The sequence below is a fragment of the Macaca fascicularis genome, chromosome 18, assembly GCF_037993035.2.
Source record: "Macaca fascicularis isolate 582-1 chromosome 18, T2T-MFA8v1.1".
NCBI lineage: Eukaryota > Metazoa > Chordata > Mammalia > Primates > Cercopithecidae > Macaca > Macaca fascicularis.
Genome location: NC_088392.1, coordinates 29,395,998 through 29,684,355, shown reverse-complemented (window position 1 = coordinate 29,684,355; position 288,358 = coordinate 29,395,998).

The window sequence follows — 288,358 nt, the reverse complement described above, 5'->3', positions numbered from 1 at the left end:
TTGCTAGCCTTATTTCTGTGGAATCTGAGAAGAGATATTTCGGATCCCTTAGAAGACTATAGGGCCAAAGGAAATATCCTCCGATAACAAAGAGAAAGAAGCTTTCTGAGAAATTTCTTTGTGTTCTATGAAATCATCTCACAGAGTTACAGCTTTCCGCTCAAGAAGCCTTTCGCTAAGACAGTTCTTCTGGAATTGGCAAAGTGATATTTGGAAGCCCATAGAGGGCCATGGTGAAAAAGGAAATATCCTCAAATGAAATCTGGAAAGAAGCTTTCTGAGAAACTGCTTAGTGTTCTGTTAATTCATCTCACAGAGTTACATCTGTATTTCGTGGATCCCTTTGCTAGCCTTATTTTTGTAGAATCTGAGAAAAAATATTTCGGATCCCTTAGAAGACTATAGGGCCAAAGGAAATATCCTCCGATAACAAAGAGAAAGAAGCTTTCTGAGAAACTTCTTTGTGTCCTGTGAATTCATCCCACAGAGTTACAGCTTTCCCCTCAAGAAGCCTTTCGCTAAGACTGTTATTGTGGAATTGGCAAAGTGATATTTGGAAGCGCCTAGAGGGCTATGGTGAAAAAGGAAATATCGTCAGAAGAAATCTGGAAAGAAGCTTTCTGAGAAACTGCTTAGTGTACTGTTAATTCATCTCGCAGAGTTACATCTGTATTTCCTTATCTCTTTGCTAGCCTTATTTCTGTAGAATCTGAGAACAGATATCTCGGATCCCTTAGAAGACTATAGGTCCAAAGGAAATATCCTCCGATAACAAAGAGAAAGAAGCTTTCTGAGAAACTTCTTTGTGTCCTGTGAAATCATCTCACAGAGTTACAGCTTTCCCCTTAAGAAGCCTTTCGCTAAGACAGTTCTTGTGGAATTGGCAAAGTGATGTTTGGAAGCCCATAGAGGGCCATGGTGAAAAAGGAAATATCCTCAAATGAAATCTGGAAAGAAGCTTTCTGAGAAACTGCTTAGTGTTCTGTTAATTCATCTCACGGAGTTACATCTGTATTACGTGTATCTCTTTGCTAGCCTTATTTCTGTAGAATCTGAGAACAGATATTTCGGATCCCTTTGAAGACTGTAGGGCCAAAGGAAATATCCTCCGATAACAAAGACAAAGAAACTTTCTGAGAAACTTCTTTGTGTTCTGTGAAATCATCTCACAGAGTTACAGCTTTCCCCTCAAGAAGCCTTTCGCTAAGACAGTTCTTGTGGAATTGGCAAAGTGATATTTTGAAGCGCATAGAGGGCTATGGTAAAAAAAGGAAATATCGACAGATGAAATCTGGAAAGAAGCTTTCTGAGAAACTGCTTATTGTTCTGTTAATTTATCTCACAGAGTTACATCTGTATTTCTTGGATCTCTTTGCTAGCCTTATTTCTGTGGAATCTGAGAACAGATATTTCGGATCCCTTAGAAGACTATAGGGCCAAAGGAAATATAGTGCGATAACAAAGTGAAAGAATCTTTCTGAGAAACTTCTTTGTGTTCTGTGAAATCATCTCACAGAGTTACAGCTTTCCCCTCAAGAAGCCTTTCGCTAAGACAGTTCTTGTGTAATTGGCAAAGTGATATTTGGAAGCCCATAGAGGGCTATGGTGAAAAAGGAAATATCCTCAGATGAAATCTGGAAGGAAGCTTTCTGAGAAACTGCTTAGTGTCCTGTTAATTCATCTCACAGATTTACATCAGTATTTCTTGGATCTCCTTGCTAGCCTTATTTCTGTGAAATCTGAGAACAGATATTTCGGATCCCTTAGAAGACTATAGGGCCAAAGGAAATATCCTCCGATAACAAAGAGAAAGAAGCTTTCTGAGGAACTTGTTTGTGTTCTGTGAAATCATCTCACAGAGTTACAGCTTTCCCTTCAAGAAGACTTTCGCTAAGACAGTTCTTGTGGAATTGGTAGAGAGATATTTGGAAGCCCATAGATGGCTATTGTGAAAAAGGAAATAATCTCAGATGAAATCTGGAAAGAAGCTTTCTGAGAAACTGCTTAGTGTTCTGTTAACTCATCTCAGAGAGTTACATCTGTATTTCGTGGATCTCTTTTGTAGCCTTATTTCTATGGAATCTGAGAGGAGATATTTCGGATCCCTTTGAAGACTTTAGGGCCAAAGGAAATATCCTCCGATAACAAAGACAAAGAAGCTTTCTGAGAAACTTCTTTGTGTTCTGTGAAATCATCTCACAGAGTTACAGCTTTCCCCTCAAGAAGCCTTTCGCTAAGACAGTTCTTGTGGAATTGGCAAAGTGATATTTTGAAGCGCATAGAGGTCTATGGTAAAAAAGGAAATATCCTCAGATGAAATCTGGAAAGAAGCATTCTGGGAAGCTGCTTAGTGTTCTGTTAATTCATCTCACAGAGTTACATCTGTATTTCCTGGATCCCTTTGCTAGACTTATTTCTGTGGAATCTGAGAACAGATATTTGGGATCCCTTAGAAGATTAGAGGGCTCAAGGAAATGTCCTCCGATAAAAAAGAGAAAGAAGCTTTCTGAGAAACTTCTTTGTGTTCTGTGAAATCAACTCACAGCGTTACAGCTTTCCCCTCAAGAAGCCTTTCGCTAAGACAGTTCTTGTGGAATTGGCAAAGTGACATTTGGAAGCCCATAGAGGGCTATGGTGAAAAAGGAAATATCCTCAGATGAAATCTGGAAAGAAGCTTTCTGAGAAACAGCTTAGAGTTCTGTTAATTCATCTCAGAGAGTTACATCTGTATTTCGTGGATCGCTTTGCTAGCCTTATTTCTGTGGAATCTGAGAACAGGTATTTCGGATCCCTTAGAAGACTATAGGGCCAAAGGAAATAGCCTCCGATAAGAAAGAGAAAGAAGCTTTCTGAGAAACTCCTTTGTGTTCTGTGAAATCATCTCACAGAGCTACAGCTTTCCCCTCAAGAAGCCTTTCGCTAAGACAGTTCTTGTGGAATTGGCAAAGTGATACTTGGAAGCCCATAGAGGACTATGGTGAAAAAGGAAATATCCTCAGATGAAATCTGGAAAGAAGCTTTCTGAGAAACTGCTTATTGTTCTGTTAATTCATCTCACAGAGTTACATCTGTATTTCCTGGATCTCTTTGCTAGCCTTATTTCTGTGGAATCTGAGAACAGATATTTCGGATCCCTTAGAAGACTATAGGGCCAAAGGAAATATCCTCCGATAACAAAGAGAAAGAATCTTTCTGAGAAACTTCTTTGTGTTCTGTGAAATCATCTCACAGTGTTACAGCTTTCCCCTCAAGAAGCGTTTCGCTAAGACAATTCTTGTGGAATTGGCAAAGTGATATTTGGAAGCCCATAGAGGGCTATGGTGAAAAAGGAAATATCCTCAGATGAAATCTGGAAGGAAGCTTTCTGAGAAACTGCTTAGTGTTCTGTTAATTCATCTCACAGAGGTACATCTGTATTTCGTGAATCTCTTTGCTAGCCTTATTTCTGTGGAATCTGAGAAGAGATATTTCGGATCCCTTAGAAGACTATAGGGCCAAAGGAAATATCCTCCGACAACAAAGAGAAAGAATCTTTCTGAGAAACTTCTTTGTGTTCTGTGAAATCATCTCCCAGAGTTACAGCTTTTCCCTCAGGAAAACTTTCGCCAAGACAGTTCTTGTGGAATTGGCAAAGTGATATTTGGAAGCCCATAGAAGGCTATGGTGAAAAGGAAATATCCTCAGATGAAATCTGGAAGGAAGCTTTCTGAGAAACTGCTTAGTGTTCTGTTAACTCATCTCACAGAGTTACATCTGTATTTCCTGGATCTCTTTGCTAGCCTTATTTCTGTGGAATCTGAGAAGAGATATTTCGGATCCCTTTGAAGACTCTAGGGCCAAAGGAAATATCCTCCGATAACAAAGAGAAAGAATCTTTCTGAGAAACTTCTTTGTGTTCTGTGAAATCATCTCACAGAGTTACAGCTTTCCCCTCAGGAAGCCTTTCGCTAAGACAGTTCTTGTGGAAGTGGCAAAGTGATATTTGGAAGCCCATAGAGGGCTATGGTGAAAAAGGAATAATCCTCAGATGAAATCTGGAAGGAAGCTTTCTGAGAAACTGCTTAGTGTCCTGTTAATTCATCTCACAGATTTACATCAGTATTTCGTGGATCTCCTTGCTAGCCTTATTTCTGTGAAATCTGAGAACAGATATTTCGGATCCCTTAGAAGATTATAGGGCCAAAGGAAATATCCTCCGATAACAAAGAGAAAGAAGCTTTCTGAGGAACTTGTTTGTGTTCTGTGAAATCATCTCACAGAGTTACAGCTTTCCCTTCAAGAAGACTTTCGCTAAGACAGTTCTTGTGGAATTGGTAGAGTGATATTTGGAAGCCCATAGATGGCTATGGTGAAAAAGGAAATAATCTCAGATGAAATCTGGAAAGAAGCTTTCTGAGAAACTGCTTAGTGTTCTGTTAACTCATCTCAGAGAGTTACATCTGTATTTCGTGGATCTCTTTTGTAGCCTTATTTCTATGGAATCTGAGAGGAGATATTTTGGATCCCTTTGAAGACTATAGGGCCAAAGGAAATATCCTCCGAAAACAAAGAGAAAGAAGCTTTCTGAGAAACTTCTTTGTGTACTGTGAAATCATCTCACAGAGTTACAGCATTCCCCTCAAGAAGCCTTTCGCTAAGACAGTTCTTGTGGAATTGGCAAAGTGATATTTGGAAGCCCATAGAGGGCTATGGTGAAAAGGGAAATATCCTCAGATGAAATCTGGAAAGAAGCTTTCTGAGAAACTGCTTAGTGTTCTGTTAATTCATCTCACAGAGTTACATCTGTATTTCGAAGATCTCTTTGCTAGCCTTATTTCTGTGGAATCTGAGAACAGATATTTCGGATCCCTTAGAAGACTATAGGGCCAAAGGAAATATCCTCCGATAACAAAGAGAAAGAAGCTTTCTGAGAAACTTCTTTGTGTTCTGTGAAATCATCTCCCAGAGTTACAGCTTTCCCCTCAGGAAACCTTTCGCTAAGACAGTTCTTGTGGAATTAGCAAAGTGATATTTGGAGGCCCATAGAGGGCTATGGTGAAAAAGGAAATATACTCAGATGAAATCTGGAAAGAAGCTTTCTGAGAAACTGCTTAGTATTCTGTTAATTCATCTCACAGAGTTACATCTGTCTTTCGTGGACCTCTTTGCTGGCCTTATTTCTGTGGAATCTGAGAACAGATATTTCGGATCCCTTAGAAGACTATAGGGCCAAAGGAAATATTCTCAGATAACAAAGAGAAAGAAGATTTCTGAGAAACTTCTTTGTGCTGTGTGAAATCATCTCACAGAGTTACAGCTTTCCCCTCAAGAAGTCTTTCGCTAAGACAGTTCTTGTGGAATAGGCAAAGTGATATTTGGAAGCGCATAGAGGGCTATGGTGAAAAAGGAAATATCCTCAGATGAAATCTGTAAAGAAGCTTTCTGAGAAACTGCTTAGTGTTCTGTTTTTTCATCTCACAGAGTTATATCTGTATTTCGTGGATCTCTTTGCTTGCCTTATTTCTGTGGAATCTGAGAACAGATATTTCGGATTCCTTAGAAGACTATAGGGCAAAAGGAAATATCCTGCCATAACAAAGACAAAGAAGCTTTCTGAGAAACTTCTTTGTGTTCTGTAAAATCATCTCACAGAGTTACAGCTTTCCCCTAAAGAAGCCTTTCGCTAAGACAGTTCTTGTGGAATTGGCAAAGTGATATTTTAAGCCCATAGACGGCTATGGTGAAAAAGGAAATATTCTCAGATGAAATCTGGAAAGAAGCTTTCTGAGAAACTGCTTATTGTTCTGTTAATTTATCTCACAGAGTTACATCTGTATTTCGTGGATCTCTTTGCTAGCCTTATTTCTGTGTAATCTGAGAACAGATATTTCGGATCCCTTAGAAGACTATAGGGCCAAAGGAAATATAGTGCGATAAGAAAGAGAAAGAATCTTTCTGAGAAACTTCTTTGTGTTCTGTGAAATCATCTCACAGTGTTACAGCTTTCCCCTCAAGAAGCCTTTCGCTAAGACCGTTCTTGTGGAATTGGCAAAGTGATATTTGGAAGCCCATAGAGGGCTATGGTGAAAAAGGAAATATCCTCAGATGAAATCTGGAAGGAAGCTTTCTGAGAACTGCTTAGTGTTCTGTTAATTCATCTCACAGAGTTACATCTGTATTTCGTGGATCTCTTTGCTAGCCTTATTTCTGTGGAATCTGAGAAGAGATATTTCGGATCCCTTAGAAGACTATAGGGCCAAAGGAAATATCCTCCGATAACAAAGAGAAAGAAGCTTTCTGAGAAATTTCTTTGTGTTCTATGAAATCATCTCACAGAGTTACAGCTTTCCGCTCAAGAAGCCTTTCGCTAAGACAGTTCTTCTGGAATTGGCAAAGTGATATTTGGAAGCCCATAGAGGGCCATGGTGAAAAAGGAAATATCCTCAAATGAAATCTGGAAAGAAGCTTTCTGAGAAACTGCTTAGTGTTCTGTTAATTCATCTCACAGAGTTACATCTGTATTTCGTGGATCCCTTTGCTAGCCTTATTTTTGTAGAATCTGAGAAAAAATATTTCGGATCCCTTAGAAGACTATAGGGCCAAAGGAAATATCCTCCGATAACAAAGAGAAAGAAGCTTTCTGAGAAACTTCTTTGTGTCCTGTGAATTCATCTCACAGAGTTACAGCTTTCCCCTCAAGAAGCCTTTCGCTAAGACTGTTATTGTGGAATTGGCAAAGTGATATTTGGAAGCGCCTAGAGGGCTATGGTGAAAAAGGAAATATCGTCAGAAGAAATCTGGAAAGAAGCTTTCTGAGAAACTGCTTAGTGTACTGTTAATTCATCTCGCAGAGTTACATCTGTATTTCCTTATCTCTTTGCTAGCCTTATTTCTGTAGAATCTGAGAACAGATATCTCGGATCCCTTAGAAGACTATAGGTCCAAAGGAAATATCCTCCGATAACAAAGAGAAAGAAGCTTTCTGAGAAACTTCTTTGTGTCCTGTGAAATCATCTCACAGAGTTACAGCTTTCCCCTTAAGAAGCCTTTCGCTAAGACAGTTCTTGTGGAATTGGCAAAGTGATGTTTGGAAGCCCATAGAGGGCCATGGTGAAAAAGGAAATATCCTCAAATGAAATCTGGAAAGAAGCTTTCTGAGAAACTGCTTAGTGTTCTGTTAATTCATCTCACGGAGTTACATCTGTATTACGTGTATCTCTTTGCTAGCCTTATTTCTGTAGAATCTGAGAACAGATATTTCGGATCCCTTTGAAGACTGTAGGGCCAAAGGAAATATCCTCCGATAACAAAGACAAAGAAACTTTCTGAGAAACTTCTTTGTGTTCTGTGAAATCATCTCACAGAGTTACAGCTTTCCCCTCAAGAAGCCTTTCGCTAAGACAGTTCTTGTGGAATTGGCAAAGTGATATTTTGAAGCGCATAGAGGGCTATGGTAAAAAAAGGAAATATCGACAGATGAAATCTGGAAAGAAGCTTTCTGAGAAACTGCTTATTGTTCTGTTAATTTATCTCACAGAGTTACATCTGTATTTCTTGGATCTCTTTGCTAGCCTTATTTCTGTGGAATCTGAGAACAGATATTTCGGATCCCTTAGAAGACTATAGGGCCAAAGGAAATATAGTGCGATAACAAAGTGAAAGAATCTTTCTGAGAAACTTCTTTGTGTTCTGTGAAATCATCTCACAGTGTTACAGCTTTCCCCTCAAGAAGCCTTTCGCTAAGACAGTTCTTGTGGAATTGGCAAAGTGATATTCGGAAGCCCATAGAGGGCTATGGTGAAAAAGGAAATATCCTCAGATGAAATCTGGAAGGAAGCTTTCTGAGAAACTGCTTAGTGTTCTGTTAATTCATCTCACAGAGTTACATCTGTATTTCGTGGATCTCTTTGCTAGCCTTATTTCTGTGGAATCTGAGAAGAGATATTTCGGATCCCTTAGAAGACTATAGGGCCAAAGGAAATATCCTCCGTTAACAAAGAGAAAGAATCTTTCTGAGAAACTTCTTTGTGTTCTGTGAAATCATCTCCCAGAGTTACAGCTTTTCCCTCAGGAAACCTTTCGCCAAGACAGTTCTTGTGGAATTGGCAAAGTGATATTTGGAAGCCCATAGAGGGCTATGGTGAAAAGGAAATATCCTCAGATGAAATCTGGAAGGAAGCTTTCTGAGAAACTGCTTAGTGTTCTGTTAACTCATCTCACAGAGTTACATCTGTATTTCATGGATCACTTTGCTAGCCTTATTTCTGTGGAATCTGAGAAGAGATATTTCAGATCCCTTTGAAGACTATAGGGCCAAAGGAAATATCCTCCGATAACAAAGAGAAAGAATCTTTCTGAGAAACTTCTTTGTGTTCTGTGAAATCATCTCACAGTGTTACAGCTTTCCCCTCAAGAAGCGTTTCGCTAAGACAGTTCTTGTGGAATTGGCAAAGTGATATTTGGAAGCCCATAGAGGGCTATGGTGAAAAAGGAAATATCCTCAGATGAAATCTGGAAGGAAGCTTTCTGAGAAACTGCTTAGTGTTCTGTTAATTCATCTCACAGAGGTACATCTGTATTTCGTGAATCTCTTTGCTAGCCTTATTTCTGTGGAATCTGAGAAGAGATATTTCGGATCCCTTAGAAGACTATAGGGCCAAAGGAAATATCCTCCGACAACAAAGAGAAAGAATCTTTCTGAGAAACTTCTTTGTGTTCTGTGAAATCATCTCCCAGAGTTACAGCTTTTCCCTCAGGAAAACTTTCGCCAAGACAGTTCTTGTGGAATTGGCAAAGTGATATTTGGAAGCCCATAGAAGGCAATGGTGAAAAGGAAATATCCTCAGATGAAATCTGGAAGGAAGCTTTCTGAGAAACTGCTTAGTGTTCTGTTAACTCATCTCACAGAGTTACATCTGTATTTCCTGGATCTCTTTGCTAGCCTTATTTCTGTGGAATCTGAGAAGAGATATTTCGGATCCCTTTGAAGACTCTAGGGCCAAAGGAAATATCCTCCGATAACAAAGAGAAAGAATCTTTCTGAGAAACTTCTTTGTGTTCTGTGAAATCATCTCACAGAGTTACAGCTTTCCCCTCAGGAAGCCTTTCGCTAAGACAGTTCTTGTGGAAGTGGCAAAGTGATATTTGGAAGCCCATAGAGGGCTATGGTGAAAAAGGAATAATCCTCAGATGAAATCTGGAAGGAAGCTTTCTGAGAAACTGCTTAGTGTCCTGTTAATTCATCTCACAGATTTACATCAGTATTTCGTGGATCTCCTTGCTAGCCTTATTTCTGTGAAATCTGAGAACAGATATTTCGGATCCCTTAGAAGATTATAGGGCCAAAGGAAATATCCTCCGATAACAAAGAGAAAGAAGCTTTCTGAGGAACTTGTTTGTGTTCTGTGAAATCATCTCACAGAGTTACAGCTTTCCCTTCAAGAAGACTTTCGCTAAGACAGTTCTTGTGGAATTGGTAGAGTGATATTTGGAAGCCCATAGATGGCTATGGTGAAAAAGGAAATAATCTCAGATGAAATCTGGAAAGAAGCTTTCTGAGAAACTGCTTAGTGTTCTGTTAACTCATCTCAGAGAGTTACATCTGTATTTCGTGGATCTCTTTTGTAGCCTTATTTCTATGGAATCTGAGAGGAGATATTTTGGATCCCTTTGAAGACTATAGGGCCAAAGGAAATATCCTCCGAAAACAAAGAGAAAGAACCTTTCTGAGAAACTTCTTTGTGTACTGTGAAATCATCTCACAGAGTTACAGCATTCCCCTCAAGAAGCCTTTCGCTAAGACAGTTCTTGTGGAATTGGCAAAGTGATATTTGGAAGCCCATAGAGGGCTATGGTGAAAAGGGAAATATCCTCAGATGAAATCTGGAAAGAAGCTTTCTGAGAAACTGCTTAGTGTTCTGTTAATTCATCTCACAGAGTTACATCTGTATTTCGAAGATCTCTTTGCTAGCCTTATTTCTGTGGAATCTGAGAACAGATATTTCGGATCCCTTAGAAGACTATAGGGCCAAAGGAAATATCCTCCGATAACAAAGAGAAAGAAGCTTTCTGAGAAACTTCTTTGTGTTCTGTGAAATCATCTCCCAGAGTTACAGCTTTCCCCTCAGGAAACCTTTCGCTAAGACAGTTCTTGTGGAATTAGCAAAGTGATATTTGGTGGCCCATAGAGGGCTATGGTGAAAAAGGAAATATACTCAGATGAAATCTGGAAAGAAGCTTTCTGAGAAACTGCTTAGTATTCTGTTAATTCATCTCACAGAGTTACATCTGTCTTTCGTGGACCTCTTTGCTGGCCTTATTTCTGTGGAATCTGAGAACAGATATTTCGGATCCCTTAGAAGAGTATAGGGCCAAAGGAAATATTCTCAGATAACAAAGAGAAAGAAGATTTCTGAGAAACTTCTTTGTGCTGTGTGAAATCATCTCACAGAGTTACAGCTTTCCCCTCAAGAAGTCTTTCGCTAAGACAGTTCTTGTGGAATAGGCAAAGTGATATTTGGAAGCGCATAGAGGGCTATGGTGAAAAAGGAAATATCCTCAGATGAAATCTGTAAAGAAGCTTTCTGAGAAACTGCTTAGTGTTCTGTTTTTTCATCTCACAGAGTTATATCTGTATTTCGTGGATCTCTTTGCTTGCCTTATTTCTGTGGAATCTGAGAACAGATATTTCGGATTCCTTAGAAGACTATAGGGCAAAAGGAAATATCCTGCCATAACAAAGACAAAGAAGCTTTCTGAGAAACTTCTTTGTGTTCTGTAAAATCATCTCAAAGAGTTACAACTTTCCCCTAAAGAAGCCTTTCGCTAAGACAGTTCTTGTGGAATTGGCAAAGTGATATTTTAAACCCATAGACGGCTATGGTGAAAAAGGAAATATTCTCAGATGAAATCTGGAAAGAAGCTTTCTGAGAAACTGCTTATTGTTCTGTTAATTTATCTCACAGAGTTACATCTGTATTTCGTGGATCTCTTTGCTAGCCTTATTTCTGTGTAATCTGAGAACAGATATTTCGGATCCCTTAGAAGACTATAGGGCCAAAGGAAATATAGTGCGATAACAAAGAGAAAGAATCTTTCTGAGAAACTTCTTTGTGTTCTGTGAAATCATCTCACAGTGTTACAGCTTTCCCCTCAAGAAGCCTTTCGCTAAGACCGTTCTTGTGGAATTGGCAAAGTGATATTTGGAAGCCCATAGAGGGCTATGGTGAAAAAGGAAATATCCTCAGATGAAATCTGGAAGGAAGCTTTCTGAGAACTGCTTAGTGTTCTGTTAATTCATCTCACAGAGTTACATCTGTATTTCGTGGATCTCTTTGCTAGCCTTATTTCTGTGGAATCTGAGAAGAGATATTTCGGATCCCTTAGAAGACTATAGGGCCAAAGGAAATATCCTCCGATAACAAAGAGAAAGAAGCTTTCTGAGAAATTTCTTTGTGTTCTATGAAATCATCTCACAGAGTTACAGCTTTCCGCTCAAGAAGCCTTTCGCTAAGACAGTTCTTCTGGAATTGGCAAAGTGATATTTGGAAGCCCATAGAGGGCCATGGTGAAAAAGGAAATATCCTCAAATGAAATCTGGAAAGAAGCTTTCTGAGAAACTGCTTAGTGTTCTGTTAATTCATCTCACAGAGTTACATCTGTATTTCGTGGATCCCTTTGCTAGCCTTATTTTTGTAGAATCTGAGAAAAAATATTTCGGATCCCTTAGAAGACTATAGGGCCAAAGGAAATATCCTCCGATAACAAAGAGAAAGAAGCTTTCTGAGAAACTTCTTTGTGTCCTGTGAATTCATCTCACAGAGTTACAGCTTTCCCCTCTAGAAGCCTTTCGCTAAGACTGTTATTGTGGAATTGGCAAAGTGATATTTGGAAGCGCCTAGAGGGCTATGGTGAAAAAGGAAATATCGTCAGAAGAAATCTGGAAAGAAGCTTTCTGAGAAACTGCTTAGTGTACTGTTAATTCATCTCGCAGAGTTACATCTGTATTTCCTTATCTCTTTGCTAGCCTTATTTCTGTAGAATCTGAGAACAGATATCTCGGATCCCTTAGAAGACTATAGGTCCAAAGGAAATATCCTCCGATAACAAAGAGAAAGAAGCTTTCTGAGAAACTTCTTTGTGTCCTGTGAAATCATCTCACAGAGTTACAGCTTTCCCCTTAAGAAGCCTTTCGCTAAGACAGTTCTTGTGGAATTGGCAAAGTGATGTTTGGAAGCCCATAGAGGGCCATGGTGAAAAAGGAAATATCCTCAAATGAAATCTGGAAAGAAGCTTTCTGAGAAACTGCTTAGTGTTCTGTTAATTCATCTCACGGAGTTACATCTGTATTACGTGGATCTCTTTGCTAGCCTTATTTCTGTAGAATCTGACAACAGATATTTCGGATCCCTTTGAAGACTGTAGGGCCAAAGGAAATATCCTCCGATAACAAAGAGAAAGAAACTTTCTGAGAAACTTCTTTGTGTTCTGTGAAATCATCTCACAGAGTTACAGCTTTCCCCTCAAGAAGCCTTTCGCTAAGACAGTTCTTGTGGAATTGGCAAAGTGATATTTTGAAGCGCATAGAGGGCTATGGTAAAAAAAGGAAATATCGACAGATGAAATCTGGAAAGAAGCTTTCTGAGAAACTGCTTATTGTTCTGTTAATTTATCTCACAGAGTTACATCTGTATTTCTTGGATCTCTTTGCTAGCCTTATTTCTGTGGAATCTGAGAACAGATATTTCGGATCCCTTAGAAGACTATAGGGCCAAAGGAAATATAGTGCGATAACAAAGTGAAAGAATCTTTCTGAGAAACTTCTTTGTGTTCTGTGAAATCATCTCACAGTGTTACAGCTTTCCCCTCAAGAAGCCTTTCGCTAAGACAGTTCTTGTGGAATTGGCAAAGTGATATTCGGAAGCCCATAGAGGGCTATGGTGAAAAAGGAAATATCCTCAGATGAAATCTGGAAGGAAGCTTTCTGAGAAACTGCTTAGTGTTCTGTTAATTCATCTCACAGAGTTACATCTGTATTTCGTGGATCTCTTTGCTAGCCTTATTTCTGTGGAATCTGAGAAGAGATATTTCGGATCCCTTAGAAGACTATAGGGCCAAAGGAAATATCCTCCGTTAACAAAGAGAAAGAATCTTTCTGAGAAACTTCTTTGTGTTCTGTGAAATCATCTCCCAGAGTTACAGCTTTTCCCTCAGGAAACCTTTCGCCAAGACAGTTATTGTGGAATTGGCAAAGTGATATTTGGAAGCCCATAGAGGGCTATGGTGAAAAGGAAATATCCTCAGATGAAATCTGGAAGGAAGCTTTCTGAGAAACTGCTTAGTGTTCTGTTAACTCATCTCACAGAGTTACATCTGTATTTCGTGGATCACTTTGCTAGCCTTATTTCTGTGGAATCTGAGAAGAGATATTTCAGATCCCTTTGAAGACTATAGGGCCAAAGGAAATATCCTCCGATAACAAAGAGAAAGAATCTTTCTGAGAAACTTCTTTGTGTTCTGTGAAATCATTTCACAGAGTTACAGCTTTCCCCTCAGGAAGCCATTCACTAAGACAGTTCTTGTGGAAGTGGCAAAGTGATATTTGGAAGCCCATAGACGGCTATGGTGAAAAAGGAAATATACTCAGATAAAATCTGGAAGGAAGCTTTCTGAGAAACTGCTTAGTGTTCTGTTAATTCATCTCACAGAGTTACCTCTGTATTTCGTGGATCTCTTTGCTAGCCTTATTTCTGTGGAATCTGAGAACAGATATTTCGGAACCCTTAGAAGACTATAAGGCCAAAGGAAATATCCTCCGATAACAAAGAGAAAGAATCTTTCTGAGAAACTTCTTTGTGTTCTGTGAAATCATCTCACAGAGTTACAGCTTTCCCCTCAAGAAGCCTTTCGCTAAGACAGTTCTTGTGTAATTGGCAAAGTGATATTTGGAAGCCCATAGAGGGCTATGGTGAAAAAGGAAATATCCTCAGATGAAATCTGGAAGGAAGCTTTCTGAGAAACTGCTTAGTGTCCTGTTAATTCATCTCACAGATTTACATCAGTATTTCGTGGATCTCCTTGCTAGCCTTATTTCTGTGAAATCTGAGAACAGATATTTCGGATCCCTTAGAAGACTATAGGGCCAAAGGAAATATCCTCCGATAACAAGGAGAAAGAAGCTTTCTGAGGAACTTGTTTGTGTTCTGTGAAATCATCTCACAGAGTTACAGCTTTCCCTTCAAGAAGACTTTCGCTAAGACAGTTCTTGTGGAATTGGTAGAGTGATATTTGGAAGCCAATAGATGGCTATGGTGAAAAAGGAAATAATCTCAGATGAAATCTGGAAAGAAGCTTTCTGAGAAACTGCTTAGTGTTCTGTTAACTCATCTCAGAGAGTTACATCTGTATTTCGTGGATCTCTTTTGTAGCCTTATTTCTATGGAATCTGAGAGGAGATATTTCGGATCCCTTTGAAGACTATAGGGCCAAAGGAAATATCCTCCGAAAACAAAGAGAAAGAAGCTTTCTGAGAAACTTCTTTGTGTACTGTGAAATCATCTCACAGAGTTACAGCATTCCCCTCAAGAAGCCTTTCGCTAAGACAGTTCTTGTGGAATTGGCAAAGTGATATTTGGAAGCCCATAGAGGGCTATGGTGAAAAGGGAAATATCCTCAGATGAAATCTGGAAAGAAGCATTCTGAGAAACTGCTTAGTGTTCTGTTAATTCATCTCACAGAGTTACATCTGTATTTCGAAGATCTCTTTGCTAGCCTTATTTCTGTGGAATCTGAGAACAGATATTTCGGATCCCTTAGAAGACTATAGGGCCAAAGGAAATATCCTCCGATAACAAAGAGAAAGAATCTCTCTGAGAAACTTCTTTGTGTTCTGTGAAATCATCTCCCAGAGTTACAGCTTTCCCCTCAGGAAACCTTTCGCTAAGACAGTTCTTGTGGAATTAGCAAAGTGATATTTGGAGGCCCGTAGAGGGCTATGGTGAAAAAGGAAATATACTCAGATGAAATCTGGAAAGAAGCTTTCTGAGAAACTGCTTAGTATTCTGTTAATTCATCTCACAGAGTTACATCTGTCTTTCCTGGACCTCTTTGCTGGCCTTATTTCTGTGGAATCTGAGAACAGATATTTCGGATCCCTTAGAAGACTATAGGGCCAAAGGAAATATTCTCAGATAACAAAGAGAAAGAAGATTTCTGAGAAACTTCTTTGTGCTGTGTGAAATCATCTCACAGAGTTACAGCTTTCCCCTCAAGAAGTCTTTCGCTAAGACAGTTCTTGTGGAATAGGCAAAGTGATATTTGGAAGCGCATAGAGGGCTATGGTGAAAAAGGAAATATCCTCAGATGAAATCTGTAAAGAAGCTTTCTGAGAAACTGCTTAGTGTTCTGTTTTTTCATCTCACACAGTTATATCTGTATTTCGTGGATCTCTTTGCTTGCCTTATTTCTGTGGAATCTGAGAACAGATATTTCGGATTCCTTAGAAGACTATAGGGCAAAAGGAAATATCCTGCCATAACAAAGACAAAGAAGCTTTCTGAGAAACTTCTTTGTGTTCTGTAAAATCATCTCACAGAGTTACAGCTTTCCCCTAAAGAAGCCTTTCGCTAAGACAGTTCTTGTGGAATTGGCAAAGTGATATTTTAAGCCCATAGACGGCTATGGTGAAAAAGGAAATATTCTCAGATGAAATCTGGAAAGAAGCTTTCTGAGAAACTGCTTATTGTTCTGTTAATTTATCTCACAGAGTTACATCTGTATTTCGTGGATCTCTTTGCTAGCCTTATTTCTGTGGAATCTGAGAACAGATATTTCGGATCCCTTAGAAGACTATAGGGCCAAAGGAAATATAGTGCGATAACAAAGAGAAAGAATCTTTCTGAGAAACTTCTTTGTGTTCTGTGAAATCATCTCACAGTGTTACAACTTTCCCCTCAAGAAGCCTTTCGCTAAGACCGTTCTTGTGGAATTGGCAAAGTGATATTTGGAAGCCCATAGAGGGCTATGGTGAAAAAGGAAATATCCTCAGATGAAATCTGGAAGGAAGCTTTCTGAGAAACTGCTTAGTGTTCTGTTAATTCATCTCACAGAGTTACATCTGTATTTCGTGGATCTCTTTGCTAGCCTTATTTCTGTGGAATCTGAGAAGAGATATTTCGGATCCCTTAGAAGACTACAGGGCCAAAGGAAATATCCTCCGTTAACAAAGAGAAAGAATCTTTCTGAGAAACTTCTTTGTGTTCTGTGAAATCATCTCCCAGAGTTACAGCTTTTCCCTCAGGAAACCTTTCGCCAAGACAGTTCTTGTGGAATTGGCAAAGTGATATTTGGAAGCCCATAGAGGGCTATGGTGAAAAGGAAATATCCTCAGATGAAATCTGGAAAGAAGCTTTCTGAGAAACTGCTTAGTGTTCTGTTAACTCATCTCACAGAGTTACATCTGTATTTCGTGGATCACTTTGCTAGCCTTATTTCTGTGGAATCTGAGAAGAGATATTTCAGATCCCTTTGAAGACTATAGGGCCAAAGGAAATATCCTCCGATAACAAAGAGAAAGAATCTTTCTGAGAAACTTCTTTGTGTTCTGTGAAATCATTTCACAGAGTTACAGCTTTCCCCTCAGGAAGCCTTTCGCTAAGACAGTTCTTGTGGAAGTGGCAAAGTGATATTTGGAAGCCCCTAGAGGGCTATGGTGAAAAAGGAAATATACTCAGATGAAATCTGGAAGGAAGCTTTCTGAGAAACTGCTTAGTGTTCTGTTAATTCATCTCACAGAGTTACCTCTGTATTTCGTGGATCTCCTTGCTAGCCTTATTTCTGTGGAATCTGAGAACAGATATTTCGGAACCCTTAGAAGACTATAAGGCCAAAGGAAATATCCTCCGATAACAAAGAGAAAGAATCTTTCTGAGAAACTTCTTTGTGTTCTGTGAAATCATCTCACAGAGTTACAGCTTTCCCCTCAAGAAGCCTTTCGCTAAGACAGTTCTTGTGTAATTGGCAAAGTGATATTTGGAAGCCCATAGAGGGCTATGGTGAAAAAGGAAATATCCTCAGATGAAATCTGGAAGGAAGCTTTCTGAGAAACTGCTTAGTGTCCTGTAAATTCATCTCACAGATTTACATCAGTATTTCGTGGATCTCCTTGCTAGCCTTATTTCTGTGAAATCTGAGAACAGATATTTCGGATCCCTTAGAAGACTATAGGGCCAAAGGAAATATCCTCCGATAACAAAGAGAAAGAAGCTTTCTGAGGAACTTGTTTGTGTTCTGTGAAATCATCTCACAGAGTTACAGCTTTCCCTTCAAGAAGACTTTCGCTAAGACAGTTCTTGTGGAATTGGTAGAGAGATATTTGGAAGCCCATAGATGGCTATGGTGAAAAAGGAAATAATCTCAGATGAAATCTGGAAAGAAGCTTTCTGAGAAACTGCTTAGTGTTCTCTTAACTCATCTCAGAGAGTTACATCTGTATTTCGTGGATCTCTTTTGTAGCCTTATTTCTATGGAATCTGAGAGGAGATATTTCGGATCCCTTTGAAGACTATAGGGCCAAAGGAAATATCCTCCGATAACAAAGACAAAGAAGCTTTCTGAGAAACTTCTTTGTGTTCTGTGAAATCATCTCACAGAGTTACAGCTTTCCCCTCAAGAAGCCTTTCGCTAAGACAGTTCTTGTGGAATTGGCAAAGTGATATTTTGAAGCGCATAGAGGTCTATGGTAAAAAAGGAAATATCCTCAGATGAAATCTGGAAAGAAGCATTCTGGGAAGCTGCTTAGTGTTCTGTTAATTCATCTCACAGAGTTACATCTGTATTTCCTGGATCCCTTTGCTAGACTTATTTCTGTGGAATCTGAGAACAGATATTTGGGATCCCTTAGAAGATTAGAGGGCTCAAGGAAATGTCCTCCGATAAAAAAGAGAAAGAATCTTTCTGAGAAACTTCTTTGTGTTCTGTGAAATCAACTCACAGCGTTACAGCTTTCCCCTCAAGAAGCCTTTCGCTAAGACAGTTCTTGTGGAATTGGCAAAGTGACATTTGGAAGCCCATAGAGGGCTATGGTGAAAAAGGAAATATCCTCAGATGAAATCTGGAAAGAAGCTTTCTGAGAAACAGCTTAGAGTTCTGTTAATTCATCTCAGAGAGTTACATCTGTATTTCGTGGATCGCTTTGCTAGCCTTATTTCTGTGGAATCTGAGAACAGGTATTTCGGATCCCTTAGAAGACTATAGGGCCAAAGGAAATAGCCTCCGATAAGAAAGAGAAAGAAGCTTTCTGAGAAACTCCTTTGTGTTCTGTGAAATCATCTCACAGAGCTACAGCTTTCCCCTCAAGAAGCCTTTCGCTAAGACAGTTCTTGTGGAATTGGCAAAGTGATACTTGGAAGCCCATAGAGGACTATGGTGAAAAAGGAAATATCCTCAGATGAAATCTGGAAAGAAGCTTTCTGAGAAACTGCTTATTGTTCTGTTAATTCATCTCACAGAGTTACATCTGTATTTCCTGGATCTCTTTGCTAGCCTTATTTCTGTGGAATATGAGAACAGATATTTCGGATCCCTTAGAAGACTATAGGGCCAAAGGAAATATCCTCCGATAACAAAGAGAAAGAATCTTTCTGAGAAACTTCTTTGTGTTCTGTGAAATCATCTCACAGTGTTACAGCTTTCCCCTCAAGAAGCGTTTCGCTAAGACAGTTCTTGTGGAATTGGCAAAGTGATATTTGGAAGCCCATAGAGGGCTATGGTGAAAAAGGAAATATCCTCAGATGAAATCTGGAAGGAAGCTTTCTGAGAAACTGCTTAGTGTTCTGTTAATTCATCTCACAGAGGTACATCTGTATTTCGTGAATCTCTTTGCTAGCCTTATTTCTGTGGAATCTGAGAAGAGATATTTCGGATCCCTTAGAAGACTATAGGGCCAAAGGAAATATCCTCCGACAGCAAAGAGAAAGAATCTTTCTGAGAAACTTCTTTGTGTTCTGTGAAATCATCTCCCAGAGTTACAGCTTTTCCCTCAGGAAAACTTTCGCCAAGACAGTTCTTGTGGAATTGGCAAAGTGATATTTGGAAGCCCATAGAAGGCTATGGTGAAAAGGAAATATCCTCAGATGAAATCTGGAAGGAAGCTTTCTGAGAAACTGCTTAGTGTTCTGTTAACTCATCTCACAGAGTTACATCTGTATTTCCTGGATCTCTTTGCTAGCCTTATTTCTGTGGAATCTGAGAACAGATATTTCGGATCCCTTTGAAGACTCTAGGGCCAAAGGAAATATCCTCCGATAACAAAGAGAAAGAATCTTTCTGAGAAACTTCTTTGTGTTCTGTGAAATCATCTCACAGAGTTACAGCTTTCCCCTCAGGAAGCCTTTCGCTAAGACAGTTCTTGTGGAAGTGGCAAAGTGATATTTGGAAGCCCATAGAGGGCTATGGTGAAAAAGGAATAATCCTCAGATGAAATCTGGAAGGAAGCTTTCTGAGAAACTGCTTAGTGTCCTGTTAATTCATCTCACAGATTTACATCAGTATTTCGTGGATCTCCTTGCTAGCCTTATTTCTGTGAAATCTGAGAACAGATATTTCGGATCCCTTAGAAGATTATAGGGCCAAAGGAAATATCCTCCGATAACAAAGAGAAAGAAGCTTTCTGAGGAACTTGTTTGTGTTCTGTGAAATCATCTCACAGAGTTACAGCTTTCCCTTCAAGAAGACTTTCGCTAAGACAGTTCTTGTGGAATTGGTAGAGTGATATTTGGAAGCCCATAGATGGCTATGGTGAAAAAGGAAATAATCTCAGATGAAATCTGGAAAGAAGCTTTCTGAGAAACTGCTTAGTGTTCTGTTAACTCATCTCAGAGAGTTACATCTGTATTTCGTGGATCTCTTTTGTAGCCTTATTTCTATGGAATCTGAGAGGAGATATTTTGGATCCCTTTGAAGACTATAGGGCCAAAGGAAATATCCTCCGAAAACAAAGAGAAAGAACCTTTCTGAGAAACTTCTTTGTGTACTGTGAAATCATCTCACAGAGTTACAGCATTCCCCTCAAGAAGCCTTTCGCTAAGACAGTTCTTGTGGAATTGGCAAAGTGATATTTGGAAGCCCATAGAGGGCTATGGTGAAAAGGGAAATATCCTCAGATGAAATCTGGAAAGAAGCTTTCTGAGAAACTGCTTAGTGTTCTGTTAATTCATCTCACAGAGTTACATCTGTATTTCGAAGATCTCTTTGCTAGCCTTATTTCTGTGGAATCTGAGAACAGATATTTCGGATCCCTTAGAAGACTATAGGGCCAAAGGAAATATCCTCCGATAACAAAGAGAAAGAAGCTTTCTGAGAAACTTCTTTGTGTTCTGTAAAATCATCTCACAGAGTTACAGCTTTCCCCTAAAGAAGCCTTTCGCTAAGACAGTTCTTGTGGAATTGGCAAAGTGATATTTTAAGCCCATAGACGGCTATGGTGAAAAAGGAAATATTCTCAGATGAAATCTGGAAAGAAGCTTTCTGAGAAACTGCTTATTGTTCTGTTAATTTATCTCACAGAGTTACATCTGTATTTCGTGGATCTCTTTGCTAGCCTTATTTCTGTGTAATCTGAGAACAGATATTTCGGATCCCTTAGAAGACTATAGGGCCAAAGGAAATATAGTGCGATAACAAAGAGAAAGAATCTTTCTGAGAAACTTCTTTGTGTTCTGTGAAATCATCTCACAGTGTTACAGCTTTCCCCTCAAGAAGCCTTTCGCTAAGACCGTTCTTGTGGAATTGGCAAAGTGATATTTGGAAGCCCATAGAGGGCTATGGTGAAAAAGGAAATATCCTCAGATGAAATCTGGAAGGAAGCTTTCTGAGAACTGCTTAGTGTTCTGTTAATTCATCTCACAGAGTTACATCTGTATTTCGTGGATCTCTTTGCTAGCCTTATTTCTGTGGAATCTGAGAAGAGATATTTCGGATCCCTTAGAAGACTATAGGGCCAAAGGAAATATCCTCCGTTAACAAAGAGAAAGAATCTTTCTGAGAAACTTCTTTGTGTTCTGTGAAATCATCTCCCAGAGTTACAGCTTTTCCCTCAGGAAACCTTTCGCCAAGACAGTTCTTGTGGAATTGGCAAAGTGATATTTGGAAGCCCATAGAGGGCTATGGTGAAAAGGAAATATCCTCAGATGAAATCTGGAAGGAAGCTTTCTGAGAAACTGCTTAGTGTTCTGTTAACTCATCTCACAGAGTTACATCTGTATTTCGTGGATCACTTTGCTAGCCTTATTTCTGTGGAATCTGAGAAGAGATATTTCAGATCCCTTTGAAGACTATAGGGCCAAAGGAAATATCCTCCGATAACAAAGAGAAAGAATCTTTCTGAGAAACTTCTTTGTGTTCTGTGAAATCATTTCACAGAGTTACAGCTTTCCCCTCAGGAAGCCTTTCGCTAAGACAGTTCTTGTGGAAGTGGCAAAGTGATATTTGGAAGCCCATAGAGGGCTATGGTGAAAAAGGAAATATACTCAGATGAAATCTGGAAGGAAGCTTTCTGAGAAACTGCTTAGTGTTCTGTTAATTCATCTCACAGAGTTACCTCTGTATTTCGTGGATCTCTTTGCTAGCCTTATTTCTGTGGAATCTGAGAACAGATATTTCGGAACCCTTAGAAGACTATAAGGCCAAAGGAAATATCCTCCGATAACAAAGAGAAAGAATCTTTCTGAGAAACTTCTTTGTGTTCTGTGAAATCATCTCACAGAGTTACAGCTTTCCCCTCAAGAAGCCTTTCGCTAAGACAGTTCTTGTGTAATTGGCAAAGTGATATTTGGAAGCCCATAGAGGGCTATGGTGAAAAAGGAAATATCCTCAGATGAAATCTGGAAGGAAGCTTTCTGAGAAACTGCTTAGTGTCCTGTTAATTCATCTCACAGATTTACATCAGTATTTCGTGGATCTCCTTGCTAGCCTTATTTCTGTGAAATCTGAGAACAGATATTTCGGATCCCTTAGAAGACTATAGGGCCAAAGGAAATATCCTCCGATAACAAAGAGAAAGAAGCTTTCTGAGGAACTTGTTTGTGTTCTGTGAAATCATCTCACAGAGTTACAGCTTTCCCTTCAAGAAGACTTTCGCTAAGACAGTTCTTGTGGAATTGGTAGAGAGATATTTGGAAGCCCATAGATGGCTATTGTGAAAAAGGAAATAATCTCAGATGAAATCTGGAAAGAAGCTTTCTGAGAAACTGCTTAGTGTTCTGTTAACTCATCTCAGAGAGTTACATCTGTATTTCGTGGATCTCTTTTGTAGCCTTATTTCTATGGAATCTGAGAGGAGATATTTCGGATCCCTTTGAAGACTTTAGGGCCAAAGGAAATATCCTCCGATAACAAAGACAAAGAAGCTTTCTGAGAAACTTCTTTGTGTTCTGTGAAATCATCTCACAGAGTTACAGCTTTCCCCTCAAGAAGCCTTTCGCTAAGACAGTTCTTGTGGAATTGGCAAAGTGATATTTTGAAGCGCATAGAGGTCTATGGTAAAAAAGGAAATATCCTCAGATGAAATCTGGAAAGAAGCATTCTGGGAAGCTGCTTAGTGTTCTGTTAATTCATCTCACAGAGTTACATCTGTATTTCCTGGATCCCTTTGCTAGACTTATTTCTGTGGAATCTGAGAACAGATATTTGGGATCCCTTAGAAGATTAGAGGGCTCAAGGAAATGTCCTCCGATAAAAAAGAGAAAGAAGCTTTCTGAGAAACTTCTTTGTGTTCTGTGAAATCAACTCACAGCGTTACAGCTTTCCCCTCAAGAAGCCTTTCGCTAAGACAGTTCTTGTGGAATTGGCAAAGTGACATTTGGAAGCCCATAGAGGGCTATGGTGAAAAAGGAAATATCCTCAGATGAAATCTGGAAAGAAGCTTTCTGAGAAACAGCTTAGAGTTCTGTTAATTCATCTCAGAGAGTTACATCTGTATTTCGTGGATCGCTTTGCTAGCCTTATTTCTGTGGAATCTGAGAACAGGTATTTCGGATCCCTTAGAAGACTATAGGGCCAAAGGAAATAGCCTCCGATAAGAAAGAGAAAGAAGCTTTCTGAGAAACTCCTTTGTGTTCTGTGAAATCATCTCACAGAGCTACAGCTTTCCCCTCAAGAAGCCTTTCGCTAAGACAGTTCTTGTGGAATTGGCAAAGTGATACTTGGAAGCCCATAGAGGACTATGGTGAAAAAGGAAATATCCTCAGATGAAATCTGGAAAGAAGCTTTCTGAGAAACTGCTTATTGTTCTGTTAATTCATCTCACAGAGTTACATCTGTATTTCCTGGATCTCTTTGCTAGCCTTATTTCTGTGGAATCTGAGAACAGATATTTCGGATCCCTTAGAAGACTATAGGGCCAAAGGAAATATCCTCCGATAACAAAGAGAAAGAATCTTTCTGAGAAACTTCTTTGTGTTCTGTGAAATCATCTCACAGTGTTACAGCTTTCCCCTCAAGAAGCGTTTCGCTAAGACAGTTCTTGTGGAATTGGCAAAGTGATATTTGGAAGCCCATAGAGGGCTATGGTGAAAAAGGAAATATCCTCAGATGAAATCTGGAAGGAAGCTTTCTGAGAAACTGCTTAGTGTTCTGTTAATTCATCTCACAGAGGTACATCTGTATTTCGTGAATCTCTTTGCTAGCCTTATTTCTGTGGAATCTGAGAAGAGATATTTCGGATCCCTTAGAAGACTATAGGGCCAAAGGAAATATCCTCCGACAACAAAGAGAAAGAATCTTTCTGAGAAACTTCTTTGTGTTCTGTGAAATCATCTCCCAGAGTTACAGCTTTTCCCTCAGGAAAACTTTCGCCAAGACAGTTCTTGTGGAATTGGCAAAGTGATATTTGGAAGCCCATAGAAGGCTATGGTGAAAAGGAAATATCCTCAGATGAAATCTGGAAGGAAGCTTTCTGAGAAACTGCTTAGTGTTCTGTTAACTCATCTCACAGAGTTACATCTGTATTTCCTGGATCTCTTTGCTAGCCTTATTTCTGTGGAATCTGAGAAGAGATATTTCGGATCCCTTTGAAGACTCTAGGGCCAAAGGAAATATCCTCCGATAACAAAGAGAAAGAATCTTTCTGAGAAACTTCTTTGTGTTCTGTGAAATCATCTCACAGAGTTACAGCTTTCCCCTCAGGAAGCCTTTCGCTAAGACAGTTCTTGTGGAAGTGGCAAAGTGATATTTGGAAGCCCATAGAGGGCTATGGTGAAAAAGGAATAATCCTCAGATGAAATCTGGAAGGAAGCTTTCTGAGAAACTGCTTAGTGTCCTGTTAATTCATCTCACAGATTTACATCAGTATTTCGTGGATCTCCTTGCTAGCCTTATTTCTGTGAAATCTGAGAACAGATATTTCGGATCCCTTAGAAGATTATAGGGCCAAAGGAAATATCCTCCGATAACAAAGAGAAAGAAGCTTTCTGAGGAACTTGTTTGTGTTCTGTGAAATCATCTCACAGAGTTACAGCTTTTCCCTCAAGAACACTTTCGCTAAGACAGTTCTTGTGGAATTGGCAGAGTGATATTAGGAAGCCCATAGATGGCTATGGTGAAAAAGGAAATAATCTCAGATGAAATCTGGAAAGAAGCTTTCTGAGAAACTGCTTAGTGTTCTGTTAATTCATCTCAGAGAGTTACATCTGTATTTCGTGGATCCCTTTTGTAGCCTTATTTCTATGGAATCTGAGAACAGATATTTCGGATCCCTTTGAAGACTATAGGGCCAAAGGAAATATCCTCCGAAAACAAAGAGAAAGAAGCTTTCTGAGAAACTTCTTTGTGTACTGTGAAATCATCTCACAGAGTTACAGCATTCCCCACAAGAAGCCTTTCGCTAAGACAGTTCTTGTGGAATTGTCAAAGTGATATTTGGAAGCCCATAGAGGGCTATAGTGAAAAGGGAAATATCCTCAGATGAAATCTGGAAAGAAGCTTTCTGAGAAACTGCTTAGTGTTCTGTTAATTCATCTCACAGAGTTACATCTGTATTTCGAAGATCTCTTTGCTAGCCTTATTTCTGTGGAATCTGAGAACAGATATTTCGGATCCCTTAGAAGACTATAGGGCCAAAGGAAATATCCTCCGATAACAAAGACAAAGAAGCTTTCTGAGAAACTTCTTTGTGTTCTGTGAAATCATCTCACTGAGTTACAGATTTCCCCTCAAGAAGCCTTTCGCTAAGACAGTTCTTGTGGAATTGGCAAAGTGATATTTGGAAGCGCATAGAGGGCTATTGTGAAAAAGGAAATATCGTCAGATGAAATCTGGAAAGAAGCTATCTGAGAAACTGCTTAGTGTTCTGTTAATTCATCTCACAGAGTTACATCTGTTTTTCCTTTATCTCTTTGCTAGCCTTATTTCTGTGGAATCTCAGAACGGATCTTTCGGATTTCTTAGAAGACTATAAGGCCAAAGGAAATATCCTCCGATAAAAAAGAGAAAGAAGCTTTCTGAGAAACTTCTTTGTGTCCTGTGAAATCATCTCACAGAGTTACAGCTTTCCCCTCAAGAAGCCTTTCGCTAAGACAGTTCTTGTGGAATTGGCAAAGTGATGTTTGGAAGCCCATAGAGGGCCATGGTGAAAAAGGAAATATCCTCAAATGAAATCTGGAAAGAAGCTTTCTGAGAAACTGCTTAGTGTTCTGTTAGTTCATCTCACAGATTTACAGCTTTCCCCTCAAGAAGCCATTCGTTAAGCCTGTTCTTGTGGAATTGGCAAAGTGATATTTCGAAGCCTATAGAGGGCTATGGGGAAAAAGAAAATATCCTCCGAGAAAAACTGGAAAGAAGGTTTCTGTGAAACTGCTTTGTGAAGTGTTACTTCCACTCACAGAGTTACATCTGTATTTGGTGGATCACTTTGCTAACCTTATTTCTGTGGAATCTGAGAACTCATATTTCGGATCCCTTTGTAGACTCTAGGGCCAAAGGAAATATCCTCCGATAACAAAGAGGAAGAAGCTTTCTGAGAAACTTCTTTGTTTTCTGTGAAATCATCTCACAGAGTTACAGCTTTCCCCTCAAGAAGCCTTTCGCTAAGACAGTTCTACTGGAATTGGCAAAGTGATATTTGGAAGCGCATAGAGGGCTATGGTGAAAAAGGAAATATCCTGAGATGAAATCTGGAAAGAAGCTTTCAGAGAAACTGCTTAGTGCTCTGTTAATTCATCTCACAGAGTTATATCTGTAATTCGTGGATCTCTTTTTTAGCCTTATTTCTGTGGAATCTGAGAAGAGATATTTCGGATCCCTTAGAAGACTATAGGGCCAAAGGAAATATCATCCGATAACAAAGAGAGAAGCTTTCTGAGAAACTTCTTTGTGTTCTGTGAAATCTGCTCACAGAGTTACAGCTTTCCCCTCAAGAAGCCTTTCGATAAGACAGTTGTTGTGGAGTTGGCAAAGTGATATTTGGAAACCCATAGAGGGCTATGGTGAAAAAGGAAATATCCTAAGATGAAATGTGGAAAGAAGCTTTCTGAAAAACTGCTTCCTGTTCTGTTAATTTATCTCAGAGAGATACAGCTTTCCCCTCAAGAAGCCTTCCGCTAAGCCTGTTCTTGTGGAATTGGCAAAGTGATATTTGGAAGCCCATAGAGGGCTAAGGTGAAAAAGGAAATATCCTCCGAGAAAAACTGGAAAGAAGCTTTCTGAGAAACAGCTTTGTAATGTGTGACTTCCACTCACAGAGTTGCATCTGTATTTCGTGGATCTCTTGCATAGCCTTATTTCTGTGGAATCTGAGAACTGATATTTCGGATCCCTTTGAAGACAATAGGGCCAAAGGAAATATCCTCCGATAACAAAGAGAAAGAAGATTTCTGAGAAACTGCTTTGTGTTCTGTGAAATCATCTCACAGAGTTACAGCTTTCCCCTCAAGAACCCATTCGCTAAGCCTGTTCTTGTGGAATTGGCAAAGTGATATTTGGAAGCCCACAGAGAGCTATGATGAAAAAGACAATATCCTCAGAGAAAAACTGGAAAGAAGCTTTCTGAGAAACTGCTTTGTGATGTGTGACTTCCACTCACAGGGTTACATCTGTATTTCGTGGATCCTTTTGCTAGGCTTATTTCTTTGGTATCTGAGAACTCGTATTTCGGAACCCTTTGAAGAATCTAGGGCGAAAGGAAATATCCCCCGATAACAAAGAGAAAGAAGCTTTCTGAGAAACTTCTTTGTGTTCTGTGTAGTCATATCACAGACGTACAGCTTCCCCCTCAAGAAGCCTTTCGCTAAACCTTTTCTTGTGGAATTGGCAAACTGATATTTCGATGCCCATAGAAGGCTACGGTGAAAAAGGAAATATCCTCAGATGAAATCTGGAAAGAAGGTTTCTGAGAAACTGCTTAGTGTTCCGTTAATTCATCTCACAGAGTTACAGCTTTCCACTCAAGAAGCCATTCGCTAAGCCTGTTCTTGTGGAATTGGCAAAGTGATATTTCGAAGCCTATAGAGGGCTATGGTGAAAAAGAAAATATCCTCCGAGAAAAACTGGAAAGAAGCTTTCTGTGAAACTGCTTTGTGAAGTGTTACTTCCACTCACAGAGTCACATCTGTATTTGGTGGATCTCTTTGCTAGCCTTATTTCTGTGGAATCTGAGAACTCATATTTCGGATCCCTTTGTAGACTCTAGGGCCAAAGGAAATAACCTCCGATAACAAAGAGGAAGAAGATTTCTGAGAAAATTCTTTGTTTTCTGTGAAATCATCTCACAGACTTACAACTATCCCCTCAAGAAGCCTTTCGCTAAGCCTGTTCTTGTGGAATTGGCAAAGTGATATTTCGATGCCCGTAGAGGGCTATGGAGAAAAAGGAAATATCCTCAGATGAAATCTGGAAGGAAGCTGACTGAGAAACTGCTTAGTGTTCTGTTAACTCATCTCACAAAGTTTTAGCTTTCCCCTCAAGAAACCGTTCGCTAAGCCAGTTCGTGTGGAATTGGAAAGTGATACTTGGAATCAATTACAGGGCTATGGTGAAAAAGAAAATATCCTCCGAAAAAAACTGGAAAGAAGCTTTCTGAGGAACTGCTTTGTGATGTGTGACTTCCACTCACAGAGTTACATCTGTATTTCGTGGATCTGTTTGCTAGCCTTATTTCTGTGGAATCCGAGAACTGATATTTCGGATCCCTTTGAAGACTATAGGGCCAAAGGAAATATCCTCCAATAACAAAGAGAAAGAAGCTTTCTGAGAAACTTCTTTGTGTTCTGTGAAATCACCTCACAGAGTTACTGCTTTCCCCTCAAGAAGCCTTTCGCTAAGCCTGTTCTTGTGGAATTGGCAAAGTGATATTTCGATGCCCATAGAGGGTTACGGTGAAAAAGGAAATATCCTAAGATGAAATTTGGAAAGAAGCTTTCTGAGAAGCTCTTCCTGTTCTGTTAATTTATCTCACAGAGATACAGCTTTCCCCTCAAGAAGCCGTTCGCTAAGCCTGTTCTTGTGGAATTGGCAAAGTGATATTTGGAAGCCCATAGAGGACTAAGGTGAAAAAGAAAATATCCTCCGAGAAAAACTGGAAAGAAGCTTTCTGAGAAACAGCTTTGTGATGTGTGACTTCCACTCACAGAGTTGCATCTGTATTTCGTGGATCTCTTGGCTAGCCTTATTTCTGTGGAATCTGAGAACTGATATTTCGGATCCCTTTGAAGACTATAGGGCCAAAGGAAATATCCTCCGATAACAAAAAGAAAGAAGATTTCTGAGAAACTGCTTTGTGTTCTGTGAAATCATCTCACAGAGTTACAGCTTTCCCCTCAAGAACCCATTCGCTAAGCCTGTTCTTGTGGAATTGGCAAAGTGATATTTGGAAGCCCACAGAGGGCTATGGTGAAAAAGAAAATATCCTCCGAGAAAAACTGGAAAGAAGCTTTCTGAGAAACTGCTTTGTGATGTGTGACTTCCACTCACAGAGTTACATCTGTATTTCGTGGATCCTTTTGCTAGGCTTATTTCTTTGGTATCTGAGAACTCGTATTTCGGAACCCTTTGAAGAATCTAGGGCGAAAGGAAATATCCTCCGATAACAAAGAGAAAGAAGCTTTCTGAGAAACTTCTTTGTGTTCTGTGTAGTCATATCACAGACTTATAGCTTCCCCTTCACGAAGCCTTTCGCTAAACCTGTTCTTGTGGAATTGGCAAACTGATATTTCGATGCCCATAGAAGGCTATGGTGAAAAAGGAAATATCCGCAGATGAAATCTAGAAAGAAGCTTTCTGAGAAACTGCTTAGTGTTCTGTTAATTCATCTCACAGGCTTACAGCTTTCCCCTCAAGAAGCCGTTCGCTAAGCCTGTTCTTGTGGAATTGGCAAAGTGATATTTGGAATCCCATAGAGGGCTATGATGAAAAAGAAAATATCCTCCGAGAAAAACTGGAAAGAAGCTTTCTGTGAAACTGCTTTGTGAAATGTTACTTCCACACACAGAGTTACATCTGTATTTCTTGGATCTCTTTAGTAGCCTTATTTCTGTGGAGTCTGAGAACTGATATTTCGGATCCCTTTGGAGACTCTAGGGCCAAAGGAAATATCCTCCGATAACAAAGAGAAAGAAGCTTTCTGAGAAACTTCTTTGTGTTCTGTGAAATCATCTCACAGATTTCCAGCTATCCCCTCAAGAAGCCTTTCGCAAAACCTGTTCCTGTGGAATTGGCAAAATGATATTTCGATGCCCGTAGAGGGCTATCTTGAAGAAGGAAATATCCTCAGATTAAATCTGGAAAGAAGCTTTCAGAGCAGCTGCTTTGTGTTCTGTTAAATCATCTCACAGAGTTACAGCTTTCCCCTCAGGAAGCCATTCGCTAAGCCTGTTCTTGTGGAATTGGCAAAGTGATATTTGGAAGCCCATAGAGGGCTATGGTGAAAAAGAAAATATCCTCCGAGAAAAACTAGAAAGAAGCTTTCTGAGAAACTGCTTTGTGATGTGTGACTTCCACTCACAGATTTACATCTCTATTTCGTGGATCTGTTTGCTAGCCTTATTTATGTGGAATCTGAGAGCTCATATTTCGGATCCCTTTGAAATATCCAGGGCCAATGGAAATATCCTCCGATAACAAAGAGAAAGAAGCTTTCTGAGAAACTGCTTCATGTTCCGTCAATTCATCTGACAGAGTTACAGCTTTCCCCTTAAGAAGGCATTCGCTAAGCCTGTTCTTGTGGAATTGGCAAAGTGATATTTCGAAGCCCATAGAGGGCTATGGTGAATAAGAAAATATCCTCCTAGAAAAACTGGAAAGAAGGTTTCTGTGAAACTGCTTTGTGAAGTGTGACTTCCACTCACAGAGTTACATCTGTATTTTGTGGATCTGTTTGCTCATCTTATTTCTGTGGAATCTGAGAACTCATATTTCGGATCCCATTGAAGACTCTAGGGCCAAAGGAAATATCGTCCGATAACAAAGAGAAAGAAGCTTTCTGAGAAACTGCTTAGTGTTCTGTTAATTCATCTCACAGAGTTACAGCTTTCCCCTCAAGAAGCCGTTCGCTAAGCTTGTTCTTGTGAAATAGGCAAAGTGGTATTTGGAAGCCCATAGAGGGCTATGGTGAAGAAGGCAATATCCTCAGATGAAATCTGGGAAGAAGCTTTCTGAGAAACTGCTTAGTGGGCTGTTATTTCATCTCACAGAGTTACAGCTTTCCCCTGAAGAAGCCGTTCGCTAAGCCTGTTCTTGTGGAATTGGCAAAGTGATATTTTGAAGCCCATAAAGGACTATGGTGAAAAAGAAAATATCCTCCGAGAAAAACTGGAAAGAAGCTTTCTGAGAATCTGCTTTGTGATGTGTGACTTCCACTCACAGAATTACATCTGTATTTCGTGAATATGTTTGCTAGTCTTATTTCTGTGGAATCTGAGAACTCATATTTCGGAACCCTTTGAAAACTCTGGGGCCAAAGGAAATATCGTCCGATAACAAAGAGAAAGAAGCTTTCTGAGAAACTGCTTAGTGTCCTGTTCATTCATCTCACAGAGTTACAGCTTTCCCCTCAAGAAGCCGTTCGCTAAGCTTGTTCTTGTGGAATAGGCAAAGTGGTATTTGGAAACCCATAGAGGGCTATGGTGAAAAAGGCAATATCGTGAGATGAAATCTGGAAAGAAGCTTTCAGAGAAGCTGCTTAGTGTTCTGTTAATTCATCTCACAGAGTTATATCTGTAATTCGTGGATCTCTTTTTTAGCCTTATTTCTGTGGAATCTGAGAACAGATATTTCGGATCCCTTAGAAGACTTTAGGGCCAAAGGAAATATCCTCCGATAACAAAGAGAAAGAAGCTTTCTGAGAAACTTCTTTGGGTTCTGTGAAATCATCTCACAGAGTTACAGCTTTCCCCTCAAGAAGCCTTTCGCTAAGACAGTTCTTGTGGAATTGGCAAAGAGATATTTGGAAGCCCATAGAGGGCTATGGTGAAAAAGGAAATATCCTCAGATGGAATCTGGAAAGAAGCTTTCTGAGAAACTGCTTAATGTTCTGTTAAGTAATCTCACAGAGTTACATCTGTATTTCCTGGATCTCTTTGCTAGCCTTATTTCTGTGTAATCTGAGAACAGATATTTCGGATCCCTTAGAACACTATAGGGCCAAAGGAAATATCCTCCGATAATAAAGAGAAAGAAGCTTTCTGAGAAACTTCTTTGTTTTCTGTGAAATCATGTCACAGAGTTACAGCTTTCTCCTCTAGAAGCCTTTCTCTAAGACAGTTCTTGTGGAATTGGCAAAGTGATATTTGGAAGCCCATAGAGGGCTATGGTGAAAAAGGAAATATCCTCAGATGAAATCTGGAAAGTAGCTTTCTGAGAAACTGCTTAGTGTTCTGTTAATTCATCTCACAGAGTTACATCTGTATTTCGTGGATCACTTTGCTAGCCTTATTTCTCTTGGATCTGAGAACAGATATTTCGGATCCCTCTGAAGACTATAGGGCCAAAGGAAATAATCTCCAAAAACAAAGAGAAAGAAGCTTTCTGAGAAACTTCTTTGGGTTCTGTGAAATCATTTCACAGAGTTACAGCTTTCCCCTCAAGAAGACTTTCGTTAAGACAGTTCTTGTGGAATTGGCAAAGTGATATTTGGAAGCCCTTAGAGGGCTATGGTGAAATAGGAAATATCCTAAGAGGAAATCTGGAAAGTAAATTTCTAGAAACTGCTTAGTGTTCTGTTAATTCATCTCCCAGAGTTACATCTGTATTTCGTGGATCTCTTTGCTAGCCTTATTTCTGTGGAATTTGAGAACAGATATTTCGGATCCCTTTGAAGACTATAGGGCCAAAGGAAATATCCTCCGATAACAAAGAGAAAGAAGCTTTCTGAGAAACTTCTTTGTGTTCTGTGAAATCATCTCACAGATTTCCAGCTATCCCCTCAAGAAGCCTTTCGCAAAACCTGTTCCTGTGGAATTGGCAAAATGATATTTCGATGCCCGTAGAGGGCTATCTTGAAGAAGGAAATATCCTCAGATTAAATCTGGAAAGAAGCTTTCAGAGCAGCTGCTTTGTGTTCTGTTAAATCATCTCACAGAGTTACAGCTTTCCCCTCAGGAAGCCATTCGCTAAGCCTGTTCTTGTGGAATTGGCAAAGTGATATTTGGAAGCCCATAGAGGGCTATGGTGAAAAAGAAAATATCCTCCGAGAAAAACTAGAAAGAAGCTTTCTGAGAAACTGCTTTGTGATGTGTGACTTCCACTCACAGATTTACATCTCTATTTCGTGGATCTGTTTGCTAGCCTTATTTATGTGGAATCTGAGAGCTCATATTTCGGATCCCTTTGAAATATCCAGGGCCAATGGAAATATCCTCCGATAACAAAGAGAAAGAAGCTTTCTGAGAAACTGCTTCATGTTCCGTCAATTCATCTGACAGAGTTACAGCTTTCCCCTTAAGAAGGCATTCGCTAAGCCTGTTCTTGTGGAATTGGCAAAGTGATATTTCGAAGCCCATAGAGGGCTATGGTGAATAAGAAAATATCCTCCTAGAAAAACTGGAAAGAAGGTTTCTGTGAAACTGCTTTGTGAAGTGTGACTTCCACTCACAGAGTTACATCTGTATTTTGTGGATCTGTTTGCTCATCTTATTTCTGTGGAATCTGAGAACTCATATTTCGGATCCCATTGAAGACTCTAGGGCCAAAGGAAATATCGTCCGATAACAAAGAGAAAGAAGCTTTCTGAGAAACTGCTTAGTGTTCTGTTAATTCATCTCACAGAGTTACAGCTTTCCCCTCAAGAAGCCGTTCGCTAAGCTTGTTCTTGTGAAATAGGCAAAGTGGTATTTGGAAGCCCATAGAGGGCTATGGTGAAGAAGGCAATATCCTCAGATGAAATCTGGGAAGAAGCTTTCTGAGAAACTGCTTAGTGGGCTGTTATTTCATCTCACAGAGTTACAGCTTTCCCCTGAAGAAGCCGTTCGCTAAGCCTGTTCTTGTGGAATTGGCAAAGTGATATTTTGAAGCCCATAAAGGACTATGGTGAAAAAGAAAATATCCTCCGAGAAAAACTGGAAAGAAGCTTTCTGAGAATCTGCTTTGTGATGTGTGACTTCCACTCACAGAATTACATCTGTATTTCGTGAATATGTTTGCTAGTCTTATTTCTGTGGAATCTGAGAACTCATATTTCGGAACCCTTTGAAAACTCTGGGGCCAAAGGAAATATCGTCCGATAACAAAGAGAAAGAAGCTTTCTGAGAAACTGCTTAGTGTCCTGTTCATTCATCTCACAGAGTTACAGCTTTCCCCTCAAGAAGCCGTTCGCTAAGCTTGTTCTTGTGGAATAGGCAAAGTGGTATTTGGAAACCCATAGAGGGCTATGGTGAAAAAGGCAATATCGTGAGATGAAATCTGGAAAGAAGCTTTCAGAGAAGCTGCTTAGTGTTCTGTTAATTCATCTCACAGAGTTATATCTGTAATTCGTGGATCTCTTTTTTAGCCTTATTTCTGTGGAATCTGAGAACAGATATTTCGGATCCCTTAGAAGACTTTAGGGCCAAAGGAAATATCCTCCGATAACAAAGAGAAAGAAGCTTTCTGAGAAACTTCTTTGGGTTCTGTGAAATCATCTCACAGAGTTACAGCTTTCCCCTCAAGAAGCCTTTCGCTAAGACAGTTCTTGTGGAATTGGCAAAGAGATATTTGGAAGCCCATAGAGGGCTATGGTGAAAAAGGAAATATCCTCAGATGGAATCTGGAAAGAAGCTTTCTGAGAAACTGCTTAATGTTCTGTTAAGTAATCTCACAGAGTTACATCTGTATTTCCTGGATCTCTTTGCTAGCCTTATTTCTGTGTAATCTGAGAACAGATATTTCGGATCCCTTAGAACACTATAGGGCCAAAGGAAATATCCTCCGATAATAAAGAGAAAGAAGCTTTCTGAGAAACTTCTTTGTTTTCTGTGAAATCATGTCACAGAGTTACAGCTTTCTCCTCTAGAAGCCTTTCTCTAAGACAGTTCTTGTGGAATTGGCAAAGTGATATTTGGAAGCCCATAGAGGGCTATGGTGAAAAAGGAAATATCCTCAGATGAAATCTGGAAAGTAGCTTTCTGAGAAACTGCTTAGTGTTCTGTTAATTCATCTCACAGAGTTACATCTGTATTTCGTGGATCACTTTGCTAGCCTTATTTCTCTTGGATCTGAGAACAGATATTTCGGATCCCTCTGAAGACTATAGGGCCAAAGGAAATAATCTCCAAAAACAAAGAGAAAGAAGCTTTCTGAGAAACTTCTTTGGGTTCTGTGAAATCATTTCACAGAGTTACAGCTTTCCCCTCAAGAAGACTTTCGTTAAGACAGTTCTTGTGGAATTGGCAAAGTGATATTTGGAAGCCCTTAGAGGGCTATGGTGAAATAGGAAATATCCTAAGAGGAAATCTGGAAAGTAAATTTCTAGAAACTGCTTAGTGTTCTGTTAATTCATCTCCCAGAGTTACATCTGTATTTCGTGGATCTCTTTGCTAGCCTTATTTCTGTGGAATTTGAGAACAGATATTTCGGATCCCTTTGAAGACTATAGGGCCAAAGGAAATATCCTCCGATAACAAAGAGAAAGAAGCTTTCTGAGAAACTTCTTTGTGTTCTGTGAAATCATCTCACAGAGTAACAGCTTTCCCCTCAGGAAGACTTTCGCTAAGACAGTTCTTGTGGAATTGGCAAAGTGATATTTGGAACCCATAGAGGGCTATGGTGAAAAAGGAAATATCCTCAGATGAAATCTGGAAAGAAGCTTTCTGAGAAACTGCTTAGTGTTCTGTTAATTCATCTCACAGAGTTACATCTGTATTTGGTGGATCTCTTTGCTAGCCTAATTTCTGTGGAATCTGAAAACGGATATTTCGGATCCCTTTCAGGACTATAGGGGCAAAGGAAATATCATCCGACAACAAAGAGAAAGAACCTTTCTGAGAAACTTCTTTGTGTTCTGTGAAATCATCTCACAGAGTTACATCTTTCCCCTCAAGACGCCTTTCGCTAAGACAGTTCTTGTGGAATTGGCAAAGTGATATTTGGAAGCCCATAGAGGGCTATGGTGAAAAAGGATATATCCTCAGATGGAATCTGGAAAGAAGCTCTGAGAAACTGCTTAGTGTTCTGTTAATTCATCTCACAGAGTTACATCTCTATTTGGTGGATCTCTTTGCTAGCCTTAATTCTGTGGAATCTGAGAACAGATATTTCGGATCCCTTAGAAGAGTATAGGGCCAAAGCAAATATCCTCCGATAACAAAGAGAAAGGAGGTTTGTGAGAAACTTCTTTGTGATCTGTGAAATAATCTCAGAGAGTTACAGCTTTCCCCTCAAGAAGCCTTTCGCTAAGACAGTTGTAGTGGAATTGGCAAGGTGATATTTGGAAACCCATAGAGGGCTATGTTGAAAAACAAATATCCTCAGATGAAATTTGGAAAGAAGCTTTCTGAGAAACTGCTTAGTGTTCTGTTAATTCATCTCACAGAGTTACATCTGTATTTGGTGGATCTCTTTGCTAGCCTTATTTCTGTGGAATCTGAGAACAGATATTTCGGATCCCTTAGAAGACTATAAGGCCAAAGGAAATATCCTCCGATAACAAAGAGAAAGAAGCTTTCTGAGAATCTTCTTTGTGTTCTGTGTTGTCATCTCACAGAGTTACAGCTTTCCCCTCAAGAATCCTTTCACTAAACCTGTTCTTGTGGAATTGGCAAAGTGATATTTAGATGCCCATAGAGGACTACGGTGAAAAAGGAAATATCCTCAGATGAAATCTGGAAAGAAGGTTTCTGAGAAACTGCTTAGTGTTCCGTTAATTCATCTCACAGAGTTACAGCTTTCCCCTCAAGAAGCCATTCGCTAAGCTTGTTCTTGTGGAATTGGCAAAGTGATATTTGGAAGCCTATAGAGGGCTATGGTGAAAAAGAAATTATCCTCCGAGAAAAACTGTAAAAAAGCTTTCTGTGAAACTGCTTTGTGAACTGTTACTTCCACTCACAGAGTGACATCTGTATTTGGTGGATCTCTTTGCTAGCCTTATTTCTGTGGAATCTGAGAACTCATATTTCGGATCCCTTTGTAGACTCTAGGGCCAAAGGAAATATCCTCCGATAACAAAGAGGAAGAAGATTTCTGAGAAACTTCTTTGTGTTCTGTGAAATCATCTCACAGACTTACAATTATCCCCTCAAGAAGCCTTTCGCTAAGCCTGTTGATGTGGAATTGGCAAAGTGATATTTCGAAGCCCATAGAGGCCTACGGTGAAAAAGGAAATATTCTCATGAAATCTGGAAAGAAGCTTACTGAGAAACTGCTTTGTGATGTGTGACTTCCACTCACAGATTTGCATCTGCATATCTTGGATCTCTTTGCTAGCCTTATTTGTGTGGAATCTGAGAAGAGACATTTCGTAACCTTTAGAAGAGTATAGGTCCAAAGGAAATATCCTCCGATAACAAAGAGAAAGAAGCTTTCTGAGAAACTGCTTCGTGTTCCGTTAATTCATCGCACAGAGTTACAGCTTTTGCCTCAAGAAGCCATTCGCTAAGCCTGTTCTTGTGGAATTGGCAAAGTGATATTTGGAAGCCCATAGAGGGCTATGGTGAAAAAGAAAATATCCTCTGAGAAAAACTGGAAAGAAGCTTTCTGAGAAACTGCTTAGTGATGTGTGACTTCCACTCACAGAGTGACATCTGTATTTCGAGGATCTGTTTGCTAGCCTTATTTCTGTAGAATCTGAGAAGAGATATTTCGGATCCCTTTGAAGACTATAGGGCCAAAGGAAATATCCTCCGATAAAAAACAGAAGGAAACTCTCTGAGAAACTTCTTCATGTTCTGTGAAATCATCTCACAGAGTTACAGCTTTGCCCTCAAGAAGCCTTTCATCAAGCCTGTTTTTGTGGAATTGGCAAAGTGATATTTCGATCCCCATTTAGGGCTTCTGTGAAAAGGAAATATCCTCAGATGAAATCTGGAAAGAAGCTTTCTGAGAAACTGCTTCATATTCTCTTAATTCATCTCACACAGTTACAGCTTTCCCCTCAAGAAGCCGTTGGCTAAGCCTGTTCTTGTGGAATTGGCAAAATGATATTTTGAAGCCCATAGAGGGCTATGGTGAAAAACAAAATATATTTCCAGAAAAACTGGAAGGAAGCTTTCTCAGAAACTGCTTTGTGATGTGTGACTTACACTCACAGAGTTACATCTATATTTCGTGGCTCTATTTGCTAGCCTTATTTCTGTGGAATCTGAGAACACATATTTCGGATCCCTTTGAAGACTCTAGGGCCAATGGAAATATCCTCCGATAACAAAGAGAAAGAAGCTTTCTGAGAAACTGCTTCATGTTCTGATAACTCATCTCACAGAGTTACAGCTTTCCTCTCAAGAAGCCTTTCGCTAAGCCTGTTCTTGTGGAATTGGCAAAGTGATATTTGGAAGCCCGTAAAGGGCTACGGTGAAAAAGGAAATATTCTCAGATGAAATCTGTAAAGAAACTTTCTGAGAAACTGCTTAGTGTTCTTTTAATTCATCTCACTGTGTTACAGCGTTCCCCTGAAGAAGCCTTTCGCTAAGCCTGTTCTTGTGGAATTGGCAAAGTGATATTTCGAAGCCTATAGAGGGCTATGGTGAAAAAGAAAATATCCTCCGAGAAAACCTGGAAAGAAGGTTTCTGTGAAACTGCTTTGTGAAGTGCTACTTATACTCACAGAGTTACATCTGTATTTCGTGGATCTCTTTGCTAGCCTTATTTCTGTGGAATCTGAGAAATTATATTTCGGATCCCTTTGAAGACTCTAGTGCCAAAGGAAATATCCTCCGATAACAAAGAGAAAGAAGCTTTCTGAGAAACATCTTTGTGTTCTGTGAAATCATCTCACAGTCTTACAGCAATCCCCTCAAGAAGTCTTTCGCTAAGCCTGTTCTTGTGGAATTGGCGAAGTGGTATTTCGATGCCCGTATAGGGCTACGGTGAAGAAGGAAATATCCTGAGATGAAATCTGGGAAGAAGCTTTCTGAGAAGCTGCTTCATATTCTCTTAATTCATCTCACACAGTTACAGCTTTCCCCTCAAGAAGCCGTTCGCTAAACCTGTTCTTGTGGAATTGGCAAAGTGATATTTGGAAGCTCATAGAGGGCTACGGTGAAAAAGAAAATATCCTCCGAGAAAAACTGGAAAGAATCTTTCTTAGAAATGCTTTGGGATGTGTGTCTTCCACTCACAGAGTTACATGTGTATTTCATGGATCTGTTTGCTAGCCTTATTTCTGTTGAATCTGAGAACAGATATTTCGGTTCCCTTTGAAGACTCTAGGGCCAAAGGAAATATCCTCCGATAACAAAGAGAAAGAAGCTTTCTGAGAAACTTCTTCGTGTTCTGTGAAATCATCTCACAGAGTTACAGCTTCCCCCTCAAGAAACCTTTCCCTAAGCCTGTTTTTGTGGAATTGGCAAAGTGATATTTCGATGCCCATAAAGGGCTTCTTTGAAAAGGAAACATCCTCAGATGAAATGTGGAAAGAAGCTTTCTGAGAAACTGCTTCGTGTTCACTTAATTCATCTCACAGAGTTACAGCTTTACCCTCAAAAAGACGTTGGCTAAGCCTCTTCTTGTGGAATTGGCAAAGTGATATTTGGAATCCCATGGAGGGCTATGGGGAAAAAGAAATTATCCTCCGAGGATAACTGGAAAGAAGCTCTCTGAGAAACTTCTTTGTGATGTCTGACTTCCACTCACAGAGTTACATCTGTATTTCGTGGCACTGTTTGCTAGCCTTATTTCTGTGGAATGTGAGAACTTATATTTCGGATCCCTTTGTAGACTCTAGGGCCAAAGTAAATATCCTCTGATATCAAAGAGAAAGAAGCTTACTGAGAAACTTTATTGTGTTCTGTGAAATCATCTCACAGACTTACAGCTCTCCCATCAAGAAGCCTTTCTCTAAGCCTGTTCTTGTGGAATTGGCAAAGTGATATTTCAATGCCCGTAGAGGGCTACGGTGAAGAAGTAAATATCCCCAGTTGAAATCTGGCAAGAAGCTTTCTGAGAAGCTGCTTAGTGTTCTGTTAATTCATCTCACAGAGTTACAGCTTTCCCCTCAAGAAGCCATTCGCTAAGCATGTTCTTGTGGAATTGGCAAAATGATATTTGGAAGCCTATGGAGGCCTATGTTGAAAAAGAAAATATCCTCCGAGAAAAACTGGAAAGAAGCTCTCTGAGAAACTGCTTTGTGATGTGTGATTTCCACTCACAGGGTTACATCTTTATTTCGTGGATCTGTTTGCTAGCCTTATTTCTGTGGAATCTGAGAACTCATATTTCGGATCCCTGTGAAGACTCTAGGGCCAAAGGAAATATCCTCCGATAACAAAGAGAAAGAAGCTTTCTGAGAAACTGCTTCGTGTTCTGTTAATTCATCTCACAGAGTTACAGCTTTCCCCTCAAGAAGCCTTTCGCTAAGCCTGTTCTTCTGGAATTGGCAAAGTGATATTTGGAAGCCCATAAAGGGCTACGGTGAAAAAGGAAATATTCTCAGATTAAATCTGGAAAGAAACTTTCTGAGAAACTGCTTAGTGTTCTGTTAATTCATCTCACAGAGTTACAGCTTTCCCCTGAAGAAGCCATTCGCTAAGCCTCTTCTTGTGGAAGGGGCAAAGTGATATTTGGAAGCCTATAGAGGGGTATGGTGAAAAAGAAAATATCCTCCGAGAAAAACTGGAAAGAAGCTTTCTGGGAAACTGCTTTGTGAAGTGTTACTTCCACTCACAGAGTTACATCTGTGTTTCGTGGATCTCTTTGCTAGCCTTATTTCTGTGGAATCTGAGAACTCATATTTCTGATCCCTTTGAGGACTCTAGGGCGAAAGGAATTATCCTCCGATAACAAAGAGAAAGAAGCTTTCTGAGAAACTTCTTTGTGTTCTGTGAAATCATCGCACAGACTTACAGCTATCCCCTCAAGAAGCCTTTTGCTAAGCCTGTTCTTGTGGAATTGGCAAAGTGATATTTCGATGCCCGTAGAGGGCTACGGTGAAGAAGGAAATATCCTCAGATGAAATCTGGAAAGAAGCTTTCTGAGAAGCTGCTTAGTGTTCTGTTAATTCATCTCACAGAGTTACAGCTTTCCCCTCAAGAAGCCGTTCGCTAAGCTTGTTCTTGTGGAATTGGCAAAGTGATGTTTGGAATCCCACAGAGGGCTCTGGTGAAAAACAAAATATCCTCCCAGAAAAACTGGAAAGAAGCTTTCTGAGAAACTGCTTTGTGATGTCTGACTTACCCCCACAGAGTTACATCTGTATTTCGTGGCTCTGTTTGCTAGCCTTTTTTCTGTGGAATCTGAGAACTGATATTCCGGATCCCTTTGAAGCCTCTAGGGCCAAAGGATATATCCTCGGATAACAAGGAGAAGGAATCTTTCTGAGAAACTGCTTAGTGTTCTGTTAATTCATCTCACAGAGTTACAGCTTTCCCTTAAGAAGCTGTTCGCTAAGCCTCTTCTTGTGGAATTGGCAAAGTGATATTTCGATGCCCATAAATGGCTTCTGTGAGAAGTAAATATCCTCAGATGAAATCTGGAAAGAAGCTTTCTGAGAAACTGCTTAGTGTTCTGTTACTTCATCTCACAGAGTGACAGCTTTGCCCTCAAGAAGCCGTTCGCTAAGCCTGTTCTTCTAGAATTGGCAAAGTGATATATGGAAGCCCACAGAGGGCTATGGTGAAAAACAAAATATCCTCCCAGAAAAACTGGAAAGAAGGTTTCTGAGAAACTGCTTGGTGATGTGTGACTTCCTCTCACAGAGTTATATCTGTATTTCGTGGCTCTGTTTGCTAGCCTTATTTCTGTGGAATCTGAGTACTCATATTTCGGATCCCTTTGAAGACGCTAGGGCCAAAGGAAATATCCTCCGATAACAGAGAGAAAGAAGCTTTCTGAGAAACTGCTTAGTGTTCTGTTAATTCATCTCACAGAGTTACAGCTTTCCCTTAAGAAGCAGTTCGCTAAGCCTCTTCTTGTGGAATTGGCAAAGTGACATTTGGAAGCCGATAGAGGGCTATGGTGAAAAAGAAAATATCCTCCGAGAAAACCTTGAAAGAAAATTTCTGATTAACAGCTTTCTGATGGGTGACTTCCACTCACAGATTTACATCTGTATTTCGTGGATCTGTTTGCTAGCCTTATTTCTGTGGAATCTGATAACTCATATTTTGGACCCCTTTGAAGACCCTACGGCCATAGGAAATATCCTCTAATAACAAAGAGAAAGAAGCTTTCTGAGAAAGTGTTTTGTGTTCTGTTAATTCATCTCACAGAGTTACAGCTTTCCCCTCAAGAAGACGTTTGCTAAGCCTCTTCTTGTGGAATTGGCAAAGTGATATTTGGAAGCCCATGGAGGGCTATGGGGAAAAAGAAATTATCCTTCAAGAATAACAGGAAGAAGCTTTCTGAGAAACTTTTTTGTGATGTGTGACATCCACTCACAGAGTTACATCTGTATTTCGTGGCACTGTTTGCTAGCCTTATTTCTGTGGAATGTGAGAACTTATATTTCGGATCCCTTTGAAGACTCTAGGGCCAAAAGAATGTCCTCCGATAACAAAGAGAAAGAAGCTTTCTGAGAAACTGCTTCGTGTTCTGTTAATTCATCTCACAGAGTTCAACCTTTCGCCTCAAGAAGCCGTTCGCTAAGCCTGTTGATGTGGAATTGGCAAAGTGATATTTCGAAGCCCATAGAGGGCTACGGTGAAAAAGGAAATATTCTCATGAAATCTGGAAAGAAGCTTTCTGAGAAACTGCTTCTGTGATGTGTGCTTTTGTGATGTGTGACTGTGGAATCTGAGAACAGATATTTCGGATCCCTTTGAACACTATAGGGCCAAAGGAAATATCCTCCGATAACAAAGAGAAAGAAGCTTTCTGAGAAACTTCTTGGTGTTCTGTGAAATCATCTCTCAGAGTTACAGCTTTCCCCTCAAGAAGCCTTTCGCTAAGACAGTTCTTGTGGAATTCACAAAATGATATTTGGAAGCCCATAGAGGGCTATGGTGAAAAACAAAATATCCTCAGATGAAATCTTTAAAGAAGCTAAGAACTTTCGCTAAGCCTCTTTTTGTGGAACTGGCAAAGTGATATTTCCATGCCCATAGAGGGTTTCTGTGAAAAGGAAATATCCTCAGATGAAATCTGGAAAGAAGCTTTCTGAGAAACTGCTTTGTGTTCTGTTAATTCATCTCACTGATTTACATTTGTATTTCATGCATCTGTTTGCTAACCTTATTTCTGTGGAATATGAGAACAGGTATTTCGGATCCCTTGGAAGACTATAGGGCCGAAGGAAATATCCTCCGATGACAAAGAGAAAGAAGCTTTCTGAGAAACTTCTTTGTGTTCTGTGAAATCATCTCACAGAGTTACAGCTTTCCCCTCAAGAAGCCTTTCGCTAAGACAGTTCTTTTGGAATTGGTAAAGTGATATTTGGGAGCCATAGAGGGTTACGGTGAAAAGGGAAATATCCTCAGACGAAATCTGGAGAGAAGCTTTCTGAGAAACTACTCTGTGATGTGTGTCTTCCACTCACAGAGTTACATCTGTTTTTCCTGGATCTGTTTGCTAGCCTTATTTCTGTGGAATCTGAGAACTGATATTTCGGATGCCTTTGAACACTCTAGTGCCAAAGAAATTATCCTCCGATAACAAAGAGAAAGAAGGTTTCTGAGAAACTCCTTTGTGTTCTGTGAAATCATCTCAGATAGTTACAGCTTTCCCCTCAAGAAGTCCTTCGCTAGGCCTGTGCTTGTGGAATTGGCAAAGTGATATTTCGATGCCCATCGAGGGCTACGGTGAAAAAGGACATGTCTTCAGATGAAATCTGGAAAGAAGCTTTCTGAGAAACTGCTTAGTGTTCTGTTACTTCATCTCACAGAGTGACAGCTTTGCCCTCAAGTAGCCGTTCGCTTAGGTTGTTCTTTTGGAATTGACAAAGTGATATTTGGAAGCCCATAGAGGGCTATGGTGAAAAAGGAAATATCCTCCGATGAAATCGGGAACGAAGCTTTCTGAGAAACTGCTCAGTGTACTGTAAATTCATCTCACAGAGTTACATCTGTATTTCGAGGATTTCTTTGCTAGACTTATTTCTGTGGAATCTGAGAACAGATATTTCGGTTCCCTTTGAAGATTATGGGGTCAAAGGAAATATCCTGCGATAACAAAGAGAAAGAAGCTTTCTGAGAAACTTCTTTGTGTCCTGTGAAATCATCTCACAGAGTTACAGCTTTATCCTCAAGCAGACATTCGTTAAGACAGTGCTAGTGGAATGGGCAAACTGATATTTGGAAGCCCATAAAGGTCTACGGTGAAAAAGGAAATATCCTCAGATGAAATATGGAAAGAAACTTCATGAGAAACTGCTCTGTGATGTGTGACTTCAAGTCACAGAGTTACATCTGTATTTCGTGGATCTCTTTGCAAGCCTTATTTTTGTGGATTCTGAGAACAGATATTTCGGATCCCTTTCAAGATTATAGGACCAAAAGAAATATCCTCCGATAACAAAGGGAAAGAAGCTTTCTGAGAAACTTCTTTGTGTTCTGTGGAATCATCTCACAGAGTTACAGCTTTCCCCTCAAGAAGCCTTTCGCTAAAACAGTTCTTGTGGAATTGGCAAAGTGATATTTGGAAGCCTATAGAGGGCTACGGTGAAAAAGGAAATATCCTCAGATGAAATCCGGAAAGAAGTTTCTGTGAAACTGCTTAGTGTTCTGTTAATTCATCTCACAGAGTTACATCTTTATTTCGCGGATCTCTTTGCTAGCCTTATTTCTGTGGAATCTGAGAACAGATATTTCGGATCCCTTTGAAGAGTATAGGGATAAAGGAAATATCCTCCAATAACAAAGAGAAAGAAGCTTCCTGAGAAACTTCTTTGTGTTCTGTGAAATCATCTCACAGAGTTACAGCTTTCCCCTCAAGAAGACTTTCGCTAAGACAGTTCTTGTGGAATAGACAAAGTGATCTTTGGAAGCCAATAGAGGGTTACGATAAAAAAGGAAATATCCTCAAATGAAATCTGGAAACAAGCTTTCTGAGAAACTGCTTAGTGTTCTGTTAATTCATCTCACAGAGTTACATCTGTATTTCGTGAATCTCTTTGCTAGCCTTATTTCTGTGGAATCTGAGAACACATATTTCGGATCCCGTAGAAGACTATAGGGCCAAATGAAATATCCTCCGATAACAGAGAGAAAGATGGTTTCTGAGAAACTTCTTTGTGCTCTTAGAAATCATCTCACAGAGTTACAGCTTTCCCCTCAAGAAGTCTTTCGCGACAACAGTTCTTGTAGAATTGGCAAAGTGATATTTGGAAGGCCATAGAGGGCTACGGTGAAAAAGAAAATATCCTCAGATGAAATCTGGAAAGAAGCTTTATGAGAAACTGCTTAGTGTTCTGTTAATTCATCTCACAGAGTTATATCTGTATTTCCTGGATCTCTTTGCTAGCCTTATTTCTGTGGAATCTGAGAACAGATATTTCGGATCCTTTTGAAAACTGTAGGGCAAAAGGAAATATCCTCCGATAACAAAGAGAAAGAACTTTCTGAGAAATTTCTTTGTGTTCTGGGAAATCATCTCAGAGAGTTACAGCTTTCCCCTCAAGATTCCTTTCGCTTAGACAGTTCTTGTGGAATTGGCAAAGTGATCTTTGGAAGCCAATACAGGGTTATGGTGAAAAAGGAAATATCCTCAAATGAAATCTGGAAAGAGGCTTTCTGAGAAGCTGCTTAGTGTTCTGTTAATTCATCTCACAGAGTTACATCTGTATTTCTTTGATCTCTTTGTTAGCCTTATTTCTGTGGAATCTGAGAACAGATATTTCGGATCCCTTTGAGGACTATAGGGCCAAAGGAAATATCCTCCGATAACAAAGAGAAAGAAGCTTTCTGAGAAACTTCTTTGTGTTCTGTGAAATCATCTCACAGAGTTACAGCTTTCCCCTCAAGAAGCCTTTCGCTATGACAGTTCTTTTGAAATTGGCAAAGTGACATTTGGAAGCCCCTAGAGGGCTATTGTGGAAAAGGAAATATCCTCAGATGAAATCTGGAAAGAAGCTTTCTGAGAAACTGCTTAGTGTTCTCTCTATTCATCTCACAGAGTTTCATCTGTATTTCGTGGATCTCTTTGCTAACCTTATTTCTGTGGAATCTGACAACATATATTTCAGATCCCTTAGAAGACTATAGGGCCAAAGGAAATATCCTCCGATAACTAAGAGAAAGAAGCTTTCTGAGAAACTTCTTTGTGTTCTGTGAAATCATCTCACAGAATTACAGCTTTCCCCTCAAGAAGCCTTTCGCTAAGACAGTTCTTGTGGAATTGGCAAAGTGATATTTGGAAGGCCATAGAGGGCTATGGTGAAATAGGAAGTATCCTCAGATGGAATCTGGAAAGATGCTTTCTGAGAAACAGCTCTGTGATGTGTGACTTCCACTCACAGAGTTACATCTGTGTTTCGTGGATCTCTTTATCGCCTTATTTCTGTGGAATCTGAGAACAGATATTTCGGATCCCTTTGAAGACTGTAGGGCAAAGGGAAATATCCTCCAATAACAAAGAGAAAGAAGCTTTCTGAGTAATTTCTTTGTGTTCTGTGAAATGATCTCAGAGAGTTACAGCTTTTCCCTCAAGAAGTCTTTCACAAAGTCAGTTCTTGTGGAATTGGCAAAGTGATATTTGTAAGCACATAGAGTGCTACGGTGAAAATGGAAATATCCTCAGATGAAATCTGCAAAGAAGCTTTCTGAGAAACTGCTTAGTGTTCTGTTAATTCATCTCACAGAGTTACATCTGTATTTCGTGGATCTCTTTCCTAGCCTTATTTCTGTGGAATCAGAGAACAGATATTTCGGATCCCTTGAAGATTATAGGGCCAAAGGAAATATCGTCCGATGACAGAGAGAAAGGTGCTTTCTGAGAAACTTCTTTGTGTTCTGTGAAATCATCTCACAGAGTTACAGCTCTCCCCTCAAGAAGTCTTTTGCTAAGACAGTTCTTGTGGAATTGGCAAAGTGATATTTGGAAGCCAATACAGGGTTATGATGAAAAAGGAAATATCCTCAGATGAAATCTGGAAGGAAGCTTTCTGAGAAACTGCTCTGTGATGTGTGATTTCCACTCAGGGAGTTACATCAGTATTTCGTGGATCTCTTTGCTAGCCCTATTTCTGTGGAGTATGAAAACAGATATTTCGCATCCCTTTGAAGAGTATAGGGCCTAAGGAAATATCCTCCGATAACAAAGAGAAAGAAGCTTTCTGAGAAACTTCTTTGTGTTCTGTGAAATCATCTCACAGAGTTACAGCTTTCCCCTCAAGAAGACTTTCGCTAAGACAGTTCTTGTGGAATAGACAAAGTGATCTTTGGAAGCCAATAGAGGGTTATGATGAAAAAGGAAATATCCTCACATGAAATCTGGAAAGAGGCTTTCTGAGAAACTGCTTAGTGTTCTGTTAATTCATCTCACAGAGTTACATTTGTATTTCGTGGATCTCTTTGCTAGCCTTATTTCTGTGGAATCTGAGAACAGATATTTCGGATCCCTTAGAAAACTATTGGGCTAAATGAAATATCCTCCGATAACAGAGAGAAAGATGCTTTCTGAGAAACTTCTTTGTGTTCTTAGAAATCATCTCACAGAGTTACAGCTTTCCCCTCAAGAAGCCTTTCGCGATGATAGTTCTTGTAGAATTGGCAAAGTGATATTTGGAAGGCCATAGAGGGCTATGGTGAAAAAGAAAATATCCTCAGATGAAATCTTTAAAGAAGCTTTATGAGAAACTGCTTGGTGTTCTGTGAATTCATCTCACAGAGTTATATCTGTGTTTCGTGGATCTCTTTGCTAGCCTTATTTCTTTGGAATCTGAGAACAGATATTTCGGATCCTTTTGAAGACTGTAGGGCAAAAGGAAATATCCTCCGATAACATAGAGAAAGAACTTTCTGAGAAATTTCTTTGTGTTCTGTGAAATCATCTCAGAGAGTTGCAGCTTTCCCCTCAAGATGCCTTTCGCTTAGACAGTTCTTGTGGAATTGGCAAAGTGATATTTGGAAGCCCATAGAGTGCTACGGTGAAAAAGTAAATATCCTCAGATGAAATCTGGAAAGAAGCTTTTTGAGAAACTGCTTAGTATCCTGTTAATTCATCTCACAGAGTTACATCTGTATTTCGTTGATCTCTTTGCTAGCCTTATTTCTGTAGGAGCTGAGAACCGATATTTCGGATCCCGTTGAAGACTATAGGGCTAAAGGAAATATCCTCCGATAACAAAGAGAGAGAAGCTTTCTGAGAAACTTCTTTGTGTTCTGTGAAATCATCTCACAGAGTTACAGGTTTCCCCTCAAGAAGCCTTTCGCTAAGACAGTTCTTTTGGAATTGGTAAAGTGATATTTGGGTGCCATAGAGGGTTACCGTGAAAAGGGAAATATCCTCAGACGAAATCTGGAGAGAAGCTTTCTGAGAAACTACTCAGTGATGTGTGTCTTCCACTCACAGAGTTACATCTGTATTTCGTGGATCTGTTTGCTAGCCTTATTTCTGTGGAATCTGAGAACTGATATTTCGGATGCCTCTGAAGACTCTAGCGCCAAAGAAATTATCCTCCGATAACAAAGAGAAAGAAGGTTTCTGAGAAACTCCTTTGTGTTCTGTGAAATCATCTCAGATAGTTACAGCTTTCCCCGCAAGAAGTCCTTCGCGAGGCCTGTGCTTGTGGAATTGGCAAAGTGATATTTCGATGCCCATCAAGGGCTACGGTGAAAAAGGACATGTCTTCAGATGAAATCTGGAAAGAAGCTTTCTGAGAAACTGCTTAGTGTTCTGTTACTTCATCTCACAGAGTGACAGCTTTGCCCTCAAGAAGCCGTTCGCTAAGCCTGTTCTTCTGGAATTGGCAAAGTGATATATGGAAGCCCACAGAGGGCTATGGTGAAAAACAAAATATCCTCCCAGAAAAACTGGAAAGAAGGTTTCTGAGAAACTGCTTGGTGATGTGTGACTTCCTCTCACAGAGTTATATCTGTATTTCGTGGCTCTGTTTGCTAGCCTTATTTCTGTGGAATCTGAGAACTCATATTTCGGATCCCTTTGAAGATGCTAGGGCCAAAGGAAATATCCTCCGATAACAGAGAGAAAGAAGCTTTCTGAGAAACTGCTTAGTGTTCTGTTAATTCATCTCACAGAGTTACAGCTTTCCCTTAAGAAGCAGTTCGCTAAGCCTCTTCTTGTGGAATTGGCAAAGTGACATTTGGAAGCCGATAGAGGGCTATGGTGAAAAAGAAAATATCCTCCGAGAAAACCTTGAAAGAAAATTTCTGATTAACAGCTTTCTGATGGGTGACTTCCACTCACAGATTTACATCTGTATTTCGTGGATCTGTTTGCTAGCCTTATTTCTGTGGAATCTGATAACTCATATTTTGGACCCCTTTGAAGACCCTACGGCCATAGGAAATATCCTCTAATAACAAAGAGAAAGAAGCTTTCTGAGAAAGTGTTTTGTGTTCTGTTAATTCATCTCACAGAGTTACAGCTTTCCCCTCAAGAAGACGTTTGCTAAGCCTCTTCTTGTGGAATTGGCAAAGTGATATTTGGAAGCCCATGGAGGGCTATGGGGAAAAAGAAATTATCCTTCAAGAATAACAGGAAGAAGCTTTCTGAGAAACTTTTTTGTGATGTGTGACATCCACTCACAGAGTTACATCTGTATTTCGTGGCACTGTTTGCTAGCCTTATTTCTGTGGAATGTGAGAACTTATATTTCGGATCCCTTTGAAGACTCTAGGGCCAAAAGAATGTCCTCCGATAACAAAGAGAAAGAAGCTTTCTGAGAAACTGCTTCGTGTTCTGTTAATTCATCTCACAGAGTTCAACCTTTCGCCTCAAGAAGCCGTTCGCTAAGCCTGTTGATGTGGAATTGGCAAAGTGATATTTCGAAGCCCATAGAGGGCTACGGTGAAAAAGGAAATATTCTCATGAAATCTGGAAAGAAGCTTTCTGAGAAACTGCTTCTGTGATGTGTGCTTTTGTGATGTGTGACTGTGGAATCTGAGAACAGATATTTCGGATCCCTTTGAACACTATAGGGCCAAAGGAAATATCCTCCGATAACAAAGAGAAAGAAGCTTTCTGAGAAACTTCTTGGTGTTCTGTGAAATCATCTCTCAGAGTTACAGCTTTCCCCTCAAGAAGCCTTTCGCTAAGACAGTTCTTGTGGAATTCACAAAATGATATTTGGAAGCCCATAGAGGGCTATGGTGAAAAACAAAATATCCTCAGATGAAATCTTTAAAGAAGCTAAGAACTTTCGCTAAGCCTCTTTTTGTGGAACTGGCAAAGTGATATTTCCATGCCCATAGAGGGTTTCTGTGAAAAGGAAATATCCTCAGATGAAATCTGGAAAGAAGCTTTCTGAGAAACTGCTTTGTGTTCTGTTAATTCATCTCACTGATTTACATTTGTATTTCATGCATCTGTTTGCTAACCTTATTTCTGTGGAATATGAGAACAGGTATTTCGGATCCCTTGGAAGACTATAGGGCCGAAGGAAATATCCTCCGATGACAAAGAGAAAGAAGCTTTCTGAGAAACTTCTTTGTGTTCTGTGAAATCATCTCACAGAGTTACAGCTTTCCCCTCAAGAAGCCTTTCGCTAAGACAGTTCTTTTGGAATTGGTAAAGTGATATTTGGGAGCCATAGAGGGTTACGGTGAAAAGGGAAATATCCTCAGACGAAATCTGGAGAGAAGCTTTCTGAGAAACTACTCTGTGATGTGTGTCTTCCACTCACAGAGTTACATCTGTTTTTCCTGGATCTGTTTGCTAGCCTTATTTCTGTGGAATCTGAGAACTGATATTTCGGATGCCTTTGAACACTCTAGTGCCAAAGAAATTATCCTCCGATAACAAAGAGAAAGAAGGTTTCTGAGAAACTCCTTTGTGTTCTGTGAAATCATCTCAGATAGTTACAGCTTTCCCCTCAAGAAGTCCTTCGCTAGGCCTGTGCTTGTGGAATTGGCAAAGTGATATTTCGATACCCATCGAGGGCTACGGTGAAAAAGGACATGTCTTCAGATGAAATCTGGAAAGAAGCTTTCTGAGAAACTGCTTAGTGTTCTGTTACTTCATCTCACAGAGTGACAGCTTTGCCCTCAAGTAGCCGTTCGCTTAGGTTGTTCTTTTGGAATTGACAAAGTGATATTTGGAAGCCCATAGAGGGCTATGGTGAAAAAGGAAATATCCTCCGATGAAATCTGGAACGAAGCTTTCTGAGAAACTGCTCAGTGTACTGTAAATTCATCTCACAGAGTTACATCTGTATTTCGAGGATCTCTTTGCTAGACTTATTTCTGTGGAATCTGAGAACAGATATTTCGGTTCCCTTTGAAGATTATGGGGTCAAAGGAAATATCCTGCGATAACAAAGAGAAAGAAGCTTTCTGAGAAACTTCTTTGTGTCCTGTGAAATCATCTCACAGAGTTACAGCTTTATCCTCAAGCAGACATTCGTTAAGACAGTGCTAGTGGAATGGGCAAACTGATATTTGGAAGCCCATAAAGGTCTACGGTGAAAAAGGAAATATCCTCAGATGAAATATGGAAAGAAACTTCATGAGAAACTGCTCAGTGTACTGTTAATTCATCTCACAGAGTTACATCTTTATTTCGTGGATCTCTTTGCTAGCCTTATTTCTGTGGAATCTGAGAAGAGATATTTCGGATCCCTTTGAAGACTATAGGGCCAAAGGAAATCTCCTCCGATAACAAAGGGAAAGAAGCTTTCTGAGAAACTTCTTTGTGTTCTCTGAAATAATCTCTCCGAGTTACAGCTTTCACCTCAAGAAGCCTTTCGCTAAGACAGTTCTTGTGGAATTGGCAAAGTGATGCTTGGAAGCCCATAGATGGCTATGGTGAAAAAGGAAATATCCTCAAATGAAATCTGGAAAGAAGATTTCTGGGAAACTGCTCTGTGATGTGTGACTTCCACTCAAAGAGTTACATCTGTCTTTCGTGGTATGCTTTGCACGCCTTATTTCTGTGAAATATGAGAACAGATATTTCGAATCCCTTTAAAGACTATAGGGCCAAAGGAAATATCCTCTGATAACACAGAGAAAGATGCTTTCTGAGAAACTTCTTTTTGTTCTTAGAAATCATCTCACAGAGTTACAGCTTTCCCCTCAAGAAGCCTTTCGTGACAACAGTTCTTGTAGAATTGGCAAAGTGATATTTGGAAGGCATTAGAGGGCTACGGTGAAAAAGAAAATATCTTCAGATGAATTCTGGAAAGAAGCTTTATGAGAAAGTGCTTAGTGTTCTGTTAATTCATCTCACAGAGTTATATCTGTATTTGGTGGATCTCTTTGCTAGCCTTATTTCTGTGGAATCTGAGAACAGATATTTTGGATCCTTTTGAAGACTGTAGGGCAAAAGGAAATATCCTCCGATAACAAAGAGAAAGAACTTTCTGAGAAATTACTTTGTGTTCTGTGAAATCTTCTCACAGAGTTACAGCTATCCCCTCAAGATTCCTTTCGCTTAGACAGTTCTTGTGGAATTGGCAAAGTGATATTTGGAAGCCCATAGAGTGCTACGGTGAAAAAGGAAATATCCTCAGATGAAATATGGAAAGAAGCTTTCTGAGAAACTGCTTAGTGTTCTGTTAATTCATCTCACAGAGTTACATATGTATTTCGTGGATCTCTTTGCTAGCCTTATTTCTGTGGAATCTGAGAACAGATATTTCGGATCCCTTTAAAGACTATAGGGCCAAAGGAAATAAACTCCGATAACAGAGCGAAAGGAGCTTTCTGAGAAACGTCTTTGTGTTCTGTGAAATCATCTCACAGAGTTACAGGTTTCCCCTCAAGAAGCCATTCGCTAAGACAGTTCTTGTGGAATTGGCAAAGTGATCTTTGGAAGAAAATACAGGGTTATGGTGAAAAAGGAAATATCCTCAGATGAAATCTTTAAAGAAGCTTTCTGCGAAACTGCTTAGTGTTCTCTCTATTCATCTCACAGAGTTTCATCTGTATTTCGTGGATCTCTTTGCTAACCTTATTTCTGTGGAATCTGACAACATATATTTCAGATCCCTTTGAAGACTATAGGGCCAAAGGAAATATCCTCCGATAACAAAGACAAAGAAGCTTTCTGAGAAACTTCTTTGTGTTCTGTGAAATCATCTCACAGAGTTACAGCTTTCCCCTCAAGAAGCCTTTCGCTAAGACAGTTCTTGTGGAATTGGCAAAGTGATATTTGGAAGCCAATACAGGGTTATGGTGAAAAAGGAAATATCCTCAGATGAAATCTGGAAGGAAGCTTTCTGAGAAACTGCTCTGTGATGTGTGACTTCCACTCAGGGAGTTACATCAGTATTTCGTGGATCTCTTTGCTAGCCCTATTTCTGTGGAATATGAAAACAGATATTTCGCATCCCTTTGAAGTGTATAGGGCCTAAGGAAATATCCTCCGATAACAAAGATAAAGAAGCTTTCTGAGAAACTTCTTTGTGTTCTGTGAAATCATCTCACAGAGTTACAGCTTTCCCCTCAAGAAGACTTTCGCTAAGACAGTTCTTGTGGAATAGACAAAGTGATCTTAGGAAGCCAATAGAGGGTTATGATGAAAAAGGAAATATCCTCAGATGAAATCTGGAAAGAGGCTTTCTGAGAAACTGCTTAGTGTTCTGTTAATTCATCTCACAGAGTTACATCTGTATTTCGTGGATCTCTTTGCTAGCCTTATTTCTGTGGAATCTGAGAACAGATATTTCGGATCCCTTAGAAAACTATAGGGCCAAAGGAAATATCCTCCGAAAACAGAGAGAAAAATGCTTTATGAGAAACTACTTTGTGTTCTGTGAAATCATATCACAGAGTTACAGCTTTCCCCTCAAGAAGCCTTTCGGGACGACAGTTCTTGTAGAATTGGCAAAGTGATATTTGGAAGGCCATAGAGGGCTATGGTGATAAAGAAAATATCCTCAGATGAAATCTTTAAAGAAGCTTTAAGAGAAACTGCTTGGTGTTCTGTGAATTCATCTCACAGAATTATATCTGTGTTTCGTGGATCTCTTTGCTAGCCTTATTTCTTTGGAATCTGAGAACAGATATTTCGGATCCTTTTGAAGACTGTAGGGCAAAAGGAAACATCCTCCGATAACATAGAGAAAGAACTTTCTGAGAAATTTCTTTCTGTTCTGTGAAATCATCTCAGAGAGTTGCAGCTTTCCCCTCAAGATGCCTTTCGCTTAGACAGTTCTTGTGGAATTGGCAAAGTGATATTTGGAAGCCCATAGAGTGCTACGGTGAAAAAGGAAATATCCTCAGATGAAATCTGGAAAGAAGCTTTCTGAGAAACTGCTTAGTGTCCTGTTAATTCATCTCACAGAGTTACATCTGTATTTCGTTGATCTCTTTGCTAGCCTTATTTCTGTAGGAGCTGAGAACCGATATTTCGCATCACTTAGAAGACTATAGGGCCAAAGGAAATATCCTCCGATAATAAAGAGAAAGAAGTTTTCTGAGAAACTTCTTTGTGTTCTACGAAATCATCTGAAAGAGTTACAGCTTTACCCTCAAGAAACCTTTCACTAAGACAGTTCTTATGGAATTGGCAAAGTGATATTTCGAAGCCCAGAGAGGGCTAAGGTGAAAAACGAAATATCCTCAGATGAAATCTGGAAAGAAGATTTCTGAGAAACTGCTCTGTGATGTGTGACTTCCACTCACAGAGTTACATCTGTGTTTCGTGGATCACTTTCTCGCCTTATTTCTGTGGAATCTGAGAACAGATATTTCGGATCCTTTGAAGACTATAGGGCCAAAGGATATATCCTCCGATAACAAAGAGAAAGAAACTTTCAGAGAACCTTCTTTGCGTTCGGTGAAATCATCTCACACAGTTACAGCTTTCCCCTCAAGAAGCCTTTCGCTAAGACAGATCTTGTGGAATTAGCAAAGTGATATTTGGAAGCCCATATAGGGTTACGGTGAAAAAGGAAATATCCTCAGATGAAATCTGGAAGGAAGCTTTCTGAGAAACTGCTTACTGTTCTGTTAATTCATCTCACAGAGTTACATCTGTATTTCGTGGATCTCTTTGCTAGCCTTATTTCCGTGGAATCTGAGACCAGATATTTCGGATCCCTCTGAAGACTACAGGACCAAAGGAAATATCCTCCAATAACAAAGAGAAAGAAGCTTTCTGAGAAACTTCTTTGTGTTCTGTGAAATCATCTCACAGAGTTACAGCTTTCCTCTCAAGAAGCCTTTCGTTTAGACAGTTATTGGGGAATGGGCAAAGTGATATTTGGAAGCCCATATATGTATACAGTGAAAGAGGAAATATCTTCAGATGAAATCTGGAAAGAAGCTTCCTGAGAAACTGTTCTGTGATCTGTGACTTCCACTCACAGAGTTACATCTGTATTTCGTGGATCTCTTTGCTAGCCTTATTTCTGTGGAATCTGAGAACAGATATTTCGGATCCCTTTGAAGACTATAGGGCCAAAGGAAATATCCTCCGATAACAAAGAAAAAGAAGCTTTCTGAGAAACTTCTTTGTGTTCTGTGAAATCATCTCACAGTGTTACAGCTTTCCTCTCAAGAAGCCTTTCGCTAAGACAATTATTGTGGAATTAGCAAAGTGATATTTGGAACCCATAGAGGGCTATGGTGAAAAAGGAAATATCCTCAGATGAAATCTGGAAGGAAGCATACTGAGAAACTGCTTAGTGTTCTGTTAATTCATCTCACAGAGTTACATCTCTATTACATCGATCTCTTTGCTAGCCTTATTTCTGTGGAATCTGAGAACAGCTATTTCGGATCCCTTTGAAGAGTATAGGGCCAAAGGAAATATCCTCCGATAAGAAAGAGAAAGAAGCTTTCTGGGAAACATCTTTGTGTTCTATAAAATCATCTCACAGAGTTACAGCTTTCCCCTCAAGAATCCTTTCGCTAAGAGAGTTCTTGTGGAATTCGAAAAGTGATATTTGGAAGCCCTTAGAGGGCTACGGTGAAAACGGAAATATCCTCAGATGAAATCTGGAAAGAAGATTTCAGAGAAACTGCTCTGTGATGTGCGACTTCCACTCCCAGAGTTACATCTGTATTTCCTGGATCTCTTTGCTAGCCTTATTTCTGTGGAATCTGAGAACAGATATTTCGGATAGCTTTGAAGACTATAGGGTCCAAGGAAATATCCTCCGATAACAAAGAGAAAGAAGCTTTTTGAGAAACTTCTTTGTGTTCTGTGAAATCATCTCACAGAGTTACAGCTTTCCCCTCAAGTAGCCTTTTGCTAAGACAGTTCTTGTGAAATTGGCAAAGTGATATTTGGAAGCCCATAGATGGCTATGGTGTAAAAGGAAATATACTCAGATGAAATCTGAAAAGAAGCTTTCTGAGAAACTGCTCTGTGATGTGTGACTTAGACGCACAGAGTTAGATCTGTAATTCATGGATCTCTTTGCTAGCCTTATTTCTGTGGAATCTGAGAACAGATATTTCGCATTCCTTTGAAGAGTATAGGGCTTAAGAAAGTATCCTCCGATAAGAAAGAGAAAGAAGCTTTCTGAGAAACGTCTTTGTGTTCTGTGAAATCATCTCACAGAGTTACAGCTTTCCCCTCAAGAAACCTTTCGCCAAGACAGTTCTTGTGGAATTGGCAAAGTGATATTTGGAAGCCCATAGAGGGCTATGGTGAAAAATGAAATATCCTCAGATGAAATCTGGAAAGAAGCTTTCTGAGAAACTGCTTAGTGTGCTGTTAATTCATCTCACAGAGTTACCTCTGTATTTCGTGGATCTCTTTGCTAGCCTTATTTCTGTGGAATCCCAGAACAGATATTTCGGATCCCTTTGAAGACTATAGGGCCAAAAGAAATATCCTCTGATAACAAAGAGAAAGAAGCTTTCTGAGAAACTTCTTTGTGTTCTGTGAAATCATCTCACAGAGTTACAGCTTTCCCCTCAAGAAGCCTTTCGCTAAGACAGTTCTTGTGGAATTGGCAAAGTGGTTTTTGGAAGTCCATAGAGGGCTATGATGAAACAGGAAATATCGTCAAATGAAATTTGGAAATAGGCTTTCTGAGAAACTGCTTGGTGTTCTGGTAATTCATCTCACAGAGTTACATCTGTATTTCGTGGATCTCTTTGCTAGCCTTTTTTCTCTGGAATCTGAGAACCCATATTTCAGATCCCTTTGAAGTCTATCGGGCCGAAGGAAACATCCTCCGATAACAAAGTGAAAGAAGCTTTCTGAGAAACTTCTTAGTGTTCTGTGAAATCATCTGAGAGAGTTACAGCTTTCCCCTCAAGAAGTCTTTCGCTAAGACAGTTCTTTTGGTATTGGCAAAGTGATACTTGGAAGCCCTTACAAGGCTATGGTGAAAAAGGAAATATCCTCAGATGAAATCTGGAAAGAAGCTTTCTGAGAAACTGCTCTGTGATGCGTGATTTCCACTCAGATTATTACATCTATATTTCGAGGATCTCTTTGCTAGCCTTATTTCTGTGGATTCTGAGAACAGATATTTCGGATCCCTTTGAAGACTAGAGGGCCAAAGTAAAAATCCTCCGATAACAAAGAGAAAGAAGCTTTCTGAGAAACATCTTTGTGTTCTTTGAAATAATCTCAGAGAGTTACAGCTTTCCCCTCAAGAAGCCTTTCGCTAAGACAGTTCTTGTGGAATTGGCAAAGTGATATTTGTAAGCCCATAGAGGGCTATGGTGAAAAAGGAAATATCCTCAGACGAAATCTGGGAAGAAGATTTCTGAGAAACTGCTCTGTGATGCGTGACTTCCACTCAGAGAGTTACATCTGTATTTCGTGGATCTCTTTGCTAGCCCTATTTCTGTGGAATCTGAGAACAGATACTTCGGATCCCTTTGAAGACTATAGGACCAAAGTAAATATCCTCCGATAACAAAGAGAAACAAGCTTTCTGAGAAACTTCTCTGTGTTCTTTGAAATCATCTCACAGAGTTACAGCACTCCCCTCAAGAAGACTTTCGCTAACACAGTTCTTGTGGTACTGGCAAAGTGATATTTGGAAGCCGAAAGAGGGCTATGATAAAAAAGGAAATATCCTCAGATGAAATCTGGAAAGAAGGTTTCTGAGAAACCGCTTAGTGTTCTTTTTATTCATCTCACAGAGTTTCATCTGTATTTCGTGGATCTCTTTGCCAGCCTTATTTCTGTGGAATCTGAGAACAGATATTTCGGATCCCTTTGAAGACTATAGGGCCAAAGGAAATATCCTCCGATATCAAAGAGAAAGAAGCTTTCTGAGAAACTTCTTTGTGTTCTGTAAAATCATCTCAGAGAGTTACAGCATTCCCCTCAAGAAGCCTTTCGCTGAGACAGTTCTTGTGGAATTGGCAAAGTGATATTTGGAAGCCCATAGAGGGCTATGGTGAAAAAGGAAATATCCTCAGATGAAATCTGGAAAGAAGCTTTTTGAGAAACTGATCTGTGATGTGTGACTTAGACTCACAGAGTTACATCTGTATTTCGTGGATCTCTTTGCTAGCCTTATTTCTGGAATATGAGAACAGATATTTCGGATCCCTTGGAAGGCTATAGGGCCAAAGGAAATATCCTCCGATAACAAAAAGGAAGAAGGTTTCTGAGAAACTTCTTCGTGTTCTGTGAAATCATCTCACAGAGTTACAGCTTTCCCCTCAAGAAGCCGTTCGCTAATACAGTTCTTGTGGAATTGGCAAAGTGATATTTGGAAGCCAGTAGAGGGCTACGGTGAAAAAGGAAATATCCTCAGATGAAATCTGGAAAGAAGCTTTCTGAGAAACTGCTTAGTGTTCTGTTAATTCATCTCACATAGTTACATCTGTATTTCGTAGATCTCTTTTCTAGACCTATTTCTGTGGAATTTGACAACAGATATTTCGGATCCCACAGAAGACTATAGGGCCAAAGGAAATATCCTCCGATAACAAAGAGAAAGAAGCTTTCTGAGAAACTACTTTGTGTTCTGTGAAATCATCTCACAGAGTTACAGCTTTCCAATCAAGAAGCCTTTCGCTAAGACAGTTCTTGTGAAATTGGCAAAGTGATATTAGGAAGCCGTTACAGGGCTATGGTGAAAAAGGAAATATCCTCAGATGAAATCTGGAAAGAAGCTTTCTGAGAAACTGCTTTGTGTTCTGTTAATTCATCTCACAGAGTTACCTCTGTATTTCGTGGATGTCTTTGCTAGCCTTATTTCTGTGGAATCTGAAAACAGATATTTCGGATTCATTTGAAGAGTATAGGGCCAAAGGAAATATGCTTCGATAACAAAGAGAAAGAAGCTTTCTGAGAAACTTCTTTGTGTTCTGTGAAATCATCTCACAGAGTTACAGCTTTTCCCTCAAGAAGCCTTTCGCTAAGACAGTTCTTGTGGAATTGGCAAAGTGGTATTTGGAAGTCCATAGAGAGCTATGATGAAAAAGGAAATATTGTCAGATGAAATTTAGAAGTAATGTTTCTGAGAAACTGCTTGGTGTTCTGGTAATTCATCTCACAGAGTTACATCTGTATTTCGTGGATCTCTTTGCTAGCCTTTTTTCTGTGGAATCTGAGAACCCATATTTCAGATCCCTTTGAAGACTATGGGGCAAAAGGAAATATCCTCCGATAACAAAGAGAAAGAAGATTTCTCAGAAACTTCTTTGTGTTCTGTGAAATCATCTGAGAGAGTTACAGCTTTCCCCTCAAGAAGTCTTTCGCTAAGAAAGTTATTGTGGAATTGGCAAAGTGATATTTGGAAGCCCTTAGAGGGCTATGGTGAAAAAGGAAATATCCTCAGATGAAATCTGGAAAGAAGCCTTCTGAGAAACTGCTCTGTGATGCGTGACTTCCACTCAGAGAGTTACATCTGTATTTCGTGGATCTCTTTGCTAGCCCTATTTCCGTGGAATCTGAGAACAGATATTTTGGATCCCTTTGAAGACTATAGGGCCAAAGGAAATATCCTCCGATAACAAAGAGAAACAAGCTTTCTGAGAAACTTCTCTGTGTTCTTTGAAATCATTTCACAGAGTTACAGCTCTCCCCTCAAGAAGCCTTTCGCTAAGACAGTTCTTGTGGAATTGGCAAAGTGATATTTGGAAGCCCATATAGGGCTATGGTGAAAAAGGAAATATCCTCAGATGATATCTGGAAAGAAGCTTTCTGAGAAACCGCTTATTGATCTGTTATTTCATCTCACAGAGTTACATCTGTATTTCGTGGATCTCTTTGCCAGCCTTATTTCTGTGGAATCTGAGAACAGATATTTCGGATCCCCTTGAAGACTATAGGGACAAAGGAAATATCCTCCGATAACAAGTAGAACGAAGCTTTCTGATAAACATCTTTGTGTACTCTGAAATCATCTCACAGAGTTACAGCTTTCCCCTCAAGAAGCCTTTCGCTAAGACAGTTCTTGTGGAACTGGCAAAGTGATATTTGGAAGCGCATAGAGGGCTACGGCGAAAAAGGAAATATCCTCAGATGAAATCTGGAAAGAAGCTTTCTGAGAAACTGCTTAATGTTCTGTTAGTTCATCTCACAGAGTTACGTCTGTATTTCGTGGATGTCTTTGCCCCTCTTATTTCTGTGGAATCTGAGAACAGATATTTCGGATCCCTTTGAGGAATATAGGGCCAAAGGAAATATCCTCCGATAACAAGGTGAAAGAAGCTTTCTGAGAAACTTCTTTGTGTTCTGTGAAATCATCTCACAGAGATACAGCTTTCCCCTCAGGAAGCCTTTCGCTAAGACAGTTCTTGTGGAATTGTCAAAGTGATATTTGGAAACGCATAGAGGGCATTGGTGAAAAAGGAAATATCCTCAGATGAAATCGGGAAAGAAGCTTTCTGAGAAACTGCTTAGTGCTCTCTTAATTCATCTCACAGAGTTACATCTGTATTTCGTGGATCTCTTTGCTAGCCTTATTTCCGTGGCATCTGAGAACAGATATTTCGGATCCCTTAGAAGACTACAGGGCCAAAGGAAATATCCTCTGATAACAAAGAGAAAGAAGCTTTCTGAGAAACTTCTTTGTGTTCTGTGAAATCATCTCACAGAGTTACAGCTTTCCCCTCAAGAAGTCTTTCGCCAAGACAGTTCTTGTGGAATTGGCAAAGTGATATTTGGAAGCCCATAGAGGGCTATGGTGAAAAAGGAAATATCCTCAGATGAAATCTGGAAAGAAGCTTTCTGAGAAACTGCTTAGTGTTCTGTTATTTCATCTCACAGAGTTACATCTGTATTTCGTGGATCTATTTGCTAGCATTATTTCTGTGGAATCTGAGAACAGATATTTCGGATCCTTTAGAAGACTATAGGGCCAAAGGAAATATCCTCCGATAAAAAAGAGAAAGAAGCTTTCTGAGAAACTTCGTTGTGCTCTGTGAAATCATCTCACATGTTACAGCTTTCCCCTCAAGAAGCCTTTCGCTAAGACAGTTCTTGTGGAATTGGCAAAGTGATATTTCGAAGCCCATGCAGGTCTATGGTGAAAAAGGAAATATCCTCAGATGAAATCTGGAAAGAAGCTTTCTGGGAAACTGCTTAGTGTTCTCTTAATTCATCCAACCGAGTTACATCTGTATTTCCTGGATCTCTTTGCTAGCCTTATTTCGGTGGAATCTGAGAGCAGATATTTCAAATTCCTTAGAAGAATATAGAGCCAAAGGAAATATCCTCCGATAACAAAGAGAAAGAAGTTTTCTGAGAAAGTTCTTTGTTTTCTGTGAAGTCATCTTACAGAGTTACAGCTTTCCCCTCAAGAGGCCTTTCGCTAAGACAGTTCTTGTGGAATTGGCAAAGTGATATTTGGAAGCCAATAGAGGGCTATGGTGAAAAAGGAAATATCCTCAGATGAAATCTGGAAAGAAGGTTTTTGAGAAACTGCTTAGTGTTCTGTTAATTCATCTCACATAATTACATCTGTATTTCCTGGATCTCTTTGCTAGACTTATTTCTGTGGAATCTCACAACAGATATTTCGGATCCCTTAGAAGAATATAGGGCCAAAGGAAATATCCTCCGATAACAAAGAGAAAGAAGGTTTCTGAGAAACTACTTTGTGTTCTGTGAAATCATCTCACAGAGTTACAGCTTTCCCCTCAAGAAGACTTTCGCTACGAAAGTTCCTGTGGAATTTGCAAAGTGATATTTGGAAGCCCATAGAGGGCAATGGTGAAAAAGTAAATATTCTCAGATGAAATCTGGAAAGAAGCTTTCTGAGAAACTGCTTAGTGTTCTGTTAATTCATCTCACAGAGTTACATCTGTATTTCTTGGATCTCTTTGCTAGCCTTATTTCTGTGGAATCTGAGAACAGATATTTCGGATCCCTTAGAAGACTATAGGGCCAAAGGAAATATCCTCCGATAACAAAGAGAAAAAAGCTTTCTGAGAAACTTCTTTGTGTTCTGTGAAATCATCTCACAGAGTTACAGCTTTCCCCTCAAGAAGCCTTTCGCTACGACAGTTCTTGTGGAATTGGCAAAGTGATATTTGGAAGCCCATACAGGGCTAGGGTGAAAAAGGAAAAAACCTCAGATGAAATCTGGAAAGAAGCTTTCTGAGAAACTGCTTAGTGTTCTGTTAATTCATCTCATAGAGTTACATCTATATTTCATGGACCTCTTTGCTAGCCTTATTTCTGTGGAATCTGAGAACAGATATTTCGGATCCCTTTGAAGACTATAGGGCCAAAGAAAATATCCTCCGATAACAAAGAGAAAGAAGCATTCTGAGAAACTTCTTTGTGTTCTGTGAAATCATCTCACAGAGTTACAGCTTTCCTCTCAAAAGCCTTTCGCTAAGACAGTTCTTGTGGAATTGGCAAAGTGATATTTGGAAGCCCATAGAGGGCTCTGGTGAAAAAGGTAATATCCTCAGATGAAATCTGGAAAGAAGCTTTCTGAGAAACTGCTTAGTATTCTTTTAATTCATCTCAGAGAGTTACATCTGTATTCCGAGGATCTCTTTGCTAGCCTTATTTCTGTGGAATCTGAGAACAGATAGTTCGGATCCCTTTGAAGACTATAGGGCCAAAGGAAATATCCTCCGATAACAAAGAGAAAGAATCTTTCTGAGAAACTTCTTTTTGGACTGCGAAATCATCTCACAGAGTTACAGCTTTCCCGTCAAGAAGCCTTTCGCTAAGACAGTTCTTGAGGAATTGGCAAAGTGATATTTGGAAGCGCTTAGAGGGCTATGGTGAAAAAGGAAATATCGTCAGATGAAATCTGGAAAGAAGATTTATGAGAAACTGCTTAGTGTTCTGCTAATTCATCTCACAGAGTTATATCTGTATTTCGTGGATCTCTTTGCTAGCCTTATTTCTGTGGAATCTGAGAACAGATATTTCGGATCCCTTAGAAAACTATAGGGCCAAAGGAAATATCCTCCGATAACAAACAGAAAGAACCTTTCTGAGAAGCTTCTTTGTGTTCTGTGAAATCATCTCACAGAGTTACAGCTTTCCCCTCAAGAAGCCTTTCGCTAAGACAGTTCTTGTGGAATTGGCAAAGTGATATTTGGAAGCCCAGAGAGGGCTATGGTGAAAAAGGAAATATCCTCAGAGGAAATCTGGAAAGAAGCTTTCTGATAAACTGCTTAATGTTCTGTTAATTCATCTCACAGAGTTACATCTGTGTTTCGCGGATCTCTTTGCTAGCCTTATTTCTGTGGAATCTGAGAACAGATACTTCGGATCCCTTAGAAGACTACAGGGCCAAAGGAAGTATCCTCCGATAACAAAGAGAAAGTGGCTTTCTGAGAAACTTCTTTCTGTTCTGTGAAATCATCTCACAGAGTTACAGCTTTCCCCTCAAGAAGCTTTTCGCTAAGACAATTGTTTTGGATTTCTCAAAGTGATATTTGGAAGCCCATAGAGGGCTATGGTGAATAAGGAAATATCCTCTGATGACATCTGGAAAGAAGCTTTCTGAGAAACTGCTTAGTGTTCTGTTAATTCATCTCACAGAGTTACATCTGTATTTGGTGTATCTCTATGCTAGCCTTATTTCTGTGGAATCTGAGAACAGATATTTCGGATCCCTTAGAAGACTATAGGCCCAAGGAAATATCCTCCGATAATACAGAGAAAGAAGCTTTCTGAGAAACCTTTTGTGTTTTGTGAAATCATCTCACAGAGTTACTTGTTTAACCTCATGAAGCCTTTCGCTAAGACAGTTGTTGTGGAATTGGCAAAGTGATATTTGGAAGCCCATAGAGGGTTATTGTGAAAAAGGAAATATCTTCAGATGAAATCTGGAAAGAAGCTTTCTGAGAAACTGCTTAGTGTTCTCTTAATTCATCTCACAGAGTTACATCTGTATTTCGTGGATCTCTTTGCTAACCTTATTTCTGTGGAATCTGAGAACAGATATTTCGGATCCCTTTGAAGACTATAGGGCCAAAGGAAATATCCTCCGATAACAAAGAGAAAGAAGCTTTCTGAGAAACTTCTTTGTGTTCTGTGAAATCATCTGACAGAGTTACAGCTATCACCTGAAGAAGACTTTCTCTAAGTAAGTTCTTGTGGAATTGGCAAAGTGATATTTGGAAGCCCATAGAGGGCTATGGTGAAAAAGGAAATATCCTCAGATGAAATCTGGAAAGTAGCTTTCTGAGAAACGGCTTAGTGTTCTGTTAATTCATCTCACAGAGTTACATCTGTATTTGGTGGATCTCTTTGCTAGCCTTATTTCTGTGGAATCTGAGAACAGATATTTCGGATACCTTTGAAGACTATAGGGCCAAAGGAAATATCCTCCAATAACAAAGAGAGGGAAGCTTTCTGAGAAACTTCTTTGTGTTCTGTGAAATCATCTCACAGAGTTACAGCTTTCCCCTCAAGAAGCCTTTCGCTAAGACAGTTCTTGTGGAATTGGCAAAGTGATATTTGGAAGACATTAGAGGGCTATGGTGAAAAAGGAAATATCCTCAGATGAAATCTGGAAAGTAGCTTTCTGGAAAACTACTGAGTGTTCTGTTAATTCATCTCACAGATTTACATCTGTATTTCGTGGATCTCTTTGCTAGCCTTATTTCTGTTTAATCTCAGAACAGATATTTCGGATCTCTTTGAAGACTATAGGGCCAAAGAAAATATCCTCCAATAACAAAGAGAAAGGAGCATTCTGAGAAACTTCTTTGTGTTCTGTGAAATCATCTCACAGAGTTACAGCTTTCCTCTCAAGAAGACTTTCGCTAAGACAGTTCTTGTGGAATTGGCAAAGTGATATTTGGAAGCCCTTAGAGGGCTATGGTGAAAAAGGAAATATCCTCAGATGAAATCTGGAAAGTAGCTTTCTGAGAAACTGCTTAGTGTTCTGATAATTCATCTCACAGAGTTACATCTGTATTTCGTGGATCTCTCTGCTAGCCTTATTTCTGTGGAATCTGAGAACAGATATTTCGGACCACTTTGAAGATTATAGGGCCAAAGGAAATAAACTCCGATAACAAATAGAAAGAAGCTTTCTGAGAAACTTCTTAGTGTTCTGTGAAATCACCTCACGGAGTTACAGCTTTCCCCTCAAGTAGTCTTTCGCTTAGACAGTTCTTGTGGAATTGGCACAGTGATATTTGGAAACCCATAGAGGGCTATGGTGAAAGACGAAATATCCTCTGATGAAATCTGGAAAGAAGCTTTCTGAGAAACTGCTTAGTGTTCTGTTAATTCATCTCACAGAATTACATCTGTATTTCGTGGATCTCCTTGCTAGCCTTATTTCTGTGGAATCTGAGAACAGATAGTTCGGATCCCTTTGAGGACTATAGGACGAAAGGAAATATCCTCCGATAAAAATGGAAAGAAGCATTCTGAGAAAATTCTTTGTGTTCTGTGAAATAATCTCTCCGAGTTACAGCTTTCCCCTCAAGAAGCCTTTCACTAAGACAGTTCTTGTGGAATTGGCAAAGTTATATTTGGAAGCCCATAGAGATCTATGGTGAAAAAGGAAATATCCTCCGATGAAATCAGGAAAGAAGCATTCTGAGAAACTGCTTAATGTTCCGTTAATTCACCTCACAGAGTTACATCTGAATTTCGTGGATCTCATTGCTAGCCTTATTTCTGTGGAATCTGAGAACAGATATATCGGATCCCTTTGAAGACTCTAGGGCCAAAGGAAATATCCTCCGATAACACAGAGAAAGAAGCTTTCTGAGAAACTTCTTTGTGTTCTGTGAAATACTCTCACAGAGTTACAGCTTTCCCCTCAAGAAGCCTTTCGCTAAGACAGATTTGTGGAATTGGCAAAGTGATATTTGGAAGCCAATAGAGGGCTATGGTGAAAAAGGAAATATCCTAAGATGAAATCTGGAAAGAAGCTTTCTGAGAAACTGCTTAGTGTTCTCTTATTTCATCTCACAGAGTTAACATCTGTATCTCGTCGATCTCTTTGCTAGCCTTATTTATATGGAATCTCAGAACAGATATTTCGGATCCCTGTGAAGACTATAGGGCCAAAGGAAATATCCTCCGATAACAAAGAGAAAGAAGCTTTCTGAGAAACTTCTTTGTGTTCTGTGAAATCATCTCACAGAGTTACAGTTTTCCCCTCAAGAAGCCTTTCGCTAAGACAGTTCATGTGGAATTGGCAAAGTGATATTTGGAAGCCAATAGAGGGCCATGGTGAAAAAGGAAATATTCTCAGATGAAATTTGGAAAGAAGCTTTCTGAGAAACTGCTTAGTGTTCTGATAATTCATCTCACAGAGTTACGTCTGTATTTCGTGGATCACTTTGCTAGCCTTATTTCTGTGGTATCTGAGAACAGATATTTCGGACCCCTTTGAAGATTATACGGTCAAAGGAAATAAACTCCGATAACAAAGAGAAAGAAGCTTTCTGAGAAACTTCTTTGTGTTCTGTGAAATCACCTCACAGAGTTACAGCTTTCCCCTCAAGAAGTCTTTCGCTTAGACAGTTCTTGTGGAATTGGCAAAGTGATATTTGGAAGCCCATAAGGGCTATGGTGAAAGAGGAAATATCCTCTGATGAAATCTGGAAAGAAGCTTTCTGAGAAACTGCTTAGTGTTCTGTTAATTCATCTCACAGAGTTACATCTGTATTTCGTGGATCTCTTTGCTAGCCTTATTTCTGTGGAATCTGAGAACAGATATTTCGGATCCCTTAGAAGACTATAGGGCGAAAGGAAATATCCTCCGATAAAAAAGAGAAAGAAGCTTTCTGAGAAACTTCTTTGTGTTCCGTGAAATCATCTCACAGAGTTACAGCTTTCCCCTCAAGAACCCTTTCGCTAAGACAGTTCTTATGGATTTGGCAAAGTGATATTTGGAAGCCCATAGAGGGCTATGGTGAAAAAGGAAATATCCTCAGATGAAATCTGGAAAGAAGCGTTCTGAGAAACTACTTAGTGTTCTGTTAATTCATCTCACAGAGTTACATCTGTATTTCATGGAACTCTTTGCTAGCCTTATTTCTGTGGAATCTGAGAACAGATATTTCGGATCCCTTAGAAGACTATAGGGCCAAAGGAAATATCCTCCGATCACAAAGAGAACGAAGCTTTCTGAGAAACTTCTTTGTGTTCTGTGAAATCATCTCACAGAGTTACAGCTTTCCTCTCAAGAAGCCTTTCGCTAAGACAGTTCTTGTGGAATTGGCAAAGTGATATTTGGAAGCCCTTAGAGGGCTATGGTGAAAAAGGAAATATCCTCAGATGAAATCTGGAAAGTAGCTTTCTGAGAAACTGCTTAGTGTTCTGATAATTCATCTCACAGAGTTACATCTGTATTTCGTGGATCTCTTTGCTAGCCTTATTTCTGTGGAATCTGAGAACAGATATTTCGGACCCCTTTGAAGATTATAGGGCCAAAGGAAATAAACTCCGATAACAAATAGAAAGAAGCTTTCTGAGAAACTTCTTTGTGTTCTGTGAAATCACCTCACGGAGTTTCAGCTTTCCCCTCAAGTAGTCTTTCGCTTAGACAGTTCTTGTGGAATTGGCACAGTGATATTTGGAAACCCATAGAGGGCTATGGTGAAAGAGGAAATATCCTCTGATGAAATCTGGAAAGAAGCTTTCTGAGAAACTGCTTAGTGTTCTGTTAATTCATCTCACAGAGTTACATCTGTATTTCGTGGATCTCCTTGCTAGCCTTATTTCTGTGGAATCTGAGAACAGATAGTTCGGATCCCTTTGAGGACTATAGGACGAAAGGAAATATCCTCCGATAAAAAAGGGAAAGAAGCATTCTGAGAAAATTCTTTGTGTTCTGTGAAATAATCTCTCCGAGTTACAGCTTTCCCCTCAAGAAGCCTTTCACTAAGACAGTTCTTGTGGAATTGGCAAAGTTATATTTGGAAACCCATAGAGATCTATGGTGAAAAAGGAAATATCCTCCGATGAAATCAGGAAAGAAGCATTCTGAGAAACTGCTTAATGTTCCGTTAATTCACCTCACAGAGTTACATCTGTATTTCGTGGATCTCATTGCTAGCCTTATTTCTGTGGAATCTGAGAACAGATATATCGGATCCCTTTGAAGACTCTAGGGCCAAAGGAAATATCCTCCGATAACACAGAGAAAGAAGCTTTCTGAGAAACTTCTTTGTGTTCTGTGAAATATTCTCACAGAGTTACAGCTTTCCCCTCAAGAAGCCTTTCGCTAAGACAGATTTGTGGAATTGGCAAAGTGATATTTGGAAGCCAATAGAGGGCTATGGTGAAAAGGAAATATCCTAAGATGAAATCTGGAAAGAAGCTTTCTGAGAAACTGCTTAGTGTTCTGTTATTTCATCTCACAGAGTTAACATCTGTATCTCGTGGATCTCTTTGCTAGCCTTATTTATATGGAATCTCAGAACAGATATTTCGGATCCCTGTGAAGACTATAGGGCCAAAGGAAATATCCTCCGATAACAAAGAGAAAGAAGCTTTCTGAGAAACTTCTTTGTGTTCTGTGAAATCATCTCACAGAGTTACAGTTTTCCCCTCAAGAAGCCTTTCGCTAAGACAGTTCATGTGGAATTGGCAAAGTGATATTTGGAAGCCCATAGAGGGCCATGGTGAAAAAGGAAATATTCTCAGATGAAATTTGGAAAGAAGCTTTCTGAGAAACTGCTTAGTGTTCTGATAATTCGTCTCACAGAGTTACGTCTGTATTTCGTGGATCTCTTTGCTAGCTTTATTTCTGTGGTATCTGAGAACAGATATTTCGGACCCCTTTGAAGATTATACGGTCAAAGGAAATAAACTCCGATAACAAAGAGAAAGAAGCTTTCTGAGAAACTTCTTTGTGTTCTGTGAAATCACCTCACAGAGTTACAGCTTTCCCCTCAAGAAGTCTTTCGCTTAGACAGTTCTTGTGGAATTGGCAAAGTGATATTTGGAAGCCCATAAGGGCTATGGTGAAAGAGGAAATATCCTCTGATGAAATCTGGAAAGAAGCTTTCTGAGAAACTGCTTAGTGTTCTGTTAAATCATCTCACAGAGTTACATCTGTATTTGCTGGATTGCTTTGCTAGCCTTATTTCTGTGGAATCTGAGAACAGATATTTCGGATCCCTTAGAAGACTATAGGGCGAAAGGAAATATCCTCCGATAAAAAAGAGAAAGAAGCTTTCTGAGAAACTTCTTTGTGTTCCGTGAAATCATCTCACAGAGTTACAGCTTTCCCCTCAAGAACCCTTTCGCTAAGACAGTTCTTATGGAATTGGAAAAGTGATATTTGGAAGCCCATAGAGGGCTATGGTGAAAAAGGAAATATCCTCAGATGAAATCTGGAAAGAAGCATTCTGAGAAACTACTTAGTGTTCTGTTAATTCATCTCACAGAGTTACATCTGTATTTCGAAGATCTCTTTGCTAGCCTTATTTCTGTGGAATCTGAGAACAGATATTTCGGATCCCTTAGAAGACTATAGGGCCAAAGGAAATATCCTCCGATAACAAAGAAAAAGAAGCTTTATGAGAAACTTCTTTGTGTTCTGTGAAATCATCTCACAGAGTTACAGCTTGCCCCTCATGAAGCCTTTCCCTAAGACAGTTCTTGTGGAATTGGCAAAGTGATATTTGGAAGCGCATAGAGGGCTATGTTGAAAAAGGAAATATCCTCAGATGAAATCGGGAAAGAAGCTTTCTGAGAATCTGCTTATTGTTCTGTTAATTCATCTCACAGTGTTACATCTGTATTTCGTGGATCTCTTTGCTAGCCTTATTTCTGTGGAATCTGAGAACAGATATTTCGGATCCCTTAGAAGACTTTAGGGCCAAAGGAAATATCCTCCGATCACAAAGAGAACGAAGCTTTCTGAGAAACTTCTTTGTGTTCTGTGAAATCATCTCACAGAGTTACAGCTTTCCCCTCAAGAACCCTTTCGCTAAGACAGTTCTTGTGGAATTGGCAAAGTGATATTTGGAAGCCCATAGAGGGTTGGTGAAAAAGAAGATATCCTCAGATGAAATCTGGAAATAAGCTTTCTCAGAAACTGCTTAGTGTTCTGTTAATTCATCTCACATACTTACATCTGTATTTCGTGGATCTCTTTGCTAGCCTTATTTCTGTGGAATATGAGAACAGATATTTTGGATCCCTTAGAAGACTATAGGGCCAAAGGAAATATCTTCCGATAACAAAGAGAAAGAAGCTTTCTTAGAAACTTCTTGGTGTTCTGTGAAATCATCTCCCAGAGTTACAGCTTTCCCCTCAAGAAGCCTTTCGCTAAGACAGTTCTTGTGGAATTGGCAAAGTGATATTTGGAAGCCCTTAGAGGGCTATGGTGAAAAAGGAAATATCCTCAGATGAAATCTGGAAAGAAGCTTTCTGAGAAACTGCTTAGTGTTCTGTTAATTCATCTCACAGAGTTACATCTGTATTTCGTGGATCTCTTTGCTAGTCTTATTTCTGTGGAATCTGAGAACAGATATTTCGGATCCCTTTGAAGACTCTAGGGCGAAAGGAAATAATCTCCGATAACAAAAAGAAAGAAGCTTTCTGAGAAACTTCTTTGTGTTCTTTGACACCATCTCACAGAGTTACAGATTTCCCCTCAAGAAACCTTTCGCTAAGACAGTTCTTGTGGAATTGGCAAAGTGATATTTGGAAGCCCATAGAGGTCTATGGTGAAAAGGGAAATATCCTCAGATGAAATCTGGAAAGAAGATTTCTGACAAACTGCTTAGTGTTCTGTTAATTCATCTCACAGGGTTACATCTGTATTACGTGGATCTCTTTGCTAGCCTTATTTCTGTGGAATCTGAGGACAGATATTTCGGATCCCTTAGAAGACTATAGGGCCAAAGGAAATATCCTCCGATAACAAAGAGAAAGAAGCTTTCAGGGAAACTTCTTTTTGGTCTGTGAAATCATCTCACAGAGTTACAGCTTTCCCCTCAAGAAGCCTTTCGCTAAGACAGTTCTTGTGGAATTGGCAAAGTGATATTTGGAAGCCCATAGAGGGCTATGGTGAAAAAGGAAATATCCTCAGATGAAATATGGAAAGAAGCTTTCTGAGAAACTGCTTAGTGTTCTGTTAATTCATCTCACAGAGTTACATGTGTATTTCGTGGATCTCTTTGCTAGCCTTATTTCTGTGGAATATGAGAACAGATAATTCGGATCCCTTCGAAGTCTCTAGGGCCCAAGGAAATATCCTCCGATAACACAGAGAAAGAAGCTTTCTGAGAAACTTCTTTGTGTTCTGTGAAATCATCTCACAGAGTTAGTTCTTTCCCCTCAAGAAGCCTTTCGCTAAGACAGTTCTTGTGGAATTGGAAAAGTGATATTTGGAAGCCCATAGAGGGCTATGGTGAAAAAGGAAATATCCTCAGAAGAAATCTGGAAAGTAGCCTTCTGAGAAACTGCTTAGTGTTCTGTTAATTCATCTCACAGAGTTACATCTGTGTTTCGTGGATCTCTTTGCTAGCCTTATTTCTGTGGAATCTGAGAACAGAGATTTCGGATCCCTTTGAAGACTATAGAGCCAAAGGAAATATCCTCCGATAACAAAGAGAAAGAAGCTTTCTGAGAAACTTCTTTGTGTTCTGTGAAATCATCTCACAGAGTTACAGCTTTCCCCTCAAGAAGCTTTTCGCTAAGACAATTGTTTTGGATTTCTCAAAGTGATATTTGGAAGCCCATAGAGGGCTATGGTGAATAAGGAAATATCCTCTGATGACATCTGGAAAGAAGCTTTCTGAGAAACTGCTTAGTGTTCTGTTAATTCATCTCACAGAGTTACATCTGTATTTGGTGTATCTCTATGCTAGCCTTATTTCTGTGGAATCTGAGAACAGATATTTCGGATCCCTTAGAAGACTATAGGCCCAAGGAAATATCCTCCGATAATACAGAGAAAGAAGCTTTCTGAGAAACCTTTTGTGTTTTGTGAAATCATCTCACAGAGTTACTTGTTTAACCTCATGAAGCCTTTCGCTAAGACAGTTGTTGTGGAATTGGCAAAGTGATATTTGGAAGCCCATAGAGGGTTATGGTGAAAAAGGAAATATCTTCAGATGAAATCTGGAAAGAAGCTTTTTGAGAAACTGCTTAGTGTTCTCTTAATTCATCTCACAGAGTTACATCTGTATTTCGTGGATCTCTTTGCTAACCTTATTTCTGTGGAATCTGAGAACAGATATTTCGGATCCCTTTGAAGACTATAGAGCCAAAGGAAATATCCTCCGATAACAAAGAGAAAGAAGCTTTCTGAGAAACTTCTTTGTGTTCTGTGAAATCATCTGACAGAGTTACAGCTTTCACCTGAAGAAGACTTTCTCTAAGTAAGTTCTTGTGGAATTGGCAAAGTGATATTTGGAAGCCCTTAGAGGGCTATGGTGAAAAAGGAAATATCCTCAGATGAAATCTGGAAAGTAGCTTTCTGAGAAACGGCTTAGTGTTCTGTTAATTCATCTCACAGAGTTACATCTGTATTTGGTGGATCTCTTTGCTAGCCTTATTTCTGTGGAATCTGAGAACAGATATTTCGGATACCTTTGAAGACTATAGGGCCAAAGGAAATATCCTCCAATAACAAAGAGAGGGAAGCTTTCTGAGAAACTTCTTTGTGTTCTGTGAAATCATCTCACAGAGTTACAGCTTTCCCCTCAAGAAGCCTTTCGCTAAGACAGTTCTTGTGGAATTGGCAAAGTGATATTTGGAAGACATTAGAGGGCTATGGTGAAAAAGGAAATATCCTCAGATGAAATCTGGAAAGTAGCTTTCTGGAAAACTGCTTAGTGTTCTGTTAATTCATCTCACAGATTTACATCTGTATATCGTGGATCTCTTTGCTAGCCTTATTTCTGTTTAATCTCAGAACAGATATTTCGGATCTCTTTGAAGACTATAGGGCCAAAGAAAATATCCTCCAATAACAAAGAGAAGAAGCATTCTCAGAAACTTCTTTGTGTTCTGTGAAATCATCTCACAGAGTTACAGCTTTCCTCTCAAGAAGCCTTTCGCTAAGACAGTTCTTGTGGAATTGGCAAAGTGATATTTGGAAGCCCTTAGAGGGCTATGGTGAAAAAGGAAATATCCTCAGATGAAATCTGGAAAGTAGCTTTCTGAGAAACTGCTTAGTGTTCTGATAATTCATCTCACAGAGTTACATCTGTATTTCGTGTATCTCTTTGCTAGCCTTATTTCTGTGGAATCTGAGAACAGATATTTCGGACCCCTTTGAAGATTATAGGGCCAAAGGAAATAAACTCCGATAACAAATAGAAAGAAGCTTTCTGAGAAACTTCTTTGTGTTCTGTGAAATCACCTCTCGGAGTTACAGCTTTCCCCTCAAGTAGTCTTTCGCTTAGACAGTTCTTGTGGAATTGGCACAGTGATATTTGGAAACCCATAGAGGGCTATGATGAAAGAGGAAATATCCTCTGATGAAATCTGGAAAGAAGCTTTCTGTTAAACTGCTTAGTGTTCTGTTAATTCATCTCACAGAGTTACATCTGTATTTCGTGGATCTCCTTGCTAGCCTTATTTCTGTGGAATCTGAGAACAGATAGTTCGGATCCCTTTGAGGACTATAGGACGAAAGGAAATATCCTCCGATAAAAAAGGGAAAGAAGCATTCTGAGAAAATTCTTTGTGTTCTGTGAAATAATCTCTCCGAGTTACAGCTTTCCCCTCAAGAAGCCTTTCACTAAGACAGTTCTTGTGGAATTGGCAAAGTTATATTTGGAAGCCCATAGAGATCTATGGTGAAAAAGGATATATCCTCCGATGAAATCAGGAAAGAAGCATTCTGAGAAACTGCTTAATGTTCCGTTAATTCACCTCACAGAGTTACATCTGTATTTCGTGGAACTCATTGCTAGCCTTATTTCTGTGGAATCTGAGAACAGATATATCGGATCGCTTTGAAGACTCTAGGGCCAAAGGAAATATCCTCCGATAACACAGAGAAAGAAGCTTTCTGAGAAACTTCATTGTGTTCTGTGAAATACTCTCACAGAGTTACAGCTTTCCCCTCAAGAAGCCTTTCGCTAAGACAGATTTGTGGAATTGGCAAAGTGATATTTGGAAGCCAATAGAGGGCTATGGTGAAAAAGGAAATATCCTAAGATGAAATCTGGGAAGAAGCTTTCTGAGAAACTGCTTAGTGTTCTGTTATTTCATCTCACAGAGTTAACATCTGTATCTCGTGGATCTCTTTGCTAGCCTTATTTCTATGGAATCTCAGAACAGATATTTCGGATCCCTGTGAAGACTATAGGGCCAAAGGTAATATCCTCCGATAACAAAGAGAAAGAAGCTTTCTGAGAAACTTCTTTGTGTTCTGTGAAATCATCTCACAGAGTTACAGTTTTCCCCTCAAGAAGCCTTTCGCTAAGACAGTTCATGTGGAATTGGCAAAGTGATATTTGGAAGCCCATAGAGGGCCATGGTGAAAAAGGAAATATCCTCAGATGAAATCTGGAAAGAAGCTTTCTGAGAAACTGCTTAGTGTTCTGATAATTCATCTCACAGAGTTACGTCTGTATTTCGTGGATCTCTTTGCTAGCCTTATTTCTGTGGTATCTGAGAACAGATATTACGGACCCCTTTGAAGATTATACGGTCAAAGGAAATAAACTCCGATAACAAAGAGAAAGAAGCTTTCTGAGAAACTTCTTTGTGTTCTGTGAAATCACCTCACAGAGTTACAGCTTTCCCCTCAAGAAGTCTTTCGCTTAGACAGTTCTTGTGGAATTGGCAAAGTGATATTTGGAAGCCCATAAGGGCTATGGTGAAAGAGGAAATATCCTCTGATGAAATCTGGAAAGAAGCTTTCTGAGAAACTGCTTAGTGTTCTGTTAATTCATCTGACAGATTTACATCTGTATTTCGTGGATCTCTTTGCTAGCCTTATTTCTGTGGAATCTGAGAACAGATATTTCGGATCCCTTAGAAGACTATAGGGCGAAAGGAAATATCCTCCGATAAAAAAGAGAAAGAAGCTTTCTGAGAAACTTCTTTGTGTTCCGTGAAATCATCTCACAGAGTTACAGCTTTCCCCTCAAGAACCCTTACGCTAAGACAGTTCTTATGGAATTGGCAAAGTGATATTTGGAAGCCCATAGAGGGCTATGGTGAAAAAGGAAATATCCTCAGATGAAATCTGGAAGAAGCGTTCTGAGAAACTACTTAGTGTTCTGTTAATTCATCTCACAGAGTTACATCTGTATTTCATGGAACTCTTTGCTAGCCTTATTTCTGTGGAATCTGAGAACAGATATTTCGGATCCCTTAGAAGACTATAGGGCCAAAGGAAATATCCTCCGATAACAAAGAGAAAGAAGCTTTATGAGAAACTTCTTTGTGTTCTGTGAAATCATATCACAGAGTTACAGCTTTCCCCTCATGAAGCCTTTCCCTAAGACAGTTCTTGTGGAATTGGCAAAGTGATATTTGGAAGCGCATAGAGGGCTATGTTGAAAAAGGAAATATCCTCAGATGAAATCGGGAAAGAAGCTTTCTGAGAATCTGCTTATTGTTCTGTTAATTCATCTCACAGTGTTACATCTGTATTTCGTGGATATCTTTGCTAGCCTTATATCTGTGGAATCTGAGAACAGATATTTCGGATCCCTTAGAAGACTATAGGGCGAAAGGAAATATCCTCCGATCACAAAGAGAACGAAGCTTTCTGAGAAACTTCTTTGTGTTCTGTGAAATCATCTCACAGAGTTACAGCTTTCCCCTCAAGAACCCTTTCGCTAAGACAGTTCTTGTGGAATTGGCAAAGTGATATTTGGAAGCCCATAGAGGCTTGGTGAAAAAGAAGATATCCTCAGATGAAATCTGGAAATAAGCTTTCTCAGAAACTGCTTAGTGTTCTGTTAATTCATCTCACATACTTACATCTGTATTTCGTGGATCTCTTTGCTAGCCTTATTTCTGTGGAATATGAGAACAGATATTTTGGATCCCTTAGAAGACTATAGGGCCAAAGGAAATATCTTCCGATAACAAAGAGAAAGAAGCTTTCTTAGAAACTTCTTGGTGTTCTGTGAAATCATCTCCCAGAGTTACAGCTTTCCCCTCAAGAAGCCTTTCGCTAAGACAGTTCTTGTGGAATTGGCAAAGTGATATTTGGAAGCCCTTAGAGGGCTATGGTGAAAAAGGAAATATCCTCAGATGAAATCTGGAAAGAAGCTTTCTGAGAAACTGCTTAGTGTTCTGTTAATTCATCTCACAGAGTTACATCTGTATTTCGTGGATCTCTTTGCTAGTCTTATTTCTGTGGAATCTGAGAACAGATATTTCGGATCCCTTTGAAGACTCTAGGGCGAATGGAAATAATCTCCGATAACAAAAAGAAAGAAGCTTTCTGAGAAACTTCTTTGTGTTCTTTGACACCATCTCACAGAGTTACAGATTTCCCCTCAAGAAACCTTTCGCTAAGACAGTTCTTGTGGAATTGGCAAAGTGATATTTGGAAGCCCATAGAGGTCTATGGTGAAAAGGGAAATATCCTCAGATGAAATCTGGAAAGAAGATTTCTGACAAACTGCTTAGTGTTCTGTTAATTCATCTCACAGAGTTACATCTGTATTACGTGGATCTCTTTGCTAGCCTTATTTCTGTGGAATCTGAGGAGAGATATTTCGGATCCCTTAGAAGACTATAGGGCCAAAGGAAATATCCTCCGATAACAAAGAGAAAGAAGCTTTCAGAGAAACTTCTTTTTGGTCTGTGAAATCATCTCACAGAGTTACAGCTTTCCCCTCAAGAAGCCTTTCGCTAAGACAGTTCTTGTGGAATTGGAAAAGTGATATTTGGAAGCGCATAGAGGGCTATGGTGAAAAAGGAAATATCCTCAGTTGAAATCTGGAAAGAAGTTTTCTGAGACCTGCTTAGTGTTCTGTTAATTCATCTCACAGAGTTTCATCTGTATTTCGTGGATCTCTTTGGTAGAGTTATTTCTGTGGAATCTGAGAGCAGATATTCCGGATCCCTTTGAAGATTATAGTGCCAAAGGAAATAAACTCCGATAACAAAGAGAAAGAAGCTTTCTTAGAAACTTCTTTGTGTTCTGTGGTATCACCTCACAGAGTTACAGCTTTCCCCTCAAGAAGCCTTTCGCTTAGACAGTTCTTGCGGAATTGGCAAAGTGATATTTGGAAGCCCATAGAGGGCTATGGTGAAGAAGGAAATATCCTCTGATGAAATCTGGAAAGAAGCTTTCTGAGAAACTGCTTATTGTTCCGTTAATTCAACTCACAGAGTTACATCTGTATTTCGTGGATCTCATTGCTAGCCTTATTTCTGTGGAATCTGAGAACCGATATTTCGGATCCCTTTGAAGACTCTAGGGCCAAAGGAAATGTCCTCCGATAACAAAGAGAAAGAAGCTTTCTGAGAAACTTCTTTGTGTTTTGTGAAATCATCACACAGATTTACAGTTTTCCCCTCAACAAGCCTTTCGCTAAGACAGTTCTAGCGGAATTGGCAAATTGATATTTGGAAGCGCATAGAGGGCTATGGTGAAAAAGGAAATATCCTCAGATGAAATCTGGAAAGAAGCTTTCTGAGAAACTGCTTAGTGTTCTGTTAATTCATCTCACAGAGTTACATCTGTATTTCGTGGAAATCTTTGCTAGCCTTATTTCTGTGGAATCTCAGAACAGATATTTCGTATCCCTTTGAAGATTATAGGGCCAAAGGAAATATCCTCCGACAAAAAAGAGAAATAAGCTTTCTGAGAATCTTCTTTGTGTTCTGTGAAATAATCTCACAGAGATACAGCTTTCCCCTCAAGAAGCCTTTCGGTAAGACAGTTCTTGTGGAATTGGCAAAGTGATATTTGGAAGCGCATAGAGGGCTATGGTGAAAAAGGAAATATCCTTAGATGTAATCTGGAAAGAAGCTTTCTGAGAAACAGCTTATTGTTCTGTTAATTCATCTCACAGAGTTACATATGTATTTCGTCGATCTCTTTGCTAGCCTTATTTCTGTGGAATCTGAGAACACATATTTCGGATCCCTTAGAACACTATAGGGCCAAAGGAAATATCCTCCGATAACAAAGAGAAAGAGGCTTTCTGAGAAAATTCTTTGTGTTCTGTGAAATCATCTCACAGAGTTACAGCTTTCCCCTCAAGAAGCCTTTCGCTAAGACGTGTTTGTGGAATTGGCAAAGTGATATTTTGAAGCCCATAGAGGGCTATGGTGAAAAAGGAAATATCCTCAGATGAAATCTGGAAAGAAGCTTTCTGAGAAAGTGCTCTGAGATGTGTGACTTCCACTCACAGAGTTACATAAGTATTTCGTGGATCTCTTTGCTAGCCTTATTTCTGTGGAATCTGAGAACAGATATTTCGGATCCCTTTGAAGACTATAGGGCCAAAGAAAATATCCTCCGATAACAAAGAGAAAGAAGCTTTCTGAGAAACTTCTTTGTGTTCTGTGAAATCATCTCACAGAGTTACAGCTTTCCCCTCAAGAAGCCTTTCGCTAAGACATTTCTTGTGTAATGGGCAAAGTGATATTTGGTAGCCCATAGAGGCCTAGGGTGAAACAGGCAATATCCTCAGATGAAATCTGGAAAGAAGCTTTCTGAGAAACTACTTAGTGTTCTGTTAATTCATCTCCCAGGGTTACATCTGTATTTCGTGGATCTCTTTGCTAGCCTTATTTCTGTGGAATCTGAGAACAGATATTTCGGATCCATTTGAAGACTATAGGGCCAAAGGAAATCTCCTCCGATAACAAAGAGAAAGAAGCTTTCTGAGAAACTTCTTTGTGTTCTTTGAAATCATCTCACAGTGTTACAGCTTTCCCCTCCAGAAGCCTTTCGCTAAGACAGTTCTTGTGGAATTGGCAAAGTGATATTTGGAAGTGCATAGAAGGCTAGGGTGAAAAAGGAAATATCCTCAGATGAAATCTGGAAAGAAGCTTTCTGAGAAACTGCTTAGTGTTCTGTTAATTCATCTCACAGAGTTACATCTGTATTTGTTGGATCTCTTTGCTAATCTTATTTCTGTGGAATCTGAGTACAGATATTTCGCATCCCTTTGAAGACTATAGGGCCAAAGGAAATATCCTCCGATAACAAAGAGAAAGAAGCTTTCTGAGAAACTTCTTTGTGTTCTGTGACATCATCTCACAGAGTTACAGCTTTCACCTCCAGAAATCTTTCGCTAAGGTAGTTCTTGTGGAATTGGCAAAGTGATATTTGGAAGCCCATAGAGGGATATGGTGAAAAAGGAAATATCCTCAGATGAAATCTGGAAAGAAGCTTTCTGAGAAACTGCTTAGGGTTTTGTTAGTTCATCTCACAGAGTTACATCTCTATTTCGTGGATCTCTTTGCTAGCCTTATTTCTGTGGAATCTCAGAACAGATATTTCAGATCCCTTTGAAGACTATAGGGCCATAGGATATATCCTCCGATAACAAAGAGAAAGAAGCTTTCTGAGAAACTTCCTTGTGTTCTGTGAAATCATCTCAGAGAGTTACAGCTTTCCCCTCAAGAAGCCTTTCGCTAAGACAGTTCTTGTGGAATTGGCAAAGTGATATTTGGAAGCCCATAGAGGGCTATGGTGAAAAATGAAATATCCTCAGATGAAATATGGAAAGTAGCTTTCTTAGAAAATCCTTAGTGTTCTGTTAATTCATCTCAAAGAGTTACATCTGTATTTCGTGGATCTCTTTGCTAGCCTTATTTCTGTGGAATCTGAGAACAGATATTTCGGATCCCCTTGAGGATTATAGGTCCAAAGGATATAAACTCCGATAACAAAGAGAAAGAAGCTTTCTGAGAAACTTCCTTGTGTTCTTTGAAATCAACTCACCGAGTTACAGCTTTCCCCTCAAGAAGCCTTTCGCTAAGACAGCTCTTGTGGAATTGGCAAAGTGATATTTTGAAGCGCATACAGGGCTATGGTGAAAAAGGAAATAACCTCAGATGAAATCTGGAAAGAAGCTTTCTGAGAAACTGATTAGTGTTCTGTTAATTCATCTCACAGAGTTACATCTGTATTTCGTGTATCTCTTTGCTAGCCTTTTTTCTCTGGAACATGAGAACAGATATTTCGGATCCCTTTGAAGTCTATAGGGCCAAAGGAAATATCCTCCGTTAACAAAGAGAAAGAAGGTTTCTGAGAAACTTCTTTGTTTTCTGTGAAATCATCTCACAGAGTTACAGCTTTCCCCTCAAGAAGCCTTTCGCTAAGACAGTTCTTATGGAATTGGCAAAGTGATATTTGGAAGCCCATAGAGGGCTATGGTGAAAAAGGAAATATCCAAAGATGAAATCTGTAAAATAGCTTTTTGAGAAACTGCTTAGTGTTCTGTTAATTCATCTCACAGAGTTACATCTGTATTTCGTGGATCTCTTTGCTAGCTTTATTTCTGTGGAATCTGAGAACAGATAATTCGGATCCATTTGAAGACTATAGGGCCAAAGGAAATATCCTCCGATAACAAAGAGAAAGAAGCTTTCTGAGAAACTTCTTTGTGTTCTGTGAAATCATCTCACAGAGTTACAGCTTTCCCCTCAAGAAGCCTTTCGCTAAGACATTTCTTGTGTAATGGGCAAAGTGATATTTGGAAGCCAATAGAGGGCTAGGGTGAAAAAGGCAATATCCTCAGATGAAATCTGGAAAGAACCTTCATGAGAAACTGCTTAGTGTTCTCTTAATTCGTCTCACAGAGTTACATCTGTATTTGGTGGATCTCTTTGCTGGTCTTGTTTCTGTGGAATCTGAGAACAGATATTTCGGATGCCTTAGAAGACTATAGGGCCAAAGGAAATATCCTCCGATAACAAAGAGAAAGAAGCTTTCTGAAAAACTTCTTTGTGTTCTGTGAAATCATTTCACAGAGTTACAGCTTTCCCCTCAAGAAGCCTTTCACTAAGACAGTTCTTGTGGAATAGGCAAAGTGATATTTGGAAGCCCATAGAGGGCTACGGTGAAAAAGGAAATATCCTCCGATGAAATCTGGAAAGAAGTTTTCTGAGAAACTGCTTAGTGTTCTGATAACTCATCTCACAGAGTTACATCTGTATTTCGTGAATCTCTTTTCTAGCCTTATTTCTGTGGAATCTGAGAACAGATATTTCGGATCCCTTAGAAGACAATAGGGCCAAAGGAAATATCCTCCGATAACAAAGAGAAAGAAGCTTTCTGAGAAACTTCTTTGTGTTCTCTGAAATCACCTCACAGAGTTACAGCTTTCCCCTCAAGAATACTATCGCTAAGACAGTTCTTGTGGAATTGGCAAAGTGATATTTGGAAGCCCATAGAGGGCTATGGTGAAAAAGGAAATATCCTTAGATGAAATCTGGAAAGAAGCTTTCTGAGAAAATGCTTAATGTTCTGTTAATTCATCTCACAGAGTTACATCTGTATTTCGTGGATCTCTTTGCTAGCCTTATTTCTGTGGAATCTGAGATCACATATTTCGGATCCCTTAGAACACTATAGGGCCAAGGTAAATATCCTCCGATAACCAAGAGAAAGAAGCTTTCTGAGAAACTTATTTGTGTTCTGTGAAATCATCTCACAGAGTTACAGCTTTCCCGTCCAGAAGCCTTTCGCTAACACAGTTCTATTGGAATTGGCAAAGTGATATTTGGAAGCCCAAAGAGGGCTATGGTAAAAAAGGAAATATCCTCAGATGAAATCTGGAAAGAAGCTTTCTGAGAAACTGCTTAGTGTTCTGTTAATTCACCTCACAGAGTTACCTCTGTATTTTGTGGATCTCTTTGCTAGCCTTATTTCTGTGGAATCTGAGAACAGATATTTCGGATCCCTTTGAAGACTGTAGGGCCAAAGGAAATATCCTCCGATAACAAAGAGAAAGAAGCTTTCTGAGAAACTTCTTTGTGTTCTGTGAAATCGTCTCACAGAGTTACAGCTTTCCCCTCAAGAAGCCTTTCGCTAAGTCATTTCTTGTGTAATGGGCAAAGTGATATTTGGAAGCCCATAGAGGTCTATGGTGAAAAAGGAAATATACTTAGATGAAATCTGGAAAGAAGCTTTCTGAGAAACTGCTTAGTTTTCTGTTAATTCATCTCACAGAGTTACATCTGTATATCGTGGATCTCTTTGCTAGCCTTATTTCGGTGGAATCTGAGAACAGATATTTCGGATCCCTTTGAAGACTCTAGGGCCAAAGGAAATATCCTCCGATAACAAAGAGAAAGAGGCTTTCTGAGAAACTTCTTTGTGTTCTGTGAAATCATCTCACAGAGTTACAGCTTTCCCCTCAAGAAGTCTTTCGCTAAGACGTTTTTGTGGAGTTGGCAAAGTGATATTTAGAAGCCCATAGAGGGCTATGTTGAAAAAGGAAATATCCTCAGATGAAATCTGGAATGTAGCTTTCTGAGAAACTGCTTAATGTTCTGTTAATTCATCTCACAGAATTACATCTGCAATTCGTGTATCTCTTTGCTAGCCTTATTTCTGTGGAATCTGAGAACAGATATTTCGCATCCCTTAGAAGACTATAGGGCCAAAGGAAATATCCTTCGATAAGAAAGAGAAAGAAGCTTTCTGAAAAACTTCTTTGTGTTCTTTGAAATCATCTCACAGAGTTACAGCATTCCCCTGAAGAAGCCTTTCGCTAAGACAGTTCTTGTGGAATAGGCAAAGTGATATTTGGAAGCCCATAGAGGGCTACGGTGAAAAAGGAAATATCCTCAGATGAAATATGTTAAGTAGCTTTAGAAATCCTTATTGTTCTGTTAATTTGTCTCACAGAGTAACATCTTTATTTCGTGGATCTCTTTGCTAGCCTTATTTCTGTGGAATCTGAGAACAGATATTTCGGTTCCCTTTGAAGATTATAGGTCCAAAGGATGTAAACTCAGATAACAAAGAGAAACAAGCTTTCTGAAAAACTTTCTTGTGTTCTTTGAAAGCACCTCACCGAGTTACAGCTTTCCCCTCAAGAAGCCTTTCGCTAAGACAGTTCTTGTGGAATGGGCAAAGTGATATTTGGAAGCTCATAGAAGGCTAGGGTGAAAAAGGAAATATCCTCAGATGAAATTTGGAAAGAAGCTTTCTGAGAAACTGCTCAGTGTTCTGTTAATTCATCTCACACAGTTACATCTGTATTTCGAGGATCTCTCTGCTATCCTTATTTCTGTGGAATCTGCGAACAGATATTTCGGATCCCTTAGAAGACTATAGGGCCAAAGGAAATATCCTCCGATAACAAAGAGAAAGAAGCTTTCTGAGAAACTTCTTTGTGTTCTGCGAAACCATCTCACAGAGTTACAGCTTTCCTCTCAGAAGTCTTTCGTTAAGACAGTTCTTGTGTAATTGGCAAAGTGATATTTGGAAGCGCATAGAGGGCTATGGTGAAAAAGGAAATATCCTTAGATGTAATCTGGAAAGAAGCTTTCTGAGAAACAGCTTAATGTTCTGTTAATTCATCTCACAGAGTTACATATGTATTTCGTCGATCTCTTTGCTAGCCTTATTTCTGTGGAATCTGAGAACACATATTTCGGATCCCTTAGAACACTATAGGGCCAAAGGAAATATCCTCCGATAACAAAGAGAAAGAGGCTTTCTGAGAAAATTCTTTGTGTTCTGTGAAATCATCTCACAGAGTTACAGCTTTCCCCTCAAGAAGCCGTTCGCTAAGACGTGTTTGTGGAATTGGCAAAGTGATATTTTGAAGCCCATAGAGGGCTATGGTGAAAAAGGAAATATCCTCAGATGAAATCTGTAAAATAGCTTTCTGAGAAACTGCTTAGTGTTCTGTTAATTCATCTCACAGAGTTACATCTGTATTTCGTGGATCTCTTTGCTAGCCTTATTTCTGTGGAATCTGAGAACAGATATTTCGGATCCATTTGAAGACTATTGGGCCAAAGGAAATATCCTCCGATAACAAAGAGAAAGAAGCTTTCTGAGAAACTTCTTTGTGTTCTGTGAAATCATCTCACAGAGTTACAGCTTTCCCCTCAAGAAGCCTTTCGCTAAGACATTTCTTGTGTAATGGGCAAAGTGATATTTGGAAGCCAATAGAGGGCTAGGGTGAAAAAGGCAATATCCTCAGATGAAATCTGGAAAGAAGCTTTCTTAGAAACTGCTTAGTGTTCTGTTAATTCATCTCCCAGGGTTACATCTGTATTTCGTGGATCTCTTTGCTAGCCTTATTTCTGTGGAATCGGAGAACAGATATTTCGGATCCATTTGAAGACTATAGGGCCAAAGGAAATCTCCTCCGATAACAAAGAGAAAGAAGCTTTCTGAGAAACTTCTTTGTGTTCTGAGACATCATCTCATAGAGTTACAGCTTTCCCATCAAGAAGCCTTTCGCTAAGACAGTTCTTGTGGAATTGGCAAAGTGATATTTGGAAGCCGATAGAGGGCTATGGTGAAAAAGGAAATATCCTCAGATGAAATCTGGAAAGAAGCTTTCTGAGAAACTGCTTAGTGTTCTGTTAATTCATCTCACAGAGTTACATCTGTATTTGTTGGATCTCTTTGCTAATCTTATTTCTGTGGAATCTGAGTACAGGTATTTCGCATCCCTTTGAAGACTATAGGGCCAAAGGAAATATCCTCCGATAACAAAGAGAAAGAAGCTTTCTGAGAAACTTCTTTGTGTTCTGTGACATCATCTCACAGAGTTACAGCTTTCACCTCCAGAAATCTTTCGCTAAGATAGTTCTTGTGGAATTGGCAAAGTGATATATGGAAGCCCATAGAGGGCTATGGTGAAAAAGGAAATATCCTCAGATGAAATCTGGAAAGAAGCTTTCTGAGAAACTGCTTAGGGTTTTGTTAGTTCATCTCACAGAGTTACATCTGTATTTCGTGGATCTCTTTGCTAGCCTTATTTCTGTGGAATCTCAGTACAGATATTTCAGATCCATTTGAAGACTATAGGGCCATAGGAAATATCCTCCGATAACAAAGAGAAAGAAGCTTTCTGAGAAACTTCCTTGTGTTCTGTGAAATCATCTCAGAGAGTTACAGCTTTCCCCTCAAGAAGCCTATCGCTAAGAATGTTCTTGTGGAATTGGCAAAGTGATATTTGGAAGCCCATAGAGGGCGATGGTGAGAAAGGAAATATCCTCAGATGAAATCTGGAAAGAAGCTCTCTGAGAAACTGCTTAGTGTTCTGTTAATTCATCTCACAGAGTTACATCTGTATTTCATGGATCTCTTTGCTAGCCTTATTTCGGTGGAATCTGAGAACAGATATTTCGCATTCCTTAGAAGACTATAGGGCCAAAGGAAATATCCTCCGATAACAAAGAGAAAGAAGCATTCTGAAAAACTTCTTTGTGTTCTGTGAAATCATCTCATAGAGTTACAGCTTTCCCCTCAAGAAGCCTTTCGCTAAGTCAGTTCTTGTGGAATTGGCAAAGTGATATTTGGAAGCCCATAGAGGGCTATGGTGAAAAAGGAAATATCCTCAGATGAAATATGGAAAGTAGCTTTCTTAGAAAATCCTTAGTGTTCTGTTAATTCATCTCAAAGAGTTACATCTGTATTTCGTGGATCTCTTTGCTAGCCTTATTTCTGTGGAATCTGAGAACAGATATTTCGGATCCCTTTGAAGATTATAGTGCCAAAGTATATAAACTCCGATAACAAAGAGAAAGAAGCTTTCTGAGAAACTTCCTTGTGTTCTTTGAAATCACCTCACCGAGTTACAGCTTTCCCCTCAAGAAACCTTTCGCTAAGACAGCTCTTGTGGAATTGGCAAAGTGATATTTTGAAGCGCATACAGGGCTATGGTGAAAAAGGAAAAAACCTCAGATGAAATCTGGAAAGAAGCTTTCTGAGAAACTGATTAGGGTACTGTTAATTCATCTCACAGAGTTACATCTGTATTTCGTGGATCTCTTTGCTAGCCTTATTTCTGTGGAATCTGAGAACAGATATTTCAGATCCCTTTGAAGATTATAGGGCCAAAGTATATAAACTCCGATAACAAAGAGAAAGAAGCTTTCTGAGAAACTTCCTTGTGTTCTTTCAAATCACCTCACCGAGTTACAGCTTTCCCCTCAAGAAGCCTTTCGCTAAGACAGCTCTTGTGGAATTGGCAAAGTGATATTTTGAAGCGCATACAGGGCTATGGTGAAAAAGGAAATAACCTCAGATGAAATCTGGAAAGAAGCTTTCTGAGAAACTGCTTAGAGTACTGTTAATTCATCTCACAGAGTTACATCTGTATTTCGTGGATCTCTTTGCAAGCCTTATTTCTGTGGAATCTGAGAACAGATATTTCGGATCCCTTTGAAGACTATAGGGCCAAAGGAAATATCCTCCGATAACAAAGAGAAAGAAGCTTTCTGAGAAACTTCTTTGTGTTCTGTGAAATCATCTCACAGAGTTACAGCTTTCCCCTCAAGAAGCCTTTCGCTAAGACATTTCTTGTGTAATTGGCAAAGTGATATTTGGAAGCCCATAGAGGGCTAGGGTGAAAAAGGCAATATCCTCAGATGAAATCTGGAAAGAAGCTTTCTGAGAAACTGATTAGTGTTCTGTTAATTCATCTCACAGAGTTACATCTGTATTTCGTGTATCTCTTTGCTAGCCTTATTTCTCTGGAACCTGAGAACAGATATTTCGGATCCCTTTGAAGTCTATAGGGCCAAAGGAAATATCCTCCGTTAACAAAGAGAAAGAAGGTTTCTGAGAAACTTCTTTTTTTTCTGTGAAATCATCTCACAGAGTTACAGATTTCCCCTCAAGAATCCTTTCGCTAAGACAGTTCTTGTGGAATTGGCAAAGTGATATTTGGAAGCCCATAGAGGGCTATGGTGAAAAAGGAAATATCCAAAGATGAAATCTGGAAAATAGCTTTCTGAGAAACTGCTTAGTGTTCTGTTAATTCATCTCACAGAGTTACATCTGTATTTCGTGGATCTCTTTGCTAGCCTTATTTCTGTGGAATCTGAGAACAGATATTTCGGATCCCTTTGAAGACTATAGGGCCAAAGGGAATATCCTCTGATAACAAAGAGAAAGAAGCTTTCTGAGAAACTTCTTTGTGTTCTGTGAAATCATCTCACAGAGTTACAGCTTTCCCCTCAAGAAGCCTTTCGCTAAGACATTTCTTGTGTAATGGGCAAAGTGATATTTGGAAGCCCATAGAGGGCTAGGGTGAAAAAGGCAATATCCTCAGATGAAATCTGGAAAGAAGCTTTCTGAGAAACTGCTTAGTGTTCTGTTAATTCATCTCCCAGGGTTACATCTGTATTTCGTGGATCTCTTTGCTAGCCTTATTTCTGTGGAATCTGAGAACAGATATTTCGGATCCCTTTGAAGACTCTAGGGCCAAAGGAAATCTCCTCCGATAACAAAGAGAAAGAAGCTTTCTGAGAAACTTCTTTGTGTCCTTTGAAATCATCTCACAGAGTTACAGCTTTCCCTTAAGAAGCTTTTCGCTAAGACAGTTCTTGTGGAATTGGCAAAGTGATATTTGGAAGCGCATAGAAGGCTAGGGTGAAAAAGGTAATATCATCAGATGAAATTTGGAAAGAAGCTTTCTGAGAAACTGATTAGTGTTCGGTTAATTCATCTCACAGAGTTACATCTGTATTTCGTGGATCTCTTTGCTAGCCTTATTTCTGTGGAATCTGAGAACAGATATTTCGGATCCCTTTGAAGAGTATAGGGCCAAAGGAAATATCCACCGATAACAAAGAGAAAGAAGCTTTCTGAGAAACTCCTTTGTGTTCTGAGACATCATCTCACAGAGTTACAGCTTTCCCATCAAGAAGCCTTTCGCTAAGACAGTTCTTGTGGAATTGGCAAAGTGATATTTGGAAGCCCATAGAGGGCTATGGTGAAAAAGGAAATATCCTCAGATGAAATCTGGAAAGAAGCTTTCTGAGAAACTGCTTAATGTTCTGTTAATTCATCTCACAGAGTTACTTCTGTATTTGTTGGATCTCTTTGCTAATCTTATTTCTGTGGAATCTGAGAACAGATATTTCGCATCCCTTTGAAGACTATAGGGCCAAAGGAAATATCCTCCGATAACAAAGAGATAGAAGCTTTCTTAGAAACTTCTTTGTGTTCTGCGAAACCATCTCACAGAGTTACAGCTTTCACCTCCAGAAATCTTTTGCTAAGGTAGTTCTTGTGGAATTGGCAAAGTGATATTTGGAAGCCCATAGAGGGCTAGGGTGAAAAAGGAAATATCCTCAGATGAAATCTGGAAAGAAGCTTTCTGAGAAACTGCTTAGGGTTTTGTTAGTTCATCTCACAGAGTTACATCTGTATTTCGTGGATCTCTTTGCTAGCCTTATTTCTGTGGAATCTGAGAACAGATAATTCGGATCCCTTTGAAGATTATAGGGCCAAAGTATATAAACTCCGATAACAAAGAGAAAGAAGCTTTCTGAGAAACTTCCTTGTGTTCTGTGAAATCATCTCAGAGAGTTACAGCTTTCCCCTCAAGAAGCCTATCACTAAGACTGTTCTTGTGGAATTGGCAAAGTGATATTTGGAAGCCCATAGAGGGCGATGGTGAGAAAGGAAATATCCTTAGATGAAATCTGGAAAGAAGCTGTCAGAGAAACTGCTTAGTGTTCTGTTAATTCATCTCAGTGAATTACATCTGTATTTCGTGGATCTCCTTGCTTGCCTTATTTCTGTGGATTCTGAGAAGAGATATTTCGGATCCCTTAGAAGACTATAGGGCCAAAGGAAATATCCTCCGATAACTAAGAGAAAGAAGCTTTCTGAGAAACTTCTTTGTGTTCTGTGAAATCATCTCACAGAGTTACAGCTTTCCCCTCAAGAAGCCTTTCGCTAAGACGTTTTTGTGGAATTGGCAAAGTGATTTTTGGAAGCCCATAGAGGGCTATGGTGAAAAAGGAAATATCCTCAGATGAAATCTGGAAAGAAGCTTTCTGAGAAACTGCTTGGTGTTCTGTTAATTCATCTCACAGAGTTACATCTGTATTTCATGGATCTCTTTGCTAGCCTTATTTCGGTGGAATCTGAGAACAGATATTTCGCATCCCTTAGAAGACTATAGGGCCAAAGGAAATATCCTCCGATAAGAAAGAGAAAGAAACATTCTGAAAAACTTCTTTGTGTTCTGTGAAATCATCCATAGAGTTACAGCTTTCCCCTCAATAAGCCTTTCGCTAACACAGTTCTTGTGGAATTGGCAAAGTGATATTTGGAAGCCCATAGAGGGCTATGGTGAAAAAGGAAATATCCTCAGATGAAATATGGAAAGTAGCTTTCTTAGAAAATCCTTAGTGTTCTGTTAATTCATCTCAAAGAGTTACATCTGTATTTCGTGGATGTATTTGCTAGCCTTATTTCTGTGGAATCTGAGAACAGATAATTCGGATCCCTTTGAAGATTATAGGGCCAAAGTATATAAACTCCGATAACAAAGAGAAAGAAGCTTTCTGAGAAACTTCCTTGTGTTCTTTGAAATCACCTCACCGAGTTACAGCTTTCCCCTCAAGAAGCCTTTCGCTAAGACAGCTCTTGTGGAATTGGCAAAGTGATATTTTGAAGCGCATACAGGCCTATGGTGAAAAAGTAAATAACCTCAGATGAAATCTGGAAAGAAGATTTCTGAGAAACTGATTAGTGTTCTGTTAATTCATCTCACAGAGTTACATCTGTATTTCGTGTATCTCTTTGCTAGCCTTATTTCTCTGGAACCTGAGGACATATATTTCGGATAACTTTGAAATCTATAGGGCCAAAGGAAATATCCTCCGTTAACAAAGAGAAAGAAGGTTTCTGAGAAACTTCTTTGTTTTCTGTGAAATCATCTCACAGAGTAACAGCTTTCCCCTCAAGAAGCCTTTCGCTAAGACAGTTCTTGTGGAATTGGCAAAGTGTTATTTGGAAGCGCATAGAAGGCTACGGTGAAAAAAGAAATGTCCTCAGATGAAATCTGGAAAGAAGCTTTCTGAAAAACTGCTTAGTGTTCTGTTAATTCATCTCACAGAGTTACATCTGTATTTCGTGGATCTCTTTGCTTGCCTTATTTCTGTGGAATCTGAGAACAGATATTTCGGATCCCCTTGAAGATTATAGGGCCAAAGGAAATATCTTCCGATAACAAAGAGAAAGAAGCTTTCTGAGAAAATTCTTTGTGTTCTGTGAAATAATCTCACAGAGATGCAGCTTTCCCCTCAAGAAGTCTTTCGCTAAGACAGTTCCTGTGGAATTGGCAAAGTGATATTTGGAAGCACATAGTGGGCTATGGTGAAAAAGGACTTATCCTCAGATGAAATCTGGAAAGAAGCTTTCTGAGAAACTGCTTAGTGTTCTGTTAATTCATCTCACAGAGTTACATCTGTATTTCGTGGATCTCTTTGCTAGCCTTATTTCTGTGGAATCTGAGAACAGATATTTCGGATCCCCTTGAAGACTATAGGGCCAAAGGAAATATCCTCCGATAACAAAGAGAAAGAAGCTTTCTGAGAAACTTCTTTGTGTTCTGAGACATCATCTCACAGAGTTACAGCTTTCCCCTCAAGAAGCCTTTCGCTAAGACAGGTCTTGTGGAATTGACAAAATGATATTTGGAAGCCCATAGAGGGCTACGGTGAAAAAGGAAATATCCTCAGATGAAATCTGGAAAGAAGTTTCTGAGAAACTGCTTAATGTTCTGTAAATTCATCTCACAGAGTTACATCTGTATTTCGTGGATCTCTTTGCTAGCCTTATTTCTGTGGAATCTGAGAACAGATATTTCGGATCCCTTAGAACACTCTAGGGCCAAAGGAAATATCCTCCGATAACAAAGAGAAAGAAGCTTTCTGAGAAACTTCTTTGTGTTCTGTGAAATCATCTCACAGAGTTATAGCTTTCCCCTCAAGAAGCCTTTCGCTAAGACAGTTCTTGTGGAATTGGCAAAGTGATATTTCGAAACCTATAGAGGGCTAAAGTGAAAAAGGAAATATTCTCAGATGAAATCTGGAAAGAAGCTTTCTGTGAAACTGCTTAGCGTTCTGTTAATTCATCTCACAGAGTTACATCTGTGTTTCGTGGATCTCTCTGCTAGCCTTATTTCTGTGGAATCTGCGAACAGATATTTTGGATCCCTTAGAAGACTATAGGGCCAAAGGAAATATCCTCCGATAACAAAGAGAAAGAAGGTTTCTGAGAAACTTCTTTGTTTTCGGTGAAATCATCTCACAGAGTTACAGCTTTCCCCTCAAGAAGCCTTTCGCTAAGACAGTTCTTGTGGAATTCGCAAAGTGATATTTGGAAGCCCCTAGAGGGCTATGGTGAAAAGGAAATATCCTCAGATGAAATATGGAAAGCAGCATTCTTAGAACTGCTTAGTCTTCTGTTAATTCATCTCACAGAGTTACATCTGTATTTCGTGGATCTCTTTGCTGGCCTAATTTCTGTGGAATCTGAGAACAGATATTTTGGATCCCTTTGAAGATTATAGGGCCAAAGGATTTAAACTCCGATAACAAAGAGAAAGATTCTTTCTGAGAAACTTCCTAGTGTTCTTTGAAATCACCTCGACGAGTTACTGCTTTCCCCTCAAGAAGCCTTTCGTTAAGACAGTTCTTGTGGAATTGGCAAAGTGACATTTGGAAGCGCATAGAAGTCTAGGGTGAAAAAGGAAATGTCCTCAGATGAAATTTGGAAATAAGCTTTCTTAGAAACTGCTTAGTGTTCTGTTAATTCATCTCACAGAGTTACATCTGTATTTCGTGGATCTCTCTGCTAGCCTTATTTCTGTGGGATCTGAGAACAGATATTTCGGATCCCTTAGAAGAATATAGGGCTAAAGGAAATATCCTCCGATAACAAAGAGAAAGAAGCTTTATGCAAAACTTCTTTGGGTTCTGTTAAATCATCTCAAAAAGTTACAGCTTTCCCCTCATGAAGCCTTTCCCTAAGACAGTTCTTGTGGAATTGGCAAAGTGATATTTGGAAGCGAATAGAGGGCTATGTTGAAAAAGGAAATATCCTCAGATGAAATCGGGAAAGAAGCTTTCTGAGAAACTGCTTAGTGTTCTGTTAATTCATCTCACGGAGTTACATCTGTATTTCGTGGATCTCTTGCTGGCCTTATTTCTGTGGAATCTAAGAACAGATATTCCGTATCCCTTTGAAGATTATAGGGCCAAAGGAAATAAACTCCGATAACAAAGAGAAAGAAGCTTTCTGAGAAACTTCTTTGTGTTCTGTGAAATCACCTCACAGAGTTACAGCTTTCCCCTGAAGAAGTCTTTCGCTAAGACAGTTCTTATGGAATTGGCAAAGTGATATTAGGAAGCGCATAAAAGCCTATGGTGAAAAAGTAAATAACCTCAGATGAAATCTGGAAAGAAGCTTTCTGAGAAACTGCTTAGTGTTCTGTTAATTCATCTCACAGAGTTACATCTGTATTTTGTGGATCTCTTTGCTAGCCTTATTTCTGTAGAATCTGAGAACAGATATTTCGGATCCCTTTGAAGACTATACTGTCAAAGGAAATATCCTCCGATAACAAAGAGAAAGAAGCTTTCTGAGAAACTTCTTTGTGTTCTGTGAAATCGTCTCACAGAGATACAGCTTTCCCCTAGAGAAGCCTTTCGCTAAGACAGTTCTTGTGGAATTGACAGAGTGATATTTGGAAGCCCATAGAGGGCTAAGGTGAAAGAGGAAATATCCTCTGATGAAATCTGGAAAGAAGTTTCTGAGAAACTGCTTAGTATTCTGTTAATTCATCTCAAAGAGTTACATCTCTATTTCGTGGATCTCTTTGCTAGCCTTATTTCTGTGGAATCTGAGAACAGATATTTCGGATCCCTTAGAAGACCATAGGGTCCAAGGAAATATCCTCCGATAACACAGAGAAAGAAGCTTTCTGAGAAACTTCTTTGTGTTCTGTGTAATCATCTCACAGAGGTACAGCTTTCCCCTCAAGAAGACTTTCACTAAGACAGTTCTTGTGGATTTGGCAAAGTGATATTTGGAATCCCATAGAGGGCTATGGTGAAAAAGGAAATTACCTCAGATGAAATCTGCAAAGTAGCTTTCTGAGAAACTGCTTAGTGTTCTGTTAATTCATCTCACAGAGTTACATCTGTATTTCGTGGATCTCTTTGCTAGCCTTATTTCTGTGGAATCTGAGAACAGATATTTCGGATAGCTTTGAAGACTATAGCGCCAAAGGAAATATCCTCCGATAACAAAGAGAAAGAAGGTTTCTGAGAAACTTCTTTGTGTTCTGTGAAATCATCTCACAGAGTTACAGCTTTCCCCTCAAGAAGCCTTTCGCTAAGACAATTCTTGTGGAATTGGCAAAGTGATATGTGGAAGCCCATAGAGGGCTACGGTGAAAAAGGAAATATCCTCAGATGAAATCTGGAAAGTAGCATTCTGAGAAACTGCTTAGTGTTCTGTTAATTCATCTCACAGAGTTACAACTGTATTTCGTGGATCTCTTTGCTACCCTTATTTCTGTGGAATCTAAGAACAGATATTTCGGATACCTTTGAAGACTATAGGGCTAAAGGAAATATTCTCCGATAACAAAGAGAATGAAGCTTTCTGAGAGACTTCTTTGTTTTCTGTGAAATCATCTCACAGAGTTACAGCTTTCCCTTCAAGAAGCCTTTCGCTAAGACAGTTCTTGTGGAATTGGCAAAGTGATATTTGGAAGCCCTTAGAGGGCTATGGTGAAAAAGGAAATATCCTCAGATGAAATCTGGAAAGTAGCTTTCTGAGAAACTGCTTAGTGTTCTGTTAATTCATCTAACAGAGTTACATCTGTATTTCGTGGATCTCTTTGCTAGCCTTATTTCTGTGGCATCTCAGAACAGATATTTCGGATCCCTTTGAAGACTATAGGGCCAAAGGAAATATCCTCTGATAACAAAGAGAAAGAAGCTTTCTGAGAAACTTCTTTGTGTTCTGTGAAATCATCACAAAGAGTTACATCTTTCCCCTCAAGAAGACTTTCGCTAAGACAGTTCTTGTGGAATTGGCAAAGTGATATTTGGAAGCCCATAGAGGGCTACGGTGAAAAAGAAAATATCCTCAGATGAAATCTGGAAAGAAGCTTTCTGAGAAACTGATAAGTGTTCTGTTAATTCACCTCACAGAGTTACCTCTGTATTTCGTGGATCTCATTGCCAGCCTTATTTCTGTGGAATCTGAGAACAGATATTTCGGATCCCTTTGAAGACTATAGGGCCAAAGGAAATATCCTCCGATAACAAAGTGAATGAAGCTTTCTGAGAAACTTCTTTGTGTTCTGTGAAATCATCTCACAGAGTTACAGCTTTCCCCTCAAGAAGCCTTTTGCTTAGACAGTTCTTGTGGAATTGTCAAAGTGATATTTGGAAGCCCATAGAGGGCTATGGTGAAGGAGGAATATATCCTCTGATGAAATCTGGAAAGAAGCTTTCTGAGAAACTGCTTAGTGTTCTGTTAATTCATCTCAAAGAGTTACATCTCTATTTCGTGGATCTCTTTGCTAGCCTTATTACTGTGGAATCTGAGAACAGATATTTCGGATCCCTTAGAAGACCATAGGGTCCAAGGAAATATCCTCCGATAACACAGAGAAAAAAGCTTTCTGAGAAACTTCTTTGTGTTCTGTGAAATCATCTCACAGAGGTACTTCTTTCCCCTCAAGAAGCCTTTCCCTATGACAGTTCTTGTGGAATTGGCAAAGTGATATTTGGAAGCCCATAGAGGTCTATGGAGAAAAAGGAAATATCCTCAGATGAAATCTGCAAATTATCTTTCTGAGAAACTGCTTAGTGTTATGTTAATTCATCTCACAGAGTTACATCTGTATTTCGTGGATATCTTTGCTAGCCTTATTTCTGTGGAATCTCAGAACAGATATTTCGGATCCCTTTGAAGACTATAGAGCCAAAGGAAATATCCTCCGATAACAAAGAGAAAGAAGGTTTCTGAGGAACTTCTTTGTGTTCTGTGAAATCATCTCACAGAGTTACAGCTTTCCCCTCAAGAAGACTTTCGCTAAGACAGTTGTTGTGGAATTGGCAAAGTGATATTTGGAAGCCCATATTGGGCTATGGTGAAAAAGGAAATATCCTCAGAGGAAATCTGGAAAGTAGTATTCTGAGAAACTGCTTAGTGTTCTGTTAATCCATCTCACAGAGTTACATCTGTATTTCGTGGATGTCTTTGCCAGCCTTATATCTGTGGAATCTAAGAACAGATATTTCGGAACCCTTTGAAGATTATAGGGCCTAAGGAAATAAACTCCGATAACAAAGACAAAGAAGATTTCTGAGAAACTTCTTTGTGTTCTGTGAAATCACCTCACAGAGTTACAGCTTTCCCCTCAAGAAGTCTTTCTCTAAGACCGTTCTTGTCGAATTGGCAAAGTGATATTTGGAAGCCCATAGAGGGATATGGTGTAAGAGGAAATATCCTCTGATGAAATCTGGAAAGAAGTTTTCTGAGAAACTGCTTAGTGTTCTGTTAATTCATCTCACAGAGTTACATCTGTATTTCGTGGATCTCCTTGCTAGCCTTATTTCTGTGGAATCTGAGAACAGATATTTCGGATCCCTTTGAAGAGTATAGGGCCAAAGGAAATATCCTCCGCTAAAAAAGGGAAGGAAGCATTCTGAGAAACTTCTTTGTGTTCTGTGAAATCATCTCACGGAGTTACAGCTTTCCCCCCAAGAAGCCTTTTGCTAAGACAGTTCTTGTGGAACTGTCAAAGTGATATTTTGAAGCCCATAGAGGGCTATGGTGGAAAAGGAAATATCCTCAGATGAAATCTGGAAGGAAGCTTTCTGAGAAACTGCTTAGTGTTCTGTTAATTCATCTCATAGAGTTACATCTGTATTTCGTGGATCTCTTTGCTAGCCTTATTTCTGTGGAATCTGAGAATAGATATTTCGGATCCCTTAGAAGACTATAGGGCCAAAGGAAACATCCTCCGATAACAAAGAGAAAGAAGCTTTATGAGAAACTTCTTTGTGTTCTGTGAAATCATCTCACAGATTTACAGCTTTCCCCACATGAAGCCTTTCCCTAAGACAGTTCTTGTGGAATTGGCAAAGTGATATATGGAAGCGCATAGAGGGCTATGGTGAAAAAGAAAATATCCTCAGATAAAATCTGGAAAGAAGGTTCCTGAGAAACAGCTTAATGTCCTGTTAAGTCATCTCACATAGTTACATCTGTATTTCGTGGATCTCTTTGCTACCCTTATTTCTGTGGAATCTGAGAACAGATATTTCGGATCCCTTAGAAGACTACAGGGCCAAAGGAGGTATCCTCCGATAACAAAGAGAACGTGGTTTTCTGAGAAACTTCTTTGTGTTCTGTGTAATCATCTCACAGAGTTACAGCTTTCCCCTCCAGAATCCTTTCGCTTAGACTGTTCCTGTGGAATTGGCAAAGTGATATTTGGAAGCGCATAGAGGGCTATGGTGAAAGAGGAAATATCCTCCGATGAAATCTGGAAAGAAGCTTTCTGAGAAACTGCTTAGGGTTCTGTTAATTCATCTCACAGAGTTACATGTGTATTTCGTGGATCTCTTTGCTAGCCTTATTTCTGTGGAATATGAGAACAGATATTTCGGATCCCTTCGAAGTCTCTAGGGCCCAAGGAAATATCCTCCGATAACACAGAGAAAGAGGCTTTCTGAGAAACTTCTTTGTGTTCTGTGAAATCATCTCACAGAATTAGTTCTTTCCCCTCAAGAAGCCTTTCGCTAAGACAGTTCTTGTGGAATTGGCAAAGTGATATTTGGAAGCCCATAGAGGGCTATGGTGAAAAAGGAAATATCCTCAGATGAAATCTGGAAAGTAGCCTTCTGAGAAACTGCTTAGTGTTCTGTTAATTCATCTCACAGAGTTACATCTGTATTTCGTGGATCTCTTTGCTAGCCTTATTTCTGTGGAATCTGAGAACAGATATTTCGGATCCCTTTGAAGACTATAGAGCCAAAGGAAATATCCTCCGATAACAAAGAAAAAGAAGCTTTCTGAGAAACTTCTTTGTGTTCTGTGAAATCATCTCACAGAGTTACAGCTTTCCCCTCAAAAAGACTTTCGCTAATACAGTTCTTGTGGAATTGGAAAAGTTATATTTGGAAGCCCATAGAGGGCTATGGTGAAAAAGGAAATATCCTCAGATGAAATCTGGAAAGTAGCTTTCTGAGAAACTGCTTAGTGTTCTGTTACTTCATCTCACAGAGTTACATCTGTATTTCGTAATCTCTTTGCTAGCCTTATTTCTGTGGAATCTGAGAACAGATATTTCGGATCCCTTTGAAGACTATAGGGCCAAAGGAAATATCCTCCGATACCAAAGAGAAAGAAGCTTTCTGAGAAACTTCTTTGTGTTCTGTGAAATCATCTCACAGAGTTACAGCTTTCCCCTCAAGAAGCCTTCCGCTAAGACAGTTCTTGTGGAATTGGCAAAGTTATATTTGGAAGCCCATAGAGGGATATGCTGAAAATGGAAATATCCTCAGATGAAATCTGGAAAGTAGCTTTCTGAGAAACTGCTTAGTGTTCTGTTAATTCATCTCACAGAGTTACATCTGTATTTCGTGGATCTCTTTGCTAGCCTTATTTCTGTGGAATCTGAGAACAGATATTTCGGATCCCCTAGAAGACTTAGGGCCAAAGGAAATATCCTCCGATATCAAAGAGAAAGAGCTTTTCTGAGAAACTTCTTTGTGTTCTGTGAAATCATCTCACAGAGTTTCAGCTTTTCCCTCAAGAAGCCTTCCGCTAAGGCAGTTCTTTTGGAATTGGCAAAGTGATATTTGGAAGCCCATAGAGGGATATGGTGAAGAAGGAAATATCCTATGATGAAATCTGTAAAGAAGGTTTCTGAGAAACTGCTTAGTGTTCCTTTAATTCAACTCACAGAGTTACATCTGTATTTCGTGGATCTCATTGCTAGCCTTATTTCTGTGGAATCTGAGAACAGATATTTCGGATCCCTTTGAAGACTCTAGGGCCAAAGGAAATATCCTCCGATAACAAAGAGAAAGAAGCTTTCTGAGAAACTTCTTTGTGTTTTGTGAAATCATCACACAGATTTACAGCTTTCCCGTCAAGAAGCATTTCACTATGACAATTCTTGTGGAATTGGCAAAGTGATATTTGGAAGCGCATAGAGGGCTATGGTGAAAAAGGAAATATCCTCAGATGAAATCTGGAAGGAAGCTTTCTGAGAAACTTCTTAGTGTTCTGTTAATTCATCTCACAGAGTTACATCTGTATTTCGTAATCTCTTTGCTAGCCTTATTTCTGTGGAATCTGAGAATAGATATTTCGGATCCCTTAGAAGACTGTAGGGCCAAAGGAAATATCCTCCGATAACAAAGAGAAAGTGGCTTTCTGAGAAACTTCTTCGTGTTCTGTGAAATCATCTCACAGAGTTACAGCTTTCTACTCAAGAGGCCTTTCACTAAGACAGTTCTTGTGCAATTGGCAAAGTGATATTTGGAAGCCCATAGAGGGCTATTTTGAAAAAGGAAATATCCTCACATGAAATCTGGAAAGAAGCTTTCTGAGAACCTGCTTAGTGTTCTGTTAATTCATCTCACAGAGTTTCATGTGTATTTCGTGGATCTCTTTGATAGCCTTATTTCTGTGGAATCTGAGAACAGATATTCCGGATCCCTTTGAAGATTATAGGGCCAAAGGAAATATCCTCCGATAACAAAGAGAAAGAGCCTTTCTGAGAAACTTCTTTGTGTTCTGTGACATCATCTCACAGAGTTTCAGGTTTCCCCTAAAGAAGCCTTTCCCCAAGACAGTTCTTGTGGAATTGGCATAGTGATATTTGGATGCCCATAGAGGGCTATGGTGAAAAAGGAAATATCCTCAGATGAAATCTGGAAAGTAGCTTTCTGAGAAACTGCTTAGTGTTCTGTTAATTCATCTCACAGAGTTACATCTGTATTTCGTGGATTTCTTTGCTAGCCTTATTTCTGTGGAATCTGAGAACAGATATTTCGGATCCCTTATAAGACTTTAGGGCCAAAGGAAATATCCTCCAATCACAAAGAGAACGAAGCTTTCTGAGAAACTGCTTTGAGTTCTGTGAAATCACCTCACAGAGTTACAGCTTTCCCCTCAAGAACCCTTTCGCTAAGACGGTTCTTGTGGAATTGGCAAAGTGATATTTGGAAGCCCATAGAGGGCTATTGTGAAAAAAGAAATATCCTCAGAGGAAATCTGGAAAGAATCTTTCTGAGAAACTGCTTAGTGTTCTGTTAATTCATCTCATAGAGTTACATCAGTATTTGGTGTATCTCTTTGCTAGCCTTATTTCTGTGGAATCTGAGAACAGATATTTCGGATCCCTTAGAAGACTATAGGGCCCAAGGAAATATCCTCCGATAACATAGAGAAAGAAGCTTTCTGAGAAACTTCTTTGTGTTCTGTGAAATCATCTCAGAGATTTACTTCTTTCCCCTCAAGAAGCCTTTCGCTAAGACAGTTCTTGTGAAATTGACAAAGTGATATTTCGAAACCCATAGAGGGCTATGGTGAAAAAGGAAATATCCTCAGATGAAATCTGGAAAGTAGCTTTCTGAGAAACTGCTTAGTGTTCTGTTAATTCATCTCACAGAGTTAAATCTGTGTTTCGTGGATCTTTTTGCTAGCCTTATTTCTGGGGAATTCGAGAACAGATATTTCGGATCCCTTTGAAGACTATAGGGCCAAAGGAAATATCCTCTGATAACAACGAGAAAGACGCTTTCTGAGAAACTTCTTTGTGTTCTGTGAAATCATCTCACAGAGTTACAGCTTTCCCCTCAAGAAACCTTTCGCTTAGACAGTTCTTGTGGAATTGGAAAGTGATATTTGGAATCCCATAGAGGGCTATGGTGAAAGAGGAAATATCCTCAGATGAAATCTGGAAAGAAGCTTTCTGAGAAACTGCTTTGTGTTCTGTTAATTCATCTCACAATGTTACATCTCTATTTCGTGGATCTCTTTGCTAGCCTTATTTCTGTGGAATCTGAGAAGAGATATTTCGGATCCCTTTGTAGCCTATAGGGCCAAAGGAAATATCCTCCGATAAAAAAGAGAAAGAAGCTTTTTGACAAACTTCTTTGTGTTCTGTGAAATCATCTCACAGAGTTACAGCTTTCCCCTCAAGAAGCCTTTCGCTAAGACAATTTTTGTGGAATTGGCAAAGTGATATTTGGAAGCCCTTAGAGGGCTATGGTGAAAAAGGAAATATCCTCAGATGAAATCTGGAAAGAAGCTTTCTGAGAAACTGCTTAGTGTTCTGTTAATTCACCTCACAGAGTTACATGTGTATTTCATGGATCTCTTTGCTAGCCTTATTTCTGTGGAATATGAGAACAGATATTTCGGATCCCTTCGAAGTCTCTAGGGCCCAAGGAAATATCCTCCGATAACACAGAGAAAGAAGCTTTCTGAGAAACTTCTTTGTGTTCTGTGAAATCATCTCACAGAGTTAGTTCTTTCCCCACAAGAAGCCTTTCGCTAAGACAGTTCTTGTGGAATTGGAAAAGTGATATTTGGAAGCCCATAGAGGGATATGGTGAAAAAGGAAATATCCTCAGATGAAATCTGGAAAGTAGCCTTCTGAGAAACTGCTTAGTGTTCTGTTAATTCATCTCACAGAGTTACATCTGTATTTCGTGGATCTCTTTGCTAGCCTTATTTCTGTGGAATCTGAGAACAGATATTTCGGATCCCTTTGAAGACTATAGAGCCAAAGGAAATATCCTCCGATAACAAAGAGAAAGAAGCTTTCGGAGAAACTTCTTTGTGTTCTGTGAAATCATCTCACAGAGTTACATATTTCCACAAAAGAAGCCTTTCGCTAAGACAGTTCTTGTGGAATTGGCAAAGAGATATTTGGAAGCGCATAGAGGGCTATGGTGAAAAAGGAAATATCCTCAGATGAAATCTGAAAAGAAGCTTTCTGAGAAACTGCTTATTGTTCTGTTAATTCATCTCACAGAGTTACATCTGTATTTCGTGGATCTCTTTGCTAGCATTATTTCTGTGGAATCTGAGAACAGATATTTCTAATCCCTTAGAAGACTATAGGGCCAAAGGAAATATCCGATAACAAAGAGAAAGAAGATGTATGAGAAACTTCTTTGTTTTCTGTGAAATCATCTCACAGAGTAACAGCTTTACCCTCATGAAGCCTTTCCCTAAGACAGTTCTTGTGGAATTGGCAAAGTGATATTTCGAAGCGCATAGAGGGCTATAGTGAAAAAGAAAATATCCTCAGATGAAATCTGGAAAGAAGCTTTCTGAGAAACAACTGAATATTCTGTTAATTCATCTCACAGAGTTACATCTGTATTTCGTGGTTCTCTTTGCTAGCCTTATTTCTGTGGAATGTGAGAACAGATATTTCGGATCCCTTAGAAGACTATAGGGCCAAAGGAAATATCCTCCGATAACAAAGAGAAAGATGCTTTCTGAGAAACTTCTTTGTGTTCTGTGAAATCATCTCACAGAGATACAGCTTTCCCCTCAAGAAGCCTTTCGCTAAGACAGTTCTTGTGGAATTGGCAAAGTGATATTTGGAAGCCCATAGATGGCTATGTTGAAAAAGGAAATATCCTCAGATGAAATCTGGAAAAAAGCTTTCTGAGAAACTGCTTAGTGTTCTGTTAATTCATCTCACAGAGTTACATCTGTATTTCGTGGATCTCTTTGCTAGCCTTATTTCTGTGGAATCTGAGAACAGATATTTGGGATCCCTTAGAAGACTATAGGGCCAAAGGAAATATCCTCCGATAACAAAGAGAAAGAAGCTTTCTGAGAAACTTCTTTGTGTTCTGTGAAATCACCTCACAGAGTTACAGCTTTCCCCTCAAGAAGTCTTTCGCTAAGACAGTTCTTATGGAATTGGCAAAGTGATATTAGGAAGCGCATAAAAGGCTATGGTGAAAAAGGAAATATCCTCAGATGAAATCTGGAAAGAAGCTTTCACAGAAACTGATTAGTGTTCTGTTAATTCATCTCACAGAGTTACATCTGTATTTCGTGGATCTCTTCGCTAGCCTTATTTCTGTGGAATCTGAGAACAGATATTTCGGATCCCTTTGAAGACTATAGGGCCAAAGGAAATATCCTCCAATAACAAAGAGAAAGAAGCTTTCTGAGAAACTTCTTTGTGTTCTGTGAAATCGTCTCTCAGAGATACACCTTTCCCCTAGAGAAGCCTTTCGCTAAGACAGTTCTTGTGGAATTGACAGAGTGATATTTGGAAGCCCATAGAGGGCTATGGTGAAAGAGGAAATATCCTCTGATGAAATCTGGAAAGAAGTTTCTGAGAAACTGCTTAGTATTGTGTTAATTCATCTCAAAGAGTTACATCTCTATTTCGTGGATCTCTTTGCTAGCCTTATTTCTGTGGAATCTGAGAACAGATATTTCGGATCCCTTAGAAGATCATAGGGTCCAAGGAAATATCCTCCGATAACACAGAGAAAGAAGCTTTCTGAGAAACTTCTTTGTGTTCTGTGTAATCATCTCACAGAGTTACAGCTTTCCCCTCAAGAAGACTTTCCCTAAGACAGTTCTTGTGGAATTGGCAAAGTGATATTTGGAAGCCCATAGAGGGCTATGGTGAAAAAGGAAATTACCTCAGATGAAATCTGGAAAGTAGCTTTCTGAGAAACTGCTTAGTGTTCTGTTAATTCATCTGACAGAGTTACATCTGTATTTCGTGGATCTCTTTGCTAGCCTTTTTTCTGTGAAATCTGAGAAGAGATATTTCGGATCCCTTTGAAGACTATAGAGCCAAAGGAAATATCCTCCAATAACAAAGAGAAAGAAGGTTTCCGAGAAACTTCTTTGTGTTCTGTGAAATCATTTCACAGAGTTACAGCTTTCCCCTCAAGAAGCCTTTCGCTAAGACAGTTCTTGTGGAATTGGCAAAGTGATATGTGGAAGCCCATAGAGGGCTACCGTGAAAAAGGAAATATCCTCAGTGAAATCTGTAAAGTAGCATTCTGAGAAACTGCTTAGTGTTCTGTTAATTCATCTCACAGAGTTACATCTGTATTTTGTGGATGTCTTTGCTAGCCTTATTTCTGTGGAATCTAAGAACAGATATTTCGGATACCTTTGAAGACTATAGGGCCAAAGGAAATATCCTCCGATAACAAAGACAATGAAGCTTTCTGAGAAACTTCTTTGTGTTCTGTGAAATCATCACAAAGAGTTACATCTTTCCCCTCAAGAAGACTTTCGCTAAGACAGTTCTTGTGTAATTGGCAAAGTGATATTTGGAAGCCCATAGAGGGCTACGGTGAAAAAGGAAATATCCTCAGATGAAATCTGGAAAGAAGCTTTCTGAGAAACTGATTAGTGTTCTGTTAATTCACCTCACAGAGTTACCTCTGTATTTCGTGGATCTCATTGCCAGCCTTATTTCTGTGGAATCTGAGAACAGATATTTCGGATCCCTTTGAAGACTATAGGGCCAAAGGAAATATCCTCTGATAACAAAGAGAAAGAAGCTTTCTGAGAAACTTCTTTGTGTTCTGTGAAATCATCTCACAGAGTTACAGCTTTCCCCTCAAGAAGCCTTTCGCTTAGACAGTTCTTGTGGAATTGTCAAAGTGATATTTGGAAGCCCATAGAGGGCTATGGTGAAGGAGGAAATATCCTCTGATGAAATCTGGAAAGAATCTTTCTGAGAAACTGCTTAGTGTTCTGTTAATTCATCTCAAAGAGTTACATCTCTATTTCGTGGATCTCTTTGCTAGCATTATTACTGTGGAATCTGAGAACAGATATTTCAGATCCCTTAGAAGACCATAGGGTCCAAGGAAATATCCTCCGATAACACAGAGAAAAAAGCTTTCTGAGAAACTTCTTTGTGTTCTGTGAAATCATCTCACAGAGGTACTTCTTTCCCCTCAAGAAGCCTTTCCCTATGACAGTTCTTGTGGAATTGGCAAAGTGATATTTGGAAGCCCATAGAGGTCTATGGAGAAAAAGGAAATATCCTCAGATGAAATCTGCAAATTATCTTTCTGAGAAACTGCTTAGTGTTCTGTTAATTCATCTCACAGAGTTACATCTGTATTTCGTGGATCTCTTTGCTAGCCTTATTTCTGTGGAATCTCAGAACAGATATTTCGGATCCCTCTGAAGACTATAGAGCCAAAGGAAATATCCTCCGATAACAAAGAGAAAGAAGGTTTCTGAGGAACTTCTCTGTGTTCTGTGAAATCATCTCACAGAGTTACAGCTTTCCCCTCAAGAAGACTTTCGCTAAGACAGTTCTTGTAGAATTGGCAAAGTGATATTTGGAAGCCCATAGAGGGCTATGGTGAAAAAGGAAATATCCTCAGATGAAATCTGGAAAGTAGCATTCTGAGAAACTGCTTAGTGTTCTGTTAATTCATCTCACAGAGTTACATCTGTATTTCGTGGATGTCTTTGCCAGCCTTATTTCTGTGGAATCTGAGAACAGATATTTCGGAACCCTTTGAAGATTATAGGGCCTAAGGAAATAAACTCCGATACCAAAGACAAAGAAGATTTCTGAGAAACTTCTTTGTGTTCTGTGAAATCACCTCACAGAGTTACAGCTTTCCCCTCAAGAAGTCTTTCTCTAAGACCGTTCTTGTCGAATTGGCAAAGTGATATTTGGAAGCCCATAGAGGGATATGGTGTAAGAGGAAATATCCTCTGATGAAATCTGGAAAGAAGTTTTCTGAGAAACTGCTTAGTGTTCTGTTAATTCATCTCACAGAGTTACATCTGTATTTCGTGGATCTTCTTGCTAGCCTTATTTCTGTGGAATCTGAGAACAGATATTTCGGATCCCTTTGAAGAGTATAGGGCCAAAGGAAATATCCTCCGCTAAAAAAGGGAAGGAAGCATTCTGAGAAACTTCTTTGTGTTCTGTGAAATCATCTCACAGAGTTACAGCTTTCCCCCCAAGAAGCCTTTTGCTAAGACAGTTCTTGTGGAATTGTCAAAGTGATATTTTGAAGCCCATAGAGGGCTATGGTGGAAAAGGAAATATCCTCAGATGAAATCTGGAAGGAAGCTTTCTGAGAAACTGCTTAGTGTTCTGTTAATTCATCTCATAGAGTTACATCTGTATTTCGTGGATCTCTTTGCTAGCCTTATTTCTGTGGAATCTGAGAATAGATATTTCGGATCCCTTAGAAGACTATAGGGCCAAAGGAAACATCCTCCGATAACAAAGAGAAGGAAGCTTTATGAGAAACTTCTTTGTGTTCTGTGAAATCATCTCACAGATTTACAGCTTTCCCCACATGAAGCCTTTCCCTAAGACAGTTCTTGTGGAATTGGCAAAGTGATATATGGAAGCGCATAGAGGGCTATGGTGAAAAACAAAATATCCTCAGATAAAATCTGGAAAGAAGGTTCCTGAGAAACAGCTTAATGTCCTGTTAAGTCATCTCACATAGTTACATCTGTATTTCGTGGATCTCTTTGCTACCCTTATTTCTGTGGAATCTGAGAACAGATATTTCGGATCCATTAGAAGACTACAGGGCCAAAGGTGGTATCCTCCGATAACAAAGAGATCGTGGCTTTCTGAGAAACTTCTTTGTGTTCTGTGTAATCATCTCACAGAGTTACAGCTTTCCCCTCCAGAATCCTTTCGCTTAGACTGTTCCTGTGGAATAGGCAAAGTGATATTTGGAAGCGCATAGGGGGCTATGGTGAAAGAGGAAATATCCTCCGATGAAATCTGGAAAGAAGCTTTCTGAGAAACAGCTTAGTGTTCTGTTAACTCAACTCACAGAGTTACATCTCTATTTCGTGGATCTCTTTGCTAGCCTTATTTTTGTGGAATCTGAGAACAGATATTTCGGATGCCTTTGAAGACTATAGGGCCAAAGGAAATATCCTCCGATAAAAAAGAGAAAGAAGCTTTCTGAGAAAGTTCTTTGTGTTCTGTGAAATCATCTCACAGAGTTACAGCTTTCCCCTAAAGAAGCCTTTCACTAAGACAGTTCTTTTGGAATTGGCAAAGTGATATTTGGAAGCCCATAGAGGGCTATTGTGAAAAAAGAAATATCCTCAGAGGAAATCTGGAAAGTATCTTTCTGAGAAACTGCTTAGTGTTCTGTTAATTCATCTCACAGAGTTACATCTGTGTTTCGTGGATCTTTTTGCTAGCCTTATTTCTGTGGAATTCGAGAACAGATATATCGGATCCCTTTGAAGACTACAGGGCCAAAGGAAATATCCTCTGATAACAAAGAGAAAGAAGCTTTCTGAGAAACTTCTTTGTGTTCTGTGAAATCATCTCACAGAGTTACAGCTTTCCCCTTAAGAATCCTTTCGCTTAGACAGTTCTTGTGGAATTGGAAAGTGATATTTGGAATCCCATAGAGGGCTATGGTGAAAGAGGAAATATCCTCTGATGAAATCTGGAAAGAAGCTTTCTGAGAAACTGCTTAGTGTTCTGTTAATTCATCTCACAAAGTTACATCTCTATTTCGTGGATCTCTTTGCTAGCCTTATTTCTGGGGAATCTGAGAACAGATATTTCGGATCCCTTTGAAGTCTATAGGGCCAAAGGAAGTATCCTCCGATAAAAAAGAGAAAGAAGCTTTTTGAGAAACTTCTTTGTGTTCTGTGAAATCATCTCACAGAGTTACAGCTTTCCCCTCAAGAAGCCTTTCGCTAAGACAATTTTTGTGGAATTGGCAAAGTGATATTAGGAAGCCCATAGAGGGCTATGGTGAAAAAGGAAATATCCTCAGATGAAATATGGAAAGAAGCTTTCTGAGAAACTGCTTAGTGTTCTGTTAATTCATCTCACAGAGTTACATCTGTATTTCGTGGATCTCTTTGCTAGCCTTATTTCTGTGGAATCTGAGAACAGATATTTCGGATCCCTTTGAAGACTATAGAGCCAAAGGAAATATCCTCCGATAACAAAGAGAAAGAAGCTTTCTGAGAAACTTCTTTGTGTTCTGTGAAATCATCTCACAGAGTTACAGCTTTCCCCTCAAGAAGACTTTCGCTAAGACAGTTCTAGTGGAATTGGCAAAGTTATATTTGGAAGCCCATAGAGGGCTATGGTGAAAAAGGAAATATCCTCAGATGAAATCTGGAAAGTAGCTTTCTGAGAAACTGCTTAGTGTTCTGTTAATTCATCTCACAGAGTTACATCTGTATTTCGTGGATCTCTTTGCTAGCCTTATTTCTGTGGAATCTGAGAACAGATATTTCGGATCCCCTAGAAGACTTAGGGCCAAAGGAAATATCCTCCGATAACAAAGAGAAAGAGCTTTTCTGAGAAACTTCTTTGTGTTCTGTGAAATCATCTCACAGAGTTACAGCTTTTCACTCAAGAAGCCTTTCGCTAAGGCAGTTCTTTTGGAATTGGCAAAGTGATATTTGGAAGCCCATAGAGGGATATGGTGAAGAAGGAAATATCCTATGATGAAATCTGTAAAGAAGCTTTCTGAGAAACTGCTTAGTGTTCCTTTAATTCAACTCACAGAGTTACATCTGTGTTTCGTGGATCTCATTGCTAGCCTTATTTTTGTGGAATCTGAGAACAGATATTTCGGATCCCTTTGAAGACTCTAGGGCCAAAGGAAATATCCTCCGATAACAAAGAGAAAGAAGCTTTCTGAGAAACTTCTTTGTGTTTTGTGAAATCATCACACAGATTTACAGCTTTCCCGTCGAGAAGCATTTCACTATGACAATTCTTGTGGAATTGGCAAAGTGATATTTGGAAGCGCATAGAGGGCTATGGTGAAAAAGGAAATATCCTCAGATGAAATCTGGAAGGAAGCTTTCTGAGAAACTGCTTAGTGTCCTGTTAATTCATCTCACAGAGTTACATCTGTATTTCGTAATCTCTTTGCTAGCCTTATTTCTGTGGAATCTGAGAATAGATATTTCGGATCCCTTAGAAGACTGTAGGGCCAAAGGAAATATCCTCCGATAACAAAGAGAAAGTGGCTTTCTGAGAAACTTCTTCGTGTTCTGTGAAATCATCTCACAGAGTTACAGCTTTCTACTCAAGAGGCCTTTCGCTAAGACAGTTCTTGTGCAATTGGCAAAGTGATATTTGGAAGCCCATAGAGGGCTATGGTGAAAAAGGAAATATCCTCACATGAAATCTGGAAAGAAGCTTTCTGAGAACCTGCTTAGTGTTCTGTTAATTCATCTCACAGAGTTTCATGTGTATTTCGTGGATCTCTTTGCTAGCCTTATTTCTGTGGAATCTGAGAACAGATATTCCGGATCCCTTTGAAGATTATAGGGCCAAAGGAAATATCCTCCGATAGCAAAGAGAAAGAGCCTTTCTGAGAAACTTCTTTGTGTTCTGTGAAATCATCTCACAGAGTTACAGCTTTCCCCTCAAGAAGCCTTTCCCCAAGACAGTTCTTGTGGAATTCGCATAGTGATATTTGGATGCCCATAGAGGGCTATGGTGAAAAAGGAAATATCCTCAGATGAAATCTGGAAAGTAGCTTTCTGAGAAACTGCTTAGTGTTCTGTTAATTCATCTCACAGAGTTACATCTGTATTTCGTGGATTTCTTTGCTAGCCTTATTTCTGTGGAATCTGAGAACAGATATTTCGGATCCCTTATAAGACTATAGGGCCAAAGGAAATATCCTCCAATCACAAAGAGAATGAAGCTTTCTGAGAAAGTTCTTAGAGTTCTGTGAAATCATGTCACAGAGTTACAGCTTTCCCCTCAAGAACCCTTTCGCTAAGACGGTTCTTGTGGAATTGGCAAAGTGATATTTGGAAGCCCATAGAGGGCTATTGTGAAAAAAGAAATATCCTCAGAGGAAATCTGGAAAGAATCTTTCTGAGAAACTGCTTAGTGTTCTGTTAATTCATCTCATAGGGTTACATCAGTATTTGGTGTATCTCTTTGCTAGCCTTATTTCTGTGGAATCTTAGAACAGATATTTCGGATCCCTTAGAAGACTATAGGGCCCAAGGAAATATCCTCCGATAACATAGAGAAAGAAGCTGTATGAGAAACTTCTTTGTGTTCTGTGAAATCATCTCACAGATTTACTTCTTTCCCCTCAAGAAGCCTTTCGCTAAGACAGTTCTTGTGAAATTGACAAAGTGATATTTCGAAACCCATAGAGGGCTATGGTGAAAAAGGAAATATCCTCAGATGAAATCTGGAAAGTGGCTTTCTGAAAAACTGCTTAGTGTTCTGTTAATTCAGCTCACGGAGTTAAATCTGTGTTTCGTGGATCTTTTTGCTAGCCTTATTTCTGTGGAATTCGAGAACAGATATTTCGGATCCCTTTGAAGACTATAGGGCCAAAGGAAATATCCTCTGATAACAAAGAGAAAGAAGCTTTCTGAGAAACTTCTTTGTGTTCTGTGAAATCATCTCACAGAGTTACAGCTTTCCCCTCAAGAAGACTTTCGCTAAGACAGTTCTAGTGGAATTGGCAAAGTTATAATTGGAAGCCCATAGAGGGCTATGGTGAAAAAGGAAATATCCTCAGATGAAATCTGGAAAGTAGCTTTCTGAGAAACTGCTTAGTGTTCTGTTAATTCATCTCACAGAGTTAAATCTGTGTTTCGTGGATCTTTTTGCTAGCCTTATTTCTGTGGAATTCGAAAACCGATATTTCGGATCCCTTTGAAGACTATAGGGCCAAAGGAAATATCCTCTGATAACAAAGAGAAAGAAGCTTTCTGAGAAACTTCTTTGTGTTCTGTGAAATCATCTCACAGAGTTACAGCTTTCCCCTCAAGAAGCCTTTCGCTTAGACAGTTCTTGTGGAATTGGAAAGTGATATTTGGAATCCCATAGAGGGCTTTGGTGAAAGAGGAAATATCCTCAGATGAAATCTGGAAAGAAGCTTTCTGAGAAACTGCTTAGTGTTCTGTTAATTCATCTCACAATGTTACATCTCTATTTCGTGGATCTCTTTGCTAGCCTTATTTCTGTGGAATCTGAGAACAGATATTTCGGATCCCTTTGAAGTCTATAGGGCCAAAGGAAATATCCTCCGATAAAAAAGGAAAGAAGCTTTTTGACAAACTTCTTTGTGTTCTGTGAAATCATCTCACAGAGTTACAGCTTTTCCCTCAAGAAGCCTTTCGCTAAGGCAGTTCTTTTGGAATTGGCAAAGTGATATTTGGAAGCCCATAGAGGGATATGGTGAAGAAGGAAATATCCTCAGATGAAATCAGGAAAGAAGCTTTCTGAGAAACTGCTTAGTGTTCCTTTAATTCAACTCACAGAGTTACATCTGTATTTCGTGGATCTCATTGCTAGCTTTATTTCTCTGGAATCTGAGAACAGATATTTCGGATCCCTTTGAAGACTCTAGGGCCAAAGGAAATATCCTCCGATAACAAAGAGAAAGAAGCTTTCTGAGAAACTTCTTTGTGTTTTGTGAAATCATCACACAGATTTACAGCTTTCCCGTCAAGAAGCATTTCACTATGACAATTCTTGTGGAATTGGCAAAGTGATATTTGGAAGCGCATAGAGGGCTATGGTGAAAAAGGAAATATCCTCAGATGAAATCTGGAAGGAAACTTTCTGAGAAACTGCTTAGTGTTCTGTTAATTCATCTCACAGAGTTACATCTGTATTTCGTAATATCTTTGCTAGCCTTATTTCTGTGGAATCTGAGAATAGATATTTCGGATCCCTTAGAAGAATGTAGGGCCAAAGGAAATATCCTCCGATAACAAAGAGATTGTGGCTTTCTGAGAAACTTCTTCGTGTTCTGTGAAATCATCTCACAGAGTTACAGCTTTCTACTCAAGAGGCCTTTCGCTAAGACAGTTCTTGTGCAATTGGCAAAGTGATATTTGGAAGCCCATTGAGGGCTATGGTGAAAAAGGAAATATCCTCACATGAAATCTGGAAAGAAGCTTTCTGAGAACCTGCTTAGTGTTCTGTTAATTATTCTCACAGAGTTTAATGTGTATTTCGTGGATCTCTTTGCTAGCCTTATTTCTGTGGAATCTGAGAACAGATATTCCGGATCCCTTTGAAGATTATAGGGTCAAAGGAAATATCCTCCGATAACAAAGAGAAAGAGCCTTTCTGAGAAACTTCTTTGTGTTCTGTGACATCATCTCACAGAGTTACAGCTTTCCCCTCGAGAAGCCTTTCCCCAAGACAGTTCTTGTGGAATTGGCATAGTGATATTTGGATGCCCATAGAGGGCTATGGTGAAAAAGGAAATATCCTCAGATGAAATCTGGAAAGTAGCTTTCTGAGAAACTGCTTAGTGTTCTGTTAATTCATCTCACAGAGTTACATCTGTATTTCGTGGATTTCTTTGCTAGCCTTATTTCTGTGGAATCTGAGAACAGATATTTCGGATCCCTTATAAGACTATAGGGCCAAAGGAAATATCCTCCAATCACAAAGAGAACGAAGCTTTCTGAGAAACTTCTTTGAGTTCTGTGAAATCATCTCACAGAGTTACAGCTTTCCCCTCAAGAACCCTTTCGCTAAGACGGTTCTTGTGGAATTGGCAAAGTGATATTTGGAAGCCCATAGAGGGCTATTGTGAAAAAAGAAATATCCTTATAGGAAATCTGGAAAGAATCTTTCTGAGAAACTGCTTAGTGTTCTGTTAATTCATCTCATAGAGTTACATCAGTATTTGGTGTATCTCTTTGCTAGCCTTATTTCTGTGGAATCTGAGAACAGATATTTCGGATCCCTTAGAAGACTATAGGGCCCAAGGAAATATCCTCCGATAACATAGAGAAAGAAGCTGTATGAGAAACTTCTTTGTGTTCTGTGAAATCATCTCACAGATTTACTTCTTTCCCCTCAAGAAGCCTTTCGCTAAGACAGTTCTTGTGGAATTGACAAAGTGATATTTCGAAACCCATAGAGGGCTATGTTGAAAAAGGAAATATCCTCAGATGAAATCTGGAAAGTAGCTTTCTGAGAAACTGCTTAGTGTTCTGTTAATTCATCTCACAGAGTTAAATCTGTGTTTCGTGGATCTTTTTGCTAGCCTTATTTCTGTGGAATTCTAGAACAGATATTTCTTATCCCTTTGAAGACTATAGGGCCAAAGGAAATATCCTCTGATAACAAAGAGAAAGAAGCTTTCTGAGAAACTTCTTTGTGTTCTGTGAAATCATCTCACAGAGTTACAGCTTTCCCCTCAAGAAGCCTTTCGGTTAGACAGTTCTTGTGGAATTGGAAAGTGATATTTGGAAGCCCATAGAGGGCTATGGTGAAAGAGGAAATATCCTCAGATGAAATCTGGAAAGAAGCTTTCTGAGAAACTGCTTAGTGTTCTGTTAATTCATCTCACAATGTTACATCTCTATTTCGTGGATCTCTTTGCTAGCCTTATTTCTGTGGAATCTGAGAACAGATATTTCGGATCCCTTTGAAGTCTATAGGGCCAAAGGAAATATCCTCCGATAAAAAAGAGAAAGAAGCTTTTTGACAAACTTCTTTGTGTTCTGTGAAATCATCTCACAGAGTTACAGCTTTCCCCTCAAGAAGCCTTTCGCTAAGACAATTTTTGTGGAATTGGCAAAGTGATATTTGGAAGCCCATAGAGGGCTATGGTGAAAAAGGAAATATTCTCAGATGAAATATGGAAAGAAGCTTTCTGAGAATCTGCTTAGTGTTCTGTTAATTCATCTCACAGAGTTACATGTGTATTTCATGGATCTCTTTGCTAGCCTTATTTCTGTGGAATATGAGAACAGATATTTCGGATCCCTTCTATGTCTCTAGGGCCCAAGGAAATATCCTCCGATAACACAGAGAAAGAAGCTTTCTGAGAAACTTCTTTGTGTTCTGTGAAATCATCTCACAGAGTTACTTCTTTCCACTCAAGAAGCCTTTCGCTAAGACAGTTCTTGTGGAATTGGAAAAGTGATATTTGGAAGCCCATAGAGGGCTATGGTGAAAAAGGAAATATCCTCAGATGAAATCTGGAAAGTAGCCTTCTGAGAAACTGCTTAGTGTTCTGTTAATTCATCTCACAGAGTTACATCTGTATTTCGTGGATCTCTTTGCTAGCCTTATTTCTGTGGAATCTGAGAACAGATATTTCGGATCCCTTTGAAGACTATAGAGCCAAAGGAAATATCCTCCGATAACAAAGAGAAAGAAGCTTTCTGAGAAACTTCTTTGTGTTCTGTGAAATCATCTCACAGAGTTACATATTTCCACTAAAGAAGCCTTTCGCTAAGATAGTTCTTGTGGAATTGGCAAAGAGATATTTGGAAGCGCCTAGAGGGCTATGGTGAAAAAGGAAATATCCTCAGATGAAATCTGAAAAGAAGCTTTCTGAGAAACTGCTTATTGTTCTGTTAATTCATCTCATAGAGTTACATCTGTATTTCGTGGATCTCTTTGCTAGCCTTATTTCTGTGGAATCTGAGAACAGATATTTCTAATCCCTTAGAAGACTATAGGGCCAAAGGAAATATCCGATAACAAAGAAAAAGAAGCTGTATGAGAAACTTCTTTGTGTTCTGTGAAATCATCTCACAGAGTTACAGCTTTACCCTCATGAAGCCTTTCCCTAAGACAGTTCTTGTGGAATAGGCAAAGTGATATTTCGAAGCGCATAGAGGGCTATAGTGAGAAAGAAAATATCCTCAGATGAAATCTGGAAAGAAGCTTTCTGAGAAACAACTGAATATTCTGTTAATTCATCTCACAGAGTTACATCTGTATTTCGTGGATCTCTTTGCTAGCCTTATTTCTGTGGAATGTGAGAACAGATATTTCGGATCCCTTTGAAGACTATAGGGCCAAAGGAAATATCCTCCGATAACAAAGAGAAAGATGCTTTCTGAGAAACTTCTTTGTGTTCTGTGAAATCATCTCACAGAGATACAGCTTTCCCCTCAAGAACCCTTTCGCTAAGACAGTTCTTGTGGAATTGGCAAAGTGATATTTGGAAGCCCATAGAGGGCTATGGTGAAAAAGGAAATATCCTCAGATGAAATCTGGAAAGAAGCTTTCTGAGAAACTGCTTAGTGTTCTGTTAATTCATCTCACAGAGTTACATCTGTATTTCGTGGATCTCTTTGCTAGCCTTATTTCTGTGGAATCTGAGAACAGATATTTGGGATCCCTTAGAAGACTATAGGGCCAAAGGAAATATCCTCCGATAACAAAGAGAAAGAAGCTTTCTGAGAAACTTCTTTGTGTTCTGTGAAATCACCTCACAGAGTTACAGCTTTCCCCTCAAGAAGTCTTTCGCTAAGACAGTTCTTATGGAATTGGCAAAGTGATATTAGGAAGCGCATAAAAGGCTATGGTGAAAAACGAAATATCCTCAGATGAAATCTGGAAAGAAGCTTTCTGAGAAACTGCTTAGTGTTCTGTTAATTCATCTCACAGAGTTACATCTGTATTTCGTGGATCTCTTTGCTAGCCTTATTTCTGTGGAATCTGAGAACAGATATTTCGGATCCCTTTGAAGACTATAGGGCCAAAGGAAATATCCTCCGATAACAAAGAGAAAGAAGCTTTCTGAGAAACTTCTTTGTGTTCTGTGAAATCGTCTCACAGAGATACACCTTTCCCCGAGAGAAGCCTTTCGCTAAGACAGTTCTTGTGGAATTGACAGAGTGATATTTGGAAGCCCATAGAGGGCTATGGTGAAAGAGGAAATATCCTCTGATGAAATCTGGAAAGAAGTTTCTGAGAAACTGCTTAGTATTGTGTTAATTCATCTCAAAGAGTTACATCTCTATTTCGTGGATCTCTTTGCTAGCCTTATTTCTGTGGAATCTGAGAACAGATATTTCGGATCCCTTAGAAGATCATAGGGTCCAAGGAAGTATCCTCCGATAACAAAGAGAAAGAAGCTTTCTGAGAAACTACTTTGTGTTCTGTATGATCATCTCACAGAGTTACAGCTTTCCCCTCAAGAAGACTTTCCCCAAGTCAGTTCTTGTGGATTTGGCAAAGTAATATTTGGAAGCCCATAGAGGGCTATGGTGAAAAAGGAAATTACCTCAGATGAAATCTGCAAAGTAGCTTTCTGAGAAACTGCTTAGTGTTCTGTTAATTCATCTCACAGAGTTACATCTGTATTTCGTGGATCTCTTTGCTAGCCTTCTTTCTGTGGAATCTGAGAACAGATATTTCGGATCCCTTTGAAGACTATAGAGCCAAAGGAAATATCCTCCGATAACAAAGAGAAAGAAGGTTTCTGAGAAACTTCTTTGTGTTCTGTGAAATCATTTCACAGAGTTACAGCTTTCCCCTCAAGAAGCCTTTCGCTAAGACAGTTCTTGTGGAATTGGCAAAGTGATATGTGGAAGCCCATAGAGGGCTACGGTGAAAAAGGAAATATCCTCAGATGAAATCTGGAAAGTAGCATTCTGAGAAACTGCTTAGTGTTCTGTTAATTCATCTCACAGAGTTACATCTGTATTTCGTGGATCTCTTTGCTAGCCTTATTTCTGTGGAATCTAAGAACAGATATTTCGGATACCTTTGAAGACTATAGGGCCAAAGGAAATATCCTCCGATAACAAAGAGAATGAAGCTTTCTGAGAAACTTCTTTGTTTTCTGTGAAATCATCTCACAGAGTTACAGCTTTCCCTTCAAGAAGCCTTTCGCTAAGACAGTTCTTGTGGAATTGGCAAAGTGATATTTGGAAGCCCTTAGAGGGCTATGGTGAAAAAGGAAATATCCTCAGATGAAATCTGGAAAGTAGCTTTCTGAGAAACTGCTTAGTGTTCTGTTAATTCATCTAACAGAGTTACATCTGTATTTCGTGGATCTCTTTGCTAGCCTTATTTCTGTGGAATCTCAGAACAGATATTTCGGATCCCTTTGAAGACTATAGGGCCAAAGGAAATATCCTCCGATAAAAAAGAGAAGGAAGCTTTCTGAGCAACTTCTTTGTGTTCTGTGAAATCATCACAAAGAGTTACATCTTTCCCCTCAAGAAGACTTTCGCTAAGACAGTTCTTGTGTAATTGGCAAAGTGATATTTGGAAGCCCATAGAGGGCTACGGTGAAAAAGGAAATATCCTCAGATGAAATCTGGAAAGAAGCTTTCTGAGAAACTGATTAGTGTTCTGTTAATTCACCTCACAGAGTTACCTCTGTATTTCGTGGATCTCATTGCCAGCCTTATTTCTGTGGAATCTGAGAACAGATATTTCGGATCCCTTTGAAGACTCTAGGGCCAAAGGAAATATCCTCCGATAACAAAGAGAATGAAGCTTTCTGAGAAACTTCTTTGTGTTCTGTGTAATCATCTCACAGAGTTACAGCTTTCCCCTCAAGAAGCCTTTCGCTTAGACAGTTCTTGTGGAATTGTCAAAGTGATATTTGGAAGCCCATAGAGGGCTATGGTGAAGGAGGAAATATCCTCTGATGAAATCTGGAAAGAAGCTTTCTGAGAAACTGCTTAGTGTTCTGTTAATTCATCTCAAAGAGTTACATCTCTGTTTCGTGGATCTCTTTGCTAGCCTTATTTCTGTGGAATCTCAGAACAGATATTTCGGATCCCTTTGAAGACTATAGAGCCAAAGGAAATATCCTCCGATAACAAAGAGAAAGAAGGTTTCTGAGGAACTTCTTTGTGTTCTGTGAAATTATCTCACAGAGTTACAGCTTTCCCCTCAAGAAGCCTTTCGCTAAGACAGTTCTTGTGGAATTGGCAAAGTGATATTTGGAAGCCCATAGAGGGCTATGGTGAAAAAGGAAATATCCTCAGATGAAATCTGGAAAGTAGCATTCTGAGAAACTGCTTAGTGTTCTGTTAATTCATCTCACAGAGTTACATCTGTATTTCGTGGATGTCTTTGCCAGCCTTATTTCTGTGGAATCTGAGAACAGATATTTCGGAAACCTTTGAAGATTATAGGGCCTAAGGAAATAAACTCCGATAACAAAGACAAAGAAGATTTCTGAGAAACTTCTTTGTGTTCTGTGAAATCGACTCACAGAGTTACAGCTTTCCCCTCAAGAAGTCTTTCTCTAAGACCGTTCTTGTCGAATTGGCAAAGTGATATTTGGAAGCCCATAGAGGGATATGGTGTAAGAGGAAATATCCTCTGATGAAATCTGGAAAGAAGTTTTCTGAGAAACTGCTTAGTGTTCTGTTAATTCATCTCACAGAGTTACATCTGTATTTCGTGGTTCTCCTTGCTAGCCTTATTTCTGTGGAATCTGAGAACAGATATTTCGGATCCCTTTGAAGAATATAGGGCCAAAGGAAATATCCTCCGCTAAAAAAGGGAAGGAAGCATTCTGAGAAACTTCTTTGTGTTCTGTGAAATCATCTCACAGAGTTACATCTTTCCCCCCAAGAAGCCTTTTGCTAAGACAGTTCTTGTGGAATTGGCAAAGTGATATATGGAAGCGCATAGAGGGCTATGGTGAAAAAGAAAATATCGTCAGATAAAATCTGGAAAGAAGCTTCCTGAGAAACAGCTTAATGTTCTGTTAAGTCATCTCACATAGTTACGTCTGTATTTCGTGGATCTCTTTGCTACCCTTATTTCTGTGGAATCTGAAAACAGATATTTCGGATCCCTTAGAAGACTACAGGGCCAAAGGAGGTATCCTCCAATAACAAAGAGAACGTGGCTTTCTGAGAAACTTCTTTGTGTTCTGTGTAATCATCTCACAGAGTTACAGCTTTCCCCTCCAGAATCCTTTCGCTTAGACTGTTCCTGTGGAATTGGCAAAGTGATATTTGGAAGCCCATAGAGGGCTATGGTGAAAAAGGAAATATCCTCAGATGAAATCTGCAAAGTAGCTTTCTGAGAAACTGCTTAGTGTTCTGTTAATTCATCTCACAGAGTTACATCTCTATTTCGTGGATCTCTTTGCTAGCCTTATTTCTGTGGAATCTGAGAACAGATATTTCGGATCCCTTTGAAGACTATAGGGCCAAAGGAAATATCCTCCGATAACAAAGAGAAAGAAACTTTCTGAGAAACTTCTTTGTGTTCTGTGAAATCATCTCACAGAGTTACAGCTTTCCCCTCAAGAAGCCTTTCGCTAAGACAGTTCTTGTGGAATTGGCAAAGTGATATTTGGAAGCCCATAGAGGGCTATGGTGAAAGAGGAAATATCCTCTGATGAAATCTGGAAAGAAGCTTTCTGAGAAACTGCTTAGTGTTCTGTTAATTCATCTCACAGAGTTACATCTCTATTTCGTGGATCTCTGTGCTAGCCTTATTTCTGTGGAATCTGAGAACAGATATTTCGGATCCCTTAGAAGACTGTAGGGCCAAAGGAAATATCATCCGATAAAAAAGAGGAAGAAGCTTTCTAAGAAACTTCTTTGTGTTCTGTGAAATCATCTCACAGAGTTACAGCTTTCCCCTCAAGAAGCCTTTCACTAAGACAATTCTTGTGTAATTGGCAAAGTGATATTTGGAAGCCCATAGAGGGCTATGGTGAAAAAGGAAATATCCTCAGATGAAATCTGCAAAGAAGCTTTCTGAGAAACTGCTTAGTGTTCTGTTAATTCATCTCACAGAGTTACATCTGTATTTGGTGTATCTCTTTGCTAGCCTTATTTCAGTGGAATCTGAGAACAGATATTTCGGATACCTTAGAAGACTATAAGGCCCAAGGAAATATCCTCCGATAACAAAGAGAAAGAAGCTTTCTGAGAAACTTCTTTGTGTTCTGTGAAATCATCTCACAGAGTTACTTCTTTCCCCTCAAGAAGCCTTTCTCTAAGACAGTTCTTGTGGATTCGCAAAGTGATATTTGGAAGCCCATAGAGGGCTATGGTGAAAAAGGAAATATCCTCAGATGAAATCTGGAAAGTAGCTTTCTGAGAAACTGCTTAGTGTTCTGTTAATTCATCTCACAGAGTTACATCTGTATTTCGTGGATCTCTTTGCTAGCCTTATTTCTCTGGAATGTGAGAACAGATATTTCGGATCCCTTTGAAGAATATAGAGCCAAAGGAAATCTCCTCCGATAACAAAGAGAAAGAAGGTTTCTGAGAAACTTCTTTCTGTTCTGTGAAATCATCTCACAGACTTACAACTTTCCCCTCAAGAAGCCTTTCGCTAAGACAGTTCTTGTGGATTTTGCAAAGTGATATTTGGAAGCCCTTAGAGGGCTATGGTGAAAAAGGAAATATCCTCAGATGAAATCTGGAAAGTAGCTTTCTGAGAAACTGCTTAGTGTTCTGTTGTTTCATCTCACAGAGTTACATATCTATTTCGTGGATCTCTTTGCTAGCCTTATTTCTGTGGAATCTGAGAACAGATATTTCGGATCCCTTTGAAAACTTCAGAGCCAAAGGTAATCTCCTCCGATAACAAAGAGAAAGAAGGTTTCTGAGAAACTTCTTTGTGTTCTGTGAAATCATCTCACAGAGTTACAGCTTTCCCCACAAGAAGCCTTTCACTAAGACAATTTTTGTGTAATTGGCAAAGTGATATTTCGAAGCCCATAGAGGGCTATGGTGAAAAAGGAAATATCCTCAGATAAAATCTGGAAAGAAGCTTTCTGAGAAACTGCTTATTGTTCTGTTAATTCACCTCACAGAGTTACATCTGTATTTCGTGGATCTCATTGCTCGCCTTATTTCTGTGGAATCTGAGAACAGATATTCCGGATCCCTTTGAAGATTATAGGGCCAAAGGAAATACACTCCGATAACAAAGAGAAAGAAGCTTTCTGAGAAACTTCTTTGTGTTCTGTGAAATCATCGCACAGAGATACAGATTTCCCCTAGAGGAGCCTTGCGTTAAGACAGTTCTTGTGGAATTGGCAGAGTGATATTCGGAAGCCCATAGAGGGCTATGGTGAAGAATGAAATATCCCCTGATGAAATCTGGAAAGAATCTTTCTGAGAAACTGCTTAGTGTTCTCTTAATTCACCTCACAGAGTCACATCTGTATTTCGTGGATCTCATTGCTCGCCTTATTTCTGTGAAATCTGAGAACAGATATTTCGGATCCGTTTGAAGACTCTAGGGCCAAAGGAAATATCCTCCGATAACAAGGAGAAAGAAGCTTTCTGAGAAACTTCTTCGTGTTCTGTGAAATCAACTCACAGAGTTACAGCTTTCCCCTCAAGAAGCCTTTCGGTAAGACAGTTCTTGTGGAATTGGCAAAGTGATATTTGGAAGCCCATAGAGGGCTATGGTGAAAAAGGAAATATCCTCAGATGAAATCTGGAAAGTAGCTTTCTGAGAAACTGCTTAGTGTTCTGTTAATTCATCTCACAGAGTTACATCTGTACTTCGTGGATCTCTTTGCTAGCCTTATTTCTGTGGAATCTGAGAACAGATATTTCGGATTCCTTTGAAGACTATAGGGCCAAAGGAAATATCCTCCGATAAAAAAGAGCAAGAAGCTTTCTAAGAAACTTCTTTGTGTTCTGTGAAATCATCTCACAGAGTTACAGCTTTCACCTCAAGAAGCCTTTCACTAAGACAATTCTTGTGTAATTGGCAAAGTGATATTTGGAAGCCCATAGAGGGCTATGGTGAAAAAGGAAATATCCTCAGATGAAATCTGGTAAGAAGCTTTCTGAGAAACTGCTTAGTGTTCTGTTAATTCATCTCACAGAGTTACATCTGTATTTGGTGTATCTCTTTGCTAGCCTTATTTCTGTGGAATCTGAGAACAGATATTTCGGATCCCTTAGAAGACTATAGGGCCCAAGGAAATATCCTCCAATCACAAAGAGAACGAAGCTTTCTGAGAAACTTCTTTGAGTTCTGTGAAATCATCTCACAGAGTTACTTCTTTACCCTCAAGAACCCTTTCGCTAAGACAGTTCTTGTGGAATTGGCAAAGTGATATTTGGAATCCCATAGAGGGCTATGGTGAAAAAGGAAATATCCTCAGATGAAATCTGGAAAGTAGCTTTCTGAGAAACTGCTTAGTGTTCTGTTAATTCATCTCAGAGAGTTACTTCTGTATTTCGTGGATCTCTTTGCTAGCCTTATTTCTCTGGAATGTGAGAACAGATATTTCGGATCCCTTTGAAGACTATAGAGCCAAAGGAAATCTCCTCCGATAACAAAGAGAAAGAAGGTTTCTGAGAAATTTCTTTGTGTTCTGTGAAATCATCTCACAGAGTTACAGCTTTCCCCTTAAGAAGCCTTTCACTTAGACAATTCTTGTGTAATTGGCAAAGTGATATTTGGAAGCCCATAGAGGGCTATGGTGAAAAAGGAAATATCCTCAGATAAAATCTGGAAAGAAGGTTTCTGAAAAACTGCTTAGTGTTCTGTTAATTCACCTCACAGAGTTACATCTGTATTTGGTGTATCTCTTTGCTAGCCTTATTTCAGTGGAATCTGAGAACAGATATTTCGGATCCCTTAGAAGACTATAGGGCCCAAGGTAATATCCTCCGATAACACAGAGAAAGAAGCTTTCTGAGAAACTTCTTTGTGTTCTGTGAAATCATCTCACAGAGTTACTTATTTCCCCTCAAGAAGCCTTTCTCTAAGACAGTTCTTGTGGATTGGCAAAGTGATATTTGGAAGCCCATAGAGGGCTACGGTGAAAAAGGAAATATCCTCAGATGAAATCTGGAAAGTAGCTTTCTGAGAAACTGCTTAGTGTTCTGTTAATTCATCTCACAGAGTTACATCTGTATTTCGTGGATCTCTTTGCTAGCCTTATTTCTCTGGAAAGTGAGAACAGATATTTCGGATCCCTTTGAATAATATAGAGCCAAAGGAAATCTCCTCCGATAACAAAGAGAAAGAAGCTTTCTGAGAAACTTCTTTGTGTTCTGTGAAATCATCTCACACAGTTACAGCTTTCCCCTCAAGAAGCCTTTCGCTCAGACAATTGTTGTGGAATTGGCAAAGTGATATTTGGAAGCCCATAGAGGGCTATGGTGAAAAAGGAAATATCCTCAGATGAAATCTGGAAAGAAGCTTTCTAAGAAACTGCTTAGTGTTCTGTTAATTCATCTCACAGTGTTACATCTGTATTTCGTGGATCTCTTTGCTAGCCTTATTTCTGTGGAATCTGAGAACAGATATTTCTAATCCCTTATAAGACTATAGGGCCAAAGGAAATATCCGATAACAAAGAGAAAGAAGCTTTATGAGAAACTTCTTTGTGTTCTGTGAAATCATCTCACCGAGTTACAGCTTTCCCCTCAAGAAGCCTTTCGCTTAGAAATTTCTTGTGGAATTGGCCAAGTGATATTTGGAAGCCCATAGAGGGCTATGGTGAAAGAGGAAATATCCTCTGATGAAAAATGGAAAGAAGCTTTCTGAGAAACTGCTTAGTGTTCTGTTAATTCATCTCACAGAGTTACATCTGTATTTCGTGGATCTCTTTGCTAGCCTTATTTCTGTAGAATCTGAGAACAGATATTTCGGATCCCTTAGAAGACTATAGGGCCAAAGGAAATATCCTCCGATAACAAAGAGAAAGAAGCTTTCTGAGAAACTTCTTTGTGTTCTGTGAAATCATCTCACAGAGTTACAGTTTTCCCCTCAAGAAGACTTTCGCTAAGACAGTTCTTGTGGAATTGGCAAAGTGATATTTGGAAGCCCATACAGGGCTTTGGTGAAACAGGAAATATCCTCTGATGAAATCTGGAAAGTAGCTTTCTGAGAAACTGCTTAATGTTCTGTTAATTCATCCCACAGAGTTACATCTGTATTTCGTAATCTCTTTGCTAGCCTTATTTCTGTGGAATCTGAGAACAGATATTGCGGATCCCTTTGAAGACTATAGGGCCAAAGGAAATATCCTCCGATAACAAAGAGAAAGAAGCTTTCTGCGAAACTTCTTTGTGTTCTGTGAAATCATCTCACAGAGTTACAACTTTCCCCTCAAGAAGCCTTTCGCTAAGACAGTTCTTGTGGAATTGGCAAAGTGATATTTGGAAGCCCAAAGAGGGCTATGGTGAAAATGGAAATATCCTCAGATGAAATCTGGAAGGAAGCTTTCTGAGAAACTGCTTAGTGTTCTGTTAATTCATCTCACAGAGTTACATCTGTATTTCGTGGATCTCTTTGCTAGCCTTATTTCTGTGGAATCTGAGAACAGATATTTCGGATCCCTTAGAAGACTATAGGGCCAAAGGAAATATCCTCCGATAACAAAGAGAAAGAAGCTTTCTGAGAAACTTCTTTGTGTTCTGTGAAATCATCTCACAGAGTTACAGCTTTCCTCTCAAGAAGCCTTTCGCTAAGACAGTTCTTGTGGAATTGGCAAAGTGATATTTGGAAGCGCATAGTGGGCTACGGTGAAAAAGGAAATATCCTCAGATGAAATCTGGAAAGAAGCTTTCTGAGAAACTGCTTAGTGTTCTGTTAATTCATCTCACAGAGTTACATCTGTATTTGGTGGATCTCTTGCTAGCCTTATTTCTGTGGAATCTGAGAACAGATATTCCGGATCCCTTTGAAGATTATAGGGCCAAAGGAAATAAACTCCGATAACAAAGAGAAAGAAGCTTTCTGAGAAACTTCTTTGTGTTCTGTGAAATCATCTCACAGAGTTACAGCTTTACCTTCATGAAGCGTTTCCCTAAGACATTTCTTGTGGAATTGGCAAAGTGATATTTCGTAGCGCATAGAGGACTATGGTGAAAAAGAAAATATCCTCAGATGAAATCTGGAAAGAAGCTTTCTGAGAAACAGCTTAATATTCTGATAATTCATCTCACAGAGTTACATCTATATTTCGTGGAACTCTTTTCTAGCCTTATTTCTGTGGAATCTGAGAACAGATATTTCGGATCCCTTAGAAGACTACAGGGCCAAAGGAAGTATCCTCCGATAACAAAGAGAAAGTGGCTTTCTGAGAAACTTCTTTGTGTTCTGTGTAATCATCTCACAGAGTTACAGGTTTCCCCTCAAGAAGCCTTTCGCTAAGACAATTGTTGTGGAATTGGCAAAGTGATATTTGGAAGCCCATAGAGGGCTGTGGTGAAAAAGGAAATATCCTCAGATGAAATCTGGAAAGAAGCTTTCTGAGAAACTGCTTAGTGTTCTGTTAATTCATCTCACAGAGTTACATCTGTATTTCATGGATCTATTTGCTTGGCTTTTTTCTGCGGAATCTGAGAACAGATATTTCGGATCCCTTAGAAGACTACAGGGCCAAAGGAAGTATCCTCCGATAACAAAGAGAAAGTGGCTTTCTGAGAAACTTCTTTGTGTTCTGTGTAATCATCTAACAGAGTTACAGCTTTCCCCTCAAGAAGCCTTTCGCTAAGACAATTGTTGTGGAATTGGTAAAGTGATATTTGGAAGCCCATAGAGGGCTGTGGTGAAAAAGGAAATATCCTCAGATGAAATCTGGAAAGACGCTTTCTGAGAAACTGCTTAGTGTTCTGTTAATTCATCTCACAGAGTTACATCTGTATTTCGTGGATCTCTTTGCTAGCCTTATTTCTGTGGAATCTGAGAACAGATATTTCGGATCCCTTAGAAGACTATAGGGCCAAAGGAAGTATCCTCCGATAACAAAGAGAAAGAAGCTTTCTGAGAAACTTCTTTGTGTTCTGTGAAGTCATCTCACAGAGATACAGCTTTCCCCTCAAGAAGCCTTTCGCTAAGACAGTTCTTCTGGAACTGGCAGAGTGATATTTGGAAGCCCATAGAGGGCTATGGTCAAGAAGGAAATATCCTCTGATGAAATCTGGAAAGAAGCTTTCTGAGAAACTGCTTAGTGTTCTGTTAATTCACCTCACAGGGTTACATCTGTATTTCGTGGATCTCATTGCTAGCCTTATTTCTGTGGAATCTGAGAACAGATATTTCGGATCCCTTTAAAGTCTGTAGGGCCAAAGGAAATATCCTCCGATAACAAAGAGAAAGAAGCTTTCTGAGAAACTTCTTTGTGTTCTGTGAAATCATCTCACAGAGTTACAGCTTTCCCCGCAAGTGCCTTTCGCTTAGACAGTTCTTGTGGAAATGGCAAAGTGATATTTGAAAGCCCATAGAGGGCTATGGTAAAAGAGGAAATATCCTCTGATGAAATCTGGAAAGAAGCTTTCTGAAAAACTGCTTAGTGTTCTGTTAATTCATCTCACAGTGTTACATCTCTATTTCGTGGATCTCTTTGCTAGCCTTATTTCTGTGGAATCTGAGAACAGATATTTCGGATCCCTTAGAAGAGTACAGGGCCAAAGGAAATATCCTCCGATAAAAAAGAGAAAGCAGCTTTCTGAGAAACTTCTTTGTGTTCTGTGAAATCACCTCACAGAGTTACAGCTTTCCCCTCAAGAAGCCTTTCACAAAGACAGTTCTTGTGGAATTGGGAATGTGATATTTGGAAGCCCTTAGAGGGCTATGGTGAAAAAGGAAATATCCTCATATGAAATCTGGAAAGAAGCTTTCTGAGAAACTGCTTAGTGTTCTGTTAATTCATCTCACAGAGTTATATCTGTATTTCGTGGATCTATTTGCTAGCCTTATTTCAGTGGAATCTGAGAACAGATATTTCGGATCCCATTGAAGACTAGAGGGCCAAAGGAAATATCCTCCGATAACAAAGAGAAAGAAGCTTTCTGAGAAACTTCTTTGTGTTCTGTGAAATCATCTCACAGAGGTACAGCTTTCCCCTCCAGAAGCCTTTCGCTAGGACAGTTCTTGTGGAATTGGCAAAGTGATATTTGGAAGCCCATAGAGGGCTATGCTGAAAAAGGGAATATCCTCAGATGAAATCTGGAAAGAAGCTTTCTGAGAAACTGCTTACTGTTCTGTTAATTCATCTCACAGAGTTACATCTGTATTTCCTGGATCTCTTTGCTAGCCTTATTTCTGTGGAATCTGAGAACAGATATTTCTAATCCCTTAGAAGACTATAGGGCCAAAGCAAATATCCGATAACAAAGAGAAAGAAGCTTTATGAGAAACTTCTTTGTGTTCTGTGAAATCATCTCACAGAGTTACAGCTTTCCCCTCAAGAAGCCTTTCGCTAAGACAATTCTTGTGGAATTGGCAAAGTGATAATTGGAAGCCCTTAGAGGGCTATGGTGAAAAAGGAAATATCCTCAGATGAAATCTGGAAAATAGCTCTGAGAAACTGCTTAGTGTTCTGTTAATTCGTCTCATAGAGTTATATCTGTATTTCGTGGATCTCTTTGCTAGCCTTATTTCTGTGGAATCTGAGAACAGACATTGCGGATCCCTTTGAAGACTATAGGGCCAAAGGAAATATCCTAGGATAACAAAGAGAAAGAAGCTTTCTGAGAAACTTCTTTGTGTTCTGTGAAATCATCTCACAGAGTTACAGCTTTCCCCTCAAGAAGCCTTTCGCTAAGAAAGAACTTGTGGAATTGGCAAAGTGATATTTGGAAGCCCATAGAGGGTCATGGTGAAAAAGGAAATATCCTAAAATGAAATCTGGAAAGAAACTTTCTGAGAAACTGCTTAGTGTTCTGTTAATTCATCTCATAGAGTTACATCTGTATTTCGTGGATCTCTTTGCTAGCCTTATTTCTGTAGAATCTGAGAACAGATATTTCGGATCCCTTAGAAGACTACAGTGCAAAAGGAAATATCCTCCGATAACAAAGAGAAAGAAGCTTTCTGATAAACTTCTTTGTGTATGGTGAAATCATCTCCCAGAGTTACAGCTTTCCACTCAAGAAGCCTTTCGCAAAGAGTGTTCTTGTGGAATTGGCAAAGTGATATTTGGAAGTCCATAGAGGGCTATGGTGAAAAAGGAAATACCCTCAAATGAAATCTGGAAAGAAGCTTTCTGAGAAACTGCTTAGTGTTCTGTTAATTCATCTCACAGAGTTACATCTGTATTTCGTTTATCTCTTTGCTAGCCTTATTACTGTGGAATCTGAGAACAGATATTTCGCATCCCTTAGAAGACTATAGGGCCAAAGGAAATATCCTCCGATAACAAAGAGAAAGAAGCTTTCTGAGAAACTTCTTTGTGTTCTGTGAAATCATCTCACAGAGCTACAGCTTTCCCCTCAAGAAGCCTTTCGCTAAGACAGTTCTTGTGGAACTGGCAAAGTGATATTTGGAAGCGCATAGAGGGCTGTGGTGAAAAAGGAAATATCCTCAGATGAAATCTGGAAAGAAGCTTTCTGAGAAACTGTTTAGTGTTCTGTTAATTCATCTCACAGAGTTACATCTGTATTTCGTGGATCTCTTTGCTAGCCTTATTTCTGTGGAATCTGAGAAGAGATAGTTCGGATTCCTTAGACTATAGGGCCAAAGGAAATATCCTCCGATAACAAAGAGAAAGAAACTTTCTTAGAAACTACTTTGTGTTCTGTGAAATCACCACACAGAGTTACAGCTTACCACTCAAGAAGCCTTTCGCTAAGACAGTTCTTGTGGAATTGGTAAAGTGATATTTGGAAGCCCATAGAGGGCTATGGTGAAAAAGGAAATATTCTCAGATAAAATCTGGAAAATAGCTTTCTGAGAAACTCCTTAGTGTTCTGTTAATTCATCTCACAGAGTTATATCAGTATTTCGTGGATCTCTTTGCTAACCTTATTTCTGTGGAATCTGAGAATAGATGTTACGGATCCCTTAGAAGACTATAGGGCCAAAGGAAATATCCTCAGATAAAAAAGAGAAAGAAACGTTCTAAGAAACTTCTTTGTTTTCTGTGAAATCATCTCACAGAGTTACAGCTTTCCCCTCAAGAAGCCTTTCGCTAAGACAGTACTTGTGGAATTGGCATAGTGATATTTGGAAGCCCATAGAGGGCTATGGTGAAAAAGGAAATATCCTCATATGAAATCTGGAAAGAAGCTTTCTGAGAAACTGCTTAGTGTTCTGTTAATTCATCTCACATAGTTACATCTGTATTTCGTAGATCTCTTTGCTAGCCTTATTTCTGTGGAATCTGAGAACAGATATTTCTAATCCCTTAGAAGACTACAGGGCCAAAGGAAATATCCTCCGATAACAAAGAGAAAGAAGCTTTCTGAGAAACTTCTTTGTGTTCTGTGAAATCGTCTCACAGAGTTACAGCTTTCCCCGCAAGAAGCCTTTCGCTAAGACCGTTCTTGTGGAATTGGCAAGGTGATATTTGGAAGCGCATAGAGGGCTATGGTGAAAAAGGAAATATCCTCAGATGAAATCTGGAAGGAAACTTTCTGAGAACCTGCTTAGTGTTCTGTTAATTCATCTCACAGAGTTACATCTGTACTTCGTGGATCTCTTTGCAAGCCTTATTTCTGTGGAATCTGAGAACAGATATTTCGCAACCCATAGAAGACAATAGGGCCAAAGGAAATATCCACCGATAACAAAGAGAAAGAAGGTTTCAGTGAAACTTCTTTGTGTTCTCTGAAATCATCTCACAGAGTTACAGCTTTCCCCTCCAGAAGCCTTTCGCTAAGACATTTCTTGTGGAATTGGCAAGTGATATTTTGAAGCGCATAGAGGGCTATGGTAAAAAAGGAAATATCCTCAGATGAAATCTGGAAAGAAGCATTCTGAGAAGCTGCTTAGTGTTCTGTTAATTCATCTCACAGAGTTACATCTGTATTTCGTGGATCTCTTTGCTAGCCTTCTTTCTGTGGAATCTGAGAACAGATATTGCGGATCACTCATAAGACTATAGGGCCAAAGGAAATATCCTCCGATAACAAAGATAAAGAACGTTAGTGAGAAACTTCTTTGTGTTCTGTGAAATCATCTCACAGAGTTACAGCTTTCCCCTCAAGAAGCCTTTCGCTAAGACAGTTCTTGTGGAATTGGCAAAGTGATATTTGGAAGCCCATAGAGGGCTACAGTGAAAAAGGAAATATTCTCAGATGAAATCTGGAAAGAGGCTTTCTGAGAAAGTGCTTAGTGTTCTGTTAATTCACCTCACAGAGTTATATTTGTATATCGTGGATCTCTTTGCTAGCCTTATTTCTGTGGAATCTGAGAACAGATATTTCGGAACCCTTAGGAGATTATTCGGCCAAAGGAAATGTCCTCCGATAACAAAGAGAAAGAAGCTTTCTGAGAAACTACTTCCCCTTCTGTGAAATCATCTCACAGAGTTACAGCTTTCCCCTCAAGAAGCCTTTCGCTAAGACAGTTCTGTGGAATTGGCAAAGTGATATTTGGAAGCCCATAGAGGGCTATGGTGAAAAAGGAAATATCCTCAGATGAAATCTGGAAGGAAACTTTCTGAGAAACTGCTTAGTGTTCTGTTAATTCATCTCACAGAGTTACATCTGTACTTCGTGGATCTCTTTGCTAGCTTTATTTCTGTGCAATCTGAGAACAGATATTTGGGATCCCTTAGAAGATGAGAGGGCCCAAGGAAATGTCCTCCAATAAAAAAGAGAAAGAAGCTTTCTGAGAAACTTCTTTGTGTTCTGTGAAATCAACTCACAGAGTTACAGCTTTCCCCTCAAGAAGCTTTTCGCTAAGACAGTTCTTCTGGAATTGGCAAAGTGACATTTGGAAGCCCATAGAGGGCTACGGTGAAAAAGGAAATATCCTTAGATGAAATCTGGAAAGAAGCTTTCTGAGAAACAGCTTAGTGTTCTGTTAATTCATCTCACAGAGTTACATCTGTATTTCGTTGATCTCTTTGCTAGCCTTATTTCTGTGGAATCTGAGAACAGATATTTCGGAACCCTTAGAATGCTATAGGGCCAAAGGAAATATTCTCCGATAACAAAGAGAAAGAAAGTTTCTGAGAAACTTCTCTGTGTTCTGTGAAATCATCTCACAGAGTTACAGCTTTCCCCTCAAGAAGCCTTTCGCTAAGACAGTTCTTCTGGAATTGGCAAAGTGATATTTGGAAGCCCATAGAGGGTATGGAGAAAAAGGAAATATCCTCAGATGAAATCTGTAAAGAAGCTTTCTGAGAAACTGCTTAGTGTTCTGTTAATTCATCTCACAGAGTTACATCTGTATTTCGTAGATCTCTTTGCTAGCCTTATTTCTGTGGAATCTGAGAACAGATATTTCTAATCCCTTAGAAGACTATAGGGCCAAAGGAAATATCCCCCGATAACAAAGAGAAAGAAGCTTTCTGAGAAACTTCTTTGTGTTCTGTGAAATCATCTCACAGAGTTACAGCTTTCCCCTCAAGAAGCCTTTCGCTAAGACAGTTCTTGTGGAATTGTCAAAGTGATATTTGGAAGCCCATAGAGGGCTATGGTGAAGGAGGAAATATCCTCTGATGAAATCTGGAAAGAAGCTTTCTGAGAAACTGCTTAGTGTTCTGTTAATTCATCTCAAAGAGTTACATCTCTGTTTCGTGGATCTCTTTGCTAGCCTTATTTCTGTGGAATCTCAGAACAGATATTTCGGATCCCTTTGAAGACTATAGAGCCAAAGGAAATATCCTCCGATAACAAAGAGAAAGAAGGTTTCTGAGGAACTTCTTTGTGTTCTGTGAAATTATCTCACAGAGTTACAGCTTTCCCCTCAAGAAGCCTTTCGCTAAGACAGTTCTTGTGGAATTGGCAAAGTGATATTTGGAAGCCCATAGAGGGCTATGGTGAAAAAGGAAATATCCTCAGATGAAATCTGGAAAGTAGCATTCTGAGAAACTGCTTAGTGTTCTGTTAATTCATCTCACAGAGTTACATCTGTATTTCGTGGATGTCTTTGCCAGCCTTATTTCTGTGGAATCTGAGAACAGATATTTCGGAAACCTTTGAAGATTATAGGGCCTAAGGAAATAAACTCCGATAACAAAGACAAAGAAGATTTCTGAGAAACTTCTTTGTGTTCTGTGAAATCGACTCACAGAGTTACAGCTTTCCCCTCAAGAAGTCTTTCTCTAAGACCGTTCTTGTCGAATTGGCAAAGTGATATTTGGAAGCCCATAGAGGGATATGGTGTAAGAGGAAATATCCTCTGATGAAATCTGGAAAGAAGTTTTCTGAGAAACTGCTTAGTGTTCTGTTAATTCATCTCACAGAGTTACATCTGTATTTCGTGGTTCTCCTTGCTAGCCTTATTTCTGTGGAATCTGAGAACAGATATTTCGGATCCCTTTGAAGAGTATAGGGCCAAAGGAAATATCCTCCGCTAAAAAAGGGAAGGAAGCATTCTGAGAAACTTCTTTGTGTTCTGTGAAATCATCTCACAGAGTTACATCTTTCCCCCCAAGAAGCCTTTTGCTAAGACAGTTCTTGTGGAATTGGCAAAGTGATATATGGAAGCGCATAGAGGGCTATGGTGAAAAAGAAAATATCCTCAGATAAAATCTGGAAAGAAGCTTCCTGAGAAACAGCTTAATGTTCTGTTAAGTCATCTCACATAGTTACATCTGTATTTCGTGGATCTCTTTGCTACCCTTATTTCTGTGGAATCTGAAAACAGATATTTCGGATCCCTTAGAAGACTACAGGGCCAAAGGAGGTATCCTCCAATAACAAAGAGAACGTGGCTTTCTGAGAAACTTCTTTGTGTTCTGTGTAATCATCTCACAGAGTTACAGCTTTCCCCTCCAGAATCCTTTCGCTTAGACTGTTCCTGTGGAATTGGCAAAGTGATATTTGGAAGCCCATAGAGGGCTATGGTGAAAAAGGAAATATCCTCAGATGAAATCTGCAAAGTAGCTTTCTGAGAAACTGCTTAGTGTTCTGTTAATTCATCTCACAGAGTTACATCTCTATTTCGTGGATCTCTTTGCTAGCCTTATTTCTGCGGAATCTGAGAACAGATATTTCGGATCCCTTTGAAGACTATAGGGCCAAAGGAAATATCCTCCGATAACAAAGAGAAAGAAACTTTCTGAGAAACTTCTTTGTGTTCTGTGAAATCATCTCACAGAGTTACAGCTTTCCCCTCAAGAAGCCTTTCGCTAAGACAGTTCTTGTGGAATTGGCAAAGTGATATTTGGAAGCCCATAGAGGGCTATGGTGAAAGAGGAAATATCCTCTGATGAAATCTGGAAAGAAGCTTTCTGAGAAACTTCTTAGTGTTCTGTTAATTCATCTCACAGAGTTACATCTCTATTTCGTGGATCTCTGTGCTAGCCTTATTTCTGTGGAATCTGAGAACAGATATTTCGGATCCCTTAGAAGACTGTAGGGCCAAAGGAAATATCATCCGATAAAAAAGAGGAAGAAGCTTTCTAAGAAACTTCTTTGTGTTCTGTGAAATCATCTCACAGAGTTACAGCTTTCCCCTCAAGAAGCCTTTCACTAAGACAATTCTTGTGTAATTGGCAAAGTGATATTTGGAAGCCCATAGAGGGCTATGGTGAAAAAGGAAATATCCTCAGATGAAATCTGCAAAGAAGCTTTCTGAGAAACTGCTTAGTGTTCTGTTAATTCATCTCACAGAGTTACATCTGTATTTGGTGTATCTCTTTGCTAGCCTTATTTCAGTGGAATCTGAGAACAGATATTTCGGATACCTTAGAAGACTATAAGGCCCAAGGAAATATCCTCCGATAACAAAGAGAAAGAAGCTTTCTGAGAAACTTCTTTGTGTTCTGTGAAATCATCTCACAGAGTTACTTCTTTCCCCTCAAGAAGCCTTTCTCTAAGACAGTTCTTGTGGATTCGCAAAGTGATATTTGGAAGCCCATAGAGGGCTATGGTGAAAAAGGAAATATCCTCAGATGAAATCTGGAAAGTAGCTTTCTGAGAAACTGCTTAGTGTTCTGTTAATTCATCTCACAGAGTTACATCTGTATTTCGTGGATCTCTTTGCTAGCCTTATTTCTCTGGAATGTGAGAACAGATATTTCGGATCCCTTTGAAGAATATAGAGCCAAAGGAAATCTCCTCCGATAACAAAGAGAAAGAAGGTTTCTGAGAAACTTCTTTCTGTTCTGTGAAATCATCTCACAGACTTACAACTTTCCCCTCAAGAAGCCTTTCGCTAAGACAGTTCTTGTGGATTTTGCAAGGTGATATTTGGAAGCCCTTAGAGGGCTATGGTGAAAAAGGAAATATCCTCAGATGAAATCTGGAAAGTAGCTTTCTGAGAAACTGCTTAGTGTTCTGTTGTTTCATCTCACAGAGTTACATATCTATTTCGTGGATCTCTTTGCTAGCCTTATTTCTGTGGAATCTGAGAACAGATATTTCGGATCCCTTTGAAAACTTCAGAGCCAAAGGTAATCTCCTCCGATAACAAAGAGAAAGAAGGTTTCTGAGAAACTTCTTTGTGTTCTGTGAAATCATCTCACAGAGTTACAGCTTTCCCCACAAGAAGCCTTTCACTAAGACAATTTTTGTGTAATTGGCAAAGTGATATTTCGAAGCCCATAGAGGGCTATGGTGAAAAAGGAAATATCCTCAGATAAAATCTGGAAAGAAGCTTTCTGAGAAACTGCTTATTGTTCTGTTAATTCACCTCACAGAGTTACATCTGTATTTCGTGGATCTCATTGCTCGCCTTATTTCTGTGGAATCTGAGAACAGATATTCCGGATCACTTTGAAGATTATAGGGCCAAAGGAAATACACTCCGATAACAAAGAGAAAGAAGCTTTCTGAGAAACTTCTTTGTGTTCTGTGAAATCATCGCACAGAGATACAGATTTCCCCTAGAGGAGCCTTGCGTTAAGACAGTTCTTGTGGAATTGGCAGAGTGATATTCGGAAGCCCATAGAGGGCTATGGTGAAGAATGAAATATCCCCTGATGAAATCTGGAAAGAATCTTTCTGAGAAACTGCTTAGTGTTCTCTTAATTCACCTCACAGAGTCACATCTGTATTTCGTGGATCTCATTGCTCGCCTTATTTCTGTGAAATCTGAGAACAGATATTTCGGATCCGTTTGAAGACTCTAGGGCCAAAGGAAATATCCTCCGATAACAAGGAGAAAGAAGCTTTCTGAGAAACTTCTTCGTGTTCTGTGAAATCAACTCACAGAGTTACAGCTTTCCCCTCAAGAAGCCTTTCGGTAAGACAGTTCTTGTGGAATTGGCAAAGTGATATTTGGAAGCCCATAGAGGGCTATGGTGAAAAAGGAAATATCCTCAGATGAAATCTGGAAAGTAGCTTTCTGAGAAACTGCTTAGTGTTCTGTTAATTCATCTCACAGAGTTACATCTGTACTTCGTGGATCTCTTTGCTAGCCTTATTTCTGTGGAATCTGAGAACAGATATTTCGGATTCCTTTGAAGACTATAGGGCCAAAGGAAATATCCTCCGATAAAAAAGAGCAAGAAGCTTTCTAAGAAACTTCTTTGTGTTCTGTGAAATCATCTCACAGAGTTACAGCTTTCACCTCAAGAAGCCTTTCACTAAGACAATTCTTGTGTAATTGGCAAAGTGATATTTGGAAGCCCATAGAGGGCTATGGTGAAAAAGGAAATATCCTCAGATGAAATCTGGTAAGAAGCTTTCTGAGAAACTGCTTAGTGTTCTGTTAATTCATCTCACAGAGTTACATCTGTATTTGGTGTATCTCTTTGCTAGCCTTATTTCTGTGGAATCTGAGAACAGATATTTCGGATCCCTTAGAAGACTATAGGGCCCAAGGAAATATCCTCCAATCACAAAGAGAACGAAGCTTTCTGAGAAACTTCTTTGAGTTCTGTGAAATCATCTCACAGAGTTACTTCTTTACCCTCAAGAACCCTTTCGCTAAGACAGTTCTTGTGGAATTGGCAAAGTGATATTTGGAATCCCATAGAGGGCTATGGTGAAAAAGGAAATATCCTCAGATGAAATCTGGAAAGTAGCTTTCTGAGAAACTGCTTAGTGTTCTGTTAATTCATCTCAGAGAGTTACTTCTGTATTTCGTGGATCTCTTTGCTAGCCTTATTTCTCTGGAATGTGAGAACAGATATTTCGGATCCCTTTGAAGACTATAGAGCCAGAGGAAATCTCCTCCGATAACAAAGAGAAAGAAGGTTTCTGAGAAATTTCTTTGTGTTCTGTGAAATCATCTCACAGAGTTACAGCTTTCCCCTCAAGAAGCCTTTCACTTAGACAATTCTTGTGTAATTGGCAAAGTGATATTTGGAAGCCCATAGAGGGCTATGGTGAAAAAGGAAATATCCTCAGATAAAATCTGGAAAGAAGGTTTCTGAAAAACTGCTTAGTGTTCTGTTAATTCACCTCACAGAGTTACATCTGTATTTGGTGTATCTCTTTGCTAGCCTTATTTCAGTGGAATCTGAGAACAGATATTTCGGATCCCTTAGAAGACTATAGGGCCCAAGGTAATATCCTCCGATAACACAGAGAAAGAAGCTTTCTGAGAAACTTCTTTGTGTTCTGTGAAATCATCTCACAGAGTTACTTATTTCCCCTCAAGAAGCCTTTCTCTAAGACAGTTCTTGTGGATTGGCAAAGTGATATTTGGAAGCCCATAGAGGGCTACGGTGAAAAAGGAAATATCCTCAGATGAAATCTGGAAAGTAGCTTTCTGAGAAACTGCTTAGTGTTCTGTTAATTCATCTCACAGAGTTACATCTGTATTTCGTGGATCTCTTTGCTAGCCTTATTTCTCTGGAAAGTGAGAACAGATATTTCGGATCCCTTTGAAGAATATAGAGCCAAAGGAAATCTCCTCCGATAACAAAGAGAAAGAAGGTTTCTGAGAAACTTCTTTGTGTTCTGTGAAGTCATCTCACAGACTTACAACTTTCCCCTCAAGAAGCCTTTCGTTAAGACAGTTCTTGTGGATTTTGCAAAGTGATATTTGGAAGCCCTTAGAGGGCTATGGTGAAAAAGGAAATATCCTCAGATGAAATCTGGAAAGTAGCTTTCTGAGAAACTGCTTAGTGATCTGTTATTTCATCTCACAGAGTTACATCTGTATTTCGTGTATCTCTTTGCTAGCCTTCTTTCTGTGAAATCTCAGAACAGATATTTCGGATCCCTTTGAAGACTATAGGGCCAAAGGAAATATCCTCTGATAACAAAGAGAAAGAAGCTTTCTGAGAAACTTCTTTGTGTTCTGTGAAATCATCTCACACAGTTACAGCTTTCCCCTCAAGAAGCCTTTCGCTCAGACAATTGTTGTGGAATTGGCAAAGTGATATTTGGAAGCCCAGAGGGCTATGGTGAAAAAGGAAATATCCTCAGATGAAATCTGGAAAGAAGCTTTCTAAGAAACTGCTTAGTGTTCTGTTAATTCATCTCACAGTGTTACATCTGTATTTCGTGGATCTCTTTGCTAGCCTTATTTCTGTGGAATCTGAGAACAGATATTTCTAATCCCTTATAAGACTATAGGGCCAAAGGAAATATCCGATAACAAAGAGAAAGAAGCTTTATGAGAAACTTCTTTGTGTTCTGTGAAATCATCTCACCGAGTTACAGCTTTCCCCTCAAGAAGCCTTTCGCTTAGAAATTTCTTGTGGAATTGGCCAAGTGATATTTGGAAGCCCATAGAGGGCTATGGTGAAAGAGGAAATATCCTCTGATGAAAAATGGAAAGAAGCTTTCTGAGAAACTGCTTAGTGTTCTGTTAATTCATCTCACAGAGTTACATCTCTATTTCGTGGATCTCTTTGCTAGCCTTATTTCTGTAGAATCTGAGAACAGATATTTCGGATCCCTTAGAAGACTATAGGGCCAAAGGAAATATCCTCCGATAACAAAGAGAAAGAAGCTTTCTGAGAAACTTCTTTGTGTTCTGTGAAATCATCTCACAGAGTTACAGTTTTCCCCTCAAGAAGACTTTCGCTAAGACAGTTCTTGTGGAATTGGCAAAGTGATATTTGGAAGCCCATACAGGGCTTTGGTGAAACAGGAAATATCCTCTGATGAAATCTGGAAAGTAGCTTTCTGAGAAACTGCTTAATGTTCTGTTAATTCATCCCACAGAGTTACATCTGTATTTCGTAATCTCTTTGCTAGCCTTATTTCTGTGGAATCTGAGAACAGATATTGCGGATCCCTTTGAAGACTATAGGGCCAAAGGAAATATCCTCCGATAACAAAGAGAAAGAAGCTTTCTGCGAAACTTCTTTGTGTTCTGTGAAATCATCTCACAGAGTTACAACTTTCCCCTCAAGAAGCCTTTCGCTAAGACAGTTCTTGTGGAATTGGCAAAGTGATATTTGGAAGCCCAAAGAGGGCTATGGTGAAAATGGAAATATCCTCAGATGAAATCTGGAAGGAAGCTTTCTGAGAAACTGCTTAGTGTTCTGTTAATTCATCTCACAGAGTTACATCTGTATTTCGTGGATCTCTTTGCTAGCGTTATTTCTGTGGAATCTGAGAACAGATATTTCGGATCCCTTAGAAGACTATAGGGCCAAAGGAAATATCCTCCGATAACAAAGAGAAAGAAGCTTTCTGAGAAACTTCTTTGTGTTCTGTGAAATCATCTCACAGAGTTACAGCTTTCCTCTCAAGAAGCCTTTCGCTAAGACAGTTCTTGTGGAATTGGCAAAGTGATATTTGGAAGCGCATAGTGGGCTACGGTGAAAAAGGAAATATCCTCAGATGAAATCTGGAAAGAAGCTTTCTGAGAAACTGCTTAGTGTTCTGTTAATTCATCTCACAGAGTTACATCTGTATTTGGTGGATCTCTTGCTAGCCTTATTTCTGTGGAATCTGAGAACAGATATTCCGGATCCCTTTGAAGATTATAGGGCCAAAGGAAATAAACTCCGATAACAAAGAGAAAGAAGCTTTCTGAGAAACTTCTTTGTGTTCTGTGAAATCATCTCACAGAGTTACAGCTTTACCTTCATGAAGCGTTTCCCTAAGACATTTCTTGTGGAATTGGCAAAGTGATATTTCGTAGCGCATAGAGGACTATGGTGAAAAAGAAAATATCCTCAGATGAAATCTGGAAAGAAGCTTTCTGAGAAACAGCTTAATATTCTGATAATTCATCTCACAGAGTTACATCTATATTTCGTGGATCTCTTTTCTAGCCTTATTTCTGTGGAATCTGAGAACAGATATTTCGGATCCCTTAGAAGACTACAGGGCCAAAGGAAGTATCCTCCGATAACAAAGAGAAAGTGGCTTTCTGAGAAACTTCTTTGTGTTCTGTGTAATCATCTCACAGAGTTACAGGTTTCCCCTCAAGAAGCCTTTCGCTAAGACAATTGTTGTGGAATTGGCAAAGTGATATTTGGAAGCCCATAGAGGGCTGTGGTGAAAAAGGAAATATCCTCAGATGAAATCTGGAAAGAAGCTTTCTGAGAAACTGCTTAGTGTTCTGTTAATTCATCTCACAGAGTTACATCTGTATTTCATGGATCTATTTGCTTGGCTTTTTTCTGCGGAATCTGAGAACAGATATTTCGGATCCCTTAGAAGACTACAGGGCCAAAGGAAGTATCCTCCGATAACAAAGAGAAAGTGGCTTTCTGAGAAACTTCTTTGTGTTCTGTGTAATCATCTAACAGAGTTACAGCTTTCCCCTCAAGAAGCCTTTCGCTAAGACAATTGTTGTGGAATTGGTAAAGTGATATTTGGAAGCCCATAGAGGGCTGTGGTGAAAAAGGAAATATCCTCAGATGAAATCTGGAAAGACGCTTTCTGAGAAACTGCTTAGTGTTCTGTTAATTCATCTCACAGAATTACATCTGTATTTCGTGGATCTCTTTGCTAGCCTTATTTCTGTGGAATCTGAGAACAGATATTTCGGATCCCTTAGAAGACTATAGGGCCAAAGGAAGTATCCTCCGATAACAAAGAGAAAGAAGCTTTCTGAGAAACTTCTTTGTGTTCTGTGAAGTCATCTCACAGAGATACAGCTTTCCCCTCAAGAAGCCTTTCGCTAAGACAGTTCTTCTGGAACTGGCAGAGTGATATTTGGAAGCCCATAGAGGGCTATGGTCAAGAAGGAAATATCCTCTGATGAAATCTGGAAAGAAGCTTTCTGAGAAACTGCTTAGTGTTCTGTTAATTCACCTCACAGGGTTACATCTGTATTTCGTGGATCTCATTGCTAGCCTTATTTCTGTGGAATCTGAGAACAGATATTTCGGATCCCTTTAAAGTCTGTAGGGCCAAAGGAAATATCCTCCGATAACAAAGAGAAAGAAGCTTTCTGAGAAACTTCTTTGTGTTCTGTGAAATCATCTCACAGAGTTACAGCTTTCCCCGCAAGTGCCTTTCGCTTAGACAGTTCTTGTGGAAATGGCAAAGTGATATTTGAAAGCCCATAGAGGGCTATGGTAAAAGAGGAAATATCCTCTGATGAAATCTGGAAAGAAGCTTTCTGAAAAACTGCTTAGTGTTCTGTTAATTCATCTCACAGTGTTACATCTCTATTTCGTGGATCTCTTTGCTAGCCTTATTTCTGTGGAATCTGAGAACAGATATTTCGGATCCCTTAGAAGAGTACAGGGCCAAAGGAAATATCCTCCGATAAAAAAGAGAAAGCAGCTTTCTGAGAAACTTCTTTGTGTTCTGTGAAATCATCTCACAGAGTTACAGCTTTCCCCTCAAGAAGCCTTTCACAAAGACAGTTCTTGTGGAATTGGGAATGTGATATTTGGAAGCCCTTAGAGGGCTATGGTGAAAAAGGAAATATCCTCATATGAAATCTGGAAAGAAGCTTTCTGAGAAACTGCTTAGTGTTCTGTTAATTCATCTCACAGAGTTATATCTGTATTTCGTGGATCTATTTGCTAGCCTTATTTCAGTGGAATCTGAGAACAGATATTTCGGATCCCATTGAAGACTAGAGGGCCAAAGGAAATATCCTCCGATAACAAAGAGAAAGAAGCTTTCTGAGAAACTTCTTTGTGTTCTGTGAAATCATCTCACAGAGGTACAGCTTTCCCCTCCAGAAGCCTTTCGCTAAGACAGTTCTTGTGGAATTGGCAAAGTGATATTTGGAAGCCCATAGAGGGCTATGCTGAAAAAGGGAATATCCTCAGATGAAATCTGGAAAGAAGCTTTCTGAGAAACTGCTTACTGTTCTGTTAATTCATCTCACAGAGTTACATCTGTATTTCCTGGATCTCTTTGCTAGCCTTATTTCTGTGGAATCTGAGAACAGATATTTCTAATCCCTTAGAAGACTATAGGGCCAAAGCAAATATCCGATAACAAAGAGAAAGAAGCTTTATGAGAAACTTCTTTGTGTTCTGTGAAATCATCTCACAGAGTTACAGCTTTCCCCTCAAGAAGCCTTTCGCTAAGACAATTCTTGTGGAATTGGCAAAGTGATAATTGGAAGCCCTTAGAGGGCTATGGTGAAAAAGGAAATATCCTCAGATGAAATCTGGAAAATAGCTCTGAGAAACTGCTTAGTGTTCTGTTAATTCGTCTCATAGAGTTATATCTGTATTTCGTGGATCTCTTTGCTAGCCTTATTTCTGTGAAATCTGAGAACAGACATTGCGGATCCCTTTGAAGACTATAGGGCCAAAGGAAATATCCTAGGATAACAAAGAGAAAGAAGCTTTCTGAGAAACTTCTTTGTGTTCTGTGAAATCATCTCACAGAGTTACAGCTTTCCCCTCAAGAAGCCTTTCGCTAAGAAAGTACTTGTGGAATTGGCAAAGTGATATTTGGAAGCCCATAGAGGGTCATGGTGAAAAAGGAAATATCCTAAAATGAAATCTGGAAAGAAACTTTCTGAGAAACTGCTTAGTGTTCTGTTAATTCATCTCATAGAGTTACATCTGTATTTCGTGGATCTCTTTGCTAGCCTTATTTCTGTAGAATCTGAGAACAGATATTTCGGATCCCTTAGAAGACTACAGTGCAAAAGGAAATATCCTCCGATAACAAAGAGAAAGAAGCTTTCTGATAAACTTCTTTGTGTATGGTGAAATCATCTCCCAGAGTTACAGCTTTCCACTCAAGAAGCCTTTCGCAAAGAGTGTTCTTGTGGAATTGGCAAAGTGATATTTGGAAGCCCATAGAGGGCTATGGTGAAAAAGGAAATACCCTCAAATGAAATCTGGAAAGAAGCTTTCTGAGAAACTGCTTAGTGTTCTGTTAATTCATCTCACAGAGTTACATCTGTATTTCGTTTATCTCTTTGCTAGCCTTATTACTGTGGAATCTGAGAACAGATATTTCGCATCCCTTAGAAGACTATAGGGCCAAAGGAAATATCCTCCGATAACAAAGAGAAAGAAGCTTTCTGAGAAACTTCTTTGTGTTCTGTGAAATCATCTCACAGAGCTACAGCTTTCCCCTCAAGAAGCCTTTCGCTAAGACAGTTCTTGTGGAACTGGCAAAGTGATATTTGGAAGCGCATAGAGGGCTGTGGTGAAAAAGGAAATATCCTCAGATGAAATCTGGAAAGAAGCTTTCTGAGAAACTGTTTAGTGTTCTGTTAATTCATCTCACAGAGTTACATCTGTATTTCGTGGATCTCTTTGCTAGCCTTATTTCTGTGGAATCTGAGAAGAGATAGTTCGGATTCCTTAGACTATAGGGCCAAAGGAAATATCCTCCGATAACAAAGAGAAAGAAACTTTCTTAGAAACTACTTTGTGTTCTGTGAAATCACCACACAGAGTTACAGCTTACCACTCAAGAAGCCTTTCGCTAAGACAGTTCTTGTGGAATTGGTAAAGTGATATTTGGAAGCCCATAGAGGGCTATGGTGAAAAAGGAAATATTCTCAGATAAAATCTGGAAAATAGCTTTCTGAGAAACTCCTTAGTGTTCTGTTAATTCATCTCACAGAGTTATATCAGTATTTCGTGGATCTCTTTGCTAACCTTATTTCTGTGGAATCTGAGAATAGATGTTACGGATCCCTTAGAAGACTATAGGGCCAAAGGAAATATCCTCAGATAAAAAAGAGAAAGAAACGTTCTAAGAAACTTCTTTGTTTTCTGTGAAATCATCTCACAGAGTTACAGCTTTCCCCTCAAGAAGCCTTTCGCTAAGACAGTACTTGTGGAATTGGCATAGTGATATTTGGAAGCCCATAGAGGGCTATGGTGAAAAAGGAAATATCCTCATATGAAATCTGGAAAGAAGCTTTCTGAGAAACTGCTTAGTGTTCTGTTAATTCATCTCACATAGTTACATCTGTATTTCGTAGATCTCTTTGCTAGCCTTATTTCTGTGGAATCTGAGAACAGATATTTCTAATCCCTTAGAAGACTATAGGGCCAAAGGAAATATCCTCCGATAACAAAGAGAAAGAAGCTTTCTGAGAAACTTCTTTGTGTTCTGTGAAATCGTCTCACAGAGTTACAGCTTTCCCCGCAAGAAGCCTTTCGCTAAGACCGTTCTTGTGGAATTGGCAAGGTGATATTTGGAAGCGCATAGAGGGCTATGGTGAAAAAGGAAATATCCTCAGATGAAATCTGGAAGGAAACTTTCTGAGAACCTGCTTAGTGTTCTGTTAATTCATCTCACAGAGTTACATCTGTACTTCGTGGATCTCTTTGCAAGCCTTATTTCTGTGGAATCTGAGAACAGATATTACGCAACCCATAGAAGACAATAGGGCCAAAGGAAATATCCACCGATAACAAAGAGAAAGAAGGTTTCAGTGAAACTTCTTTGTGTTCTCTGAAATCATCTCACAGAGTTACAGCTTTCCCCTCCAGAAGCCTTTCGCTAAGACATTTCTTGTGGAATTGGCAAGTGATATTTTGAAGCGCATAGAGGGCTATGGTAAAAAAGGAAATATCCTCAGATGAAATCTGGAAAGAAGCATTCTGAGAAGCTGCTTAGTGTTCTGTTAATTCATCTCACAGAGTTACATCTGTATTTCGTGGATCTCTTTGCTAGCCTTCTTTCTGTGGAATCTGAGAACAGATATTGCGGATCACTCATAAGACTATAGGGCCAAAGGAAATATCCTCCGATAACAAAGATAAAGAACGTTACTGAGAAACTTCTTTGTGTTCTGTGAAATCATCTCACAGAGTTACAGCTTTCCCCTCAAGAAGCCTTTCGCTAAGACAGTACTTGTGGAATTGGCATAGTGATATTTGGAAGCCCATAGAGGGCTATGGTGAAAAAGGAAATATCCTCAGATGAAATCTGGTAAGAAGCTTTCTGAGAAACTGCTTAGTGTTCTGTTAATTCATCTCACAGAGTTACATCTGTATTTGGTGTATCTCTTTGCTAGCCTTATTTCTGTGGAATCTGAGAACAGATATTTCGGATCCCTTAGAAGACTATAGGGCCCAAGGAAATATCCTCCAATCACAAAGAGAACGAAGCTTTCTGAGAAACTTCTTTGAGTTCTGTGAAATCATCTCACAGAGTTACTTCTTTACCCTCAAGAACCCTTTCGCTAAGACAGTTCTTGTGGAATTGGCAAAGTGATATTTGGAATCCCATAGAGGGCTATGGTGAAAAAGGAAATATCCTCAGATGAAATCTGGAAAGTAGCTTTCTGAGAAACTGCTTAGTGTTCTGTTAATTCATCTCAGAGAGTTACTTCTGTATTTCGTGGATCTCTTTGCTAGCCTTATTTCTCTGGAATGTGAGAACAGATATTTCGGATCCCTTTGAAGACTATAGAGCCAAAGGAAATCTCCTCCGATAACAAAGAGAAAGAAGGTTTCTGAGAAATTTCTTTGTGTTCTGTGAAATCATCTCACAGAGTTACAGCTTTCCCCTCAAGAAGCCTTTCACTTAGACAATTCTTGTGTAATTGGCAAAGTGATATTTGGAAGCCCATAGAGGGCTATGGTGAAAAAGGAAATATCCTCAGATAAAATCTGGAAAGAAGGTTTCTGAAAAACTGCTTAGTGTTCTGTTAATTCACCTCACAGAGTTACATCTGTATTTGGTGTATCTCTTTGCTAGCCTTATTTCAGTGGAATCTGAGAACAGATATTTCGGATCCCTTAGAAGACTATAGGGCCCAAGGTAATATCCTCCGATAACACAGAGAAAGAAGCTTTCTGAGAAACTTCTTTGTGTTCTGTGAAATCATCTCACAGAGTTACTTATTTCCCCTCAAGAAGCCTTTCTCTAAGACAGTTCTTGTGGATTGGCAAAGTGATATTTGGAAGCCCATAGAGGGCTACGGTGAAAAAGGAAATATCCTCAGATGAAATCTGGAAAGTAGCTTTCTGAGAAACTGCTTAGTGTTCTGTTAATTCATCTCACAGAGTTACATCTGTATTTCGTGGATCTCTTTGCTAGCCTTATTTCTCTGGAAAGTGAGAACAGATATTTCGGATCCCTTTGAAGAATATAGAGCCAAAGGAAATCTCCTCCGATAACAAAGAGAAAGAAGGTTTCTGAGAAACTTCTTTGTGTTCTGTGAAGTCATCTCACAGACTTACAACTTTCCCCTCAAGAAGCCTTTCGTTAAGACAGTTCTTGTGGATTTTGCAAAGTGATATTTGGAAGCCCTTAGAGGGCTATGGTGAAAAAGGAAATATCCTCAGATGAAATCTGGAAAGTAGCTTTCTGAGAAACTGCTTAGTGATCTGTTATTTCATCTCACAGAGTTACATCTGTATTTCGTGTATCTCTTTGCTAGCCTTCTTTCTGTGAAATCTCAGAACAGATATTTCGGATCCCTTTGAAGACTATAGGGCCAAAGGAAATATCCTCTGATAACAAAGAGAAAGAAGCTTTCTGAGAAACTTCTTTGTGTTCTGTGAAATCATCTCACACAGTTACAGCTTTCCCCTCAAGAAGCCTTTCGCTCAGACAATTGTTGTGGAATTGGCAAAGTGATATTTGGAAGCCCAGAGGGCTATGGTGAAAAAGGAAATATCCTCAGATGAAATCTGGAAAGAAGCTTTCTAAGAAACTGCTTAGTGTTCTGTTAATTCATCTCACAGTGTTACATCTGTATTTCGTGGATCTCTTTGCTAGCCTTATTTCTGTGGAATCTGAGAACAGATATTTCTAATCCCTTATAAGACTATAGGGCCAAAGGAAATATCCGATAACAAAGAGAAAGAAGCTTTATGAGAAACTTCTTTGTGTTCTGTGAAATCATCTCACCGAGTTACAGCTTTCCCCTCAAGAAGCCTTTCGCTTAGAAATTTCTTGTGGAATTGGCCAAGTGATATTTGGAAGCCCATAGAGGGCTATGGTGAAAGAGGAAATATCCTCTGATGAAAAATGGAAAGAAGCTTTCTGAGAAACTGCTTAGTGTTCTGTTAATTCATCTCACAGAGTTACATCTCTATTTCGTGGATCTCTTTGCTAGCCTTATTTCTGTAGAATCTGAGAACAGATATTTCGGATCCCTTAGAAGACTATAGGGCCAAAGGAAATATCCTCCGATAACAAAGAGAAAGAAGCTTTCTGAGAAACTTCTTTGTGTTCTGTGAAATCATCTCACAGAGTTACAGTTTTCCCCTCAAGAAGACTTTCGCTAAGACAGTTCTTGTGGAATTGGCAAAGTGATATTTGGAAGCCCATACAGGGCTTTGGTGAAACAGGAAATATCCTCTGATGAAATCTGGAAAGTAGCTTTCTGAGAAACTGCTTAATGTTCTGTTAATTCATCCCACAGAGTTACATCTGTATTTCGTAATCTCTTTGCTAGCCTTATTTCTGTGGAATCTGAGAACAGATATTGCGGATCCCTTTGAAGACTATAGGGCCAAAGGAAATATCCTCCGATAACAAAGAGAAAGAAGCTTTCTGCGAAACTTCTTTGTGTTCTGTGAAATCATCTCACAGAGTTACAACTTTCCCCTCAAGAAGCCTTTCGCTAAGACAGTTCTTGTGGAATTGGCAAAGTGATATTTGGAAGCCCAAAGAGGGCTATGGTGAAAATGGAAATATCCTCAGATGAAATCTGGAAGGAAGCTTTCTGAGAAACTGCTTAGTGTTCTGTTAATTCATCTCACAGAGTTACATCTGTATTTCGTGGATCTCTTTGCTAGCCTTATTTCTGTGGAATCTGAGAACAGATATTTCGGATCCCTTAGAAGACTATAGGGCCAAAGGAAATATCCTCCGATAACAAAGAGAAAGAAGCTTTCTGAGAAACTTCTTTGTGTTCTGTGAAATCATCTCACAGAGTTACAGCTTTCCTCTCAAGAAGCCTTTCGCTAAGACAGTTCTTGTGGAATTGGCAAAGTGATATTTGGAAGCGCATAGTGGGCTACGGTGAAAAAGGAAATATCCTCAGATGAAATCTGGAAAGAAGCTTTCTGAGAAACTGCTTAGTGTTCTGTTAATTCATCTCACAGAGTTACATCTGTATTTGGTGGATCTCTTGCTAGCCTTATTTCTGTGGAATCTGAGAACAGATATTCCGGATCCCTTTGAAGATTATAGGGCCAAAGGAAATAAACTCCGATAACAAAGAGAAAGAAGCTTTCTGAGAAACTTCTTTGTGTTCTGTGAAATCATCTCACAGAGTTACAGCTTTACCTTCATGAAGCGTTTCCCTAAGACATTTCTTGTGGAATTGGCAAAGTGATATTTCGTAGCGCATAGAGGACTATGGTGAAAAAGAAAATATCCTCAGATGAAATCTGGAAAGAAGCTTTCTGAGAAACAGCTTAATATTCTGATAATTCATCTCACAGAGTTACATCTATATTTCGTGGATCTCTTTTCTAGCCTTATTTCTGTGGAATCTGAGAACAGATATTTCGGATCCCTTAGAAGACTACAGGGCCAAAGGAAGTATCCTCCGATAACAAAGAGAAAGTGGCTTTCTGAGAAACTTCTTTGTGTTCTGTGTAATCATCTCACAGAGTTACAGGTTTCCCCTCAAGAAGCCTTTCGCTAAGACAATTGTTGTGGAATTGGCAAAGTGATATTTGGAAGCCCATAGAGGGCTGTGGTGAAAAAGGAAATATCCTCAGATGAAATCTGGAAAGAAGCTTTCTGAGAAACTGCTTAGTGTTCTGTTAATTCATCTCACAGAGTTACATCTGTATTTCATGGATCTATTTGCTTGGCTTTTTTCTGCGGAATCTGAGAACAGATATTTCGGATCCCTTAGAAGACTACAGGGCCAAAGGAAGTATCCTCCGATAACAAAGAGAAAGTGGCTTTCTGAGAAACTTCTTTGTGTTCTGTGTAATCATCTAACAGAGTTACAGCTTTCCCCTCAAGAAGCCTTTCGCTAAGACAATTGTTGTGGAATTGGTAAAGTGATATTTGGAAGCCCATAGAGGGCTGTGGTGAAAAAGGAAATATCCTCAGATGAAATCTGGAAAGACGCTTTCTGAGAAACTGCTTAGTGTTCTGTTAATTCATCTCACAGAGTTACATCTGTATTTCGTGGATCTCTTTGCTAGCCTTATTTCTGTGGAATCTGAGAACAGATATTTCGGATCCCTTAGAAGACTATAGGGCCAAAGGAAGTATCCTCCGATAACAAAGAGAAAGAAGCTTTCTGAGAAACTTCTTTGTGTTCTGTGAAGTCATCTCACAGAGATACAGCTTTCCCCTCAAGAAGCCTTTCGCTAAGACAGTTCTTCTGGGACTGGCAGAGTGATATTTGGAAGCCCATAGAGGGCTATGGTCAAGAAGGAAATATCCTCTGATGAAATCTGGAAAGAAGCTTTCTGAGAAACTGCTTAGTGTTCTGTTAATTCACCTCACAGGGTTACATCTGTATTTCGTGGATCTCATTGCTAGCCTTATTTCTGTGGAATCTGAGAACAGATATTTCGGATCCCTTTAAAGTCTGTAGGGCCAAAGGAAATATCCTCCGATAACAAAGAGAAAGAAGCTTTCTGAGAAACTTCTTTGTGTTCTGTGAAATCATCTCACAGAGTTACAGCTTTCCCCGCAAGTGCCTTTCGCTTAGACAGTTCTTGTGGAAATGGCAAAGTGATATTTGAAAGCCCATAGAGGGCTATGGTAAAAGAGGAAATATCCTCTGATGAAATCTGGAAAGAAGCTTTCTGAAAAACTGCTTAGTGTTCTGTTAATTCATCTCACAGTGTTACATCTCTATTTCGTGGATCTCTTTGCTAGCCTTATTTCTGTGGAATCTGAGAACAGATATTTCGGATCCCTTAGAAGAGTACAGGGCCAAAGGAAATATCCTCCGATAAAAAAGAGAAAGCAGCTTTCTGAGAAACTTCTTTGTGTTCTGTGAAATCATCTCACAGAGTTACAGCTTTCCCCTCAAGAAGCCTTTCACAAAGACAGTTCTTGTGGAATTGGGAATGTGATATTTGGAAGCCCTTAGAGGGCTATGGTGAAAAAGGAAATATCCTCATATGAAATCTGGAAAGAAGCTTTCTGAGAAACTGCTTAGTGTTCTGTTAATTCATCTCACAGAGTTATATCTGTATTTCGTGGATCTATTTGCTAGCCTTATTTCAGTGGAATCTGAGAACAGATATTTCGGATCCCATTGAAGACTAGAGGGCCAAAGGAAATATCCTCCGATAACAAAGAGAAAGAAGCTTTCTGAGAAACTTCTTTGTGTTCTGTGAAATCATCTCACAGAGGTACAGCTTTCCCCTCCAGAAGCCTTTCGCTAAGACAGTTCTTGTGGAATTGGCAAAGTGATATTTGGAAGCCCATAGAGGGCTATGCTGAAAAAGGGAATATCCTCAGATGAAATCTGGAAAGAAGCTTTCTGAGAAACTGCTTACTGTTCTGTTAATTCATCTCACAGAGTTACATCTGTATTTCCTGGATCTCTTTGCTAGCCTTATTTCTGTGGAATCTGAGAACAGATATTTCTAATCCCTTAGAAGACTATAGGGCCAAAGCAAATATCCGATAACAAAGAGAAAGAAGCTTTATGAGAAACTTCTTTGTGTTCTGTGAAATCATCTCACAGAGTTACAGCTTTCCCCTCAAGAAGCCTTTCGCTAAGACAATTCTTGTGGAATTGGCAAAGTGATAATTGGAAGCCCTTAGAGGGCTATGGTGAAAAAGGAAATATCCTCAGATGAAATCTGGAAAATAGCTCTGAGAAACTGCTTAGTGTTCTGTTAATTCGTCTCATAGAGTTATATCTGTATTTCGTGGATCTCTTTGCTAGCCTTATTTCTGTGGAATCTGAGAACAGACATTGCGGATCCCTTTGAAGACTATAGGGCCAAAGGAAATATCCTAGGATAACAAAGAGAAAGAAGCTTTCTGAGAAACTTCTTTGTGTTCTGTGAAATCATCTCACAGAGTTACAGCTTTCCCCTCAAGAAGCCTTTCGCTAAGAAAGTACTTGTGGAATTGGCAAAGTGATATTTGGAAGCCCATAGAGGGTCATGGTGAAAAAGGAAATATCCTAAAATGAAATCTGGAAAGAAACTTTCTGAGAAACTGCTTAGTGTTCTGTTAATTCATCTCATAGAGTTACATCTGTATTTCGTGGATCTCTTTGCTAGCCTTATTTCTGTAGAATCTGAGAACAGATATTTCGGATCCCTTAGAAGACTACAGTGCAAAAGGAAATATCCTCCGATAACAAAGAGAAAGAAGCTTTCTGATAAACTTCTTTGTGTATGGTGAAATCATCTCCCAGAGTTACAGCTTTCCACTCAAGAAGCCTTTCGCAAAGAGTGTTCTTGTGGAATTGGCAAAGTGATATTTGGAAGCCCATAGAGGGCTATGGTGAAAAAGGAAATACCCTCAAATGAAATCTGGAAAGAAGCTTTCTGAGAAACTGCTTAGTGTTCTGTTAATTCATCTCACAGAGTTACATCTGTATTTCGTTTATCTCTTTGCTAGCCTTATTACTGTGGAATCTGAGAACAGATATTTCGCATCCCTTAGAAGACTATAGGGCCAAAGGAAATATCCTCCGATAACAAAGAGAAAGAAGCTTTCTGAGAAACTTCTTTGTGTTCTGTGAAATCATCTCACAGAGCTACAGCTTTCCCCTCAAGAAGCCTTTCGCTAAGACAGTTCTTGTGGAACTGGCAAAGTGATATTTGGAAGCGCATAGAGGGCTGTGGTGAAAAAGGAAATATCCTCAGATGAAATCTGGAAAGAAGCTTTCTGAGAAACTGTTTAGTGTTCTGTTAATTCATCTCACAGAGTTACATCTGTATTTCGTGGATCTCTTTGCTAGCCTTATTTCTGTGGAATCTGAGAAGAGATAGTTCGGATTCCTTAGACTATAGGGCCAAAGGAAATATCCTCCGATAACAAAGATAAAGAAACTTTCTTAGAAACTACTTTGTGTTCTGTGAAATCACCACACAGAGTTACAGCTTACCACTCAAGAAGCCTTTCGCTAAGACAGTTCTTGTGGAATTGGTAAAGTGATATTTGGAAGCCCATAGAGGGCTATGGTGAAAAAGGAAATATTCTCAGATAAAATCTGGAAAATAGCTTTCTGAGAAACTCCTTAGTGTTCTGTTAATTCATCTCACAGAGTTATATCAGTATTTCGTGGATCTCTTTGCTAACCTTATTTCTGTGGAATCTGAGAATAGATGTTACGGATCCCTTAGAAGACTATAGGGCCAAAGGAAATATCCTCAGATAAAAAAGAGAAAGAAACGTTCTAAGAAACTTCTTTGTTTTCTGTGAAATCATCTCACAGAGTTACAGCTTTCCCCTCAAGAAGCCTTTCGCTAAGACAGTACTTGTGGAATTGGCATAGTGATATTTGGAAGCCCATAGAGGGCTATGGTGAAAAAGGAAATATCCTCATATGAAATCTGGAAAGAAGCTTTCTGAGAAACTGCTTAGTGTTCTGTTAATTCATCTCACATAGTTACATCTGTATTTCGTAGATCTCTTTGCTAGCCTTATTTCTGTGGAATCTGAGAACAGATATTTCTAATCCCTTAGAAGACTATAGGGCCAAAGGAAATATCCTCCGATAACAAAGAGAAAGAAGCTTTCTGAGAAACTTCTTTGTGTTCTGTGAAATCGTCTCACAGAGTTACAGCTTTCCCCGCAAGAAGCCTTTCGCTAAGACCGTTCTTGTGGAATTGGCAAGGTGATATTTGGAAGCGCATAGAGGGCTATGGTGAAAAAGGAAATATCCTCAGATGAAATCTGGAAGGAAACTTTCTGAGAACCTGCTTAGTGTTCTGTTAATTCATCTCACAGAGTTACATCTGTACTTCGTGGATCTCTTTGCAAGCCTTATTTCTGTGGAATCTGAGAACAGATATTACGCAACCCATAGAAGACAATAGGGCCAAAGGAAATATCCACCGATAACAAAGAGAAAGAAGGTTTCAGTGAAACTTCTTTGTGTTCTCTGAAATCATCTCACAGAGTTACAGCTTTCCCCTCCAGAAGCCTTTCGCTAAGACATTTCTTGTGGAATTGGCAAGTGATATTTTGAAGCGCATAGAGGGCTATGGTAAAAAAGGAAATATCCTCAGATGAAATCTGGAAAGAAGCATTCTGAGAAGCTGCTTAGTGTTCTGTTAATTCATCTCACAGAGTTACATCTGTATTTCGTGGATCTCTTTGCTAGCCTTCTTTCTGTGGAATCTGAGAACAGATATTGCGGATCACTCATAAGACTATAGGGCCAAAGGAAATATCCTCCGATAACAAAGATAAAGAACGTTACTGAGAAACTTCTTTGTGTTCTGTGAAATCATCTCACAGAGTTACAGCTTTCCCCTCAAGAAGCCTTTCGCTAAGACAGTACTTGTGGAATTGGCATAGTGATATTTGGAAGCCCATAGAGGGCTATGGTGAAAAAGGAAATATCCTCATATGAAATCTGGAAAGAAGCTTTCTGAGAAACTGCTTAGTGTTCTGTTAATTCATCTCACATAGTTACATCTGTATTTCGTAGATCTCTTTGCTAGCCTTATTTCTGTGGAATCTGAGAACAGATATTTCTAATCCCTTAGAAGACTATAGGGCCAAAGGAAATATCCTCCGATAACAAAGAGAAAGAAGCTTTCTGAGAAACTTCTTTGTGTTCTGTGAAATCATCTCACACAGTTACAGCTTTCCCCTCAAGAAGCCTTTCGCTCAGACAATTGTTGTGGAATTGGCAAAGTGATATTTGGAAGCCAATAGAGGGCTATGGTGAAAAAGGAAATATCCTCAGATGAAATCTGGAAAGAAGCTTTCTAAGAAACTGCTTAGTGTTCTGTTAATTCATCTCACAGTGTTACATCTGTATTTCGTGGATCTCTTTGCTAGCCTTATTTCTGTGGAATCTGAGAACAGATATTTCTAATCCCTTATAAGACTATAGGGCCAAAGGAAATATCCGATAACAAAGAGAAAGAAGCTTTATGAGAAACTTCTTTGTGTTCAGTGAAATCATCTCACCGAGTTACAGCTTTCCCCTCAAGAAGCCTTTCGCTTAGAAATTTCTTGTGGAATTGGCCAAGTGATATTTGGAAGCCCATAGAGGGCTATGGTGAAAGAGGAAATATCCTCTGATGAAAAATGGAAAGAAGCTTTCTGAGAAACTGCTTAGTGTTCTGTTAATTCATCTCACAGAGTTACATCTCTATTTCGTGGATCTCTTTGCTAGCCTTATTTCTGTAGAATCTGAGAACAGATATTTCGGATCCCTTAGAAGACTATAGGGCCAAAGGAAATATCCTCCGATAACAAAGAGAAAGAAGCTTTCTGAGAAACTTCTTTGTGTTCTGTGAAATCATCTCACAGAGTTACAGTTTTCCCCTCAAGAAGACTTTCGCTAAGACAGTTCTTGTGGAATTGGCAAAGTGATATTTGGAAGCCCATACAGGGCTTTGGTGAAACAGGAAATATCCTCTGATGAAATCTGGAAAGTAGCTTTCTGAGAAACTGCTTAATGTTCTGTTAATTCATCCCACAGAGTTACATCTGTATTTCGTAATCTCTTTGCTAGCCTTATTTCTGTGGAATCTGAGAACAGATATTGCGGATCCCTTTGAAGACTATAGGGCCAAAGGAAATATCCTCCGATAACAAAGAGAAAGAAGCTTTCTGCGAAACTTCTTTGTGTTCTGTGAAATCATCTCACAGAGTTACAACTTTCCCCTCAAGAAGCCTTTCGCTAAGACAGTTCTTGTGGAATTGGCAAAGTGATATTTGGAAGCCCAAAGAGGGCTATGGTGAAAATGGAAATATCCTCAGATGAAATCTGGAAGGAAGCTTTCTGAGAAACTGCTTAGTGTTCTGTTAATTCATCTCACAGAGTTACATCTGTATTTGGTGGATCTCTTTGCTAGCCTTATTTCTGTGGAATCTGAGAACAGATATTTCGGATCCCTTAGAAGACTATAGGGCCAAAGGAAATATCCTCCGATAACAAAGAGAAAGAAGCTTTCTGAGAAACTTCTTTGTGTTCTGTGAAATCATCTCACAGAGTTACAGCTTTCCTCTCAAGAAGCCTTTCGCTAAGACAGTTCTTGTGGAATTGGCAAAGTGATATTTGGAAGCGCATAGTGGGCTACGGTGAAAAAGGAAATATCCTCAGATGAAATCTGGAAAGAAGCTTTCTGAGAAACTGCTTAGTGTTCTGTTAATTCATCTCACAGAGTTACATCTGTATTTGGTGGATCTCTTGCTAGCCTTATTTCTGTGGAATCTGAGAACAGATATTCCGGATCCCTTTGAAGATTATAGGGCCAAAGGAAATAAACTCCGATAACAAAGAGAAAGAAGCTTTCTGAGAAACTTCTTTGTGTTCTGTGAAATCATCTCACAGAGTTACAGCTTTACCTTCATGAAGCGTTTCCCTAAGACATTTCTTGTGGAATTGGCAAAGTGATATTTCGTAGCGCATAGAGGACTATGGTGAAAAAGAAAATATCCTCAGATGAAATCTGGAAAGAAGCTTTCTGAGAAACAGCTTAATATTCTGATAATTCATCTCACAGAGTTACATCTATATTTCGTGGATCTCTTTTCTAGCCTTATTTCTGTGGAATCTGAGAACAGATATTTCGGATCCCTTAGAAGACTACAGGGCCAAAGGAAGTATCCTCCGATAACAAAGAGAAAGTGGCTTTCTGAGAAACTTCTTTGTGTTCTGTGTAATCATCTCACAGAGTTACAGGTTTCCCCTCAAGAAGCCTTTCGCTAAGACAATTGTTGTGGAATTGGCAAAGTGATATTTGGAAGCCCATAGAGGGCTGTGGTGAAAAAGGAAATATCCTCAGATGAAATCTGGAAAGACGCTTTCTGAGAAACTGCTTAGTGTTCTGTTAATTCATCTCACAGAGTTACATCTGTATTTCGTGGATCTCTTTGCTAGCCTTATTTCTGTGGAATCTGAGAACAGATATTTCGGATCCCTTAGAAGACTATAGGGCCAAAGGAAGTATCCTCCGATAACAAAGAGAAGGAAGCTTTCTGAGAAACTTCTTTGTGTTCTGTGAAGTCATCTCACAGAGATACAGCTTTCCCCTCAAGAAGCCTTTCGCTAAGACAGTTCTTCTGGAACTGGCAGAGTGATATTTGGAAGCCCATAGAGGGCTATGGTCAAGAAGGAAATATCCTCTGATGAAATCTGGAAAGAAGCTTTCTGAGAAACTGCTTAGTGTTCTGTTAATTCACCTCACAGGGTTACATCTGTATTTCGTGGATCTCATTGCTAGCCTTATTTCTGTGGAATCTGAGAACAGATATTTCGGATCCCTTTAAAGTCTGTAGGGCCAAAGGAAATATCCTCCGATAACAAAGAGAAAGAAGCTTTCTGAGAAACTTCTTTGTGTTCTGTGAAATCATCTCACAGAGTTACAGCTTTCCCCGCAAGTGCCTTTCGCTTAGACAGTTCTTGTGGAATTGGCAAAGTGATATTTGAAAGCCCATAGAGGGCTATGGTAAAAGAGGAAATATCCTCTGATGAAATCTGGAAAGAAGCTTTCTGAAAAACTGCTTAGTGTTCTGTTAATTCATCTCACAGTGTTACATCTCTATTTCGTGGATCTCTTTGCTAGCCTTATTTCTGTGGAATCTGAGAACAGATATTTCGGATCCCTTAGAAGAGTACAGGGCCAAAGGAAATATCCTCCGATAAAAAAGAGAAAGCAGCTTTCTGAGAAACTTCTTTGTGTTCTGTGAAATCATCTCACAGAGTTACAGCTTTCCCCTCCAGAAGCCTTTCGCTAAGACAGTTCTTGTGGAATTGGCAAAGTGATATTTGGAAGCCCATAGAGGGCTATGCTGAAAAAGGGAATATCCTCAGATGAAATCTGGAAAGAAGCTTTCTGAGAAACTGCTTACTGTTCTGTTAATTCATCTCACAGAGTTACATCTGTATTTCCTGGATCTCTTTGCTAGCCTTATTTCTGTGGAATCTGAGAACAGATATTTCTAATCCCTTAGAAGACTATAGGGCCAAAGCAAATATCCGATAACAAAGAGAAAGAAGCTTTATGAGAAACTTCTTTGTGTTCTGTGAAATCATCTCACAGAGTTACAGCTTTCCCCTCAAGAAGCCTTTCGCTAAGACAATTCTTGTGGAATTGGCAAAGTGATAATTGGAAGCCCTTAGAGGGCTATGGTGAAAAAGGAAATATCCTCAGATGAAATCTGGAAAATAGCTCTGAGAAACTGCTTAGTGTTCTGTTAATTCGTCTCATAGAGTTATATCTGTATTTCGTGGATCTCTTTGCTAGCCTTATTTCTGTGGAATCTGAGAACAGACATTGCGGATCCCTTTGAAGACTATAGGGCCAAAGGAAATATCCTAGGATAACAAAGAGAAAGAAGCTTTCTGAGAAACTTCTTTGTGTTCTGTGAAATCCTCTCACAGAGTTACAGCTTTCCCCTCAAGAAGCCTTTCGCTAAGAAAGTACTTGTGGAATTGGCAAAGTGATATTTGGAAGCCCATAGAGGGTCATGGTGAAAAAGGAAATATCCTAAAATGAAATCTGGAAAGAAACTTTCTGAGAAACTGCTTAGTGTTCTGTTAATTCATCTCATAGAGTTACATCTGTATTTCGTGGATCTCTTTGCTAGCCTTATTTCTGTAGAATCTGAGAACAGATATTTCGGATCCCTTAGAAGACTACAGTGCAAAAGGAAATATCCTCCGATAACAAAGAGAAAGAAGCTTTCTGGTAAACTTCTTTGTGTATGGTGAAATCATCTCCCAGAGTTACAGCTTTCCACTCAAGAAGCCTTTCGCAAAGAGTGTTCTTGTGGAATTGGCAAAGTGATATTTGGAAGCCCATAGAGGGCTATGGTGAAAAAGGAAATACCCTCAAATGAAATCTGGAAAGAAGCTTTCTGAGAAACTGCTTAGTGTTCTGTTAATTCATCTCACAGAGTTACATCTGTATTTCGTTTATCTCTTTGCTAGCCTTATTACTGTGGAATCTGAGAACAGATATTTCGCATCCCTTAGAAGACTATAGGGCCAAAGGAAATATCCTCCGATAACAAAGATAAAGAAGCTTTCTGAGAAACTTCTTTGTGTTCTGTGAAATCATCTCACAGAGCTACAGCTTTCCCCTCAAGAAGCCTTTCGCTAAGACAGTTCTTGTGGAACTGGTAAAGTGATATTTGGAAGCGCATAGAGGGCTGTGGTGAAAAAGGAAATATCCTCAGATGAAATCTGGAAAGAAGCTTTCTGAGAAACTGTTTAGTGTTCTGTTAATTCATCTCACAGAGTTACATCTGTATTTCGTGGATCTCTTTGCTAGCCTTATTTCTGTGGAATCTGAGAAGAGATAGTTCGGATTCCTTAGACTATAGGGCCAAAGGAAATATCCTCCGATAACAAAGAGAAAGAAACTTTCTTAGAAACTACTTTGTGTTCTGTGAAATCACCACACAGAGTTACAGCTTACCACTCAAGAAGCCTTTCGCTAAGACAGTTCTTGTGGAATTGGTAAAGTGATATTTGGAAGCCCATAGAGGGCTATGGTGAAAAAGGAAATATTCTCAGATAAAATCTGGAAAATAGCTTTCTGAGAAACTCCTTAGTGTTCTGTTAATTCATCTCACAGAGTTATATCAGTATTTCGTGGATCTCTTTGCTAACCTTATTTCTGTGGAATCTGAGAATAGATGTTACGGATCCCTTAGAAGACTATAGGGCCAAAGGAAATATCCTCAGATAAAAAAGAGAAAGAAACGTTCTAAGAAACTTCTTTGTTTTCTGTGAAATCATCTCACAGAGTTACAGCTTTCCCCTCAAGAAGCCTTTCGCTAAGACAGTACTTGTTGAATTGGCATAGTGATATTTGGAAGCCCATAGAGGGCTATGGTGAAAAAGGAAATATCCTCATATGAAATCTGGAAAGAAGCTTTCTGAGAAACTGCTTAGTGTTCTGTTAATTCATGTCACATAGTTACATCTGTATTTCGTAGATCTCTTTGCTAGCCTTATTTCTGTGGAATCTGAGAACAGATATTTCTAATCCCTTAGAAGACTATAGGGCCAAAGGAAATATCCTCCGATAACAAAGAGAAAGAAGCTTTCTGAGAAACTTCTTTGTGTTCTGTGAAATCGTCTCACAGAGTTACAGCTTTCCCCGCAAGAAGCCTTTCGCTAAGACCGTTCTTGTGGAATTGGCAAGGTGATATTTGGAAGCGCATAGAGGGCTATGGTGAAAAAGGAAATATCCTCAGATGAAATCTGGAAGGAAACTTTCTGAGAACCTGCTTAGTGTTCTGTTAATTCATCTCACAGAGTTACATCTGTACTTCGTGGATCTCTTTGCAAGCCTTATTTCTGTGGAATCTGAGAACAGATATTTCGCAACCCATAGAAGACAATAGGGCCAAAGGAAATATCCACCGATAACAAAGAGAAAGAAGGTTTCAGTGAAACTTCTTTGTGTTCTCTGAAATCATCTCACAGAGTTACAGCTTTCCCCTCCAGAAGCCTTTCGCTAAGACATTTCTTGTGGAATTGGCAAGTGATATTTTGAAGCGCATAGAGGGCTATGGTAAAAAAGGAAATATCCTCAGATGAAATCTGGAAAGAAGCATTCTGAGAAGCTGCTTAGTGTTCTGTTAATTCATCTCACAGAGTTACATCTGTATTTCGTGGATCTCTTTGCTAGCCTTCTTTCTGTGGAATCTGAGAACAGATATTGCGGATCACTCATAAGACTATAGGGCCAAAGGAAATATCCTCCGATAACAAAGATAAAGAACGTTAGTGAGAAACTTCTTTGTGTTCTGTGAAATCATCTCACAGAGTTACAGCTTTCCCCTCAAGAAGCCTTTCGCTAAGACAGTTCTTGTGGAATTGGCAAAGTGATATTTGGAAGCCCATAGAGGGCTACAGTGAAAAAGGAAATATTCTCAGATGAAATCTGGAAAGAGGCTTTCTGAGAAAGTGCTTAGTGTTCTGTTAATTCACCTCACAGAGTTATATTTGTATTTCGTGGATCTCTTTGCTAGCCTTATTTCTGTGGAATCTGAGAACAGATATTTCGGAACCCTTAGGAGATTATTCGGCCAAAGGAAATGTCCTCCGATAACAAAGAGAAAGAAGCTTTCTGAGAAACTACTTCCCCTTCTGTGAAATCATCTCACAGAGTTACAGCTTTCCCCTCAAGAAGCCTTTCGCTAAGACAGTTCTGTGGAATTGGCAAAGTGATATTTGGAAGCCCATAGAGGGCTATGGTGAAAAAGGAAATATCCTTAGATGAAATCTGGAAGGAAACTTTCTGAGAAACTGCTTAGTGTTCTGTTAATTCATCTCACAGAGTTACATCTGTACTTCGTGGATCTCTTTGCTAGCTTTATTTCTGTGGAATCTGAGAACAGATATTTCGCATCCCTTAGAAGATAAGAGGGCCAAAGGAAATATCCTCCGATAACAAAGAGAAAGAAGGTTACTGAGAAACTTCTTTGTGTTCTGTGAAATCATCTCACAGAGTTACAGCTTTCCCCTCAAGAAGCCTTTCGCTAAGACAGTTCTTGTGGAATTGGCAAGTGATATTTTGAAGCGCTAGAGGGCTATGGTAAAAAAGGAAATATCCTCAGATGAAATCTGGAAAGAAGCATTCTGAGAAGCTGCTTAGTGTTCTGTTAATTCATCTCACAGAGTTACATCTGTATTTCGTGGATCCCTTTGCTAGCCTTATTTCTGTGCAATCTGAGAACAGATATTTGGGATCCCTTAGAAGATGAGAGGGCCCAAGGAAATGTCCTCCAATAAAAAAGAGAAAGAAGCTTTCTGAGAAACTTCTTTGTGTTCTGTGAAATCAACTCACAGAGTTACCGCTTTCCCCTCAAGAAGCTTTTCGCTAAGACAGTTCTTCTGGAATTGGCAAAGTGACATTTGGAAGCCCATAGAGGGCTACGGTGAAAAAGGAAATATCCTTAGATGAAATCTGGAAAGAAGCTTTCTGAGAAACAGCTTAGTGTTCTGTTAATTCATCTCACAGAGTTACATCTGTATTTCGTTGATCTCTTTGCTAGCCTTATTTCTGTGGAATCTGAGAACAGATATTTCGGAACCCTTAGAATGCTATAGGGCCAAAGGAAATATTCTCCGATAACAAAGAGAAAGAAGGTTTCTGAGAAACTTCTCTGTGTTCTGTGAAATCATCTCACAGAGTTACAGCTTTCCCCTCAAGAAGCCTTTCGCTAAGACAGTTCTTCTGGAATTGGCAAAGTGATATTTGGAAGCCCATAGAGGGTATGGAGAAAAAGGAAATATCCTCAGATGAAATCTGTAAAGAAGCTTTCTGAGAAACTGCTTAGTGTTCTGTTAATTCATCTCACAGAGTTACATCTGTATTTCGTAGATCTCTTTGCTAGCCTTATTTCTGTGGAATCTGAGAACAGATATTTCTAATCCCTTAGAAGACTATAGGGCCAAAGGAAATATCCCCCGATAACAAAGAGAAAGAAGCTTTCTGAGAAACTTCTTTGTGTTCTGTGAAATCATCTCACAGAGTTACAGCTTTCCCCTCAAGAAGCCTTTCGCTAAGACAGTTCTTGTGGAATTGGCAAAGTGATATTTGGAAGCGCATAGAGGGCTATGGTGAAAAAGGAAATAACCTCCGATGAAATCTGGAAAGAAGCTTTCTGAGAAACTGCTTAGTTTTCTGTTAATTCATCCTACAGAGTTACATCTGTATTTCGTGGATCTCTTTGCTAGCCTTATTTCTGTGGAATCTGAGAACAGATATTTCGGATCACCCATAAGACTATAGGGCCAAAGGAAATACCCTCGGATAACAAAGAGAAAGAAGCTTTCGGAGAAACTTCTTTGTGTTCTGTGAAATCATCTCACAGAGTTACAGCTTTCCCGTCAAGAAGCCTTTCGCTAAGACAGTTCTTGTGGAATTGGCAAAGTGATATTTGGAATCCCGTAGAGGGCTACAGTGAAAAAGGAAATATTCTCAGTTGAAATCTGGAAAGAGGCATTCTGAGAAACTGCTTAGTGTTCTGTTAATTCATCTCACAGAGTTACATCTGTATTTCGTGGATCCCTTTGCTAGCCTTAATTCTGTGGAATCTGAGAACAGATATTTGGGATCCCTTAGAAGATGAGAGGGCCCATGGAAATGTCCTCCAATAAAAAAGAGAAAGAAGCTTTCTGAGAAACTTCTTTGTGTTCTGTGAAATCAACTCACAGAGTTACAGCTTTCCCCTCAAGAAGCTTTTCGCTAAGACAGTTCTTCTGGAATTGGCAAAGTGACATTTGGAAGCCCATAGTGGGCTATGGTGAAAAAGGAAATATCCTTAGATGAAATCTGGAAAGAAGCTTTCTGAGAAACAGCTTAGTGTTCTGTTAATTCATCTCACAGAGTTACATCTGTATTTCGTTGATCTCTTTGCTAGCCTTATTTCTGTGGAATTTGAGAACAGATATTTCGGAACCCTTAGAATGCTATAGGGCCAAATGAAATATTCTCCGATAACAAAGAGAAAGAAGGTTTCTGAGAAACTTCTCTGTGTTCTGTGAAATCATCTCACAGAGTTACAGCTTTCCCCTCAAGAAGCCTTTCGCTAAGACAGTTCTTCTGGAATTGGAAAAGTGATATTTAGAAGCCCATAGAGGGTATGGAGAAAAAGGAAATATCCTCAGATGAAATCTGGAAAGAAGCTTTCTGAGAAACTGCTTAGTGTTCTGTTAATTCATCTCACAGAGTTACATCTGTATTTCGTAGATCTCTTTGCTAGCCTTATTTCTGTGGAATCTGAGAACAGATATTTCTAATCCCTTAGAAGACTATAGGGCCAAAGGAAATATCCTCCGATAACAAAGAGAAAGAAGCTTTCTGAGAAACTTCTTTGTGTTCTGTGAAATCATCTCACAGAGTTACAGCTTTCCCCTCAAGAAGCCTTTCGCTAAGACAGTTCTTCTGGAATTGGCATAGTGATATTTGGAAGCCCATAGAGGGCTATGGTGAAAAAGGAAATATCCTCAGATGAAATCTGGAAAGAAGCTTTCTGAGAAACTGCTTAGTGTTCTGTTAATTCATCTCACAGAGTTACATCTGTATTTCGTGGATCTCTTTGCTAGCCTTATTTCTGTGGAATCTGAGAACAGATATTTCGGATCACCCATAAGACTATAGGGCCAAAGGAAATATCCTCCGATAACAAAGAGAAAGAACCTTTCTGGGAAACTTCTTTGTGTTCTGTGAAATCATCTCACAGAGTTACAGCTTTCCACTGAAGAAGCCTTTCGCTAAGACAGTTCTTGTGGAATTGGCAAAGTGATATTTGGAAGCTCATAGAGGGCTACAGGGAAAAAGGAAATATTCTCAGATGAAATCTGGAAAGAGGCTTTCTGAGAAACTGCTTAGTGTTCTGTTAATTCATCTAACAGAGTTCCATCTGCATTTCATGGATCTCTTTGCTAGCCTTATTTCTGTGGAATCTGAGAAGAGATATTTCGGATCCCTTAGAAGATTATAGGGCCAAAGGAAATATTCTCCGATAACAAAGAGAAAGAAGGTTTCTGAGAAACTTCTTTGTGTTCTGTGAAATCATCTCAGAGAGTTACAGCTTTCCCCTCAAGAAGCCTTTCGCTAAGACAGTTCTTCTGGAATTGGCAAAGTGATATTTGGAAGCCCATAGAGGGATATGGTGAAAAAGGAAATATCCTCAGATGAAATCTGGAAAGAAGCTTTCTGAGATACTGCTTAGTGTTCTGTTAATTCATCTCACAGAGTTACATCTGTGTTTCGTGGATCTCTTTGCTACCCTTATTTCTGTGGAATCTGAGAACAGATATTTCTAATCCCTTAGAAGACTACAGGGCCAAGGAAATATCCTCCGATAACAAAGAGAAAGAAGATTTCTGAGAAACTTCTTTGTGTTCTGTGAAATCATCTCACAGAGTTTCAGCTTTCGCCTCAAGAAGCCTTTTGCTTAGACAGTTCTTGTGGAATTGGCAAAGTGATATTTGGAAGCGCATAGAGGGCAATGGTGAAAAAGAAAATATCCTCAGATGAAATCTGGAAAGAAGCTTTCTCAGAAACTGCTTAGTGTTCTGTTAATTCATCTCACAGAGTTACATCTGTATTTCGTGAATCTCTTTGCTCGCCTTATTTCTGTGGAATCTGAGAAGAGATATTTCGGATCCCTTAGAAGACTATAGGGCCAAAGGAAATATCCTCCGATAACAAAGAGAAAGAATCTTTTTGAGAAACTTCTTTGTGTTCTGTGAAATCATCTCACAGAGTTACAGCTTTCCCCTCAGGAAGCATTTCGCTAAGACAGTTCTTGTGGAATTGGCAAAGTGATATTTGGAAGCCCATAGAGGGCTATGGTGAAAAAGGAAATATCCTCAGATGAAATCTGGAAGGAAGCTTTCTGAGAAACTGCTTAGTGTTCTGTTAATTCATCTCAGAGAGTTACATCTGTATTTCGTGGATCTCTTTTGTAGCCTTATTTCTGTGGAATCTGAGAGCAGATATTTTGGATCCCTTTGAAGACTATAGGGCCAAAGGAAATATTCTCCGATAACAAAGAGAAAGAAGCTTTCTGATAAACTTCTTTGTGTTCTGTGAAATCATCTCACAGAGTTACAGCTTTCCCCCCAAGAAGCCTTTCGCTAAGACAGTTCTTGTGGAATTGGCAAAGTGATATTTGGAAGCCCATAGAGGGCTATGGTGAAAAAGGAAATATCCTCAGATGATATCTGGAAAAAAGCTTTTTGAGAAACTGCTTAGTGTTCTGTTAATTCATCTCACAGAGTTACATCTGTATTTCGTAGATCTCTTTGCTAGCCTTATTTCTGTGGAATCTGAGAACAGATATTTCGGGTCCCTTAGAAGACTATAGGGCCAAAGGAAATATCCTCCGATAACAAAGAGAAAGAAGGTTTCTGAGAAAGTTCTTTGTGTTCTGTGAAATCATCTCACGGAGTTACAGCTTTCCACTCAAGAAGCCTTTCGCTAAGACTGTTCTTGAGGAATTGGCAAGTGATATTTGGAAGCGCATAGAGGGCTATGGTGAAAAAGGAAATATCCTCAGATGAAATCTGGAAAGAAGCATTCTGAGAAGCTGCTTAGTGTTCCGTTAATTCATCTCACAGAGTTACATTTGTATTTCGTAGATCTCTTTGGTAGCCTTATTTCTGTGGAATCTGAGAACAGATATTTCGGATCCCTTTGAAGACTATAGGGCCAAAGGAAATGTTCTCCGATAACAAAGAGAAAGAAGCTTTCTGAGAAACTTCTTTATCTTCTGTGAAATCATCTCACAGAGTTACAGCTTTCCCCTCAAGAAGCCTTTCGCTAAGACAGTTCTTGTGGAATTGGAAAAGTGATATTTATAAGCCCATAGAGAGCCATGGTGGAAAAGGAAATATCCTCTAATGAAATCTGGAAAGAAGCTTTCTGAGAAACTGCTTAGTGTTCTGTTAATTCATCTCACAGAGTTACATCTGTATTTCGTGGATCTCTTTGCTATCCTTATTTCTGTAGAATCTGAAAACAGATATTTCGGATCCCTTAGAAGACTATAGCGCCAAAGGAAATATCCTCCGATAACAAAGAGAAAGAAGCTTTCTGAGAAAATTCTTTGTGTCGTGTGAATTCATCTCACAGAGATACAGCTTTCCCCTCAAGAAGCCTTTCGCTAAGACAGTTCTTGTGGCATTGGCAAAGTGATATTTGGAAGCCCATAGAGGGCTATGGTGAAAAAGTAAATATTCTCAGATGAAATCTGGAAAGAAGCTTTCTGAGAAACTGCTTAGTGTTCTGTTAATTCATCTCACTGAGTTACATCTGTATTTCGTGGATCTCTTTGCTAACCTTATTTCTGTGGAATCTGAGAACAGATATTTCGGATCCCTTAGAAGACTATAGGGCCAAAGGAAATATCCTCCGATAACAAAGAGAAAGAAGCTTTCTGAGAAAATTCTTTGTTTTCTGTGAAATCATCTCACAGAGTTACAGCTTTCCCCTCAAGAAGTCTTTCGCTAAGACAGTTCTTGTGGAATTGGCATAGTGATATTTGGAAGCCCAAGGAGGGCTATGGTGAAAAAGGAAATATCCTCAGATGAAATCTGGAAAGAAGCTTTCTGAGAACCTGCTTAGTGTTCTGTTAATTCATCTCACAGAGTTACATCTGTATTTCGTGGATCCCTTTGCTAGCCTTATTTCTGTGGAATCTGAGAACAGATATTTGGGATCCCTTAGAAGATTAGAGGGCCCAAGGAAATGTCCTCCGATAAAAAAGAGAAAGAAGCTTTCTGAGAAACTTCTTTGTGTTCTGTGAAATCATCTCACAGAGTAACAGCTTTCCCCTCAAGAAGCCTTTCGCTAAGACAGTTCTTGTGGAATTGGCAAAGTGTTATTTGGAAGCGCATAGAGGGCTATGGTGAAAAAGGAAATATCCTCAGATGAAATCTGGAAGGAAACTTTCTGAGAAACTGCTTAGTGTTCTGTTAATTCATCTCACAGAGTTACATCTGTACTTCGTGGATCTCTTTGCAAGCCTTATTTCTGTGGAATCTGAGAACAGATATTTCGCAACCCATAGATGACAATAGGGCCAAAGGAAATATCCTCCGATAACAAAGAGAAAGAAGGTTTCAGTGAAACTTCTTTGTGTTCTGTGAAATCATCTCACAGAGCTACAGCTTTCCCCTCAAGAAGCCTTTCGCTAAGACAGTTCTTGTGGAATTGGCAGGTGATATTTTGAAGCGCATAGAGGGCTATGGTAAAAAAGGAAATATCCTCAGATGAAATCTGGAAAGAAGCATTCTGAGAAGCTGCTTAGTGTTCTGTTAATTCAACTCACAGAGTTACATCTGTATTTCGTGCATCTCTTTGCTAGCCTTATTTTTGTGGAATCTGAGAACAGATATTTCGGATCACTCAAAAGACTGTAGGGTCAAAGGAAGTATCCTCCGATAACAAAGAGAAGGAAGCTTTCTGAGAAACTTCTCTTTGTTCTGTGAAATCATCTCACAGAGTTACAGCTTTCCCCTCAAGAAGCCTTTCGCTAAGACAGTTCTTGTGGAATTGGCAAAGTGTATTTGGAAGCCCATAGAGGGCTACAGTGAAAAAGGAAATATTCTCAGATGAAATCTGGAAAGAGGCTTTCTGAGAAACTGCTTAGTGTTCTGTTAATTCATCTCACAGAGTTACATCTGTATTTCGTTTATCTCTTTGCTAGCCTTATTTCTGTGGAATCTGAGAACAGATATTTCGGAACCCTTATAATACTATAGGGCCAAAGGAAATATCCTCCGATAACAAAGAGAAAGAACCTTTCTGAGAAACTTCTTTGTGTTCTGTGAAATCATCTCACAGAGTTACAGCTTTCCCTTCAAGAAGCCTTTTGCTAAGACAGTTCTTGAGGAATTGGCAAAGTGATATTTGCAAGCGCATAGAGGGCTATGGTGAAAAAGGAAATATCCTCAGATGAAATCTGGAAAGAAGCTTTCTGAGAAACAGCTTAGTGTTCTGTTAATTCATCTCACAGAGTTATAACTGTATTTCGTGGATCTCTTTGCTACCCTTATTTCTGTGGAATCGGAGAACAGATATTTCTAATCCCTTAGAAGACTATAGGGCCAAGGAAATATCCTCCGATAACAAAGACAAAGAAGCTTTCTGAGAAATTTTTTGTGTTCTGTGAAATCATCTCATAGAGTTACAGCTTTCCCCTCAAGAAGCCTTTTGCTAAAACAGTAGTTGTGGAAATGGCAAAGTGATATTTGCAAGCGCGTAGAGGGCTACGGTGAAAAAGGAAATATCGTCAGATGAAATCTGGAAAGAAGCTTTCTGAGAAACTGCTTAGTGTTCTGTTAATTCATCTCACAGAGTTACATCTGTATTTCCTTTATCTCTTTGCTAGCCTTATTTCTGTGGAATCCGAGAACAGATATTTCGGATTCCTTAGAAGACTATAGGGCCAAAGGAAATATCCTCCAATAACAAAGAGAAAGAAGCTTTCTGAGAAACTTCTTTGTGTTCTGTGAAATCATCTCACAGAGTTACAGCTTTCCCCTCAAGAAGGCTTTCGCTAAGACAGTTCTTGTGGAATTGGCAAAGTGATATTTGGAAGCCCATAGAGAGACATGGTGGAAAAGGATATATCCTCAAATGAAATCTGGAAAGAAGCTTTCTGAGAAACTGCTTAGTGTTCTGTTAATTCATCTCACAGAGTAACATCTGTATTTCGTGGATCTCTTTGCTAGCCTTATTTCTGTAGAATCTGAGAACAGATATTTCGGATCCCTTAGAAGACTATAGGGCCAAAGGAAATATCCTCCGATAACAAAGAGAAAGAAGCTTTCTGAGAAACTTTTTTGTGTCTTGTGAATTCATATCACAGAGTTACAGCTTTCCCCTCAAGAAGCCTTTCACTAAGACAGTTCTTCTGGAATTGGCAAAGTGATATTTGGAAGCCCATAGAGGGCTACGGTGAAAAAGAAAATATTCTCAGATGAAATCTGGAAAGAGGCTTTCTGAGAAACTGCTTAGTGTTCTCTTAATTCATCTCACAGAGTTACATCTGTATTTCGTGGATCTCTTTGCTAGCCTTATTTCTGTGGAATCTGAGAACAGATATTTGGGATCCCTTAGAAGATTAGAGGGCCCAAGGAAATGTCCTCCGATAACAAAGAGAAAGAAGCTTTCTGAGAAACTTCTTTGTGTTCTGTGAAATCAACTCACAGAGTTACAGCTTTCCCCTCAAGAAGCCTTTCGCTAAGACAGTTCTTCTGGAATTGGCAAAGTGATATCCCATAGACGGCTATGGTGAAAAAGGAAATATCCTCAGATGAAATCTGGAAAGAAGCTTTCTGAGAAACAGCTTAGCGTTCTGTTAATTCATCTCACAGAGTTACATCTGTATTTCGTTTATCTCTTTGCTAGCCTTATTTCTGTAGAATCTGAGAACAGATTTTTCGCATCACTTAGAAGACTATAGGGCCAAAGTTAATATCCTCCGATGACAAAGAGAAAGAAGCTTTCTGAGAAACTTCTTTGTGTTCTGTGAAATCATCTCACAGAGTTACAGCTTTCCCCTCAAGAAGCCTTTCGCTAAGACAGTTCTTGTTGGATTGGCAAAGTGATATTTGGATGCCCTTAGAGGGCTATGGTGAAAAAGGAAATATCCTCAGATGAAATCTGGAAAGAAGCTTTCTGAGAAATTGCTTAGAGTTCTGTTAATTCATCTCACAGAGTTACATCTGTATTTCCTTTATCTTTTGCTAGCCTTATTTCTGTGGAATCTGAGAACAGATATTTCGGATTCCTTAAGAGACTATAGGGCCATAGCAAATATCCTCCGATAACAAAGAGAAAGAAGCTTTCTGAGAAACTTCTTTGTGTTCTGTGAAATCATGTCTCAGGGTTACAGCTTTCCGTTCAAGAAGCCTTTCGCTAAGACAGTTCTTGTGGAATTGGCAAAGTGATATTTGGAAGCCCATAGAGGGCCATGGTGAAGAAGGAAATATCCTCAAATGAAATCTGGAAAGAAGCTTTAAGAGAAACTGCTTAGTGTTCTGTTTATTCATCTCACAGAGATACATCTGTATTTCGTGGATCTCTTTGCTAGCCTTATTTCTGTAGAATCTGAGAACAGATATTTCGGATCCCTTAGAAGACTATAGGGCCAAAGGAAATATCCTCCGATAACAAAGAGAAAGAAGCTTTCTGAGAAACTTCTTTGTGTCCTGTGAATTCATCTCACAGAGTTACAGCTTTCCCCTCAAGAAGCGTTTCGCTAAGATAGTTCTTGTGGAATTGGCAAAGTGATATTTCGAAGCCCATTGAGGGCTATCGTGAAAAAGGAAATATCCTCTGAAGAAATCTGGAAAGAAGCTTTCTGAGAAACTGCTTAGTGTTCTGTTAATTCATCTCACAGAGTTACATCTGTATTTCGTGGATCTCTTTGCTAGCCTTATTTCTGTGGAATCAGAGAACAGATATTTCGGATCCCTTGGTAGACTATAGGGCCAAAGGAAATATCCTCCGATAACAAAGAGAAAGAAGCTTTATGAGAAACTTCTTTGTGTTCTGTGAAATCATCTCACAGAGTTACAGCTTTCCCCTCAAGAAGCCTTTTGCTAAAACAGTAGTTGTGGAATTGGCAAAGTGATATTTGGAAGCGCATAGAGGGCTACGGTGAAAAAGGAAATATCGTCAGATGAAATCTCGAAAGAAGCTTTCTGAGAAACTGCTTAGTGTTCTGTTAATTCATCTCACAGAGATACATCTGTATTTCCTTTATCACTTTGCTAGCCTTATTTCTGTGGAATCTGAGAACAGATATTTCGGATTCCTTAGAAGACTATGGGGCCAAAGGAAATATCCTCCGATAACAAAAAGAAAGAAGCTTTCTGAGAAACTTCTTTGTATTCTGTGAAATCATCTCACAGAGTTACAGCTTTCTCCTCAAGAAGCCTTTCGCTAAGACAGTTCTTGTGGAATTGGCAAAGTGATATTTGGAAGCCCATAGAGAGCCATGGTGGAAAAGGAAATATCCTCAGATGAAATCTGGAAAGAAGCTTTCTGAGAAACTGCTTAGTGTTCTGTTAATTCATCTCACAGAGTTACATCTGTATTTCGTGGATCTCTTTGCTAGCCTTATTTCTTTAGAATTTGAGAACAGATATTTCGGATCCCTTAGAAGACTATAGGGCCAAAGGAAATATCCTCCGATAACAAAGAGAAAGAAGCTTTCTGAAAAACTTATTTGTGTCTTGTGAATTCATCTCACAGAGATACAGCTTTCCCCTCAAGAAGCCTTTCGCTAAGACAGTTCTTGTGGAATTGGCAAAGTGATATTTGGATGCGCATAGAAGGCTATGGTGAAAAAGGAAATATCCTCAGATGAAATCTGGAAAGAAGCTTTCTGAGAAACTGCTAAGAGTTCTGTTAATTCATCTCACAGTGTTACAACTGTATTTCCTTTATATCTTTGCTAGCCTTATTTCTGTGGAATCTGAGAACAGATATTTCGGATTCCTTAGAAGACTATAGGGCGAAAGCAAATATCCTCCGATAAGAAAGAGAAAGAAGCTTTCTGAGAAACTTCTTTGTGTTCTGTGAAATCATCTCACAGGGTTACAGCTTTCCCCTCAAGAAGCCTTTCGCTTAGACAGTTCTTGTGGAATTGGCAAAGTGATATTTGGAAGCCCATAGAGGGCCATGTTGAAAAAGGAAATATCCTCAAATGAAATATGGAAAGAAGCTTTATGAGAAACTGCTTAGTGTTCTGTTAATTCATCTCTCAGTGTTACATCTGTATTTCGTAGATCTCTTTGCTAGCCTTATTTCTGTGGAATCTGAGAACAGATATTTCGGATCCCTTAGAAGACTATAGGGCCAAAGGAAATATCCTCCGATAACAAAGAGAAAGAATCTTTCTGAGAAACTTCTTTGTGTTCTGTGAAGTCATCTCACAGAGTTACAGCTTTCCCCTCAAGAAGCCTTTTGCTAAAACAGTAGTTGTGGAATTGGCAAAGTGATATTTGGAAGCGCATAGAGGGCTACGGTGAAAAAGGAAATATCGTCAGATGAAATCTGGAAAGAAGCTTTCTGAGAAACTGCTTAGTGTTCTGTTAATTCATCTCACAGAGTTACATCTGTATTTCCTTTATCACTTTGCTAGCCTTATTTCTGTGGAATCTGAGAACAGATATTTCGGATTCCTTAGATGACTAAAGGGCCAAAATAAATATCCTCCGATAACGAAGAGAAAGAAGCTTTCTGAGAAACTTCTTTGTGTTCTGTGAAATCATCTCACAGAGTTACAGCTTTCTCCTCAAGAAGCCTTTCGCTAAGACAGTTCTTGTGCAGTTGGCAAAGTGATATTTGGAAGCCCATAGAGATCCATGGTGGAAAAGGAAATATCCTCAAATGAAATCTGGAAAGAAGGTTTCTGAGAAACTGCTTAGTGTTCTGTTAATTCATCTCACAGAGTTACAGCTTTCCCCTCAAGAAGCCTTTCGCTAAGACAGTTCTTGTGGCATTGACAAAGTGATATTTGGAAGCCCATAGAGGGCTATGGTGAAAAAGGAAATATTCTCAGATGAAATCTGGAAAGAAGCTTTCTGAGAAACTGTTTAGTGTTCTGTTAATTCATCTCACAGAGTTACATCTGTAATTCGTAGATCTCTTTGCTAACCTTATTTCTGTGGAATCTGAGAACAGATATTTCGGATCCCTTAGAAGACTATAGGGCCAAAGGAAATATCCTACGATAACAAAGAGAAAGAAGCTTTCTGAAAAACTTCTTAGTGTCGTGTGAATTCATCTCACAGAGGTACAGCTTTCCCCTCAAGAAGCCTTTCGCTAAGACAGTTCTTGTGGGATTGGCAAAGTGATATTTGGATGCCCTTAGAGGGCTATGGTGAAAAAGGAAATATCCTCAGATGAAATCTGGAAAGAAGCTTTCTGAGAAATTGCTTAGAGTTCTGTTAATTCATCTCACAGAGTTACATCTGTATTTCCTTTACCTTTTGCTAGCCGTATTTCTGTGGAATCTGAGAACAGATATTTCGGATTCCTTAGAAGACTATAGGGCCAAAGCAAATATCCTCCGATAACAAAGAGAAAGAAGCTTTCTGAGAAACTTCTTTGTGTTCTGTGAAATCATATCTCAGGGTTACAGCTTTCCGCTCAAGAAGCCTTTCGCTAAGACAGTTCTTGTGGAATTGGCAAAGTGATATTTGGAAGCCCTTAGAGGGCCATGTTGAAAAAGGAAATATCCTCAAATGAAATCTGGAAAGAAGCTTTATGAGAAACTGCTTAGTGTTCTGTTTATTCATCTCACAGAGATACATCTGTATTTCGTGGATCTCTTTGCTAGCCTTATTTCTGTAGAATCTGGGAACAGATATTTCAGATCCCTTAGAAGACTATAGGGCCAAAGGAAATATCCTCCGATAACAAAGAGAAAGAAGCTTTCTGAGAAACTTCTTTGTGTCCTGTGAATTCATCTCACAGAGTTACAGCTTTCCCGTCAAGAAGCCTTTCGCTAAGACAGTTCTTGTGGAATTGGCAAAGTGATATTTGGAACCCCATAGAGGGCTATCGTGAAAAAGGAAATATCCTCGGAAGAAATCTGGAAAGAAGCTTTCTGAAAAACTGCTTAGTGTTGTGTTAATTCATCTCACAGTGTTACATCTGTATTTCGTGGATCTCTTTGCTAGCCTTATTTCTGTGGAATCAGAGAGCAGATATTTCTGATCCCTTAGAAGACGATAGGGCCAAAGGAAATATCCTCCGATAACAAAGAGAAAGAAGCTTTCTGAGAAACTTCTTTGTGTTCTGTGAAATCATCTCACAGAGTTACAGCTTTCCCCTCAAGAAGCCTTTTGCTAAAACAGTAGTTGTGGAATTGGCAAAGTGATATTTGGAAGCGCATAGAGGGCTACGGTGGAAAAGGAAATATCGTCAGATGAAATCTCGAAAGAAGCTTTCTGAGAAACTGCTTAGTGTTCTGTTAATTCATCTCACAGAGTTACATCTGTATTTCCTTTATCACTTTGCTAGCCTTATTTCTGTGGAATCTGAGAAGAGATATTTCGGATTCCTTAGAAGACAATGGGGCCAAAGGAAATATCCTCCGATAACAAAAAGAAAGAAGCTTTCTGAGAAACTTCTTTGTATTCTGTGAAATCATATCACAGAGTTACAGCTTTCTCCTCAAGAAGCCTTTCGCTAAGACAGTTCTTGTGGAATTGGCAAAGTGATATTTGGAAGCCCATAGAGAGCCATGGTGGAAAAGGAAATATCCTCAGATGAAATCTGGAAAGAAGCTTTCTGAGAAACTGCTTAGTGTTCTGTTAATTCATCTCACAGAGTTACATCTGTATTTCGTGGATCTCTTTGCTAGCCTTATTTCTGTGGAATCAGAGAACAGATATTTCGGATCCCTTGGTAGACTATAGGGCCAAAGGAAATATCCTCCGATAACAAAGAGAAAGAAGCTTTATGAGAAACTTCTTTGTGTTCTGTGAAATCATCTCACAGAGTTACAGCTTTCCCCTCAAGAAGCCTTTTGCTAAAACAGTAGTTGTGGAATTGGCAAAGTGATATTTGGAAGCGCATAGAGGGCTACGGTGAAAAAGGAAATATCGTCAGATGAAATCTCGAAAGAAGCTTTCTGAGAAACTGCTTAGTGTTCTGTTAATTCATCTCACAGAGATACATCTGTATTTCCTTTATCACTTTGCTAGCCTTATTTCTGTGGAATCTGAGAACAGATATTTCGGATTCCTTAGAAGACTATGGGGCCAAAGGAAATATCCTCCGATAACAAAAAGAAAGAAGCTTTCTGAGAAACTTCTTTGTATTCTGTGAAATCATCTCACAGAGTTACAGCTTTCTCCTCAAGAAGCCTTTCGCTAAGACAGTTCTTGTGGAATTGGCAAAGTGATATTTGGAAGCCCATAGAGAGCCATGGTGGAAAAGGAAATATCCTCAGATGAAATCTGGAAAGAAGCTTTCTGAGAAACTGCTTAGTGTTCTGTTAATTCATCTCACAGAGTTACATCTGTATTTCGTGGATCTCTTTGCTAGCCTTATTTCTGTAGAATTTGAGAACAGATATTTCGGATCCCTTAGAAGACTATAGGGCCAAAGGAAATATCCTCCGATAACAAAGAGAAAGAAGCTTTCTGAAAAACTTCTTTGTGTCTTGTGAATTCATCTCACAGAGATACAGCTTTCCCCTCAAGAAGCCTTTCGCTAAGACAGTTCTTGTGGAATTGGCAAAGTGATATTTGGATGCGCATAGAAGGCTATGGTGAAAAAGGAAATATCCTCAGATGAAATCTGGAAAGAAGCTTTCTGAGAAACTGCTAAGAGTTCTGTTAATTCATCTCACAGTGTTACAACTGTATTTCCTTTATATCTTTGCTAGCCTTATTTCTGTGGAATCTGAGAACAGATATTTCGGATTCCTTAGAAGACTATAGGGCGAAAGCAAATATCCTCCGATAAGAAAGAGAAAGAAGCTTTCTGAGAAACTTCTTTGTGTTCTGTGAAATCATCTCACAGGGTTACAGCTTTCCCCTCAAGAAGCCTTTCGCTTAGACAGTTCTTGTGGAATTGGCAAAGTGATATTTGGAAGCCCATAGAGGGCCATGTTGAAAAAGGAAATATCCTCAAATGAAATATGGAAAGAAGCTTTATGAGAAACTGCTTAGTGTTCTGTTAATTCATCTCTCAGTGTTACATCTGTATTTCGTAGATCTCTTTGCTAGCCTTATTTCTGTGGAATCTGAGAACAGATATTTCGGATCCCTTAGAAGACTATAGGGCCAAAGGAAATATCCTCCGATAACAAAGAGAAAGAATCTTTCTGAGAAACTTCTTTGTGTTCTGTGAAGTCATCTCACAGAGTTACAGCTTTCCCCTCAAGAAGCCTTTTGCTAAAACAGTAGTTGTGGAATTGGCAAAGTGATATTTGGAAGCGCATAGAGGGCTACGGTGAAAAAGGAAATATCGTCAGATGAAATCTTGAAAGAAGCTTTCTGAGAAACTGCTTAGTGTTCTGTTAATTCATCTCCCAGAGTTACATCTGTATTTCCTTTATCACTTTGCTAGCCTTATTTCTGTGGAATCTGAGAACAGATATTTCGGATTCCTTAGATGACTAAAGGGCCAAAATAAATATCCTCCGATAACGAAGAGAAAGAAGCTTTCTGAGAAACTTCTTTGTGTTCTGTGAAATCATCTCACAGAGTTACAGCTTTCTCCTCAAGAAGCCTTTCGCTAAGACAGTTCTTGTGCAGTTGGCAAAGTGATATTTGGAAGCCCATAGAGATCCATGGTGGAAAAGGAAATATCCTCAAATGAAATCTGGAAAGAAGGTTTCTGAGAAACTGCTTAGTGTTCTGTTAATTCATCTCACAGAGTTACAGCTTTCCCCTCAAGAAGCCTTTCGCTAAGACAGTTCTTGTGGCATTGACAAAGTGATATTTGGAAGCCCATAGAGGGCTATGGTGAAAAAGGAAATATTCTCAGATGAAATCTGGAAAGAAGCTTTCTGAGAAACTGTTTAGTGTTCTGTTAATTCATCTCACAGAGTTACATCTGTAATTCGTAGATCTCTTTGCTAACCTTATTTCTGTGGAATCTGAGAACAGATATTTCGGATCCCTTAGAAGACTATAGGGCCAAAGGAAATATCCTACGATAACAAAGAGAAAGAAGCTTTCTGAAAAACTTCTTAGTTTCGTGTGAATTCATCTCACAGAGTTACAGCTTTCCCCTCAAGAAGCCTTTCGCTAAGACAGTTCTTGTGGGATTGGCAAAGTGATATTTGGATGCCCTTAGAGGGCTATGGTGAAAAAGGAAATATCCTCAGATGAAATCTGGAAAGAAGCTTTCTGAGAAATTGCTTAGAGTTCTGTTAATTCATCTCACAGAGTTACATCTGTATTTCCTTTACCTTTTGCTAGCCGTATTTCTGTGGAATCTGAGAACAGATATTTCGGATTCCTTAGAAGACTATAGGGCCAAAGCAAATATCCTCCGATAACAAAGAGAAAGAAGCTTTCTGAGAAACTTCTTTGTGTTCTGTGAAATCATATCTCAGGGTTACAGCTTTCCGCTCTAGAAGCCTTTCGCTAAGACAGTTCTTGTGGAATTGGCAAAGTGATATTTGGAAGCCCTTAGAGGGCCATGTTGAAAAAGGAAATATCCTCAAATGAAATCTGGAAAGAAGCTTTATGAGAAACTGCTTAGTGTTCTGTTTATTCATCTCACAGAGATACATCTATATTTCGTGGATCTCTTTGCTAGCCTTATTTCTGTAGAATCTGGGAACAGATATTTCAGATCCCTTAGAAGACTATAGGGCCAAAGGAAATATCCTCCGATAACAAAGAGAAAGAAGCTTTCTGAGAAACTTCTTTGTGTCCTGTGAATTCATCTCACAGAGTTACAGCTTTCCCGTCAAGAAGCCTTTCGCTAAGACAGTTCTTGTGGAATTGGCAAAGTGATATTTGGAACCCCATAGAGGGCTATCGTGAAAAAGGAAATATCCTCGGAAGAAATCTGGAAAGAAGCTTTCTGAAAAACTGCTTAGTGTTGTGTTAATTCATCTCACAGTGTTACATCTGTATTTCGTGGATCTCTTTGCTAGCCTTATTTCTGTGGAATCAGAGAGCAGATATTTCGAATCCCTTAGAAGACGATAGGGCCAAAGGAAATATCCTCCGATAACAAAGAGAAAGAAGCTTTCTGAGAAACTTCTTTGTGTTCTGTGAAATCATCTCACAGAGTTACAGCTTTCCCCTCAAGAAGCCTTTTGCTAAAACAGTAGTTGTGGAATTGGCAAAGTGATATTTGGAAGCGCATAGAGGGCTACGGTGGAAAAGGAAATATCGTCAGATGAAATCTCGAAAGAAGCTTTCTGAGAAACTGCTTAGTGTTCTGTTAATTCATCTCACAGAGTTACATCTGTATTTCCTTTATCACTTTGCTAGCCTTATTTCTGTGGAATCTGAGAACAGATATTTCGGATTCCTTAGAAGACAATGGGGCCAAAGGAAATATCCTCCGATAACAAAAAGAAAGAAGCTTTCTGAGAAACTTCTTTGTATTCTGTGAAATCATATCACAGAGTTACAGCTTTCTCCTCAAGAAGCCTTTCGCTAAGACAGTTCTTGTGGAATTGGCAAAGTGATATTTGGAAGCCCATAGAGAGCCATGGTGGAAAAGGAAATATCCTCAGATGAAATCTGGAAAGAAGCTTTCTGAGAAACTGCTTAGTGTTCTGTTAATTCATCTCACAGAGTTACATCTGTATTTCGTGGATCTCTTTGCTAGCCTTATTTCTGTAGAATCTGAGAACAGATATTTCGGATCCCTTAGAAGACTATAGGGCCAAAGGAAATATCCTCCGATAACCAAGAGAAAGAAGCTTTCTGAAAAACCTCTTCGTGTCTTGTGAATTCATCTCACAGAGTTACAGCTTTCCCCTCAAGAAGCCTTTCCCTAAGACAGTTTTGTGGAATTGGCAAAGTGATATTTGGAAGCTCATAGAGGGCTATGGTGAAAAAGGAAATGTCCTCAGATGAAATCTGGAAAGAAGCTTTCTGAGAAACTGCTTAGAGTTCTGTTAATTCATCTCACAGAGTTACATCTGTATTTCCTTTATCTCTTTTCTAGCCTTATTTGTGTGGAATCTGAGAACAGATATTTCGGATTCCTTAGAAGACTATAGGGCCAAAGCAAATATCCTCCGATAAGAAAGAGAAAGAAGCTTTCTGAGAAACTTCTTTGTGTTCTGTGAAATCATCTCACAGGGTTACAGCTTTCCACTCAAGAAGCCTTTCGCCAAGACAGTTCTTGGGGAATTGGCAAAGTGATATTTCGAAGCCCATAGAGGGCCATGTTGAAAAAGGAAATATCCTCAAATGAAATCTGGAAAGAAGCTTTATGAGAAACTGCATAGTGTTCTGGTTATTCATTTCACAGAGATACATCTGCATTTCCTGGATCTCTTTGCTAGCCTTATTTCTGTAGAATCTGAGAACATATATTTCGGATCCCTTAGAAGACTATAGGGCCAAAGGAAATATCCTCCGATAACAAAGAGAAAGAAGCTTTCTGAGAAACTTCTTTGTGTTCTGTGAAATCATCTCACAGTGTTACAGCTTTCCTCTCAAGAAGCCTTTCGCTAAGACAGTTCTTGTGGAATTGGCAAAGTGATATTTGGAAGCGCATAGATTGCTATGGTGAAAAAGGAAATATCCTCAGATGAAATCTGGAAAGAAGCTTTCTGAGAAACTGTTTAGTGTTCTGTTAATTCATCTCACAGAGTTACATCTGTATTTCGTGGATCTCTTTGCTAGCCTTATTTCTGTGGAATCTGAGAACAGATATTTCGGATCCCTTAGAAGACTGTGGGGCCAAAGGAAAGATCCTCCGATAACAAAGAGAAAGTGGCTTTTTGAGAAACTTCTTTGTGTTCTGTGAAATCATCTCACAGAGTTACAGCTTTCCCTTCAAGAAGCCTTTCGCTAAGACAGTTCTTGTGGAATTGGCAAAGTGATATTTGGATGCACATAGGGGGCTATGGTGAAAAAGGAAATATCCTCAGATGAAATCTGGAAAGTAGCTTTCTGAGAAACTGCTTAGTGTTCTGTTAATTCATCTCACAGAGTTACATCTGTATTTCGTGGATCTCTTTGCTAGCCTTATTTTGTGGAATCTGAGAACAGATATTTCGGATCCCTTAGAAGACTATAGGGCCAAAGAAAATATCCTCCGATCACAAAGAGAACGAAGCTTTCTGAGAACCTTCTTTGTGTTCTGTGAAATCATCTCACAGAGTTACAGCTTTCCCTCAAGAACCCTTTCGCTAAGACAGTTCTTGTGGAATTGGCAAAGTGATATTTGGAAGCCGATAGAGGGCTATGGTTAAAAAGGAAATATCCTCAGATGAAATCTGGAAAGAAACTTTCTGAGAAACTGCTTAATGTTCTGTTAATTCATCTCACAGAGTTACATCTGTATTTCGTGGATCTCTTTGCTAGTCTTGTTTCTGTGGAATCTGGGAACAGATATTTCGGATCCCTTTGAAGACTCTAGGGCCAAAGGAAATAATCTCCGATAACAAAAAGAAAGAAGCTTTCTGAGAAACTTCTTTGTGGTCTTTGAAATCATATCACAGAGTTACAGCTTTCCGCTCAAGAAGCCTTTCGCTAAGACAGTTCTTTCGGAATTGGCAAAGTGATATTTGGAAGCGCAGAGAGGGCTATGGTGCAAAAGGAAACAGAGTCAGATGAAATCTGGAAAGAAGCTATCTGAGAAACTGCTTAGTGTTCTGTTAATTCATCTCACAGAGTTTCATCTGTATTTCCTTTATCTCTTTGCTAGCCTTATTTCTGTGGAATCTGAGAACAGATATTTCGGATCCCTTAGAATACTATAGGGCCAAAGGAAATATCCTCCGATAACAAAGAGAAAGAATCTTTCTGAGAAACTTCTTTGTGTTCTGTGAAATCATCTCACAGAGTTACAGCTTTCCCCTCCAGAAGCCTTTCGCTAAGACAGTTCTTGTGGAATTGGCAAAGTGATATTTGGAAGCCTATAGAGGGCTATGGTGAAAAAGGAAATATCCTCAGATGAAATCTGGAAGGAAGCTTTCAGAGAAACTGCTTAGTGTTCTGTTAATTCATCTCACAGAGTTACATCTGTATTTCGTGGATCTCTTTGCTAGCCTTATTTCTGTGGAATCTGAGAAGAGATATTTAGGATCCCTTTGAAGACTCTAGGGCCAAAGGAAATATCCTCCGATAACAAAGAGAAAGAATCTTTCTGAGAAACTTCTTTGTGTTCTGTGAAATCATCTCACAGAGTTACAGCTTTCCCCTCAGGAAGCCTTTCGCTAAGACAGTTCTTGTGGAAGTGGAAAAGTTATATTTGGAAGCCCATAGAGGGCTATGGTGAAAAAGGAAATATACTCAGATGAAATCTGGAAGGAAGCTTTCTGAGAAACTGCTTAGTGTTCTGTTAATTCATCTCACAGAGTTATATCTGTATTTTGTGGATCTCTTTGCTTGCCTTATTTCTGTGGAATCTGAGAACAGATATTTCGGAACCCTTAGAAGACTATAAGGCCAAAGGAAATATTCTCCGATAACAAAGAGAAAGAAGGTTTCTGAGAAACTTCTTCGTGTTCTGTGAAATCATCTCAAAGAGTTACAGCTTTCCCCTCAAGAAGCCTTTCACTAAGACAGTTCTTCTGGAATTGGCAAAGTGATATTTGGAAGCCCATAGAGGGCTATGGTGAAAAAGGAAATATCCTCAGATGAAATCTGGAAAGAAGCTTTTTGTGAAACTGATTAGTGTTCTGTTAATTCATCTCACAGAGTTACATCTGTATTTCGTGGATCTCTTTGCTAGCCTTATTTCTGTGGAATCTGAGAAGAGATATTTCGGATCCCTTAGAAGAGTATAGGGCCAAAGGAAATACCCTCCGATAACAAAGAGAAAGAATCTTTCTGAGAACCTTCTTTGTGTTCTGTGAAATCATCTCCCAGAGTTACAGCTTTCCCCTCAGGAAACCTTTCGCTAAGACAGTTCTAGTGGAATTGGCAAAGTGATATTTGGAAGCCCATAGAGGGCTATGGCGAAAAAGGAAATATCCTCAGATGAAATCTGGAAGGAAGCTTTCTGAGAAACTGTTTCGTGTTCTGTTAATTCATCTCACAGAGTTACATCTGTATTTCGTGGATCTCTTTGCTAGCCTTATTTCTGTGGAATCTGAGAACAGATATTTCGGATCCCTTAGAAGACTATAGGGCCTAAGGAAATATCCTGCGATAAGAAAGAGAAAGAATCTTTCTGAGAAACTTCTTTGTGTTCTGTGAAATCATCTCACAGAGTTACAGCTTTCCCCTCAGGAAACCTTTCGCTAAGACAGTTCTTGTGGAATTGGCAAAGTGATATTTGGAAGCCCATAGAGGACTATGGTGAAAAAGGAAATATCCTCAGATGAAATCTGGAAGGAAGCTTTCTGAGAAACTGCTTCGTGTTCTGTTAATTCATCTCACAGAGTTACATCTGTATTTCGTGGATCCCTTTGCTAGCCTTATTTCTGTGGAATCTGAGAAGAGATATTTCGGATCCCTTTGAAGACTATAGGGCCAAAGGAAATATCCTCCGATAACAAAGAGAAAGAATCTTTCTGAGAAACTTCTTTGTGTTCTGTGAAATCATCTCCCAGAGTTACAGCTTTCCCCTCAGGAAGCCTTTCGCTAAGACAGTTCTTGTGGAATTGGCAAAGTGATATTTGGAAGCCCTTAGAGGGCTATGGTGAAAAAGGAAATATCCTCAGATGTAATCTGGAAGGAAGCTTTCTGAGAAACTGCTTAGTGTTCTGTTAATTCATCTCACAGAGTTACATCTGTATTTGGTGGATCTGTTTGCTAGCCTTCTTTCTGTGGAATTTGAGAACAGATATTTCGGAACCCTTAGAAGACTATAAGGCCAAAGGAAATATCCTGCGATGACAAAGAGAAAGAATCTTTCTGAGAAACTTCTTTGTGTTCTGTGAAATCATCTCACAGAGTTACAGCTTTCCCCTCAAGAAGCCTTTCGCTAAGACAGTTCTTGTGTAATTGGCAAAGTGATATTTGGAAGCCCATAGAGGGCTATGGTGAAAAAGGAAATATCCTCAGATGAAATCTGGAAGGAAGCTTTCTGAGAAACTGCTTAGTGTCCTGTTAATTCATCTCACAGATTTACATCAGTATTTCGTGGATCTCCTTGCTAGCCTTATTTCTGTGAAATCTGAGAACATATATTTCGGATCCCTTAGAAGACTATAGGGCCAAAGGAAATATCCTCCGATAACAAAGACAAAGAAGCTTTCTGAGAAACTTCTTTGTGTTCTGTGAAATCATCTCACTGAGTTACAGCTTTCCCCTCAAGAAGCCTTTCGCTAAGACAGTTCTTGTGGAATTGGCAAAGTGATATTTGGAAGCGCATAGAGGGCTATTGTGAAAAAGGAAATATCGGCCGATGAAATCTGGAAAGAAGCTATCTGAGAAACTGCTTAGTGTTCTGTTTATTCATCTCACAGCGTTACATCTGTTTTTCCTTTATCTCTTTGCTAGCCTTATTTCTGTGGAATCTCAGAACGGATATTTCGGATTCCTTAGAAGACTATAAGGCCAAAGGAAATATCCTCCGATAAAAAAGAGAAAGAAGCTTTCTTAGAAACTTCTTTGTGTCCTGTGAAATCATCTCACAGAGTTACAGCTTTCCCCTTAAGAAGCCTTTCGCTAAGACAGTTCTTGTGGAATTGGCAAAGTGATGTTTGGAAGCCCATAGAGGGCCATGGTGAAGAAGGAAATATCCTCAAATGAAATCTGGAAAGAAGCTTTCTGAGAAACTGCTTAGTGTTCTGTTAATTCATTTCACAGATTTACATCTGTATTACGTGGATCTCTTTGCTAGGCTTATTTCTGTAGAATCTGAGAACAGATATTTCGGATCCCTTTGAAGACTATAGGGCCAAAGGAAATATCCTCCGATAACAAAGAGAAAGAATCTTTCTGATAAACTTCTTTGTGTTCTGTGAAATCATGTCACAGAGTTACAGCTTTCCCCTCAAGAAGCCTTTCGCTAAGACAGTTCTTGTGGAATTGGCAAAGTGATATTTGGAAGCGCATAGAGGGCTATGGTGAAAAAGGAAATATCCTCAGATGAAATCTGGAAGGAAGCTTTCTGAGAAACTGCTTAGTGTTCTGTTAACTCATCTCACAGAGTTACATCTGTACTTCCTGGATCCCTTTGCTAGACTTATTTCTGTGGAATCTGAGAACAGATATTTGGGATCCCTTAGAAGATTAGAGGGCCCAAGGAATTGTCCTCCGATAACAAAGAGAAAGAAGCTTTCTGAGAAACTTCTTTGTGTTCTTTGAAATCAACTCACAGAGTTACAGCTTTCCCCTCAAGAAGCCTTTCGCTAAGACAGTTCTTCTGGAATTGGCAAAGTGACATTTGGAAGCCCATAGAGGGCTATGGTGAAAAAGGAAATATCCTCAGATGAAATCTGGAAAGCGTTGTGAGAAACTGCTTACTGTTCTGTTAATTAATCTCACAGAGTTACACTGTACTTCTTATATCTCTTTGCTAGCCTTATTTCTGTGGAATCTGAGAACAGATATTTCGGAACCCTTAGAAGACTATAAGGCCAAAGGAAATATTCTCCGATAACAAAGAGAAAGAAGGTTTCTGAGAAACTTCTTCGTGTTCTGTGAAATCATCTCAAAGAGTTACAGCTTTCCCCTCAAGAAGCCTTTCACTAAGACAGTTCTTCTGGAATTGGCAAAGTGATATTTGGAAGCCCATAGAGGGCTATGGTGAAAAAGGAAATATCCTCAGATGAAATCTGGAAAGAAGCTTTTTGTGAAACTGATTAGTGTTCTGTTAATTCATCTCACAGAGTTACATCTGTATTTCGTGGATCTCTTTGCTAGCCTTATTTCTGTGGAATCTGAGAAGAGATATTTCGGATCCCTTAGAAGAGTATAGGGCCAAAGGAAATACCCTCCGATAACAAAGAGAAAGAATCTTTCTGAGAACCTTCTTTGTGTTCTGTGAAATCATCTCCCAGAGTTACAGCTTTCCCCTCAGGAAACCTTTCGCTAAGACAGTTCTAGTGGAATTGGCAAAGTGATATTTGGAAGCCCATAGAGGGCTATGGTGAAAAAGGAAATATCCTCAGATGAAATCTGGAAGGAAGCTTTCTGAGAAACTGTTTAGTGTTCTGTTAATTCATCTCACAGAGTTACATCTGTATTTCGTGGATCTCTTTGCTAGCCTTACTTCTGTGGAATCTGAGAACAGATATTTCGGATCCCTTAGAAGACTATAGGGCCAAAGGAAATATCCTCCGATAACAAAGAGAAAGAAGCTTTCTGAGAAACTTCTTTGTGTTCTGTGAAATCGTCTCCCAGAGTTACAGCTTTCCCCTCAGGAAACCTTTCGCTAAGACAGTTCTTGTGGAATTGGCAAAGTGATATTTGGGAGCGCATAGAGGGCTATGGTGAAAAAGGAAGTATCCTCAGATGAAATCTGGAAAGAAGCTTTCTGAGAAACTGCTTAGTGTTCTGTTAATTCATCTCAGAGAGTTACATCTGTGTTTCGTGGATCTCTTTGCTAGCCTTATTTCTGTGGAATCTGAGAACAGATATTTCGGATCCCTAAGAAGACTATAGGGCCAAAGGAAATATCCTCCGATAACAAAGAGAAAGAAGCTTTCTGAGATACTTCTTTGTGTTCTGTGAAATCATCTCACAGAGTTACAGCTTTCCCCTCAAGACGCCTTTCGCTAAGACAGTTCTTCTGGAATTGGCAAAGTGACATTTGGAAGCCCATAGAGGGCTATGGTGAAAAAGGAAATATCCTCAGATGAAATCTGGAAAGCTTTCTGAGAAACTGCTTAGTGTTCTGTTAATTAATCTCTCAGAGTTACACTGTATTTCGTTTATCTCTTTGTAAGCCTTATTTCTGTGGAATCTGAGAACAGATATTTCGGAACCCTTAGTAGACTATAGGGCCAAAGGAAATATTCTCCGATAACAAAGAGAAAGAAGGTTTCTGAGAAACTTCTTCGTGCTCTGTGAAATCATCTCAAAGAGTTACAGCTTTCCCCTCAAGAAGCCTTTCACTAAGACAGTTCTTGTGGAATTGGCAAAGTGATATTTGGAAGCCCATAGAGGGCTATGGTGAAAAAGGAAATATCCTCAGATGAAATCTGGAAGGAAGCTTTCTGAGAAACTGCTTAGTGTTCTGTTAATTCATCTCACAGAGTTACATCTGTATTTCCTGGATCTCTTTGCTAGCCTTATTTCTGTGGAATCTGAGAAGAGATATTTCGGATCCCTTAGAAGACTATAGGGCCAAAGGAAATATCCTCCGATAACAAAGAGAAAGAATCTTTCTGAGAAACTTCTTTGTGTTCTGTGAAATCATCTCCCAGAGTTACAGCTTTTCCCTCAGGAAACCTTTCGCCAAGACAGTTCTTGTGGAATTGGCAAAGTGATATTTGGAAGCCCATAGAAGGCTACGGTGAAAAGGAAATATCCTCAGATGAAATCTGGAAGGAAGCTTTCTGAGAAACTGCTTAGTGTGCTGTTAACTCATCTCACAGAGTTACATCTGTACTTCCTGGATCCCTTTGCTAGACTTATTTCTGTGGAATCTGAGAACAGATATTTGGGATCCCTTAGAAGATTAGAGGGCCCAAGGAAATGTCCTCCGATAACAAAGAGAAAGAAGCTTTCTGAGAAACTTCTTTGTGTTCTTTGAAATCAACTCACAGAGTTACAGCTTTCCCCTCAAGAAGCCTTTCGCTAAGACAGTTCTTGTGGAATTTGCCAAGTGATATTTGGAAGGGCATAGAGGGCTATGGTGAAAAAGGAAATATCCTCAGTTGAAATCTGGAAAGAAGCTTTCTGAGAAACAGCTTAGTGTTCTGTTAATTCATCTCACCGAGTTACATCTGTATTTCGTGGATCGCTTTGCTAGCCTTATTTCTGTGGAATCTGAGAACAGGTATTTCGGATCCCTTAGAAGACTATAGGGCCAAAGGAAATATCCTCCGATTACAAAGAGAAAGAAGCTTTCTGAGAAACTTCTTTGTGTTCTGTGAAATCATCTCACAGAGCTACAGCTTTCCCCTCAAGAAGCCTTTCGCTAAGACAGTTCTTGTGGAATTGGCAAAGTGATATTTGGAAACCCATAGAGGGCTATGGTGAAAAAGGAAATATCCTCAGATGAAATCTGGAAGGACGCTTTCTGAGAAACTGCTTAGTGTTCTGTCAATTCATCTCACGGAGTTACATCTGTATTTCGTAGATCTCTTTGCTAGCCTTATTTCTGTGGAATCTGAGAACAGATATTTCGGATCCCTTAGAAGACTATAGGGCCTAAGGAAATGTCCTGCGATAAGAAAGAGAAAGAATCTTTCTGAGAAACTTCTTTGTGTTCTGTGAAATCATCTCACAGAGTTACAGCTTTCCCCTCGGGAAACCTTTCGCTAAGACAGTTCTTGTGGAATTGGCAAAGTGATATTTGGAAGCCCATAGAGTGCTATGGTGAAAAAGGAAATATCCTCAGATGAAATCTGGAAAGAAGGTTTCTTAGAAACTGCTTAGTGTCCTGTTAATTCATCTCACAGAGTTACATCTGTATTTCGTGGATCACTTTGCTAGCCTTATTTCTGTGGAATCTGAGAACAGATATTTCGGATCCCTTTGAAGGCTATAGGGCCAAAGGAAATATCCTCCGATAACAAAGAGAAAGAAGCTTTCTGAGAAACTTATTTGTGTTCTGTGAAATCATCTCACAGAGTTACAGCTTTCCCCTCAAGAAGCCTTTCGCTAAGACAGTTCTTGTGGAATTGGCAAAGTGATATTTGGAAGCCCTTAGAGGGCTATGGTGAAAAAGGAAATATCCTCAGATGAAATCTGGAAAGAAGCTTTCTGAGAAACTGCTTAGTGTTCTGTTAATTCATCTCACAGACTTACATCTGTATTTCGTGGATCTCTTTGCTAGCCTTATTTCTGTGGAATCTGAGAACAGATATTTCGGATCCCTTTGAGGACTATAGGGCCAAAGGAAATATCCTCCGATAACAAAGAGAAAGAAGCTTTCTGAGAAACTTCTTTGTGTTCTGTGAAATCATCTCACAGAGTTACAGCTTTCCCCTCAAGAAGCCTTTCGCGAAAACAGTTCTTGTGGAATTGGCAAAGTGATATTTGGAAGCCCTTATAGGGCTAAGGTGAAAAAGGAAATATTCTCAGATGAAATCTGGAAAGAAGATTACTGAGAAACTGATTAGTGTTCTGTTAATGCATCTCAGAGAGTTACATCTGCATTTTGTGGATCTCTTTTCTAGCCTTTTTTCTGTGGAATCTGAGAACAGATATTTCGGATCCCCTTGAAGACTATAGGGCCAAAGGAAATATCCTCTGATAACAAAGAGAAAGAAGCTTTCTGATAAACTTCTTTGTGTTCTGTGAAAGAATCTCACAGAGTTAAAGCTTTCCCCTCAAGAAGCCTTTTGCTAAGACAGTTCTTGTGGAATTGGCAAAGTGATATTTGGAAGCGCATAGAGGGCTATGGTGAAAAAGGAAGTGTCCTCAGATGAAATCTGGAAAGAAGCTTTCTGCGAAACTGCTTAGTGTTCTGTTAATTCATCTCAGGGAGTTACATCTGTGTTTCGTGGATCTCTTTGCTAGCCTTATTTCTGTGGAATCTGAGAACAGATATTTCGGATCCCTAAGAAGACTATAGGGCCAAAGGAAATATCCTCCGATAACAAAGAGAAAGAAGCTTTCTGAGATACTTCTTTGTGTTCTGTGAAATCATCTCACAGAGTTACAGATTTCTCCTCAAGACGCCTTTCGCTAAGACAGTTCTTCTGGAATTGGCAAAGTGACATTTGGAAGCCCATAGAAGGCTATGGTGAAAAAGGAAATATCCTCAGATGAAATCTGGAAAGCTTTCTGAGAAACTGCTTAGTGTTCTGTTAATTAATCTCACAGAGTTACACTGTATTTCGTTTATCTCTTTGTAAGCCTTATTTCTGTGGAATCTGAGAACAGATATTTCGGAACCCTTAGAAGACTATAGGGCCAAAGGAAATATTCTCCGATAACAAAGAGAAAGAAGGTTTCTGAGAAACTTCTTCGTGCTCTGTGAAATCATCTCAAAGAGTTACAGCTTTCCCCTCAAGAAGCCTTTCACTAAGACAGTTCTTCTGGAATTGGCAAAGTGATATTTGGAAGCCCATAGAGGGCTATGGTGAAAAAGGAAATATCCTCAGATGAAATCTGGAAAGAAGCTTTCTGAGAAACTGCTTATTATTCTGTGAATTCATCTCACAGAGTTACATGTGTATTTCCTGGATCTCTTTGCTAGCCTTATTTCTGTGGAATCTGAGAACAGATATTTCGGATCCCTTAGAAGACTATAGGGCCAAAGGAAATATCCTGCGATAACAAAGAGAAAGAATCTTTCTGAGAAACTTCTTTGTGTTCTGTGAAATCATCTCACAGTGTTACAGCTTTCCCCTCAAGAAGCCTTTCGCTAAGACAGTTCTTGTGGAATTGGCAAAGTGATATTTGGAAGCCCATAGAGGGCTATGGTGAAAAAGGAAATATCCTCAGATGAAATCTGGAAGGAAGCTTTCTGAGAAACTGCTTAGTGTTCTGTTAATTCATCTCACAGAGTTACATCTGTATTTCGTGGATCTCTTTGCTAGCCTTATTTCTGTGGAATCTGAGAAGAGATATTTCGGATCCCTTAGAAGACTATAGGGCTAAAGGAAATATCCTCCGATAACAAAGAGAAAGAATCTTTCTGAGAAACTTCTTTGTGTTCTGTGAAATCATCTCCCAGAGTTACAGCTTTTCCCTCAGGAAACCTTTCGCCAAGACAGTTCTTGTGGAATTGGCAAAGTGATATTTGGAAGCCCATAGAAGGCTATGGTGAAAAGGAAATATCCTCAGATGAAATCTGGAAGGAAGCTTTCTGAGAAACTGCTTAGTGTTCTGTTAACTCATCTCACAGAGTTACATCTGTACTTCCTGGATCCCTTTGCTAGACTTATTTCTGTGGAATCTGAGAACAGATATTTGGGATCCCTTAGAAGATTAGAGGGCCCAAGGAAATGTCCTCCGATAACAAAGAGAAAGAAGCTTTCTGAGAAACTTCTTTGTGTTCTTTGAAATCAACTCACAGAGTTACAGCTTTCCCCTCAAGAAGCCTTTCGCTAAGACAGTTCTTGTGGAATTTGCCAAGTGATATTTGGAAGGGCATAGAGGGCTATGGTGAAAAAGGAAATATCCTCAGTTGAAATCTGGAAAGAAGCTTTCTGAGAAACAGCTTAGTGTTCTGTTAATTCATCTCACCGAGTTACATCTGTATTTCGTGGATCGCTTTGCTAGCCTTATTTCTGTGGAATCTGAGAACAGGTATTTCGGATCCCTTAGAAGACTATAGGGCCAAAGGAAATATCCTCCGATTACAAAGAGAAAGAAGCTTTCTGAGAAACTTCTTTGTGTTCTGTGAAATCATCTCACAGAGCTACAGCTTTCCCCTCAAGAAGCCTTTCGCTAAGACAGTTCTTGTGGAATTGGCAAAGTGATATTTGGAAACCCATAGAGGGCTATGGTGAAAAAGGAAATATCCTCAGATGAAATCTGGAAGGAAGCTTTCTGAGAAACTGCTTAGTGTTCTGTCAATTCATCTCACGGAGTTACATCTGTATTTCGTGGATCTCTTTGCTAGCCTTATTTCTGTGGAATCTGAGAACAGATATTTCGGATCCCTTAGAAGACTATAGGGCCTAAGGAAATATCCTGCGATAAGAAAGAGAAAGAATCTTTCTGAGAAACTTCTTTGTGTTCTGTGAAATCATCTCACAGAGTTACAGCTTTCCCCTCAGGAAACCTTTCGCTAAGACAGTTCTTGTGGAATTGGCAAAGTGATATTTGGAAGCCCATAGAGGGCTATGGTGAAAAAGGAAATATCCTCAGATGAAATCTGGAAGGAAGCTTTCTGAGAAACTGCTTCGTGTTCTGTTAATTCATCTCACAGAGTTACATCTGTATTTGGTGGATCTCTTTGCTAGCCTTATTTCTGTGGAATCTGAGAAGAGATATTTCGGAACCCTTAGAAGACTATAAGGCCAAAGGAAATATCCTGCGATGACAAAGAGAAAGAATCTTTCTGAGAAACTTCTTTGTGTTCTGTGAAATCATCTCACAGAGTTACAGCTTTCCCCTCAAGAAGCCTTTCGCTAAGACAGTTCTTGTGTAATTGGCAAAGTGATATTTGGAAGCCCATAGAGGGCTATGGTGAAAAAGGAAATATCCTCAGATGAAATCTGGAAGGAAGCTTTCTGAGAAACTGCTTAGTGTCCTGTTAATTCATCTCACAGATTTACATCAGTATTTCGTGGATCTCCTTGCTAGCCTTATTTCTGTGAAATCTGAGAACATATATTTCGGATCCCTTAGAAGACTATAGGGCCAAAGGAAATATCCTCCGATAACAAAGACAAAGAAGCTTTCTGAGAAACTTCTTTGTGTTCTGTGAAATCATCTCACTGAGTTACAGCTTTCCCCTCAAGAAGCCTTTCGCTAAGACAGTTCTTGTGGAATTGGCAAAGTGATATTTGGAAGCGCATAGAGGGCTATTGTGAAAAAGGAAATATCGGCCGATGAAATCTGGAAAGAAGCTATCTGAGAAACTGCTTAGTGTTCTGTTAATTCATCTCACAGAGTTACATCTGTTTTTCCTTTATCTCTTTGCTAGCCTTATTTCTGTGGAATCTCAGAACGGATATTTCGGATTCCTTAGAAGACTATAAGGCCAAAGGAAATATCCTCTGATAAAAAAGAGAAAGAAGCTTTCTGAGAAACTTCTTTGTGTCCTGTGAAATCATATCACAGAGTTACAGCTTTCCCCTTAAGAAGCCTTTCGCTAAGACAGTTCTTGTGGAATTGGCAAAGTGATGTTTGGAAGCCCATAGAGGGCCATGGTGAAGAAGGAAATATCCTCAAATGAAATCTGGAAAGAAGCTTTCAGAGAAACTGCTTAGTGTTCTGTTAATTCATCTCACAGAGTTATATCTGTATTTCGTGGATCTCTTTTTTAGCCTTATTTCTGTGGAATCTGAGAACAGATATTTCGGATCCCTTAGAAGACTATAGGTCCAAAGGAAATATCCTCCGATAACAAAGAGAAAGAAGCTTTCTGAGAAGCTTCTTTTTGTTCTGTGTAATCTTCTCACAGATTTACAGCTTTCCCCTCAAGAAGCCTTTCGCTAAGACAGTTCTTGTGGAATTGGCAAAGTGATATTTGGAAGCCCATAGAGGGCTATGGTGAAAAAGGAAATATCCTCAGATGAAATCTGGAAAGTAGCTTTCTGAGAAACTGCTTAGTGTTCTGTTAATTCATCTCACAGAGTTACATCTGTATTTCGTGGATCACTTTGCTAGCCTTATTTCTGTGGAATCTGAGAACAGATATTTCGGATCCCTTAGAAGACTATAGGGCCAAAGGAAATGTCCTGCGATAACAAAGAGAAAGGAGGTTTGTGAGAAACTTCTTTGTGTTCTGTGAAATAATCTCACAGAGTTACAGATTTCCCCTCAAGAAGCCTTTCGCTAAGACAGTTCTAGTGGAATTGGCAAAGTGATATTTGGAAGCCCATAGAGGGCTATGGTGAAAAAGGAAATATCCTGAGATGAAATCTGGAAAGAAGCTTTCTGAGAAACTGCTTAGTGTTCTGTTAATTCATCTCACAGAGTTACATCTGTATTTGGTGGATCCCTTTGCCAGCCTTATTTCTGTGGAATCTGAGAACAGATATTTCGGATCCATTAGAAGACTATAGGGCCAAAGGAAATATCCTCTGATAAAAAAGAGAAAGGAGGTTTGTGAGAAACTTCTTTGTGTTCTGTGAAATAATCTCACAGAGTTACAGCTTCCCCCTCAAGAAGCCTTTCGCTAAGACAGTTCTAGTGGAATTATCAAAGTGATATTTGGAAGCCCATAGAGGGCTATGGTGAAAAAGGAAATATCCTGAGATGAAAACTGGAAAGAAGCTTTCAGAGAAACTGCTTAGTGTTCTGTTAATTCATCTCACAGAGTTATATCTGTATTTCGTGGATCTCTTTTTTAGCCTTATTTCTGTGGAATCTGAGAACAGATATTTTGGATCCCTTAGAAGACTATAGGTCCAAAGGAAATATCCTCCGATAACAAAGAGAAAAAAGCTTTCTGAGAAACTTCTTTGTGTTCTGTGAAATCTTCTCACAGAGTTACAGCTTACTGCTCAAGAAGCCTTTCACTAAAACAGTTCTTGTGGAATTGGCAATGTGATATTTGGAAGCCCATAGAGGGCTACGGTGAAAAAGGAAATATCCTCAGATGAAATCTGGAAAGTAGCTTTCTGAGAAACTGCTTAGTGTTCTGTTAATTCATCTCACAGAGTTACATCTGTATTTCATGGATCACTTTGCTAGCCTCATTTCTGTGGAACCTGAGAACATATATTTTGGATCCCTTTGAAGACTATAGGGCCAAAGGAAATAATCTCCGATAACAAAGAGAAAGAAGCTTTCTGAGAAACTTCTTTGGGTTCTGTGAAATCATCTCACAGAGTTACAGCTTTCCCCTCAAGAAGCCTTTCGCTAAGGCAGTTCTAGTGGAATTGGCAAAGTGATATTTGGAAGCCCTTAGAGGGCTATGGTGAAAAAGGAAATATCCTGAGATGAAATCTGGAAAGAAGCTTTCAGAGAAACTGCTTAGTGTTCTGTTAATTCATCTCACAGAGTTATATCTGTATTTCGTGGATCTCTTTGCTAGCCTTATTTCTGTGGAATCTGAGAACAGCTATTTCGGATCCCTTAGAAGACTATAGGGCCACAGGAAATATCCTCCGATAACAAAGAGAAAGAAGCTTTCTGAGAAACTTCTTTGTATTCTGTGAAATCTTCTCACAGAGTTACAGCTTTCCCCTCATGAAGACTTTCGCTAAGACAGTTCTTGTTGAATTGGCAAAGTGATATTTGGAAGCCCCTAGAGGGCTATGGTGAAATAGGAAATATCTTCAGAGGAAATCTGGAAAGTAGCTTTCTAGAAACTGCTTAGTTTTCTGTTAATTCATCTCCCAGAGTTACATCTGTATTTCGCGGATCTCTTTGCTAGCCTTATTTCTGTGGAATCTGAGAACAGATATTTCGGATCCCTTAGAAGACTATAGGGCCAAAGGAAATATCCTCCGATAACAATGAGAAAGAAGCTTTCTCAGAAACTTCTTTGTGTTCTGTGAAATCATCTCACAGAGATACAGCTTTCCCCTAGAGAAGCCTTGCGCTAAGACAGTTCTTGTGGAATTGGCAGAGTGATATTCGGAAGCCCATAGAGGGCTATGGTGAAGAATGAAATATCCTCTGATGAAATCTGGAAAGAATCTTTCTCAAAAACTGCTTAGTGTTCTGTTAATTCACCTCACAGAGTTTCATCTGTATTTCGTGGATCTCTTTGCTAGCCTTATTTCTGTGGAATCTGAGAACAGGTATTTTGGATCCCTTAGAAGACTCTAGGGGCAAAGGAAATATCCTCCGATAACAAAGAGAAAGAAGCTTTCTGAGAAACTTCTTTGTGTTCTGTGAAATCATCTCACAGAGTTACAGCTTTCCCCTCAAGAAGCCTTTCGCTAAGACAGTTCTTGTGGAATTGGCAAAGTGATATTTGGAAGCCCATAGAGGGCTATGGTGAAAAAGGAAATATCCTCAGATGAAATCTGGAAAGTAGCTTTCTGGGAAACTGCTTAGTGTTCTGTTAATTCATCTCACAGAGTTACATCTGTATTTCTTGGATCTCTTTGCTAGCCTTATTTCTGTGGAATCTGAGAACAGATATTTCGGACCCCTTTGAAGTTTATAGGGCCAAAGAAAAAAAACTCCGATAACAAAGAGAAAGAAGCTTTCTGAGAAACTTCTTTGTGTTCTGTGAAATCACCTCACGGAGTTACAGCTTTCCCCTCAAGAAGCCTTTCGCTAAGCGGGTTCTTGTGGAATTGGCAATGTGATATTTGGAAGCGCATAGAGGGCTATGGTGAAAAAGGAAATATCCTCAGATGAAATCTGGAAAGAAGCTTTCTGAGAAACTTCTTAGTGTTCTGTTAATTCATCTCACAGAGTTACATCTGTATTTCGTGGATCTCTTTGCTAGCCTTATTTCTGGGAATCTGAGAACAGATATTTCGGATCCCCTTGAAGACTAGAGGGCCAAAGGAAATATCCTCCGATAACAAAGAGAAAGAAGCTTTCTGAGAAACTTCTTTGTGTTCTGTGAAATCGTCTCACAGAGTTACAGCTTTAACCTTAAGAAGCATTTCGCTAAGACAGTTCTTGCGGAATTGGCAAAGTGATATTTGGAATCCCATAGAGGGCTATGGTGAAAAAGGAATTATCCTCATTTGAAATCTGGAAAGAAGCTTTCTGAGAAACTGCTTAGTGTTCTGTTAATTCATCTCACAGAGTTACATCTGTATTTCGTGGATCTCTTTGCTAGCCTTATTTCTGTGGAATCTGAGAACCGATATTTCGGATCCCTTAGAAGACTATAGGGCCAAGGGAAATATCCTCCGATAACAAAGAGAAAGAAGCTTTCTGAGAAACTTATTTGTGTTCTGTGAAATCATCTCACAGAGTTACAGCTTTCCCCTCAAGAAGCCTTTCGCTAAGACAGTTCTTGTGGAATTGGCAAAGTGATATTTGGAAGCCCATAGAGGGATATTGTGAAAAAGGAAATATCCTCAGATGAAATCTGCAAAGAAGCTTTCTGCGAAACTGCTTAGTGTTCTGTTAATTCATCTCACAGAGTTACATCTGTATTTGCTGGATTGCTTTGCTAGCCTTATTTCTGTGGAATCTGAAAACAGATATTTCGGATCCCTTTCAAGACTATAGGGGCAAAGGAAATATCCTCCGATAACAAAGAGAAAGAACCTTTCTGAGAAACTTCTTTGTGTTCTGTGAAATCATCTCACAGAGTTACAGCTTTCCCCTCAGGACGCCTTTCGCTAAGACAGTTCTTGTGGAATTGGCAAAGTGATATTAGAAGCCCATAGAGGGCTATGGTGAAAAAGGAAATATCCTCAGAAGGAATCTGGAAAGAAGCTTTCTGAGAAACTGCTTAGTGTTCTGTTAATTCATCTCACAGAGTTACATCTCTATTTGGTGGATCTCTTTGCTAGCCTTAATTCTGTGGAATCTGAGAACAGATATTTCGAATCCCTTAGAAGACTATAGGGCCAAAGGAAATATCCTCCGATAACAAAGAGAAAGGAGGTTTGTGAGAAACTTCTTTGTGTTCTGTGAAATAATCTCACAGAGTTACAGATTTCCCTCAAGAAGCCTTTCGCTAAGACAGTTCTAGTGGAATTGGCAAAGTGATATTTGGAAGCCCATAGAGGGCTATGGTGAAAAAGGAAATATCCTGAGATGAAATCGGGAAAGAAGCTTTCAGAGAAACTGCTTAGTGTTCTGTTAATTCATCTCACAGAGTTATATCTGTATTTCGCGGATCTCTTTTTTAGCCTTATTTTTGTGGAATCTGAGAACAAATATTTCGGATCCCTTAAAAGACTAGAGGGCCAAAGGAAATATCCTCCGATAACAAAGAGAAAGAAACTTTCTGAGAAACTTCTTTGTGTTCTGTGAAATCTTCTCACAGACTTACAGCTTTCCCCTCAAGAAGACTTTCACTAAGACAGTTCTTGTGGAATTGGCAAAGTGATATTTGGAAGCCCCTAGAGGTCTATGGTGAAAAAGGAAATATCCTCAGATGAAATCAGGAAAGTAGCTTTCTGAGAAACTGCTTAGTGTTCTGTTAATTCATCTAACAGAGTTACATCTGTATTTCGTTAATCACTTTGCTAGCCTCATTTCTGAGGAATATGAGAACAGATATTTTGGATCCCTTTGAAGACTATAAGGCCAAAGGAAATAATCTCCGATAACAAAGAGAAAGAAGCTTTCTGAGAAACTTCTTTGTGTTCTGTGAAATCATCTCACAGAGTTACAGCTTTCCCCTCAAGAAGACTTTCGCTAAGATAGTTGTTGTGGAATTGGCAAACTGATATTTGGAAGCCCATAGAGGGCTATGGAGAAAAAGGAAATATCCTCAGATGAAATCTGAAAAGAAGCTTTCTGAGAAACTGCTTAGTGTTCTGTTAATTCATCTCACAGAGTTACATCTGTATTTGGTGGATCTCTTTGCTAGCCTTATTTCTGTGGAATCTGAGAACAGATATTTCGGATCCCTTAGAAGACTAAAGGGCAAAGGAAATATCCTCCGATAACAAACAGAAAGAAGGTTTGTGAGAAACTTCTTTGTGTTCTGTGAAATCATCTCACAGAATTACAGCTTTCCCCTCAAGAAGCCTTTCGCTAAGACAGTTCTTGTGGAATTGGCAAGGTGATATTTGGAAACCCATAGAGGGCTATGTTGAAAAAGGAAATATCTTCAGATGAAATTTGGAAAGAAGCTTTCCGAGAAACTGCTTAGTGTTCTGTTAATTCATCTCACAGAGTTACATATGTATTTGATGGATCTCTTTGGTAGCCTTATTTCTGTGGAATCTGAGAACAGATATTTCGGATCCCTTAGAAGACTATAGGGCCAAAGGAAATATCCTCCGATAACAAAGAGTAAGAAGCTTTCTAGGAAACTTCCTTGTGTTCTGTGAAATCATCTCACAGAGTTACAGCTTTCCCCTCAAGAAGCTTTTCGCTAAGACAGTTCTTGTGGAATTTGCAAAGTGATATTTGGAAGCCCATAGAGGGCTATGGAGAAAAAGGAAATATCCTCAGATGAAATCTGCAAAGAAGCTTTCTGAGAAACTGCTTAGTGTTCTGTTAATTCATCTCACAGAGTTACATCTGTATTTGGTGGATCTCTTTGCTAGCCTTATTTCTGTGGAATCTGAGAACAGATATTTCGGATCCCTTAGAAGACTAAAGGGCAAAGGAAATATCCTCCGATAACAAACAGAAAGAAGGTTTGTGAGAAACTTCTTTGTGTTCTGTGAAATCATCTCACAGAATTACAGCTTTCCCCTCAAGAAGCCTTTCGCTAAGACAGTTCTTGTGGAATTGGCAAGGTGATATTTGGAAACCCATAGAGGGCTATGTTGAAAAAGGAAATATCCTCAGATGAAATTTGGAAAGAAGCTTTCCGAGAAACTGCTTAGTGTTCTGTTAATTCATCTCACAGAGTTACATCTGTATTTGGTGGATGTCTTTGCTAGCCTTATTTCTGTGGAATCTGAGTACAGATATTTCCGATCCCTTAGAAGACTATAGGGCCAAAGGAAGTATCCTCTGATAACAAAGAGAAAGGAGGTTTGTGAGAAACTTCTTTGTGTTCTGTGTAATAATCTCACAGAGTTACAGCTTTCCCCTCAAGAAGCCTTTCGCTAAGACAGTTCTAGTGGAATTCGCAAAGTGATATTTGGAAGCCCATAGAGGGCTATGGTGAAAAAGGAAATATCCTGAGATGAAAACTGGAAAGAAGCTTTCAGAGAAACTGCTTAGTGTTCTGTTAATTCATCTCACAGAGTTATATCTGTATTTCGTGGATCTCTTTTTTAGCCTTATTTCTGTGGAATCTGAGAACAGATATTTCGGATCCCTTAGAAGACTATAGGTCCAAAGGAAATATCCTCCGATAAAAAGAGAAAGAAGCTTTCTGAGAAACTTCTTTGTGTTCTGTGAAATCTTCTCACAGATTTACAGCTTTCCCCTCAAGAAGCCTTTCGCTAAGACAGTTCTTGTGGAATTGGCAAAGTGATATTTGGAAGCCCATAGAGGGCTATGGTGAAAAAGGAAATATCCTCAGATGAAATTTGGAAAGAAGCTTTCTGAGAAACTGCTTAGTGTTCTGTTAATTCATCTCACAGAGTTACATCTGTATTTGGTTTATCTCTTTGGTAGTCTTATTTCTGTGGAATCTGAGAACAGATAATTCGGATCCCTTAGAAGAGTATAGGGCCAAAGGAAATATCCTCTGATAAAAAAGAGAGAGGAGGTTTGTGAGAAACTTCTTTGTGTTCTGTGAAATCATGTCACAGAGTTACAGCTTTCCCCTCAAGAAGCCTTTCGCTAAGACAGTTCTAGTGGAATTGGCAAAGTGATATTTGGAAGCCCATAGAGGGCTACGGTGAAAAAGGAAATATCCTGAGATGAAATCTGGGAAGAAGCTTTCAGAGAAACTGCTTAGTGTTCTGTTAATTCATCTCACAGAGTTATATCTGTATTTCGTGGATCTCTTTGCTAGCCTTATTTCTGTGGAATCTGAGAACAGATATTTCGGATCCCTTAGAATCCTATAGGTCCAAAGGAAATATCCTCCGATAACAAAGAGAAAGAAGCTTTCTGAGAAGCTTCTTTTTGTTCTGTGTAATCTTCTCACAGATTTACAGCTTTCCCCTCAAGAAGCCTTTCGCTAAGACAGTTCTTGTGGAATTGGCAAAGTGATATTTGGAAGCCCATAGAGGGCTATGGTGAAAAAGGAAATATCCTCAGATGAAATCTGGAAAGTAGCTTTCTGAGAAACTGCTTAGTGTTCTGTTAATTCATCTCACAGAGTTACATCTGTATTTCGTGGTTCACTTTGCTAGCCTTATTTCTGTGGAATCTGAGAACAGATATTTCGGATCCCTTAGAAGACTATAGGGCCAAAGGAAATGTCCTGCGATAACAAAGAGAAAGGAGGTTTGTGAGAAACTTCTTTGTGTTCTGTGAAATAATCTCACAGAGTTACAGATTTCCCCTCAAGAAGCCTTTCGCTAAGACAGTTCTAGTGGAATTGGCAAAGTGATATTTGGAAGCCCATAGAGGGCTATGGTGAAAAAGGAAATATCCTGAGATGAAATCTGGAAAGAAGCTTTCTGAGAAACTGCTTAGTGTTCTGTTAATTCATCTCACAGAGTTACATCTGTATTTGGTGGATCCCTTTGCCAGCCTTATTTCTGTGGAATCTGAGAACAGATATTTCGGATCCATTAGAAGACTATAGGGCCAAAGGAAATATCCTCTGATAAAAAAGAGAAAGGAGGTTTGTGAGAAACTTCTTTGTGTTCTGTGAAATAATCTCACAGAGTTACAGCTTCCCCCTCAAGAAGCCTTTCGCTAAGACAGTTCTAGTGGAATTATCAAAGTGATATTTGGAAGCCCATAGAGGGCTATGGTGAAAAAGGAAATATCCTGAGATGAAAACTGGAAAGAAGCTTTCAGAGAAACTGCTTAGTGTTCTGTTAATTCATCTCACAGAGTTATATCTGTATTTCGTGGATCTCTTTTTTAGCCTTATTTCTGTGGAATCTGAGAACAGATATTTTGGATCCCTTAGAAGACTATAGGTCCAAAGGAAATATCCTCCGATAACAAAGAGAAAAAAGCTTTCTGAGAAACTTCTTTGTGTTCTGTGAAATCTTCTCACAGAGTTAAAGCTTACTGCTCAAGAAGCCTTTCACTAAAACAGTTCTTGTGGAATTGGCAATGTGATATTTGGAAGCCCATAGAGGGCTACGGTGAAAAAGGAAATATCCTCAGATGAAATCTGGAAAGTAGCTTTCTGAGAAACTGCTTAGTGTTCTGTTAATTCATCTCACAGAGTTACATCTGTATTTCTTGGATCTCTTTGCTAGCCTTATTTCTGTGGAATCTGAGAACAGATATTTCGGACCCCTATGAAGTTTATAGGGCCAAAGAAAAAAAACTCCGATAACAAAGAGAAAGAAGCTTTCTGAGAAACTTCTTTGTGTTCTGTGAAATCACCTCACGGAGTTACAGCTTTCCCCTCAAGAAGCCTTTCGCTAAGCGGGTTCTTGTGGAATTGGCAATGTGATATTTGGAAGCGCATAGAGGGCTATGGTGAAAAAGGAAATATCCTCAGATGAAATCTGGAAAGAAGCTTTCTGAGAAACTTCTTAGTGTTCTGTTAATTCATCTCACAGAGTTACATCTGTATTTCGTGGATCTCTTTGCTAGCCTTATTTCTGGGAATCTGAGAACAGATATTTCGGATCCCCTTGAAGACTAGAGGGCCAAAGGAAATATCCTCCGATAACAAAGAGAAAGAAGCTTTCTGAGAAACTTCTTTGTGTTCTGTGAAATCGTCTCACAGAGTTACAGCTTTAACCTTAAGAAGCATTTCGCTAAGACAGTTCTTGCGGAATTGGCAAAGTGATATTTGGAATCCCATAGAGGGCTATGGTGAAAAAGGAATTATCCTCATTTGAAATCTGGAAAGAAGCTTTCTGAGAAACTGCTTAGTGTTCTGTTAATTCATCTCACAGAGTTACATCTGTATTTCGTGGATCTCTTTGCTAGCCTTATTTCTGTGGAATCTGAGAACCGATATTTCGGATCCCTTAGAAGACTATAGGGCCAAGGGAAATATCCTCCGATAACAAAGAGAAAGAAGCTTTCTGAGAAACTTATTTGTGTTCTGTGAAATCATCTCACAGAGTTACAGCTTTCCCCTCAAGAAGCCTTTCGCTAAGACAGTTCTTGTGGAATTGGCAAAGTGATATTTGGAAGCCCATAGAGGGATATTGTGAAAAAGGAAATATCCTCAGATGAAATCTGCAAAGAAGCTTTCTGAGAAACTGCTTAGTGTTCTGTTAATTCATCTCACAGAGTTACATCTGTATTTGCTGGATTGCTTTGCTAGCCTTATTTCTGTGGAATCTGAAAACAGATATTTCGGATCCCTTTCAAGACTATAGGGGCAAAGGAAATATCCTCCGATAACAAAGAGAAAGAACCTTTCTGAGAAACTTCTTTGTGTTCTGTGAAATCATCTCACAGAGTTACAGCTTTCCCCTCAGGACGCCTTTCGCTAAGACAGTTCTTGTGGAATTGGCAAAGTGATATTAGAAGCCCATAGAGGGCTATGGTGAAAAAGGAAATATCCTCAGAAGGAATCTGGAAAGAAGCTTTCTGAGAAACTGCTTAGTGTTCTGTTAATTCATCTCACAGAGTTACATCTCTATTTGGTGGATCTCTTTGCTAGCCTTAATTCTGTGGAATCTGAGAACAGATATTTCGAATCCCTTAGAAGACTATAGGGCCAAAGGAAATATCCTCCGATAACAAAGAGAAAGGAGGTTTGTGAGAAACTTCTTTGTGTTCTGTGAAATAATCTCACAGAGTTACAGATTTCCCTCAAGAAGCCTTTCGCTAAGACAGTTCTAGTGGAATTGGCAAAGTGATATTTGGAAGCCCATAGAGGGCTATGGTGAAAAAGGAAATATCCTGAGATGAAATCGGGAAAGAAGCTTTCAGAGAAACTGCTTAGTGTTCTGTTAATTCATCTCACAGAGTTATATCTGTATTTCGCGGATCTCTTTTTTAGCCTTATTTTTGTGGAATCTGAGAACAAATATTTCGGATCCCTTAAAAGACTAGAGGGCCAAAGGAAATATCCTCCGATAACAAAGAGAAAGAAACTTTCTGAGAAACTTCTTTGTGTTCTGTGAAATCTTCTCACAGACTTACAGCTTTCCCCTCAAGAAGACTTTCACTAAGACAGTTCTTGTGGAATTGGCAAAGTGATATTTGGAAGCCCCTAGAGGTCTATGGTGAAAAAGGAAATATCCTCAGATGAAATCTGGAAAGTAGCTTTCTGAGAAACTGCTTAGTGTTCTGTTAATTCATCTAACAGAGTTACATCTGTATTTCGTTAATCACTTTGCTAGCCTCATTTCTGAGGAATATGAGAACAGATATTTTGGATCCCTTTGAAGACTATAAGGCCAAAGGAAATAATCTCCGATAACAAAGAGAAAGAAGCTTTCTGAGAAACTTCTTTGTGTTCTGTGAAATCATCTCACAGAGTTACAGCTTTCCCCTCAAGAAGACTTTCGCTAAGATAGTTGTTGTGGAATTGGCAAACTGATATTTGGAAGCCCATAGAGGGCTATGGAGAAAAAGGAAATATCCTCAGATGAAATCTGAAAAGAAGCTTTCTGAGAAACTGCTTAGTGTTCTGTTAATTCATCTCACAGAGTTACATCTGTATTTGGTGGATCTCTTTGCTAGCCTTATTTCTGTGGAATCTGAGAACAGATATTTCGGATCCCTTAGAAGACTAAAGGGCAAAGGAAATATCCTCCGATAACAAACAGAAAGAAGGTTTGTGAGAAACTTCTTTGTGTTCTGTGAAATCATCTCACAGAATTACAGCTTTCCCCTCAAGAAGCCTTTCGCTAAGACAGTTCTTGTGGAATTGGCAAGGTGATATTTGGAAACCCATAGAGGGCTATGTTGAAAAAGGAAATATCTTCAGATGAAATTTGGAAAGAAGCTTTCCGAGAAACTGCTTAGTGTTCTGTTAATTCATCTCACAGAGTTACATATGTATTTGATGGATCTCTTTGGTAGCCTTATTTCTGTGGAATCTGAGAACAGATATTTCGGATCCCTTAGAAGACTATAGGGCCAAAGGAAATATCCTCCGATAACAAAGAGTAAGAAGCTTTCTAGGAAACTTCCTTGTGTTCTGTGAAATCATCTCACAGAGTTACAGCTTTCCCCTCAAGAAGCTTTTCGCTGAGACAGTTCTTGTGGAATTTGCAAAGTGATATTTGGAAGCCCATAGAGGTCTATGGAGAAAAAGGAAATATCCTCAGATGAAATCTGCAAAGAAGCTTTCTGAGAAACTGCTTAGTGTTCTGTTAATTCATCTCACAGAGTTACATCTGTATTTGGTGGATCTCTTTGCTAGCCTTATTTCTGTGGAATCTGAGAACAGATATTTCGGATCCCTTAGAAGACTAAAGGGCAAAGGAAATATCCTCCGATAACAAACAGAAAGAAGGTTTGTGAGAAACTTCTTTGTGTTCTGTGAAATCATCTCACAGAATTACAGCTTTCCCCTCAAGAAGCCTTTCGCTAAGACAGTTCTTGTGGAATTGGCAAGGTGATATTTGGAAACCCATAGAGGGCTATGTTGAAAAAGGAAATATCCTCAGATGAAATTTGGAAAGAAGCTTTCCGAGAAACTGCTTAGTGTTCTGTTAATTCATCTCACAGAGTTACATCTGTATTTGGTGGATGTCTTTGCTAGCCTTATTTCTGTGGAATCTGAGTACAGATATTTCCGATCCCTTAGAAGACTATAGGGCCAAAGGAAGTATCCTCTGATAACAAAGAGAAAGGAGGTTTGTGAGAAACTTCTTTGTGTTCTGTGTAATAATCTCACAGAGTTACAGCTTTCCCCTCAAGAAGCCTTTCGCTAAGACAGTTCTAGTGGAATTCGCAAAGTGATATTTGGAAGCCCATAGAGGGCTATGGTGAAAAAGGAAATATCCTGAGATGAAAACTGGAAAGAAGCTTTCAGAGAAACTGCTTAGTGTTCTGTTAATTCATCTCACAGAGTTATATCTGTATTTCGTGGATCTCTTTTTTAGCCTTATTTCTGTGGAATCTGAGAACAGATATTTCGGATCCCTTAGAAGACTATAGGTCCAAAGGAAATATCCTCCGATAAAAAGAGAAAGAAGCTTTCTGAGAAACTTCTTTGTGTTCTGTGAAATCTTCTCACAGATTTACAGCTTTCCCCTCAAGAAGCCTTTCGCTAAGACAGTTCTTGTGGAATTGGCAAAGTGATATTTGGAAGCCCATAGAGGGCTATGGTGAAAAAGGAAATATCCTCAGATGAAATTTGGAAAGAAGCTTTCTGAGAAACTGCTTAGTGTTCTGTTAATTCATCTCACAGAGTTACATCTGTATTTGGTTTATCTCTTTGGTAGTCTTATTTCTGTGGAATCTGAGAACAGATAATTCGGATCCCTTAGAAGAGTATAGGGCCAAAGGAAATATCCTCTGATAAAAAAGAGAGAGGAGGTTTGTGAGAAACTTCTTTGTGTTCTGTGAAATCATGTCACAGAGTTACAGCTTTCCCCTCAAGAAGCCTTTCGCTAAGACAGTTCTAGTGGAATTGGCAAAGTGATATTTGGAAGCCCATAGAGGGCTACGGTGAAAAAGGAAATATCCTGAGATGAAATCTGGGAAGAAGCTTTCAGAGAAACTGCTTAGTGTTCTGTTAATTCATCTCACAGAGTTATATCTGTATTTCGTGGATCTCTTTGCTAGCCTTATTTCTGTGGAATCTGAGAACAGATATTTCGGATCACATAGAAGACTATAGGGCCAAAGGAAATATCCTCCGATAACAAAGAGAAAGAAGCTTTCTGAGAAACTTGTTTGTGTTCTGTGAAATCATCTCACAGAGTTACAGCTTTCCCCTCGAGAAGACTTTCGCTAAGACAGTTCTTGTGGAATTGGCAAAGTGATATTTGGAAGCCCATAGTGGGCTATGGAGAAAAAGAAAATATCCTCAGATGAAATCTGCAAGGAAGCTTTCTGAGAAACTGCTTAGTGTTCTGTTAATTCATCTCACAGAGTTACATCTGTATTTGGTGGATCTCTTTGCTAGCCTTATTTCCGTGGAATCTGAGAACAGATATTTCGGATCCCTTAGAAGACTAAAGGGCAAAGGAAATATCCTCCGATAACAAACAGAAAGAAGGTTTGTGAGAAACTTCTTTGTGTTCTGTGAAATCATCTCACAGAATTACAGCTTTCCCCTCAAGAAACCTTTCGCTAAGACAGTTCTTGTGGAATTGGCAAGGTGATATTTGGAAACCCATAGAGGGCTATGTTGACAAAGGAATTATCCTCAGATGAAATTTGGAAAGAAGCTTTCTGAGAAACTGCTTAGTGTTCTGTTAATTCATCTCACAGGGTTACATCTGTATTTGGTGGATCTCTTTGATAGCCTTATTTCTGTGGAATCTGAGTACAGATATTTCGGATCCCTTAGAAGACTATAGGGCCAAAGGAAATCTCCTCCGATAACAAAGAGAAAGAAGCTTTCTGAGAAACTTCTTTGTGTTGCGTGAAATCATCTCACAGAGTTACTGCTTTCCCCTCAAAAAGACTTTCGCTAAGACAGTTCTTGTGGAATTGGCAAAGTGATATTTGGAAGCCCATAGAGTGCTATGGTGAAATAGGAAATATCTTCAGAGGAAATCTGGAAAGTAGCTTTCTAGAAACTGCTTAGTTTTCTGTTAATTCATCTCCCAGAGTTACATCTCTATTTCGTGGATCTCTTTGCTAGCCTTATTTCTGTGGAATCGGAGAACAGATATTTCGGATCCCTTAGAAGAGTATAGGGCCAAAGGAAATATCCTCCGATAACAAAGAGAAAGAAGCTTTCTGAGAAACTTCTTTGTGTTCTGTGAAATCATCTCACAGAGTTACAGCTTTCCCCTCAAGAAGCCTTTCGCTAAGCGGGTTCTTGTGGAATTGGCAAAGTGATATTTGGAAGCGCATAGAGGGCTATGGTGAAAAAGGAAATATCCTCAGATGAAATCTGGAAAGAAGCTTTCTGAGAAACTGCTTAGTGTTCTGTTAATTCATCTCACAGAGTTACATCTGTATTTCGTGGATCTCTTTGCTAGCCTTATTTCTGTGGAATCTGAGAACAGATATTTCGGATCCCTTAGAAGACTATAGGTCCAAAGGAAATATCCTCCGATAACAAAGAGAAAAAAGCTTTCTGAGAAACTTCTTTGTGTTCTGTGAAATCTTCTCACAGAGTTACAGCTTACCCCTCAAGAAGCCTTTCACTAAGACAGTTCTTGTGGAATTGGCAATGTGATATTTGGAAGCCCATAGAGGGCTACGGTGAAAAAGGAAATATCCTCAGATGAAATCTGGAAAGTAGCTTTCTGAGAAACTGCTTAGTGTTCTGATAATTCATCTGACAGAGTTACATCTGTATTTCATGGATCACTTTGCTAGCCTTATTTCTGTGGAATCTGAGAACAGATATTTCGGATCCCTTTGAAGACTATAGGGCCAAAGGAAATACTCTCCGATAACAAAGAGAAAGAAGCTTTCTGAGAAACTCTTTTGGGTTCTGTGAAATCATCTCACAGATTTACAGCTTTCCCCTCAAGAAGCCTTTCGCTAAGACAGTTCTTGTGGAATTGGCAAAGTGATATTTGGAAGCCCATAGAGGGCTATGGTGAAAAAGGAAATATCCTGAAATGAAATCTGGAAAGAAGCTTTCAGAGAAACTGCTTAGTGTTCTGTTAATTCATCTCACAGAGTTATATCTGTATTTCGTGGATCTCTTTTTTAGCCTTATTTCTGTGGAATCTGAGAACAGATATTTCGGATCCCTTAGAAGACTATAGGTCCAAAGGAAATATCCTCCGATAACAAAGAGAAAGAAGCTTTCTGAGAAGCTTCTTTTTGTTCTGTGTAATCTTCTCACAGATTTACAGCTTTCCCCTCAAGAAGCCTTTCGCTAAGACAGTTCTTGTGGAATTGGCAAAGTGATATTTGGAAGCCCATAGAGGGCTATGGTGAAAAAGGAAATATCCTCAGATGAAATCTGGAAAGTAGCTTTCTGAGAAACTGCTTAGTGTTCTGTTAATTCATCTAACAGAGTTTCATCTGTATTTCGTGGATCACTTTGCTAGCCTTATTTCTGTGGAATCTGAGAACAGATATTTCGGATCCCTTAGAAGACTATAGGGCCAAAGGAAATGTCCTGCGATAACAAAGAGAAAGGAGGTTTGTGAGAAACTTCTTTGTGTTCTGTGAAATAATCTCACAGAGTTACAGATTTCCCCTCAAGAAGCCTTTCGCTAAGACAGTTCTAGTGGAATTGGCAAAGTGATATTTGGAAGCCCATAGAGGGCTATGGTGAAAAAGGAAATATCCTGAGATGAAATCTGGAAAGAAGCTTTCTGAGAAACTGCTTAGTGTTCTGTTAATTCATCTCACAGAGTTACATCTGTATTTGGTGGATCCCTTTGCCAGCCTTATTTCTGTGGAATCTGAGAACAGATATTTCGGATCCATTAGAAGACTATAGGGCCAAAGGAAATATCCTCTGATAAAAAAGAGAAAGGAGGTTTGTGAGAAACTTCTTTGTGTTCTGTGAAATAATCTCACAGAGTTACAGCTTCCCCCTCAAGAAGCCTTTCGCTAAGACAGTTCTAGTGGAATTATCAAAGTGATATTTGGAAGCCCATAGAGGGCTATGGTGAAAAAGGAAATATCCTGAGATGAAAACTGGAAAGAAGCTTTCAGAGAAACTGCTTAGTGTTCTGTTAATTCATCTCACAGAGTTATATCTGTATTTCGTGGATCTCTTTTTTAGCCTTATTTCTGTGGAATCTGAGAACAGATATTTTGGATCCCTGAGAAGACTATAGGTCCAAAGGAAATATCCTCCGATAACAAAGAGAAAAAAGCTTTCTGAGAAACTTCTTTGTGTTCTGTGAAATCTTCTCACAGAGTTACAGCTTACTGCTCAAGAAGCCTTTCACTAAAACAGTTCTTGTGGAATTGGCAATGTGATATTTGGAAGCCCATAGAGGGCTACGGTGAAAAAGGAAATATCCTCAGATGAAACCTGGAAAGTAGCTTTCTGAGAAACTGCTTAGTGTTCTGTTAATTCATCTCCCAGAGTTACATCTGTATTTCATGGATCACTTTGCTAGCCTCATTTCTGTGGAACCTGAGAACATATATTTTGGATCCCTTTGAAGACTATAGGGCCAAAGGAAATAATCTCCGATAACAAAGAGAAAGAAGCTTTCTGAGAAACTTCTTTGGGTTCTGTGAAATCATCTCACAGAGTTACAGCTTTCCCCTCAAGAAGCCTTTCGCTAAGGCAGTTCTAGTGGAATTGGCAAAGTGATATTTGGAAGCCCTTAGAGGGCTATGGTGAAAAAGGAAATATCCTGAGATGAAATCTGGAAAGAAGCTTTCAGAGAAACTGCTTAGTGTTCTGTTAATTCATCTCACAGAGTTATATCTGTATTTCGTGGATCTCTTTGCTAGCCTTATTTCTGTGGAATCTGAGAACAGCTATTTCGGATCCCTTAGAAGACTATAGGGCCACAGGAAATATCCTCCGATAACAAAGAGAAAGAAGCTTTCTGAGAAACTTCTTTGTATTCTGTGAAATCTTCTCACAGAGTTACAGCTTTCCCCTCATGAAGACTTTCGCTAAGACAGTTCTTGTTGAATTGGCAAAGTGATATTTGGAAGCCCCTAGAGGGCTATGGTGAAATAGGAAATATCTTCAGAGGAAATCTGGAAAGTAGCTTTCTAGAAACTGCTTAGTGTTCTGTTAATTCATCTCCCAGAGTTACATCTGTATTTCGTGTATCTCTTTGCTAGCCTTATTTCTGTGGAATCTGAGAACAGATATTTCGGATCCCTTAGAAGACTATAGGGCCAAAGGAAATATCCTCCGATAACAAAGAGAAAGAAGCTTTCTGAGAAACTTGTTTGTGTTCTGTAAAATCATCTCACAGAGTTACAGCTTTCCCCTCAAGAAACCTTTCGCTAAGACAGTTCTTGTGGAATTGGCAAAGTGATATTTGGAAGCCCATAGAGGGCTATGGAGAAAAAGGAAATATCCTCGGATGAAATCTGCAAAGAAGCTTTCTGAGAAACTGCTTAGTGTTCTGTTAATTCATCTCACAGAGTTACATCTGTATTTGGTGGATCTCTTTGCTAGCCTTATTTCTGTGGAATCTGAGAACAGATACTTCGGATCCCTTAGAAGACTAAAGGGCAAAGGAAATATCCTCCGATAACAAACAAAAGGAGGTTTGTGAGAAACTTCTTTGTGTTCTGTGAAATAATCTCACAGAGTTACAGCTTTCCCCTCAAGAAGCCTTTCGCTAAGACAGTTCTAGTGGAATTCGCAAAGTGATATTTGGAAGCCCATAGAGGGCTATGGTGAAAAAGGAAATATCCTGAGATGAAAACTGGAAAGAAGCTTTCAGAGAAACTGCTTAGTGTTCTGTTAATTCATCTCACAGACTAATATCTGTATTTCGTGGATCTCTTTTTTAGCCTTATTTCTGTGGAATCTGAGAACAGATATTTCGGATCCCTTAGAAGACTATTGGTCCAAAGGAAATATCCTCCGATAAAAGGAGAAAGAAGCTTTCTGAGAAACTTCTTTGTGTTCTGTGAAATCTTCTCACAGATTTACAGCTTTCCCCTCAAGAAGCCTTTCGCTAAGACAGTTCTTGTGGAATTGGCAAAGTGATATTTGGAAGCCCATAGAGGGCTATGGTGAAAAAGGAAATATCCTCAGATGAAATTTGGAAAGAAGCTTTCTGAGAAACTGCTTAGTGTTCTGTTAATTCATCTCACAGAGTTACATCTGTATTTGGTTTATCTCTTTGCTTGTCTTATTTCTGTGGAATCTGAGAACAGATAATTCGGATCCCTTAGAAGAGTATAGGGCCAACGGAAATATCCTCTGATAACAAAGAGAGAGGAGGTTTGTGAGAAACTTCTTTGTGTTCTGTGAAATAATCTCAAAGAGTTACAGCTTTCCCCTCAAGAAGCCTTTCGCTAAGACAGTTCTAGTGGAATTGGCAAAGTGATATTTGGAAGCCCATAGAGGGCTACGGTGAAAAAGGAAATATCCTGAGATGAAATCTGGGAAGAAGCTTTCAGAGAAACTGCTTAGTGTTCTGTTAATTCATCTCACAGAGTTATATCTGTATTTCGTGGATCTCTTTGCTAGCCTTATTTCTGTGGAATCTGAGAACAGATATTTCGGATCCCATAGAAGATTATAGGGCCAAAGGAAATATCCTCCCACAACAAAGAGAAAGAAGCTTTCTGAGAAACTTGTTTGTGTTCTGTGAAATCATCTCACAGAGTTACAGCTTTCCCCTCAAGAAGCCTTTCGCTAAGACAGTTCTTGTGGAATTGGCAAAGTGATATTTGGAAGCCCATAGAGTGCTATGGTGAAATAGGAAATATCTTCAGAGGAAATCTGGAAAGTAGCTTTCTAGAAACTGCTTAGTTTTCTGTTAATTCATCTCCCAGAGTTACATCTCTATTTCGTGGATCTCTTTGCTAGCCTTATTTCTGTGGAATCGGAGAACAGATATTTCGGATCCCTTAGAAGACTATAGGGCCAAAGGAAATATCCTCCGATAACAAAGAGAAAGAAGCTTTCTGAGAAACTTCTTTGTGTTCTGTGAAATCATCTCACAGAGTTACAGCTTTCCCCTCAAGAAGCCTTTCGCTAAGCGGGTTCTTGTGGAATTGGCAAAGTGATATTTGGAAGCGCATAGAGGGCTATGGTGAAAAAGGAAATATCCTCAGATGAAATCTGGAAAGAAGCTTTCTGAGAAACTGCTTAGTGTTCTGTAAATTCATCTCACAGAGTTACATCTGTATTTCGTGGATCTCTTTGCTAGCCTTATTTCTGTGGAATCTGAGAACAGATATTTCGGATCCCTTAGAAGACTATAGGTCCAAAGGAAATATCCTCCGATAACAAAGAGAAAAAAGCTTTCTGAGAAACTTCTTTGTGTTCTGTGAAATCTTCTCACAGAGTTACAGCTTACTGCTCAAGAAGCCTTTCACTAAAACAGTTCTTGTGGAATTGGCAATGTGATATTTGGAAGCCCATAGAGGGCTACGGTGAAAAAGGAAATATCCTCAGATGAAACCTGGAAAGTAGCTTTCTGAGAAACTGCTTAGTGTTCTGTTAATTCATCTCCCAGAGTTACATCTGTATTTCATGGATCACTTTGCTAGCCTCATTTCTGTGGAACCTGAGAACATATATTTTGGATCCCTTTGAAGACTATAGGGCCAAAGGAAATAATCTCCGATAACAAAGAGAAAGAAGCTTTCTGAGAAACTTCTTTGGGTTCTGTGAAATCATCTCACAGAGTTACAGCTTTCCCCTCAAGAAGCCTTTCGCTAAGGCAGTTCTAGTGGAATTGGCAAAGTGATATTTGGAAGCCCTTAGAGGGCTATGGTGAAAAAGGAAATATCCTGAGATGAAATCTGGAAAGAAGCTTTCAGAGAAACTGCTTAGTGTTCTGTTAATTCATCTCACAGAGTTATATCTGTATTTCGTGGATCTCTTTGCTAGCCTTATTTCTGTGGAATCTGAGAACAGCTATTTCGGATCCCTTAGAAGACTATAGGGCCACAGGAAATATCCTCCGATAACAAAGAGAAAGAAGCTTTCTGAGAAACTTCTTTGTATTCTGTGAAATCTTCTCACAGAGTTACAGCTTTCCCCTCATGAAGACTTTCGCTAAGACAGTTCTTGTTGAATTGGCAAAGTGATATTTGGAAGCCCCTAGAGGGCTATGGTGAAATAGGAAATATCTTCAGAGGAAATCTGGAAAGTAGCTTTCTAGAAACTGCTTAGTGTTCTGTTAATTCATCTCCCAGAGTTACATCTGTATTTCGTGTATCTCTTTGCTAGCCTTATTTCTGTGGAATCTGAGAACAGATATTTCGGATCCCTTAGAAGACTATAGGGCCAAAGGAAATATCCTCCGATAACAAAGAGAAAGAAGCTTTCTGAGAAACTTGTTTGTGTTCTGTAAAATCATCTCACAGAGTTACAGCTTTCCCCTCAAGAAACCTTTCGCTAAGACAGTTCTTGTGGAATTGGCAAAGTGATATTTGGAAGCCCATAGAGGGCTATGGAGAAAAAGGAAATATCCTCGGATGAAATCTGCAAAGAAGCTTTCTGAGAAACTGCTTAGTGTTCTGTTAATTCATCTCACAGAGTTACATCTGTATTTGGTGGATCTCTTTGCTAGCCTTATTTCTGTGGAATCTGAGAAGAGATACTTCGGATCCCTTAGAAGACTAAAGAACAAAGGAAATATCCTCCGATAACAAACAAAAGGAGGTTTGTGAGAAACTTCTTTGTGTTCTGTGAAATAATCTCACAGAGTTACAGCTTTCCCCTCAAGAAGCCTTTCGCTAAGACAGTTCTAGTGGAATTCGCAAAGTGATATTTGGAAGCCCATAGAGGGCTATGGTGAAAAAGGAAATATCCTGAGATGAAAACTGGAAAGAAGCTTTCAGAGAAACTGCTTAGTGTTCTGTTAATTCATCTCACAGACTAATATCTGTATTTCGTGGATCTCTTTTTTAGCCTTATTTCTGTGGAATCTGAGAACAGATATTTCGGATCCCTTAGAAGACTATAGGTCCAAAGGAAATATCCTCCGATAAAAAGAGAAAGAAGCTTTCTGAGAAACTTCTTTGTGTTCTGTGAAATCTTCTCACAGATTTACAGCTTTCCCCTCAAGAAGCCTTTCGCTAAGACAGTTCTTGTGGAATTGGCAAAGTGATATTTGGAAGCCCATAGAGGGCTATGGTGAAAAAGGAAATATCCTCAGATGAAATTTGGAAAGAAGCTTTCTGAGAAACTGCTTAGTGTTCTGTTAATTCATCTCACAGAGTTACATCTGTATTTGGTTTATCTCTTTGCTTGTCTTATTTCTGTGGAATCTGAGAACAGATAATTCGGATCCCTTAGAAGAGTATAGGGCCAACGGAAATATCCTCTGATAACAAAGAGAGAGGAGGTTTGTGAGAAACTTCTTTGTGTTCTGTGAAATAATCTCAAAGAGTTACAGCTGTCCCCTCAAGAAGCCTTTCGCTAAGACAGTTCTAGTGGAATTGGCAAAGTGATATTTGGAAGCCCATAGAGGGCTACGGTGAAAAAGGAAATATCCTGAGATGAAATCTGGGAAGAAGCTTTCAGAGAAACTGCTTAGTGTTCTGTTAATTCATCTCACAGAGTTATATCTGTATTTCGTGGATCTCTTTGCTAGCCTTATTTCTGTGGAATCTGAGAACAGATATTTCGGATCCCATAGAAGATTATAGGGCCAAAGGAAATATCCTCCCACAACAAAGAGAAAGAAGCTTTCTGAGAAACTTGTTTGTGTTCTGTGAAATCATCTCACAGAGTTACAGCTTTCCCCTCAAGAAGCCTTTCGCTAAGACAGTTCTTGTGGAATTGGCAAAGTGATATTTGGAAGCCCATAGAGGGCTATGGAGAAAAAGAAAATATCCTCAGATGAAATCTGCAAGGAAGTTTTCTGAGAAACTGCTTAGTGTTCTGTTAATTCATCTCACAGAGTTACATCTGTATTTGGTGGATCTCTTTGCTAGCCTTATTTCTGTGGAATCTGAGAACAGATATTTCGGATCCCTTAGAAGACTAAAGGGCAAAGGAAATATCCTCCGATAACAAACAGAAAGAAGGTTTGTGAGAAACTTCTTTGTGTTCTGTGAAATCATCTCCCAGAATTACAGCTTTCCCCTCAAGAAGCCTTTCGCTAAGACAGTTCTTGTGGAATTGGCAAGGTGATATTTGGAAACCCATAGAGGGCTATGTTGACAAAGGAATTATCCTCAGATGAAATTTGGAAAGAAGCTTTCTGAGAAACTGCTTAGTGTTCTGTTAATTCATCTCACAGGGTTACATCTGTATTTGGTGGATCTCTTTGCTAGCCTTATTTCTGTGGAATCTGAGTACAGATATTTCGGATCCCTTAGAAGACTATAGGGCCAAAGGAAATATCCTCTGATAACAAAGAGAAAGGAGGTTTGTGAGAAACTTCTTTGTGTTCTGTGAAATAATCTCACAGAGTTACAGCTTTCCCCTCAAGAAGCCTTTCGCTAAGACAGTTCTAGTGGAATTGGTAAAGTGATATTTGGAAGCCCATAGAGGGCTATGGTGAAAAAGGAAATATCCTGAGATGAAAACTGGAAAGAAGCTTTCAGAGAAACTGCTTAGTGTTCTGTTAATTCATCTCACAGAGTTATATCTGTATTTCGTGGATCTCTTTTTTAGCCTTATTTCTGTGGAATCTGAGAACAGATATTTCGGATCCCTTAGAAGACTATAGGGCCAAAGGAAATCTCCTCCGATAACAAAGAGAAAGAAGCTTTCTGAGAAACTACTTTGTGTTGTGTGAAATCATCTCACAGAGTTACTGCTTTCCCCTCAAAAAGACTTTCGCTAAGACAGTTCTTGTGGAATTGGCAAAGTGATATTTGGAAGCCCATAGAGTGCTATGGTGAAATAGGAAATATCTTCAGAGGAAATCTGGAAAGTAGCTTTCTAGAAACTGCTTAGTTTTCTGTTAATTCATCTCCCAGAGTTACATCTCTATTTCGTGGATCTCTTTGCTAGCCTTATTTCTGTGGAATCGGAGAACAGATATTTCGGATCCCTTAGAAGACTATAGGGCCAAAGGAAATATCCTCCGATAACAAAGAGAAAGAAGCTTTCTGAGAAACTTCTTTGTGTTCTGTGAAATCATCTCACAGAGTTACAGCTTTCCCCTCAAGAAGCCTTTCGCTAAGACAGTTCTAGTGGAATTGGCAAAGTGATATTTGGAAGCCCATAGAGGGCTATGGTGAAAAAGGAAATATCCTGAAATGAAATCTGGAAAGAAGCTTTCAGAGAAACTGCTTAGTGTTCTGTTAGTTCATCTCACAGAGTTATATCTGTATTTCGCGGACCTCTTTTTTAGCCTTATTTCTGTGGAATCTGAGAACAGATATTTCGGATCCCTTAGAAGACTATAGGTCCAATGGAAATATCCTCGATAACAAAGACAAAGAAGCTTTCTGAGAAACTTCTTTGTGTTCTGTGAAATCTTCTCACAGAGTTACAGCTTTCCCCTCTAGAAGCCTTTCGCTAAGACAGTTCTTGTGGAATTGGCAAAGTGATATTTGGAAGCCCATAGAGGTCTATGGTGAAAAAGGAAATATCCTCAGATGAAATCTGGAAAGTAGCTTTCTGAGAAACTGCTTAGTGTTCTGTTAATTCATCTCACAGAGTTACATCTGTATTTCGTGGATCACTTTGCTAGCCTCATTTCTGTGGAACCTGAGAACATATATTTTGAATCCCTTTGAAGACTATAAGGCCAGAGGAAATAATCTCCGATAACAAAGAGAAAGAAGCTTTCTGAGAAACTTCTTTGGGTTCTGTGAAATCATCTCACAGAGTTACAGCTTTCCCCTCAAGAAGCCTGTCGCTAAGGCAGTTCTAGTGGAATTGGCAAAGTGATATTTGGAAGCCCTTAGAGGGCTATGGTGAAAAAGGAAATATCCTGAGATGAAATCTGGAAAGAAGCTTTCAGAGAAACTGCTTAGTGTTCTGTTAATTCATCTCACAGAGTTATATCTGTATTTCGTGGATCTCTTTGCTAGCCTTATTTCTGTGGAATCTGAGAACAGCTATTTCGGATCCCTTAGAAGACTATAGGGTCACAGGAAATATCCTCCGATAACAAAGAGAAAGAAGCTTTCTGAGAAACTTCTTTGTATTCTGTGAAATCTTCTCACAGAGTTACAGCTTTCCCCTCATGAAGACTTTCGCTAAGACAGTTCTTGTTGAATTGGCAAAGTGATATTTGGAAGCCCCTAGAGGGCTATGGTGAAATAGGAAATATCTTCAGAGGAAATCTGGAAAGTAGCTTTCTAGAAACTGCTTAGTGTTCTGTTAATTCATCTCCCAGAGTTACATCTGTATTTCGTGTATCTCTTTGCTAGCCTTATTTCTGTGGAATCTGAGAACAGATATTTCGGATCCCTTAGAAGACTATAGGGCCAAAGGAAATATCCTCCGATAACAATGAGAAAGAAGCTTTCTGAGAAACTTGTTTGTGTTCTGTAAAATCATCTCACAGAGTTACAGCTTTCCCCTCAAGAAGCCTTTCGCTAAGACAGTTCTTGTGGAGTTGGCAAAGTGATATTTGGAAGCCCTTAGAGGGCTATGGAGAAAAAGGAAATATCCTCGGATGAAATCTGCAAAGAAGCTTTCTGAGAAACTGCTTAGTGTTCTGTTAATTCATCTCACAGAGTTACATCTGTATTTGGTGGATCTCTTTGCTAGCCTTATTTCTGTGGAATCTGAGAACAGATACTTCGGATCCCTTAGAAGACTAAAGGGCAAGGGAAATATCCTCCGATAACAAACAGAAAGAAGGTTTGTGAGAAACTTCTTTGTGTTCTGTGAAATCATCTCACAGAATTACAGCTTTCCCCTCAAGAAGCCTTTCGCTAAGACAGTTCTTGTGGAATTGGCAAGGTGATATTTGGAAACCCATAGAGGGCTATGTTGAAAAAGGAAATATCCTCAGATGAAATTTGGAAAGAAGCTTTCCGAGAAACTGCTTAGTGTTCTGTTAATTCATCTCACAGAGTTACATCTGTATTTGGTGGATGTCTTTGCTAGCCTTATTTCTGTGGAATCTGAGTACAGATATTTCCGATCCCTTAGAAGACTATAGGGCCAAAGGAAGTATCCTCTGATAACAAAGAGAAAGGAGGTTTGTGAGAAACTTCTTTGTGTTCTGTGAAATAATCTCACAGAGTTACAGCTTTCCCCTCAAGAAGCCTTTCGCTAAGACAGTTCTAGTGGAATTCGCAAAGTGATATTTGGAAGCCCATAGAGGGCTATGGTGAAAAAGGAAATATCCTGAGATGAAAACTGGAAAGAAGCTTTCAGAGAAACTGCTTAGTGTTCTGTTAATTCATCTCACAGACTAATATCTGTATTTCGTGGATCTCTTTTTTAGCCTTATTTCTGTGGAATCTGAGAACAGATATTTCGGATCCCTTAGAAGACTATAGGTCCAAAGGAAATATCCTCCGATAAAAAGAGAAAGAAGCTTTCTGAGAAACTTCTTTGTGTTCTGTGAAATCTTCTCACAGATTTACAGCTTTCCCCTCAAGAAGCCTTTCGCTAAGACAGTTCTTGTGGAATTGGCAAAGTGATATTTGGAAGCCCATAGAGGGCTATGGTGAAAAAGGAAATATCCTCAGATGAAATTTGGAAAGAAGCTTTCTGAGAAACTGCTTAGTGTTCTGTTAATTCATCTCACAGAGTTACATCTGTATTTGGTTTATCTCTTTGCTAGTCTTATTTCTGTGGAATCTGAGAACAGATAATTCGGATCCCTTAGAAGAGTATAGGGCCAACGGAAATATCCTCTGATAACAAAGAGAGAGGAGGTTTGTGAGAAACTTCTTTGTGTTCTGTGAAATAATCTCAAAGAGTTACAGCTTTCCCCTCAAGAAGCCTTTCGCTAAGACAGTTCTAGTGGAATTGGCAAAGTGATATTTGGAAGCCCATAGAGGGCTACGGTGAAAAAGGAAATATCCTGAGATGAAATCTGGGAAGAAGCTTTCAGAGAAACTGCTTAGTGTTCTGTTAATTCATCTCACAGAGTTATATCTGTATTTCGTGGATCTCTTTGCTAGCCTTATTTCTGTGGAATCTGAGAACAGATATTTCGGATCCCATAGAAGACTATAGGGCCAAAGGAAATATCCTCCCATAACAAAGAGAAAGAAGCTTTCTGAGAAACTTGTTTGTGTTCTGTGAAATCATCTCACAGAGTTACAGCTTTCCCCTCAAGAAGCCTTTCGCTAAGACAGTTCTTGTGGAATTGGCAAAGTGATATTTGGAAGCCCATAGAGGGCTATGGAGAAAAAGAAAATATCCTCAGATGAAATCTGCAAGGAAGTTTTCTGAGAAACTGCTTAGTGTTCTGTTAATTCATCTCACAGAGTTACATCTGTATTTGGTGGATCTCTTTGCTAGCCTTATTTCTGTGGAATCTGAGAACAGATATTTCGGATCCCTTAGAAGACTAAAGGGCAAAGGAAATATCCTCCGATAACAAACAGAAAGAAGGTTTGTGAGAAACTTCTTTGTGTTCTGTGAAATCATCTCACAGAATTACAGCTTTCCCCTCAAGAAGCCTTTCGCTAAGACAGTTCTTGTGGAATTGGCAAGGTGATATTTGGAAACCCATAGAGGGCTATGTTGTCAAAGGAATTATCCTCAGATGAAATTTGGAAAGAAGCTTTCTGAGAAACTGCTTAGTGTTCTGTTAATTCATCTCACAGGGTTACATCTGTATTTGGTGGATCTCTTTGCTAGCCTTATTTCTGTGGAATCTGAGTACAGATATTTCGGATCCCTTAGAAGACTATAGGGCCAAAGGAAATATCCTCTGATAACAAAGAGAAAGGAGGTTTGTGAGAAACTTCTTTGTGTTCTGTGAAATAATCTCCCAGAATTACAGCTTTCCCCTCAAGAAGCCTTTCGCTAAGACAGTTCTAGTGGAATTGGTAAAGTGATATTTGGAAGCCCATAGAGGGCTATGGTGAAAAAGGAAATATCCTGAGATGAAAACTGGAAAGAAGCTTTCAGAGAAACTGCTTAGTGTTCTGTTAATTCATCTCACAGAGTTATATCTGTATTTCGTGGATCTCTTTTTTAGCCTTATTTCTGTGGAATCTGAGAACAGATATTTCGGATCCCTTAGAAGACTATAGGGCCAAAGGAAATCTCCTCCGATAACAAAGAGAAAGAAGCTTTCTGAGAAACTTCTTTGTGTTGTGTGAAATCATCTCACAGAGTTACTGCTTTCCCCTCAAAAAGACTTTCGCTAAGACAGTTCTTGTGGAATTGGCAAAGTGATATTTGGAAGCCCATAGAGTGCTATGGTGAAATAGGAAATATCTTCAGAGGAAATCTGGAAAGTAGCTTTCTAGAAACTGCTTAGTTTTCTGTTAATTCATCTCCCAGAGTTACATCTCTATTTCGTGGATCTCTTTGCTAGCCTTATTTCTGTGGAATCGGAGAACAGATATTTCGGATCCCTTAGAAGACTATAGGGCCAAAGGAAATATCCTCCGATAACAAAGAGAAAGAAGCTTTCTGAGAAACTTCTTTGTGTTCTGTGAAATCATCTCACAGAGTTACAGCTTTCCCCTCAAGAAGACTTTCGCTAAGACAGTTCTTGTGGAATTGGCAAAGTGATATTTGGAAGCCCATAGAGGGCTATGGTGAAAAAGGAAATATCCTCAGATGAAATCTGGAAAGAAGCTTTCTGAGAAACTGCTTAGTGTTCTGTTAATTCATCTCACAGAGTTACATCTGTATTTGATGGATCTCTTTGCTTGCCTTATTTCTGTGGAATCTGAGAACAGATATTTCGGATCCCTTAGAAGACTATAGGGCCAAAGGAAATATCCTCCGATAACAAAGAGAAAGAAGCTTTCTGAGAAACTTGTTTGTGTTCTGTGAAATCATCTCACAGAGATACAGCTTTCCCCTAGAGAAGCCTTGCGCTAAGACAGTTTTGTGGAATTGGCAGAGTGATATTCGGAAGCCCATAGAGGGCTATGGTGAAGAATGAAATATCCTCTGATGAAATCTGGAAAGAATCTTTCTCAGAAACTGCTTAGTGTTCTGTTAATTCACCTCACAGAGTTTCATCTGTATTTCGTGGATCTCATTGCTAGCCTTATTTCTGTGGAATCTGAGAACAGGTATTTTGGATCCCTTAGAAGACTCTAGGGGCAAAGGAAATATCCTCCGATAACAAAGAGAAAGAAGCTTTCTGAGAAACTTCTTTGTGTTCTGTGAAATCATCTCACAGAGTTACAGCTTTCCCCTCAAGAAGCCTTTCGCTAAGACAGTTCTTGTGGAATTGGCAAAGTGATATTTGGAAGCCCATAGAGGGCTATGCTGAAAAAGGAAATATCCTCAGATGAAATCTGGAAAGTAGCTTTCTGGGAAACTGCTTAGTGTTCTGTTAATTCATCTCACAGAGTTACATCTGTATTTCTTGGATCTCTTTGCTAGCCTTATTTCTGTGGAATCTGAGAACAGATATTTCGGACCCCTTTGAAGTTTATAGGGCCAAAGAAAAAAAACTCCGATAACAAAGAGAAAGAAGCTTTCTGAGAAACTTCTTTGTGTTCTGTGAAATCACCTCACGGAGTTACAGCTTTCCCCTCAAGAAGCCTTTCGCTAAGCGGGTTCTTGTGGAATTGGCAATGTGATATTTGGAAGCGCATAGAGGGCTATGGTGAAAAAGGAAATATCCTCAGATGAAATCTGGAAAGAAGCTTTCTGAGAAACTTCTTAGTGTTCTGTTAATTCATCTCACAGAGTTACATCTGTATTTCGTGGATCTCTTTGCTAGCCTTATTTCTGGGAATCTGAGAACAGATATTTCGGATCCCCTTGAAGACTAGAGGGCCAAAGGAAATATCCTCCGATAACAAAGAGAAAGAAGCTTTCTGAGAAACTTCTTTGTGTTCTGTGAAATCGTCTCACAGAGTTACAGCTTTAACCTTAAGAAGCATTTCGCTAAGACAGTTCTTGCGGAATTGGCAAAGTGATATTTGGAATCCCATAGAGGGCTATGGTGAAAAAGGAATTATCCTCATTTGAAATCTGGAAAGAAGCTTTCTGAGAAACTGCTTAGTGTTCTGTTAATTCATCTCACAGAGTTACATCTGTATTTCGTGGATCTCTTTGCTAGCCTTATTTCTGTGGAATCTGAGAACCGATATTTCGGATCCCTTAGAAGACTATAGGGCCAAGGGAAATATCCTCCGATAACAAAGAGAAAGAAGCTTTCTGAGAAACTTATTTGTGTTCTGTGAAATCATCTCACAGAGTTACAGCTTTCCCCTCAAGAAGCCTTTCGCTAAGACAGTTCTTGTGGAATTGGCAAAGTGATATTTGGAAGCCCATAGAGGGATATTGTGAAAAAGGAAATATCCTCAGATGAAATCTGCAAAGAAGCTTTCTGAGAAACTGCTTAGTGTTCTGTTAATTCATCTCACAGAGTTACATCTGTATTTGCTGGATTGCTTTGCTAGCCTTATTTCTGTGGAATCTGAAAACAGATATTTCGGATCCCTTTCAAGACTATAGGGGCAAAGGAAATATCCTCCGATAACAAAGAGAAAGAACCTTTCTGAGAAACTTCTTTGTGTTCTGTGAAATCATCTCACAGAGTTACAGCTTTCCCCTCAGGACGCCTTTCGCTAAGACAGTTCTTGTGGAATTGGCAAAGTGATATTTGGAAGCCCATAGAGGGCTATGGTGAAAAAGGAAATATCCTCAGAAGGAATCTGGAAAGAAGCTTTCTGAGAAACTGCTTAGTGTTCTGTTAATTCATCTCACAGAGTTACATCTCTATTTGGTGGATCTCTTTGCTAGCCTTAATTCTGTGGAATCTGAGAACAGATATTTCGGATCCCTTAGAGGACTATAGGGCCAAAGGAAATATCCTCCGATAACAAAGAGAAAGAAACTTTCTGAGAAACTTCTTTGTGTTCTGTGAAATCTTCTCACAGACTTACAGCTTTCCCCTCAAGAAGACTTTCACTAAGACAGTTCTTGTGGAATTGGCAAAGTGATATTTGGAAGCCCCTAGAGGTCTATGGTGAAAAAGGAAATATCCTCAGATGAAATCTGGAAAGTAGCTTTCTGAGAAACTGCTTAGTGTTCTGTTAATTCATCTCACAGAGTTACATCTGTATTTCGTTAATCACTTTGCTAGCCTCATTTCTGAGGAATATGAGAACAGATATTTTGGATCCCTTTGAAGACTATAAGGCCAAAGGAAATAATCTCCGATAACAAAGAGAAAGAAGCTTTCTGAGAAACTTCTTTGTGTTCTGTGAAATCATCTCACAGAGTTACAGCTTTCCCCTCAAGAAGACTTTCGCTAAGATAGTTGTTGTGGAATTGGCAAACTGATATTTGGAAGCCCATAGAGGGCTATGGAGAAAAAGGAAATATCCTCAGATGAAATCTGAAAAGAAGCTTTCTGAGAAACTGCTTAGTGTTCTGTTAATTCATCTCACAGAGTTACATCTGTATTTGGTGGATCTCTTTGCTAGCCTTATTTCTGTGGAATCTGAGAACAGATATTTCGGATCCCTTAGAAGACTAAAGGGCAAAGGAAATATCCTCCGATAACAAACAGAAAGAAGGTTTGTGAGAAACTTCTTTGTGTTCTGTGAAATCATCTCACAGAATTACAGCTTTCCCCTCAAGAAGCCTTTCGCTAAGACAGTTCTTGTGGAATTGGCAAGGTGATATTTGGAAACCCATAGAGGGCTATGTTGAAAAAGGAAATATCTTCAGATGAAATTTGGAAAGAAGCTTTCCGAGAAACTGCTTAGTGTTCTGTTAATTCATCTCACAGAGTTACATATGTATTTGATGGATCTCTTTGGTAGCCTTATTTCTGTGGAATCTGAGAACAGATATTTCGGATCCCTTAGAAGACTATAGGGCCAAAGGAAATATCCTCCGATAACAAAGAGTAAGAAGCTTTCTAGGAAACTTCCTTGTGTTCTGTGAAATCATCTCACAGAGTTACAGCTTTCCCCTCAAGAAGCTTTTCGCTAAGACAGTTCTTGTGGAATTTGCAAAGTGATATTTGGAAGCCCATAGAGGGCTATGGAGAAAAAGGAAATATCCTCAGATGAAATCTGCAAAGAAGCTTTCTGAGAAACTGCTTAGTGTTCTGTTAATTCATCTCACAGAGTTACATCTGTATTTGGTGGATCTCTTTGCTAGCCTTATTTCTGTGGAATCTGAGAACAGATATTTCGGATCCCTTAGAAGACTAAAGGGCAAAGGAAATATCCTCCGATAACAAACAGAAAGAAGGTTTGTGAGAAACTTCTTTGTGTTCTGTGAAATCATCTCACAGAATTACAGCTTTCCCCTCAAGAAGCCTTTCGCTAAGACAGTTCTTGTGGAATTGGCAAGGTGATATTTGGAAACCCATAGAGGGCTATGTTGAAAAAGGAAATATCCTCAGATGAAATTTGGAAAGAAGCTTTCCGAGAAACTGCTTAGTGTTCTGTTAATTCATCTCACAGAGTTACATCTGTATTTGGTGGATGTCTTTGCTAGCCTTATTTCTGTGGAATCTGAGTACAGATATTTCCGATCCCTTAGAAGACTATAGGGCCAAAGGAAGTATCCTCTGATAACAAAGAGAAAGGAGGTTTGTGAGAAACTTCTTTGTGTTCTGTGTAATAATCTCACAGAGTTACAGCTTTCCCCTCAAGAAGCCTTTCGCTAAGACAGTTCTAGTGGAATTCGCAAAGTGATATTTGGAAGCCCATAGAGGGCTATGGTGAAAAAGGAAATATCCTGAGATGAAAACTGGAAAGAAGCTTTCAGAGAAACTGCTTAGTGTTCTGTTAATTCATCTCACAGAGTTATATCTGTATTTCGTGGATCTCTTTTTTAGCCTTATTTCTGTGGAATCTGAGAACAGATATTTCGGATCCCTTAGAAGACTATAGGTCCAAAGGAAATATCCTCCGATAAAAAGAGAAAGAAGCTTTCTGAGAAACTTCTTTGTGTTCTGTGAAATCTTCTCACAGATTTACAGCTTTCCCCTCAAGAAGCCTTTCGCTAAGACAGTTCTTGTGGAATTGGCAAAGTGATATTTGGAAGCCCATAGAGGGCTATGGTGAAAAAGGAAATATCCTCAGATGAAATTTGGAAAGAAGCTTTGTGAGAAACTGCTTAGTGTTCTGTTAATTCATCTCACAGAGTTACATCTGTATTTGGTTTATCTCTTTGGTAGTCTTATTTCTGTGGAATCTGAGAACAGATAATTCGGATCCCTTAGAAGAGTATAGGGCCAACGGAAATATCCTCTGATAACAAAGAGAGAGGAGGTTTGTGAGAAACTTCTTTGTGTTCTGTGAAATAATCTCACAGAGTTACAGCTTTCCCCTCAAGAAGCCTTTCGCTAAGACAGTTCTAGTGGAATTGGCAAAGTGATATTTGGAAGCCCATAGAGGGCTACGGTGAAAAAGGAAATATCCTGAGATGAAATCTGGGAAGAAGCTTTCAGAGAAACTGCTTAGTGTTCTGTTAATTCATCTCACAGAGTTATATCTGTATTTCGTGGATCTCTTTGCTAGCCTTATTTCTGTGGAATCTGAGAACAGATATTTCGGATCCCATAGAAGACTATAGGGCCAAAGGAAATATCCTCCGATAACAAAGAGAAAGAAGCTTTCTGAGAAAATTGTTTGTGTTCTGTGAAATCATCTCACAGAGTTACAGCTTTCCCCTCGAGAAGACTTTCGCTAAGACAGTTCTTGTGGAATTGGCAAAGTGATATTTGGAAGCCCATAGTGGGCTATGGAGAAAAAGAAAATATCCTCAGATGAAATCTGCAAGGAAGCTTTCTGAGAAACTGCTTAGTGTTCTGTTAATTCATCTCACAGAGTTACATCTGTATTTGGTGGATCTCTTTGCTAGCCTTATTTCCGTGGAATCTGAGAACAGATATTTCGGATCCCTTAGAAGACTAAAGGGCAAAGGAAATATCCTCCGATAACAAACAGAAAGAAGGTTTGTGAGAAACTTCTTTGTGTTCTGTGAAATCATCTCACAGAATTACAGCTTTCCCCTCAAGAAACCTTTCGCTAAGACAGTTCTTGTGGAATTGGCAAGGTGATATTTGGAAACCCATAGAGGGCTATGTTGACAAAGGAATTATCCTCAGATGAAATTTGGAAAGAAGCTTTCTGAGAAACTGCTTAGTGTTCTGTTAATTCATCTCACAGGGTTACATCTGTATTTGGTGGATCTCTTTGCTAGCCTTATTTCTGTGGAATCTGAGTACAGATATTTCGGATCCCTTAGAAGACTATAGGGCCAAAGGAAATCTCCTCCGATAACAAAGAGAAAGAAGCTTTCTGAGAAACTTCTTTGTGTTGTGTGAAATCATCTCACAGAGTTACTGCTTTCCCCTCAAAAAGACTTTCGCTAAGACAGTTCTTGTGGAATTGGCAAAGTGATATTTGGAAGCCCATAGAGTGCTATGGTGAAATAGGAAATATCTTCAGAGGAAATCTGGAAAGTAGCTTTCTAGAAACTGCTTAGTTTTCTGTTAATTCATCTCCCAGAGTTACATCTCTATTTCGTGGATCTCTTTGCTAGCCTTATTTCTGTGGAATCGGAGAACAGATATTTCGGATCCCTTAGAAGACTATAGGGCCAAAGGAAATATCCTCCGATAACAAAGAGAAAGAAGCTTTCTGAGAAACTTCTTTGTGTTCTGTGAAATCATCTCACAGAGTTACAGCTTTCCCCTCAAGAAGCCTTTCGCTAAGCGGGTTCTTGTGGAATTGGCAAAGTGATATTTGGAAGCGCATAGAGGGCTATGGTGAAAAAGGAAATATCCTCAGATGAAATCTGGAAAGAAGCTTTCTGAGAAACTGCTTAGTGTTCTGTTAATTCATCTCACAGAGTTACATCTGTATTTCGTGGATCTCTTTGCTAGCCTTATTTCTGTGGAATCTGAGAACAGATATTTCGGATCCCTTAGAAGACTATAGGGCCAAAGGAAATATCCTCCGATAACAAAGAGAAAGAAGCTATCTGAGAAACTTCTTTGTGTTCTGTGAAATCATCTCACAGAGTTACAGATTTCCCTCAAGAAGCCTTTCGCTAAGACAGTTCTAGTGGAATTGGCAAAGTGATATTTGGAAGCCCATAGAGGGCTATGGTGAAAAAGGAAATATCCTGAGATGAAATCTGGAAAGAAGCTTTCAGAGAAACTGCTTAGTGTTCTGTTAATTCATCTCACAGAGTTATATCTGTATTTCGCGGATCTCTTTTTTAGCCTTATTTTTGTGGAATCTGAGAACAAATATTTCGGATCCCTTAAAAGACTAGAGGGCCAAAGGAAATATCCTCCGATAACAAAGAGAAAGAAACTTTCTGAGAAACTTCTTTGTGTTCTGTGAAATCTTCTCACAGACTTACAGCTTTCCCCTCAAGAAGACTTTCGCTAAGACAGTTCTTGTGGAATTGGCAAAGTGATATTTGGAAGCCCCTAGAGGTCTATGGTGAAAAAGGAAATATCCTCAGATGAAATCTGGAGAGTAGCTTTCTGAGAAACTGCTTAGTGTTCTGTTAATTCATCTCACAGAGTTACATCTGTATTTCGTTAATCACTTTGCTAGCCTCATTTCGGAGGAATATGAGAACAGATATTTTGGATCCCTTTGAAGACTATAAGGCCAAAGGAAATAATCTCCGATAACAAAGAGAAAGAAGCTTTCTGAGAAACTTCTTTGTGTTCTGTGAAATCATCTCACAGAGTTACAGCTTTCCCCTCAAGAAGCCTTTCGCTAAGATAGTTGTTGTGGAATTGGCAAACTGATATTTGGAAGCCCATAGAGGGCTACGGAGAAAAAGGAAATATCCTCAGATGAAATCTGCAAAGAAGCTTTCTGAGAAACTGCTTAGTGTTCTGTTAATTCATCTCACAGAGTTACATCTGTATTTGGTGGATCTCTTTGCTAGCCTTATTTCTGTGGAATCTGAGAACAGATATTTCGGATCCCTTAGAAGACTAAAGGGCCAAAGGAAATATCCTCCGATAACAAAGAGAAAGAAGGTTTGTGAGAAACTTCTTTGTGTTCTGTGAAATCATCTCACAGAATTACAGCTTTCCCCTCAAGAAGCCTTTCGCTAAGACAGTTCTTGTGGAATTGGCAAGGTGATATTTGGAAACCCATAGAGGGCTATGTTGAAAAAGGAAATATCCTCAGATGAAATTTGGAAAGAAGCTTTCTGAGAAACTGCTTAGTGTTCTGTTAATTCATCTCACAGAGTTACATCTGTATTTGGTGGATCCCTTTGCCAGCCTTATTTCTGTGGAATCTGAGAACAGATATTTCGGATCCCTTAGAAGACTATAGGGCCAAAGGAAATATCCTCCGATAACAAAGAGAAAGAAGCTTTCTGAGAAACTTCTTTGTGTTCTGTGAAATCATCTCACAGAGTTACAGCTTTCCCTTCAAGAAGCCTTTCGCTAAGACAGTTCTTGTGGAATTGGCAAAGTGATATTTGGAAGCCCATAGAGGGCTATGGTGAAAAAGGAAATATCCTCAGATGAAATCTGGAAAGTAGCTTTCTGGGAAACTGCTTAGTGTTCTGTTAATTCATCTCACAGAGTTACATCTGTATTTCTTGGACCTCTTTGCTAGCCTTATTTCTGTGGAATCTGAGAACAGATATTTCGGACCCCTTTGAAGTTTATAGGGCCAAAGAAAAAAAACTCCGATAACAAAGAGAAAGAAGCTTTCTGAGAAACTTCTTTGTGTTCTGTGAAATCACCTCACGGAGTTACAGCTTTCCCCTCAAGAACCCTTTCGCTAAGCGGGTTCTTGTGGAATTGGCAAAGTGATATTTGGAAGCACATAGAGGGCTGTGGTGAAAAAGGAATTATCCTCATTTGAAATCTGGAAAGAAGCTTTCTGAGAAACTGCTTAGTGTTCTGTTAATTCATCTCACAGAGTTACATCTGTATTTCGTGGATCTCTTTGCTAGCCTTATTTCTGTGGAATCTGAGAACCGATATTTCGGATCCCTTAGAAGACTATAGGGCCAAAGGAAATATCCTCCGATAACAAAGAGAAAGACGCTTTCTGAGAAACTCATTTGTGTTCTGTGAAATCATCTCACAGAGATAGAGGTTTCCCCTCAAGAAGCCTTTCGCTTAGACGGTTCTTGTGGAATTGGCAAACTGGTTTTGGAAGCCCATAGAGGGCTATGGTGAAAAAGGAAATATCCTCCGATGAAATCTGGAAAGAAGCTTTCTGAGAAACTGCTTTGTGATGTGTGACTTTCACTCACAGAGTTACTTCTGTATTTCGTGGATCTCTTTGCTAGCCTTATTTCTGTGGAATCTGAGAACACATATTTCGGATCCCTTTGAAGACTCTAGGGCCAAAGGAAATATCCTCCGATAACAAAGAGTAAGAAGCTTTCAGAGAAACTGCTTCGTGTTCTGATAATTCATCTCACAGAGTTACAGCTTTCCTCTCAAGAAGCCTTTCGCTAAGCCTGTTCTTGTGGAATTGGCAAAGTGATATTTGGAAGCCCATAAAGGGCTACGGTGAAAAAGGAAATATTCTCAGATGAAATCTGTAAAGAAACTTTCTGAGAAACTGCTTAGTGTTCTTTTAATTCATCTCACAGTGTTACAGCGTCCCCCTGAAGAAGCCTTTCGCTAAGCCTGTTCTTGTGGAATTGGAAAAGTGATATTTCGAAGCCTATAGAGGGCTATGGTGAAAAAGAAAATATCCTCCGAGAAAAACTGGAAAGAAGGTTTCTGTGAAACTGCTTTGTGAAGTGTTACTTCTACTCACAAAGTTACATCTGTATTTCGTGGATCTCTTTGCTAGCCTTATTTCTGTGGAATCTGAGAAATCATATTTCGGATCCCTTTGAAGACTCTAGGGCCAAAGGAAATATCCTCCGATAACAAAGAGAAAGAAGCTTTCTGAGAAACGTCTTTGTGTTCTGTGAAATCATCTCACAGACTTACAGCAATCCCCTCAAGAAGCCTTTCGCTAAGCCTGTTCTTGTGGAATTGGCGAAGTGGTATTTCGATGCCCGTATAGGGCTACGGTGAAGAAGGAAATATCCTCAGATGAAATCTGGAAAGAAGCTTTCTGAGAAGCTGCTTAGTGTTCTGTTAATTCATCTCACAGATTTACAGCTTTCCCCTCAAGAAGCCGTTCGCTAAACCTGTTCTTGTGGAATTGGCAAAGTGATATTTGGAAGCTCATAGAGGGCTACGGTGAAAAAGAAAATATCCTCCGAGAAAAACTGGAAAGAATATTTCTTAGAAACTGCTTTGGGATGTGTGACTTCCACTCACAGAGTTACATGTGTATTTCGTGGATCTGTTTGCTAGCCTTATTTCTGTGGAATCTGAGAACTGATATTTCGGTTCCCTTTGAAGACTCTAGGGCCAAAGGAAATATCCTCCGATAACAAAGAGAAAGAAGGTTTCTGAGAAACTTCTTCGTGTTCTGTGAAATCATCTCACAGAGTTACAGCTTCCCCCTCAAGAAACCTTTCGCTAAGCCTGTTTTTGTGGAATTGGCAAAGTGATATGTCGATGCCCAGAAAGGGCTTCTTTGAAAAGGAAACATCCTCAGATGAAATGTGGAAAGAAGCTTTCTGAGAAACTGCTTCGTGTTCACTTAATTCATCTCACAGAGTTACAGCTTTCCCCTCAAGAAGCTGTTAGCTAAGCCTGTTCTTGTGGAATTGGCAAAGTGATATTTGGAAGCCCACAGAGGGCTATGGTGAAAAAGAAAATATCCTCCGAGAAATCTTGGAAAAAAAATTTCTGATTAACTGCTTTGTGATGGGTGACTTCCACTCACCGATTTACATCTGTATTTCGTGGATCTGTTTGCTAGCCTTATTTCTGTGGAATCTGAGAACTCATATTTCGGATCCCTTTGAAGACCCTACGGCCATAGGAAATATCCTCTGATAACAAAGAGAAAGAAGCTTTCGGAGAAACTGTTTTGTGTTCTGTTAATTCATCTCACAGCGTTACAGCTTTCCCCTCAAAAAGACGTTGGCTAAGCCTCTTCTTGTGGAATTGGCAAAGTGATATTTGGAAGCCCATGGAGGGCTATGGGGAAAAAGAAATTATCCTCCGAGAAAAACTGGAAAGAAGCTCTCTGAGAAACTTCTTTGTGATGTATGACTGCCACTCACAGAGTAACATCTGTATTTCGTGCATCTGTTTGGTAGCCTTATTTCTGTGGAATCTGAGAACTCATATTTCGGATCCCTTTGTAGACTCTAGGGCCAAAGGAAATATCCTCTGATATCAAAGAGAAAGAAGCTTACTGAGAAACTTCTTTGTGTTCTGTGAAATCATCTCACAGACTTCCAGCTCTCCCCTCAAGAAGCCTTTCGCTAAGCCTGTTCTTGTGGAATTGGCAAAGTGATATTTCGATGCCCGTAGAGGGCTACTGTGAAGAAGTAAATATCCCCAGGTGAAATCTGGAAAGAAGCTTTCTGAGAAGCTGCTTAGTGTTCTGTTAATTCATCTCACAGAGTTACAGCTTTCCCCTCAAGAAGCCATTCGCTAAGCATGTTCTTGTGGAATTGGCAAAATGATATTTGGAAGCCTATGGAGGCCTATGGTGAAAAAGAAAATATCCTCCGAGAAAAACTGGAAAGAAGCTCTCTGAGAAACTGCTTTGTGATGTGTGATTTCCACTCACAGGGTTACATCTTTATTTCGTGGATCTGTTTGCTAGCCTTATTTCTGTGGAATCTGAGAACTCATATTTCGGATCCCTGTGAAGACTCTAGGGCCAAAGGAAATATCCTCCGATAACAAAGAGAAAGAAGCTTTGAGAAAGTGCTTCGTGTTCTGTTAATTCATCTCACAGAGTTACAGCTTTCCCCTCAAGAAGCCTTTCGCTAAGCCTGTTCTTCTGGAATTGGCAAAGTGATATTTGGAAGCCCATAAAGGGCTACGGTGAAAAAGGAAATATTCTCAGATTAAATCTGGAAAGAAACTTTCTGAGAAACTGCTTAGTGTTCTGTTAATTCATCTCACAGAGTTACAGCTTTCCCCTGAAGAAGCCATTCGCTAAGCCTGTTCTTGTGGAAGGGGCAAAGTGATATTTGGAAGCCTATAGAGGGGTATGGTGAAAAAGAAAATATCCTCCGAGAAAAACTGGAAAGAAGCTTTCTGGGAAACTGCTTTGTGAAGTGTTACTTCCACTCACAGAGTTACATCTGTGTTTCGTGGATCTCTTTGCTAGCCTTATTTCTGTGGAATCTGAGAACTCATATTTCTGATCCCTTTGAAGACTCTAGGGCGAAAGGAAATATCCTCCAATAACAAAGAGAAAGAAGCTTTCTGAGAAACTTCTTTGTGTTCTGTGAAATCATCTCACAGACTTACAGCTATCCCCTCAAGAAGCCTTTTGCTAAGCCTGTTCTTGTGGAATTGGCAAAGTGATATTTCGATGCCCGTAGAGGGCTACGGTGAAGAAGGAAATATCCTCAGATGAAATCTGGAAAGAAGCTTTCTGAGAAGCTGCTTAGTGTTCTGTCAATTCATCTCACAGAGTTACAGCTTTTCCCTCAAGAAGCCGTTCGCTAAGCTTGTTCTTGTGGAATTGGCAAAGTGATGTTTGGAAGCCCACAGAGGGCTCTGGTGAAAAACAAAATATCCTCCGAGAAAAACTAGAAAGAAGCTTTCTGAGAAACTGCTTTGTGATGTCTGACTTACACCCACAGAGTTACATCTGTATTTCGTGGCTCTGTTTGCTAGCCTTTTTTCTGTGGAATCTGAGAACTGATATTCCGGATCCCTTTGAAGCCTCTAGGGCCACAGGATATATCCTCCGATAACAAGGAGAAAGAATCTTTCTGAGAAACTGCTTAGTGTTCTGTTAATTCATCTCACAGAGTTACAGCTTTCCCTTAAGAAGCTCTTCGCTAAGCCTCTTCTTGTGGAATTGGCAAAGTGATATTTCGATGCCCATAAATGGCTTCTGTGAGAAGTAAATATCCTCAGATGAAATCTGGAAAGAAGCTTTCTGAGAAACTGCTTCGTGTTCTCTTAATTCATCTCACAGAGTTACAGCTTTCCCCTCAAGAAGCCGTTCGCTAAGCCTGTTCTTCTGGAATTGGCAAAGTGATATATGGAAGCCCACAGAGGGCTATGGTGAAAAACAAAATATCCTCCCATAAAAACTGGAAAGAAAGTTTCTGAGAAACTGCTTTGTGATGTGTGACTTCCACTCACAGAGTTATATCTGTATTTCGTGGCTCTGTTTGCTAGCCTTATTTCTGTGGAATCTGAGAACTCATATTTCGGATCCCTTTGAAGACTCTAGGGCCAAAGGAAATATCCTCCGATAACAGAGAGAAAGAAGCTTTCTGAGTAACTGCTTAGTGTTCTGTTAATTCATCTCACAGAGTTACAGCTTTCCCTTAAGAAGCAGTTCGCTAAGCCTCTTCTTGTGGAATTGGCAAAGTGACATTTGGAAGCCGATAGAGGGCTATGGTGAAAAAGAAAATATCCTCCGAGAAAACCTTGAAAGAAAATTTCTGATTAACAGCTTTGTGATGGGTGACTTCCACTCACAGATTTACATCTGTATTTCGTGGATCTGTTTGCTAGCCTTATTTCTGTGGAATCTGATAACTCATATTTGGACCCCTTTGAAGACCCTACGGCCATAGGAAATATCCTCTAATAACAAAGAGAAAGAAGCTTTCTGAGAAAGTGTTTTGTGTTCTGTTAATTCATCTCACAGAGTTACAGCTTTCCCCTCAAGAAGACGTTTGCTAAGCCTCTTCTTGTGGAATTGGCAAAGTGATATTTGGAAGCCCATGGAGGACTATGGGGAAAAAGAAATTATCCTTCAAGAATAACTGGAAGAAGCTTTCTGAGAAAATTCTTTGTGATGTGTGACTTCCACTCACAGAGTTACATCTTTATTTCGTGGCACTATTTGCTAGCCTTATTTCTGTGGAATCTGAGAACTTATATTTCGGATCCCTTTGAAGACTCTAGGGCCAAAAGAATATCCTCCGATAACAAAGAGAAAGAAGCTTTCTGAGAAACTGCTTCGTGTTCGGTTAATTCATCTCACAGAGTTACACCTTTCGCCTCAAGAAGCCGTTCGCTAAGCCTGTTCTTCTGGAATTGGAAAAGTGATATTTCAAAGCCCATAGAGGGCTACGGTGAAAAAGGAAATATTCTCATGAAATCTGGAAAGAAGCTTTCTGAGAATCTGCTTTGTGATGTGTGACTTCCACTCACAGAGTTACATCTGTATTTCGTGGATCTTTTTGCTAGTCTTATTTCTGTGGAATCTGAGAACTGATATTTCGGATCCCTTTGAAGACTATAGGGCCAAAGGAAATATCCTCCGATAACAAAGAGAAAGAAGCTTTCTGAGAAACTTCTTGGTGTTCTGTGAAATCATCTCACAGAGTTACAGCTTTCCCCTTAAGAAACCTTTCGCTAAGCCTGTTTTTGTGGAACTGGCAAGGTGATATTTCCATGCCCATAGAGGGTTTCTGTGAAAAGGAAATATCCTCAGATGAAATCTGGAAAGAAGCTTTCTGAGAAACTGCTTTGTGTTCTGTTAATTCATCTCACAGAGTTACATTTGTATTTCGTGCATCTGTTTGCTAGCCTTATTTCTGTGGAATATGAGAACAGGTATTTCGGATCCCTTGGAAGACTATAGGGCCAAAGGAAATATCCTCCGATAACAAAGAGAAAGAAGCTTTCTGAGAAACTTCTTTGTGTTCTGTGAAATCATCTCACAGAGTTACAGCTTTCCCCTCAAGAAGGCTTTCGCTTAGACAGTTCTTTTGGAATTGGTAAAGTGATATTTGGGAGCCATAGAGGGTTACGGTGAAAAGGGAAATATCCTCAGACGAAATCTGGAGAGAAGCTTTCTGAGAAACTACTCAGTGATGTGTGTCTTCCACTCACAGAGTTACATCTGTATTTCGTGGATCTGTTTGCTAGCCTTATTTCTGTGGAATCTGAGAACTGATATTTCGGATGCCTCTGAAGACTCTAGCGCCAAAGATATTATCCTCCGATAACAAAGAGAAAGAAGGTTTCTGAGAAACTCCTTTGTGTTCTGTGAAATCATCTCAGATAGTTACAGCTTTCCCCTAAAGAAGTCCTTCGCTAGGCCTGTGCTTGTGGAATTGACAAAGTGATATTTCGATGCCCATCAAGGGCTACGGTGAAAAAGGACATGTCTTCAGATGAAATCTGGAAAGAAGCTTTCTGAGAAACCGCTTAGTGTTCTGTTACTTCATCTCACAGAGTGACAGCTTTGCCCTCAAGTAGCCGTTCGCTTAGCTTGTTCTTTTGGAATTGATAAAGTGATATTTGGAAGCCCATAGAGGGCTAGGGTGAAAAAGAAAATATCCTCCGAAAAAACTGGAAAGAAGCTTTCTAAGAAACTGCTTTGTGATGTGTGACTTCCACTCACAGAGTAAACTGTGTGTTTCGTGGATCTCTTTGCTAGCCTTATTTCTGTGGAATCTGAGAACAGATATTTCGGATCCCTTTCAAGACTATAGGGCCAAAGGAAATATCCTCCAATAACAAAGTGAAAGAAGCTTTCTGAGAAACTTCTTTGTGTTCTGTGAAATCATCTCACAGAGTTACAGCTTTGCCCTCAAGAAGCCTTTCGCTAAGACAGTTCTTATGGAATTGGCAAAGTGATATTTGGAAGCCCTTAGAGGGCTATGGTGAAAATGGAAATATCCTCAGATGAAATCTGGAAATAAACTTTCTGAGAAAGTGCTTAGTGTTCTGTAAATTCATCTCGCAGAGTTACATCTGTATTTCGTGGATCTCTTTCCTAGCCTTATTTTTGTGGAATCTGGGAACAGATATTTCGGATCCCTTTGAAAACTATAGACCCAAAGAAAATATCCTCCAATAACAAAGAGAGAGAAGCTTTCTGATTAACTTCTTTGTGTTCTGTGAAATCATCACACAGAGATAGAGGTTTCCCCTCAAGAAGCCTTTCGCTTAGACGGTTCTTGTGGAATTGGCAAACTGGTTTTGGAAGCCCATAGAGGGCTATGGTGAAAAAGGAAATATCCTCCGATGAAATCTGGAAAGAAGCTTTCTGAGAAACTGCTTTGTGATGTGTGACTTTCACTCACAGAGTTACTTCTGTATTTCGTGGATCTCTTTGCTAGCCTTATTTCTGTGGAATCTGAGAACACATATTTCGGATCCCTTTGAAGACTCTAGGGCCAAAGGAAATATCCTCCGATAACAAAGAGTAAGAAGCTTTCAGAGAAACTGCTTCGTGTTCTGATAATTCATCTCACAGAGTTACAGCTTTCCTCTCAAGAAGCCTTTCGCTAAGCCTGTTCTTGTGGAATTGGCAAAGTGATATTTGGAAGCCCATAAAGGGCTACGGTGAAAAAGGAAATATTCTCAGATGAAATCTGTAAAGAAACTTTCTGAGAAACTGCTTAGTGTTCTTTTAATTCATCTCACAGTGTTACAGCGTTCCCCTGAAGAAGCCTTTCGCTAATCCTGTTCTTGTGGAATTGGAAAAGTGATATTTCGAAGCCTATAGAGGGCTATGGTGAAAAAGAAAATATCCTCCGAGAAAAACTGGAAAGAAGGTTTCTGTGAAACTGCTTTGTGAAGTGTTACTTCTACTCACAAAGTTACATCTGTATTTCGTGGATCTCTTTGCTAGCCTTATTTCTGTGGAATCTGAGAAATCATATTTCGGATCCCTTTGAAGACTCTAGGGCCAAAGGAAATATCCTCCGATAACAAAGAGAAAGAAGCTTTCTGAGAAACGTCTTTGTGTTCTGTGAAATCATCTCACAGACTTACAGCAATCCCCTCAAGAAGCCTTTCGCTAAGCCTGTTCTTGTGGAATTGGCGAAGTGGTATTTCGATGCCCGTATAGGGCTACGGTGAAGAAGGAAATATCCTCAGATGAAATCTGGAAAGAAGCTTTCTGAGAAGCTGCTTAGTGTTCTGTTAATTCATCTCACAGATTTACAGCTTTCCCCTCAAGAAGCCGTTCGCTAAACCTGTTCTTGTGGAATTGGCAAAGTGATATTTGGAAGCTCATAGAGGGCTACGGTGAAAAAGAAAATATCCTCCGAGAAAAACTGGAAAGAATCTTTCTTAGAAACTGCTTTGGGATGTGTGACTTCCACTCACAGAGTTACATGTGTATTTCGTGGATCTGTTTGCTAGCCTTATTTCTGTGGAATCTGAGAACTGATATTTCGGTTCCCTTTGAAGACTCAAGGGCCAAAGGAAATATCCTCCGATAACAAAGAGAAAGAAGCTTTCTGAGAAACTTCTTCGTGTTCTGTGAAATCATCTCACAGAGTTACAGCTTCCCCCACAAGAAACCTTTCGCTAAGCGTGTTTTTGTGGAATTGGCAAAGTGATATTTCGATGCCCATAAAGGGCTTCTTTGAAAAGGAAACATCCTCAGATGAAATGTGGAAAGAAGCTTTCTGAGAAACTGCTTCGTGTTCACTTAATTCATCTCACAGAGTTACAGCTTTCCCCTCAAGAAGCCGTTAGCTAAGCCTGTTCTTGTGGAATTGGCAAAGTGATATTTGGAAGCCCACAGAGGGCTATGGTGAAAAAGAAAATATCCTCCGAGAAATCTTGGAAAAAAAATTTCTGATTAACTGCTTTGTGATGGGTGACTTCCACTCACCGATTTACATCTGTATTTCGTGGATCTGTTTGCTAGCCTTATTTCTGTGGAATCTGAGAACTCATATTTCGGATCCCTTTGAAGACCCTACGGCCATAGGAAATATCCTCTGATAACAATGAGAAAGAAGCTTTCGGAGAAACTGTTTTGTGTTCTGTTAATTCATCTCACAGCGTTACAGCTTTCCCCTCAAAAAGACGTTGGCTAAGCCTCTTCTTGTGGAATTGGCAAAGTGATATTTGGAAGCCCATGGAGGGCTATGGGGAAAAAGAAATTATCCTCCGAGAAAAACTGGAAAGAAGCTCTCTGAGAAACTTCTTTGTGATGTATGACTGCCACTCACAGAGTAACATCTGTATTTCGTGCATCTGTTTGGTAGCCTTATTTCTGTGGAATCTGAGAACTCATATTTCGGATCCCTTTGTAGACTCTAGGGCCAAAGGAAATATCCTCTGATATCAAAGAGAAAGAAGCTTACTGAGAAACTTCTTTGTGTTCTGTGAAATCATCTAACAGACTTCCAGCTCTCCCCTCAAGAAGCCTTTCGCTAAGCCTGTTCTTGTGGAATTGGCAAAGTGATATTTCGATGCCCGTAGAGGGCTACTGTGAAGAAGTAAATATCCCCAGTTGAAATCTGGAAAGAAGCTTTCTGAGAAGCTGCTTAGTGTTCTGTTAATTCATCTCACAGAGTTACAGCTTTCCCCTCAAGAAGCCATTCGCTAAGCATGTTCTTGTGGAATTGGCAAAATGATATTTGGAAGCCTATGGAGGCCTATGGTGAAAAAGAAAATATCCTCCGAGAAAAACTGGAAAGAAGCTCTCTGAGAAACTGCTTTGTGATGTGTGATTTCCACTCACAGGGTTACATCTTTATTTCGTGGATCTGTTTGCTAGCCTTATTTCTGTGGAATCTGAGAACTCATATTTCGGATCCCTGTGAAGACTCTAGGGCCAAAGGAAATATCCTCCGATAACAAAGAGAAAGAAGCTTTGAGAAAGTGCTTCGTGTTCTGTTAATTCATCTCACAGAGTTACAGCTTTCCCCTCAAGAAGCCTTTCGCTAAGCCTGTTCTTCTGGAATTGGCAAAGTGATATTTGGAAGCCCATAAAGGGCTACGGTGAAAAAGGAAATATTCTCAGATTAAATCTGGAAAGAAACTTTCTGAGAAACTGCTTAGTGTTCTGTTAATTCATCTCACAGAGTTACAGCTTTCCCCTGAAGAAGCCATTCGCTAAGCCTGTTCTTGTGGAAGGGGCAAAGTGATATTTGGAAGCCTATAGAGGGGTATGGTGAAAAAGAAAATATCCTCCGAGAAAAACTGGAAAGAAGCTTTCTGGGAAATTGCTTTGTGAAGTGTTACTTCCACTCACAGAGTTACATCTGTGTTTCGTGGATCTCTTTGCTAGCCTTATTTCTGTGGAATCTGAGAACTCATATTTCTGATCCCTTTGAAGACTCTAGGGCGAAAGGAAATATCCTCCGATAACAAAGAGAAAGAAGCTTTCTGAGAAACTTCTTTGTGTTCTGTGAAATCATCTCACAGACTTACAGCTATCCCCTCAAGAAGCCTTTTGCTAAGCCTGTTCTTGTGGAATTGGCAAAGTGATATTTCGATGACCGTAGAGGGCTACGGTGAAGAAGGAAATATCCTCAGATGAAATCTGGAAAGAAGCTTTCTGAGAAGCTGCTTAGTGTTCTGTTAATTCATCTCACAGAGTTACAGCTTTTCCCTCAAGAAGCCGTTCGCTAAGCTTGTTCTTGTGGAATTGGCAAAGTGATGTTTGGAAGCCCACAGAGGGCTCTGGTGAAAAACAAAATATCCTCCGAGAAAAACTGGAAAGAAGCTTTCTGAGAAACTGCTTTGTGATGTCTGACTTACACCCACAGAGTTACATCTGTATTTCGTGGCTCTGTTTGCTAGCCTTTTTTCTGTGGAATCTGAGAACTGATATTCCGGATCCCTTTGAAGCCTCTAGGGCCACAGGATATATCCTCCGATAACAAGGAGAAAGAATCTTTCTGAGAAACTGCTTAGTGTTCTGTTAATTCATCTCACAGAGTTACAGCTTTCCCTTAAGAAGCTCTTCGCTAAGCCTCTTCTTGTGGAATTGGCAAAGTGATATTTCGATGCCCATAAATGGCTTCTGTGAGAAGTAAATATCCTCAGATGAAATCTGGAAAGAAGCTTTCTGAGAAACTGCTTCGTGTTCTCTTAATTCATCTCACAGAGTTACAGCTTTCCCCTCAAGAAGCCGTTCGCTAAGCCTGTTCTTCTGGAATTGGCAAAGTGATATATGGAAGCCCACAGAGGGCTATGGTGAAAAACAAAATATCCTCCCATAAAAACTGGAAAGAAAGTTTCTGAGAAACTGCTTTGTGATGTGTGACTTCCACTCACAGAGTTATATCTGTATTTCGTGGCTCTGTTTGCTAGCCTTATTTCTGTGGAATCTGAGAACTCATATTTCGGATCCCTTTGAAGACTCTAGGGCCAAAGGAAATATCCTCCGATAACAGAGAGAAAGAAGCTTTCTGAGTAACTGCTTAGTGTTCTGTTAATTCATCTCACAGAGTTACAGCTTTCCCTTAAGAAGCAGTTCGCTAAGCCTCTTCTTGTGGAATTGGCAAAGTGACATTTGGAAGCCGATAGAGGGCTATGGTGAAAAAGAAAATATCCTCCGAGAAAACCTTGAAAGAAAATTTCTGATTAACAGCTTTGTGATGGGTGACTTCCACTCACAGATTTACATCTGTATTTCGTGGATCTGTTTGCTAGCCTTATTTCTGTGGAATCTGATAACTCATATTTGGACCCCTTTGAAGACCCTACGGCCATAGGAAATATCCTCTAATAACAAAGAGAAAGAAGCTTTCTGAGAAAGTGTTTTGTGTTCTGTTAATTCATCTCACAGAGTTACAGCTTTCCCCTCAAGAAGACGTTTGCTAAGCCTCTTCTTGTGGAATTGGCAAAGTGATATTTGGAAGCCCATGGAGGACTATGGGGAAAAAGAAATTATCCTTCAAGAATAACTGGAAGAAGCTTTCTGAGAAAATTCTTTGTGATGTGTGACTTCCACTCACAGAGTTACATCTGTATTTCGTGGCACTATTTGCTAGCCTTATTTCTGTGGAATCTGAGAACTTATATTTCGGATCCCTTTGAAGACTCTAGGGCCAAAAGAATATCCTCCGATAACAAAGAGAAAGAAGCTTTCTGAGAAACTGCTTCGTGTTCTGTTAATTCATCTCACAGAGTTACACCTTTCGCCTCAAGAAGCCGTTCGCTAAGCCTGTTCTTGTGGAATTGGCAAAGTGATATTTCGAAGCCCATAGAGGGCTACGGTGAAAAAGGAAATATTCTCATGAAATCTGGAAAGAAGCTTTCTGAGAATCTGCTTTGTGATGTGTGACTTCCACTCACAGAGTTACATCTGTATTTCGTGGATCTCTTTGCTAGTCTTATTTCTGTGGAATCTGAGAACTGATATTTCGGATCCCTTTGAAGACTGTAGGGCCAAAGGAAATATCCTCCGATAACAAAGAGAAAGAAGCTTTCTGAGAAACTTCTTGGTGTTCTGTGAAATCATCTCACAGAGTTACAGCTTTCCCCTTAAGAAAACTTTCGCTAAGCCTCTTTTTGTGGAACTGGCAAAGTGATATTTCCATGCCCATAGAGGGTTTCTGTGAAAAGGAAATATCCTCAGATGAAATCTGGAAAGAAGCTTTCTGAGAAACTGCTTTGTGTTCTGTTAATTCATCTCACAGAGTTACATTTGTATTTCGTGCATCTGCTTGCTAGCCTTATTTCTGTGGAATATGAGAACAGGTATTTCGGATCCCTTGGAAGACTATAGGGCCAAAGGAAATATCCTCCGATAACAAAGAGAAAGAAGCTTTCTGAGAAACTTCTTTGTGTTCTGTGAAATCATCTCACAGAGTTACAGCTTTCCCCTCAAGAAGCCTTTCGCTAAGACAGTTCTTTTGGAATTGGTAAAGTGATATTTGGGAGCCATAGAGGGTTACGGTGAAAAGGGAAATATCCTCAGACGAAATCTGGAGAGAAGCTTTCTGAGAAATTACTCTGTGATGTGTGTCTTCCACTCACAGAGTTACATTTGTATTTCGTGGATCTGTTTGCTAGCCTTATTTCTGTGGAATCTGAGAACTGATATTTCGGATGCCTCTGAAGACTCTAGCGCCAAAGAAATTATCCTCCGATAACAAAGAGAAAGAAGGTTTCTGAGAAACTCCTTTGTGTTCTGTGAAATCATCTCAGATAGTTACAGCTTTCCCTCAAGAAGTCCTTCGCTAGGCCTGTGCTTGTGGAATTGGCAAAGTGATATTTCGATGCCCATCAAGGGCTACGGTGAAAAAGGACATGTCTTCAGATGAAATCTGGAAAGAAGCTTTCTGAGAAACTGCTTAGTGTTCTGTTACTTCATCTCACAGAGTGACAGCTTTGCCCTCAAGTAGCCGTTCGCTTAGCTTGTTCTTTTGGAATTGACAAAGTGATATTTGGAAGCCCATAGAGGGCTAGGGTGAAAAAGAAAATATCCTCCGAAAAAACTGGAAAGAAGCTTTCTGAGAAACTGCTTTGTGATGTCTGACTTACACCCACAGAGTTACATCTGTATTTCGTGGCTCTGTTTGCTAGCCTTTTTTCTGTGGAATCTGAGAACTGATATTCCGGATCCCTTTGAAGCCTCTAGGGCCACAGGATATATCCTCCGACAACAAGGAGAAAGAATCTTTCTGAGAAACTGCTTAGTGTTCTGTTAATTCATCTCACAGAGTTACAGCTTTCCCTTAAGAAGCTCTTCGCTAAGCCTCTTCTTGTGGAATTGGCAAAGTGATATTTCGATGCCCATAAATGGCTTCTGTGAGAAGTAAATATCCTCAGATGAAATCTGGAAAGAAGCTTTCTGAGAAACTGCTTCGTGTTCTCTTAATTCATCTCACAGAGTTACAGCTTTCCCCTCAAGAAGCCGTTCGCTAAGCCTGTTCTTCTGGAATTGGCAAAGTGATATATGGAAGCCCACAGAGGGCTATGGTGAAAAACAAAATATCCTCCCATAAAAACTGGAAAGAAAGTTTCTGAGAAACTGCTTTGTGATGTGTGACTTCCACTCACAGAGTTATATCTGTATTTCGTGGCTCTGTTTGCTAGCCTTATTTCTGTGGAATCTGAGAACTCATATTTCGGATCCCTTTGAAGACTCTAGGGCCAAAGGAAATATCCTCCGATAACAGAGAGAAAGAAGCTTTCTGAGTAACTGCTTAGTGTTCTGTTAATTCATCTCACAGAGTTACAGCTTTCCCTTAAGAAGCAGTTCGCTAAGCCTCTTCTTGTGGAATTGGCAAAGTGACATTTGGAAGCCGATAGAGGGCTATGGTGAAAAAGAAAATATCCTCCGAGAAAACCTTGAAAGAAAATTTCTGATTAACAGCTTTGTGATGGGTGACTTCCACTCACAGATTTACATCTGTATTTCGTGGATCTGTTTGCTAGCCTTATTTCTGTGGAATCTGATAACTCATATTTGGACCCCTTTGAAGACCCTACGGCCATAGGAAATATCCTCTAATAACAAAGAGAAAGAAGCTTTCTGAGAAAGTGTTTTGTGTTCTGTTAATTCATCTCACAGAGTTACAGCTTTCCCCTCAAGAAGACGTTTGCTAAGCCTCTTCTTGTGGAATTGGCAAAGTGATATTTGGAAGCCCATGGAGGACTATGGGGAAAAAGAAATTATCCTTCAAGAATAACTGGAAGAAGCTTTCTGAGAAAATTCTTTGTGATGTGTGACTTCCACTCACAGAGTTACATCTGTATTTCGTGGCACTATTTGCTAGCCTTATTTCTGTGGAATCTGAGAACTTATATTTCGGATCCCTTTGAAGACTCTAGGGCCAAAAGAATATCCTCCGATAACAAAGAGAAAGAAGCTTTCTGAGAAACTGCTTCGTGTTCTGTTAATTCATCTCACAGAGTTACACCTTTCGCCTCAAGAAGCCGTTCGCTAAGCCTGTTCTTGTGGAATTGGCAAAGTGATATTTCGAAGCCCATAGAGGGCTACGGTGAAAAAGGAAATATTCTCATGAAATCTGGAAAGAAGCTTTCTGAGAATCTGCTTTGTGATGTGTGACTTCCACTCACAGAGTTACATCTGTATTTCGTGGATCTCTTTGCTAGTCTTATTTCTGTGGAATCTGAGAACTGATATTTCGGATCCCTTTGAAGACTGTAGGGCCAAAGGAAATATCCTCCGATAACAAAGAGAAAGAAGCTTTCTGAGAAACTTCTTGGTGTTCTGTGAAATCATCTCACAGAGTTACAGCTTTCCCCTTAAGAAAACTTTCGCTAAGCCTCTTTTTGTGGAACTGGCAAAGTGATATTTCCATGCCCATAGAGGGTTTCTGTGAAAAGGAAATATCGTCAGATGAAATCTGGAAAGAAGCTTTCTGAGAAACTGCTTTGTGTTCTGTTAATTCATCTCACAGAGTTACATTTGTATTTCGTGCATCTGCTTGCTAGCCTTATTTCTGTGGAATATGAGAACAGGTATTTCGGATCCCTTGGAAGACTATAGGGCCAAAGGAAATATCCTCCGATAACAAAGAGAAAGAAGCTTTCTGAGAAACTTCTTTGTGTTCTGTGAAATCATCTCACAGAGTTACAGCTTTCCCCTCAAGAAGCCTTTCGCTAAGACAGTTCTTTTGGAATTGGTAAAGTGATATTTGGGAGCCATAGAGGGTTACGGTGAAAAGGGAAATATCCTCAGACGAAATCTGGAGAGAAGCTTTCTGAGAAATTACTCTGTGATGTGTGTCTTCCACTCACAGAGTTACATTTGTATTTCGTGGATCTGTTTGCTAGCCTTATTTCTGTGGAATCTGAGAACTGATATTTCGGATGCCTCTGAAGACTCTAGCGCCAAAGAAATTATCCTCCGATAACAAAGAGAAAGAAGGTTTCTGAGAAACTCCTTTGTGTTCTGTGAAATCATCTCAGATAGTTACAGCTTTCCCTCAAGAAGTCCTTCGCTAGGCCTGTGCTTGTGGAATTGGCAAAGTGATATTTCGATGCCCATCAAGGGCTACGGTGAAAAAGGACATGTCTTCAGATGAAATCTGGAAAGAAGCTTTCTGAGAAACTGCTTAGTGTTCTGTTACTTCATCTCACAGAGTGACAGCTTTGCCCTCAAGTAGCCGTTCGCTTAGCTTGTTCTTTTGGAATTGACAAAGTGATATTTGGAAGCCCATAGAGGGCTAGGGTGAAAAAGAAAATATCCTCCGAAAAAACTGGAAAGAAGCTTTCTAAGAAACTGCTTTGTGATGTGTGACTTCCACTCACAGAGTAAACTGTGTGTTTCGTGGATCTCTTTGCTAGCCTTATTTCTGTGGAATCTGAGAACAGATATTTCGGATCCCTTTCAAGACTATAGGGCCAAAGGAAATATCCTCCAATAACAAAGAGAAAGAAGCTTTCTGAGAAACTTCTTTGTGTTCTGTGAAATCATCTCACAGAGTTACAGCTTTGCCCTCAAGAAGTCTTTCGCTAAGACAGTTCTTATGGAATTGGCAAAGTGATATTTGGAAGCCCATACAGGGCTATGGTGAAAATGGAAATATCTTCAGATGAAATCTGGAAAGAAACTTTCTTAGAAAGTGCTTAGTGTTCTGTAAATTCATCTCGCAGTGTTACATCTGTATTTCGTGGATCTCTTTCCTAGCCTTATTTTTGTGGAATCTGGGAACAGATATTTCGGATCCCTTTGAAAACTATAGACTCAAAGGAAATATCCTCCGATAACAAAGAGAAAGAAGCTTTCTGAGAAACTTCTTTGTGTTCTGTGAAATCATCTCACAGAGATAGAGGTTTCCCCTCAAGAAGCCTTTCGCTAAGACGGTTCTTGTGGAATTGGCAAACTGGTTTTGGAAGCCCATAGAGGGCTATGGTGAAAAAGGAAATATCCTCCGAGGAAATCTGGAAAGAAGCTTTCTGAGAAACTGCTTTGTGATGTGTGACTTTCACTCACAGAGTTACTTCTGTATTTCGTGGATCTCTTTGCTAGCCTTATTTCTGTGGAATCTGAGAACACATATTTCGGATCCCTTTGAAGACTCTAGGGCCAAACGAAATATCCTCCGATAACAAAAAGAAAGAAGCTTTCTCAGAAACTGCTTCGTGTTCTGATAATTCATCTCACAGAATTACAGCTTTCCTCTCAAGAAGTCTTTCGCTAAGCCTGTTCTTGTGGAATTGGCAAAGTGATATTTGGAAGCCCATAAAGGGCTACGGTGAAAAAGGAAATATTCTCAGATGAAATCTGTAAAGAAACTTTCTGAGAAACTGCTTAGTGTTCTTTTAATTCATCTCACAGTGTTACAGCGTTCCCCTGAAGAAGCCTTTCGCTAAGCCTGTTCTTGTGGAATTGGAAAAGTGATATTTCGAAGCCTATAGAGGGCTATGGTGAAAAAGAAAATATCCTCCGAGAAAAACTGGAAAGAAGGTTTCTGTGAAACTGCTTTGTGAAGTGTTACTTCTACTCACAAAGTTACATCTGTATTTCGTGGATCTCTTTGCTAGCCTTATTTCTGTGGAATCTGAGAAATCATATTTCGGATCCCTTTGAAGACTCTAGGGCCAAAGGAAATATCCTCCGATAACAAAGAGAAAGAAGCTTTCTGAGAAACGTCTTTGTGTTCTGTGAAATCATCTCACAGACTTACAGCAATCCCCTCAAGAAGCCTTTCGCTAAGCCTGTTCTTGTGGAATTGGCGAAGTGGTATTTCGATGCCCGTATAGGGCTACGGTGAAGAAGGAAATATCCTCAGATGAAATCTGGAAAGAAGCTTTCTGAGAAGCTGCTTAGTGTTCTGTTAATTCATCTCACAGATTTACAGCTTTCCCCTCAAGAAGCCGTTCGCTAAACCTGTTCTTGTGGAATTGGCAAAGTGATATTTGGAAGCTCATAGAGGGCTACGGTGAAAAAGAAAATATCCTCCGAGAAAAACTGGAAAGAATCTTTCTTAGAAACTGCTTTGGGATGTGTGACTTCCACTCACAGAGTTACATGTGTATTTCGTGGATCTGTTTGCTAGCCTTATTTCTGTGGAATCTGAGAACTGATATTTCGGTTCCCTTTGAAGACTCAAGGGCCAAAGGAAATATGCTCCGATAACAAAGAGAAAGAAGCTTTCTGAGAAACTTCTTCGTGTTCTGTGAAATCATCTCACAGAGTTACAGCTTCCCCCTCAAGAAACCTTTCGCTAAGCGTGTTTTTGTGGAATTGGCAAAGTGATATTTCGATGCCCATAAAGGGCTTCTTTGAAAAGGAAACATCCTCAGATGAAATGTGGAAAGAAGCTTTCTGAGAAACTGCTTCGTGTTCACTTAATTCATCTCACAGAGTTACAGCTTTCCCCTCAAGAAGCCGTTAGCTAAGCCTGTTCTTGTGGAATTGGCAAAGTGATATTTGGAAGCCCACAGATGGCTATGGTGAAAAAGAAAATATCCTCAGAGAAATCTTGGAAAAAAAATTTCTGATTAACTGCTTTGTGATGGGTGACTTCCACTCACCGATTTACATCTGTATTTCGTGGATCTGTTTGCTAGGCTTATTTCTGTGGAATCTGAGAACTCATATTTCGGATCCCTTTGAAGACCCTACAGCCCTAGGAAATATCCTCTGATAACAAAGAGAAAGAATCTTTCTGAGAAACTGTTTTGTGTTCTGTTAATTCATCTCACAGCGTTACAACTTTCCCCTCAAAAAGACGTTGGCTAAGCCTCTTCTTGTGGAATTGGCAAAGTGATATTTGGAAGCCCATGGAGGGCTATGGGGAAAAAGAAATTATCCTCTGAGAAAAACTGGAAAGAAGCTCTCTGAGAAACTTCTTTGTGATGTGTGACTTCCACTCACAGAGTAACATCTGTATTTCGTGCATCTGTTTGGTAGCCTTATTTCTGTGGAATCTGAGAACTCATATTTCGGATGTCTTTGAATACTCTAGTGCCAAAGAAATTATCCTCCGATAACAAAGAGAAAGAAGGTTTCTGAGAAACTCCTTTGTGTTCTGTGAAATCATCTCAGATAGTTACAGCTTTCCCCTCAAGAAGTCCTTCGCTAGGCCTGTGCTTGTGGAATTGGCAAAGTGATATTTCGATGCCCATCGAGGGCTACGGTGAAAAAGGACATGTCTTCAGATGAAATCTGGAAAGAAGCTTTCTGAGAAACTGCTTAGTGTTCTGATACTTCATCTCACACAGTGACAGCTTTGCCCTCAAGTAGCCGTTCGCTTAGCTTGTTCTTTTGGAATTGACAAAGTTATATTTGGAAGCCCATATAGGGCTATGGTGAAAAAGGAAATATCCTCCGATGAAATCTGGAACGAAGCTTTCTGAGAAACTGCTCAGTGTACTGTTAATTCATCTCACAGAGTTACCTCTGTATTTCGTGGATCTCTTTGCTAGACTTATTTCTGTGGAATCTGAGAACAGATATTTCGGTTCCCTTTGAAGATTATGGGGTCAAAGGAAATATCCTGCGATAACAAAGAGAAAGAAGCTTTCTGAGAAACTTCTTTGTGTCCTGTGAAATCATCTCACAGAGTTACAGCTTTATCCTCAAGTAGACATTCGTTAAGACAGTGCTTGTGGAATGGGCAAACTGATATTTGGAAGCCCATAAAGGTCTACGGTGAAAAAGGAAATATCCTCAGATGAAATATGGAAAGAAACTTCATGAGAAACTGCTCTGTGATGTGTGACTTCAAGTCACAGAGTTACATCTGTATTTCGTGGATCTCTTTGCAAGCCTTATTTTTGTGGATTCTGAGAACAGATATTTCGGATCCCTTTGAAGACTATAGGGCCAAAGGAAATATCCTCCGATAAAAAAGAGAAAGAAGCTTCCTGAGAAACTTCTTTGTGTTCTGTGAAATCATCTCCCAGAGTTACAGCTTTCCCCTCAAGAAGACTTTCGCTAAGACAGTTCTTGTGGAATAGACAAAGTGATCTTTGGAAGCCAATAGAGGATTACGATAAAAAAAGGAAATATCCTCAAATGAAATCTGGAAACAAGCTTTCTGAGAAACTGCTTAGTGTTCTGTTAATTAATCTCACAGAGTTACACTGTACTTCTTATATCTCTTTGCTAGCCTTATTTCTGTGGAATCTGAGAACAGATATTTCGGATGCCTTAGAAGACTATAGGGCCAAATGAAATATCCTCCGATAACAGAGAGAAAGAAGCTTTCTGAGAAACTTCTTTCTGTTCTTAGAAATCATCTCACAGAGTTACAGCTTTCCCCTCAAGAAGCCTTTCGCGACAACAGTTCTTGTAGAATTGGCAAAGTGATATTTGGAAGGCCATAGAGGGCTACGGTGAAAAAGAAAATATCCTCAGATGAAATCTGGAAAGAAGATTTATGAGAAACTGCTTAGTGTTCTGCTAATTCATCTCACAGAGTTATATCTATACTTCGTGGATCTCTTTGCTAGCCTTATTTCTGTGGAATCTGAGAACAGATATTTCGGATCCTTTTGAAGAATGTAGGGAAAAAGGAAATATCCTCCGATAACAAAGAGAAAGAACTTTCTGAGAAATTTCTTTGTGTTCTGGGAAATCATCTCAGAGAGTTACAGCTTTCCCCTCAAGATGCCTTTCGCTTAGACAGTTCTTGTGGAATTGGCAAAGTGATATTTGGAAGCCCATAGAGTGCTACGGTGAAAAAGGAAATATCCTCAGATGAAATATGGAAAGAAGCTTTCTGAGAAACTGCTTAGTGTTCTGTTAATTCATCTCACAGAGTTACATCTGTATTTCCTTGATCTCTTTGTGTTCTGTGAAATCATCTCACAGAGTTACAGCTTTCCCCTCAAGAAGTCTTTCGCTAAGACAGTTCTTGTGGAATTGGCAAAGTGATATTTGGAAGCCAATACTGGGTTATGGTGAAAAAGGAAATATCCTCAGATGAAATCTGGAAGGAAGCTTTCTGAGAAACTGCTCTGTGATGTGTGACTTCCACTCAGGGAGTTAAATCAGTATTTCGTGGATCTCTTTACTAGCCCTATTTCTGTGGAATATGAAAACAGATATTTCGCATCCCTTTGAAGAGTATAGGGCCTAAGGAAACATCTTCTGATAACAAAGAGAAAGAAGCTTTCTGAGAAACTTCTTTGTGTTCTGTGAAATCATCTCACAGAGTTACAGCTTTCCCCTCAAGAAGACTTTCGCTAAGACAGTTCTTGTGGAATAGACAAAGTGATCTTTGGAAGCCAATAGAGGTTTATGATGAAAAAGGAAATATCCTCAGATGAAATCTGCAAAGAAGCTTTCTGAGAAACTGCTTAGTGTTCTGTTAATTTATCTCACAGAGTTACATCTGTATTTCGTGGATCTCTTTGCTAGCCTTATTTCTGTGGAATCTGAGAACAGATATTTCGGATCCCTTAGAAAACTATAGGGCCAAATGAAATATCCTCCGATAACAGAGAGAAAGATGCTTTCTGAGAAACTTCTTTGTGTTCTTAGAAATCATCTCACAGAGTTACAGCTTTCCCCTCAAGAAGCCTTTCGCGACGACAGTTCTTCGAGAATTGACAAAGTGATATTTGGATGGCCATAGAGGGCTATGGTGAAAAAGAAAATATCCTCAGATGAAATCTTTAAAGAAGCTTTATGAGAAACTGCTTGGTGTTCTGTGAATTCATCTCACAGAGTTATATCTGTGTTTCGTGGATCTCTTTGCTAGCCTTATTTCTTTGGAATCTGAGAACAGATATTTCGGATCCTTTTGAAGACTGTACGGCAAAAGGAAATATCCTCCGATAACATAGAGAAAGAACTTTCTGCGAAATTTCTTTGTGTTCTGTGAAATCATCTCAGAGAGTTGCAGCTTTCCCCTCAAGATGCCTTTCGCTTAGACAGTTCTTGTGGAATTGGCAAAGTGATATTTGGAAGCCCATAGAGTGCTACGGTGAAAAAGGAAATATCCTCAGATGAAATCTGGAAAGAAGCTTTCTGAGAAACTGCTTAGTGTCCGGTTAATTCATCTCACAGAGTTACATCTGTATTTCGTTGATCTCTTTGCTAGCCTTATTACTGTAGGAGCTGAGAACCGATATTTCGTATCCCGTTGAAGACTATAGGGCCAAAGGAAATATCCTCCGATAATAAAGAGAAAGAAGCTTTCTGAGAAACTTCTTTGTGTTCTACGAAATCATCTGAAAGAGTTACAGCTTTACCCTCAAGAAACCTTTCACTAAGACAGTTCTTATGGAATTGGCAAAGTGATATTTGGAAGCCCAGAGAGGGCTAAGGTGAAAAAGGAAATATCCTCAGATGAAATCTGGAAAGAAGATTTCTGAGAAACTGCTCTGTGATGTGTGACTTCCACTCACAGAGTTACATCTGTGTTTCGTCGATCACTTTCTCGCCTTATTTCTGTGGAATCTGAGAACAGATATTTCGGATCCTTTGAAGACTATAGGGCCAAAGGATATATCCTTCGATAAGAAAGAGAAAGAAACTTTCAGAGAACCTTCTTTGTGTTCTGTGAAATCATCTCACACAGTTACAGCTTTCCCCTCAAGAAGCCTTTCGCTAAGACAGATCTTGTGGAATTGGCAAAGTGATATTTGGAAGCCCATAGAGGGCTAAGGTGAAACAGGACGTTTCCTCAGATGAATTCTGGAAAGAAGCTTTCTGAGAAACTGCTTAGTGTCTGTTAATTCATCTCACAGATTTACAACTGTATTTCGTGGATATCTTTGCTAGCCTTATTTCTGTGGAATCTGAGAACAGATATTTCGGATCCCTTTGAAGACTATAGGGTCAAAGGAAATATCCTCCGATAACAAAGAGAAAGAAGCTTTTTTGTAACTTCTTTGTGTTCTGTGAAATCATCTCACAGAGTTACAGCTTTCCCCTCAAGTAGCCTTGTGCTAAGACAGTTCTTGTGGAATTGGCAAAGTGATATTTGGAAGCCCTTAGACGGCTATGTTGTAAAAGGAAATATACTCAGATGAAATCTGGAAAGAAGCTTTCTGAGAAACTGCTCTGTGATGTGTGACTTAGACTCACAGGGTTAGATCTGTAATTCATGGATCTCTTTGCTAGCCTTATTTCTGTGGAATCTGAGAACAGATATTTCGCATCAATATGAAGACTATAGGGCCAAAGGAAATATCCTCTGATAACAAAGAGAAAGAAGCCTTGTGAGAAACTTCTTTGTATTCTGTGAAATCATCTCACACAGTTACAGCTTTACCCTCAAGAAGCCTTTCGTTAAGACGGTTCTTGTGGAATTGGTAAAGTGATATTTGGAAGCCAATAGAGGGCTATGGTGAAAAAGGAAATATCCTCATATGAAATCTGGAAAGAAACTTTCTGAGAAACTACTCTGTGATGTGTGACTTCCACTCACGGAGTTACATGTGTATTTCGTGGATCTCTTTGCTAGCCTTATTTCTGTGGAATCTGAGAACAGATATTTCGCATTCCTTTGAAGAGTATAGGGCCTAAGAAAATATCCTCCGATAAGAAAGAGAAAGAAGCTTTCTGAGAAACTTCTTTGTGTTCTGTGAAATCATCTAACAGAGTTACAGCTTTCCCCTCAAGAAGCCTTTTGCTAAGACAGTTCTTGTGGAAAAGGCAAAGTGATATTTAGAAGCCCATAGAGGGCTATGGTGAGAAAGGATATATCCTCAGATGAAATCTGGAAAGAAGCTTTCTGGGAAACTGCTCTGTGATGGGTGACTTCCACTCACGGAATTACATCTGTATTTCGTGGATTTCTTTGCTAGCCTTATTTCTGTGGAATCTGAGGACAGATATTTCGCATCCCTTTGAAGTGTATAGGGCCTAAGGAAATATCCTCCGATAACAAAGAGATAGAAGCTTTCTGAGAAACTTCTTTCTCAGAAAGCTGGAAAGAAGCTTTCTGAGATACTGCTCTGAGATGTGTGACTTAGACTCACAGAGTTACATCTGTATTTCGGGGATCTCTTTGCTAGCCTTATTTCTGTGGAATCTGAGAACAGATATTTCGGATCCCTTAGAAGACTATAGGGCCCAAGGAAATATTCTCCGATAACAAAGAGAAAGAAGCTTTCTGAGAAATTTCTTTGTGTTCTCTGAAATCATCTCACAGAGTTACAGCTTTCCCCTCAAGAAGCCTTTCGCTAAGACACTTCTTGTGTAATTGGCAAAGTGATATTTGGAAGCCCATACAGGGCTATGGTGAAAAAGGAAATATCCTCAGATGAAATCGGGAAAGAAGCTTTCTGAGAAACTGCTTAGTGCTCTGTTAATTCATCTCACAGAGTTACATCTGTATATCGTGGATCTCTTTGCTAGCCTTATTTCTGTGGAATCTGAGAACAGATATTTCGGATCCCTTAGAAGACTACAGGGCCAAAGGGAATATCCTCCGATAACAAAGAGAAAGAAGCTTTCTGAGAAATTTCTTTGTGTTCTGTGAAATCATCTCACAGAGTTACAGCTTTCCCCTCAAGAAGCCTTTCTCCAAGACAGTTCTTGTGGAATTGGCAAAGTGATATTTGGAAGCCCGTAGAGGGCTATGGTGAAAATGGAAATATCCTCAGATGAAATCTGGAAAGAAGCTTTCTGAGAAACTGCTTCGTGTTCTGTTATTTCGTCTCACAGATTTACATCTGTATTTGGTGGATCTCTTTGCCAGCCTTATTTCTGTGGAATCTGAGAACAGATATTTCGGATCCCTTTGAAGACTATAGGGCCAAAGGAAATATCCTCCGATAACAAAGAGAAAGAAGCTTTCTGAGAAACTTCTTTGTGTTCTCTAAAATCATCTCAGAGAGTTACAGCATTCCACTCAAGAAGCCTTTCGCTGAGACAGTTCTTGTGGAATTGGCAAAGTGATATTTGGAAGCCCATAGAGGGCTATGGTGAAAAAGGAAATATCCTCAGATGAAATCTGGAAAGAAGCTTTCTGAGAAAGTGCTCTGTGATGTGTGACTTAGACTCACAGAGTTACATCTGTATTTCGGGGATCTCTTTGCTAGCCTTATTTCTGTGGAATCTGAGAACAGATATTTCGGATCCCTCAGAAGACTATAGGGCCAAAGGAAATATCCTCCGATAACAAAGAGAAAGAAGCTTTCTGAGAAATTTCTTTGTGTTCTCTGAAATCATCTCACAGAGTTACAGCTTTCCCCTCAAGAAGCCTTTCGTTAAGACACTTCTTGTGGAACTGGCAAAGTGATATTTGGAAGCCCATACAGGGCTATGGTGAAAAAGGAAATATCCTCAGATGAAGTCGGGAAAGAAGCTTTCTGAGAAACTGCTTAGTGCTCTGTTAATTCATCTCACAGAGTTACATCTGTATTTCGTGGATCTCTTTGCTAGCCTTATTTCTATGGAATCTGAGAACAGATATTTCGGATCCCTTTGAAGACTATAGGGCCAAAGGAAATATCCTCCGGTAACAAAGAAAAAGAAGCTTTCTGAGAAACTTCTTTGTGTTCTGTGAAATCATCTCACAGAGTTACAGCTTTCCCCTCAAGAAGCCTTTCGCTAAGACAGTTCTTGTGGAATTGGCAAAGTGGTTTTTGGAAGTCCATAGAGGGCTATGATGAAAAAGGAAATATCGTCAGATGAAATTTGGAAATAAGCTTTCTGAGAAAATGCGTGGTGTTCTGGTAATTCATCTCACAGAGTTACATCTGTATTTCGTGGATCTCTTTGCTAGCCTTTTTTCTCTGGAATCTGAGAACCCATATTTCAGATCCCTTTGAAGACTATCGGGCCGAAGGAAATATCCTCCGATAACAAAGAGAAAGAAGCTTTCTGAGAAACTTTTTCGTGCTCTGTGAAATCATCTGAGAGTTACAGCTTTACCCTCAAGAAGTCTTTCGCTAAGACACTTCTTGTGGAATTGGCAAAGTGATACTTGGAAGTCCTAAGAGGGCTATGGTTAAAAACGAAATATCCTCAGATGGAATCTGGAAAGAAACTTTCTGAGAAACTGCTCTGTGATGCGTGATTTCCACTCAGAGAATTACATCTGTATTTCGAGGATCTCTTTGCTAGCCTTATTTCTGTGGATTCTGAGAACAGATATTTCGGATCCCTTTGAAGACTATAGGGCCAAAGTAAAAATCCTCCGATAACAAAGAGGAAGAAGCTTTCTGAGAAACTGCTCTGTGATGTGTGACTTAGACTCACAGTGTTACATCTGTATTTCGGGGATCTCTTTGCTAGCCTTTTTTCTGTGGAATCTGAGAACAGATATTTCGGATCCCTTAGAAGACTATAGGGCCAAAGGAAATATCCTCAGATAACAAAGAGAAAGAAGCTTTCTGAGAAATTTCTTTGTGTTCTCTGAAATCATCTCACAGAGTTACAGCTTTCCCCTCAAGAAGCCTTTCGCTAAGACACTTCTTGTGGAATTGGCAAAGCGATATTTGGAAGCCCATACAGGGCTATGGTGAAAAAGGAAATATCCTCAGATGAAATCGGGTAAGAAGCTTTCTGAGAAACTGCTTAGTGCTCTGTTAATTCATCTCACACAGTTACATCTGTATTTTGTGGATCTCTTTGCTAGCCTTATTTCTGTGGAATCTGAGAACAGATATTTCGGATCCCTTAGAAGACTATAGGGCCAAAGGAAATATCCTCCGATAACGAAGAGAAAGAAGCTTTCTGAGAAACTTCTTTGTGTTTTGTGAAATCATCTCACAGAGTTACAGCTTTCCCCTCAAGAAGCCTTTCGCTACGTCAGGTATTGTGGAATTGGCAAAGTGATATTTGGAACCCCATAGAGGGCTATGGTGAAAAAGGAAATATCCTCAGATGTAATATGGAAAGAAGCTTTCTGAGAAACTTCTTAGAGTTCTGTTAATTCATCTCACAGAGTTACATCTGTATTTCGTGGATCTCTTTGCTAGCCTTATTTCTGTGGAATCTGAGAACAGATATTTCGGATACCTTTGAAGACTACAGGGCCAAAGGAAATATCCTCCGGTAACAAAGAGAAAGAAGCTTTCTGAGAAACTTCTTTGTGTTCTGTGAAATCATCTCACCGAGTTACAGCTTTCCCCTCAAGAAGCCTTTCGCTAAGACAGTTCTTGTGGAATTGGCAAAGTGGTTTTTGGAAGTCCATAGAGGGCTATGATGAAAAAGGAAATATCGTCAGATGAAATTTGGAAATAAGCTTTCTGAGAAACTGCGTGGTGTTCCGGTAATTCATCTCACAGAGTTACATCTGTATTTCGTGGATCTCATTGCTAGCCTTTTTTCTCTGGAATCTGAGAACCCATATTTCAGATCCCTTTGAAGACTATCGGGCCGAAGGAAATATCCTCCGATAACAAAGAGAAAGAAGCTCTCTGAGAAACTTCTTCGTGTTCTGTGAAATCATCTGAGAGAGTTACAGCTTTACCCTCAAGAAGTCTTTCGCTAAGACAGTTCTTGTGGAATTGGCAAAGTGATACTTGGAAGTCCTAAGAGGGCTATGGTTAAAAACGCAATATCCTCAGATGAAATCTGGAAAGAAAATTTCTGAGAAACTGCTCTGTGATGCGTGATTTCCACTCAGAGAAATACATCTGTATTTCGAGGATCTCTTTGCTAGCCTTATTTTTGTGGATTCTGAGAAAAGATATTTCGGATCCCTTTGAAGACTATAGGGCCAAAGTAAAAATCCTCCGATAACAAAGAGGAAGAAGCTTTCCGAGAAACTGCTCTGTGATGTGTGACTTAGACTCACAGTGTTACATCTGTATTTCGGGGATCTCTTTGCTAGCCTTATTTCTGTGGAATCTGAGAACAGATATTTCGGATGCCTTAGAAGACTATAGGGCCAAAGGAAATATCCTCCGATAACAAAGAGAAAGAAGCTTTCTGAGAAATTTCTTTGTGTTCTCTGAAATCATCTCACAGAGTTACAGCTTTCCCCTCAAGAAGCCTTTCGCTAAGACACTTCTTGTGGAATTGGCAAAGTGATATTTGGAAGCCCATACAGGGCTATGGTGAAAAAGGAAATATCCTCAGATGAAATCGGGAAAGAAGCTTTCTGAGAAACTGCTTAGTGCTCTGTTAATTCATCTCACACAGTTACATCTGTATTTTGTGGATCTCTTTGCAAGCCTTATTTCTGTGGAATCTGAGAACAGATATTTCGGATCCCTTAGAAGACTATAGGGCCAAAGGAAATATCCTCCGATAACGAAGAGAAAGAAGCTTTCTGAGAAACTTCTTTGTGTTTTGTGAAATCATCTCACAGAGTTACAGCTTTACCCTTAAGAAGCCTTTCGCTACGTCAGGTCTTGTGAAATTGGCAAAGTGATATTTGGAAGCCCATAGAGGGCTATGGTGAAAAAGGAAATATCCTCAGATGTAATATGGAAAGAAGATTTCTGAGAAACTGCTTAGTGTTCTGTTAATTCATCTCACAGCGTTACATCTGTATTTCGTGGATCTCTTTGCTACCCTTATTTCTGTGGAATCTGAGAACAGATATTTCGGATCCCTTTGAAGACTATAGGGCCAAAGGAAATATCCTCCGGTTACAAAGAGAAAGAAGCTTTCTGAGAAACTTCTTTGTGTTCTGTGAAATCATCTCACAGAGTTACAGCTTTCCCCTCAAGAAGCCTTTCGCTAAGACAGTTCTTGTGGAATTGGCAAAGTGATATTTGGAAGCCCATACAGGGCTATGGTGAAAAAGGAAATATCCTCTGATGAAAACTGGAAAGAAGCTTTCTGAGAAAATGCTTAGTGTTCTCTTAATTCATCTCACAGAGTTACATCTGTATTTACTGGATCTCTTTGTTAGCCTTATTTCTGGAATCTGAGAACAGATATTTCGGATCCCTTTGAAGACTATAGGTCCAAAGGAAATATCCTCCGATAAAAAAAAGAAAGAAGGTTTCTGTGAAACTTCTTCGTGATCAGTGAAATCATCTCACAGAATTACAGCTTTCCCCTCAAGAAGCCGTTCGCTAATACAGTTCTTGTGGAATTGGCAAAGTGATATTTGGAAGCCAATAGAGGGCTATGGTGAAAAAGGAAATATCCTCAGATGAAATCTGGAAAGAAGCTTTCTGAGAAACTGCTTAGTGTTCTGTTAATTCACCTCACATAGTTACATCTGTATTTCGTGGATCTCTTTTCTAGACTTATTTCTGTGGAATTTGACAACAGATATTTCGGATCCCACAGAAGACTATAGGGCCAAAGGTAATATCCTCCGATAACAAAGAGAAAGAAGCTTTCTGAGAAACTACTTAGTGTTCTGTGAAATCATCTCACAGAGTTACAGCTTTCCCCTGAAGAAGATTTTCACTACGACAGCTCTTGTGGAATTGGCAAAGTTACATTTGGAAGCCCATAGAGGGCTATGGTGAAAAAGGAAATATCCTCAGATGAAATCTGGAAAGAAGCTTTCTGAGAAACTGCTTAGTGTTCTGTTAATTAATCTCACAGAGTTACATCTGTATTTCCTGGATCTCTTTGCTAGCCTTATTTCTGTGGAATCTGAGAACAGATATTTCGGATCCCTTGGAAGACTATAGGGCCAAAGGAAATGTCCTCCGATTACAAAGAGAAAGAAGATTTCTGAGAAACTTCTTTGTGTTCTGTGAAATCATCTCACAGAGGTACAGCTTTCCCCTGAAGAAGCCTTTCGCTAAGACAGTTGTTGTGAAATTGGCAAAGTGATATTAGGAAGCCGTTACAGGGCTATGGTGAAAAAGGAAATATCCTCAGATGAAATCGGGAAAGAAGCTTTCTGAGAAACTGCTTAGTGTTCTGTTAATTCATCTCACAGAGTTACATCTGTATTTCGTGGATCTCTTTGCTAGCCTTATTTCTGTGGAATCTGAAAACAGATATTTCGGATTCCTTTGAAGAGTATAGGGCCAAAGGAAATATGCTTCGATAACAAAGAGAAAGAAGCTTTCTGAGAAACTTCTTTGTGTTCTGTGAAATAATCCAACAGAGTTACAGCTTTCCCCTCAAGAAGCCTTTCGCTAAGACAGTTCTTGTGGAATTGGCAAAGTGGTATTTGGAAGTCCATAGAGAGCTATGATGAAAAAGGAAATATCGTCAGATGAAATTTACAAATAAGGTTTCTGAGAAACTGCTTGGTGTTCTGGTAATTCATCTCACAGAGTTACATCTGTATTTCGTGGATCTCTTTGCTAGCCTTTTTTCTGTGGAATCTGAGAACCCATATTTCAGATCCCTTTGAAGACTATGGGGCAAAAGGAAATATCCTCCGATAACAAAGAGAAAGAAGTTTTGTGAGAAACTTCTTTGTGTTCTGTGAAATCATCTTACAGAGTTACAGGTTTCCCCTCAAGAAGCCTTTCGCTAAGACAGTTCTTGTGGAATTGGCAAAGTGATATTTGGAAGCCAATAGAGGGCTATGGTGAAAAAGGAAATATCCTCAGATGAAATCTGGAAAGAAGGTTTTTGAGAAACTGCTTAGTGTTCTGTTAATTCATCTCACATAGTTACATCTGTATTTCCTGGATCTCTTTGCTAGACTTATTTCTGTGGAATCTCACAACAGATATTTCGGATGCCTTAGAAGAATATAGGGCCAAAGGAAATATCCTCCGATGACAAAGAGTAAGAAGGTTTCTGAGAAACTACTTTGTGTTCTGTGAAATCATCTCACAGAGTTACAGCTTTCCCCTCAAGAAGCCTTTCGCTACGACAGTTCCTGTGGAATTTGCAAAGTGATATTTGGAAGCCCATAGAGGGCTATGGTGAAAAAGGTAATATCCTCAGATGAAATCTGGAAAGAAGCTTTCTGAGAAACTGGTTAGTGTTCTTTTAATTCATCTCAGAGAGTTACATGTGTATTCCGAGGATCTCTTTGCTAGCCTTATTTCTGTGGAATCTGAGAACAGATAGTTCAAATCCCTTTGAAGACTATAGGGCCAAAGGAAATATCCTCCGATAACAAAGAGAAAGAATCTTTCTGATAAACTTCTTTTTGGACTGCGAAATCATCTCACAGAGTTACAACTTTCCCGTCAAGAAGCCTTTCGGTAGGACAGTTCTTGTGGAATTGGCAAAGTGATATTTGGAAGCGCATAGCGGGCTATGGTGAAAAAGGAAATATCGTCAGATGAAATCTGGAAAGAAGATTTCTGAGAAACTGCTTAGTGTTCTGCTAATTCATCTCACAGAGTTATATCTGTATTTCGTGGATCTCTTTGCTAGCCTTATTTCTGTGGAATCTGAGAAAGATATTTCCGATCCCTTTGAAGACTCTAGGGTCAAAGGAAATAATCTCCGATAACAAAAAGAAAGAAGCTTTCTGAGAAACTTCTTTGTGTTCTTGAAATCATCTCACAGAGTTATAGCTTTCCCCTCATGAAGCGTTTCCCTAAGATAGTTCTTCTGGAATTGGCAAAGTGATATTTGGAAGGGCATAGAGGGCTATGGTGAAAAAGAAAATATCCTCAGAGGAAATCTGGAAAGAAGCTTTCTGAGAAACTGCTTAGTGTTCTGCTAATTCATCTCACAGAGTTACATCTGTGTTTCGCGGATCTCTTTGCTAGCCTTATTTCTGTGGAATCTGAGAACAGATACTTCGGATCCCTTAGAAGACTAGAGGGCCAAAGGAAGTATCCTCCGATAACAAAGAGAAAGTGGCTTTCTGAGAAACTTCTTTGTGTTCTGTGAAATCATCTCACAGAGTTACAGCTTTCCCCTCAAGAAGCTTTTCGCTAAGACAATTGTTGTGGAATTGGCAAAGTGATATTTGGAAGCCCATAGAGGGCTATGGTGAATAAGGAAATATCCTCTGATGACATCTGGAAAGAAGCTTTCTGAGAAACTGCTTAGTGTTCTGTTAATTCATCTCACAGAGTTACATCTGTATTTGGTGTATCTCTTTGCTAGCCTTATTTCTGTGGAATCTGAGAACAGATATTTCGGATCCCATAGAAGACTATAGGCCCAAGGAAATATCCTCCGATAATACAGAGAAAGAAGCTTTCTGAGAAACTTCTTTGTGTTTTGTGAAATCATCTCACAGAGTTACTTGTTTCCCCGAATGACGCCTTTCGCTAAGACAGTTCTTGTGGAATTGGCAAAGTGATATTTGGAAGCCCTTAGAGGGCTATGGTGAAAAAGGAAATATCCTCAGATGAAATCTGGAAAGTAGCTTTCTGAGAAACTGCTTAGTATTCTGTTAATTCATCTCACAGAGTTACATCTGTATTTCGTGGATCTCTTTGCTAGCCTTATTTCTGTGGAATCTGAGAACAGATATTTCGGACCCCTTTGAAGATTATAGGGCCAAAGGAAATAAACTCCGATAACAAATACAAAGAAGCTTTCTGATAAACTTCTTTGTGTTCTGTGAAATCACCTCACGGAGTTACAGCTTTCCCCTCAAGAAGTCTTTCGCTTAGACAGTTCTTGTGGAATTGGCACAGTGATATTTGGAAACCCATAGAGGGCTATGGTGAAAGAGGAAATATCCTCTGATGAAATCTGGAAAGAAGCTTTCTGAGAAACTGCTTAGTGTTCTGTTAATTCATCTCACAGAGTTACATCTGTATTTCGTGGATCTCCTTGCTAGCCTTATTTCTGTGGAATCTGAGAACAGATAGTTCGGATCCCTTTGAAGACTATAGGACGAAAGGAAATATCCTCTGATAAAAAAGGGAAAGAAGCATTCTGAGAAACTTCTTTGTGTTCTGTGAAATAATCTCTCCGAGTTACAGCTTTCCCTTCAAGAAGCCTTTCACTAAGACAGTTCTTGTGGAATTGGCAAAGTTATATTTGGAAGCCCATAGAGATCTATGGTGAAAAAGGTAATATCCTCCGATGAAATCAGGAAAGAAGCTTTCTGAGAAACTGCTTAGTGTTCTGTTAATTCATCTCACAGAGTTACATCTGTATTTCGTGGATCTCTTTGCTAGCCTTATTTCTGTGGAATCTGAGAACAGATATTTCGGATCCCTGTGAAGACTATAGGGCCAAAGGAAACATCCTCCGATAACAAAGAGAAAGAAGCTTTCTGAGAAACTTCTTTGTGTTCTGTGAAATCATCTCATAGAGTTACAGTTTGCCCCTCAAGAAGCCTTTCGCTAAGACAGTTCTTGTGGAATTGGCAAAGTGATATTTGGAAACCCATAGAGGGCTATGGTGACAAAGGAAATATCCTCAGATGAAATCTGGAAAGAAGCTTTCTGAGAAACTGCTTAGTGTTCTGATAATTCATCTCACAGAGTTACGTCTGTATTTCGTGGATCTCTTTGCTAGCCTTATTTCTGTGGAATCTGAGAACAGATATTTCGGACCCCTTTGAAGATTATACGGCCAAAGGAAATAAACTCCGATAACAAAGAGAAAGAAGCTTTCTGAGAAACTTCTTTGTGTTCTGTGAAATCACCTCACAGAGTTACAGCTTTCCCCTCAAGAAGTCTTTCGCTTAGACAGTTCTTGTGGAATTGGCCAAGTGATATTTGGAAGCCCATAGAGGGCTATGGTGAAAGAGGAAATATCCTCTGATGAAATCTGGAAAGAAGCTTTCTGAGAAACTGCTTAGTGTTCTGTTAATTCATCTGACAGATTTACATCTGTATTTCGTGGATCTCTTTGCTAGCCTTATTTCTGTGGAATCTGAGAACAGATATTTCGGATCCCTTAGAAGACTATAGGGCCAAAGGAAATATCCTCCGATAATACAGAGAAAGAAGCTTTCTGAGAAACTTCTTTGTGTTTTGTGAAATCATCTCACAGAGTTACTTGTTTCCCCTCATGAAGCCTTTCGCTAAGACAGTTCTTGTGGAATTGGCAAAGTGATATTTGGAAGCCCATAGAGGGCTATGGTGAAAAAGGAAATATCTTCAGAAGAAATCTGGAAAGAAGCTTTCTGAGAAACTGCTTAGTGTTCTGTTAATTCATCTCACAGAGTTACATCTGTATTTCGTGGATCTCTTTGCTAGCCTTATTTCTGTGGAATCTGAGAACAGATATTTCGGATCCCTTTGAAGACTATAGGGCCAAAGGAAATATCCTCCAATAACAAAGAGAGGGAAGAGTTCTGAGAAACTTCTTTGTGTTCTGTGAAATCATCTCACAGAGTTACAGATTTCCCCTCAAGAAGCTTTTCGCTAAGACAATTGTTGTGGAATTGGCAAAGTGATATTTGGAAGCCCATAGAGGGCTATGGTGAATAAGGAAATATCCTCTGATGACATCTGGAAATAAGCTTTCTGAGAAACTGCTTAGTGTTCTGTTAATTCATCTCACAGAGTTACATCTGTATTTGGTGTATCTCTTTGCTAGCCTTATTTCTGTGGAATCTGAGAACAGATATTTCGGATCCCATAGAAGACTATAGGCCCAAGGAAATATCCTCCGATAATACAGAGAAAGAAGCTTTCTGAGAAACTTCTTTGTGTTTTGTGAAATCATCTCACAGAGTTACTTGTTTCCCCGAATGACGCCTTTCGCTAAGACAGTTCTTGTGGAATTGGCAAAGTGATATTTGGAAGCCCTTAGAGGGCTATGGTGAAAAAGGAAATATCCTCAGATGAAATCTGGAAAGTAGCTTTCTGAGAAACTGCTTAGTATTCTGTTAATTCATCTCACAGAGTTACATCTGTATTTCGTGGATCTCTTTGCTAGCCTTATTTCTGTGGAATCTGAGAACAGATATTTCGGACCCCTTTGAAGATTATAGGGCCAAAGGAAATAAACTCCGATAACAAATACAAAGAAGCTTTCTGATAAACTTCTTTGTGTTCTGTGAAATCACCTCACGGAGTTACAGCTTTCCCCTCAAGAAGTCTTTCGCTTAGACAGTTCTTGTGGAATTGGCACAGTGATATTTGGAAACCCATAGAGGGCTATGGTGAAAGAGGAAATATCCTCTGATGAAATCTGGAAAGAAGCTTTCTGAGAAACTGCTTAGTGTTCTGTTAATTCATCTCACAGAGTTACATCTGTATTTCGTGGATCTCCTTGCTAGCCTTATTTCTGTGGAATCTGAGAACAGATAGTTCGGATCCCTTTGAAGACTATAGGACGAAAGGAAATATCCTCTGATAAAAAAGGGAAAGAAGCATTCTGAGAAACTTCTTTGTGTTCTGTGAAATAATCTCTCCGAGTTACAGCTTTCCCTTCAAGAAGCCTTTCACTAAGACAGTTCTTGTGGAATTGGCAAAGTTATATTTGGAAGCCCATAGAGATCTATGGTGAAAAAGGTAATATCCTCCGATGAAATCAGGAAAGAAGCTTTCTGAGAAACTGCTTAGTGTTCTGTTAATTCATCTCACAGAGTTACATCTGTATTTCGTGGATCTCTTTGCTAGCCTTATTTCTGTGGAATCTGAGAACAGATATTTCGGATCCCTGTGAAGACTATAGGGCCAAAGGAAACATCCTCCGATAACAAAGAGAAAGAAGCTTTCTGAGAAACTTCTTTGTGTTCTGTGAAATCATCTCATAGAGTTACAGTTTGCCCCTCAAGAAGCCTTTCGCTAAGACAGTTCTTGTGGAATTGGCAAAGTGATATTTGGAAACCCATAGAGGGCTATGGTGACAAAGGAAATATCCTCAGATGAAATCTGGAAAGAAGCTTTCTGAGAAACTGCTTAGTGTTCTGATAATTCATCTCACAGAGTTACGTCTGTATTTCGTGGATCTCTTTGCTAGCCTTATTTCTGTGGAATCTCAGAACAGATATTTCGGACCCCTTTGAAGATTATACGGCCAAAGGAAATAAACTCCGATAACAAAGAGAAAGAAGCTTTCTGAGAAACTTCTTTGTGTTCTGTGAAATCACCTCACAGAGTTACAGCTTTCCCCTCAAGAAGTCTTTCGCTTAGACAGTTCTTGTGGAATTGGCCAAGTGATATTTGGAAGCCCATAGAGGGCTATGGTGAAAGAGGAAATATCCTCTGATGAAATCTGGAAAGAAGCTTTCTGAGAAACTGCTTAGTGTTCTGTTAATTCATCTGACAGATTTACATCTGTATTTCGTGGATCTCTTTGCTAGCCTTATTTCTGTGGAATCTGAGAACAGATATTTCGGATCCCTTAGAAGACTATAGGGCCAAAGGAAATATCCTCCGATAATACAGAGAAAGAAGCTTTCTGAGAAACTTCTTTGTGTTTTGTGAAATCATCTCACAGAGTTACTTGTTTCCCTCATGAAGCCTTTCGCTAAGACAGTTCTTGTGGAATTGGCAAAGTGATATTTGGAAGCCCATAGAGGGCTATGGTGAAAAAGGAAATATCTTCAGAAGAAATCTGGAAAGAAGCTTTCTGAGAAACTGCTTAGTGTTCTGTTAATTCATCTCACAGAGTTACATCTGTATTTCGTGGATCTCTTTGCTAGCCTTATTTCTGTGGAATCTGAGAACAGATATTTCGGATCCCTTTGAAGACTATAGGGCCAAAGGAAATATCCTCCAATAACAAAGAGAGGGAAGAGTTCTGAGAAACTTCTTTGTGTTCTGTGAAATCATCTCACAGAGTTACAGCTTTCCCCTCTAGAAGCCTTTCGCTAAGACAGTTCTTGTGGAATTGGCAAAGTGATATTTGGAAGACATTAGAGGGCTATGGTGAAAAAGGAAATATCCTCAGATGAAATCTGGAAAGTAGCTTTCTGGAAAACTTGTTAGTGTTCTGTTAATTCATCTCACAGATTTACGTCTGTATGTCGTGGATCTCTTTGCTAGCCTTTTTTCTGTGGAATCTCAGAACAGATATTTCGGATCTCTTTGAAGACTACAGGGCCAAAGGAAATATCCTCCGATAACAAAGAGAAAGAAGCATTCTGAGAAACTTCTTTGTGTTCTGTGAAATCATCTCACAGAGTTACAGCTTTCCTCTCAAGAAGCCTTTCGCTAAGACAGTTCTTGTGGAATTGGCAAAGTGATATTTGGAAGCCCTTAGAGGGCTATGGTGAAAAAGGAAATATCCTCAGATGAAATCTGGAAAGTAGCATTCTGAGAAACTGCTTAGTGTTCTGTTAATTCATCTCACAGACTTACATCTGTATTTCGTGGATCTCTTTGCTAGCCTTATTTCTGTGGAATCTGAGAACAGATATTTCGGACCCCTTTGAAGATTATAGGGCCAAAGGAAATAAACTCCAATAACAAATAGAAAGAAGCTTTCTGAGAAACTTCTTTGTGTTCTGTGAAATCACCTCACAGAGTTACAGCATTCCCCTCAAGAAATCTTTCCCTTAGACAGTTGTTGTGGAATTGGCACAGTGATATTTGGAAACACATAGAGGGCTATGGTGAAAGAGGAAATATCCTCTGATGAAATCTGGAAAGTAGCTTTCTGAGAAACTGCTTAGTGTTCTGTTAATTCATCTCACAGAGTTACATCTGTATTTGGTGTATCTCTTTGCTAGCCTTATTTCTGTGGAATCTGAGAACAGATATTTCGGATCCCTTAGAAGATTTTGGCCCAAGGAAATATCCTCCGATAATACAGAGAAAGAAGCTTTCTGAGAAACTTCTTTGTGTTTTGTGAAATCATCTCACAGAGTTACTTGTTTCCCCTCATGAAGCCTTTCGCTAAGACAATTCTTGTGGAATTGGCAAAGTGATATTTGGAAGCCCATAGAGGGCTATGGTGAAAAAGGAAATATCTTCAGAAGAAATCTGGAAAGAAGCTTTCTGAGAAACTGCTTAGTGTTCTGTTGATTCATCTCACAGAGTTACATCTGTATTTCGTGGATCTCTTTGCTAGCCTTACTTCTGTGGAATCTGAGAACAGATATTTCGGATCCCTTTGAAGACTATAGGGCCAAAGGAAATATCCTCCGATAACAAAGAGAGGGAAGAGTTCTGAGAAACTTCTTTGTGTTCTGTGAAATCATCTCACAGAGTTACAGCTTTCCCCTCTGGAAGCCTTTCTCTAAGATAGTTCTTGTGGAATTGGCAAAGTGATATTTGGAAGACATTAGAGGGCTATGGTGAAAAAGGAAATATCCTCAGATGAAATCTGGAAAGTAGCTTTCTGGAAAACTGCTTAGTGTTCTGTTAATTCATCACACAGATTTACATCTGTATTTCGTGGATCTCTTTGCTAGCCTTATTTCTGTGGAATCTCAGAACAGATATTTCGGATCTCTTTGAAGACTATAGGGCCAAAGGAAATATCCTCCGATAACAAAGAGAAAGAAGCATTCTGAGAAACTTCTTTGTGTTCTGTGAAATCATCTCACAGATTTACAGCTTTCCTCTCAAGAAGCCTTTCGCTAAGACAGTTTTTGTGGAATTGGCAAAGTGATATTTGGAAGCCCTTAGAGGGCTATGGTGAAAAAGGAAATATCCTCAGATGAAATCTGGAAAGTAGCATTCTGAGAAACTGCTTAGTGTTCTGTTAATTCATCTCACAGAGTTACATCTGTATTTCGTGGATCTCTTTGCTAGCCTTATTTCTGTGGAATCTGAGAACAAATATTTCGGACCCCTTTGAAGATTATAGGGCCAAAGGAAATAAACTCCGATAACAAATAGAAAGAAGCTTTCTGAGAAACTTCTTTGTGTTCTGTGAAATCACCTCACAGAGTTACAGCTTTCCCCTCAAGAAGTCTTTCCCTTAGACAGTTGTTGTGGAATTGGCACAGTGATATTTGGAAACACATAGAGGGCTATGGTGAAAGAGGAAATATCCTCTGATGATATCTGGAAAGAAGCTTTCTGAGATACTGCTTAGTGTTCTGTTAATTCATCTCACAGAGTTACATCTGTATTTCGTGGATCTCCTTGCTAGCCTTATTTCTGTGGAATCTGAGAACAGATATTTCGGATCCCTTTGAAGACTATAGGGCCAAAGGAAATATCCTCCGATAACAAAGAGAGGGAAGAGTTCTGAGAAACTTCTTTGTGTTCTGTGAAATCATCTCACAGAGAAACAGCTTTCCCCTCTAGAAGCCTTTCGCTAAGACAGTTCTTGTGGAATTGGCAAAGTGATATTTGGAAGACATTAGAGGGCTATGGTGAAAAAGGAAATATCCTCAGATGAAATCTGGAAAGTAGCTTTCTGGAAAACTGCTTAGTGTTCTGTTAATTCATCTTACAGATTTACATCTGTATGTCGTGGATCTCTTTGCTAGCCTTATTTCTGTGGAATCTCAGAACAGATATTTCGGATCTCTTTGAAGACTATAGGGCCAAAGGAAATATCCTCCGATAACAAAGAGAAGGAAGCATTCTGAGAAACTACTTTGTGTTCTGTGAAATCATCTCACAGAGTTACAGCTTTCCTCTCAAGAAGCCTTTCGCTAAGACAGTTCTTGTGGAATTGGCAAAGTGATATTTGGAAGCCCTTAGAGGGCTATGGGGAAAAGGGAAATATCCTCAGATGAAATCTGGAAAGTAGCATTCTGAGAAACTGATTAGTGTTCTGTTAATTCATCTCACAGACTTACATCTGTATTTCATGGATCTCTTTGCTAGCCTTATTTCTGTGGAATCTGAGAACAGATATTTCGGAACCCTTTGAAGATTATAGGGCCAAAGGAAATAAACTCCGATAACAAATAGAAAGAAGCTTTCTGAGAAACTTCTTTGTGTTCTGTGAAATCACCTCACAGAGTTACAGCTTTCCCCTCAAGAAGTCTTTCCCTTAGACAGTTGTTGTGGAATTGGCACAGTGATATTTGGAAACACATAGAGGGCTATGGTGAAAGAGGAAATATCCTCTGATGATATCTGGAAAGAAGCTTTCTGAGATACTGCTTAGTGTTCTGTTAATTCATCTCACAGAGTTACATCTGTATTTCGTGGATCTCCTTGCTAGCCTTATTTCTGTGGAATCTGAGAACAGATATTTCGGATCCCTTTGAAGTCTATAGGACGAAAGGAAATATCCTCCGATAAAAAAGGGAAAGAAGCATTCTGAGAAACTTCTTTGTGTTCTGTGAAATAATCTCTCCGAGTTACAGCTTTCCCCTCAAGAAGCCTTTCACTAAGACAGTTCTTGTGGAATTGGCAAAGTTATATTTGGAAGCCCCTAGAGATCTATGGTGAAAAAGGAAATATCTTCCGATGAAATCAGGAAAGAGGCTTTCTGAGAAACTGCTTAGTGTTCTGTTAATTCATCTCACAGAGTTACATCTGTATTTCGTGGATCTCCTTGCTAGCCTTATTTCTGTGGAATCTGAGAACAAATATTTCGTATCCCCTAGAAGACTATAGGGCCAAAGGAAATATCCTCCGATAACACAGAGAAAGAAGCTTTCACAGAAACTTCTTTGTGTTCTGTGAAATCATCTCACAGAGTTACAGCTTTCCCGTCAAGAAGCCTTTCGCTAAGACATTTCTTGTGGAATTGGCAAAGTGAGATTTGGAAGCCCATAGAGGGCTATGGTGAAAAAGGAAATATCCTCAGATGAAATCTGGAAAGAAGCTTTCTGAGAAAGTGCTTAGTGTTCTGTTACTTCATCTCACAGAGTTACATCTGTATTTCGTGGATCTCTTTGCTAGCCTTATTTCTGTCGAATCTGAGAACAGATATTTTGGACCCCTTTGAAGATTATACGGCCAAAGGAAATAAACTCCGATAACAAAGAGAAAGAAGCTTTGTGAGAAACTTGTTTGTGTTCTGTGAAATCATCTCACAGAGTTACAGCTTTCCCCTCAAGAAGCCTTTCGCTAAGACAGTTCTTGTGGAATTGGCAAAGTGATATATGGAAGCCCATAGAGGGCTATGGTGAAAAAGGAAATATCCTCAGATGAAATCTGGAAAGTAGCTTTCTGAGAAACTGCTTAGTGTTCCGTTAATTCACCTCACAGAGTTACATCTGTATTTCGTGGATCTCATTGCCAGCCTTATTTCTGTGGAATCTGAGAACAGATATTTCGGATCCCTTTGAAGACTCTAGGGCCAAAGGAAATATCCTCCGATAACAAAGAGAAAGAACCTTTCTGAGAAACTTCTTTGTATTCTGTGAAATCATCACACAGAGTTACAGCTTTCCCCTCAAGAAGCCTTTCGCAGAGACAGTTCTTGTGGAATTGGCAAACTGATATTTGGAAGCCCATAGAGGGCTATGGTGAAAAAGGAAATATCCTCAGATGAAATCTGGAAAGTAGCTTTCTGAGAAACTGCTTACTGTTCTGTTAATTCATCTCACAGAGTTACATCTGTATTTGGTGGATCTCTTTGCTAGTCTTATTTCTGTGGAAGCTGAGAACAGATATTTCGGATCCCTTTGAAGACTATAGAGCCAAAGGAAATATCCTCCGACAACAAAGAGAAAGAAGCTTTCTGAGAAACTTCTTTGTGTTCTGTGAAATCACCTCACAGAGTTACAGCTTTCCCCTCAAGAAGTCTTTCCCTTAGACAGTTCTTGTGGAATTGGCACAGTGATATTTGGAAACCCATAGAGGGCTATGGTGAAAGAGGAAATATCCTCTGATGAAATTTGGAAAGAAGCTTTCTGAGAAACGGCTTAGTGTTCTGTTAATTCATCTCACAGAGTTACATCTGTATTTCGTGGATCTCCTTGCTAGCCTTATTTCTGTGGAATCTGAGAACAGATATTTCGGATCCCTTTGAAGACTGTAGGGCCAAAGGAAATATCCTCCGATAAAACAGAGAAAGAAGCTTTCTGAGAAACTTCTTTGTGTTCAGTGAAATCATCTCACAGAGTTACTTCTTTCCCCTCAAGAAGCCTTTCGCTAAGAAAGTTCTTGTGGAATTGGCAAACTGATATTTGGAAGCCCTTAGAGGGCTATGTTGAAAAAGGAAATATCCTCAGATGAAATCTGGAAAGTAGCTTTCTGAGAAACTGCTTAGTGTTCTGTTATTTCATCTCACGGAGTTAACATCTGTATTTCGTGGATCTCTTTGCTAGCCTTATTTCTATGGAATCTCAGAACAGATATTTCGGATCCCTGTGAAGACTATAGGGCCAAAGGAAATATCCTCCGATAACAAAGAGAAAGAAGCTTTCTGAGAAACTTCTTTGTGTTCTGTGAAATCATCTCACAGAGTTACAGTTTTCCCCTCAAGAAGCCTTTCGCTAAGACAGTTCTTGTGGAATTGGCAAAGTGATATTTGGAAGCCCATAGAGGGCTATGGTGAAAAAGGAAATATCCTCAGATGAAATCTGGAAAGAAGCTTTCTGAGAAACTGCTTAGTGTTCTGATAATTCATCTCACAGAGTTACGTCTGTATTTCGTGGATCTCTTTGCTAGCCTTATTTCTGTGGAATCTGAGAACAGATATTTCGGACCCCTTTGAAGATTATACGGCCAATGGAAATAAACTCCGATAACAAAGAGAAAGAAGCTTTGTGAGAAACTTGTTTGTGTTCTGTGAAATCACCTCACAGAGTTACAGTTTTCCCCTCAAGAAGTCTTTCGCTTAGACAGTTCTTGTGGAATTGGCAAAGTGATATTTGGAAGCCCATAGAGGGCTATGGTGAAAGAGGAAATATCCTCTGATGAAATCTGCAAAGAAGCTTTCTGAGAAACTGCTTAGTGTTCTGTTAATTCATCTGACAGATTTACATCTGTATTCCGTGGATCTCTTTGCTAGCCTTATTTCTGTGGAATCTGAGAACAGATATTTCGGATCCCTTAGAAGACTATAGGGCCAAAGGAAATATCCTCTGATAAAAAAGAGAAAGAAGCTTTCTGAGAAACTTCTTTGTGTTCTGTGAAATCATCTCACAGAGTTACAGCATTCCCCTCAAGAACCCTTTCGCTAAGAGAGTTCTTGTGGAATTGGCAAAGTGATATTTGGAAGCCCATAGAGGGCTATGGTGAAAAAGGAAATATCCTCAGTTGAAATCTGGAAAGAAGCTTTCTGAGAAACTGCTTAGTGTTCTGTTAATTCATCACACAGAGTTACAGCTGCATTTCGTGGATCTCTTTGCTAGCCTTATTTCTGTCGAATCTGAGAACAGATATTTCGGATCTCTTTGAAGACTCTAGGGCCAAAGGAAATATCCTCGGATAACAAAGAGAAAGAACCTTTCTGAGAAACTTCTTTTTGTTCTGTGAAATCATCTCACAGAGTTACAGCTTTCCCCTCAAGAAGCCTTTCGCTTAGACAGTTCTTGTGGAATTGGCAAACTGATATTTGGAAGCCCTTACAGGGCTATGGTGAAAAAGGAAATATCCTCAGATGAAATCTGGAAAGTAGCTTTCTGAGAAACTGCTTACTGTTCTGTTAATTCATCTCACAGAGTTTCATCTGTATTTCGTGGATCTCTTGGCTAGCCTTATTTCTGTGGAATCTGAGAACAGATATTTCGGATCCCTTTGAAGACTATAGAGCCAAAGGAAATATCCTCCGAAAACAAAGAGAAAGAAGCTTTCCGAGAAACTTCTTTGTGTTCTGTGAAATCATCTCACAGAATTACAGCTTTCCCCTCAAGAAGCCTTTCGCTAAGACAGATTTGTGGAATTGGCAAAGTGATATTTGGAAGCCCTTGGTGGGCTATGCTGAAAGAGGAAATATCCTCTCATGAAATCTGGAAAGAAACTTTCTGAGAAACTGCTTAGTGTTCTGTTAATTCATCTCACAGAGTTACATCTGTATTTCGTGGATCTCCTTGCTAGCCTTGTTTCTGTGGAATCTGAGAACAGATATTTCGGATCCCTTTGAAGTCTATATGGCCAAAGGAAATACCCTCCGATAAAAAAGGGAAAGAAGCATTCTGAGAAACTTCTTTGTGTTCTGTGAAATCATCTCACAGAGTTACAGCTTTCCCCTCAAGAAGACTTTCGCTAAGACAGTTCTTGTGGAATTGGCAAAGTGATATTTGGAAGCCCATAGAGGGCTACGGTGAAAAAGGAAATATCCTCAGATGAAATCTGGAAAGAAGCTTTCTGAGAAACTGCTTAGTGTTCTGTTAATTCATCTCACAGAGTTACATCTGTATTTCGTGGATCTCTTTGCTAGCCTTATTTCTGTGGAATCTGAGAACAGATATTTCGGATCCCTTTGAAGACTATAGAGCCAAAGAAAATATCCTCCGATAACAAAGAGAAAGAAGCTTTCTGAGAAACTTCTTTGTGTTCTGTAAAATCATCTCACAGAGTTACAGCTTTCCCCTCAAGAAGCCTTTCGCTAAGACAGTTCTTGTGGAATTGGCAAAGTGTTATTTGGAAGCCCATAGAGGGCTATGGTGAAAAAGGAAATATCCTCAGATGAAATCTGGAAGGTAGCATTCTGAGAAACTGCTTAGTGTTCTGTTAATTCATCTCACAGAGTTACATCTGTATTTCGTAATCTCTTTGCTAGCCTTATTTCTGTGGAATTTGAGAACAGATATTTCGGATACCTTTGAAGACTATACGGCCCAAGGAAATATCCTCCGATAACAAAGAGAAAGAAGCTTTCTGAGAAACGTCTTTGTGTTCTGTGAAATACTCTCACAGAGTTACAGCTTTCCCCTCAAGAAGCCTTTCGCTAAGACAGATTTGTGGAATTGGTAAACTGATATTTGGAAGCCCTTAGAGGGCTATGTTGAAAAAGGAAATATCCTCAGATGAAATCTGGAAAGTAGCTTTCTGGAAAACTGCTTAGTGTTCTGTTAATTCATCTTACAGATTTACATCTGTATGTCGTGGATCTCTTTGCTAGCCTTATTTCTGTGGAATCTCAGAACAGATATTTCGGATCTCTTTGAAGACTATAGGGCCAAAGGAAATATCCTCCGATAACAAAGAGAAAGAAGCATTCTGAGAAACTTCTTTGTGTTCTGTGAAATCATCTCACAGAGTTACAGCTTTCCTCTCAAGAAGCCTTTCGCTAAGACAGTTCTTGTGGAATTGGCAAAGTGATATTTGGAAGCCCTTAGAGTGCTATGGTGAAAAAGGAAATATCCTCAGATGAAATCTGGAAAGTAGCATTCTGAGAAACTGCTTAGTGTTCTGTTAATTCATCTCACAGACTTACATCTGTATTTCGTGGATCTCCTTGCTAGCCTTATTTCTGTGGAATCTGAGAACAGATATTTCGGACCCCTTTGAAGATTATAGGGCCAAAGGAAATAAACTCCGATAACAAATAGAAAGAAGCTTTCTGAGAAACTTCTTTGTGTTCTGTGAAATCACCTCACAGAGTTACAGCTTTCCCCTCAAGAAGTCTTTCCCTTAGACAGTTGTTGTGGAATTGGCACAGTGATATTTGGAAACACATAGAGGGCTATGGTGAAAGAGGAAATATCCTCTGATGAAATCTGGAAAGAAGCTTTCTGAGAAACTGCTTAGTGTTCTGTTAATTCATCTCACAGAGTTACATCTGTATTTCGTGGATCTCCTTGCTAGCCTTATTTCTGTGGAATCTGAGAACAGATATTTCGGATCCCTTTGAAGTCTATAGGACGAAAGGAAATATCCTCCGATAAAAAAGGGAAAGAAGCATTCTGAGAAACTTCTTTGTGTTCTGTGAAATAATCTCGCCGAGTTACAGCTTTCCCCTCAAGAAGCCTTTCACTAAGACAGTTCTTGTGGAATTGGCAAAGTTATATTTGGAAGCCCCTAGAGATCTATGGTGAAAAAGGAAATATCTTCCGATGAAATCAGGAAAGAAGCTTTCTGAGAAACTGCTTAGTGTTCTGTTAATTCATCTCACAGAGTTACATCTGTATTTCGTGGATCTCCTTGCTAGCCTTATTTCTGTGGAATCTGAGAACAGATATTTCGTATCCCCTAGAAGACTATAGGGCCAAAGGAAATATCCTCCGATAACAAAGAGAAAGAGCCTTTCTGAGAAACTTCTTTGTGTTCTGTGAAATCATCTCACAGAGTTACAGCTTTTCCCTCAAGAAGCCTTTCGTTAAGACAGTTCTTTTGGAATTGGCAAAGTGATATTTGGAAGCCCAAAGAGGGCTATGGTGAAGAAGGAAATATCCTCTGATGAAATCTGGAAAGAAGCTTTCTGAGAAACTGCTTAGTGTTCCGTTAATTCACCTCACAGAGTTACATCTGTATTTCGTGGATCTCATTGCTAGCCTTATTTCTGTGGAATCTGAGAACAGATATTTCGGATCCCTTTGAAGACTCTAGGACCAAAGGAAATATCCTCCGATAACACAGAGAAAGAAGCTTTGTGAGAAACTTCTTTGTGTTCTGTGAAATCATCTCACAGAGTTACTTCTTTCCCCTCAAGAAGCCTTTCGCTAAGACAGTTCTTGTGGAATTGGCAAAGTGATATTTGGAAGCCCTTAGAGGGCTATGGTGAAAAAGGAAATATCCTCAGATGAAATCTGGAAGGTAGCTTTCTGAGAAACTGCTTAGTGTTCTGTTAATTCATCTCACAGAGTTACATCTGTATTTCGTAATCTCTTTGCTAGCCTTATTTCTGTGGAATCTGAGAACAGATATTTCGGATACCTTTGAAGACTATAGGGCTAAAGGAAATATCCACCGATAACAAAGAGAAAGAAGCTTTCTGAGAAACTTCTTTGTGTTCTGTGAAATACTCTCACAGAGTTACAGCTTTCCCCTCAAGAAGCCTTTCGCTAAGACAGATTTGTGGAATTGGCAAACTGATATGTGGAAGCCCTTAGAGGGCTATGGTGAAAAAGGAAATATCCTCAGATGAAATCTAGAAAGTATATTTCTGAGAAACTGCTTAGTGTTCTGTTATTTCATCTCACAGAGTTAACATCTATATTTCGTGGATCTCTTTGCTAGCCTTATTTCTGTGGAATCTCAGAACAGATATTTCGGATCTCTTTGAAGACTATAGGGCCAAAGGAAATATCCTCCGATAACAAAGAGAAAGAAGCATTCTGAGAAACTTCTTTGTGTTCTGTGAAATCATCTCACAGAGTTACAGCTTTCCTCTCAAGAAGCCTTTCGCTAAGACAGTTCTTGTGGAATTGGCAAAGTGATATTTGGAAGCCCTTAGAGGGCTATGGTGAAAAAGGAAATATCCTCAGATGAAATCTGGAAAGTAGCATTCTGAGAAACTGCTTAGTGTTCTGTTAATTCATCTCACAGACTTACATCTGTATTTCGTGGATCTCCTTGCTAGCCTTATTTCTGTGGAATCTGAGAACAGATATTTCGGACCCCTTTGAAGACTATAGGGCCAAAGGAAATAAACTCCGATAACAAATAGAAAGAAGCTTTCTGAGAAAATTCTTTGTGTTCTGTGAAATCACCTCACAGAGTTACAGCTTTCCCCTCAAGAAGTCTTTCCCTTAGACAGTTGTTGTGGAAATGGCACAGTGATATTTGGAAACACATAGAGGGCTATGGTGAAAAAGGAAATATCCTCTGATGAAATCTGGAAAGAAGCTTTCTGAGAAACTGCTTAGTGTTCTGTTAATTCATCTCACAGAGTTACATCTGTATTTCGTGGATCTCCTTGCTAGCCTTATTTCTGTGGAATCTGAGAACAGATATTTCGGATCCCTTTGAAGTCAATAGGACGAAAGGAAATATCCTCCGATAAAAAAGGTAAAGAAGCATTCTGAGAAACTTCTTTGTGTTCTGTGAAATAATCTCTCCGAGTTACAGCTTTCCCCTCTAGAAGCCTTTCACTAAGACAGTTCTTGTGGAATTGGCAAAGTTATATTTGGAAGCCCATAGAGATCTATGGTGAAAAAGGAAATATCCTCCGATGAAATCAGGAAAGAAGCTTTCTGAGAAACAGCTTAGTGTTCTGTTAATTCATCTCACAGAGTTACATCTGTATTTCGTGGATCTCTTTGCTAGCCTTATTTCTGTGGAATCTGAGAACAGATATTTCGGATCCCCTAGAAGACTATAGGGCCAAAGGAAATATCCTCCGATAACAAAGAGAAAGAGCCTTTCTGAGAAACTTCTTTGTGTTCTGTGAAATCATCTCACAGAGTTACAGCTTTTCCCTCAAGAAGCCTTTCGTTAAGACAGTTCTTTTGGAATTGGCAAAGTGATATTTGGAAGCCCAAAGAGGGCTATGGTGAAGAAGGAAGTATCCTCTGATGAAATCTGGAAAGAAGCTTTCTGAGAAACTGCTTAGTGTTCCGTTAATTCACCTCACAGAGTTACATCTGTATTTCGTGGATCTCATTGCTAGCCTTATTTCTGTGGAATCTGAGAACAGATATTTCGGATCCCTTTGAAGACTCTAGGGCCAAAGGAAATATCCTCCGATAACACAGAGAAAGAAGCTTTCTGAGAAACTTCTTTGTGTTCTGTGAAATCATCTCACAGAGTTACAGTTTTCCCCTCAAGAAGCCTTTCGCTAAGACAGTTCTTGTGGAATTGGCAAAGTGATATTTGGAAGCCCACAGAGGGCTATGGTGAAAAAGGAAATATCCTCAGATGAAATCTGGAAAGAAGCTTTCTGAGAAACTGCTTAGTGTTCTGATAATTCATCGCACAGAGTTACGTCTGTATTTCGTGGATCTCTTTGCTAGCCTTATTTCTGTGGAATCTGAGAACAGATATTTCGGACCCCTTTGAAGATTATACGGCCAAAGGAAATAAACTCCGATAACAAAGAGAAAGAAGCTTTGTGAGAAACTTGTTTGTGTTCTGTGAAATCACCTCACAGAGTTACAGCTTTCCCCTCAAGAAATCTTTCGCTTAGACAGTTCTTGTGGAATTGGCAAAGTGATATTTGGAAGCCCATAGAGGGCTATGGTGAAAGAGGAAATATCCTCTGATGAAATTTGCAAGGAAGCTTTCTGAGAAACTGCTTAGTGTTCTGTTAATTCATCTGACAGATTTACATCTGTATTTCGTGGATCTCTTTGCTAGCCTTATTTCTGCGGAATGTGAGAACAGATATTTCGGATCCCTTAGAAGACTATAGGGCCAAAGGAAATATCCTCCGATAAAAAAGAGAAAGAAGCTTTCTGAGAAACTTCTTTGTGTTCTGTGAAATCATCTCACAGAGTTACAGCATTCCCCTCAAGAACCCTTTCGCTAAGAGAGTTCTTGTGGAACTGGCAAAGTGATATTTGGAAGCCCATAGAGGGCTATGGTGAAAAAGGAAATATCCTCAGTTGAAATCTGGAAAGAAGCTTTCTGAGAAACTGCTTAGTGTTCTGTTAATTCATCTCACAGAGTTACAGCTGCATTTCGTGGATCTCTTTGATAGCCTTATTTCTGTCGAATCTGAGAACAGATATTTCGGATCCCTTAGAAGACTATAGGGCCAAAGGAAATATCTTCCGATAACAAAGAGAAAGAGCCTTTCTCAGAAACTTCTTTGTGTTCTGTGAAATCATCTCACAGAGTTACAGCTTTCCCCTGAAGAAGCCTTTCGCTAAGACAGTTCTTGTGGAATTGGCAAAGTGATATATGGAAGCCCATAGAGGGCTATGGTGAAAAAGGAAATATCCTCAGATGAAATCTGGAAAGTAGCTTTCTGAGAAACTGCTTAGTGTTCCGTTAATTCACCTCACAGAGTTACATCTGTATTTCGTGGATCTCATTGCTAGCCTTATTTCTGTGGAATCTGAGAACAGATATTTCGGATCTCTTTGAAGACTCTAGGGCCAAAGGAAATATCCTCGGATAACAAAGAGAAAGAACCTTTCTGAGAAACTTCTTGGTGTTCTGTGAAATCATCTCACAGAGTTACAGCTTTCCCCTCAAGAAGCCTTTCGCTTAGACAGTTCTTTTGGAATTGGCAAACTGATATTTGGAAGCCCATAGAAGGCTATGGCGAAAAAGGAAATATCCTCAGATGAAATCTCGAAAGTAGCTTTCTGAGAAACTGCTTACTGTTCTGTTAATTCATCTCACAGAGTTACATGTGTATTTCGTGGATCTCTTGGCTAGCCTTATTTCTGTGGAATCTGAGAACAGATATTTCGGATCCCTTTGAAGACTATAGAGCCAAAGGAAATATCCTCCGACAAAAGAGAAAGAAGCTTTCTGAGAAAATTCTTTGTGTTCTGTGAAATCATCTCACAGAATTACAGCTTTCCCCTCAAGAAGCCTTTCGCTAAGACAGATTTGTGGAATTGGCAAAGTGATATTTGGAAGCCCTTGGTGGGCTATGCTGAAAGAGGAAATATCCTCTCATGAAATCTGGAAAGAAACTTTCTGAGAAACTGCTTAGTGTTCTGTTAATTCATCTCACAGAGTTACATCTGTATTTCGTGGATCTCCTTGCTAGCCTTGTTTCTGTGGAATCTGAGAACAGATATTTCGGATCCCTTTGAAGTCTATAGGGCCAAAGGAAATACCCTCCGATAAAAAAGGGAAAGAAGCATTCTGAGAAACTTCTTTGTGTTCTGTGAAATCATCTCACAGAGTTACAGCTTTCACATTAAGAAGCCTTTCGCGAAGACAGTTCTTGTGGAATTGGCAAAGTGATATTTGGAAGCCCATAGAGGGCTACGGTGAAAAAGGAAATATCCTCAGATGAAATCTGGAAAGAAGCTTTCTGAGAAACTGCTTAGTGTTCTGTTAATTCATCTCACAGAGTTACATCTGTATTTCGTGGATCTCTTTGCTAGCCTTATTTCTGTGGAATCTGAGAACAGATATTTCGGATCCCTTTGAAGACTATAGAGCCAAAGAAAATATCCTCCGATAACAGAGAGAAAGAAGCTTTCTGAGAAACTTCTTTGTGTTCTGTAAAATCATCTCACAGAGTTACAGCTTTCCCCTCAAGAAGACTTTCGCTAAGACAGTTCTAGTGGAATTGGCAAAGTGATATTTGGAAGCCCATAGATGGCTATAGTGAAAAAGGAAATATCCTCAGATGAAATCTGGAAAGTAGCTTTCTGAGAAACTCCTTAGTGTTCTGTTAATTCATCTCACAGAGTTACATCTGTATTTCACAATCTCTTTGCTAGAGTTATTTCTGTGGAATCAGAGAACAGATATTTCCGATCCCTTTGAAGATTATAGGGCCAAAGGAAATAAACTCCGATAACAAAGGGAAAGAAGCTTTCTGAGAAACTTCTTTGTGTTCTGTGAAATCAGCTCACAGAGTTACAGCTTTTCCCTCAAGAAGCCTTTCGCTTAGACAGTTCTTGTGGAATTGGCAAAGTGATATTTGGAAGCCCATAGAGGGCTATGGTGAGAGGAAATATCCTCTGATGAAATCTGGAAAGAAGCTTTCTGAGAAACTGCTTAGTGTTCTGTTAATTCATCTCACAGAGTTACATCTGTATTTCGTGGATCTCCTTGCTAGCCTTATTTCTGTGGAATCTGAGAACAGATATTTCGGATCCTTTAGAAGACTATAGGGCCAAAGGAAATATCTTCCGATAACAAAGAGAAAGAAGCTTTCTGAGAAACTTCTTTGTGTTCTGTGAAATCATCTCACAGAGTTACAGCTTTCCCCTCAAGAAGCCTTTCGCTAAGACAGTTCTTGTGGAATTGGCAAAGTGATATTTGGAAGCCCTTAGAGGGCTATGGTGAAAAAGGAAATATCCTCAGATGAAATCTGGAAAGAAGCTTTCTGAGAAACTGCTTAGTGTTCTGTTAATTCATCTCACAGAGTTACATCTGTATTTCGTGGATCTCTTTGCTAGTCTTATTTCTGTGGAATCTGAGAACAGATATTTCGGATCCGGTTGAAGACTCTGGGGCCAAAGGAAATAATCTCCGATACCAAAAAGAAAGAAGCTTTCTGAGAAACTTCTTTGTGTTCTTTGATATCATCTCACAGAGTTACAGCTTTCCCCTCAAGAAGCCTTTCGCTAAGTCAGTTCTTGTGGAATTGGAAAAGTGATATTTGGAAGCGCATAGAGGGCTATGGTGAAAAAGGAAATATCCTCAGATGAAATCTGGAAAGAAGCTTTCTGAGAACCTGCTTAGTGTTCTGTTAATTCATCTCACAGAGTTACATCTGTGTTTCGTGGATCTCTTTGCTAGCCTTACTTTTGTGGAATTCGAGAACAGATATTTCGCATCCCTTAGAAGACTATAAGGCCAAAGGAAATATCCGCCGATAACAAAGAGAAAGAAGCTTTCTGAGAAACTTCTTTGTGTTCTGTGAAATCTTCTCACAGTGTTACAGCTTTACTCTCAAGAAGCCTTTCGCTAAGACAGTTATTGTGGAATTGGCAAAGTGATATTTGGAAGCGCATAGATTGCTATGGTGAAAAAGGAAATATCCTCAGATGAAATCTGGAAAGAAGCTTTCTGAGAAACTGCTTAGTGTTCTGTTAATTCATCTCACAGAGTTACATCTGTATTTCGTGGATCTCTTTGCTAGCCTTATTTCTGTGGAATCTGAGAACAGATATTTCGGATCCCTTAGAAGACTGTAGGACCAAAGGAAATATCCTCCGATAACAAAGAGAAAGTGGCTTTCTGAGAAACTTCTTTGTCTTCTGTGAAATCAACTCACAGAGTTACAGCTTTCCCCTCAAGAAGCCTTTCGCTAAGACAGTTCTTGTGGAATTGGCAAAGTGATATTTGGATGCCCATAGGGGGCTATGGTGAAAAAGGAAATATCCTCAGATGAAATCTGGAAAGTAGCTTTCTGAGAAACTGCTTAGTGTTCTGTTAATTCATCTCACAGAGTTACATCTGTATTTCGTGGATCTCTTTGCTAGCCTTATTTCTGTGGAATCTGAGAACAGATATTTCGGATCCCTTAGAAGACTATAGGGCCAAAGGAAATATCCTCCGATCACAAAGAGAACGAAGCTTTCTGAGAAACTTCTTTGTGTTCTGTGAAATCATCTCACAGAGTTACAGCTTTCCCCTCAAGAACCCTTTCGCTAAGACAGTTCTTGTGGAATTGGCAAAGTGATATTTGGAAGCCCATAGACGGCTATGGTGAAAAAGGAAATATCCTCAGATGAAATCTGGAAAGAAGCTTTCTGAGAAACTGCTTAGTGTTCTGTTAATTCATCTCACAGAGTTACATCTGTATGTCGTGGATCTCTTTGCTAGCCTTATTTCTGTGGAATCTGAGAACAGATATTTCGGATCCCTTAGAAGACTGTAGGGCCAAAGGAAATATCCTCCGATAACAAAGAGAAGGTGGCTTTCTGAGAAACTTCTTTGTGTTCTGTGAAATCATCTCACAGAGTTACAGCTTTCCCCTCAAGAAGCCTTTCGCTAAGACAGTTCTTGTGGAATTGGCAAAGTGATATTTGGAAGCCCATACAGGGCTATGGTGAAAAAGGAAATATCCTCAGATGAAATCTGGAAAGAAGCCTTCTGAGAAACTGCTTAGTGTTCTGTTAATTCATCTCACAGAGTTACGTCTGTATTTCGTGGATCTCTTTGCTAGCCTTATTTCTGTGGAATCTAAGAACAGATATTTCGGACCCCTATGAAGATTATAGGGCCAAAGGAAATAAACTCCGATAACAAAGAGAAAGAAGCTTTTTGAGAAACTTCTTTGTGTTCTTTGAAATCATCTCACAGAGTTACCGATTTCCCCACAAGAAACCTTTCGCTAAGACAGTTCTTTTGGAAATGGCAAAGTGATATTTGGAAGCGCATAGAGGGCTATGGTGAAAAAGGAAATATCCTCAGATGAAATCTGGAAAGAAGATTCCTGAGAAACTGCTTAGTGTTCTGTTAATTCATCTCACAGAATTACATGTGTATTACGTGGATCTCTTTGCTAGCCTTATTTCTGTGGAATCTGAGAACAGATATTTCGGATCCCTTAGTAGACTATAGGGCCAAAGGAAATATCCTCCGATAAGAAAGAGAAAGAAGCTTTCAGAGAAACATCTTTGTGTTCTGTGAAATAATCTGACAGAGTTACAGATTTCCCCTCAAGAAGCCTTTCGCTAAGACAGTTCTTGTGGAATTGGCAAAGTAATATTTGGAAGCCCAAAGAGGGCTATGGTGAAAAAGGAAATATCCTCAGATGAAATCTGGAAAGTAGCTTTCTGAGAAACTGCTTAGTGTTCTGTTAATTCATCTCACAGAGTTACATCTGTATTTGGTGGATCTCTTTGCTAGCTTTATTTCTGTGGAGTCTGAGAACAGATATTTCGGATCTCTTAGAAGACTATAGGGCCCAAGGAAATATCCTCCGATAACACAAGGAAAGAAGCTTTCTGAGAAACTTCTTTGTGTTCTGTGAAATCATCTCACAGAGTTACTTCTTTCCCCTCAAGAAGCCTTTCGCTAAGTGAGTTCTTGTGGAACTGGCAAAGTGATATTTGCAAGACCATAGAGGGCTATGGTGAAAAAGGAAATATCCTCAGAAGAATTCTGGAAAGTAGCTTTCTGAGAAACTGCTTAGTGTTCTGTTAATTCATCTCACAGAGTTACATCTGTATTTCGTAATCTCTTTGCTAGCCTTATTTCTGTGGAATCTGAGAACAGATATTTCGGATCCCTTTGAAGATTATGGGGCCAAAGGAAATAAACTGCGATAACAAAGAGAAAGAAGCTTTCTGAGAAACTTCTTTGTGTTCTGTGAAATCACCTCACAGAGTTACAGCTTTCCCCTCAAGAAGCCTTTCGCTTAGACAGTTCTTGTGGAATTGGCAAAGTGATATTTGGAAGCCCATAGAGGGCTATGGTGAGAGGAAATATCCTCTGATGAAATCTGGAAAGAAGCTTTCTGAGAAACTGCTTAGTGTTCTGTTAATTCATCTCAAAGAGTTACATCTGTATTTCGTGGATCTCCTTGCTAGCCTTATTTCTGTGGAATCTGAGAACAGATATTTCGGATCCCTTTGAAGTCTATAGGGCCAAAGGAAATATCCTCCGATAAAAAAGGGAAAGAAGCATTCTGAGAAACTTCTTTGTGTTCTGTGAAATCATCTCACAGAGGTACAGCTTTCCCCTCAAGAAGCCTTTCGCTAAGACAGTTCTAGTGGAATTGGCAAAGTGATATTTGGAAGCGCCTACAGGGCTATGGTGAAAAAGGAAATATCCTCAGATGAAATCTGGAAAGAAGCTTTCTGAGAAACTGCTTAGTGTTCTGTTAATTCATCTCACAGAGTTACATCTGTATTTCGTGGATCTCTTTGCTAGCCTTATTTCTGTGGAATCTGAGAACAGATATTTCGGATCCTTTAGAAGACTATAGGGCCAAAGGAAATATCTTCGGATCACAAAGAGAAAGAAGCTTTATGAGAAACTTCTTAGTGTTCTGTGAAATCATCTCACAGAGTTACAGCTTTCCCCTCAAGAAGCCTTTCGCTAAGACAGTTCTTGTGGAATTGGCAAAGTGATATTTGGAAACCCTTAGAGGGCTATGGTGAAAAAGGAAATATCCTCAGATGAAATCTGGAAAGAAGCTTTCTGAGAAACTGCTTAGTGTTCTGTTAGTTCATCTCACAGAGTTACATCTGTATTTCGTGGATCTCTTTGCTAGTCTTATTTCTGTGGAATCTGAGAACAGATATTTCGGATCCCGTTGAAGACTCTGGGGCCAAAGGAAATATCCTCCGATAACAAAGAGAAGGTGGCTTTCTGAGAAACTTCTTTGTGTTCTTTGATATCATCTCACAGAGTTACAGATTTCCCCTCAAGAAGCCTTTTGCTAAGACAGTTCTTGTGGAATTGGCAAAGTGATATTTGGAAGCGCATAGAGGGCTATGGTGAAAAAGGAAATATCCTCAGGTGAAATCTGGAAAGAAGCTTTCTGAGAAACTGCTTAGTGTTCTGTTAATTCATCTCACAGAGTTACATCTGTGTTTCGTGGATCTCTTTGCTAGCCTTAATTTTGTGGAATTCGAGAACAGATATTTCGCATCCCTTAGAAGACTATAGGGCCAAAGGAAACATCCGCCGATAACAAAGAGAAAGAAGCTTTCTGAGAAACTTCTTTCTGTTCTGTGAAGTCATCTCACAGTGTTACAGCTTTCCTCTCAAGAAGTCTTTCGCTAAGACAGTTCTTGTGGAATTGGCAAAGTGATATTTTGAAGCGCATAGATTGCTATGGTGAAAAAGGAAATATCCTCAGATGAAATCTGGAAAGAAGCTTTCTGAGAAACTGCTTAGTGTTCTGTTAATTCATCTCACAGAGTTACATCTGTATTTCGTGGATCTCTGCTAGCCTTATTTCTGTGGAATCTGAGAACAGATATTTCGGATCCCTTAGAAGACTGTAGGACCAAAGGAAATATCCTCCGATAACAAAGAGAAAGTGGCTTTCTGAGAAACTTCTTTGTCTTCTGTGAAATCAACTCACAGAGTTAGAGCTTTCCCCTCAAGAAGCCTTTCGCTAAGACTGTTCTTGTGGAATTGGCAAAGTGATATTTGGATGCCCATAGGGGTCTATGGTGAAAAAGGAAATATCCTCAGATGAAATCTGGAAAGTAGCTTTCTGAGAAACTGCTTAGTGTTCTGTTAATTCATCTCACAGAGTTACATCTGTATTTCGTGGATCTCTTTGCTAGCCTTATTTCTGTGGAATCTGAGAACAGTATTTCGGATCCCTTAGAAGACTATAGGGCCAAAGGAAATATCCTCCGATCACAAAGAGAACGAAGCTTTCTGAGAAACTTGTTTGTGTTCTGTGAAATCATCTCACAGAGTTACAGCTTTCCCCTCAAGAACCCTTTCGCTAAGACAGTTCTTGTGGAATTGGCAAAGTGATATTTGGAAGCCCATAGAGGGCTATGGTGAAAAAGGAAATATCCTCAGATGAAATCTGGAAAGTAGCTTTCTGAGAAACTGCTTAGTGTTCTGTTAATTCATTTCACAGAGTTACATGTGTGTTTCGCAATCTCTTTGCTAGCCTTATTTCTGTGAAATCTGAGAACAGATATTTCGGATCCCTTTGAGGATTATAGGGCCAAAGGAAATAAACTCCGATAACAAAGAGAAAGAAGCTTTCTGAGAAACTTCTTTGTGTTCTGTGAAATCACCTCACAGAGTTACAGCTTTCCCCTCAAGAAGCCTTTCGCTTAGACAGTTCTTGTGGAATTGGCAAAGTGATATTTGGAAGCCCATAGAGGGCTATGGTGAGAGGAAATATCCTCTGATGAAATCTGGAAAGAAGCTTTCTGAGAAACTGCTTAGTGTTCTGTTAATTCATCTCAAAGAGTTACATCTGTATTTCGTGGATCTCCTTGCTAGCCTTATTTCTGTGGAATCTGAGAACAGATATTTCGGATCCCTTTGAAGTCTATAGGGCCAAAGGAAATATCCTCCGATAAAAAAGGGAAAGAAGCATTCTGAGAAACTTCTTTGTGTTCTGTGAAATCATCTCACAGAGTTACAGCTTTCCCCTCAAGAAGCCTTTCGCTAAGACAGTTCTTGTGGAATTGGCAAAGTGATATTTGGAAGACCGTAGAGGGCTATGGTGAAAAAGGAAATATCCTCAGATGAAATCTGGAAAGAAGCTTTCTGAGAAACTGCTTAGTGTTCTTTTAATTCATCTCACAGAGTTAATCTGTATTTCGTGGATCTATTTGCTAGCCTTATTTCTTTGGAATCTGAGAACAGATATTTCGGATCCTTTAGAAGACTATAGGGCCAAAGGAAATATCTTCCGATAACAAAGAGAAAGAAGCTTTATGAGAAAGTTCTTAGTGGTCTGTGAAATCATCTCACAGAGTTACAGCTTTCCCCTCAAGAAGCCTTTCGCGAAGACAGTTCTTGTGGAATTGGCAAAGTGATATTTGGAAGCCCTTAGAGGGCTATGGTGAAAAAGGAAATATCCTCAGATGAAATCTGGAAAGAAGCTTTCTGAGAAACTGCTTAGTGTTCTGTTAATTCATCTCACAGAGTTACATCTGTATTTCGTGGATCTCTTTGCTAGTCTTATTTCTGTGGAATCTGAGAACAGATATTTCGGATCCCTTAGAAGACTCTGGGGCCAAAGGAAATAATCTCCGATAGCAAAAAGAAAGAAACTTTCTGAGAAACTTCTTTGTGTTCTTTGATATCATCTCACAGAGTTACAGATTTCCCCTCAAGAAGCGTTTCGCTAAGACAGTTCTTGTGGAATTGGCAAAGTGATATTTGGAAGCACATAGAGGGCTATGGTGAAAAAGGAAATATCCTCAGATGAAATCTGGAAAGAAGCTTTCTGAGAAAATGCTTAGTGTTCTGTTAATTCATCTCACAGAGTTACATCTGTGTTTCGTGGATCTCTTTGCTAGCCTTAATTTTGTGGAATTCGAGAACAGATATTTCGGATCCCTTAGAAGACTATAGGGCCAAAGGAAATATCCGCCGATAACAAAGAGAAAGAAGCTTTCTGAGAAACTTCTTTGTGTTCTGTGAAATCATCTCACAGTGTTACAGCTTTCCTCTCAAGAAGCCTTTCGCTAAGACAGTTCTTGTGGAATTGGCAAAGTGATATTTGGAAGCCCATAGAGGGCTATGGTGAGAGGAAATATCCTCAGATGAAATCTGGAAAGAAGCTTTCTGAGAAACTGCTTAGTGTTCTGTTAATTCATCTCACAGCGTTACATCTGTATTTCGTGGATCTCTTTGCTAGCCTTATTTCTGTGGAATCTGAGAACAGATATTTCGGATCCCTTAGAAGACTGTAGGACCAAAGGAAATATCCTCCGATAAAAAAGGGAAAGAAGCATTCTGAGAAACTTCTTTGTCTTCTGTGAAATCATCTCACAGAGTTACAGCTTTCCCCTCAAGAAGCCTTTCGCTAAGACAGTTCTTGTGGAATTGGCAAAGTGATATTTGGAAGCCCGTAGAGGGCTATGGTGAAAAAGGAAATATCCTCAGATGAAATCTGGAAAGTAGCTTTCTGAGAAACTGCTTAGTGTTCTGTTAATTCATCTCACCGAGTTACATCTCTATTTCGTGGATCTCTTTGCTAGCCTTATTTCTGTGGAATCTGAGAACAGATATTTCGGATCCCTTAGAAGACTATAGGGCCAAAGGAAATATCCTCCGATCACAAAGAGAAAGAAGCTTTCTTAGAAACTTCTTTGTGTTCTGTGAAATCATCTCACAGAGTTACTGCTTTCCCCTCAAGAACCCTTTCGCTAAGACAGTTCTTGTGGAATTGGCAAACTGATATTTGGAAGCCCATAGACGGCTATGGTGAAAAAGGAAATATCCTCAGATGAAATCTGGAAAGAAGCTTTCTGAGAAACTGCTTAGTGTTCTGTTAATTCATCTCACAGAGTTACATCTGTATGTCGTGGATCTCTTTGCTAGTCTTATTTCTGTGGAATCTGAGAACAGATATTTCGGATCCCTTAGAAGACTGTAGGGCCAAAGGAAATATCCTCCGATAACAAAAAGAAAGAATCTTTCTGAGAAACTTCTTTGTGTTCTTTGAAATGATCTCACAGAGTTACAGCTTTCCCCTCAAGAAGCCTTTACCTAAGACAGTTCTTTTGGAATTGGCAAAGTGATATTTGGAAGCCCATAGTGGGCTATGGTGAAAAAGGAAATATCCTCAGATGAAATCTGGAAAGAAACTTTCTGAGAAACTGCTCTGTGATGCGTGATTTCCACTCAGAGAATTACATCTGTATTTCGAGGATCTCTTTGCTAGCCTTATTTCTGTGGATTCTGAGAACAGATATTTCGGATCCCTTTGAAGACTATAGGGCCAAAGTAAAAATCCTCCGATAACAAAGAGGAAGAAGCTTTCTGAGAAACTGCTCTGTGATGTGTGACTTAGACTCACAGTGTTACATCTGTATTTCGGGGATCTCTTTGCTAGCCTTATTTCTGTGGAATCTGTGAACAGATATTTCGGATCCCTTAGAAGACTATAGGGCCAAAGGAAATATCCTCCGATAACAAAGAGAAAGAAGCTTTCAGAGAAACATCTTTGTGTTCTGTGAAACCATCTCACAGAGTTACAGCTTTCACCTCAAGAAGCCTTTCGCTAAGACAGTTCTTGTGGAATTGGCAAAGTGATATTTGGAAGCCCATAGAGGGCTATGGTGAAAAAGGAAATGTTCTCAGATGAAATCTGGAAAGAAGCTTTCTGAGAAACTGCTTAGTGTTCTGTTAATTCATCTCACAGAGTTACATCTGTATTTGGTGGATCTCTTTGCTAGCTTTATTTCTGTGGAATCTGAGAACAGATATTTCGGATCCCTTAGAAGACTATAGGGCCCAAGGAAATATCCTCTGATAACAAAGAGAACGAAGCTTTCTGAGAAACTTCTTTGTGTTCTGTGAAATCATCTCACAGAGTTACTTGTTTCCCCTCAAGAAGCCTTTCGCTAAGTCAGTTCTTGTGGAATTGGCAAAGTGATATTTGGAAGCCCATAGAGGGCTATGGTGAAAAAGGAAATATCCGCAGATGAAATCTGGAAAGTAGCTTTCTGAGAAACTGCTTAGCGTTCTGTTAATTCATCTCACAGAGTTACATCTGTATTTCGCAATCTCTTTGCTAGCCTTATTTCTGTGGAATCTGAGAACAGATATTTCGGATCCCTTTGAAGATTATAGGGCCAAAGGAAATAAACTCCGATAACAAAGAGAAAGAAGCTTTCTGAGAAACTTCTTTGTGTTCTGTGAAATCACCTCACAGAGTTACAGCTTTCCCCTCAAGAAGCCTTTCGCTTAGACAGTTCTTGTGGAATTGGCAAAGTGATATTTGGAAGCCCATAGAGGGCTATGGTGAGAGGAAATATCCTCTTGAAATCTGGAAAGAAGCTTTCTGAGAAACTGCTTAGTGTTCTGTTAATTCATCTCACAGAGTTACATCTGTATTTCGTGGATCTCCTTGCTAGCCTTATTTCTGTGGAATCTGAGAACAGATATTTCGGATCCCTTTGAAGTCTATAGGGCCAAAGGAAATATCCTCCGATAAAAAAGGGAAAGAAGCATTCTGAGAAACTTCTTTGTCTTCTGTGAAATCATCTCACAGAGTTACAGCTTTCCCCTCAAGAAGCCTTTCGCTAAGACAGTTCTTGTGGAATTGGCAAAGTGATATTTGGAAGCGCCTAGAGGGCTATGGTGAAAAAGGAAATATCCTCAGATGAAATCTGGAAAGAAGCTTTCTGAGAAACTGCTTAGTGTTCTGTTAATTCATCTCACAGAGTTACATCTTTATTTCGTGGATCTCTTTGCTAGCCTTATTTCTGTGGAATCTGAGAACAGATATTTCGGATCCCTTAGAAGACTATAGGGCCAAAGGAAATATCATCCGATCACAAAGAGAACGAAGCTTTCTGAGAAACTTCTTTGTGTTCTTTGAAATCATCTCACAGAGTTACAGATTTCCCCTCAAGAAGCCTTTCCCTAAGACAGTTCTTTTGGAATTGGCAAAGTGATATTTGGAAGCGCATAGAGGGCTATGGTGAAAAAGGAAATATCCTCAGATGAAATCTGGAAAGAAGATTTCTGAGAAACTGCTTAGTGTTCTGTTAATTCATCTCATAGAGTTACATCTGTATTACGTGGATCTCTTTGCTAGCCTTATTTCTGTGGAATCTGAGAACAGATATTTCGGATTCCTTAGAAGACTATAGGGTTAAAGGAAATATCCTCCGATAACAAAGAGAAAGAAGCTTTCAGAGAAACATCTTTGTGGTCTGTGAAATCATCTCACAGAGTTACAGCTTTCCCCTCAAGAAGCCTTTCGCTAAGACAGTTCCTGTGGAATTGGCAAAGTGATATTTGGAAGCCCATAGAGGGCTAGGGTGAAAAAGGAAATATCCTCAGATGAAATCTGGAAAGAAGCTTTCTGAGACACTGCTTAGTGTTCTGTTAATTCATCTCACAGAGTTACATCTGTATTTCGTGGATCTCTTTGCTAGCCTTAATATTGTGGAATTCGAGAACAGATATTTCGGATCCCTTAGAAGACTATAGGGCCAAAGGAAATATCCTCCGATCAAAAAGAGAAAGAAGCGTTCTGAGAAACTTCTTTGTGTTCTGTTTAATCATCTCACAGAGTTACAGCTTTCCTCTCAATAAGCCTTTCGCTAAGACAGTTCTTGTGGAATTGGCAAAGTGATATTTGGAAGCGCATAGAGGGCTATGGTGAAAAAGGAAATATCCTCAGATGAAATCTGGAAAGAAGCTTTCTGAGAAACTACTTAGTGTTCCGTTAATTCATCTCACAGAGTTACATCTGTATTTCGTGGATCTCTTTGCTAGCCTTATTTCTGTGGAATCTGAGAACAGATATTTGGGATCCCTTTGAAGACTATAGAGCCAAAGGAAATATCCTCCGAAAACAAAGAGAAAGAAGCTTTCTGAGAAACTTCTTTGTGTTCTGTGAAATCATCTCACAGAGTTACAGCTTTCCCCTCAAGAAGACTTTCCCTAAGTCATTTCTTGTGGAATTGGCAAAGTGATATTTGGAAGCCCAGAGAGGGCTATGGTGAAAAAGGAAATATCCTCAGATGAAATCTGGAAAGTAGCTTTCTGAGAAACTGCTTAGTGTTCTGTTAATTCATCTCACAGAGTTACATCTGTATTTCGTGGATCTCTTTGCTAGTCTTATTTCTGTGGAATCTGAGAACAGATATTTCGGATCCCTTTGAAGACTCTAGGGTCAAAGGAAATAATCTCCGATAACAAAAAGAAAGGAGCTTTTTGAGAAACTTCTTTGTGTTCTTTGAAATCATCTCACAGAGTTACAGATTTACCCTCAAGAAGCCTTTCGCTAAGACAGTTCTTTTGGAATTGGCAAAGTGATATTTGGAAGCGCATAGAGGGCTATGGTGAAAAAGGAAATATCCTCAGATGAAATCTGGAAAGAAGATTTCAGAGAAACTGCTTAGTGTTCTGTTAATTCTTCTCACAGAATTACATCTGTATTACGTGGATCTCTTTGCTAGCCTTATTTCTGTGGAATCTGAGAGCAGATATTTCGGATCCCTTAGAAGACTACAGGGCCAAAGGAAATATCCTCCGATCACAAAGAGAAAGAAGCTTTCAGAGAAACATCTTTGTGGTCTGTGAAATCATCTCCCAGAGTTACAGCTTTCCCCTCAAGAGGCCTTTCGCTAAGACAGTTCTTGTGGAATTGGCAAAGTGATATTTGGAAGTCCATAGAGGGCTATGGTGAAAAAGGAGATATCCTCAGATGAAATCTGGAAGGAAGCTTTCTGAGAAACTGCTTAGTGTTCTGTTAATTCAACTCACAGAGTAACATCTGTGTTTCGTGGATCTCTTTGCTAGCCTTAATATTGTGGAACTCGAGAACAGATATTTCGGATCCCTTAGAAGACTTAGGGCCAAAGGAAATATCCTCCGATCACAAAGAGAAAGAAGCTTTCTGAGAAACTTCTTTGTGTTCTGTGTAATCATCTCACAGAGTTACAGCTTTCCCCTCAAGAAGCCTTTCGCTAAGACAGTTCTTGTGGAATTGGCAAAGTGATATTTGGAAGCGCATAGAGGGCTATGGTGAAAAAGGAAATATCCTCATATGAAATCTGGAAAGAAACTTTCTGAGAAACTGCTTAGTGTTCTGTTAATTCATCTCAGAGAGTTACATCTGCATTTCATGGATCTCTTTGCTAGCCGTATTTCTGTGGAATCTGAGAACAGATATTTCGGATCCCTTTGAAGACTATAGAGCCAAAGGAAATATCCTCCGATAACAAAGAGAAAGAAGGTTTCTGAGAAACTTCTTTGTGTTCTGTGAAATCATCAGACAGTGTTACAGCTTTCCCCTCAAGAAGACTTTCCCTAAGTCAGTTCTTCTGGAATTGGCAAAGTGATATTTGGAAGCCCGTAGATGGCTATGGTGAAAAAGGAAATATCCTCAGATGAAATTTGGAAAGTAGCTTTCTGAGAAACTGATTAGTGTTCTGTTAATTCATCTCACAGAGTTACATCTGTATTTCGTGGATCTCTTTGCTAGTCTTATTTCTGTGGAATCTGAGAACAGATATTTCGGATCCCTTTGAAGACTCTAGGGCCAAAGGAAATAATCTCCGATAACAAAGAGAAAGAAGCTTTCTGAGAAACTTCTTTGTGTTCTTTGAAATCATCTCACAGAGTTACAGATTTCCC